Source organism: Puma concolor, chromosome B1 (assembly GCF_028749965.1).
Source record: "Puma concolor isolate L17-30 chromosome B1, mPumCon1.1.hap2, whole genome shotgun sequence".
Classification (NCBI taxonomy): domain Eukaryota; kingdom Metazoa; phylum Chordata; class Mammalia; order Carnivora; family Felidae; genus Puma; species Puma concolor.
In genome coordinates, this window is record NC_141670.1 from 76831465 (window position 1) to 77119822 (window position 288358).

General features: G+C 39.1%; 5 protein-coding genes, 2 non-coding genes and 3 pseudogenes across 8 annotated transcripts in view; 3 read left to right on the plus strand and 7 right to left on the minus strand.

Annotated features, from left to right (window-relative positions):
• The first annotated feature begins 784 nt into the window (after positions 1-784).
• Positions 785-194713, plus strand: SH3D19 (SH3 domain containing 19). The gene is made up of 23 exons (XM_086702952.1): positions 785-917; positions 5962-6528; positions 99318-99357; positions 131536-131616; positions 137999-138039; positions 144074-144116; positions 145975-146113; positions 146529-146691; positions 147413-148414; positions 157422-157529; positions 162220-162332; positions 167936-167997; positions 169059-169323; positions 171749-171817; positions 171984-172124; positions 178144-178225; positions 179633-179763; positions 181612-181670; positions 183541-183743; positions 184481-184534; positions 188641-188826; positions 189262-189359; positions 192786-194713. Exons 1-23 carry the CDS (start codon positions 785-787, stop codon positions 192888-192890), a joined length of 3885 nt encoding a protein of 1294 aa, XP_086559078.1. The 3' UTR covers positions 192891-194713.
• Positions 61961-65717, minus strand: PRSS48 (serine protease 48). Its single transcript, XM_086704115.1, has 6 exons — positions 65666-65717; positions 65470-65508; positions 65149-65308; positions 63381-63655; positions 62465-62628; positions 61961-62206 (listed from the first exon to the last, which is right to left on the minus strand). The coding sequence occupies exons 1-6, from the start codon at positions 65715-65717 to the stop codon at positions 61961-61963; spliced, it is 936 nt and encodes a 311-aa protein (XP_086560241.1).
• A 15085-nt stretch (positions 194714-209798) lies between the features above and the next one.
• On the minus strand, positions 209799-214358 carry RPS3A (ribosomal protein S3A). Its single transcript, XM_086704116.1, has 6 exons — positions 214200-214358; positions 213314-213417; positions 212750-212937; positions 210827-211035; positions 210140-210249; positions 209799-209964 (listed from the first exon to the last, which is right to left on the minus strand). Exons 1-6 carry the CDS (start codon positions 214259-214261, stop codon positions 209843-209845), a joined length of 795 nt encoding a protein of 264 aa, XP_086560242.1. The 5' UTR covers positions 214262-214358; the 3' UTR covers positions 209799-209842.
• Positions 210456-210529, minus strand: LOC147581709 (small nucleolar RNA SNORD73). The gene has a single exon (XR_015250692.1). It is a non-coding gene; the product is annotated as a small nucleolar RNA SNORD73 (small nucleolar RNA).
• LOC112859187 (small nucleolar RNA SNORD73) lies at positions 211993-212065 on the minus strand. Its single transcript, XR_003223488.1, has one exon. It is a non-coding gene; the product is annotated as a small nucleolar RNA SNORD73 (small nucleolar RNA).
• A 6298-nt stretch (positions 214359-220656) lies between the features above and the next one.
• LOC112858847 (high mobility group nucleosome-binding domain-containing protein 4-like) lies at positions 220657-223934 on the minus strand. The gene is made up of 2 exons (XM_025922213.2): positions 223879-223934; positions 220657-221101 (listed from the first exon to the last, which is right to left on the minus strand). The coding sequence occupies exons 1-2, from the start codon at positions 223932-223934 to the stop codon at positions 220804-220806; spliced, it is 354 nt and encodes a 117-aa protein (XP_025777998.1). The 3' UTR covers positions 220657-220803.
• Positions 223935-238174: 14240 nt separating this feature from the next.
• On the plus strand, positions 238175-239120 carry LOC112858527 (small ribosomal subunit protein eS12 pseudogene; annotated as a pseudogene).
• A 37775-nt stretch (positions 239121-276895) lies between these two features.
• LOC147581710 (uncharacterized) lies at positions 276896-278252 on the minus strand (annotated as a pseudogene).
• Positions 276959-288358, plus strand: part of LOC112858054 (lipopolysaccharide-responsive and beige-like anchor protein) — a 245590-nt gene continuing 234190 nt past the window's right edge. The window contains exons 1-2 of one of the 2 annotated variants that reach the window (XM_086704118.1): positions 276959-277096; positions 277697-278129. In XM_086704118.1, coding sequence (XP_086560244.1) covers positions 277917-278129 — 213 coding nt within the window. In that variant the 5' untranslated portion in view covers positions 276959-277096; positions 277697-277916. Of the gene's footprint in view, positions 277097-277211; positions 277352-277696; positions 278130-288358 lie in introns of those variants that run through there. The other variant, XM_086704117.1, reaches the window with a different exon arrangement.
• LOC112858056 (heterogeneous nuclear ribonucleoprotein A1-like) lies at positions 285914-287044 on the minus strand (annotated as a pseudogene).

Here is a 288358-nt window from a genome sequence, read left to right on the forward strand (position 1 = left end):
CATGAAAGGTTGGTAAGCCACCAAGCCCAGCAGAGGTGGTAGCCGAGGGAAAGAGGGATCTAGAATGGATAGTGGAGAAGAGAGGCTAGGACAGCTAGTGCAGGCCCTAAGACCAAGTGCAGTGACAGTGGTTAACCTGAGCTACTCCTGCATGTGGATGGAGAAGTAGATTTGCATGGGACAAGGATTGAACCATGGCAGACACAGAGAGGTGCTGCTCCCTTCCAGAAAGCTCTTGCTGCCCACGTATGAAGAAGTGGTAAGCTGACAGCCTCTGGTTGGTGTCTGCCTCAGCTTCCAAGCAGCCTTAGCTAGTGACTGAGCAAGGGCCTGTTCATTTACATGCCTGGACCAGCAGAGGCTTTGTCAGGTCTGTGTAGTGGTTCCCTTTGTTCAGTATTCGTCTCCTTTCTCCTTTTCACAGATGTTCCTCTCAAATAAATTTCTTGCACCTCTAATTCTATTTCAGTGACTGATTGCAGAGGATCCCAAACCAGCACATGCTGCATGACAAACCACCACCAAACCTCAGCAACGTGAAACATTAAGCATGTCTTACTGCTTATGAGGTTACAGGCCAGCCGGGCAAGTTTTGGTCTGAGGTCACTTATGTGTCTGCAGTCAGCTGGTGCACAGATAGGCAGCTCTGCCGGTTGCAACTGGCTTCTGTCTCAGCTTTGGGGGTTGTTGGCTATGGGCTGGTCGAGGTGGCTTCCCCTGGGACAACTGGTCTTTCCCTCACATAGCATCTTGTTCCCTGGTCCTCTCACCTCGGCTTGCTCACATGGTGGTAAAAGGCTCTCGAGAGAGCAAGCTGAAGCAAGCAGGGCCTCTTGAGGACGTGGAAGTCACACACTGTCATTTTTGCCATATTCTTTTGGCCAGAGCATATCTGAAAGCCGGCCCAACTTCATTGGGTAGGGAACCACATCTTGCTGAAGGGGATACAAAGTCACATTGTAAAGTATAGGAAGAGGGACACATAAAGAAATGGGGCCATTTCCACAAGCTATCTATCACTAGGAGAATGCACTAGAAAACAGAAACTATAGCTACCGCAGTTTACTACACTTTGCTTTTTAATTCTTTTAATATAATGAAAAGCAGACAGAAAATGTGGAGAATACGGTTAACACTCACTAAATTTTTTTTTTTTAACGTTTATTTATTTTTGAGACAGAGAGAGACAGAGCATGAATGGGGGAGGGTCAGAGAGAGGGAGACACAGAATCTGAAACAGGCTCCAGGCTCTGAGCTGTCAGCACAGATCCCGACGCGGGGCTCGAACTCACAGACCGCGAGATCATGAGTCGTTCACTCAACCGACTGAGCCACCCAGGCACCCCCAGTTAACACTCATTAAATCACCATCATACTTTAATGAATCTTAAAATTCTGTCATAGTTGGTTCGGATATTTTAAGAAACAAACTTTGAAGATACTATATACCTCTGTCCATCCTTGCTTTTTCTTTTTTGAGGTCTTCCGCTATAAATTTTAAATTCCAAATACTTACTTTTTATTTAAGTTAAAGGCCTTGAGACTCATGCCTTCTGGTGATTCAGCAGGAAAAATGAATTACGAAAAGGAATTCTATTCATTCAGTCATTAAACAAACATTTATTATGTCTTCTATTGGCCAAGCACTGTGCTACATATGTATTGATATAGTATATTCTTACTTTTTGGTACCATTCTATTCAATACACCGTTTTGTTACAGGCTATATATCTAAAGTGAGAAGGAAAGAACATTTCCTTTATAATCGGGGCTCTTTTTCAATACCTTTTACAAAAAAAAAAAAATTTAATACCTTAAAGCTTTGATGGTGAATCGTGTTAAGTCTGTAAATTTGCATTCCAAGTTTCTTAACATTTTCCCTCTATGGGTTTGGCTCTTGTGTCACTTGGGTGAGTAGAATGTTTTGGCATGTTTATTTAGTTGCTAGCTGGCCACGCCTTTGGTTTTCTTTTATATGATTAAATTGTTATTACTTGTAACTCCCATCTGGTTTCTCTACTTTAAAATGATGACTTCAGAGTGCAGTGCTCTCACTGGTCCTTATTTTCTGTGCTTTTATGGTGATATATATATATTTATATTTATACATAGACATTTAAATAACAGCCTTATTGACATAAAATTTACATATCATAAAATTTATCCCTTAGTACATTCACAGAGTTGTGCAACCATTGCCACTATCTGATTTTATGGTATTATCCTGACCTCAAAAAGAAATCCTGTACCTATTAGCTGCAACTCCCCTTTCTCCTCTGCCCTCGCAGCTCTGATCTACTTTCTGTCTCTATGGCTTAACCTACTGTGGACATTTCATGTAAACAGAATAATACATCACAGCAGTCTTTTGTCTCTGTCTTCTTTAACCTAGCACAATGTTTTCGAGGTTCATCCATGTTGTAGCATGTAGCAGTACTTCATTCATTTTTATGGCTAAATAATATTGCATTGTATGGGTATTCCACATTTTCTTTGTCCATTCACTAATTGATGAACATTTAGTTGTATTCACTTTTGGGCTATTATGAAGAACGCCACTATGAGCATTCATGAACAATATTTTGTATGGATGTGTTTTCATTTCTTTGGGGCATATACCTACAAATAGAATTGCTGCATTAAGTGGTAGCCCTAGGGGCACCTGGGCAGCTCAGTCGGTTACGCATCTGATTTTGGCTCAGGTCATAATCTCGTGGTTTGTGAGTTCAAGCTCCACATTGGGCTGTCTGCTGTCGGCACAGAGCCTCTGTCTCCCTCTCTCTGCTCCTCCCTCACATGCACAAGCGCACACACATTTTTCTCTCTCTCTCTCTCTCTCTCAAAGGTAAATAAACATTTAAAAAAAAGGTAACTCTATGTTTAACTTTTTGAGGAACTGCCAATTTGTTTTTGAAAGTGGCTGTACCATTTTACATTCCTGCCACCTATGTATGAGGGTTGTAATATCTCCACATTCTTATCAACACTTATTATTATCTATATTTTTATCTTAGCCATCCTAGGAGGTGTGAAGTAATGTTTCATCAAGATTTTGACTTACAATTCCCTAATTACTATTGACGTTGAACATCTTTCATGTTCTTATTGGCCATTTGTGTATCTTCTTTGGAGTATATCCATCTTTAAATTTTTTTTTTTCAACGTTTATTTATTTTTGGGATAGAGAGAGACAGAGCATGAACGGGGGAGGGGCAGAGAGAGAGGGAGACACAGAATGGGAAACAGGCTCCAGGCTCTGAGCCATCAGCCCAGAGCCTGACGCGGGGCTCGAACTCACGGACCGCGAGATCGTGACCTGGCTGAAGTCGGACGCTTAACCGACTGCGCCACCCAGGCGCCCCTGGAGTATATCCATCTTTAAATTGAACTAATTTTTAAAAACTGTTTGAGTTGTAAGTTTTTATATATTCTTTTTTTAAAATGTTTATTTATTTTTGAGAGACAGAGGGAGGGAGGGAGGTGTGAATGGGGGAGGGGCAGAGAGAGGGAGACACAGAATCGAAGCAGGCTCCAGGCTCTGAGCTGTCAGCACAGAGCCTGATGCAGGGCTTGAACCCATGAACCCCAAGATCATGACCTGAGCTGAAGTCAGATGCTTAACTGACTGAGCTACCTAGGTACCCCTAGTTCTTTATATATTCTGAATATAAGAATATATTTCCTTTCTGTTGTAATATAATTCTTTTCTATTGAATTACCTTGGCACCCTTATCTCAGATCATATCTTTACTATAGAATTTACCAAATTTTGCCTTGTTTTGTAGTCAACTGGATGAATCTTTATCTGTCATTGGGGAATAGGGAATATGTTTTGTTCATTTAAAATGAGAAAACCGGGGTGCTTGGCTGGCTCAGTTGGTGGAGCATGTGATTTCTCCAACTCAGGGTCATGAGTTTGGCCCCATGTTGAGCATGGAGCCTATTCTAAAAAAATGGTTAAGGGGTAGCTGGGTGGCTCAGTCGGTTGGGTGGCCGACTTCTGGCTCAGGTCATGATCTCACAGCTTGTGAGTTCTAGCCCCGCGTGGGACTCTGTGCTGATGGCTCAGCACCTGGAGCCTGCTTCAGATTCTGTGTCTCCCTCTCTCTCTGCTCCTCCCCCATGCACACCCTGTCTCTCTCAAAAATAAACATTAAAAAAAATGATTAAGAGAGTAAATTTTATGTTAAAAAATAAAAATAAATAAAATGACAACACCTGTATGAAAAAACTTACCATAGGGCCTGAAAGTAAATATTTCTTTCTCTCTTTTGAGTCTCCCCAGAGCACTTAGTGTGGTATTTGGCACACGCTGGCTCTCACAAATGTTTGCTGGATGTCAAGTGCACTCTGAAAGAAGGATGTGGGTTCCTGAGGGTCTGATTGGATGGGAGATCCAGAACACATTCAGGCCTTTTCAAACTAAGAATCTGAGTCACATCAGAGACTGACTCCCAAGAGTTTAGTGAAGCTGTATTGTTGTCAGAGTAGGGGCCTCCAAGTGATTCTTAATCCTTGAAGGTAAGTGAGAAGCAGGCTTTCACTCAAAGTGAACCCAAACACTGACAACAACCCGACAGGCCCAGAAATTTTTTTTTCCTAGTTTAATTTCAAATTCTCAAGGTGTCTACTTATTTAACTGCTTATGCAATAATAAAATTTTTACTTGTGGATTTGACCTCAATTCCACGAAATCGATTGTGGTTCTTATCAGCCTAAAAGCAGAAAGATTTTCTCAGGCAGCAACAACTACTATTGAAAAGGCAAAGAAAGAGACAGCGCTCAGCTATGGCAAGCAATTCTATTTTCAGTGACCCTTTTCTCCCTTTCTTTTTCTCTCTCACATGCTGAACATCACAAACTCTCACAATCTCTCAGAAATAGAGCAAGAGGCTGGAGATAAAGCCCTGTTTATTCCACCAGGGAGTTTCCTACCAGTTCATGTCGAGGCAACGTACCTGATCTGCCCCTCTCTTTGAAAATGTGTGTACGTGCAAGTCCTGAACCTAAGATGTGTACTATACAGAGATACAATACGTTTCTTACACAGTTCTTTTCATCTTTCAAAAACGTTCACAGGGGTAGGTCTGGCAGCTAAGTGCTTCAAATTAGTTTCTGACTCCAGCACCAGTGCTCCTGACACCTCACCAAATCACCTCCCAACAAATAATCAGGTACATGGCTCTTAAAGCCATTTCCTTCCAGGGATTGTGGTCACTTCCCAACTCTAAGATAACTAGAATCCAGTGAGGCTGGGATTAAAAAAAAAAAAAAAATCTTTTAAATTAGGCTCTATATTTTAGAGCAGTTTTAGGTTTATAGCAAAATTGAGCTGAAGACTGAGATTTCACTCCCCTAGGCACAGCCTCCCTCATCATCAACATCCCCAGAGAGAGATCCATTTGTTACAATTGAGGAACCTACACTGACCCATCATAATCACCCAAAGCCCACGGTTTACATCGGGATTCACTGGGTGTTGCACGCCTATGAGTTTGGACAAATATATTGATATGTATTCACCATTACAATATCATACAGAATCATTTCACTGCCCTAAAAATCCTCTGTGTTCTGGAGAGGCTCCATTCAAAAAGGTGAAAAGAGAGGAAAAGAAAAAAGCGTGCAGCTCATAGGCTTGAGAGTTTGCTCAAGCAAAACTTGTTCCCGAGTTCAGGGCTCCCAGCGGACCGGTCTCTCCACGTCCAGCCCCGGGAAGGTTCTTCTTCTGTTGTTGTTGTTGTTGCTGTTGTTGTTGTTGTTGTTGTTGTTGTTGTTGTTGTTGTTGTTGTTGAAGGTTCTTCTTCTGTTGTTGTTGTTGCTGTTGTTGTTGTTGTTCTTCTTCTTCTTCTTCCTCCTCCTCCTCCGCCTCCGCCTCCCCCTCCTCGCCCTCCCCCTCCCCCTACTTTGTTTAAGTGTCTAGCAAATGGGTTTCCTGTTGACACCGGGATGTTGTGAAAGGGCAGGAAGAGGCCACGCCACCTCCTCTTTTCCCCTTCCTATCCTACTTATGTATTTTGTACACGTTTGTTTTGGTCGAGCAGGCGGTTCCAGCGTGTGGCTATGGGGCGGTCCCAGAGGCGGTAACCCCTCCCCGAGGAGGCGAGGCCCGGCCACAACCCGCCCCATCCCGGCTCCAACTCTGCGGGGCGGGGAAGGGAAGGAGGAAGGGGGAAGAGAGTGGGAGAGAGAAAGCTGGGAGAAGGAGGCCGCCGGTGCGCCGCGAGGAGGCGGGGAAACCGGCTCGAGCTCGGCCGCTCCCCCGCGGGCTGCAGGTGGAGTCCGCAGAGGTGGTAGCCGCCGCCGCCTCCCCCGGGGCCCGAGGGCGCTGGCGTGCAGCGCCGGGTGCTCGCGGACCCAGCACCAAGGCCCACGGCTCGCTCGCCGTTCCGGGGCTGCGTCTCCGCGCCTCGTCCATGGCTGAGGGCCGGCGGCGGGAGGACGAGGAGGAAGAGCTGCGCGAGCGCCGCGAGCTCGGGGGCCCGCGCCGCGCCCGGGGCCGTGCGCTGTCCGGCCACTCGGCCGCAGGTGAGGGGCGCGGGGAGCGCGAGGGGGCGCGGAGTAGGGGGGGACGGGCGCCCCGGGGCCGCGCGGGTCCTGCCCGGGACTGCGGCGGCTCCCTCACCCGCCCGGTTGGGGCGGGCTCCTTTAACTGCGCGGCGAGACGCAGGGAGAGTAGTGTGGCTTTTCCATCCTCATCCTCACTTGCGGGCCGAGCCCGAGGAAATTCAAACTGGTCTCTCTACCTGCTAGTGGTCCCGGAGCCGAAACTACAGGTGTTTCGTACGCAGTAAATCAGGAGCTCCTGATTTGGGCCCGGGTGATTACTTATCTCTAGATGAGTCAGAAGCCGGCGAAGAATTCTCTGGGTCTGGCAGTCTCGGGGGACGACACCCCTCCCGTCGGGTTTGCCTGCGCTGCGGCTACCTGGTCGAACCACGTGCTGATAGTCTGGGCTGGTTTCCTGTCTCCTGAACTTCGGACCTTTGATTATTCCCTACCCCCCACCGCCCGAGCTCACCATAATCTCTATAGCACTTGCTTTTGAGTTTTTAGGTGAGCCCCCAACCAGTCCAGGAGGTAGCCTGCCAAAAGGCAGTTCATTTGGACTGAGACTCATTGCTGAGTCTATAGTTACTTTTGTGGGTTTTTAAAATGTTTTTTGGGTGCACGAAGGCGGCTCGGATCGATAGTTTGGAACTTAAGTGGTGGAGTGAATGTGTGGATCCACACCCCTTCCCTCTTCCTGGGGCAGTTTTTCAGTCAAACATAGTGGAGAGGAAGTTCTTTGGCCTTTGGTTTCAACTGGATAAGCCATGTATCTACAAACTAGAGTGACAACAATCCTAGGGAGCTGACAACAAGAGGGAGATAGAGAAGTGAGAAGGATTCAGATGAGAACGATTCATTAAAGCCTCTTTGGAAATTGGAACCTAGTAAACATTCCACCAAGTCATGGGGAAGCTTTTCTGTGTGGCTCCCTTAGCCTGAAAGTTGGAGAATTAGAAGATAACAGGTCTGTGAGGAAACAATGAGGGATAGAAGGGGTGAAAGGAGAGAATTTGATGGAACATAAATTGTCAATTTGATGCTCTTGGTAGGAGCTTGGAACCTTAAAAATAATTCTTTATGCCCATCACTAGGATTTTCCATCAAAATAAGGCATTTGATTTTATGCATGAATACCAGTTGTTTTGAAAACAATTGATAGTTTTGTTTAGTATAATCCAGACTAATGAAATAATGGGTAATTGCTGGATATGAATTAATATTTCTTGCGAGAATACAATGAAAAAACTTTACAAAGATGGACCTCTGTTGAATTGCTGATTTAAACAGCGTAGACTGCCTTCGATTCCTACTACTTCCTTCATCAAAACGCTTCACTTTGTCTCAAAATGGACTGTATTGTGAAGAGCTGTAAAGGATGTTGGAGGTCAGACTAGATATGCTCCAGATATGTGTTCATCATTTAGTTGCAATATGTGTATTTATTCCAAGGCTGGCAGAAGCTTTTCTAGATTCTGTGGTAATACTTTGCTACGCTTTCACTCAGAAATTGGTGTTTGCAGTTTCTAACCACGTAATATGCCTTGACTCCATTAAGGGGTGAAGGACAGATTATAGAGTGGGCAGAGGGTTAAACTTGCAACATTTGGTCTTCTTTTTTCCGGATACATTATTTAGTAGTTCACATTTCTTTAGAGGCTGTCCTCCTCTTTCCCCTCATTAGTTAACTGTGTTTTTCAGACACCATCGCATTCCTTACCAAGCTTGGGCATTTGTTAGTTACAGTTGTGCTAGATGTTGTTCTCTATCCAAGTGAGAGTGTGAACTGACCCAGAAGTTTAATGTTTCTTCTGCTTAACATCTGTTTTTCTAATCTTTCACCTCTCCAGTTCTCAGACTTCCTCCCTCCCCCACCATTTTACAATCTAGATTTTTTCTTTGATCTCACATAACTTGACACCATACATTTGGGGTTTATGGACTTAAGGGAGTCTGTGAACTCCTTCTTTCCCTGCTAAACTTAGGTGTGGTTGTGAAGGTGTGTTTATTTACTTTTGCAATGTACATTCAGAAGAGCATATAAAACCTGTAAATTATAAAGTGAAACTCCTGTAACCTGTGCCCAAGTCAAGAAATAGAATATTGTCAGTTCCTTAGAAGCAGATCTGATCCCTCCTGGTCCTGGTCCCTTCCTTCCCCTTGAGGGAACGAACTTAAATTTTGACTTTTGCGATTATTGTTTCCTTGCTTTTCTGTATGGTCTTACCTGTATGCATATACATACACATATGTATTTCTATACAATGTTGGTTTACTTACTTTAAAACTTCATATGACTAATGGGGCGCCTGGGTGGCTCCGACTTCCGCTCAGGTCATGATTTCCTGGGTTTGTGAGTTCAAGCCCCGGGTCGGGCTCTGTGCTGACAGCTCAGCCTGGAGCCTGCTTTGGATTCTGTGTCTCCCTCTTTCTCTGCCCCTTCCCTGCTTGTGCTCTGTCTCTCTCAAAAAATAAACATTGAAAAAAAAAAACCTGCATATGAGTGGAACCATCCGATAGTATTCTTTAGTGTTACACTCTTTTCACTCAATACTGTTTGTGAGATTTATTCATATTGTTATGTGCACTTGTAGTTTATTTTCACTGCATAAATATATCCTGGTTTTGTCTGTCATTTTTATTGATTTGTTGGAGTTCTGACTCAAGGAATCTCAACTTTTGTTTGTTGCATGTGTTGCAAATGTCTTCTTCCACTCTGCAGCTTATTTTTAAAGTTTTTATTATACTTTCTTTTGATGTGGAAATTCTTAATTTTAATGCAGATGTATTTATGAATCTTTCTCTTAACTGTTAGTGGCCTTCTTCCCTCTCTGTCACCCTTGGTTAAGAATGCTTTCTCTACCCCAAGGTCATGAAGATATTCTCCTAATCTCCTGCATTTCTTAAAAGTCTTAAAGCTTTCTTCAGACTCTCAAATGAGTCTGAGACCCTCCGGCTGACCTCCAGCATTTTTATATTGTTTCTCAAAAGGGCAGAGAATGCAAAATTCGTTGACCTCCCCTAATCACCAGGAAGAGTGGTAGGAATTTAGTAGGGTTTAATAAATACTAAATATATTTATTCTTTCCGTATGTTGATGTCTTTATGGTAAACTCTGGCAGGATTGGGGCATCTAGGTGACTCAGTTAAGCCTCCCGTTTTGGCTTAGGTCATGATCCCAAAGTTCGTGAGTTCAAGCCCCAAGTCGGGCTTGCTACTGTCAGCACAGAGCCCACTTGGGATCCTCTGTCTCCTTTTCTCTCTGCCTCTCCCTCACTCACTCTTGCTGTCTCTCTCAAAAAATAAAAAAATAAATAAATAAACCTTTAAAAAAAAAAAAAAGGAAACTGGGGCGCCTCAGTGGCTCAGTTGGTTAAGCCTCTGACTTCAGGTCAGGTCATGATCTCGAAGTTCGTGAGTTTGAGCCCTGGGTTGGGCTCTGTGCTGACAGCTGGGAGCATGGAGCCTGCTTCAGATTCTGTGTCTCCCCCCATCTCTCTACCCTGCTCCTGCTCTCTCTCTCTCTCAAGAATAAATATTAAAAAAGAAAATTAAAAAGAAATTTATTTTAAGTCCCACGGAAACTGGCTACCTTTACATGTTGTTTAAAAATTCTGCATTCACGGGGTGCCTGGGTGGCTCAGTCTGTTGAGCATAGGACTCTTGATTTTGGCTTAAGTCTTGATCCCAGGGTTGTGGGATCAAGCCCCGCATTGGGCTCCACACTGAACGTGCACCCTGCTTTAGATTCTTTCAAAAAAAAAAAAAAAAAGATTCTTTCTCTTTCCCTCTGCCCCTCTCCCCGGCTCGCGTGCATGTTTTCTCTCTCTCTCTCTCTCTCTCTCTCTCTCAAAAAATTAAACAAAAAAAAATCCTGTATTCACCAAGTTCTTTGAGAAGACCTGTGTAGTTATCACCATCAGTATAATATGTGCAAAATGGTGTAGAAAATACATGGAATACAAACATATTTATAAAATAGGCTCCCTGCTTTAAAAGGACGTGTCATAGAATTGGCAAAGGTAAAGCTGATACTTTATTTTTTGAAAATTCCAGCATAATTAATGTAGTGTTATATTAGTTTCAGGGGTACAATACAGTGATTCAGCAATTCTATACATTACTCCATGCTCATCAAGATAAGTGTACTCTTAATCCCCTTCGCCTGTTTCACCACCCTCCACCCATCTCCCCTGTGGTAACCACCAGTTTGTTCTCTGTATTTTGTTCTCTATATTTAAGAGTCTGTTTTGTTTGTTTGTCTCTTCTTTGTTCCTGTGTTTTGTTTCTTAAATTCCACACGAGTGAAATCATAGGTATATGTCTTTCTTTGACTTACATCCCTTAGCATTATAGTCTCTAGATCTACCCATCTCGTTGCAAATGGCAAGATTTCTTTCTTTTTTTATGACACAAAATTCTATTGTGTTTATATACCACATCTTCTTATCCATTCGTCTATCAATGGGCACTTGATGGTTGCTTCCATAATTCGGCTTTTGTAACTAATGCTGTAATAAACATAGGGGTGCATTTATCTTTTCAAATTAGTGTTTTGTATTCTTTGGGTAAATACCCTGTAGTGGAATTACTGAATATTATGGTTCAATTTTTAATTTTTTAAGGAACTTCCAGACTGTTTTCCACAGTGACTCCACCAGTTTGCATTCCCACCAACAGTGCAAGAGGGTTCCTTTTTCTCCACATCCTCACCAACACAACAATCTTGTGCTGTTGATTTTAGTCATTCTGACAGGTGTGAGGTGATCGCTCATTGTGGTTTAGATTTGCATTTCCCTGATATTTAGTGATGTTGAGCATCTTTTCAAATGTCTGTTGGCCATCTGTATGTCTTCTTTGGAGAATGTCTGGTTCATGTCTTCTGCCCATTTTTAATTGGGTTATTTGTTTTTTTGGTGTTGAGTTGTGTAAATTCTTTATATATTTTGAATCCTAACCCTTTGTCAGATGTGTCATTTGCAAATATCTTCTTCCATTCAGTGGGTTGCCTTTTAATTTTGTTGTTTCTTCTGCTGTACAGAAACTTTTTATTTTGTTGTAGTCCCAGTAGTTTTGGGGTTTGTTTTTTGTGTTTTATTTTTTTTGCTTTTGTTTCCCTTATTTAGGAGGCATATCTAAAAAAATGATGCTGTAGCCATTGTTGGAGAAATTACTGCCTGTGCTCTCTTCTAGGATTTTTATGATTTCAGATCTCACATTTAGGTCTTTAATACATTTTGAGTTAATTTTTGTGTATAAGAAAGTGGTCTAGTTTCACTCTTTTGCATATAGCTGTCCAGTTTTCCCAAGACCATTTGTTGAACAGACTGCATATTCTTCCCTCTTTTGTTGTAGATTAATTGACCATATAATCATGGATTTATACTTGAGCTCTCTATTCTGTTCCATTGAGCCATATGTCTTTTTTTGTGCCAGTACCATACTGTTTTGATTACTATAGCTTTGGAGTGTATCTTGAAATCTGGGATTGTGGTACCTCCAGTTTTGTTTTCCTTTTCTTTTTCTTTTCCTTTTTAAGTTTATGTACTTATTTTGAGAGAGAAAGAGTGCAAGTGGGGAAGGGACAGAGAGAGAAGAAGAGAGAATCCCAAGCGGGCTCGATCTGGGGCTCGATCTCATGAAGTGTGAGATCATGACCTGAACCGATACCAAAAGTCAGACTTAACTGACTGAGACACCCAGGTGCCCCTCATTTTTCTTTTTCAAGATTGCTTTGGTTATTTGGGTTTTTGGTGTATCCATACAAATTTTAGGATTATTTGTTTTAGTTCTGTGAAAAATGCTCTTGGCATTTTGATAGGGATTGCATTAAAATTCTGTAGATTGCTTTGGGTCCTATGGAAATTTTAACAATGTTTGTTCTTCCAGTCTGTGAGCATGGAATAACTTTCCATTTATTTGTGTCATCTTCAATTTCTTTCATCAGTATTTTATAGTTTTTAGAGTACAGGTTCTTCACCTCTTTCGTTTAAGTTTATTCCTAGATATTTTATTATTTTTGGTGTAATTGTTAATAGGAATGTTTTCTTAATTTCTCTTTCTTCTGTTTCATTATTAGTGTGCAGAAATGCAACAGATTCCTGTATATTGATTTTTTTTTAACGTTCATTTTTTGAGAGAGAGCGTGCATGTGCATATGAGTGATGGAGGGGCAGAGAGAGAGAGGGAAACACACAATTGAAGCAGGCTCCAGGCTGTGAGCTATCAGGACAGAGCCGGATGTGGGGCTCAAGCTCAGGAATCGAACCAGGAGATCATGACCTGAGCCGAAGTCGGACACTTAACCGACTGAGCACCACCAGGTGCCCTTTCTGTATGTTGATTTTGTAACTTGCAACCTTACTGAATTCATTTATCAGTTCTAGTTGTTTTTAGGTGGAGTCTTTAGGGTTTTCTATATGTATAGCATTATGTCATTTGCAAATAGTTTTTTTTCTTCCTTACCAATTTGGAAGCCTTATTTCTTCTTGTCTGATTGCTGTGGCTTGGACTTCTAGCACTATGTTGAATAAAAGTGGAGAGTGGACATCCTTATCTTGTTCCCGATACTAAGGAAAAAGCTCTGTTTTTCCCCATTGAGTATGATGTTAGCTGTGGATTTTTCATAATATGGGCTTTATTATGTTGAGGTATATTCCCGCTATCCCTACTTTGTTGAGGGTTTTTATCAAGAATGGATGTTGTACTTTGTAGAATGTTTTTTCTGCATCTATTGAAATGATAATATGATTAAAAAAATTTTTTTTTTAATGTTTTATTTATTTTTGAGACAGAAAGAGACAGAGCATGAACGGGGGAGGGTCAGAGAGAGGGAGACACAGAATTTGGAACAGGCTCCAGGCTCTGAGCTGTCAGCACAGAGCCCGACGCGGGGCTCGAACTCATGGACCGCGAGATTATGACCTGAGCCGAAGTTGGCCACTTAACCGACTGAGCCACCCAGGCACGCCAATGATTATGTGATTTTTATCTTTTCTCTTGTTGATGTATCATATTGATTGATTTGTGAATATTGAACCACCCTTGCATCCCAGGAATAAATCCCACCTGATCATGGTGAATGATATTTTTTAATTTATTGTTAGATTTGGTTTGCTAATATTTTGTTGAGGATTTTTATATCTATGTTCATTAGAGATATTGGCTTGTAGTTCTTTTTCTTCTTTTTTTTTTTTTTGTAGTGTCTTTGATTTTGGTATCAGGGTAATGTAATGCTGGTCTCACAGAATGAATCTGGAGGTTTTCCTTCCTCTTCTGTTTTTTGGGATAGTTTGAGAAGAATAGGTGTTAACTCCTCTTTAAATGTTTGGTAGAATTCTCTTGGGAAGCCATCTGGTCCTGGACTTTTGTTTGTTGGGAGTTTTTTGATTACTGATTTAATTTCATTGCTAGTAATCAGTCTATTCAAATTTTCTGTTTGAATTTCTATTTCTTCCTTCAGTTTTGGGAAGTTTTAGGTTTCTAGGAATTTATCCATGTCTTCTAGGCTAATACACTTTAATGAAGATAAATAAGAACATAAAGTAGTGCATGGTGACTACCAAGTGGAGTTTAGCAAAAGAACTAAACTGTTATGGTTAATTTTTTAGTTTACCTCTCACTGTGACCTTGGACAAGTTACCTAACCTCTCTGTGCTTTCATTCTTTATTTGTAAATTGGGAATATTAATAACACCTATTGCATAGGGTTTGAGGATTAAATGAGTTACCATAGATAATACCCTTAAAACGTGGGTACACGCATAGTAAATACCTATAAAGTTATTAGCGTTTATTTATGTATACTTTTGTTATTACTGGTAAAATACTGACACATAGCTGTGTCCGCATTTTTCTTTATTTGGGAGAAGTTATGGGGTTTCGGGCTGGTGGAGAAAAGGGAGGTAAATCTGCATCTTCACCATTTCATAACCTAATGATTATGTTGCTTTGCTTTGGGGTTCATTCATCTTTTAGAAATATACCAATTTTACAAGATTGAGCCTAGTTCCTCATTTGGCTTTCCTTGCCCCATACAGACTTATTTTAACATGGCTTGTAGTGACTTTTACACAGTGATTTCAGCAAATCAGAGGTAAGTTGGTGATCTTATATGCTTTTTTTTCTTCTTCATTTTTTTTTTTAATGTTTATTTTTGAGAGAGAGAGAGAGAGAGAGAGGGAGAGAGAGACAGCACAAGCAGGGGAGGGGCAGAGAGAGAGAGGGAGGGAGAGATACAGGCAGAGAGACACAGAATCTGAAATAGGTCCAGATTGTGAGCTATGAGCAAAGAGCCTGATGCGGGGTTCCAACTCACTAACCGTGAGATCGTGACCTGAGCCGAAGTTAGACGCTTAACCGGTTGAGCCGCCCAGGCGCCCTATCCTATTTTTAATCAGGGTGCATCTCTTTATTTATTTATTTTTTCAGTTTTGACACTATTCATCCAGTGCTTCTAATTTCATTGGCACATTATATTTTGGGGGCAACATACCGTTTTCCCTTAGATAATTTCTGCTTTGCATTCAATGGTACTTTGAAACTAATCCTCTGAACACTTGGGTTTTAATCAAGTCTCTCTTGATTAGCTTTAGCCTCTAGCAGTTTATAGCGTCTCTCTGGGCCTTGGTTTTTGCTTTATTAATTGAAAGGATGAGGCTTCCACTTTTAACATTTTATGATTTTAGGAGATGAGAAGAAAAAATAGCTTCTGACTTGGTGTATAGAAGTTTGCCGATGTGCAAGATAAGATCTTGTGGAGGTTTCTCTGGGTTCCTTGTGAACTGCTCTTTTGATGAGGGAGGAGCCAAAAATGCAAAGCTCAAAACATTGCCTCACTTGGGGAGACCAGTTATAGTAGTTTAAATTGTCCTGCCGGCTCAAGATAGGAGCTCCACTGTTAAAATGATGATGTTCTACTTCATCAGTGGAAGGGAAGATGTGAGATATGTTCTAGGGAATTTATAGTACTGAACATAGGTATGATGGGAATGTTATCGATTAAGTACCAGATGAAAATACATGTTTAGTAGTTTCAGAGCATAGAGAGGAATTAAGGTTGGAGAGGAAGTGGAGATAGCCTGATAAAAGTCAGGAAGGAGGCCTGTCTTCTTGTTTACAAGGAGGTGGAGACCAGTTCCTATCCCTCATTAACTGTAGACCTCATCTTGAGGAGCTTTAAGCTTGCCTTTGGGGTGGGAATGGGTATATGGAGGAGACTGGGGAAGGGTACAGGCTGTAGACCATCTTATCTTCTTTTTCATATATTTTGTGTTTTAGAATAGTTTTAGATTTATTGAAAAATTGTGAAGATAGTACAGAGTTCCCATACACCCACATCCAGTTTCCCCTATTAACATCTCACATCTTAACCAATGTTGATACGTTATTAACTAGGATCCATATTTTATTCAGATTCCCTTAGTATTTACCTAATTCCTTCTTGTTTTACAGGATCCCATCTAAAATGCCATATTACATGTGGTTGTTGTAACTCTTCAGGCTCCCTCGGGCTCTGATAGTTTCAAAGATTTTCTTTGTTTTTGATGGCCTTGACAGTGTTCAGGAGTACTGGTCACATATTTTGGAGAATATCCCTCTTACAATTTGTCTGATGTTTTCCTCATGTTTAGACTGGAGTTACGGATGTTTGGGAGGTATGAGTGTTGGCCAAATTTTTATCACATACTAAGTGTACATAGTATTAGCATCATTTATCACTGTTGATGTTGACCTTGATCATTTAGCTGAGTTTGTATTTGCCAGGTTTCTCTACTTCAGGGTTACTCAACCCACCCCCACCCCCATCCCTTTCCATACTGTAAGAAGTGAAGGAAATGACTATGCACAGCCCACACATAAGGAGGAAGGAGTTATGCTCCACCTTCTAGAGAGCAGAATACTACATAATTTTTTTGGAATTCCTCTGCGTGGGAGATACCATTCCTGTTGTAATGTCTCCTTCGTTTCTTGAGGCTCTGTAAATATCTGCATTGGGATTGTCTTTAGACCCTGCCTTTGGGGGGAATGTAAGCTCAATTCCTATTCCCTAATTCTGTCCAGAATATCTGGTGTGTGCTGATGTCAAGCACGTAATTTCATTTCATAATTAGAAAGGAAAGGCAAATGGGGCCCCTGGGTGACTCAGTCGGTTGAGTGTCCGACTCTTGATTTTGGCTCAGGTTATGATCCCATGGTTGTGGGATTGAGCCCGTTTTGGGCTCCGTGCTGAGCATGGAGCCTGCTTGAGGTTCATATTCTCTCTCTCTCTCTCTCTCTCTCTCTCTCTCTCTCTCTCTGTCTTCCCTTCTGCCCCCTCCCCCTCCCTCGTGCTCTTTCTTTCTCTCAAAAAATTAAATAAAATAAAAAAATTTTTAAAAAGACATGTCTAGGGGCGCCTGGGTGGCTCAGTCGGTTGGGCGTCCGAGTTCAGCTCAGGTCGTGATCTTGCGTCTGTGAGTTCGAGCCCCACGTCGGGCTCTGTGCTGACAGCTCAGAGCCTGGAGCCTGTTTCAGATTCTGTGTCTCCCTCTCCCTCTGACCTTCCCCCATTCATGCTCTGTCTCTCTCTGTCTCAAAAATGAATAAATGTTAAAAAAAAAAAAAAAAGACATGTCTAGGGGAGCTTGGGTGGCTCAGTTGGTTGAGTGTCTGACTTTGGCTCAAGTCATGATCTCACCATTTGTGAGTTCGAGCCGTATGTCAGGCTCTGTGCTGACAGTGCAGAACCTGCTTCAGATTCTGTCTCTCTACCCCTCCCCCTGCTTGCGCTCTGTCTCTCTCAAAAATAAATAAACATTAAAAAAAAAAAAAAAAAAGACCTATATCTAGGGTACCTGCTGGCTCAGTCAGCTAAGCATCTAACTTTGGCTGAGGTCATGATCTCGCAGTTCATGAATTTGAGCCCCGCATCAGGCTCTGTGCTGACAGCTCAGAGCCTGGAGCCTGCTTCAGATTCTGTGTCTCCCTCTCTCTCTGCCCCTCCCCCACTCACACTCTCACTCACTCTCTCACTCACTGTCTGTCACTCTGTCTCTGTCTCTCTCTCAAAAATGAATAAACTTAAAAAAATTTTTTTAAATACGTATGTCTGATTGAGGTGTCCTATAAAACTCATTTATACTAGAGTATCAGCAGGCACATAGGACTAATAGGAATTGTGTTCCAATTTTGGAAATTGAGAGGAAGTTAGAGTAGGAGAGGAATTTGGAAAAGCACTGGATTAGGATAATTAGATAATAGTTAATATTTATTGCGCAGCGGGTACCAGGTAGTATTGTAGTTGTTCTACATTTAGTCCTTGTGTCAGTCCTGTGAGGTAGGTGTGACGATTTCCATCATTTTTAAACATGAGGAACATGAGACCTAGAAGGGGTAAATAATCTACTCAAGGTCACACAGCTAGGAAATGGCGGAGACTCCTAGTTGCCTACCCAGTATTCATCCCTTTCTTCCTTAGTCAGTGGAACCCTGTATTGCCAAATGTGGCAATGTGCCCACCTAGGAAACTTCTCCCAGCCTACTAATGAAATGCAAGTAAAAGTCTATTGGGGTTTCTAGGAAAGTGCTTTCAAGGGGACTTGGCTGTACAGAATATCCTTTTTTGCCCTTCCTTCCCTCTCCTACCAGGAATAAGGAGGTGTAGCTCACAGCAGCCATCCCAGGCCATGAGGTTACCTTGAGGATGGAAGTCATGCACTGAGAATGGTGGAGCAGAAAAATCAATGGAATCTTAGTTCTTGGTGATAACAGAGTCATCATATGTGCTTTTTGATCGCCTGCTTCCTCCTTTATTTGAGAAAACATAAACTGTCTGGTTAAAGCCACTATTATCTTAGGCCTGTACAACTAGTAGCTGAATGCAATTCCTGACCGATGAAAATTCTAACTTGATTTTATTTTCTCTTCTTACCACGAGGCTTAACGCATTTTAATAATAGGAAGTTACCTTAGGGTACCTAGATTCTTGTTGCTGTTTTGTTCTTTATTATAACGTGACCTTGGATAGATCACTTAGAGCCACCCCCCTCCTTTTGCATCTTTTGAATGGGAATTATTCATTCTCTAACTACTTTATAAGTTTATTATAGGGAACGTGTTTGTGAACTTCCAAGTTGTCTTGTGTGATGTATAGTTCTTAAAGAGGGTCATGGTCTTCCTAGGACATTCAATAGGAAACCTATAGAATCTGAAAGCAATTTTCTAATGTTGTCATTTTGCTTATTGCCAGGTTTGAATATTTCTCAGGGAATAAATAAATGGAAGCTGCGAAGGGAGGTGATTTTGTCCCTACTCTGATACCTATGAGTAGCTTAACAATTGCATTATTGATGAGCCCTATATTTTGTGCCAGGGCTGCCGCTTAGGATGCAGAGTTCATTTGTGTTTGATATGGCTGCTTTTATTGTACTGGAGCATTGTTTCCTGAAGATGCATTAATCAAGGAATCAGTATACTGGAAGGTAACTAAGTGCTTTTGCTCTGAGAGCTAGCCAAGAACAAGGGGTGCAGAAGGAAATGTTTGCATAACATGGGGAGAATTTTTCTAGCAATAAAAATCATCATTTCCAGATAGTTCTTTGAAACTATTACAGGGGTGTTCACAAAAAACTGGAAGGCCTCCAGCATGGGGCCACCCATGTAAACGATCCCTTTTTTGTCACTACACCCCTTGTTTCTTTATTTCCCCACAAGAACTCCCCGCACCCCACAGAGTGGAGATAACTGGAGCTACCTGGGATTGTAAAGTACATTTGTGTTACTCAGTTGAAGTATAACTATTGTCAGTGGAGGGTGTGGTTTGGAAGTGGAATTCATTTGGAATAAGAATTGCATTTGAATATTACTCTTAATTAGATGCTTAATAACGTGAAATGCCTAGTATCAGAAACATTTCACCTCCTGTACTGTTCTATTCCTGTTTCTTCTTAGAAAATTTCTTGAGATATTCAACTTCGTAACCTGGTATGGAGTATTTTTCACATTTCGGTAGCAATGGTGCTTCTCAAACTTTAATATACCATATGCCTACAAGTCACCTGGAGATCTTAACAAATGTGATGCCTAATTTAATAGGTTTGGGATGGAGCCTGAGATTTCTGCATTTCTTTTTTTTTTTGAAAAAATTTTTTTTCCAACGTTTATTTATTTTTAGGACAGAGAGAGACAGAGCATGAACGGGGGAGGGGCAGAGAGAGAGGGAGACACAGAATCGGAAACAGGCTCCAGGCTCTGAGCCATCAGCCCAGGGCCCGACGCGGGGCTTGAACTCCTGGACCGCGAGATCGTGACCTGGCTGAAGTCGGACGCTTAACCGACTGCGCCACCCAGGCGCCCCGAGATTTCTGCATTTCTAACAAGCTCCAGGTGATGCTGCTGCTGCTGTTGCCCCCTGGACCACATTTTGAGTAACAATGCCCACAGTTACCTCTGCACCTCAGTGCTGGGGCTCTTAACACTGTCTGGGCATCAGAATCAGGTGGAGAGCTTTAAAAAAGACATATGCACCTGACCCCATTGTCAGATTTCCTGATTAATTCCTTCTGGAATAGTTGGGAGTTTTGAAGTTTTGAAGGTGAGACTCACTGGCTTAGTGTCCTATTAAAGAATGTGATGTTGAGTGGTTTCAGTGTGATTTCTTGTAACTTGAATTGTTACATGTTTTCCTCATAGGTAATTCATGTTGTGATGACTTGTAGTCAAACAGAATCCACCATGCATTTTATATAGGGATTTTATTTAATCCTGTGTTATCTTGTAGAATAACGAGGCTGCACATAAAGAATGTTGTAAGACACTATCGTTGAAGTAACGGGAAAGCAATATATGTGATAGTTATGTTTCTTAGAGTGCAAGAAATAGAGGTCTGTTTGGCTGAACACAGCTGATGACGGCTTATTATAAGGATACATAGGTAAGTTAGTTGGAAGACCAAGGAAGTAGCTTCAGCAGTCCTTTGTGAATAAGAGTAGCTCTGGGAAACGGATAGTAAACAGCTACTCCAGAGAACATTTCTTTGTGAGTTGGGATAACTGTTACTCGTATGTCAGTGACACCACCATTTTTGTGACATAGTTTACTTCTGTCTACTTCCATGGTTTCTGAAGTTACTGAATAACTGGCTCTCTCTTGTTTTTCTTACAGTCAGCCTCTCCAAGAAAGAGGCTTTAAGTAAGTTGGCCAGCCACTGTCCTGCACCCTTGTGGGCAGGGTTCTCAGGCCACATTACTTCAGAGGCGCAGGGCAAACTATAGATAGCTACCTTTTTGGACCCATCCCCGATCCCTTATCCTAGGAACTTGAGGGGTATATACGGTAGGGCCTGGAGTACCTGCAGAGGAGAGTTGAGAATCACCTGCAGCTGCTTCTATCAGGCCTTTGGATCTGGGGGATGCTAAGAGGTTTATTAGAATGAAGAGGGTAAAATTGGCAGACTCCATGTATGACCTGAATGCTCTGACTTCTAGTAATGAGTTCCACGAGGGGAGAGACTTAACGTTTTTTCATTGTTATGGCCTCATAACTCAGAACAGTGACTGGCACATATATTCAATACGTAGCTGCAAAATAGAATAGAATTGAACTCTTAGGAAATGATTTAATGCATTTATTATTTAATTACATTTCATTTTGAGCAAATCCTTTTATACCCAGTGATGGAAAGTAAATTCCTACTCTGTCCATGGCCTACCCTATTGAGAAGAGACCGTAGGCCCTGACGCTAAAGATCTTCACGTTTTCCTGTTTCCTTTCTGGTTTAAGAGCTTTGGTATCATTAGTAAGGCTGGTACCAGGCTTTGGGCTGAAAAGGAAGCAAATGGATGTCAAGTCCAGAGCTGGGAGTCCTTCCGAATGGCCTCCCTTCTGGGTCTCCTAGGCCTCGAAGGGGTCTTGAACTCTCGGGCACGGTGGGTGGGCGTGGCAGGGCCTCCGCAGGGGGTTGTGGGTTCTCTGAACAAGCGGCTGCTTCCGGCAGACGGCGCCGCCATCTTGGGTCCCGATTGAACCCGCTTTTAAAGTTCAAACATAGATTTGGATACTTGACCAAGAAACGGAGGCTAATTTTCAGGTAAGGAGGGCAACACTGGGAAGATCGGGGTCGCTGTTACTTGCAGCAGCTGCCGCTTCTTAAGTTCCAAACCCCGTGTACGTAGGGAATGCTGTGGAGGATGGATGTGGAGGATGTTAAAGATCTTTGAGGAAGGATTGACCGACCAGGCAACAGACAAATGGGATGTAGGGCATCAAAGCAAGCGTCAAGTCCAGCGTTGCGAACGTTCCCCAACTTGTGAAAAGGAGGTAGCGATTTGACAACCTCTCTAGGAGAGGGGCAGTGATAATGAACCTTTAGTACTAAGCCTTCATGAGAGCATTTAGCTGTTAGTGTTAAATAGAATGATGAGTACTTAACGTAGTACTTGGAACAAACTTTTCCGTAGCTCCTTGAGCACAAGGGTTCTGTAAACTTCGGTTCACCGACAAGAGAGGAAGCGCTGAAATAAAACAAAAGCGTTTATTTGGGGTTTAAGAATTGCAGTTCAGGGAGCACAGGTTTGGATAGCAACCCAAAGTAAGAGGAGTGAAAGCCAGGGGTCTTTATTACCAATTTGTGGAAATGTTGGGAAACTTAACACAAATTGTTTTCCAAAAATTATTATTGGAAGGTATAATTACATTTTACAATTAGTTTTCTGGGCACATAGCAGTTAATTAATATTCTGAGTACAGTTATTAGGAAAATATTTTCTGCAGTGCCTTTTTTTTTTTTTTTTTTTTTTATCAAGAGTATAGGTGTGGGCCACCTGGGTGGCTCAGGTTAAGCATCTGACTTCGACTCAGGTCATGATCTCGTGGTGTGAGTTCGAGACCTGTATCGGGCTCTGTGCTGACAGCTCAGAGCCTGGAGCCTGCTTTGGATTCTGTGTTTCTGTCTCTCTCTGCCCCTCCCCCACTCTTGCTCTGTCTCTCTCTCTCTCTCTCTCTCTCAAAATAATAAATAAACATTAAAACAATAAAAAAAAAGAATATAGGTGTAATAGTCTTGTGCTCAGTCATATGCTTTTTTTGCTCAGTTCAATAGTCTAGTGTAGTTACTGTTTCAAAGAACAGGATGAGGTTTTAGTCCCTAAAATAGAGCCACTCATGTTCAGAGGTTTTACATAGGTTCAGACTTTGCAGAATGGAATTTGGTACTAATCACCTCATAGGTTTCCAAAGAATGTTTAGTGATAATGAGGAATTAAGGGTTTTAATTCCAATATTCTTTAATTCTTTGCTTTTTTAATTGAAAACTAGATTTCTTTCTACTGTAGTAGGTTTTTTATTTTTTTCTTTTTTATTTTTTTAAAAAAAAATTTTTTTTTTTCAACGTTTATTTATTTTGGGGACAGAGAGAGACAGAGCATGAACGGGGGAGGGGCAGAGAGAGAGGGAGACACAGAATTGGAAACAGCCTCCAGGCTCCGAGCCATCAGCCCAGAGCCTGATGCGGGGCTCGAACTCACGGACCGCGAGATCGTGACCTGGCTGAAGTCAGACGCTTAACCAACTGCGCCACCCAGGCGCCCCTGTAGGTTTTTTAAAAGTACCAACTTTCTAGCATGTTTGAGCAAAACATTTATCAGTCACTTGTTTAGTGCTTAATATGTGTCAGGAACTCATGGCAATCCTCCTAATAAACACAAAGGCAGATTCTGGGGGTTTTGTTGTTGTTGTTGTTGTTGTTTGTTTGATTATTATTTTGAGATGGAAAGAGCACCATGGTGGGAGGGGCAGGTGCAGAGAGAGGGAGAGAGAGAATCCCAAGAGTCAGGGCTTGAACTCACGAACCGTGAGATCGTGACCCAAGCCAAAACCAAGAGTTGTAACCTACTGAGCCATCCAGGTACCCCAGATTCTGTTTTTAAAATGAGAAAAATGAGGCAAAGAAATTAAGTGGAACTAGGCTTTGAACCCCTGCAGTCTTTTTTCTTCTTTAATTTAAAATTTTATTGGGGCACCTGGGTACCTCAGTCAGTTAAATGTCGGACTTTGGCACAGGTCATGATCTCACGGCTTGTGAGTTCGAGCCCCACGTCGGGCTCTGTGCTGACAGCTCAGAGCCTGGAGCCTGTTTCAGATTCTGTGTCTCCTTCGCTCTCTGCTCCTCCCCCACTCGTGCTCTATCTCTCTCTGTTTCTCAAAAATAAATAAACATTAAAATTTTTAAAAAAATGTATATACAGTAACATTGACTTCTTTTTTGATGCATCCTTCTGTGAGTTTTAGTACATGTATAGATACTTGTGCCTACCACCAGTCAGGATACAGAACACTTTGATCACCTTGAAATTCCTGTGTTGCTCCTGGTAGTTAAACCTTCCCTACACTCCTAACCCCTGGCAACCACTGATGTATTCTTTGTCTCTTTTCCAGAATATGGTGTCAATGGGATCATAAAGTATCTGACATTTAGGACTGGCTTCTTTCACTCCACACAATGTTATAGAGATTCATTCATATTGTTACATCGTATCGATAGTTTCTTCCATTTTACTGCTGAGTAGAATTCTAGGAATGTACCACAGTTTATCCATTTACCTGATGAGGGATATTTAGGTTCTTTTTGGTTTTTGGAGATTATGAATAAGCTGCTTATAAATATTCACATATAGGTCTTTGTACAAATAAAAGTTTTTATTTCTCTGGTTTAAGTAGCTAGATATCAGTTTGCTAGGTCATATGGTAAGTGTATGTTAAGTTTGTAAGAAACTGCCAAACTGTTTTCGAGAGTGGTGCTATGCCAATTTGCATCATCACCATATGTATGAGAGTTCCATTTGCTCCACATCCTCATCAGCACTTGGTATTGTCAGGTTTTTCTTGTTTTAGCTTTTCTGATAGATGTGTAGTGATATTTTTTTTATTGTGGCTTTAATGTGCATTTCCTTAATGGATAATGATGTTGAGCATCTTTTCATGTGGCTAATTGCTTATATATCATCTTTGGGAAAATGTTCTAATTTTGCACATTTTAAAATTAGGTTGGTTGTTTCCATAGTGTGGAGTTTTTAAGAGTTCTTCATATATTTTGTATTCATATCTTTTGTTGGATACGAAATTTGAAAATATTTCTCCTAGTCTGCAGCTTTTCTTTTTCCATTCTATTAACAGTGTCTTTAGCTCTGTGAATGTATTGAAAATAGCTGATTTGAAGTGTTGGTCTAGGAAGTTCAGTGTCTGTGCTTCTACAAGAACCATTTATATTGATTGCTTTTTTCCCCAGTGTGTGGGCCATGCTTTCTTGTTTCTTTGCATCCCTTGTAATTTTTTGTTGAAAATTGGACATTTTTATTTATTTAAAAAAATTTTTTAAAGCATTTATTCGCTTTTGAAAGAGAGAGAGAGAGAGACAGAGTGCAAGCTGGAGAGGGGCAGAAAGGGAGACACAGAATCTGAAGCAGGCTCCAGCCTCTGAGCTGTCAGCACAGAGCCCAACGTGGAGCTCAAACCCACGGACAGCAAGATCCTGACCTGAGCCGAAGTCGGACGCACAACCCACTGAGCCAACCAGGCGCCCTGAAAATTGGACATTTTGAATATTGCACTGTAGCAACTCTGGAAATCAGATTCTTTTCCCACCCCAGTGTTTATTATTGATGCTTATTTCGGATGTTGTTTGTTTACTGACTTTTCTGAACTAATTTTGTGAAGTATGTATTCTTTGTGATGTGTGGCACTGAAGTCTCAGTTTCATTACCTTATTGGTCACCGATTAGATAGTTTCGTTAAATGTCTAGATCCCTCCTCTCCCCCACATCTCCCAGTCCTTTCCATGGGCTCTTTGTGTGTATGACAGCACATTTTCAACACTCAGCCATGCAGTTAGTGTACAACTTTGTTTAGCTTTCACTTCCTGCTTGTGCAGAGCTGGGGATCAGCCAGAGAGAAGAGTTTAGGGCCTTCTCACATCTTTTCTGAGCATGCGCCCACCCTGGGAATGCACATGGCCTTCTAGATCCCCAGGAGTACGCAGGATCTTTTCAAAGCCCTCATTCCCCAAAGCATTTCATTCTCCGGGCTTTCCTCCCAACATCTTTGGTTAGTATGTTGTTTCCCCAACTGTTATCAGTAGTCTTATGCAGCCGCAACTAATGTATGTATTTACCTGTAAATATTTAAAACAAATTCCTCCAGCTAGCCACTTTTTAGCACTTTGAAGAGAGGTCTGAGTTAAGCAAGGTAAAGGCAAGTCTTTTGTGCAGGTCTTCAAAGGCAGTCACCCAACATGTCAAAACAAATTGCAGTTGACCCTTGAGCAACACAGGTGTGGTTCTACTTGTACACAGATTTTTTACTGATCAGTATAGTACTATAAAAGTATTTTCTCCATTTTCTTAATAACATTTTCTTTAGCTTACTTTATTATAAGAATACAGTATAGGGGCGCCTGGGTGGCGCAGTCGGTTAAGCGTCCGACTTCAGCCAGGTCACGATCTCGCGGTCCGTGAGTTCGAGCCCCGCGTCGGGCTCTGGGCTGATGGCTCAGAGCCTGGAGCCTGTTTCCGATTCTGTGTCTCCCTCTCTCTCTGCCCCTTCCCCGTTCATGCTCTGTCTCTCTCTGTCCCAAAAATAAAATAAAACGTTGAAAAAAAAAAAAAGAATACAGTATAGAGGCACCTGGGTGGCTCAGTCAGTTAAAAGTCTGACTTGATTTCTGTTCAGGTCATGGTCTCCCAGTTAGTGAGTTTGAGCCTCACGTCCGGCTCTGCGCAGACAGGGTGGAGCTGCTTGGGATTCTGTCTTCCTCTTCTCTGCCCCTCTCCCACTTGCTCTCTCTCAAAAATAAACATAAAAAAAAAAAATACAGTATATAATACAGTATATGTTAATAGACTGTTTATGTCATAAGGCTTCTGGTCAACAGTAGGCTTTTAGTAGTTAAGTTTCAGGGGAGTCAAAAGTTCTTTGTGGATTTTTTTTTTTTAATGTGTATTTATTTTTGAGAGGCAGGGAGGGTCTGAAAGAGAGAGGCACACAGAATCTGTAGCAGGATCCAGGCTCAACTGTCAGTGCAGAGCCTGATGTGCGGCTCAAAATCACGGACTGAGATCATGACCTGACCTGAAGTCAGATGCTTTGCTGAGCTACCCAGGCGCCCCCATGTGGATTTTTGACTGCGTGGGGGTGGCATCCTTAACCCCCACATTGTTGAAGGGTCAACTGTATTACATCTCTTTGCTGAATGAAGTCTGTTCTACTCCTTTTTTTTTTTTTTTTTTTTTTTTTTTTTTTTTTTTTTTCTGTTTTCCTCCCCTGGTACTAGGAAGGCAAGCTATTATTTTCAAGGCTACCACTAAGCTGGAGAATGGGGGTAGGGTGACGGTAGATTAAAATGCTACAAAGCTTATTACTGTAACTAAAATTCAGCTAGTTTTTAAGTGTTTCATTGGACTTAAGTGCAATAAGAGGTTACTGCAAGCTTTTGGTTGGTTTCCAGAAGGGTTGGTTCTGCTAGTTTCTGCCAGTTTTTTATTGATTTTACATAGGATAGAGTTTTGGAGGGAGGTCTTGACTCTGCCATTTTCATTGATGTTACTCAAATTTGGATTTAAACAAAATCTGAGATTGTCAGTGTTTTTATGAGCAAGTTAGCCCAAGTTTTCCCACTAAATACCAAATTAGAAGGTACGGATATTCTTACTCATTTTGAAGTGTCTATATATCCTACTGTAGCGTTATCAAAGTATTTCAGGAGCCTCATTTATTTGGTTACAGTAATGGGGTTTCACAACCCTCTATTTAATTTTTTTAAATGTTTATTTATTTTGAGAGAGAAAGAGCAGGGCAGGGGAATCCCAAGCAGGCTCCTGTGCTGTTCGCACAGCACCTGATGCCAGGCTTGACCCCACAAACCATGAGGTCATGACCTGAACTGAAATCAAGAGTCAGATGCTTAACTGACTGAGCCATGCTGATGGCCCCAAGATCCTCCATTTTAAACCTTGCATAGGTAGCATGCTTTTCCAGGCCATAGACAACCTTTAATCTCTCTGTTGCTTTTTAAACCATGATTTCTAAAGGATATTTGGCCAGGGGAACTCCATATTCTCTTTGTTGTTAAAAGGGAAAGTAGTTGGGGCGCCTGGGTGGCTCAGTCGGTTAAGCATCCGACTTCAGCTCAGGTCACGATCTCCCAGTTTGTGAGTTCGAGCCCCACATCGGGCTCTGTGCTGTGCTCAGAGCCTGGAGCCTGCTTTGGATTCTGTGTCTCCTTCTCTCTCTGCCCATCCCATGCTCATGCTGTCTCTCTCTGTCTCTCAATAATAAATAAATGTTAAAAAATTTTCTTAAAAAAATGGGAAAGTAGCTTTATTGCAGTGTCATGATTGCTATAAATCAGTCATGTGTTAATATTCTGGGGAGTGGAATTGAGGAGGGCATAGAGTGTGTCACTTTATATATTTCTGTATTGTTTGAGTTTCTTCCAGTGAGTATTACTTTAAGAAATAAATTTAAAATACGACGTGAAATCATTGTCTGCCAGTCTAGTGTATTTGTTGTTCTTATTACACTTAAAAAAATAGCCTTAAAATGAGTTACTGCAATAATCATAGCAAATGCTGTCCTGTTGATGAAATGATTGATAAAGTGAGAACATGATAGCAGGAAGGAGGTATATAATTGTGTTTCCTGTGAAGATAATTTTTCAAACACTGGCTAATTCATCATTTGTTCACCTATTCAATCTTAGAATTTTCATTTTTTTTTTTTATGAAAGCCATAATCACTTGAAAAACAAATCCTTATTTATAACCAAACTGTTGAAAGCTATTTGATATAATCAAAACCTACCCTAAGCTGACTTATATTTTCCTGTGTGTCTCATCTCCATCTTGTGACCCAAAAGAACCTTTTCTAGAGGACTAGACTCGTGAGATCTACATTCTGATGCTCAACTTGCCACTAACCAGTTGTACGACCTTGATTTAATTTTCTGGGTCTCAAATTTCTCATTGATAATAGGAAGGAATTAGTCCAGTGATCTTGAAACTATGCTCCTGTGAAGCAAATCTGACTCACTGTTTTTGTAAATAAAGTTTTATTGTAACACAGCCATGCTCATTCATTTACATATTGTCTGTGCCTGCTTTTGTTCTGTATCTATGGGATTGAATAGTTGTAACAGTCAGTGTGGCCCTTGAACCTAAAATATTTGCTGTCTAGCCCTTTATGGAAAAAGTTTGCTGCAACAGACTATCACATTTCCTTCCCGTTTAAAAGATTTTTTTTGTTTTTTGTTTTTTTAGCCATCAGATTGCTTCTTAGCAGATCACTAGAAAACTTCAACTGGAAAAGGGAAAACAAACAGATCATACATTGTTATTTGTTAGACACCTATATCTGTCATAAATCTGTCATGTTTTGTTTTTAATGCTGGGGTTACAAACAACCTCTAGAGCTCAATATCTTATATAAGTTATATTCAACTGGTGAGCTGTAGCCCAGCCTTACTTGTCTTCTTCATTCTGGGATTCTGGCTGAAGGAGCAATCTCTTAACTGGGAAAAAGAACAATGGACAAATCATGTGCCACCTTTTAAAACTTCTATTCAGAAGTAGCTTATATTACTTCTACTCACATTTCTTTGGCCAACAGTGTTAGTGGGCAGGGAAGTGGAGTCTTTCTGCAGGAGGCCCTGCAAGTCACCTGGTACCTTGAGTGGGTGGATAATCCCTCAGGGAGAGCAGTGAGTCATTGGCAACAACATCGTCTACCACAGCCTTCTTAAAAGGTTCGCTAGTGTGAATAAATTGGAACTATGGCAAAAACTTGGTTTTAAGATTCTTTGTGTGTTATTTTTCATGAACTTTTGTAACTAGAAATTGGCACATTGAGCTTTTGGAATATATTGTAATTCAATTTGCTTATTAAATAAATGCTCACTGTAAGAATGTAATGTGTCTGTTTGGTTTTTTTCTTTTTTTTTTTTTTTTTTGCAGACTCTTGAGGTCTTTAACCTATATTTCTTACCCTGAAACCTGAATAAAGTTCTTAACCTCCTCCCTCACTGTGATTACTTATATGTAATTAGTTACCAAATTCTATTAAATATGTTTTCTATGTAGCTCTTGATCCTGTTCTCCATCCTCATTGCTGCCATCCTAGTCCAGATGCCTCTTACCATTCACAACAGCCTTGCATGTAGCCTTTCTACCTCCAGATTTGCTTTTCTGTAATGCATTCTCTGCACATCTTTCAAAGTGATTTTTCTAAAATGCAAACTGATCATGTTATTCTCCTGCGTTAAAATCTCTCAATATCATGTGCATTGTATCCTTCCCTTACAGCTCAAATTTCTTAATGTGGCCTTGTACTTTTTTTTCCTGGGAATTCCCAGACCTATCCTGTTATGCTTAGCTTATTGTCGTGGCTGGAAAAATACAGTCTTTCTTCTGGAGAGATTTTTCTAGAGCCTATTTTATGAATACACACAGTTTTTGGTAGATGTTTTTCCACTTGTAGAGATACAAACACTTAAAAAATATTGTGCAAAGCTGACTATGTCCAGTTTTGAGCATGATCCAACAGCAGGGTGCTCCTATCCTGATGCTTAATGGGTTGTTCCTTCTTGGAGGAGCTTGGTTACTGATGAGCTTCAAAGAAAGGTAGGCTGACATTGGTTTTATATTGCTTTCTCTGTAACCTGCTTTTAGAAGTTTAAAATGTGCCCATTTGGAACTAGTCACTTATTGGACCTCGTTTAGTGAGCTAACATATTTTTCCTTGTGATACCAACTCAGCAGCTTCTGGACAAAAAGAATGTGAAAAAAAAGGCAGTTTTAAAAATACTTTCTACTTGAGGTCTTTCATGTTAGGTCTGTGTTTCAGAAATAAAAATAGCTTCATTGAACTCATAAGGGAATAGGAGATTTCTCCTAACATCCAGATACTCGCCTTTGAAGATGATCTCATTTTAGTTTTTAAGGCCAAATGTTTTCATTATTTAAAAAATTCATTGACACAAAATTTCTTTGATCAACCATTACCCTTCTTTTTACCTAGCCTAGTTATATGGAATTATTAATAAAATGTCTCTCAACTCTGACACTTTGCAGATGTAACCATAGCTTTCTCTTATCATAAGCTAATTTTAAAAAGCAGGCTTGATTTTTTTTTTTTTTTTTTAAGGCAAGGTTAAAGAGAAAACAACTGTACATCTGTATCAACAGTTAAAAAGGAGTCAGAGGCATCTTGACCACATCCTTAAGCATGAGGAGCGTAGAAGCTGGTAGTGATGAACACAGTAGTTACATAGGGGTTTGAACTTTCTATGTTAGATATTTCTGTAACATTTTTACTTTTTTTATTTTATTTATTTATTTTTTTTATTTTCAACGTTTATTTATTTTTGGGACAGAGAGAGACAGAGCATGAACGGGGGAGGGGCAGAGAGAGAGGGAGACACACAATTGGAACTAGGCTCCAGGCTCCGAGCCATCAGCCCAGAGCCTGACGCGGGGCTCGAACTCCCGGACCGCGAGATCGTGACCTGGCTGAAGTCGGACGCTTAACCGACTGCGCCACCCAGGCGCCCCGCATTTTTACTTTTTTTAATAAGCGGAACTGGGAAAAATTTTTAAGATTTTTAAAATAAAAACGTTTACTTATATTTGAGAGGGAGAAAGTGAGCATGAGCAGGGGAGGGACAGAGAGAGATGGAGACACAGAATATAAAGCAGACTACAGGCTCTGAGCTGTCAGCCTAGAGCCCAACATGAGGCTTGAGCTCACGAGCCATGAGATCATGACCTGACCTGAAGTTGGATGTTCAACTGACTGAGCCACCCAGGTGCCCCTAATATATATTTTTTAAATGAAGTTACTTGGGGCGCCTGGGTGGCTCAGTCGGTTAAGCGGCCGACTTTGGCTCAGGTCATGATCTCGTGGTCCATGAGTTCGAGCCCTGCGTTGGGCTCTGTGCTGACAGCTCAGAGCCTGGAGCCTGTTTTGGATTCTGTGTCTCCCTCTCTCTGACCCTCCCCTGTTCATGCTCTGTCTCTCCCTGTCTCAAAAATAAATAAAACGTTAAAAAAAATTGTTTTAATTAAAAATAAAAAAAAAATAAATGAAGTTACTTGATTTCCTCCTCCTTAGCGGGGGAACAGTCTTATCAGGGTTAGGATATGCTGCCTTGTGGTTACTTACAATATTCAGTAGGTTCTATGAATGAATATAGGGATCCATGAATGTCTTGAAATTATATGAAAGAATATGTGTGTGCATGGGCGCTTTCTTTGGGGTGCAGGATTAGAGTGCTGTGGGCAAGAAAGAGGTCCATAATACTTCAAACAGATTCTTGTGAATTTATTTCTCTAGACTTGCCCTCTCTGAGCTCCAGACTGCCTGCTCAGCATCTTTACTTACTTGGGTATCTAATAGGCATCTCAAATCTAATGTGAATGTGTTCTGCTGTAACAAATTTGTATGACTTCAGTGGCTTCAAACAACAGCAATCTATTGTCCCACAGTTCTGGAGGTCAGAAGTCTGAAATCCGTTTCAGTGGGCTCAAATCAAGGTGTCAGTAGGGCTGCATTCTATCTGCAGGCTCAAGGGGAGAATTGTATCTTTGCCTTTTTTAACTTGTAGAGGCTGACTGTATTCCTTGGCTCGTAGTCCTTTGCTCAGTCCTCAAATCCAGCAGCCAGCATCTTTGCTCCTCTCTCTCTTCTGGTTCAGCCCTTGTGTCTTCTGCATAGTCAGTAAGTACCTCAGACTCTGACTCTCCTGCATTCCTTTACAGTAAGATTTGTGATTATATTGGTCTCACCCAGATAATCTAGGATAATCTCTCCATCACAAGATGTTTAACTTAATTATGTAGGCAGAGTGTCTTTTACCAGATAAGGTAACAGTAGTCACAGGTTCTGGGGATTACAACATTGACATCCTTGGAGGAGTTCAGTCTACCACTGGATTAGATAGCTCTGAAATCTGTTCTTCCTCCAGCCATCCTCGTTTCTTTTAATAGTATGACTATTCTGAGGCCAGTAACCTAGGAGTCATTCTTGATTTCTCTTTTCAAATCCTTATCTTTCCCATCCTTCTATCCCAGTTACCATTTTCTCATTCTTACCATCTACATCCAATCTATCATATCATATCCAAATCCAGTCTAAGTATTATTTCACTTCTACTCAACTGCATCTAGAATCTGTCCTCTTCTCACTAGTTTGCACTAAAATCAGAAGCTTTTAGCATTTTGGAGCCCTAGGCCCTCATCCTATCTTACTCTTTTCACTCCTGGGTGTTCATAGTTAATTATGGTAGAAGGTAGTGTGGGCTAGGTGTCATGAGAGTGGCAAACGTGCTACAGGACTAGACTCCAGTCACTTTATTCCAACCACATGGAGAGGGGAAGCGAATGCTTACGTAGAAGAGGCCATGGAGAGAATTTGGGTCAGAGAATTTGGTGATTATTTATCGTGAAAGCCAATTGTAACTTCCAATTAAATATTTTAATCTTTTTTATTCTTAGGATAGTGAACACTTTCTCTTAACTGTTGGTAGTAGGGAATATAATTAATCTAACCTCTTGTTATTTTGAGTGACTCCTTCCCCGTCTTCCCCTTCCTGAAGGAGGAATATGGTTTTTTTAATTATTATTTTTTTACTTTTGGGAGAGAGAACAGGGGAGACGGGCAGAAGGAGGGAGGGAGAGAGAATTTCTCAAATAGGCTGTATGCTCAGCACAGAGACTAATGTAGGGCTTGATCCCACAACTGTGGGAACATGATCTAAGCAGAAATCAAGAGTTGGATGCTTAACTGATTGAGCCACCCAAGGACCCCTTGAAAAAATATGTCTTGTTTAAAAATTTTTTAATGTTTATTTTTGAGAGAGAAAGAGGGACAGAGTGCGAGTGGGGAAGGGGCAGAGAGAAGGAGACACAGAATCCAAAGCAGGCTCCAGGCTCTGAGCTGTCAGCACAGAGTCTGACGCAGAGCTCGAACTCATGAACTACGAGATCCTGACCTGCTCCAAGGTTGGACACTGAACCGACTGAGCCACCCAGGCAACCCAGAATATGTTTAATAAAATTCTCAAGTAGCTGGTTTCTAGGATGTAAATAAACTATATGTGGTCACACATGGTGGGGAGGATATTATAGCTTCAGAATGAAGTCAAGTATCTGAAAAGATAAAATAACCACTGTTGAAATAACATCAAAATACAACTTGCACATTTTATTATTTTGAATTCTTTTTCCATAATGTCCCCATATTTTGTGGGTGACTTTACAATTTAGTGAAATATAGAAAAACGTGTGATTACTTGAAGAAGTTCATTTGTTAACATTAGTAGAAGATCTGGGAAATAACTATATAACTTCCCCCCCACTGTTAGGGAACAAAATTGTGGATTGGATTTTTAGCAGCCTCAGTGTACTGCTTTATTTGTTAAATGTGACCTTAGCAAATCCCACCTTAGTTAAATTCCTTAAGATGTGAAAGTGAAAGTTGGAGCATATTAAATCAGATATTCCAAGGAATAAAGTATTCTAGAAATTAAAATCGATTTTAAAGCAGAAATGCTGCTGAGCCCCCCCTCTAAAACAAGGTGTAAAGATGTCCCTATTTACTTTTGACCCACTGGGTCATTTGTGGTATCATTGACTAAATTTGTTAACAGTAAGTACTTGACATTTTAGTTCTGTGAATACAAATGTTTATTGATTTTTTTTTCCTTCAGTAATGTGTACCAGGTGCTATGTGATATATTGGGTTAAACTTTACATTTTGTGTTTTAGCATTTTTAAAAAAAATTTTTAAGTTCTTTATTTTGAGGGAGAGAGAGCACTAGTGGGGGAACAGAGAGAGAGGGGGAGAAAGAGAGAGAGAGAGAGAGAGAGAGAGAGAGAGAGAGAGAGAATCCCAAGCAGGATCCACACTGTCAGCACAGAGCCTGATGAAAGGAATCCATGAACTGTGAGATCGTGACCTGAGCTGAAATCAAGAGTTGGATGCTTAACCGACTGAGCCACCCAGGCACCCTGTGCATTAAAAGCATTTGGAACAAAATGTGTGTAGTTAGTTTGAGCCTTTTTTTGAAATACAGTCATAAGAATTATTTACAATATCTTAAAGAGTCCTAAATACATTACAGACTTTCTGTTTAAAAGGAGAACAATTTCCTGTCGATTAACAAAAAAATTTTTTTTGATATTTATTCATTTTTTTCAAGAGACAGAGTACTAGCAGGGGAGGGATAGACACACACACACACACACACACTCACACACTCACACTCACAGGATCCGAAGCAGGCTCCAGGCTCTGAGTTGTCAGCACAGAGTCTGATGGGGGCTTGAACTCATGAGCCATGAGGTCATGACCTAAGCCAAAGTCGGATGCTTAACTGACTGAGCCACCCAAGGGCCCCTCCCTGTCCATTTTTAAAAAATAGCTTTAATGAGATATTCACGCACCATATAGCCCCCCCATTTCCTATTAATTTTTAAAACCACTTATTAGGGTCCTTTCCATACCTCCTTTTTTTTTTTTTTTAATGTTTATTTATCTTTAGAGAGAGAGAGAGCACATGAGCAGGAGAGGGACAGAGAGAATCCCAAGCAGGCTCCATGCTGCTATCTCAGCCCCACACAGGGCTCGATACTCTGAACCATGAGATAATGACCTGACCCGAAATCCAGAGTCAGATGCTTAACAGACTAGGCCACCCAGGTGCCCCACTACCTCCTTTTCTTAATGAATGGACAGAAATAAGTGGATTAAGGTTTATGAAAGAAGGGTATTCCAGGTATAGAGGATAGGTAAGATAAGGCCTTGAGGTAGAAGTGGGATGAAGTATGGAGAAGAACAGTGGTCTGGGTAAGAAGGAAAAAAAAATAATAGGAAGTTAAGTAGGTGTCTTAATGATGAATTATAAAGTAGATGGTAAGAAACTCAGGATTGTGTTTTTCTTAACCTTGGTTGGTGGGGCTCTGTTGAAAGGGTAATGCAGATAGAGAATAGGGATAACCCACAGCCTTAAGGGAATCAAACCTTCTTCACTGATGTTCCAGGGTACTGTATGCAGCCCTCTAGTGTTTTGCTCATTAGTACATTGCTATCAGATTCTCATTCTCTCTGCTTCTTGTCTAACTCTGCAACCACCTGACTACCCTCTCTACCATTGTAGCCCCCTCATGGTTTCTGTATACTCCCATGAGCTGTGGTATGGGATTTTCTATTCTTTCATCATTCCCCTGCTCTTAGCCCTCCAGTCCCTTCTCACTGCACTGAGAATAAAACTCGGAGTCCTTACTGGGGCCTTCCAGGCTCTGTAGGACTTGCCCTCAGCACACTCTCTGGTCTCCATTCATATTCTTCCCGCTCTTTGCTCACAGTGTTCCAGCGGTGACCTCTTTGTTCTTCCTCACACACATCTAGCATACTTCCAGCTCCAAACCTTTGTACTTGCCATTTACTCTACCTGGAATGTTCTTTCTCAGGTTGTTGTTGTTTTTTCTGTCCTCCTTTATGCAGGCCTCTGTGTAATGTCAACTTTTTAGATTTCCCTGGCCCCCTATCTAAAGTGAAATCCACCCCCAACAGATTTCTTCTGGTTAGTCTGAATATGCATCAGCTAGGATGTCAGCATGCACTCAGCAGTATTAAGTGCCCACTGGGTTCTAGGCACTGAGGATACTGCAGTACATTCAACACACCGAGCCTGCCTTCAAGGAGCTTACGTTCCACTGGGGGAGAGGGACAATAACCAAATGCAAAATAAATGTTTATTATAATATCACATATAGGAAAGTCTGATAAAAATAAAAGAGAAGCAGATAGAGGTCATATGGTCGTCTTCTTTCAGTATCCCTTTCTTTCCCCTTGGATGGGCTGATCCCTCTAAAAGTTTGAAGTTTTACTTCCTGGTTCCTGAGAAAAATTGTGTCAAATCCCATGCTGTAGAACAGGTGCTTCCTGAGGGTCTGGAGAAATGATTAGGAAGTAGTATTTTGGCTTTCTTGACCTTCTTTATGTCCTTTTGCTGTGTTGTCTTGGCTCATACATTGTGTGCTTTCTCTTCCTGTTTTTAGTCTGTCCTTTCTCCTGTTTTCCTTTCTTGCCCCTTCTTTTTCTCTTGTACTTTTTTCTCAGTTGCCATTTTGCTTTGCCCTCTGTGTCATTCCAGAGGTTGTCTCACTTAAATTCTTGCCTCCAGAAACCTTTCAATTTACCTCTTTTACATGCTCTTTTCTCTCCTTTGTTTGTTATGGGTGAAGAGATGTGAGAAAGAGAACGAGGCTGAAACATTCTTTCCTTCATTCTTTAATATTTGAAAATCTGCTTTGTGTAAGACATTGTGTCAGGTTCTGGGCTACCTCCATAAACAAAATACCCAGGTTCTCAGTTGGGGAAACAAAGAGGTTGGTGATTATTATTCATTCATTCATTTATTCAATAAATATTTATTGATACTAGGATACAGTGGTTGCCAGAAACAAAAATTCTTATGTTTTGGTAAGACACACATTAAGAAGACAATTACACAAACAATAAATTATAGCTGTGTTGAGCCCTATGAAGGAGGGTTCCATAATGCTATGAGAATATGTAATGGGTTTGTTCTGGTCAGGAGAGATGGGGACAGCTTCCTTGAGTAAAGGTTGAATTGAGATCTGAGGCATAGTAAGAATTAGCTAGGCAAAGACAATAGGGTAGAAGGATTAGCAGATGCAGAAGTCCAGGGCTAAGGTGGGGTTTGGAGCATTTGAAAAATTGAAAGGATGGAGAGCAGGGTGGAGCACTGCTGAAGAAGCAGTTTGGGTTTAGAACCTGCAGAGCTTTTGTAAGCCCTCTTAAGTGTTTCGTCTTTATTCTGTGAGCAATAAGTTGTTTTTGAAAAAGTGCTATAAGCACAGGAAAGGGGGGGAGGAGTATTTAAAAATCTTTATTTTTTACACTGGTCTGAATGCTGTGGAGAATAAATGGGAGTTGAGCAAGGGTGTAAGTGAGAGAAAGGACGTGGGAGTGCCAGTTAGGAGCCATAGTGGCAGTCTAGAAGAGAGATGGGGTTAAGGGCTAGCAAAGATTTTAAGTATCCAAAGCTACCCTCATTTCCTATTAAAGGTACTTATTTCTCTAAAATACTTTGTTTTTTCAAAAAATTGTTTTTGAAAGTTGATTCACCATGAAAGACACAGATGCAGTAAAACTTAAGTTCATTCAAAGGAGACATGAAGGATGTTATTTAAATAAGGGATGTGAATGGAATTATCCTACATAATCTAGGATAAAGGTGACTACTGGGGCGCCTGGGTGGCGCAGTCGGTTAAGCGTCCGACTTCAGCCAGGTCACGATCTCGCGGTCCGTGAGTTCGAGCCCCGCGTCGGGCTCTGGGCTGATGGCTCAGAGCCTGGAGCCTGTTTCCGATTCTGTGTCTCCCTCTCTCTCTGCCCCTCCCCCGTTCATGCTCTGTCTCTCTCTGTCCCAAAAATAAATAAACGTTGAAAAAAAAAATTAAAAAAAAAAAAAAGGTGACCACTGAAATTGAGTGTGTAACTTAGCTCCGGGCTCCTGGAAGCCTAGGCAAAGAAGGAAATGGGATGGTTTAGCAAAAAGAAGCATGCTAGTTCAACAAGAGATGTAATCCTGCCCTTATGAAGCATGTAAAGTACTTTATTGTTGAAATAACATTAAACAACCTGGACAGGGTGCAAATTATTGAAACCTAAGACCTCGGCTCTTGAGATCATGGCATTAATCCATTTTTTTGGTAGTAGGTCACATTGGTATTTCCAAAAGTAAAACTCAGAAAAATACAGAGCTGATTTACATATGCACATTTTTTATTCCATCCCTTGCTACATAAGCAAAGTATAGAATAGTAGAGGAAGCGAGGAGTATAGACAAGGTAAGAAGCCCATAATGCCAACCAGGGGCACAAAGTAAACTCTTAATATATTTCCTTGAGGACTTTCCCTTTTGCCTTCACAGATACTTTTTCTCTTGCCTACTTCTCCACTAGCCACTTTGTGTTCATAATTACTTATTTATAGAAGGTATCTTTCTTGCCTTGCAAGATTCATAGGGACAAAGAATGCCATGTACAGAAGTGGCAGCCTTGTTTCTCAGCTATTCGACCTCTAAAACATACTTCCAGAGTAAAGGACCTCAAAAACAAAATCATTTCAAATTATTTTAATGAAGTAATCGAGAGTTTCCAGTGACTCTCCTGTGAGTTTTCTGCTCCTGGGGCTTAGTCTGTATGTATTCCCACCCTAGCCCTGTACTTAGAGGCTTTAGCTACACTGTCTGCTCTCCTGGTAAAATGTTAGGCGCAAAGGCACAGAAGGGTCCCAGGAGAGCTAGAGAGAGCAGTACAATAAGGAACAGGAGGTCAGATCAGTCCAAATCGTTGGCACCCACGACCTCAGCTCTTGGGATAGTGGTCTTAATAATTTTTGATAGTAGATCACACCGGTGTAGACTCCAGGGAGAGATGTAGCACAGCCCGTTCCCCAGCTTACCAATCCTATCTGGATCCATGCACCATTAATATGACATCACAGAGGCCCTCCAGAATCACCCTAAGGAAAGATAAAGTTCATGAGTATAGTGAAAAAGGACCTTGAAGAGGAGAGTGGTCACAAGACGTGGAGAGTTCCTTAGAATGGGGCAGTGGAACCCATGGAGCTGGAGAACTCTGGAAGGAGCTAGACTTGTTACTGTATCAGGGGAAGATCATGGAGGGAATTCTAAAATCATGGAATTTGAGATTGGCAAAGACCTTAGCTAAATTATAGCCATAGTTTCAAAATACTCATCTGTGATATAAAAGAGAAATTAATGTGATGAATTTTTTCCCTTAAGGTAAATTTATTTCATTTGAATGAACTGTCCTTATTATTCTATTCTTAGGTTCTTATTGCCTTTTTTTTTTTTTTAGTGTTAAAGTGATCCTTTCTTATATAAAATGATAGTGATAGTAGGTGATGGTATGTCTCTCAATCTTGCTGTCTCTTTTCTAACAGCTTTATTGCAATATAATTCATATACTATACAGTTCACCCATTTAAAGTATACAATTCAGTATTTTTTAGTACATTCAAATGTTGTTCACCCATCACCACAACCCATTTTGGAACATTTTCATCACCTCCAAGAGACCCCATACCCATTAATAGTCACCCTCATTTCCTCCCAGCCCTAGGCCAACTGGTAATCTTTCTGCCTCTGTGGATCTGCAATTTCTGGACATACTGTATACTGTATAAATGGAACCATATAATATATGATGTTTTGTGTCTGTCTTCTTTCATTTAACATATTCATTTCAAGGTTCATCCTTGTTGTAGCAGATATCGATGCTCCATTCCTTTTTATGGCCTGAATAATATTCCATTATATGGATATACCACATTTTGTTTATCTAGTCATCAGTTGATAGGTATTTGGATCATTTTTTCTTTGTGGCTATTATGAATAATGCTGCAGTGAACATTCATGCAAAATTTTTTCCGTGGACATATGTTTTTATTTCTCTTGGGTGTCTACCCAGAGTGGAATTCCTGGGTAATATGGTAATTCTATATTTAACCTTTTGAAGAACTGCTAGACAATATTCCAAGGTGTATGAAGGTTCTAATTTATCCACATCCTCATCAATCTTGGTTATTATCTACCTTGATTATAGTTATCCTGGTGGGTGTGAAACCATACACGTTCCATTGTTGTTTGATTTGAAGGTAGTGAATATACAGATAGGATATCAAGAGATACAGATATCTGTTGGCAGAGATACAGAAAAATGTGTGTGTGAGAGAGGAGAAAGAGAGGAAGAGAGAGGGAAAGGAAATGAAACCAAATGGTCATTCTAGGACTAAAAAATAAAATATCTGAAAGAAAAATTTCACTGGATGAACTTAACACTAAATTGTAGATGATAGGAAGAAGAGGCAATGATCTTGAATATAGATTAATTTAAAAGTATCCAATTTGAAGAGCAGAACAAGGTAAAAATAAAACAGTATCAGAGACTCTATGTGAAAATATCAAAAGGTGTTACTTACATTTTTCTATTTCAACCAGAAGAGGAAAAGAGAGAAATGAAGCCAAATATTTGAAGAAATTGCGAATGAAAAATTCTCAAGTTTTGATGAAAGCAAAAACCAAAAAATCAGTGAATCCTAAATAGGATAAATACAAAGAAAATCATACCTAGCACATCACAAACTTCTGATAATCAAATATGAAGGTAATTTTATTGAAAAGAGCCATAGCAAAGCAACACAATGCATTCATTAAGTGGAGGAAGACACAAATGATGGATGATTTCCCATTGGACACTTACCATCAGGAGACAGTGGAATGACATCTTTTAAGTGTGGAGTGAAATGTTCTTACTTGAAAAAAAAATTAAGTTGGCAATTCTGTGTCAGCCTGCTAATATATTTATAAAAATATACACGTCTGTGGAAACCCAGTAACCAATGGTTTGCGTTTGTCTAGATCAAAACTTGAAGAGATTAAATCAATCGGTAAAGGTTAAGTGACTTGTTGAGCATAACACAAGAATTATTGTCAGACGCTTTGTCTTCTAATTCCCAATCTACTGTTGTCTACAGGAAAACTTGGATCTAAATTAAGGCCTCCTTAAAAAAACAAAGAGTGAACCCTAACCTTGCAGCTATCCTTCTTGTTAGTTGAATGACCAGCACATATCTCATCTTCTTTGATGACTTGGTCTAACTCTGGCAACATGGAGCCAGTTAGGTTGTAGAGTTCACAGGCCTGGCAGGTTATTTTTGCTTCCTGGAACATGGAAGGGTAATCACTATCTGTAAAGACAGACAGGAATGAAAGGAAAAGCAATCTGGAAAGTGGCAAGGACAACATTCAGTTGTGATTTGTGGAAATCCCTGAATGGGAATCCAAAAGCAGAATACAATCATTTTCTTTTTTTCTTTTTAAAAGTTTTTAACATTTATTTTTGAGGGGGCCAGGCAGAAAGAGAGGGAGACACAGAATCAGAAGCAGGCTCCAGGTTCTGAGCTGTCATCACAGCCCAACGCGGGGATCCACCTCCCAAACAGCGAGATCATGACCTGAGCCGAAGTCGGACATTCAACCAATTGAGTATCCCAGGTGCCCCCTCACTTTCTAATCATATTTATTAGTGGAAGATTTTTTTTTTTGGTAAAGCTAATCTAGAACAATGAATGATTCAAAATTATTTCCATTTGTTTTAATGTTTTTCTAATATGCCAATGTGGGGTATTCCTGGTGTTCTAAATAAAGAGAAATTCTGATACAGTTTGATTAAGTAAAGATGTGAGTATTTGAAGTACTCTAAAACTTCTTGCTTTCCCATTCGTCTGCTCCCAGATCACTTCTTGTCTTCACTGGGAAAGAGTTGACACAACACTTTAAAAACAGATTTTCACAAACACTAGACTCTCCAAACTTAGATCAGGTTTGTTAACCTTTGTTTCAAAGAGGTAATTATGTGTTCAAATTGTTAGTATCTGTTCTTGCAGCTATAGCTAGACTCTAGGCAGGATATAAGAGTAAATTAAGTAAGCATATGTGAAAAAAGACATTTGAAGACTTATATATAGTATCAATAAGTTGGGGTTTATTAAAAAAAATAACTTGCCATAGTAATGGTATGCCTAAAATGCAGATGTTCTGAAGTGGGTACAAGAGGATGGTGGATAAAACCCTTTTCTCTACCCATTCTCACCTTCACTTTCCGTAACCTTTCGCCATCCAGTCACCCAGCAAGAGCCTGGAAGTGTCAACCGCTTTGTAATGTGGGGCAAGCAGGTGGGCAGGATGAACGAAGTAAAAGGTGACTCTAGAGACCAGTTTCAACAAGGTGATGTCTGCAGTTATATGTTGAAATTGGGGATGGATAATAATTTTGAATACATGATGCTTCACACTTTGGTTTGAGTGGTCTGTGTGAATTGATCCCAGCCATACCATATATAACAAAAGAATCCAGCTCCTAAGGGGAAGAGAAAGGGAGAATAAAAGTGAAGCATGCTTAGGTGCTACAGCTGGTTGAGAACAAGCTGCCTATGTGTAGCGCAAAGTCTCTAGGTGAGAAAGGATGGTAAGAGACCCTAGAATTAACCAGGCTACTTCCAGCTTGTACCAGGGCTGGTTTGTTGCTTTTCTCCTTTCCTGTCTTCCTAACTATTCTTTTTTTTGTTGTCTCCTGTCTCTTGTGGTCTCCTCATATGCTTATGGCTAGAGTTTGATCCTGCATTTTCTCCCATTTTGGGGGGTTGGGGATTCTGTTCTGTGTTGTATCCCCTTTTTTCTGTATTCCATGTTTTCCTATTTTTCTCTCCTTTATTTTGATGAAGCACATTTTCCTAGGGCTTTCTGAGAAGGTGTGCATGAGAAGTAACCGTTTTTTTTGAGAGGTGACATTTTTGCTGCTTTGTAGATTTGAAAATATCTTGTTTCTGTCCCACACTTGATCAGTACTCTGCATATGGGCCGAATTCTGGATTGGAAATAATTTTCTTTCAGCATTTTGAAGTTATTGCTGTATTTCCTTTGAGCTTTCAGTATTGTCATTGAAAAGCCCTGCTGTTTTGATTTCTAAATATATAAGCTATCTGTTGTTGCATAACAAGTTACCATAAAGCCTAGAGGCTTAAAAAACCAAACATTTATCTCACTGTTTCTGTGGGTCACGAATCAGGTGTGAGCCTCTGGCTTAAGATTTCTCACAAGACTCTAATCAGGGTGGGCTGCCATCATCTCAAGACTCGATTCCAGGAGGATCTGTTTCCAAACTCCCTTATGTTGGCAGGCTTCAGGTCTTCACTAGCTGTTGGCTGGAGTTGTTAGTTTCACACAGGCCTCTCCCTGCTGCTACTCACTGCGTGGCATCTTGCTTCTCTTACAGCAGTGGCTCTGAGAGACTGCTCAGATTGTGTTTGTGACCCAGAAAAACTTAAGATTCCCTGGCTGATGTTTAGGAAGTGATCTGGCACAAAGTAAGAGAAGTTTTTAATACAGTGCCTTTCTCCATCATTTCTTTCTCTACCTTTACATCCTATCCCTAGTCCAAGGTGATGTTGGATTTCCTTGTGCCTACCCCTCTTACCACTTCCATATGTCTGTTGGTTCATTCATAAAGTCATTCAAGCATAGTATTTGTTGAGAACCTATCTGTGTGCTAGCCACCAGCTAGGACTCACATTTTTATGCAGTGTGCTGCTGTCAGTGTCCACGGTCACCGATGAGAGACCCTCCACAGACATGGGCCTGGTGCAGGTGCACACTGACTGGCCAATGCCCTGCAACAGCGTCATGGCCACCCACGACACGGCCTGAGTATACAGGTCGTCCACATACTAGAAAAAGAAGAGAGAGGCAAGTGTGGCACACTGGGTGTCTTGTTCCTCTGGACCTCATCTTCTCATCATCCTCAAACTCCCATCCATTCCTGGGACCCAGGTCCTCCCAGCCTCCATCCTCCATCCCGTCCCAGTTTCAAACTCAGCAGTCTAATTACAGACCACTCATCTGATGGCAGGTCTTTCTTTTTGGGAGAAGAGCATGGGCAAGACCCTAAGAAAGACACCATATCTTTAATATATAATAATGCATGTTATGTCTGGATTCACTGAGAGGAGAGGCTTTCCACATATTTAAGTATGTGGGATACTGAAATATTTCTCAGATTTGTGTTAAAGGCCAAATTTTTAGAAACTTTTTATAAATGTCTGCCCATTAGTGTGAATCTTGAAAATTACACACTGTCTTCTTTTAGCAGCATACATCAAACATAACTTGACTTTTACTGAAGATTCAAGGTTGTCATCAGGAATATCAAGTATATTAGGTTGCAAACACAATGATGCCTTCAGATGCTTTTGAGGATTAGGAACTGTTTTCTTTAACTGAATTGGCACTTTGCAGTGTTACCCTTTTGCTGCTTTCAGCCTACCTTGCCTTTATTTTTATTTATTTATTTGAGAAAGAGAGAGAGAGAGGAAATCTCAAGCAGGCTTTATGCCCAGTGCAGAGCCCAACACGGGACTCTATGTCACTACTGTGAGATCATGACCTGAGCTGAAATCAAGAGTTGGATGCTTAGCGACTGAGCCGCCCAGGTACCCCGGCCTACCCTGCTTTTAAATCACTGTGGGCCAGAATAATAAGTTAACAGGCTTATTCCTGAAATCACTGACCTGCGTTTATACTTCCAGTTCCCTCTGCTTGAAATGCTCTTTTCCTAGATCCTTGTAGCTAAGTCACTCATCTCCTGCAGGGCTTTGCTCAAATGACTCCTTGGTGAAATTTCCTTGACTACCCTGTTGAAAATTACAGCACACCTCCTGCCCCTGCACTCCTGATGCCCCTTTCCTTTCATAACCTTTATGACTGTCTAACCGGCTTTAAAATTTACATATTTAAATTTTACATTACATATTATTTAATAAGTGAATTGATTATAAGCTCCATGAAGGTAAGGATCTTTATTTTGTTTACTGCTTCACATATAGTATCCCCTCAGCACTTCGTCAGGACACACTGTTCATAAGTAATATCCCAAGGGTGAAGTGACATATTATTCTATATGATAACTTGTTGAACCAAAAACCTCTGCCTCTCCCCTCCCATGCTACCCACCCCAGAGGCTCACCCAGCAGAAGAGACAGTAGGAAGGCACTGCCAGCAGGGCCCATGTCTCTCTCTGTCCTCAGAATCAGAACTTCTTGTTTTCTGAACTCAGGCTCCCAAGGAAAGGCCAGCTGGGGAGCAGCCAGGGAAGGGTGACAGGACCAGCTTCACCTCCTAGATGAATTCCTCTGGTTCACCCCCTCCTGTCCTTTGGTTTTCACCTGGTGCCAGGCACTGAAGGGGCCAGACTTCAGAAATGCAGCCACAGACCCAGAGGAAGGAGCCTAGGCAAGGGGCTGGGGGGGGGGGGGGTGGCGCTGAGGCGCTTCCTGTGTCCAGGGAGAGCAGGAGGTCTGTGGTTCCTGCTTGTGGGTTGGAGGATAGGAGCGGGGGAAGGATATAGTAGCTATCTGCACAGGGCAGTTTGGAGGGGATTGGAAGGAACAGGACCCTTTCTCTAGCAAGGGAATAGAAGATGGACAGGATTCTTTAAAAGCAAGAAATGGGAAAGAGGAAATTAACCCAGTACCTGGATAATTTTTCCTAATTTTGTTTTCATCTTTGTCAACAGTGTTAACCATAGAATATAGGGTAAATCATACCTTCTGGGAAATAGACTAAGAGATTTGTGTGCCGGGAGTTTATTGGAGACTGGTCTCAGGATGAACACCTTGTTGTGGGGTGGGGGTGGGGGATGGAAACAGGATTGGGCAGAGAGAGAGTTAATTGTAATTCACTTGCATATAGGCCACAGCCAATCCCACAAGTTGCTCTGGAGCTGGGATGGTTCTTCAGAGATGTCTTGAATGGAGACAAGAAGGTTGGGCCTTTGGACTTATGCATGATTGGATGTAGACTGCCTGCAAGGAATGGGAATTACCTCAGGTGAAGTGCCTCTGTTGGCATTTCTTGGGATAGGACTTAGCTATGAACTAGGAGCAGTCAACCTTCCTGGTTGCTAGGAGAATGCATACTTTAGTTCTGAAAGGTGATCTGTGTGGGAGGGAACAGCACCTTCTACAGAATTCTCTGTGCCCTTTTATGTTTTTGGTACCAGTTGTTTGTAGGGTACTAGGTCTGTGGAGGTGGAATTCAACAAACTATTGAAGCATGTTATTGCTTTCTTATAGCTCAGACTATTTGGGAGGATTGAAAGAAACACATGAATAATTAATTAATAGAAGACCAGAAAATGTAGCTATTTTGGTAAGGTTTATTCAGTTACAACCAACAAGACTCACTTAAACTAGCTTAAGCAGGGGCGCCTGAGTGGCGCAGTCGGTTAAGCGTCCGACTTCAGCCAGGTCACGATCTCGCGGTCCGTGAGTTCGAGCCCCGCGTCAGGCTCTGGGCTGATGGCTCAGAGCCTGGAGCCTGTTTCCGATTCTGTGTCTCCCTCTCTCTCTGCCCCTCCCCCGTTCATGCTCTGTCTCTCTCTGTCCCAAAAATAAATAAACGTTGAAAAAAAAAATTTAAACTAGCTTAAGCAAAGAGGGGATTACTTTAAACATATTGTTATTGGCTGAAATGTGTATTCCCCAAAATTCATGCATTGAAGCCCTATCCCCTGGTACCTCAGAATGTGACCATTGAAGATGGTGTCTTTAAAGAAGTAATTAAGGAAATGAGGTCATTAGGGTAGCTTTAATCCAAGATGACTGGTGTCCTTATATAAAGAGGAAATTTGGACACAGACATGTACAAAGAGAAAAATGGCTGTCTACAAGGAAGCTTGGAATAGATGCTTCCCTCTTGTCTTTTAGGAGGATCCAACCCTGTTGACACCTTGAACCCTGAGAAAACAAATTTGTTTTTTAAGCCCCCCACTCTGTGGTGCTTTGTTATGGCAGCCCTCACAAACAGACATCTGTGGAACAATAAGGAGGAGACTAACAAGGACATCTGGAGCTATCACAGGACAGACCTGGAGACCAGAGCAGGAAGGGAGCTCTGGATTCATGATGGCTCAAGGGCTCATAACGAGAGTTCAGGGTCTTTACTTCTTTTCCTATGCCATTAGTATGGCCCAAGCACAGTCCATGCCTTTTCTTTCTATCCACTGAAAGCAGCCCAAGTTTTCCCTTATTTTCAGCCCAGATTCCCAAGGACTTGAACACATTATCTTGTCTTACTGGGACATAGTTTCATGGCTAATTGTCTTTGGAGTCAGTGCCCTTATACATGTAGTGGGGAAGATGAGGATGCAGAAATGTGACCAGCTAAGCAGCAGAGACTGTTGTGGTGGGACACATGCCAGACTCACTGTATCTCAGGGTATTCCAATTTACTTTATGGTGTTTACAGGACATTTTTATTTAGTCAGCCTATTTAAGTATAGCTTTTTACAAAGTCAGATCTCAGTTTGAGGTTTGCCTTTAAGTCATGTTTGGAATAAAGGTGGTCATTTTGCAAAGACATCAAAGCTCTGGACACATCTTTCTGTTGATTTATCAAAGGAACAAGAATTTGACCAGATACTCCTTTTCCACTGAGAGTCTTGTGCTTGCCCTATATCTTTGGACTTTTATGTCCCTGGATAAATCTGAAGTCACTGGTTAATACTCTTCAGAATTAGTTGGATTGCTTACAGATCTCTTCTTTTTCCTTTTGTTTAGGTGTTTTATTAAAAAAAAGTTTTATTTTGATTCTTGTTTAGTTAGAAATAAGCTTTATTGATAGTAACTAAGACACCAACCCTTTCCTCTGAAAATTGAAAGTAAAAAGAAAGAAGTAGTTATCTGCTTTTCCTGTCCAGACGGTAGTTTAGAATACAAAAATGGGCCTAGTTGATAAGAGGGAGGAATTCCAGCTCATAAGCGTTCTTGGACTGATGGAATTCGAATACCACCACTTGCAGCCCCTCATGAGATAATTGATTCAGGGGATGATCATCAGTAGTTGAAAGTTTTGGATGAGAGGTTGATGGAGTACTCAAGCTGTTACCATTTTAATCATTTGAATCAATCTTCGCATCATGAAAGTAGGAAAAGGCTGACATGAATCTCTTGATGTGACAAAGTATGAAGCAATATCCAATGAAGTATTCATATCAAAAAAAGGGAAACCTGAGTTTCTAAAGTTACTTCCACTTATAACACATACGGAGGATAAGAAAACTGGGTAATTAGATGGTATCAAGGAATTATTACTAATCTTGATAGATGTGATAATGGCATTGAGTTATTTAAGAAAATGACCTCGGGGCGCCTGGGTGGCTCAGTCGGTTGAGTGTCCGACTTCGGCTCAGGTCACGATCTCACGGTTCGTGAGTTCGAGCCCCGCGTCAGGCTCTGGGCTGATGGCTCAGAGCCTGGAGCCTGCTTCCGATTCTGTGTCTCCCTCTCTCTCTGCTCCTCCCCCATTCATGCTCTGTCTCCCTCTGTCTCAAAAATAAATAAACATTAAAAAAAAATTAAAAAAAAAAAGAAAATGACCTCTTTTTCACTTTTTCTCTTTGTTCCTGTTTATATTAATTGAGGTATAATTGACCTACAATATTATATTAGTTTCAAGTGTACAACATAGCGATGTGACATTTCTACACATTGCAGAATGGTCATCACAGTAAGTCTAGTTGCCATCTGTCACCTTATGAAATTAACACAATATTATTGACTGTATTTTCTGTGCTTTATGTTACATCCTCATGACTTATTTATTTTACAACTGGAAGTTTATACTTCTTAATCTTTTTCACTCATTCTGCTCCCTTCCCATCCAAACCCTCCTCCTCTCTGGCTACTGCCAATCAGTTTTCTGTATCTATGAGTCTGAGTTTAGTTTTGTTTGTGTGTTTGTGGTCTTTTTTTTAATTTAAAAAATTTTTTAAATGTTTATTTTTGAGAGAGAGAGAGAGACAGAGAACGTGAGTGGGGAAGGGGCAGAGAGAGAGGCAGACACAGAATCCGAAACAGGCTCCAGTCTCTGAGCTGTCAGCACAGAGCCTGATTTGGGGCTCGAACTCACAAACCACGAGGTCATGACCTGAACCGAAGTCTGATGCTCGACCAACTGAGCCACCCAGGCGCCCCTTGTGTGTTTGTTTTTTAGATTCCACATATAAATGAAATCACGTGGTATTTGTCTTTTTCTTTGTCTGACTTTTATCGATTAGCGTAATACCTTAAAAGTTTATCCATGTTGTCATAAATGGCAGGATTTCTTTTTTTTATGGCTGAGTAGTATTCCATTATGTATATACAGATACCATATCTTCTTTATCCATTTATCCATCAATGAACACTTAGGTTGTTTCCATATCTTGGCTGTTGTACCTAATGCTGCAGTGAACATAGGGATGCATGTGTCTCTTCAAATTAGTGTTTTTGTTTTCTTCATATAGATACCCAGTAGCAGAATTGCTGGATCATATGGTAATTCTATTTTTAATTTTTTAAGGAACCTCCATAGTGTTTTCTATAGTGACTGTACCAGTTTACATTCCCACTAGCAGTGCACAACAGTTCCCTTTTGTTCACATCCTCATCATCACTTGTTATTTTTTCTCTTTTTGATTCTAGTCATTCTTAGAGGCAGGAGGTGATATCTCATTGTGGTTGTGATTTGATGGTGAGTGATGTTGAGCATCTTTTCATGTGCCCTTTGACTGTCTGTATGTTTTCTTTGGTAAAATGTTCAGGTCCTCTGACAATTTTTAAATTGAATTGTTTGGGCTTTTGTTGTTGTTTATTATTGAGTTTTTAAAGTTCTTTATATATTTTGTATATTGACCCCTTATCAGATACATGATTTGCAAATATCTCCTCCCGTTCAGTAGGTTGCTTTTTTGCTTTGTTGATGGTTTCCTTTGCTGTGGAGAAGCTTTTTACTTTGATGTAGTGTTGTTTTCTTTTTGTTTCCCTTGCTTTTGAAGTGAGATCCAAAAAAATACTGCTAAGACTGATGTCAAGGAACCTACCATCTGTGTTTTCTTCTAGGAGTTTTATGATTTCAGGTCCTACATTCGAGTCTCTGATCCAGTTTTGGATATGGTGTAAGAGTTGTTATGGAGTTAATTTTTGGTTATGATATAAGATACTGGTTCAGTTTCATTCTTTTGCATACAGTTGTCCAGTTTTCCCAGCATTGTGTATTGAAGAGATTGTTCTTTTCTCATTATATATTCATGCTTCCTTTGTTGTAAATGACCATATATTCATGGGTTTATTTCTGGGTTCTCTGTTCTGTTGATCTGTGTGTCTGTTTTTATACCAATACCATACTGTTCTGATTACCATAGCTTTGTAGTATAGTTTGAAATCAGAGTGTGTGGTACCTCTGGCTTTGTTTTTCTTTTTCAAGATTGTTCTGGTTATTTGGGGGTCTTTTGTGGTTCCATACCCATTTTAGAAGTTATTCTATTTTTGAAAAAAATGCCATTGGAATTTTGATAGGGATTGCATTGAATCTATAGATTGCTTTGAGTGGTGTGAACATTTTAATAACGTCAATTCTTTTAATCCATGATCACAGAATACTGTTTGATTCATTTGTCTTCAGTTTCTTTCATCAGTGTCTTACGGTTTTTCAGTTTATAGGTCTTTCACCTACTTGGTTCAATTTATTCATAGGTATTTTATACTTTCTGATGGCATTACAAATGGGATTTTCTTGATTTCTGTTTATGATAGTTTGTTACTAGTGTATAAAAAAGCAACAGATTTTTGGTATCAAAATTGTATCCTCCAACTTTACTGAATTCATTTATTCTAGTAGGTTTTTGGTGGAATCTTTAGGGTTTTTTGTGTATAGTATCATGTCATCTACAAATAGTGGATGTTTTGCTCCTTTACTAATTTGGATACCTTTTATTTCTTGTCTGATGGCTGTGGCTAGGACTTCCAATACTATGTTGAATAAAAGTGGGGAGAGTGGACAATTTCTCCCTATAGGTCTGTTAATAATTTGCTTTATGTATTTTAGTGCTCCTGGATTGGTTGTGTGTGTGTGTGTGTGTGTGTATTTATAAATACTGTATCTTTTTGCTTGGTATCATTATGTAGTGCTCCTATTTGTCTTGTTGTAACAAGTCTTTGTTTTCAGGTCTGCTTTGGGGGGCACTTAGCTGGCTCAGGTGGTTAAGTCTGACTCTTAATTTCAGCTCGGGTAATGATATCACAGTTTGTGGATTTGAGACCCGTGTCGGGCCCTCACTGACAGTATTGAGCCTACTTGGGATTCTCTCTCTCTGCCCCTCCTTTGCTCATGCACTCACTCTAATATAAGTATATATTAAAATAAATATACTTTAAAAATATTAAACTCTGCTTTGTCTGAAATGAGTATAGCTATACCAGCTTTCTCTTGGTTTCCATTTACATTGAACATCTTTTTTATCCCTTTGCTTTCAGTCTGTGTGTGACCTAACTTTTGAAGTGAGTCACTTGTAGTCAGTAAATGAATATGTCTTGTTTTTTTTTTTTAATCCATTCTGTCTTTTGATTGAAGATTTTAGTCCATTTTCTTTTCTTTTTTTTAATTTTAATTTTATTTCTTTATTATGTTTATTTATTTTTGAGAGGCAGAGAGACAGCATGAATGGGTGAGGGGCAGAGAGAGAGGGAGACAGAGAATCTGAAGCAGGCTCCACGCAACTAGCTGTCTGCACAGAGCCTGATGTGGGGCTCAAACTTGTGAACCACGAGATCATGACCTGAGCTGAAGTTGGACACTCAACTGACTGAGCCACCCAGGTGCCCCCTTTTCTTAAAATTAAAAAAAAAAAATTATTTATTTATTTTGAGAGAGAGAGAGAGAGAGAGAGCCAGAGAGTGCACACTTGTGCATGCAGATGAGCAGGGAGAGGGCAGAGAGAGGGAGAGACAGAATCCTAGGCAGACTGCACAGTGCTGGCATGGAGCCCGACACTGTGCTCAAACTCATGAACTGTGAGATCATGACCTGAGGCAAAACAGAGTTGGATGCTCAGCCGACTGAGCCACCCGGGCACCCCAGTGTATTTTCATTTAAAGTAATTATTGATAGGTAATGTACTTACTGCCATTTTGTTAACTGTTTTCTGGCTATTTTTGTAGTTTCTCTCTGTTTCTTTATTCTCTTTCTGTCTTTCCTGTGATTGGATTACTTTATTTAATGTTATATTTAGATTCCTTTACTGTAAGTTTTTGCTTTGTGGGTACTGTGAGCTTCACATATATAATCCTATGTGTGTAACAGTCTATTTTAAATTGATAGTAACTTAAATTTGAATACATTCCAAAACTACATTTTTACTCCCCATACCCCTGCATTTTATATTGTTGTTGTTTAAGATTTTAAAGTAATCTCTACACCCAACATGGGGCTTGAACTCACAACCCTGACATCAAGAGTCATATGCCCTACTGCCTGAGCCAGCCAAGTGCCTCCTTGCATTTTATGTTTTTGATGTCTCTTTTTACATCTTTTAATTTTATGTATTTCTTAGTTAATTATTGTAGTTTCAGTTAATTTTACTACTTTGGCCTTTAATCTTATTAGTAGCTTTGTAAGTGATCAGTCTGCTACCTTTACTATATATTTACCTTTCCAGTCAGATTTTTACTTTTGTGTATTTTTTGTTATTAGTGCCTTCTCTTTTCAGCTTAAATTCCTTTAATATTTCTTGTAAGGCTGGTTTAGTGGTATAGTAGTTATCAACTACGTTAGCTTGTGCTCATCTGGAGAATTCTTTCTCCTTCAAATCTGAGTGTGTTTTGGTTTCGTTCTCTTTGGGTTCATCTTTTTTTTTTTTTTTATTTTTATAAATTATTTATTTATTTATTTATTTATTTATTTATTTATTTATTTATTTATTTATTTTTGAGACAGGGAGAGACAGAGCATGAACAGGGCAGGGTCAGAGAGAGGGAGACACAGAATTTGAAACAGGCTCCAGGCTCTGAGCAGTCAGCACAGAGTCTGATGCGGGACTTGAACTCACGGACCGCGAGATCATGACCTGAGTGAAGTCGGCCGCTTAACCGACTGAGTCACCCAGGTGCCCCTCTTTGGGTTCATCTTATTTGTAACTCTGGGCTTCCTCGACCTATGTGTCTGTTTCTTTCCCCAGGAAAGTTTTCAGCCATTTTCTTCAAATAAGTTTGCTGTCCCTTTCTCTCTCTGTTTTCCATTGTGAGACCCTTATGATGTGGATGTTATTCTGCTTGACGTTGTCCCCGAAGTCCCTTAAGTTATCTTTCTTCATTTGAAAATATTTTTTTCTTTTGCTGCTCTGAGTGAGGTGCACTGTTTGACCTTCTAGTTTGTTATCTGTTCTTCTACTTCATCCAGTCTGCTATTGAACCCCTCTAGTATATTTTTCAGTTCAGTTATTGTATTCTTTAGCTCTATGACTTCAGCTTGGTACTTTTTTAATGTTTTCTGTTTCTTTGTTCAAGTTCTCACTGTGTTTACCCATTCTTCTCCTGAGTTAGGTGAGCATCTTTATGACCATTACATTAAATTCTTTTATCAGGTAGGTTACTTATCTCCATTTCATTAAGGTCTTTTTCAGATGTGTTGTTCTTGTTCTCTCATCTGGAACATATTTCTCTGTTTCCTCATTTTGTTTGACTGTGTGTTTGTTTCTATAAGGCAAAATAGCTACCGCTCTCAGTCTTGAAGGAATGGCCTTATGTGGCTGTGATCTTTCTCATTCAAACTTGCTTTGGCTATTAGTTGTCTCTTGAACCTTTGAGATTGTCTAAGCTGCCTGAATTATTTTTGATATTCTCCAATTGTTGAGGGTGTACCAAGACTTGTCAGTGATCCAAGGGAAAGAATGTCAGTTAGCATATAGTTTTAGGTTGATTGGAATCCAGACTTTCAGGCAGCAGCTTTTAAAGTAGCAAATATGGGGCGCCTGGGTGGCGCAGTCGGTTAAGCGTCCGACTTCAGCCAGGTCACGATCTTGCGGTCCGGGAGTTCGAGCCCCGCGTCGGGCTCTGGGCTGATGGCTCGGAGCCTGGAGCCTGTTTCCGATTCTGTGTCTCCCTCTCTCTCTGCCCCTCCCCCGTTCATGCTCTGTCTCTCTGTGTCCCAAAAATAAATAAACGTTGAAAAAAAAAAAAAATTTAAAGTAGCAAATATATATAGTCCTATGGGGCCACAGTGGTAACCCCTGCTGTCTTTAGACCAGTGGATTTGGAGGGATCCCCTGGGTGACGATTGCAAAAACTGTGGCTCCACATGAGTGTATAAGTTCCTTCCTGGGAAGTCTCATTGACTAGTGCGCAAGGATGGTGTCTCACTGCTTACGTTCCCTGGGACCACCTCCTCAGCCTCTGTGTGTGTGGGAAACCTGAAGCCTATCCTTTAGGCTGAAGCTCCAGACTAAGTGAATAGTTTTTGTTTGTCTGTTTTGTTTTGGTTTTTAATCACAGGAAGGCTGAATTTGTGTTTCTCTCTGCTGTGTAGTGCCCTGGAGGTCAGAGCCTGCCAAGAACTGCCTTTCCAGTTGTTATAGTTCCATGGAGCTTTGGAACACCAGTCCTCTTGGTCACCAGGGCCAGGCAATCAAGAGGTGTCCCCTGTGTGGATTGCATGCACCTGTTAGCTTTAGAGAGTCAGTTGGAGAGTGTAAGGGGCAGGGCATACTCACTGGCTTCAGAAAGGCAGTGGGAAAATGTCTTGACTGCATGCACCTGTGGGATTGAGGTGTTCAGTGATTCAGTGGGAGTACCTTTTCTGTTTGCATGCTTTGGTTTTAGGCTTGGAACGGCAGAATGCCACGACTGTTCACAGTCAACAGCCCCAGTCAGGGGATGGGGAAATGTTGCAGTTGCCCACACTCACAAACTGTAGAGAGCAGGGGGGTCTATGCTACCTATCATCTTGCCTGCCCCAGACAGGGAACGAGGGAGGGTTGCTACTGCCCTCACTCCCCAGCCTCAGCAAGTGCTGTGACTTCTTGCCCCCACCTGTCCCAGCAAAGCAGCAGGAGGGTACTGCATCCAAACTTGCCTGCTTGTGCTAGCAGGTTACGTGGAGAGTGTGACAGTGGTGTCCAGCAGTGCCTCCCTCTCTGGTAAGCATCTCACCTGTCTCCTGCTCCTCAGCCAGTGCCCCCAGGTTAGCAAATGAATCTCTGTTGCGTATAGCGTAGGCACTTCTCAGACTGTTTTTCTCTTGGGTCTCAGGGTCAACGAGGCTACATGTGAACCCTCCAAGAGGGGGAATCTCAGTTTCCTGTAATGCTTTGGGAACCCCAGATATCAGCCTCCTTGGTTTTCCAACCCAGATGTTTTGGAGGCTCCTGTCTCCCATGCAGATACCAGGGGTTGGGTTGCCCAGTGTGGGGGACCAGCCTCTCCCTCCCCCTGCGAGAAGTGCCTTTTTGCTGAGATTCCTCTCTATTATCTGTCACCAAGCTAGGGGTGGGTTTTTTTGTGAGACCATATCTTTGCCTCTCCTACACATCTTGATGTGCTCATTTTATTCTTTGTTGTGGAGAGCAGTTAATCAGATATTTTTCAGTGGGAAATGATTCATATGTGGTAGCTATAGATTTGGGGTATCTATGGAAGGAGGTGAGTTTAGGATCTTTCAGTGCTTACCATCTTGGACCTCCTCCAGAAAATGCCCTTCCTTCCTTCCCTCCCCTCCTCTCCCTTCCTTCTTTCCATATGTGTGTGTGTGTGTGTGTGTGTATGTGTGTGTGTGTGTATGTATGTATATATGTGTGTGTGTGTGTGTGTATGTATTTGAGAGAGCACACATGAGTGGGGCAGAGGGAGAGGGAGAAAGAGAATCTTAAGCAGATCCTACATTCAGTGCAGAGCCTGATGTGGGGCTTGATCCCACAACCCTGGGGTCATGACCTGAGCCAAAATTAAGAGATGGACACTCAACCGACTGAACCACTCATTTTTAAATGTAAGGTAATATTTTTTTTTTACCATATTGGAGAAAACTCCTCTGGTTTTCTACCCACAGTACTATCCTGTTGTTTTCAGGGGGGTGGCCGTATGATCTTGAGCAAGTCACCTACGGCCTGCATTTTCCTGTTCCATGAAGGCATTGGAATCACTTAATCTCAAATTCTTTACAGATGTAACATTGAATTATGCATTGCTTATTTGTTTATCTTTATTTACCTTTGTCAATCTGCCCAGTTATCCCTCTACAAATACTTTCTTATTTAGGGTTTAGCAATCAAGAAACATGTTGTTCTGCCATTTTACTGTTCCCATTTCTTCTCCTAAGATAAGGAAGTGACAGGGAGTTAGAAGCAAGAGAGTAGGTGCCAGTGGCACTCCAGAGACTTTCCTGAAGACAGCGCTTTTAGTTTTCTGCCTTTTTCATCATGCTGTGTCTCTAGCTCTTCGATTCTGTATTCCCAGGTCATTACCCTATTAATAACATTAAAGATATCTTTAAGTGCCTCTGCTATACACAATAATTGTTGGTTTGGAAAGTAGCAATGTGATGGTGGTGGTAGGAGCTTTATTACTTGCCATGTGGCTGTGGCCAACTTACAACTTTTCCATCTTTGCAAAAGGAGAATAATAATATTCCACAAGATTTTTGTAAAAATTAAATGAGATGTAGTGCTTAGCTTGGGTTTGCCTATTTAAGGATGCAATAATAAATAGTAGCTGCTGTTTTTATTGTTACTGAGCTAGTATCTCCATTTTAAGTATTAGCTTAATTCTGGACAAACAGGTCATCTTGGTGATGGCTTAGATTAATGTTGATGGTGCCTTTACATAAGAATTTCTCAGCATTGGCACTATTGGCATTATGGGCCAGATGATTCTTTATTGTGGGGTGCTATCCTATGTATTGTTGGATGTTAAGCAGCATTTCTGGCCTTCATTTACTGAATGTCAGGAGTACTACCCACCTCCAGTTGTAACAAACACAATTGTCTCCAGACATTGCCAAATGTCGCCTGTGGGGCAGAATCACCATCAATTGAGAACCAGTGTTATAGAGCAAGGGTGCTACTTCAGGGATGCAGTCTCTCTTAAGCACCCTGGGAATAAAACTGAGACAGCAGTAGATTTGCAAGTTTTGGAGTTTTTTGTCTGTATTTCCAGGAAGGGCAAATGGATTCCATTGTCTCTTTTCTAATTCAACCCATCAGATTGATGTACTATATTGGAAAATTAATAAATCCCTTTGTAAAACAATCTTTTAAAGAATAATTGATTACTCTGGCACTTTGCCTTTTCTGTCACCTTGCAACAATAGACCCGAGGCTGATTAAAAGATCCAGCCTGGTCTTAGTTCTTTAACTTGTACAAGACATTTTTAGTCCAGCTTTAATTCCACTAACCAGTATATGCTAGAACTGGTTTGTATCCTTGGCATTCATTATGTCAGGGCCAAGCCCTGGACAACCTTCTACAGATACCCTTTTCCTCTTCCCAGCTCTTTGCCTTATTGGCCAGTCTATAGTTTCCCTCTCCTGCACTCACCTTCTCCAGAGGGACTGATCCTGCTTTGAGCTCCATCCTGCTTGCCCAGACCCCTGCTGCCTGCCTTTCAACCAGTCCCCCTTTGTAAGAGTTGGTCTTGTCCTTTTGATCACCAAAAGAGGAAATATTTCCCTTTTTATATTTGTTTGCTTGTACTCATACTAAGGGAATTTTTCCAATGTTGTTGACGACTGGCTTTCTATAGTCTATGGCTCTTCATTTTGTTTTCAGAAAATAAGATTTGATGCTTTCTGTCTTGCAGATCACTGTGTTAGATGCTGCTAGGAGGTCAAGAAGATGAATAGGATAGTTGTTTCTTTTCTCAAGACCGTTCTTATCTGTGTAGAAGGAGAAATACAACTGTGTGCACCCGAATAATTACAAATGGAGCTAGGAGTATAATAAGTACAAATAACTAGAACCAAAGGGAAATGTTATTTTGGCATAATATAAAGAACCTTTAGTAGAGCCTTCTAAAAGCGAATGGCACTGTTAGTGAATGGTAATTTTGTGTAGTGGAAAGAGCCAGATCTTTTGAGTCAAACAGTCCTGGATAAATCTATTTAATCAAATATTAGCTGTGTAATCTTAGGCAAGTTACTTAACCTCTCTAAGCCTCAGTTGTGTTTTTTTTGTGTATGTGTTTTCATATGTGAAAGCAGGATAAGTAATCTCCTCTTTAATTGTTAGAACGGAAGATAATGTTGGAAATAGCATACTATTTCAATACAGAGGAGACATAAAGTAAATATAAATTTCTGCTACAGAGATGAGCTAAAGATGTCATATCACCCAGAGAGTCCGCTTTGGCAGGTCTTTCGCAGGCAACATGACTTGATACAAATCCTCTCAATTTAGGTTCTGGGCCCTTAGCTTTTTGGCTTCTGAAATTTAAGGTTTGTCAGAGCACCTAGAATACATCAAACTCAAGAGACTGACTCATTAAATTTTAAGAGGCCTGTGTATGAGCCAGAATGTTTATTTGCAGTGAAAGCTATTCATTTCCATTATTTGGGATTTTCATTTTTCCTAACCAGGGCACATCTTCTTTATGAGTAGGGGCGAACTAGTAAGTGGATGGTGGTTTGAAGAGACTTAGGATCTGAACAAATGGAAGTGGTTAATTTCCACAAGCATTTCACTTAGTAGGATGATCTATCCCTTATTTATGGAAACTAGGTGAAAGAGCACTTCTCCATAACAGAACGTATTTTTGTAAATAAATGTGAAGTTTATATTCATCAGGCTGAGTCTCTTTCCTTGGGTCTGATGAACATGTAAGTTATCTGGCTTTTGTTGCCTTGGATTCCATGCTGACCCTTCCCCCTTCTAAATACTCGGTCCCTTTAGTCAGTGCCTAATGCTATTGATTACATTTAAGCTTCTCAGTTCTGATTTCATGCCTGTTATGTTGTTTCAAGATTGTACTTAGATCTCCAAGTTTAGCTTATTCATGAAACACATAAGTCATGTATTTGTTGAAATTTGGGGGGTTCTTTTTACAGATAATTATCTCATTCCATTTCATGTATTATGTGTAAGTATTTTCTTGTTAAGTTTCAGTTTTAGAGGATTCTGGTGGGAAAGGGGTGCAACAATATTGTGTAGTGAAAATAGTTCCCATTCTCCGATTCCAAGTAGTGACTTTACTTAATTTTCCAATGTTGCTGTGTTAAGAAGTGTAAGGATCATCCATTGGGTCTGTTTAAATAAGCAAACTTGAGTTTGCTTAAGAGTTGTATCCGATAACTTGTAAGGTGCCTTTCAACTATTTTATTTTATGATTCTAAAACCTCTTATCTTCTCCTTGTTGGATTTCTTGGCTTTAATATCTAGATCCATCATCTTTTCTCATACTTCTTTTTTACTTATTTAGAATCTCACATGTTTAGTAAGTTTTATCTTTTCTTTTGTTAATTATGTTAATTATTTTGCCTTCCAATTCTTTAGTGTTGTCACGTAAAAAAAAAATCCTGAGAACTTGTACATGAATAGTGTCCCTTTGAAAATAAATCATAATCATTCTTTGAATCCTGCCTATATTTTGTATCATTTTTACATTTAGAGAATTAATTTTTCTCAAAGTTCTTACTATTTTCATATGTATGGAAAGCTTTTTAATGGCCCAAATTTAATTTACTTATTTTTATATAATGACCTTTGCAGTTATTAATGAATATCTCCCTTTTAAAACAGTGATTTTAGGGGCGCCTGTGTGGCTTAGTCAGTTAAGCGTCTGACTTCGGCTCAGGTTGTGATCTCACTGTGAGTTTGAGCCCCACATCGGGCTCTGTGCTGATAGTTCAGAGCTTGCAACCTGCTTCAGATTCTGTGTTTTCCTTTCTATCCCTCCCTGACTAGTGCTCTGTCTCTCAAAAATAATAAATGTAAAAAACAAAATTAAAAAAATAAAACAGTGATTTTATTGGTATTTAATGAAATTTGAGCAAGGGATATCCATTTTGTTTGTCGTTAATTCTACTGTCTTGCCAAAACTTCTATCAATTATTTTTAGCTATTATTTGCCTAGTAATACAGAGAATCCTGTTATTATTTTAATCAGCTTCTTATGAAACCCATTAATTAACTCAGCATTGGCCAGTGTCACATCCCATGTTCTTAACCACTCTTTGTATGCCAGAGGCCCAGAAAAGAGACAGGGATAAAGCAGCCATACATTTCTTACATGAGATATGTTCTTAGACCACTCTTTAGTTAGGATATTGCAAGCTGGAAACTCTCTAATAAGCACCTTCCCTAACCCCAGTACACCTAAGAGCACAAACATGAAGTGCTTTCCGTAGGTGGACTTAAGGGGAGGGAGAGGCATTCTCCCCCAGATATCTCTATTTAAACTCCCCATCCCTCCATTTGATCTCAACTACTAAACACTGGTCAATCTTAGCTTCCTAGCTTCTAGTCCACACCCTTTCCTTACTCTACCTATAGAAGGCAGCCTATAAGATCCAAGGCCGTAGTTTTCCTTGCCTCCTGATATTCACACGTGGTTGACTCACTATTTTATTTTTTATTTTTCTTTTTAAAAAGTTTATTTATTTATTTTGAGAGAGAGAGAGAGCATGCATGAGCAGGGGAGGGGCAGAGAGTGAATCCCAGGATCTGTGTGCTGTCAGTACAGAGCCTGATACGGGGCTCGAACCCACTAACCATAAGACCATGACCTGAGCTAAAGTTGGATGCTCAATTAACTGAGTCACCCAGGTGTCTCAACTCAACTATTTGAAAGAACAGAATACAACAGAAGTAATGAGAAATCAGTTTTGAGATTAGGTTATGAAAAGACTGTGGTGCTGGGTGCTCTCTTTTACTTTGTTTTGGATCATTCACTCTCAGGGAAGCCAGCTGCCATGAGGCAGTGCTCTGGAGATGCCTGTGTAAGTGAGCTTAGAAGCAGATCCTCTGGAGCCTGCCAGAGACATATGAATGAGCTTGACAGCAGCTCCTTTTCTAGTTGAGCTTTGAGATGGCTGCAGCTGGTACAGCAACAGCCTCTTTTTTTTTTCTTTTAATATTTATTTATTTTGAGAGAGAGAGGGAGAGAGACAATCCCAAACAGGCTCCATGCTGTCACCACAGAGCCTGATGCAGGGTTCAGTCTTCCAAACGGCGAGATCATGACCTGAGCTGAAATCAAGAGTCAGACGCTTAAGTGACTGAGCCACCCAGATGGCCCAGTAGCAGCCTCTTGAAAGATCTTGAGCCAGAACTGCTTAGCTAAGCCCTCCCTGATTACTGACCCACAGTAACTGTGAGATAATCAATGTTTGAATTTTTCAGCTGTTAAGTTTTGGGATGATTTGTTACACAGGAATAACTAATGCACTGCCCTCAGCTCCTCTTGCCTGGTGTGCTTCAACTGAAAGCTAATCTTTCGAGTCCCTGCTTTTTTCTTCAGAACCCATTGTAGGCCCAGATTGGATGATTTTCATCTCGAGTTCAGCAAGGGTAAACAAACCTCTCTGAACTCCAGTTTCTTCATCTGTAGAATGTGAGATTGGTTGAGCCAGGTGGTTTCCAGATCCTTTTCAGCCCTAAAGTTCTGTGCTTCTGGATTTCCCCAGGCCCTATCTCCAGTTTCATCAAACAAACAAACAAAAAAAATGAATATAAGAAATAACCGTTGGAATCAGCCAGACTTTATTAACACTGACGATCTTGCTTTTCAGGTTGACCTGGGGATTAAAGGCAACAAACAGATAAGGGTTATGGTGACTATAGCTAGAAGTAGCATAACTGCATCTGTCTTGCTAAATCTTCAAACTCTCTCATCAAAGCCATCAACTTCTAGAATATCCCCCCTTTTTTTCTCATTCTTTATTGTCACTTACATGACCATACTAACCTCAGCCAGTTAGGGTAGCACCAGGAAAATGAGAGGCAGAAGCATTACAAGAAGGAACCCAGAGAGGTCCAGAGTGAGGATGGCAGAAAAGTCAGTATGTGAAATGGCTGACTTCTCAATCCAAGATTTGTAGAAACTGATGTTTGTATATATTCCAGGCTCGTTGGTTTGAAGGCAGTTTGATCCCCAGCTGACCACTCCTGTGAGGACCCAGGAGTCTTCCACTCTACATGTCAGGGGGTCTCCTCTACTACCCTGGGGAGAGAAGAAAGATGACTAGGCCACGCACAAGGCAAAGGGAGAAGAAATTCTCCCTGTAGTGTAGCTAAGATCTATGGAGTTTGGGCCTGTCCACACACTGCTGGATTCACGCAGGGATGCTGAAGATGTGAGGCATTCCATGGAAGCATTCCCTGGAAGGCATTCCCTGTGAGGCATTCCATGGAGGCATTCCCTGGAAGCACACTGGGAAAGGGGAGGGCTCTGGAAGGTGCCTATGGGATGGATTCTTACTATACACTGATCCATCCGTTCCACTGGGAGCTTAGAGCAGATCATGGCTTCACTGATGATGGGCTTGATTCCACGCGAGTTTGCTTTCTGGTAGTGGTCCCTGCATGTCTGGAGATCAATAAGGGGCACTTTTAGCTCCTTCAGTGTATAGGATGGCTTCATGTCTGTAAGATCAAAAGGAATCAGAGCTATCTTAAAATATTAGGAAGCAACTTGCAGCTAATGATACAGATTTCATGCCTCTGATTTTAAATATTCTGCCTCCATATCAGATGGCACTTTGATTTCCAGTTTGGGAAATAGCCTGAAGGCTGAGTTCCCTTGGTCTAAACAAGACTGAAGTCATTTGCTCCCACCCAGATGCCACAAATAACAAAAAACCATATGATTCAGGAAAACCCAAAACAATGAATGATGCAAAATCAACTTTTTTGGCCTTGGAATATATCGTCCTGTTCCATAGAATAGAGGTAGAGATAACATACTCTGAAGAATGAAGACTGTTGATACAGAAATGAAGCTATACTTTCCTAGTCTGACTCGAGACTTGCTGAGCAGTCTTACTTTCTTGAATACATCTTCATGCCTGCTTCCCCTCTGTGTCCCTTAACCACGCACACTACCCAGGTGCAGAAGGAGAGCTAGCCTCTCCCTAAGCTCATTGTCTTGTCCTTCTCACTTTTAAGGTCCCAGCACTATTGCTAATAAGAGCAAAAGCAGATATAAATAAGCAAAAGAGATTACAGCAGAAGAAAGCAAAAGAGGGAGGTATAGGGTCAAGGAGAATTTGAAGTCTGCGACATCTCAGATCAACTGCCTGGAGAGTGCAATATATCTGGTGCTGGGCTGGGATAGAGAGTACGGGGAGAGAATGTCAGTTGAGGAAATGGAGCTCAGAAAATCTACTTATCCTCACATTGGTATGTTCCAGAATAGCCCCATCCAGTCACCCAGCAGGAAGTTGACTTCTTCAGCTGGACTGCAGATGAGGGGAGGCAGATGGGCAGGACAACAGGGCTAAAAGAAACTGGGTAGGCCAGTTCTGCCACAGCGATGGTACTAGATGTGTTTCCCTGGAAGTCATGGTAGGGGATAATCCTGGACACAGGTATTATCGTTGCTTTGGAGCCTGGGCGACCAGAGACCTGAAGTGACCCCACCAATACACTGTATTTTCTGATGTCTTTAGACCTGAGAAGAGAAGCAGAATGGGGACCATGAATTTCTTATGACTGTCATGAAGTGTCACAGCAGAGCCCATCGTTCTGGAGGTTGCATTTTTCTTCTGGCTCTCAAGCATTTGTTCCTTAACTAAGTATTAAGCGTTTCCTGAGAACATAAATGAGACTTAGGCATGATCTGCCTCTCATAGGGCTTTTGGATTTATTGTGTATGTGTGTGTGTGCCTATATATGTAAGAGAGTGTGTATAAAAGAGAGGGGAGGAAGGAAGTGAGGGAAATGAGGCAGAGATAAGCAACAGTTTAACAAGTAAAACATTTTAAACTATGATAAACACTATGGAGAAAACAAACAGGATTTCAAGTTAGTAAAGGAGTAGGGGAAGAGACTTAGGATTGGGTGATCACAGAAGGTCTCATTGAAGAGATAAGTTCTCAACTGAGTCCCAAAAGATAAGAGTTAGCCTTGAGAAGAGCTATCAGGAAAAGCATTTCAGACAGAGGGAATAGAGTATGCAAAGGCCTTGAGGGTAAGTGAAAAAGAGATTGGCAGTTTCTAGGAGTTGAAATAAACTTGGAGTAGAATGAGATGAGGTTGGAAAAATGAGCAGATATCTGGCAATCTACAGCCATTTTTGGCCACAGTGAGGCATCTGGGTTTTATTCTAGTTGCCTGAGCAGCCACTGGAGGATTTGAAGGAGGGAGTGACCTGACCTTGCTTCTGACTTAAAAAAAAAAAAAAAAATCACTTTGTTGTGTATATGAAGGTAGCGAAACCTATTATACTATTGCAGTGGTCTGGGGACAGCTATCCTGGAGTCAAAGTATATTTTGGAAGTAAAACTGACAGAATTTGTGTATGCAGTAGTTATGGAGGGTGAGGGAGAGTAGGGCTTTATATTTCTGAGTACGGCTTGAGCAACTAGTTATGTTGTTGAATGAGAGAGGGAAGACAAAAGTAGGCTTAGGGATAGTGGTGGTGGTGAAATTGTAGCTCTGTTTTGATCATGTTCCCTTTGAGATACCAGTGAGATATCCAAATGGAAATGCATCAGAACCACAGGTTGGAGTTAGTGATGTAAATGTGTGTGTTATCAGCAAATATACAGCATTTTAAACCACAGAAATGGATGAGGTCACTGGGGAGAGTAAAGAGGGCTTAAGATTGTTTATCCAGAGTAGTAAGAAGATGTGGGCATGCTGTAAAGGGAGGGTCCCTTCCTGGGGAATGTCTTTTTGGGTAGAGACTTGGTTGGGGGGGACAGGAGGTAACTGTTTTTAGGCGTTCATTTCAATCAAGATGGTTGTCAAAGTGAAGATGCCTGAAATCGTAAGAGTAGTTGAATTGAACTGAGAGCTAGGGTAGGAAACATTTGGACCCACTTCTAAGGCACAGTGTACTATATTGGGCAGTGCAAGATAATCTCCTGTCTGACCTTAGTTCAGGAGCTCTAGTCACCTGAATCCCCTAGTGGGTCCCCCGGAAGCAAGGCCAACACTCACCGGAAGCAGCTTGCCACTGTCAACACCCACTGCTCTGAGATGAGGGTGGCTGCACAGATGTGAAGCAGGCCCTCGCGGATGCTGACCTGCCAGGGCCACTGCCCCACCTTGGCCTCCCTGCCTGAGGCAATGCCAGGGGAGACTGCAGGCCGCCCACAGACTGCAGACAAAAAGGAAAAAGATATGGGAGATCTGGCTGGAAACCGATGCCTCTTCTCCCACCCCTTCGTGCCATTTCCCAAACGGGTTCTCTCTCCAGCTCAGCACAGATTCCCTTCCCTCGGTCCACCCAGGCATGCTGCCCTGGCTAAGGCCTCTTACTTGACTTCAGGAGATTCTCTGGTTCTTCCTCATGGGTACCTAGAGAGAGAAAAGAGGTATGTGGGAGACACCCATGATGAAATTTTATTGCCATGGGAGGCCCACACCCCATGCTCTGTGCAGCTTCTCCTGGAGCCCTTACCCTCACCTAGGACTCTTCTCACCCCCACCCCCCCCCACCCCCCCCGGAACACACCTGAAATGCCCAGCAGAAGGGGCAGCAAGAAGATACAGCCAGCAGGGCCCATGTCTTTGTCCTCAGATTCAGCACTTCCTTCTCCCGGGGAGAGGCCACCTGAAGAGCAGCCAGAGAAAGGGGGCAGGACCAGCTTCTCCTGATGGATACCTCTGCTTCACTCCCTCCTGTCCTTTGATTTTCACCCCACACACCAGGGTGGGGACTGAAGGGACCAGACTTTGAAAGTACAGCTGCAGGACCCAGGGGGAAGAGCTGGGGCCTCAGGCGCCCCCTGCTGTCTAGGAGAGCAGGTTGTTTGGGGTTCTGCCAATGGGAAGAGGGGCAAGTTGGGGGTGGGCTCACTCAGTGCAGTGACTCTGGTGTGAGGCAAGGCCAGGTTCACGGCACTCCCTCTGTCTAACCTGCCACATCTCAGGGACTTGCCCTAGGTGCTCACATGTAATTACCCCCTATCCAAAGGTGAACCAACCTAGGGCAGATCCTGAGCTTGGATCATAGAGGTCTGTGCCCTAAGTCCTTGGCCTCTTAAATGGTTACAGAACTGACAAGAGAAAATAAAGAAGAGGAAATAAGCCAGTCAGTTGACCAGTATTTTCTGCTTTCTCTTTCCTTTTTTGCATCAATCTCTACCTGTTGTAATTTGTCCTTTGTCTTCCTAAGTCAGCAAGTATTTATTAGATCTTTATTGTGTACAAGGTATTGTGCTAAATGTGGAGCAGAATCTATAAAGAAGCATGAATTACGGGTGTTGCCTGCCTTCAAAGTGTTGGCAGTCTAGTTGGAGAGAAGTGGAATAAGGAAATAACTTAGGAGGTTTTTATTAATAATTGATCTCCTGTTTATTAAAAAAAGGGAGCAGAGGGCTCTGAAATGTGAATGAACTTAGATAAGGCATATAACCAAAGTGCTGAGCAAATGTTGGTTGCCAGTTTTAAAAACATGATGATGACTGGAGTGCCTGGGTGGCGTAGTTGGTTAAGCTCAGGTCATGACCTCACAGTTCATAAGATTGAGCCCTGTGTTGGGCTCTGTGTTGGACATGGAGACTGTTTAGGATTCTCTCTCCCTTTCCCTCTGCCCCTCTCCTGCTCATGTGCTCGCTCGCTCTCGCTCTCTCGCTCTCGCTCTCCCAAAAATAAATAAATAAGTAAGTAAAAAATAAAAAAAAAATTAAAACATGATGATGATGATGATGACGACGACGACGACAATGACACAGTTAAGACTCTTTAATTCCAGAGCTGGTGCTTGGCATGAGAAGGTACTGTGGGTACAATAAAAGTGAGTGGCATTAAAAGATTTGTAGAAATCAGGGGGAGATTATACTTCTAAAAATCAAGAATGGGATTATTAAAATAGAGATTTAATTTAACTTGAAACTTTGTAGAGGCCAAAGTAGGAAAGAAAAAAAGAATGAGCTCATGTCATCTGAAACATATCAATAAGCATAATAAACAAACTCTTCAGTCAGGAGGTAACTTTTTCCCCCTTGGCAGTGAATTTAGTGAGTTTTGTTATGATATGATAAAAAGTACAGGGGTTAATGTAACAAACAGTTTTCTAGAGGACTAATAACTATACCTCAGTTTTTATATTCTCTCAATAGATGCTAATGCCATCATTTTGAATTACGATTAAGGCATTTCTGTGAAGAACTAAACTAACTGAAATGGAGTATTTATATTTCTTGTTATGTAACTTGAAACAAAAGTAGAATTTAGAGAAGATGCCTCTTTCAAATACCAGTTTTTCCAGCTGTGCTTTGGTGAGGTCTGTATTTTCTAGACAAATGTCTTGACATTTTATTTTCTGGACTAGAACCTGGCTTGAATTTCTGCCTCTCTGAGAACCCATCTTAGCTTTGCTTGGTTATGGGCTGCAGAAAGGCCGGTGGGGAGGACAATTCCAGAGCCAAATGAAAGTACCAAAGATCTCAAGATATGACCTCTGATCTCCCTTATTTAGAACGGAATGGGTAAGGTCTGCCCCTCCCCACCCCACAGGCAGGAACCTCATACCTGTCGCTCTCCCTGGACAGCAGGGGGCGCCCCAGGCCCCGCTCCTCCCTCTGGGTCCTTTAGCTGCACTTTATCGGAGGCTGGTCCCTTGAGTGCCTGGCCCTGGGCGAAATGGATTCTAAATAGATATTAGTATTAGGATATTAATGTGTACAATTAATAATGTAGACAAATTACACACTGTAAAGAGAGGACAGTTTAAAATCTTTGTTATAATTCAAGTTGTCCTAGTTTACAAAGGGAATAAACTATTGTCTAGAAATGTTAAATTGATTCTAAATAGTTTAACATGTGCTCAGTTACAGAAGCTTGACAGTATTTTACATTTGCATAACATTTTCCTCCATACAGTAACTCTGTGAGGGTTTTCATTTCTGTTTTATAGATAAGGAAACTGAGGATCTTAAAGGTTAAATGACTTAACTAATTGTAATTATGCTATGCACGAGCAAAGCTGGGACTTGTCTAGTATAGTAGTCCCCCTCCTTACCTATGGGGGATGTGTTCTGAGACCCTCTTTAGTGGAGTCCTGAAACTACAGATAGTAACAGATGCTTTATTGTTTTTTCCTATACATGCATTTCTATGATAAAGATTACTTTATAAGTTAGGCACAGTAAGAGGTTACCAACAATACTTAATAATAAATAGAACAGTTATGATATTATGCTGTAATAAAAGTTAAGTGAATGTGGCCTCTCTCTCTCTTTCAATACCTTATTGTATGTACTTAACTTCTTGTGATGCCATGAGATGATAAAATGCTTATGTGATTAGGTAAATGACGTAGGCATTGTGACCTGGTGTGTTAGGCTAGTATTGACCTTCTGATGATAAGTGAGAGAAGGATCATCTGCTTCTGCACCACGGTTGACTGGTAGTAACTGAAACTGTGGAAAGTGAAACTGCAGATAAGGTGGGGGGGGACTACTATAATCAGATTCAAATCCAGATCTCCTGATTCATTGCCTAGTAATCTTTCCCTCCATGCTACAGCAGCCTCCCAAGTCCCAGAGACATCACTTATTTATTCAGTAATCGTTTTTTCAGTGGAGGAATGACAACATAGAAAAAGCCTCTGTCCTCATGGAGCTTATATTCTAGTTTTAGATCATGACAAGTGCTTTGGAGAAAAATTAAACAGGAAAAGGATACTGGGGTGAGACACGACTTTTAAAAATCTTTTTTTTTTTAAGTTTATTTATTTATTTATTTATTTAGAGAGAGAGAGAGAGAGAGAGAGAGGGAGGGAGGGGGAAGGGCAGAGAGGGAGGGAGAGACAGAATCCCAAGCAGGCTCCACACTGTCAGCGCTAAACCTGATGTGGGGTTCGAACTCACAAACTGTGAGGTCATGACCTCAGCCGAAATCAAGAGTTGGACACTTAACTGATTGAGCCATCCAGGCACCTCAAGTGTGACTTGTAAATAGAGTGGTCAGGGATGGCATCACTGAGGTAATTTCTGAGCAGGTATTGGAGGAAAGAGAGGCATTGAGCTAGTGGTTAAGCACAAACGATAGCAGTACAGAGCCCCCGAGGCAAGGGTGTATTGGGGACATTTGAGAAACACTAAAGCTAGAACAGAGTTGGTGAGGGGCTCCAGCAATAGGAAATGAGGTCAGACAGGGAATGAGTCAGACCGTGTAGATCCTTATGAGCTATTGTGAGAGCTTTGACTTTTATTCTTAGTGGATCTGACTTAAAAGTTTTAAATGGATCACAATGGCTGTTGGGTTGAGAATGGTCAGGGTAGAAGCAGGGAAACCAGTTAGAAAACTACTGCAATAATTTGGGTAGGAGATGATGATGGCTTTGGACCAAGGCTGTGGGGGCAAAAGTGGTAAGAGGTGGTAGATTCTGGTTGCATTTTGAAGGTAGAGCTAATGGGACTTGCTGATAAATTGGGTGAGGGTATGAGAGAAAGAGAGGAGTCAAATGTTTTTTGGCCCAGGCCCCTGGAAGTATGGAATAACCATATACTAAGATGGAGCACACTAGGTGGTGCAGAGTTTTGGGGGATAGACAAGAAATTCATTTATAGGCATGTTTAAGGTGCTTGATAAATGTCCAACCAGAAAGTAGTAGGCAGTTGCGTATATGAATGTGGAATCAGGAGATTGCCACAAATTGAAGGGCTAGATTAGGGTATCACCAGCATATTAAAGTATTTAAAGCCATGAAATGAGATAAGGTCACCTAGCGAGTAAGTATAAATAAAGCTCACTATGAGTTTTAAGGATTGACCAACGTTTAGATGAGATAAGCAGGAACCAAGAAGAGACTTGAGAGGATAGGAGTGAGTTAGGCAGAGGACTGATAGTAGTATTCTGGAAGCCAAGTGAAGAAAGGAGGAAGAAATGATTGGCTGCCAAATCCTGCAGACAATGAAGAACTGACCATTGAATTTAGCATCATGGAATGGATTCTGTTGAAGGAGATGATCAAGTGGACATGCTGTCCATTGACCATGAGCTGTACCTGGGCATTCAGAAGCTCCTTAACCCCTCCTTTGTCCTTGGAATGGGGTTTCTATTTGCCTTCCATACTCCTAGAGGCATTTCAACGACATATCCTTGAGATAGTGATGTGGTGTTGAGACCATGAAGACAGTATACGTGACTAGCCCAGTTAAGGCCTCTATATAAACTTCTATGATTTGACAAGTGGGCATAGAGATATACTTGTCTTGCTGGCCACCCAGGACAAGCCTCATGTAAATTCCCTTCCTACCCTGCCACCTACCAATCTAGAGTGGCCTCCTTCTTTCTTTGGTCTCTCCCTACCCTCTGTTTCAAGTTATATCTGGGAGGCTCCCAAGATGGCTGTGAACCAACAGATTCAAGAGGGAAAGGGGAATAATTGGAGACAGCAAATAAGGCAATTTTGTAAAGTAGTTTTTTGCTGTTCAGGGAAGTTGAGAAACAGCTGGCAGAAGAGCCTGGGTGGTGCAGTCTTTTGTTCTTGTTTTAAGATGGGGGAAATGATTTCATGTTTGTGTGCTAATGGAATTATCTAGTAAAGAGGGAGAGATTGATGTAGGACAGAAAACAAGAGAATTGCCGAAGTGTCCTTAAGCAGACAGGAGGGCACTGAACCTAGTGCATCAGTTGGGGTGTGAAGATGCTTAGATCAGAGCACAGATGGGTCTTTCATACAGCAAGAATAAAAGTAAATATGTGGACATAGATAGATGCTAGTTGGTAGGAGATGTGGTGGTAGAAGTTCTCTGCTGACTGTTTCCATTTCTTCAGTGGAAATCAAGTCATCTATTGAGAGCGAGGATGAGAAGGGAAGTGTTGAGAACTCAGAGAGTGAACTAGTCATATACTAGGGTGGGAGATGAACAGACCAGAGAAATTATAGTGTGCCTGCTAGGCCCCAGAAAGCATCCACTTGAATTTGAACTGAAGTTGGCAGAGTTGTATTGTTCATAGGCAGTGTTCAGCAACATAGGTGGAGGCATAGAGAGGGCAGAGGTTGACTATACCAGGTTGAGGTTTTCTGAAGTGGGTATGGTGAAGGGGGTGGGTGAGCAAGGGAGTGATTATAATGATAAATCATGAACTTAAGCTGGAAAGGAGGGAAGTAAAGAATTGAAGTGACTGTAGAGAGTAAAGCAAGGCAAAAATCAGTGGATTATAAACCCTAATGGGATTGAAAATGATTGGAATTGGCATTCTTGCTATAAGGAGTGCAGGAAAGATACTTGAGTGTGCTGAGTAAGTGAGATGCTTGAAATTGAGGTCACAGAGAAGGCGCAGTTATTGGTGATAACAAGGCCAGGGAAGATCATGGTGGTAGGTAGCATCTGAAGTCGGATGATAGATCATTTAGTCCTAATGGTGGAATATGGTGGAGAGGCTGTGGATGTTGGAGGGACTTAATCAGGAGCATGCAGAGGCCATGGCTCTCCTTTCTTTCACCTTGTCCTGAGTCTTTTGTAGTATGGATTTGAACACCAAGACCCCGGGCTGGAGGGCCACTGAAACTTCAGGCTGGAATGCATCCCTCAGTTGGCCATCTTTGTTGACCGATCTTCAGCTGGCAATTTAGCTAAACTGCTGTTTTCCATTTGGTTCACAAAACCATCATGGGAGACTTTGTGTTAGATCTAGTGCACCTGTGACCAGAGCAGAATGCCCTTTCTCTCCAGGCAGGCAGATGGAAAGAAATCTAGAGTTAATCGTTATTACTGAAATACTCCTAGCTCCAGTTCCTTCCTTCTGCTGCATGCTAGGTATAATATATATATATATATATATATATATATATATATATATATATATATATATATATATATATATATATATATATATATATCATGTATATATATGTATATATCATATATATATCATATATACATATATATGATATATACATATATATACATGATATATACATATATATGATATATACCTATATATATGCATGTATATATATATATGTATATACACACCTATATATATAGGTATATATATGTATACACACACACATATATTCATATATATACACATATATGTATATATGTATATATATTTATATATATACACATATATGTATATATGTGTATATATATTTATATATATACACATATATGTATATATGTGTATATATATTTATATATATACACATATATATGTATAGATATATATTTTACAATTATTGAAAAAATTTAAATAGAGAAATGAAGATACAAAGTAAAATAAGTTTCTCTCCCCATCCTCTTTACTTCTAGCACCTCCTGGGTGGTTTTTTGAGCATCATTCCAGATGTCTCCCTGTCTTTCATTCTTTTTCTGACTATATGTGTCTATTTGTGTGGGCTCTGTATATGCACAGAAAAAGTGGAAGCATTCCCTATGTTCTTCTCTCGAGTCCTTCCTTCCAAGCCGATATATACTGGGCTGAAGACTTTTCTTTAGTACAGGTATATAAATTACACAATAATAGAAGTGTAGTGTAACTTTAAAATCATGCCTGTGTTAATGGAAACTTAGTTTTTATTTTCTGTTATTATAAATTATGCTGGTGGAATATGCTAAAGAATATATTCTATAGATATTGTTACCACTATTCTTATGTATTTCTTTTTTTTCTCCTTTCAAACCATCCTTTTATTTATTTTTATTTTTTTAAATTAGTTTATTTTTTAATTTACATCCAAGTTAATTAGCATATAGTGCAACAATAATTTCAGGAGCAGATTCCTTAATGACCCTTACTCATTTAGCCCATCCCCCCTCCCACAACCCATGCAGCAACCCTCTGTTTGTTCTCTATATTTAACAGTCTCTTATGTTTTGTCCCCCTCCCTGTTTTTATATTATTTTTGCTTCCCTTCCCTTATGTTCATCTGTTTAGTATCTTAAATTCCTCATATGAGTGAAGCCGTATGATATTTGCCCTTCTCTGACTAATTTCGCTTAGCATAATACCTTCCAGTTCCATCCACGTAGTTGCAAATGGCAAGATTTCATTCTTTTTTGATTGCTGAGTAATACTCCATTGTATATATATACCACATCTTTATGCATTCATCCATTGATGGACATTTGGGCTCTTTCCATACTTTGGCTATTGTTGATAGTGCTACTATAAACATGGGGGTGCATGTGCCCCTTTGAAACAGCATACCTGTATCCCTTGAATAGATACCTAGTAGTACAATTACCAGTCGTAGGGTAGTTCTATTTTTAATTTTTTGAGGAACCTCCATACTGTTTTCCAGAGTGGCTGCACCAGTTTTCAGTCCCGCCAGCAGTGCAAAGGAGATCTCTCTCTCTGCATCCTTGCCAACATGTTGTTGCCTAGGTTGTTAATGTTAGCCATTTTCACAGGTGTGAGGTGGTATCTCATTGTGGTTTTGATTTGTATTTCCCTGATGATGAGTGATGTTGAGCATTTTGTCATGTGTCAGTTGGCCATCTGGATGTCTTCTTTGGAGAAGTGTCTATTCATGTCTTTTGCCCATTTCTTCACTGGATTCTTTGTTTTTTTGGGTGTGGAGTTTGTAAGTTCTGTATAGATTTTGGATACTAACCCTTTATCTGATATGTCATTTGCAAATATCTTCTTCCATTCCGTTGGTTGCTTTTTTGTTTTGCTGATTGTTTCCTACCTGTGCAGAAGCTTTTTATTTTGATGAGGTCTATTCTTATGTATTTTTTCCCTTGCTTTGACGTCAGTTGTTCTGACATAGTGTGACTAAAGAAAATACTTAGTTTTAGAGTCTGATCTCTGTTGCCAAATTGTTCTCCACGAAGATGGTACCAATTTATAGTGATTGAGAGCATCCTTTTTCCCATCTCCTTATTCATACTCATTATTTATCTCTTCAACCCCTCCATATTAGCCGAGCTGATAGGACTATTAGGAGAAAACATTTTCGTCAAACAATACTGTACTAATTTGGAGGGAATAACTGAGATTGGGGGATAAGAAAAATAGGAAGATATTTCATTCTTATTCCTTATGCAGGGGATGGAATATTAACACTTCTCCAAATTCTAAGATTTAGCTAAAACAGAGAAGACCTTACCTAAATCTTTAAAGAGTTTGGAAGTGATCAGAGGCAAGGTTGGAAAGTAATGGAAGCCATCATAAATAAAAGAGTAGATTTCTCTTTTGTTCCTGAAATTGTTGTTTTCAAATCTATTCTTTTACACGTTTGTAAAAATTTCTAGTTCTCTGGTAAACGCTTATAAATCATTGATTCCAGATTTTATCTGAGTTTAATTCTGAGTTTGTGGTGACTGAATTGGAAAGAAATTTTATATGAAGTTTTTTAAATTTATTCTACTTGATGATTAAGTTTGAAGATCTTTAAATTTTGGCCTTTTTTGGAAGGAGACACCTATAATAGTACATATTTAACATGTAACACTAGACTTAGTACTGCTTTTTAATTTTTTCATGCTTATTCTATATAGAATTTTATATTATTATCTCCAGTTAAAAGTCATATTTATTATTGATGTCTTGATAACTGATAATTTTTTCAGACAAACATTTAAAAACAAGTTTTAGGTATTAGAAGAGTGAAGTAAAATTCTTTTTCTTTGATTTTGCCAAGAAAATATTATTAAATGTTACGGATTTTAAAAGTATAAGCCTAGGACAAAGTATATGTACAGACTCTGAAAATATGCATGATTTATATGCTTTGGATAACTTTATTGTGAATTCATACTTGTCAGCACAATAATTATATACCCTTGAGTGCTGTATAGTTGAGCTTTCATGTAAGTACACATCTGTTTAAAACTCAAAAGAATCTTGTAATACCCACTTAAATGTTTTTGAGGCTCACTTTATGTTTTTGAGGAGAACTTGATACAAAAGTAACAGATGGCCAACAAGGATATTAAGTTGACAGGAAGCAACTTAATTGAGTTTCTTTAGTTCCTGAGTTAAAGATGTATTTATATATACTTATAAGTGTAAATTCACTTAAAAAAAATCTTGGGACTATGTTTCCACTGAAGTCTTTTGTTTGTGATTTGTCTTGTTTTGTTCTGTTTTGCAAGGCTTGAAAGGGGGAGAAAGAGGGAAGAGAAGAAGATGGATTATTATTGGAAGAAATTCACCATGCTCGAAGCAATTTTTCCTAATCTTAGATCTAAATATGCTACTGATGGGATTATGCATGTTTGAACATGCAAAAAGATTTTCTTGTTAAATAAAGTTTAATCGTATACTTAATGTTCCTTATTATATGGGGAGAACTTTGAAGCAAGGATCAAAAATCAAATGACACTAATGCTTCCTAATGAGAGAAATCTCTATTCAATGCTAATTAAAAGTATATTGGCTGGAGTCTAGTCAGCTGGGCTTAATTCTCAGCATTAAAGTCGTGAACATTATGGGAAAAGCACTTTGTCGAATTGAGAAATAGCAAGATTTTTTCCAGACTTTCATTAGAAAAATTAAAAAGTGAAATTAAGAAAAAGAAAATCACTTAAAACTATCTTAAAGGTAGAAAATATGAAGTAAAGAATCATGGCAGTTTCTGATGTGTCTGGAGGCAGGGTGATTATTGTGATCATATTTTAGTATTTGCATCCTACTTCTTGCTGCCATTGGGGCATTTAAGAATACATATTTATGGAAGCCTCAGTACTGAACATAGGAAACTGAGAACAATCATACTGTTTGTTTCTTTCCATAAATACCAAGTAATATTAATGAGCTATAAGAAAATTATACGACTTTTACATAGCACCACATTAATTTCTTAGAAGTAAATAATTTGATATAATATAGTCACTTTATATGCAATATATCTAAGATTTGGCTCTGTTTTATTTAATCCATATAAAATGAATGCATCTGTTCATATATGCATTAAGGTTATAGATTTAGGCAATTAAAACAAATTGGAGGGGCTGGAGATAGCAGCAGGGATTGATTCCAAATGGGCATAAGGGATCTTTTCAGGGTGATGGTAACATTCTAAAATGATTGTGATGATGATTGCACAAATGTGTGAATTTACTAAAAATCATTGTACACTGCAAACAGGTAAATTTTATGGCATGTAAATAGTATTTCAATAAAGCTATTAAGCTTTTTTAAAAAATGAAATGGAAAATATGTGACCATAGCTGACTCCAAAAGACATAGAAAATCCAAAGAACAGTTGTAATTGATGAAATACAGAAAGTTGTTAAAGAGCTACCCTCCTTTTTTTTTTTAATGTTTGTTTATTGGAGAGAGAGGCAGCATGAGCAGGAAGAGAGAGAGGGTGACATAGAATCTGAAGCAGGCTCCAGGCTCTGAGCTGTCAACACAGGGCCCGACATAGGACCGGCCCATGATCTCACGTGTCAGGACCTGAGCCGAGGTTAGACGCTTAACCAGCTGAGCCACCCAGGCACTCCTTGACCACACCTTTAAGAACCACATCATCCCAGTGCTATTTTCAACTGTTTCAGAGCGTAGAAAATGAAGGAAAGTTTCAGAACTCATTTTTTATGAAGGGAAAATAACATTGATACTGAGACAAGGAAGCAATATTTTTCCTGAAAGAAAACCAGAGATCAGTTTTGGGTGTGAATATTGGAGCAAAAATCTTTGCAAGAAAAATTTATAATACAGTATCACCTTTGGAAAGTAACACACACAGGACACTCAAGGGACTCAGTTGGTTAAACAGGCGGCTCTTGATTTTGGCTGGGGTCATGATCTCACAGTTCATGAGACTGAGCCATGCATCAGGCTCCACTCTTACAGCATGGAGCCTGCTTGGGGTTCTCTCTCTCTCTCTCTCTCTCTCTCTCTCTCTCTCTCTCTCTCTTTCTCTCACTCTCTCTGCTCCTCTCCTGATTGTGCTGTCTCTGTCTCTCTCTCTCTTAAAATAAATAAATAGAACTTAAAAGAAAAGTAACACATACAACAGCAATTTAGTATAGTGCTGAATAATTTGGGCTCTGGAGCTGGACTGGTTTGGAATCCCAGTACCACCACTTCCTAGTCCCATGACCTTTGTAAAGTAACTGAACTCTTTCTTTCTCATGAGTAAATAAGAGAACTTTCTTCATTGAGTTCATGTGAAGGCCAAGTGACAATAAATGTTGAATATTTTAATAACTACATAGTTTATTAAAAATTGGAAATGTCAAAAGTTATTTGGTCATTTCTCTATTGTTGACTGTTTGGATTTGCTATTGTAAAGGTTAGTGCAATAAATACCTTCTTATGGAAATTTCCCTCACATATCTATTCCTGAAGATAGATTTTTAGAGGTAAAATTTTGAAGAAAAAGCTATGAACTTTAAAGGCCCAAATTGCTCTCCAGAAAGGTCATACACATTCCTACCATTGATAGGTAAGAGTGTCTATTTACATTACTTACACCAGTGTTGAACATCATCATTGCAAAGAAAATCTTAGGTGATTTGGTAAGCCCAAAATAGAATGTAATCACTTTATAGCCTTCAAATACTGACAGCACAGAACAAAACCTTAATTCTTAATGGGCAGGGGCAACTCAGCTCAGGTCTTGATCTGAGGGTTTTGAGTTCAAGTCCTGAGTTGGGCTCTGTGCCGAGTGTGAAGCCTACTTCAAGGAAAAATATTATCACAAAACACTTGGAACTCTAAGAAATAGGAATATTGTCAGTGCTCCTAAGATGTTTACCTGGAGTTGGGGTTTCCTTTTCACATTCAAATTTTACATGATGTTAGGATATCTGCCTTTTGTAACTTTGCCTAAAGCTATTTGATCTGATGGAGGAATTTTCCAAAAAACATCAGTTAAAGAATAATCTAAGGGCACCTGGGTGGCCCTGTCGGTTAAGAGTCCTGACTTCATCTCAGGTCATGACCTCACGGTTCACGAGTTTGGGCCCCGCATTGGGCTCTGTGCCGACAGCTTGGGAGCCTTTTTTGAATTCTGTCACCCCCTCTCTCTCTGCACCTGTCCCATTTGTGCGCTCTCTCTCTCTCTCAAAAATAAATAAACATTAAAAAATTAAAAGAAAATAATCTACCCAAAGCAAATGTCACCAGGGAAAATCTTTATATTTTCAGCCTTTTACTTACTTATTTTTAATTTTTTAAAATTAAATCGAGATGGTTATAAAGTCATGTATCTTTCTAGTCCTTCTCTTTATTGTTCCTTTTCTAGTTAAATTTCATCCTAGTCTTTAAATTCTTTGGGAAGCGAAAATGGGTCAAGTCCCAGTGAAAGACTCATAAGCCTACATTGGGCCAATGCAAATCTATCCAATTGAATTTGAATTTAGATGACTTTTCAGCTACAACAAACTGGGAACTCTCATGATCTGTGGCAGAGAATGGGTCTGTCTGCCTCAGCATCCATAAGTGCTCGGGTTGCAGTCACCACTAAAAGCTGGGAAAGTGGAAATGACGCATCTCTGTCTTGATTTGTTTTCCTCTGAAGACTTGACCTTGCTAAGGGAGGATTCCCTTTTCCTGTATTAAAGTATTCACCTAAAATCTTGCCAAATAGTGATATCTCCTTACATTTCCCCTAAAAAAACAATAGGGTATTGTGTCTTGTTACACTATGTATTCAAGACTTGAACAAATTAATATTAACATACTAGTGAGTTTAAAGATAGGTCAGCAGTGTTAAAAGTGCTTAGCAATTCAATTATTCTTACATACATTTGGATTCTATACAATAGAGATTGCTCCTGTTAAACCTATCGGTTTTGCTATGGCTACATTTTAGAAATAGCCACACCTGTTGACACGTGTGGCTAACATTTCAATTCAGCATCAGAGACACGTTTTCTGTACAGGTTAATTATTTTAAATTGGATGGCACAACTCAGAGACTACCACAGTTCTGATGTCCATTTGCATCTTCTACTTTCCCAGAATGTACATTTCACTTGACATGTATATCTCATGGTCTCTGACAGTAATATAGTCTCATTAGGCCATTCAAAAATAAAACATCAGATTTATGTTTAAATCTAAGTTTTAATCTTATTGTTTTTTTTTTAAAGACAATTCTGAGAAAAAGTCATTCCTGTGATCCTCAGATATAGAAAGAAACAACGTAGAATCAGGTATTAGGCATGTTCCTTTCCTGACTTTGTTGAAAATTGTTTTCCTTAGGTTAACATGGATATTGAGCTTTCCTTCTACGTGCTATCAAGGTTCCATCCAGTTTCTCTAAAATCTAAAAGTGTAGTTCCCCCAAACTCATGTATTAGGGTGTCTTTGAACCGAAGAAAACCAATCAGCAGTTTTGTTTTTCAGAGATGTGAAAAGATTCTGTGGGTGTTAACAGTAAGATATCTGTGTCTTGTTTACTATAGACTCTTCTTGAAGGTTGAATCACCTTTTGTTTCCTTGTTATTCTACTCAGGAGCCCATAGCTATTTCATTAACCCACAGAAATCACTTATCCTGTTTACCAGTCAACACCAGGTACTTCCTTTGAGAAATGTATGTCACACTTTGGAAATTCAGTTCCAAAATGAGTCTTGAAAATCCATTGAGTTTTTCACTTTTTGCAGAGGACATATCTGGAGATAAACTCCCTGTTCTGTTCTTGCTGTAGCAAGGATTTGAAAATCTATTTATGGTTTGTCTCCTTTTTAGCTTCTATTCTCAAACCACATCCTTCAGTCTTCCCTGAGCTTATATCAAAGAATAGCAGTTTTCCTCAATGCTTAGGAAAAGAATATCAAATTAAGAATTTTTGATTGTTGAGCTTTTCTCCAACAGTTGTCCTGTATTGACTTAGGAAATAGCCTTGGAAACATATGGGATAGATCTGATATCTCATGCTTTGTTTCAGTCTTTCTTTTTTTTAAACATTTTTATTTTATTTATTTATTTTTTTTTTAACGTTTATTTATTTTTTGGGGACAGAGAGAGACAGAGCATGAATGGGGGAGGGGCAGAGAGAGAGGGAGACACAGAATCAGAAACAGGCTCCAGGCTCTGAGCCATCAGCCCAGAGCCCGACGCGGGGCTCGAACTCACGGACCGCGAGATCGTGACCTGGCTGAAGTCGGACGCTTAACCGACTGCGCCACCCAGGCGCCCCTGTTTCAGTCTTTCAAGATAATAACACGAATGATTATCATTTGTTAATCTCTTGTCCTTTTATGACTTAATTTCTACCGGGAGGCAACAAATATGAATGCCTAAAACAGTTAAAAACTTACTGCTGTCAGTGACATCCTTACTAGAGACAGGAGTCACTTTATTTACTCCCATGTTTGTTTTGAGAATCTGTGACATCAGTTTATACAGTTTGGCTCCCACATCTTAATGGTATTTATGGAGGGAACTAGAAATGAGACATTCCTTTTCCTTTTATCCTTTTTCCAATTTATTTTTTCCTTTTATAGTATAAAAGCTTACCTTTTTATTTGATATTTATTATAATTTTTAATTTGATCATAACAGTATTTCTTAACTTAGTTGTTAAATGATACTTCTTACAAATATTTGAACACAGATTACTCAGGAAGTATACAAATTCTTGACTGCAGGTTTGTTTGTTCTTAGGTGATTAGCATCATAAACATTGAGGAGAGATAAGCAGTGAGAGTTCTTTACTTTTTACAATGCTGTTTCTGGAGAAATGGAAGAGAAGTTTGGGAGTGTTCTGTTCTCCGAATCTTTTTACAGTTTGTCCAATAATCAGGAGTATTCCTAGAATTATCAGTGTGTCTGTTACTTGGAATTATTATTGGGAAATTTCTTCTGCTTATTCTCTTTCTCCTCTTGATTCCTACAGCTGGTAGTTTTACTATCAATGCCATATCTATGTTCAACTTCTTATCTTCACCTGGGAGACTTTGTTACAGCTTTTTATTGAAAGATCATTTATCTTTTCTATTTCCCACAGAGCGTGTTTAGGGATTAAGAGTCTTATAGTCCTAGTTAAATACAACCCCCTTTATTATTGAAGCCCTCATACCAGAGGCTTTATGTCTTAGAATATTGTCATTAATTTCCCAATCAGCTGTCACTCAATGGTATAAAGAACCATATAAAGACATATAAAACCTATCCTTCTAAATACACCTTTTCCTTTCTATTCCATTGCACTTTTTCCTTTTTACAAGCAAAACCCTGACTTGTTAATAGAGATGTGCTGTTTTTACTTTCTTTCACTGTTTATTTAATAAGGGACATCAGGAACATGCTGTTGTGAAAAGCTGTCTTGAGCATGGGATTGTAGTCAGACCGAGCTGAGTGCCAGTCCCAGGCCCAGAGCGGCCCTTGTTTGTCAGGTGACCCTGGCTGGGCCAGTTACTTACCCTCTGAGAACTTCAGTCTCCACATTTTAAACTGGGAATAATTGCAGGGCTCTGAGGGTTAGTTGATGCACAAGGCACACAGAATGGAAATGCAGCTTCAATTTTTACCATTACTTTTCTTTTTTTTTTTTTTTTAACGTTTATTTTTTTTGAGAGAGTGTAAGTAGGGGAGAGGCAGAGAGGGGGACAGAGGATCTAAAGCGGGCTCTGTGCTGACAATAGTGACAATAGTAAGCCCGATGTGGGACTGATGAGCCATGAAGTCATGACCTGAGCCGAAGTCGGACGGTCAACTGACTGAGCCACCCAGGTGTCCCCCATTACTTTTCAGTTGGCATAGATCAGGTTGTCAGGCCAGTGTGTGAAATTAATAAGTATTTTTCTTAAAGAACCAGAGATCCACTTCTAGAATGTATTTAATTGGAAGTCTGAACTTTTAAAATTTGAATATCATACCAAATAATATCAATTGAGAGAATATTTATTTCCGAGTTCCAATTCATAGCAGTCTTATACTAACTTTAATATTAATAGTAAAATGAAAACCTCAGCCATTCAATCATTTAATCAGGGCTATTATTCTTAGCTGCTTTTTTCTTATTAGTTGTAATTCACATATCCTATAATCTACCCATGTAGAATGTACACTTTAGGAGCACCTGGGTGGCTCAGTTGGTTAAGTGCCAACTTTAGCTCATGTCACGATCTCACAGTTTGTGAGTTCAAGCCCCATGTCGGGCTCTTTGCTGACAGCGTGGCGCCTGGCACCTGCTTCGGATTGTGTGTCTCCCTCTCTCTGTCCCTCCCCTGCTTGCGCTCTGTGTGTCTTTCTCTCTCAAAAAATAAACATTAAGAAAAATAGAATGTACAATTTAGTCATCTTCAGGATATTCACAGAGTTGTGCAGCCGTCACCATAATCAATTTTGGAACATTTTCATCAGGCCAAGAAGAAATTCTGAGCTCATCTCTCATCTACCCCCACCCCTACCCCCCAGCTCTAGGCAACCACAAATCTACTTTCTGTGTTTCCATGAATTTACCTAATTCTGGACATTCTACATAAAATGGAATCATCAATATGTTGTCTCTTATGACTGGATTCTCTTACTTAATGTTTTCAAGGTTCATCCATGTGGTATGTGTCAGTACTTTATTCCTTTTTATTGCTGAATTATGTTCCCTTGTGTGACTATATCACACTTTACTTATCCATTTACCAGTTGATGGATTTCTGGGTTGTTTTCCATTTTTGGATAATATAAATAATGCTGTTATGAACATTTGTGTACAAGTTTTTGTGTGGACATATATTTCCATTTTTCTTGGGTATACACCTAGGAGTGGAATTTCTAGGCCATATGGTAAACTTTATGTTTAACCTTTAGAAGAATGGCTGAGCTGTTATCCAAAGCCACTGCACCATTTTGCATTCCCACCACCAGTGTATGAGGGTTCCATTTGCTCCACATTCTTTCCCACACTTGTTATTATTATTGTTTTTATTATTGTTTTTTTTTTTATTATAGCCATCCTAGTGGGTATCAAGTGATATTTCATTGTGGCTTCTTAGCCACTTCTTAAAGTTGACTATGTAAAAATCATATTGCTCATGCTTTGGTAATCTCTGCTCAATATTGAGAATGAGAAGTTAAGCCTCATGTTGCAGAATCTTCTACTTATTGAATACCTAGTGAACAGAGCTTTTCTGGACTTTTCATTTATTTGCACGATCTCTATTCATTTTCTCCTGATTTGCAGTTTTCTGTATCCATTGGTTCTCTTGGGCTTATCAGCCATCCTCCAGCAACCCCTCTCTAAAAATATTACAACAAAGTGAACAGATCTGTAACATCTTTCCTTTTTGTCTTTACTTTGTTCGCCCTTCCCAAGAGACTTTTTCCTAACAATTTTAGACCGTATTCCCGAAATAAGACTCTTTTTGGACATGTATATGTTAAGTTCTAAGGGTAGATTATTTCTTTATAACTTTTCATTGGTCATTTCTTGAGCATCTTTTCCCCTTTATTATCTCTATTCTCTTCTCCTGAAATGCTAACTTTAGGAATGATGTAGACCTCCTGAATCTATTCTCCATTGCTCTTAATTTTTTTATCTTCCATCTCTGTGTTTTTGACTTATGTTCTTTAGAATTTTGTTGACCTGTTTTAAAAAATATTTTTAACGTTTATTTATTTTTGAGAGAGAGACAGAGCACGAGTGGGTAAGGGCCAGAGAGAGAGGGAGACATGGAATCCAAAGTAGGCTTTAGGCTCCAAGCTGTCAGCACAGAACCCGATGTGGGGCTTGAACTCACAAAGTGCGAGATCATGATCTGAACTGAAGTTGGACGCTCAACTGACTGAGCCACTCAGGTGCCCCTGTCAACCTGTTTTTTAGATTGCAAATTCAGTTTTCTGCAGTGTCTATTCTGTTATTCAGCCTACCTGTTTAATTTTTTTTTTTAATTTTTTTAATTTTTTTTTTTTTAATTTTTTTTTTCAACGTTTATTTATTTTTGGGACAGAGAGAGACAGAGCATGAATGGGGGAGGGGCAGAGAGAGAGGGAGACACAGAATCGGAAACAGGCTCCAGGCTCTGAGCCATCAGCCCAGAGCCCGACGCGGGGCTCGAACTCACGGACCGCGAGATTGTGACCTGGCTGAAGTCGGACGCTTAACCGACTGCGCCACCCAGGCGCCCCCAGCCTACCTGTTTGATCTTTTATATTCATAATCATAAATTTAATTTTGAAGAACTTTCTTATTCTGTGGTTGTTTCTTTTCCATGACAAACTAATCTCTCTCCTTTTCTCTCTCTCTTTAATAGATATAACCTGCTTTTTCATCTTTGAGGATACCACTTAGAATATTTTAAACATTCTCATCTATTCCCTAAATGTTTCTTTTTGATCCATAATTGCTCATTCATTTTGCTCTTTCCCTTTTAAACCATTGATTTTTTCCTTAGATGTTTGATTAGCATTGGTCATAGGTACATGTTGATGAATAAAAGGCTAGATTGGCTGATACATACATAGTGGTTTCATTTTCCAGGAATGCTTTCCTCTGAATGACATAACTGAAGTGTGTCAATGGTGTCTTAATGGGGTATGCTAGCAAGTGGAATTTTCTGTAAAGGAGTTGGAAGGCAAGGTCAGACCCTTAAAATTGCCAAAGTAAGGAAGTTACTATTCTATGGGTGAGATGTATCTAGAAATGGAGTGGTTTACTGTATTACACCTGTGGAACCTGTCTTTTCTCTCTGTCTCCCAACAATTTCTGGGTCTGAAGTTATTTTAAATCCTAACTTACCCTAAACTATACCCCCCCCCACCAGTTCCCCAGTCCCCTCCTGGGCCTCTTCCTAGGCAGATCCCCAACTTTGTCAGGATAGCAGTACCAGATGTAATTGGTTGTCGATCAGGCTGACCAGTGCTGAGCAGCTGGATCTGGTGATCTGAGTACAGCTCTAAGTAACTATCCTCATGGTTGTCTAAGGGCCCAGCTTTTATTCTTTGACTCAGAAGGAGCTCCCTAGAGAGAATTCATGTTTAACCTCTGATGTCTTTGACCTTGGTCTCAAATTTCTTAGGATGTCTCATCCATTGATGACTCCCATTCTTGTTTTGTTTTTGTTTTAGTGTTGTTATGGTTCGACTCATATTTTTATTTTTTTATTTTATTGTCAATTTAGTTTAGAGGCAGTGGGGTGGATGCAATTACTTCTTCCACCATCTTGAATGAGTCAAGTAAACATTTCTGTATGTTTTTTTCATTTGAAGCCTCAAACCTTTATCCATACTCTGTTGAACTCATAAATGTTAGTAGCATAAGATTATTGATAGCACTAGGTAGTGAATATCATCCTAAACATAATATATTCCTACCCATTCTCTTCTTTTGCTTTGTTTCTAACCTCAGTTAATGGTAGTATATACCATGCACCATATCATGACTCCTGCTTCCTCCCTCAACACATATTGTCCATTTCTAATCCTGTTTGTTTCTACTCAACCCTCCTACTTTCATTTCCTCCTACCTTTTTCTCACAAGATTTTCTTGTTTATACTGTTTTTAGTGGTCTCTCTTCTTTCATTCTCCACCCCTCCACCCCAGTGCATTCCACCACGCTACTCTTTCTTCTTTGCCTACAGAAAAGTACAAATGCTAACATATAACATTCATGAAGTGCTCCAAAAGATCCTGAATTAATTTTGTAATATCATTTCCCAATATATTTTCCTCACACACTAAAATATACCTACAACTGGATTACTCAGTACTTTCCCTCAGTTATTTGTGCTTTCACTACTATTGTCTAGTATATAGTTCTCCTAAACTCAGATGGTTTTCATCCCATATTTACTTCTCAAATTTTGCCAACTTAAAGTTATGCTCAAACCAAATGCCATCTATTCTAGCCTTGAAGATTTCTCAGCCACAGCTAAACCGTCCCTTATAATTGATATTTTAGTAGCACCTGGGCATTCATTGATTTAATATTCACCATTTGATTATTCACTAGAAACCCTGTAAGTTCAAGTAATTTTCGTGTCAGCTGAGATAGGAATTTTTTATTCCTGTTGTAAGTCAAGTATACCAGTACAAATGATTGATAAAACTGTAGTGAAAGTTGAAAATGCAGTTAACTCATGCTATAAAGATATGCACAGGAAATACATGGATTTTCGTGAAATTGTTATTTGAGAGAGGTCTGGGAATTGGACAAATACCTTTGTTAAGGTTTTCTAGATTCTTACAATTCTCATGACATTATAGTTAAGAATGTTAAGGTTCTTCTGCACTTTCTGTACTCGAAGTATGCATTAGAAATGGTTTGCTATTGTGTCTCAACATGTATTATAAGTTTGTTGTAATGAGCTTTTTTTGTGTTCCAATTGTATTCCACAGTCTCTTATTCTCTTAAGGCAGTCAGCATTATCACTGATTCTTCTTGCTCTGGGCCAGAACTGGGTACATCAGAGCCTGATCAAACTGAGCCTGAGGGTGGCTAAGATTGATCTCACTTACCTGCTTCTGCAGGTGTTTCATTCATGGCTCTGTGGGGAGAAAAGATGTAATACCTTACGCAGGTTTCTGATAAAGTAGAATTGGATCTTTATTTAATGTCTTTATTGCTGGATCCACTGACCAAATGGAAGTGTCCACTGTTTCTCAGACCTATTTTTTAATCACTTGTGGTGCATGGGTTAACCCAGGAATGATGCAAACAAACATATTTCAAATGTGTCTGAGTCTGGGTGTGGAGTAGTGTGGAAATCTTAGATAGTGATGACAGGCAAACCCAAGATATCTGAAAGTCTGGTTTACATAAATGACACATTAGCTGCCCCAGAGCCAATTTCTGATATGTGGCTAATATAGCTTATATTTCTTCCTTCTCACTGCTCAGTGTTTGTGTTAACTATCATTAAGAGTGGATTTTGTGTTGCAATTAAAAGGTGGCGGCTAATTGTATTTGGAAAGAAAATCACCAGCACCCAGATTGGTGTTGTATAAAATTTAATAATTATGTTAGGTCATTATATTCTTTTCTAAACATTTCAATCTAAAGGTATAGGAATTAACAAACAGTATTCCAAACGGAATTCAAACTTGCCTCATAATCTGCTCAGTTTTATAATGAATTGTCCCTATCATCATATACCTATATCCATACTCTGTTGAGCCCATAGCTTAAATGTTAGTAGCAGAAGATTATTGATAGCACTAGATTGTGAAATGGAGCTATTCTCCCAGGGTAGGTATCTTGTCATAAGACAAGACACCCAAGTGCAAACTCTTCCATATTCTTAGGAATTTATGAGAGGGTGTTTTGTTTTGTGGAGCTGAAGAAAACTGCAGAGACAGTTGGAAGGAATTTGAGGCGCTGTGTTCAGTCTCAACAACACACTATCTGATACTGAAATATAGGTGTGGCTTGTGGTGAACAGCATTTCTACATTTTTACCCTTGTAGTTTATCAAACGAATCGGGACCTCCAACCCTCTGTTACAGAGGGACTTGGGATTCTTCAGATCCAGGTTTGAAAATTTATACTCCCTCTTTATTTAACTAGCTTCTCTGAGACTTTGCTTCTTATCAGTAAAGTGGAAAAGACTTACATCATGGGAGTTCCATGAAGATTAAATGAGAATATATTAAAATGCCTCTAACATAGTAAAGACTCAGTGAATAATAGTTGTCATTGTTGTCATTGTTGTTATGCTGAGAGCTAATTCTTGTATTTATCTCAGCTGTGTTTTGTGACCTGGGAGCCACTGAAGATGAATCCCCTTGTGTAGCTTCCTGTATTTCTTTGTAATAATTGCGTTGCTCTTTTCCTCCCCTTAAACAGCGCATTTTTCACTACATGAATATAGTGTTTGCTAATACTACAACTCTGAAGCCACACTTCAAAATGCTTTTATTTCAAATCAAAATTATTTGAAGCCTTTGCATGGTAATGCACAGTCTTCTGCACGAATTAATAACACACCCCACCCCCTTCTGCTCCCTCAGCCCCCAAAAGACACCAGACAATATCGTGGCATTTTAGCTCCGCTGATTTCCTATTTGCACAGCTGTTGGAGAGAACTCATACCAGTATATTCAGTGACAGATAGGTTGTACCTACTGTGTGTAAGGTGCTCTGCTGGCCATTACAAGGAATATAAAGGCCCTATCTTGAAGGAACTTATAAAGTGAAAGCAATAGGATACAGATAAAGGCAATTATAAAGTGATTCAAAATGTGCTGAGTGCCAACAGGTGCTAGGCACTGTGTGGTGGTGGGGGTGGGGAAGCATTATTTCTGCCTGTGGGGAATCAAATAAGGCTTCAAAGTCGACATGGCAGTTGTCTCTCAGGTCTCCTCTTAAAGATCCTGTGTCTTGGGCATCTGGGTGGTTCAGTCGGTTGGGAGTGCAATTTGTGATCTCGGCTCAGGTCATGATCTCACGGTTCACGGGATCAAGCCCCATGTTGGGCTCTGCGCTGGCATTCTTGGGATTCTCTCTCCCTCTGGTGCACGCGCTCTCTCTCTCTCTCCCCTTCTCAAAATAAAAATTTTTTTTTAAAGGTTTCTGTGTTTTTTTTAGAACTGTGAAAAATCAGAACTGGACACTTATTTTAGAGGCATTCTGCAGTTAAAGAGTATAATGAGACAATTGGGCATTCTCCTTGCTTGTGTCCCAGTAGCCTTTTGAAGGTGTTTGTGTGGATGGAAGTTTGTTAATAAAGTGGAGAGGAAGGAGACAGGTGGGCTTGAATTTGCAAGCAATGTGGTGTACAGAGAATACATTCTCAATTGCTAGGTAAGGTAATGTGGCAAGGCCTGATGTGGCTTTACCTTTTCTCAATTGAAAGGAAAAAAATTCATCATTCTACAGTAGAGACCAAGAGTGCCCCACTGTGGATAAAAATTGGTTTGAGGACTCAATCAGAAAAATCCTTTATCTGTATAGGACAAGTTTGCACAGGCAAATGATCTTACATCAGAGTGAGACGTACAGTATTTGGAATACTGCGTTCTTCCCTTTGTTTCCTGCTCCCCTGTAAATAAAGGAGTCTCTTGGTTAGAGTGGTTTCTGATATTTGCTCATTTTGCAGAGACAGGTGTAAAAAGGTAAAACTTTGTTGTAGTATCTGCGAATTAATCAAAACTAAAGGAAGAACAGAATGTAAGAATGGGCCTTTTGTCCTTTAAAGAAAAAATAATTTTATTTTTACCCTAACAGCTGAAAAAGCAACCTGTGATTAAAGATGTTATCTATCCCTTGACACCTGAAATAACAATTTTAATCCTTGTTTTCTGGATTCTTATAAAAGAAATTCATACTATCCTAAGATATAGATGCCATTTGCTCTAATTTTATAAACATATATAAATATTTATAATATATTACAAATATATAAATATTTTACCTATTTAGGTTATTTCTTTACATCACTCATTAATCCTACAGAGGAAATTTATTTTAAAGTTCTTGGGGCTCAGAAAATGATTGTGAGGGCTAATTCTGACAGGATGGACTGGACTTCAAGGCATGGGAGGGACGGTGATCCTTAGTTGGCACAGTTTGCATTCTGAAGGAACTGCCTCTGTCTGCCTTTGAGTTCTCTTTCTCCTTTCTGCTGCTTACTTTTAGGGCTTATTTATCACTTCTGTCAGAAGCTGCAATGGGAAAATGAAGAAAAGTGAAAGTGCGATTTATTAATATTTTATAGTTAGCCCTTGGTTCAGAAGGGTAAGAGGCTGGAGCGATTAGGTAAGGGAGGGTTTGGAAATTATTTATTAGTACAGTCCTGTCCTCCTGACCAGTAATAAGCAAGAAAAAAATTCTACAGAATTAAAAAATCCATACTGGACACAGGGTAATTAACCTTTTTAGATAATTCTACTCACAGTATTATGAACTCTATGAGTATTGTTTCCCTGATATTATCATCATGATAGTAGACATTTATTGAGCGCCTTTCTTAGTCAGCAATCTTACTATGCTTTTTTTATTATTAATTTTCTTCTTTTTTTTTTCTTAAATGTTTATTTTTTTTGAGAGAAAGAGAAAGTGCATACATGAGTAGGGGAAGGGGAGAGAGGGAGAATCCCAAGTAGGCTCCATGATGCCAGCACAGAGCTGACGTGGAGCTTGATCCCACAGAATGCGAGATCATAACCTGAGCCGAGATCAAGACTCAGACACTTAACCAACTGAGCCACTCAGGGACCCCTTCTTTTTCTTCTTCATTTTTTTTTAAGTTTTTTTTATTTATTTTGAGAGAGAGAGATGGGGGAAGAGTAGAGAGAGAGATGCCCAGGTAGGCTCAATGCTGCCAATGCAGAGTCCAATGCGGGGCTCACACTCATAGAACCTAAGCAGTTCTATGACTTAAGCAGAAACCAAGAGTGGGACGACGCCTACCCAGCTGAGCCACCCAGGCTCCTTTGTACTATCCTTTATATGCATTTCTTTATTTACTCATTCAATTTAATGAGATCGGTAGTACTCTTACTCCCTTTTAGAGATGTAGATACTGAGGCTTACATATCTTGCTAAAGCTTACATATCTTCTTGCTGAAGCTTACATGTCTTGCTAAAGTCATTCAGGTAATAAATGGTGAAGCAAAAAACTCAAAACAAGGCTTGTCTGACATGGAGTGCCTGCACTTAATCTTTGGGTTGTCATACTGAAATATGTATTGATTTCCCTTTACAGGCATGACCCAGTAATAGATACCTGGAGGCACTAAGTATACTCCCCTTTGTGGAACAGTGTAATTCTAAGATGCACAAATGAACCTAAACAATGGCAGAATCAAAGATAAATAAGTGAAATGATTATAGAAAGGACATATTTAATATAATCTTAAAAGATCAGAGCTTGACCTGATTGGATTGGAATGGAGATTCCTACACTTTTTTGTTTTTGGATCTGGCCCTACACCAGTAGGAGTTGAGTTCAGTAGAAAAGTGCCATCTACATGTCAGGCGTGGTGCTGGCCGTGGAGATCCAAACCCAAGCTCTGTGTGAGGGACTTTGATTTTCCAGGGGAGTGGATGGTGATGATAAGATAACACTGTGTGCCAGTGGACCAGACATCAAGTCTGATTTTGTAAGAAACATTTCATCCTCAAAATAGTTTGGGAAATGTTGTGTTAAAGTTAAACAAATTTTTTTAATTGCAAGATTTCTCAGAGCCTTTAAGATACTAATATGCTTTGTGACTACCAAGAGGTTATTATAACTTGGGAAACACTGAAAGAAATGCCTGTTATTAGGTCACTCTCTCAAGTTACCTTTCTTGTGGCATCTTAACTCAAGGTAAAATTTATGACTCCGTTAGAAAAACCCTTAGAAATGACCTAGTATCTTGAATATGGGTCTAATATTTTTAATTTGGTAGTTGAGAGAATAGAAATTTATATTTAACTAAAAGGTCTTTTTATCCCTTCTTGAATCACAAGTTTCACTTGCTGAAAAGGTGTGATTTGATAACAAAGAGAGGTCTGAAAGTAATTTTTAAGACAATCATTAGGGAGCCTGAGGTGGGAACAGCAAGGAGAGTTGATGCCACCCTGTTACTAAGCCTGATTCCCTATCTGCTCACTCGTCACCTTGCTCCCAGGACCTGAGTGGCACTGAATAAAATGTCCATCTTCCTAAAGTTTCTACCAAATGCACCTTGGGATGAAAAGGGGCAGTGGCTCTGATTTTTCATCTCTGAAACTACTAACTTAAAAAGCCTGATTCAATAGTGAGTTAAACTCAATAATCATAATGATTCAGTTGGACCATTTTTAATGTTTACTTGTTTTTGAAAGAGAGAGCGTGAGCAGGGGAGGGGCAGAGAGAGAGGGAGACACAGAATCAAGCAGGCTCCAGGCCCTGAGCTGTCAGCACAGAGCCCGACACAGGGCTCAAACCCATGAACTGTGAGATCATGACCTGAGCTAAAGTTGGACACTTAACCAACTGAGCCACCTCGGCATCCCTCAGTTGAACCATTTAAAAAAATAACTTTTGAAGTAGCAGTCTGTTGCTAAATAGATGATTCTCCTTCAAGTTGAAATGTGCTGTGATTTCTTCTCCTATGTGTGGTTTGGTTTGGTTTGGTTTGGTTTGGTGAGAGCTACATTGAGACCAGAGTAGACCAAATGTGGCTCATTATAGGTCAGAAGGGATTCTTAGATCACTACCATGTTTATAAAAAGTAAAAAATGTATGGGAATATTTAGGTAGACACATTTTTTACCAGTAAAGATAGCCCAAAGAACAGGGCATCATTGGACATTATCATTATCAGCAAACATTCACAGAGGGCTGACTGAAACAGAGTTTAAGAGATTAGAGTCCTTAAGGGGCACTAAGGAATCTACTCCTGAAATTATTGTTGCACTGTATGCTAATTTGGATGTAAATTTTAAAAAATAAAAAATAAAATAAAAAAAAAGAGAGATTAGAGTCCTGTTAGGGTTGCCTGGCTGGTACAGTCAGTAGAGCATGCTACTCTTGATGTTGGGGTCAAGAGTATCCACTGGGTGTAGGGCTTACTTAAAAAAAAAAAAAAAAAAAAGGCAGTCTTATAGTCTTGCCTTCATCAGACATGCTGATTAGATAAGGGGATAGACTCATGCCTAAAACCTTAAATAATAAGATACACTATTGTGGTAAGTGTCAATTTAGATAGTATGAGAATTCACGTAGGGATGTGGTAGGCAGAATAATGTTGCCCCTTCAAAGATGTCCATGTCTTAAACCCTGGAACCTGTGAGGTTGTTATATTGTGTGGCAAAGAGTGTTAAGGTTGCTAATCAACTGACCTTGAGATGAACAGATAATTTTGGATGATCCTGGTGAGCCCAGTATAATCCTTCGTGTCCTTTAAAGTGGAAAATGGTGGGGCGCCTGGGTGGCGCAGTCGGTTGGGTGTCCGACTTCAGCCAGGTCACGATCTCGCGGTCCGTGAGTTCGAGCCCCGCGTCGGGCTCTGGGCTGATGGCTCAGAGCCTGGAGCCTGTTTCCGATTCTGTGTCTCCCTCTCTCTCTGCCCCTCCCCCGTTCATGCTCTGTCTCTCTCTGTCCCAAAAATAAACGTTGAAAAAAAGAAAAAAAAAAATTTAAAAAAAATTTAAAGTGGAAAATGGAGGCAGAAGAGGTCCGAGTGAGAGAGAGAGAGACTTAAAGATGCTGCATGGTTGGAGGAAGGGGCCACAACCCAAAGAATGCAGGTGATCTTAGGAAGTTAGAAAAGGCAAGGAAACAGATTCTCAGTTTGAGCCCTCAGAAGGAATGTGGCCCTACAAACACCTTGACTTTTAGCCTAATGAGACCTATTTTGACTTCTGGCCACTAGAACTACATATAAGATAGTAAATTTTTGTTGTTTTAAGCCACTAAGTTTGTGGTAATTTGTTATAGCAGCAATAGGAAACTAATACAAGGATGCTGAAAAGAAATAGGAGTCAGGGACATTTTCATGAAGAAGGTGGTTTTTGAGCTAGGCATTAAAGATAGGAAGAATAGTAGTAAGAGAGTCATACAGTTTATCTTCCAGGTACTAAGTTCTTTATACTCTTTATACCCTTTAGCTCATTTATCCTCACAAAAGCCATCAGGATAACATTCTGCCCCATTGTGTAGATGAGAAAAACAATGTTTAGAGACTAACTTAATGTAGTCACTACAAGGCAGTACCAGTCACTACCACTAGTAAATAGTTGCCCTTTTAACAACATGATGACAGTTGACATTTATTGAGTGCTTACTTTGCCCAGGCAGTGCTAAGGATGTCACTGTCACTATCTCATGTAATCCTCTTAGACTCTGTGCATGTAGTAATTCATAATTTGTCTGAGGCATGGATTTGTCTGGCCAGTAACATGGCTGAAATGGAGGAAAAGAGACTAGAACCAGAAAATCCAGTCAAGACACATCAGTCTGACAAGTGCTGATCAGAATGTAAAATATAGGTAAAGACAGTAGGCATGGGAAAGAGAAAGCAGATTCCACAGACAATCTGCTTCTTTGTTGAAACATAACTCCTTATTGAAAAAAACTTCCCTTCCATCTCTTAATTTCTCCTTCCCTGTGTGGTTAAGGTGCTACATTTTAATGAGTTTAGGCATTTTACAATGAAAATTAATGAAAGGTGTCAGTATTGACAGTGCTGTAGACCAAACGTTTCCACTTACCCACAAAAGCGTGGGTAGCAGTCACGTAAACTTCTCTATAATATGTCTCATTTCTCTCCCACAGTGGTAACTCACCGAGATGGTCTTTAATTTCTTGGTGTAGTAGTAACTTTAAGTTCAACGACAGCAAATGTGTATTTATTGAAAATGTACCATTTAAAAGAACAATATACTATTTACTATGGGAGTCTCAAAAGTGACTGAAAATGAGTTTGGAAACATACCTGAACAAGGGTGGTGAAATGGAATCCAAAGGAGGAGATGAATAAGTATTACTGTCGGTAATTTTGTAGATTGAACCCTGGCTTCTTTTCAAGTAGACATATATTTGTAGTTTTCTTTGCCTAAATAAAAGAACTATGTAACTCTGATCTCATATATGTACAATTCCATCCATGGTCTATTTGAGTGGAACTACTTTCACAATCTTTTAATGAGTCACCAAAGTAAGCTTCATGAACCATAAATATCTTCTAATGGATGGATCCATTGTTTTATTTATTCTAATAAATAAAGGGGTAATGATAGTATTGCTCCAAGAGTTCTTTTTCAGAATGTGTTGATCCTTTAGTTAATACTGATTGGCACACAGCATTTTTGTAGGTTTGATTGATTTAAAAAAATAATATAGCGATGTCTGGGGTGGCTCAGTCGGTTAAGTGTCCCAACTTTGGCTCAGGTCATGATTTCATGGTTCATGAGTTTGAGCCCTGTGTCTGGCTCAGTGCTGACAGCTCAGAGCCTGGACCCTGCTTCGGATTCTGTGTCTCCCTGTTTCTCTGCCCCTCCCCTGCTTGTGCTCTCTCTCTCTCTCAAAAATAAATAAATGTTAGAAAATAATAATAACATACTATATACTCTCAAGCTGGAACTTGACAATAATACTTGGGAGTATGGTTCAGAATCCTTTCAGAGATAATACTAATTTTAAAGATAATATTCATTTTAATACTCCAGTATGAGGTACAAGACAGATTGCATTATACCACTTCTTACTTATATTGTGAGCATGTCTGTGTGTATTCATTCATGTAGTTTGAGTCTTCCCAGTAATTTCAAAGAACGATTTAGGACTTTTCACTGCCAACTTGAGTTATTAGTCTGAGTTCCCTACCCAATGGGGTTTGATTTTTCTATCCAGCTAAGTGATCAAAGCCAAATCCTCAAAGCCTGAATGTCTTACCATGGATTCTAATAAGTTCTAAGTTAGCCATTCTTCATGGTTTTAATCAAAGCAAAAGATGACATTTGCATTTTTGTCATCTTCATTTCAAAGTGTTTGTCCTATTAGATTCAGAATCATCCTGGATGGGTTACACATCAGTAGACTCTGCCTACCCATTCCCCAAAAACTGTCCCTGCCAGAACAGGAGCCCATTTCTACGTAAGTGGAATATGACCTAAATATGTAAACTTTGAATTCATGTATGTCCATATTACTTAGAATCAGAAGTCATCATGGCAGGAAAATTTGGGTAATCTGGAGTTCTCATACTGAGTCGACGACCCATGATAGCTTCCTACCTCTCCTGATCTTTGTCCCTTTGATGTGCCATGGGTTCCCGCATTGCCTCCTTTACATCTGCCAACAGCATTTACACACATACAGCCATCAGCACCCTTTGCACTAGTTCTGCCTCATTTTCTGCCTCTTTCTGTTTGCGGGGTATTCTTCCATTTCCTCAATTAGCTTTATTTACCAGGAAACATGGATAAGTGGGAATAGGGAATGTAAGCATGTTTTCTCTTTCTCCCTCCCCACCCTGTGTGTGTGTGTGTGTGTGTGTGTGTGTGTGTGACATATACCTACAAAACCAAGAGACTTTTACATAACAATCCCACCATGCTGACTTTCACATTGAGAGTGTATTGGTGAACTTTAAGTGACCTAAATCCTCATGCTCTGCATGGTGGGCCCCTGGAGTGAGTGCATTACCCACAGCAAATGTGCAGCATTTGGCAACTAAATTTTAGAGCATTCTTATTTTTAATAACTCCTTTTTTTCACATAAATGGTAAGACTTTGGTCTCGTAAGTTATTTGTATGATTTCTAAGTATATAAAAGTTCAGGAATCCTTTGCAAGTATATTCTTTCCTAATTATTTAAAAATTAGAAACTCTGGAAAAAATCGGGGATGTGTGCCAAAGAGTATTTGATCTGAAATAAATAAAATCCATATGCTTAAAGCACTATATATACTCAAGATGAAATTTCCATATTTGCTATGAATTTGTTTTCATTTTTCTTAAGGGAACTTTATCCGAATGTTTTGTTATTGTTGGCAAGATCCAGATCCTGAATCTCCCTCAGTGCTTTGTTTTGTTCAGTCTTGGATTTTGGACGAAAATAATAGCTGTTTATTAATTTGCCAAAAATTCAGCATCACCACTAATGTTATTTCTTGACGATTACACAATTGTCTTGGCTGTCATAAAAATTACTTTGCTTCAAAGTAAGTATATAAAAATTTGTATAGACACACAAATACACAATAGACACATACTACATATATGTATATTCAAGCAAAAAGATAACTTATGTGGGCACCTGAGTGGCTCAGTAGGTTAAGCATCTGACTCTTGATTTCAGCTCAGGTTATGATCTCACGGTTTGTGATTTCGAACCCTGTGTCAGGCTCTGTGCTGATAGCTCAGGGCCTGCTTGGGATTCTCTCTCTCTCCTCTCTCTGCCCCTCCCCTGCTCTCTCTCTCTCAAAATAAATAAACATTAAAAAAATGTTTTAATAAATAAAAGATGGCTATGATAAAATGTGAAATCCAATTATTAGCACACTTTGAGAAAAAATAAAAAGACAAGAACATGTGTTTTAATTTGTTTTCCATTGTCAAGAGCTGGGGAATGGGGAATATTGTGAGTAATGGATAATTTACCCTTACCCTCAAACTCTGAAATATATGGGTCTTAGGAGTAGCATGTTATAGTCACTGTGTATGTATATTTCCATAGGAATATAACACTGAGTGAATTTGGGAGGGAATGTTTAAAATGCCTTCCAAAAGATTATCAACTAGTTCAGTAGAGGTACTGTACTGAGGCATTTGTATCTTCTTAGAGCACAAAGTATAAAATGACTGTAGACTTTACTGTTTTAACCAAGGACGAAGGAGAGCTATGAACCATTCACTTCCTGAGTGGACATGTTCCAGCTGTGCAGATTGGTCATAGCACATCTGCCAATCAGAACAGGCCCTGGAGGGAAGCCCTCGGGTGCTGAGTCTTGTTTACTTGCATTGTGACTCTGTTTCTCCCTTCCTGTGTTGTACCAGTAGGGAGTCTTGTAGGGGGGAATTTGCTATTACATGACTAAATAAACTCTATGAAACTAGGATCACAGCCACATCAAATGGTATTACGGGCAGACTTTTAGCTCATCTTTAGCCACAGGTAAGAGTTGTTGCTTTTTTATATGAGGAAAGCTGATCTGCGTCCAGTTTATAGCTTTGCTTTGAGATACTTTACTTTTGTTAGCAGAACTAGCAGCCTATTACTGAAGAGGAACGATTGAAAACAATAATGATTAAATTGTGCGCTTTGTTGCTAGGACTTTAAATCTTTAGTGCTCAACAAATGAAAAACCATGGTATTTTTATTTAAGGGGGTATAAAACTAAGGTAAATTAAAATGAAAGTTTTAAAAGCGGCAGTAACACTAGGTCACTGTGTAGAGAAACTGGAACCAGAAGCATATTAACGTTGTACATTTTGGAGAGCATTATATCTAAACAAACATGTTTTATTGTGAATCTTCCTACTTGTTAGTCTTTCAGAAAACATACTTCTTGTGTACTAACGCCTTGGTTTGAAAAAAATTTCGTTTTCATTATGAACCTATTCAGAAAGAATTGCTACATATATTTATGTGAATCCTATACGTTTTCCTCCATAATTCTCTCTAGAAGTTTTATAGTATGTTTTTGTTATAAATCTTTATGCTGCTCCACGAGCATAGGGGGAAATAAAAGAGTTCCTGTCTAATCTTTGTTTTGCCATTAAATTCTATATTGTTAGTATTAATTCAGAAGATACTTTGGAAAACTATATTTTGATAATATTGCATGAGATTTTTAAAAAGTCATTGCATAGGGTTTTATTGTGGCTTATACATTGCTTTCTGTTGTTAGTTTTTCCTTAACACTGAGACCTTTTCCCTTTGTTTATTTTTAAGCATGTACTGAAAAAAAAATTGTTACTTGGAGTAAAAAAAAAAAGACAACCTGTGGATTTTGTAGTTCTCTCTCTTGTATATAATAGTCTTCAGTGGATTAACAACATTTTACAGAGTCCCAAGAGACACTTTTGAAAACTTCAAGCAGCCATGCTCTTGTCAATTACCTTATAGCAAAGTGTCTCACCCTCAGGACTATTGCCATTTTGGGTGAGATAATTCTTTGCTGTAGGGTGCACTGTAGGATGTTTAACCGCATCCTTGGTTTCTCTATCCACTAGATACCAGTATCTCCCTCTTACTCAGTTGTGACAACCAAAAATGTCTCCAGGCATTGTCAAGTATCCCGTGGGGGAGGAGGAGTGAAATTGCCCCTAGTTGAGAGTCACTGCCCTCTATAGCACATTAGACCTAATTATCAGTGAGACCTTGAAATCCAACTTCTGAACAGTTTTGGGCAATAGAGAGTTAAGAATGAGGCTGTATGGGTCTCAGTATGTTTGCAGATGTTGCTGTAGCTGACTGCTCATTTTTTTTCCCCTCCCCATCCTGTTGGAAGCTTTTGCCAACCATGATTCATGGAATGATTTTTTTGAGCTGAGTAATCTGTGGCTTTTCAGTTTCCTTACTTTCTTTCCTTAGCTAAATTTGTTTGGGTTTTAGCAAAGTGTTTAAAACAGCAAAGATCTTTGTTTTGGGTTTTTTTTCTTTCACAGCAAAGATCTTTGGAAATGAAATAATACATGTAATGATATACTTTCCAAGTAGATGATTTTAACCAACCATAAAAATTTTACATGCCTGTCTTTGTATCCTTTGTACCTCTTCTGTAAGATCCTCTCAACTCTGATGAAGAGCCTTATACAGGGGAAGACACAGCAACCTTTGAACAGTGCTTTGTGAAATCTAATGGTGTAGCAGCTGGTATTTAAGAACTTTTTTTCCAGGGCTTCTGAAGAGCATTTTGACATGTAACTGTCTTCTTTCTTTACAGATTGCAACGAACGAAATAAACCAGAGCATCGTTCTTCAAGGTATGAGTTTATACTATTTAATAATTCTGTATAACACTTCTCATTTGGAAAATATTTGGAGGTAGTACAAGTATTCCTTATAGAGTTCTTGTATATTTGAATCTGTGGCATTCAGAGAAGCTTCACAAGGGAAACATTTCTTTTTATTCCCTGAACATATTCTTTATATTTCATGAACAAAAATTCTTTATGAAATTATTGATTATACCTGAAAGACATACTTAATTTTGAGTATTCCTATCAGTGACAGGTAAATCTTTATAAAAAAAAAAATATTTTATCTCTATTTCCTTCCTTTGGTGGTTTTCTTTGACCGATATTTTTATAAGTGTGCATTTCTTTTTTCCTAATTATAAAACTAACATGGGCTCACTGTAGAAATATTAAAAAAATTTTTTTAAATACAAAGTATTAAAAAACAAAGCAAAACAGCTTGTCTTCCATTAGCTACAGATGGCTGGTTACTGCTAAAAAACTTGTGCAGTTCTTCTAGTTTTTGTCAGTATATATGTATTCCAGTTGAATTCTTTAAGTTCCTGTTACATAGTTTCAAAGGGCGGGAAGCCTGTTCACTAAGCCCCTCACTCACACTGAGAGTATTTCAAACAAGACCTTCACCAGCACTGAAGAGTATTCTTAAAAATCCTTGTCAAACTTATAGGTAGAAAATTCTGTACCTTCTACTCCTACACCAGAATGACAGGCCTGTGTTCAATTTTTTTTTTCCCTTTAGCCTAGTTCTGTGAAGGATTATAATTTCTTTAATACCATTTTTACCTTATTCCACAGTACATCACTTTTTCTTTGCATTTTGTGTTGTGGGAACTGATAATATGGTAATAATGCGTTTACTGGGTTGACTGTTCTGATAAACCAAATACTGATGCTTTTTCAAGGTATCAAACCCAGAATGCACTGACCTCAAATGAATAAAAATACAAAATCTATGAAAACTCCATTAGTTGCTCTTCCATCTTGCAGAGATGGTCAGTCAGAACAGGTTAGTGAGACCTAATCTAGGAGGAAAATACAACAGAGTATTTGGAATATAAGGCTGATTTTTTTTCCAGGTATAATTCACATATGTAAAAGTTCACTCTTCTTGGTGTATGATTCTAGGAGTGTTGACAAATACATACAGTTATATAACCACCACCACAATTGTAGAAAAGTCTGTAAGACTGATTTTTTTTTTTAATACTTAAAAAATAATAGAAAAAGGCAATGTAAGAGAGAAGACTTTGACAGCATGTTTAACTGTGAATGGCATGAAGTTGGAATGGTAAAAAAAAAAACAAAAAACACTTCGTCTGATAAAATCAGGATCCGTAAGACTCTTGGCATACTGAACATTTGACTAAATCAAACCATGTAAGTTTTAATTGGAACAAATATAAATCCACACTTAGGTGTGAAAGACCAATGGAACATAAGGAGATAACGGGGTTATAACTATGTTTGGAAAAAAAGTCTTGAAGATTTAGTTCTTCATAAATTTGTCATAAGTCAATAATTTTATGTCATTGCCTACACCTCACTCAAAAATGTCAGCATTGATTTAATTGTACTGAAAGAATTATAATGTCCAATATAAGAAAAGTCATAGCTCTAGACCATAGTTTATGATACTATATCCAATTTTGGATCCACAAGGCCTTGAAAAAGTGAAGTATGCAGTGACTGTCTATATTGATATCACTTGAGGAACTTAAAATCAAAAACAGAGTCACATACTCTACTCCAGAGATTCCTATTCAGTAAATATGGAATGAGTGGATCCTGGGAATCTGTCTAGTAAAGAAATCCGTCAGTGATTCTGATGTATAGGCAGGTTGGGAACCACCAGCATTGAAGAAAGCAGCTGAGTTGGGACAGGGAATATGAAAGAGAAGAGTAGGGTAGAAATCAAAGTTAAGTCACAAGAAGACTTGTGTAAGGAGTTTGGTGAATTTAGCCTAGGTGTGCAAGTTAGGGGAGGTATATGGGACAGAAGTAACTGACTTTGAGCACCTCTGAGCAACTGGCTGGTATGTAGAAGACACTAGCAGACTTGTTCCTCCTAAATGCCTGTCCCCACTACCAGGAACCAGGTATCCTTGGAGGAATGGCTGATACCAGGTCTGGGGAGGGGAAAGTACAGGTGAGCCTGGACTCATGGTGTGATGGGAAGAGGAAATGTTCAGCTAATGGGTCATGTCAAACGGCCTTACAGGGTGCCTAGGGGTGGTTCAGTTTGTTAAGTAACTGATTCTTGATTTCAGCTCAGGTCATGATCTTGAGATTTGTTAGTTTGAGCCCCATGTCAGGCTCTGTGCTGACAGTGTGGAGCCTACTTGGGATTCTCTCTTTTCTTCTCTCTCTGCTCCTCCCCCATTCGTGTACTCTCCCTCCCTCCCTCTGTCTCTCTCTCTCTCTCTCAAAATAAATAAATAAAGTTAAAAAGATGAGGAAAATGTATTTTTAGCATAGGAGGCAGTTTCAGGAGCCTCCCACTGGCCAAATCTGGGACAATTGGGGTATCAAAAATTTTTTAAATGATAATGGATTCTAACACATTGGATTTTTAAAAAACCATGCAGGAAAGATCATAGAATCAGAAAATCATCATTTTATAATTCTTAGTGTAATAGTTGATTCAGGCAAGGATTATCAGTAGCTCCTAAAAGTTGGGTAAAAAAATAGTTGGAGGGACATACATTTACACTGCCTTAAAATTATTTTAAGCTTCCAGTTACAAAGGGGAAATGTACCTTTTCAATGAATAGATCTAGGGATCTCATTCTTAATCAGGCAGTCAACTTATATCATTACTAGTGAGACATCCTGAGAGTATGTGCCTCCACATGGTGCATTAGCAATACACATAGATATCACTTACAGGCTAGTAATCCTGGTAAAACCAGATCATGTAATGAAAAATACTAAAAGGCTAAAAAAAAAAAAATCTAGATTAAAAGAGACTGAATTTTTCTTTAAATTGGAATTTTAAAATCCAGATTTTTATAAACACTTTGGGAATAATTAGAAAAATTTAAATATGAATTTTACTTTAGATAATATTTTATTTTATTTTTTTTAATTTTTTTTTTTCAACGTTTATTTATTTTTGGGACAGAGAGAGACAGAGCATGAACGGGGGAGGGGCAGAGAGAGAGGGAGACACAGAATCGGAAACAGGCTCCAGGCTCTGAGCCATCAGCCCAGAGCCTGACGTGGGGCTCGAACTCACGGACCGCGAGATCGTGACCTGGCTGAAGTCGGACGCTTAACCGACTGCGCCACCCAGGCGCCCCTAGATAATATTTTATTAATAAAACTTAGGTATATAATAGGAATGCTGTTTTGTGGGAGAATGTCCTTATTGTTAATAGATGTACAAGAAAGTAATAGAGGTGGTGTAGTCTTATGTTTACAAAATAAATTTCAAGTGATTTATGAGAAGAAAGAAATGAACAAGAGGTAAAACAGAGTAAATATGGGAAAATAGTAATTGGTGAAAAGATGAAAGATATGTGGGGTTAATTGTGCTGTTCCTTCAACCTTTTCAGTAGACTTGAAGTTTGCAAATTAAAAAGTAGCAGTGGAGGGAACTGTTCTGTGTTCCATAGAGTCCCAGAGGGCAGAATGTGCCTCCATGGGTAGAAGTTGAGGGGGGTTATTTCTGCACAATGTGAGAAGGATTTCCTAACAGCTGGTCAAAGATGGAATGGGTCACTCTGTAAGGGAGCATTGTGAAAAGCTAGACGAACTAGTGCTGGGCATAAGAGAAAAGGTTCACACATTGCAGAATTGTTATTCTAGGTGGTTCCAGTTTCTTGCTCATTCAATAGCCAATAGGTATTTGTTGAGAGGCCCTAATCTGGGCTCAGGGTACCATAGAAAATAAGAAAAAGTCTGAGCACGGAGCACCCATTGTTTTGGATTTACACTTCCAATCTCAGGGATCTAGTCTTCCTAATTTCTGCTTCAGAAAATGCTTGTGGTACTCTTCAGGATATTCGGAAAAGACTCAGATTCTCAAGGACTATGCTACTAGTCCTGGTAAGCTTAAGTATTTAGTACAGTGCCTGGTCCATGATAAGCACTTAATAAGTAAATGTTTGTTGAATAAATGACAGTTGTAGTTCAAAGAGAGAAGGGAAAATGCCACTATTTTTCCCTTGCAAATTGGGAAGAATCTGACTCTGGAAAGCTCACCCATAACTGTTATTGACTATGTTTGTTACAAGTACAATAAGAAGTAATAAGAAAGGAGAGATGTTTTTCCAGGAAAGGCCGTTGTTTTCTGTCCAGAGGTCTGCTGAGACTGGCAGTGACCTGTTCTTTTCCTGCCATTGTCAGACGAGCAGGACTACCCCACCAGGCCTGCAGTGTCGGGCAGAATACCTGCTGCATCAATAGAGCAGAAAGGGGGGCTCCTGGGTGGCTCAGTCGGTTGAGTGTCCGACTTCGGCTCAGGTCATGATCTCATGGTCCGAGAGTTCGAGCCCCGCGTCAGGCTCTGTGCTGACAGCTCAGAGCCTGGAGCCTGCTTCGGATTCTTGTCTCCCTCTCTCTCTGACCCTCCCCCATTCATGCTCTGTCTCTCTCTCTCTCAAAAATAAATAAACATTAACAAAAATAATTGAAAAAAAATACAGCAGAAAGTAGAGAATGTAAACAAAAGTCACTTAATTTTGGTATGTTTGTTGGTTCTCCTCAGGCCACTCATTCAGTAGCAAGAATGATGGGCTGAACGCCAGCAAGGATGAGATGTGTTTCTTTTGTTTGTATTTTTATAAGGCCAAACACTCCTATAGCTTTCCCAGTGAGAAGTGAATAAATCTGGATGTCTGCCTTTCATTTCAGTGCTGAAGGAAGGAAAGCATTACTCTTATCAAGTTAAAAGAAGAGGCCAACACTAAGACCTCAAGCTAAAAATACTGCTTAAGCATCTCTAAGTGGCTTGCTGGATGCTTTTTGATGAGTTTTTGATGTTGGTGTTTAAAAATTTTGCTTATTGCTGATTGAGCTTTGTTGAAGTCAGAAATATTTGGCTTCTTCTTATCTTTTCCTTATTAGTTTAAATACACCATTTACCAAATTGATATCCCATGGAATATTCTTATGTAGGATATTAAGCAGTTTACGAGAAATAAATACTCATGCACAAAAAAGTCCGTGAGAAGGTGAGTTAAAACAAAATTAGACAGGGGCTGCTGGGTGGCTCAATTGGTTAAGTGTCTGACTTTGGCTCAGGTCATGATCTTGCAGTTTGTGGGTTTGAGCCCTGGGTCAGGTTCTGTATGGACAGCTCGGAGCCTGGAGCCTGCTTCGGATTCTGTGTCTCGCTCTCTCTCTGCCCCTCTCCTGCTCATGCTCTGTCTCTCCCTGTCAAAAAAAAATAATAATAATAAAACATTTTTAAAAATTTTTTAAAAAGCAAACAAAAGAAAACAAAATTAGACTTTTTTTTTTTTTGCTGTGATTCTAGTAAGAGTCTTTGAAACGCTAAAGTACATTATAGAACTCCCAAGTGAAAGATTTACTATGCAGGACTTTAAAATTTTGTTTGAATTTGTAACTTCCTTTCCCAGACACAACTATTAATAACATATAGGAAAATGTGCTATGAAATGACAGTTTGGGAAACTAATTGAGAGAGAAGTAGGAGCTAAAGATAATAAAGAAAGTTAAGCCCCTGTGGCAAGCAGTGTCAGGAATGGAAAGTTACAAGCTCTTTTTACTACCATACTAGCTCTGAATAATAGATCCCAATGACTTATGGGGGGCTGAAATCAGCTACTTTGTCTTAAATGTTTTACCTACTACAAGGAAATAATTTACAGCAGCAAAACAAAACAAAACAAAAAACCCACAAGAAGGCATTGAAATGAGAACCCTAAATCTACTACTCAAGCATTATCATTTGAATCTGTCTTCCAAACACCTTCTTAAAACCACCTTTAAGAAGTTACAATCCCCTTTGACATCTATTTGTAAAGTTCAGTGAAATTTCAGAAAAATCACACAAAAAATGTTTGAACTCAACAAAATGAAATTTTAAGGAATAGGAAGAAATACCAAGGCATTTTTGAAGTTCAGAAAAGGGAGGTGGACTCCTGCAAGTAATTAAGACCGTGTTTTGTTGTTTTTTTTTTTTTTTTAATTTTTTTTTTCAACGTTTATTTATTTTTGGGACAGAGAGAGACAGAGCATGAACAGGGGAGGGGCAGAGAGAGAGGGAGACACAGAATCGGAAACAGGCTCCAGGCTCTGAGCCATCAGCCCAGAGCCCGACGCGGGTTCGAACTCACGGACCGCGAGATCGTGACCTGGCTGAAGTCGGACACTTAACCGACTGCGCCACCCAGGCGCCCCTAAGACCGTGTTTTGTCAACAAACAGAAGGACAGGTCAAGGGAACAAAATAGAGTCCACAACAGACATAGATGGATACACATACTTCTGTGTCTTATGCTGTAATAGGGGCGGCATTCAGATTAAAGGGGGAAATGGACATGTCAGCAAATGATGCAGGAAAAATTGATTATCCATATTTTTAAAAATTCAGATGGAATTTGTTTTATATAAGGTAGAATCTAAATACATAAAAGTCCAAAAATGAAACTAAAACATTTTGAAGAAATAAATGAGACTATCTTTATGACTTTGGGGTAAGGAATGTGTTCTTAAACAAGGCTTAACAAGTACAGACCACAAAGAAGAGGATTAGTAAATTTATGTGAAAATTTAAACCTTAAGTACATAGGGGTGCCTGGGTGGCTCAGACAGTTAAGCATCTGGCTCTTGATTTTTGCTCAAGTCATGATCTAATGGTTTGTGAAATCAAGCCTCGTGTCAGGTGTGGAGCCTGCTTGGGATTCTTTCTCCCTCTCTCTTTCCCCCTCTCCCCACTTGCACACATGTACCACTCTCTTTCTCTCCCTCAAGATAAATAAATACACATTAAAAAAAAAACCTTATGTGTATGAAGACCTCAAAAGCATGTGAAAAGCATGGGTATGCAATGCACACAGGCAGCAAAGGTCAGTGTCTATAAATAAATGTGTCCATAAATAAGAAACTACATATCAGAATGAAAAAAGACAGGGAACTATGGCTAGGGAACTCACAAAAGATGAAAGCTAAGTAGCCAACTAATATTTGAAAACCTTATTTATCTTGCTACTATTAAGATATACCAGTGACATGATAATGTGATACTATTTCACTTCTTTCAAGTAGGCACAGAAATCTCAAAAGTTGATGATAACAAGAATGTATGAAAAAATTTGGTGTATCCTATTTAGAGAGCAACTGAGCAATATCTGATGAAGCTGAAAATGCCCATAGCCTACAACCCAGCAGGTATTATATGCCCTCAGGAAATTGTTTCACATGTGCCAGAGAGGAACCACATACAAGAATGTTGGGAGTAGCACTGTTTGGATTAAGGGAATTTACTATATATGGCAACGTAGGTTAATCTCAGAAACATAATTTGGGCTGATAAAAGGCAAGTTGTAGAAAGATAGGTAAAGAATGATACTATTTGTATGAAGTGGAGGTCCGCAAATGGGCCAAATCTGGCCTGCCACCTGTTTTTATAGGAACTCATTCATGCTCATTTGTTTGCATATTCTCTATGGCTGATTTTGCATTTAAACAGCAGAGTTGACTACTTACAACGAAAACCATATGGCCTTCAAACCCAGTGTGGTCTCTGCGCTGACAGCAGAGAGCCCAGTGCAGGGCTCGATCTTACAAACCATGAAATCATGAGCTGAAGTTGGGATGCTCAGCTGACTGAGCCACCCAGGCGCCCCTTGCTTTGCAGATTTCTATTTCATTTTCTCACTTAAGAGTTATACAAGTAGCGGCACCTGGGTGCCTCAGTCGGTTAAGCATCTGACTTTGGCTCAGGTCATGATCTCATGGTTTGTGGGTTTGAGTCCTGTGTCGGGCTCTGTGCTGACCGCTCAGAGCCTGGAGCCTGCTTCCGATTCCGTGTCTCCCTCTCTCTCTGTTCCTCCCCTACTCGTGCTCTCTCACTCTCTTTCTCTCTCTCTCTCTCTCTCTCTCTCTCAAAAATAAACATTAAAAAAAAAGTTATACAAGTAATACATGAAAACATTTTTTAGTAGTACAGAAATATGGTGTCTGCCTTTATTCCATAGGCAACTATTTTTAACAGTATAGTGGTTCAGTGTCTATCCTAGTCTACTTTCTATGCATATATATAGTGTATATTCAAGTTATATTTACAATAGCAGGGATGAGTGTGTGTAGTATATATGTATATATGTGTGTGTATATATATGTTTGTATATATTTATGCAAACTTGCCCTTTTCATTTAGATTTTAGAAAGTTTGACCATGTCACTTTCTCCTTCATTATTTTTTTAAACTGCTACATAGAATTTTCTCATGTAATTATATTATTATTTACTTAACTAGCCCTTTATTAATAGCATTTGGGTTGTTTATCAATAGCAGCAGAAATGCTGCTGCAGTAAACATCTTTATGTTTGTATCGTGTGCATACATATGTGAGAAAGCCTCTGTTGTTTCTTTTAAGTTAGATTTTTTTTCCCCCAAGGTTCTATTGAACTCTTACTCTCATTCATAATTATCTTAAGTTTTGAAATGTTATATACCTTACATTTGTACTCTCTTCCCTACTCTCAGGTCGCTTCATGATAGTTTTGTGTCACTGCAGGTTCAGTAGGGTCCATTTCAACCCCGCTCCACATAGTATAGCCTGAAATGTCACCCTGCACAGGGAGACATTCAAACTCAACATGCAGTATATTTGTAGCACATTTGTCAGTACACTCAGATTAATAATTGATGATGTTAAAATTCAGCAACCACTTTGTTATTAAGAATTTGAAAGAGTCTTGGTTTTCTGCATTGGTATCCTGTTGTTGGTCTTACAGAGATGTTAAGGATTTTATTTGACACTTTAGCATCATCACATTATGACTTAAATAGATTAGCTAAAAGCAAAAGATTTAACTTGTTTTTGATCTTCTCTTTTCTAAATACGTTTGTTAAAATGTCGTGCTCTGCTGGGCTTAGTTTAACTGCTGTAATTCTGTAGCATCTCCCTGCCCATATGTTTTGATTCCTGTACGTCTATAAACTATAGCTTGTGTGTAATTACTTTCTCGCATTATGTTTTCTAAGCTATAAGAGAAACATTACTTTTGCTGTAGCATCTGTAATGCTATAAAAGAGGTAAAAAATTAAAGTGTATGCAGGTTTTGGGGGGAGAAATCCTTTTGCACTGGGAGATGTGAAAGGATTATTAACATTTCATGTCATTCTACAGACAATGTATATTTATTATGTTGTTTTATTGTGGTTTTAAGAAATGTGACGTTAGCATCCCCCCCAACCCCCGCCGTGTGATGAGAATGAAAATGAAGCATTTATATGGTTTATCGGTTGGGTAATTGAAAAGTTTTATCAGCTGGCCTACCACTGCCATAGTACTTGGTGTGGGGGCTTCTCTGAGGTTTTTTCAAATTAAACTATCAGCTGGCAGTTAACTTTGGAAAAGCTGCTGGTCCTGTATTTATTACTTTTTCTCCGAATGGGCATGCATGGCCACCCATTTCTTAGCAGTCCAAGGAGCATATGAAGTGCCCGGCCAGCCCTTAAATTTTTTCATCCTAATTCTTTCCTCTCTTTCCCTTGGGTCAGTTATAGTTTATATTAGTTCTTTATTTTTCTGCAGTATAATTTAGAAGCAGTTATTTATATAGTTCTACAGAATCTATAATAAATATCCTGTAGTGGAGTGAACTTTGTATACATCTTTGTGGATCTCAGTCTGTTCCTAGGTTATGGTTTTACCCCAGCTAATAAATATCTGCATACAGCTGGACTTCTGTGTTTTCTTTAAATGTTGTCTCTTAGTGGCACAACATATATCACATTCTTCAAGAGCACTGATTAGGACTATAAGCCACACAATTATTCTAATTCCTGGAAGAATCTTAGCGTGCACAAAATTGCTAAACAACTACTTAGTAGCCCACTTACCTCCTGTGTCATTAATAGTAAACTGCCGTTGATCAAAATTCATTCTTATACATAAAACCCTTCTCAAAACCAGAAATCATGCCTGGTCCCAAAAATACAATTTCAACGTTGAGGCTTAGGCCCTTTTGGTTGTTTGCTCCTCCAGATAATAAGTCAAATTTTTGTCACTTCTGATCTTGTTCCAGTTGTAGAGGAGCTCTGCAGAGATGCAGAGTGAGCTTGCCCACGCTTATGCCACACTTCTAAATGCAGCAAAATAAGGCAAGCATGCCCAAGGACTCATGTGTGTGTCCCTCTCCTTTTGGAAAGAAGGTTTGAGAAGCAGTACCCTTTGGAAATTAAGGAGATAAAAGAATAAAAGGAGAGTGTTGGTTGTCTAATTGTCTGAATGCTTCAGAGTAACATTGTGTCTAAAATACAAACATCCCCTCAATTGTAAACTGGTTTCCTGTCGATAATACTGTCTCTGGTACACTGCCTTGTTCCAGGCAGTCAGTTCAGGGATGCTACCTCGGGATGACAAGCAGGACTTAAAGTTTATCCCCATCTATTGCCCAGTAGTTTCTCTTTGGTTACAGATTCTTTTTTTTTTTTTCCTCCAGGTTTATTTATTTTGACAGAAAAGAGCATGCACTCATGAGAGCATAGGTGAGGGCCACAGAGAGAATCCCAAGCACACCCTGTGCTGCTGTTGTCAGCACACAGCCCAACATGGGGCTCAGTCCCACAAACTGTGAGATCACAACCTGAGCTGAAACCAAGTGTTGGACACTTAACCATCTGAGCCACCCAGGTGCCCCTGGTTACAGACTCTTAAGTTCCAAGTAGAAAAAATCTTTATCAGCTGAACTCCATTCTTCAGAATTTTTCCATATGGTTAATTCCTATCTTTAACTCCATTGCTTTTTTTTTTTTTTTTAATGAAGTTACATTTATTTGTTCTGATTATAAAGTGGAATATGTTCTTGGGCACCTGGGTGGCTTGGTCAGTTAAGCATCTGACTTCAGCTCAGGTTATTATCTCACAGTTCATGAGTTTGAGCCCTGCTTTTGACTCTCTGCTGTCAGCATAGATCCTGCTTCGGATTCTCTATTTCCCTCTCTCTCTGCCCCTCCACTACTTGTATGCTCTCTCTCTCTTTCTCAAAAATAAATATTAAAAAAAATTTTAATAAAATTAAAAAACAAAGCAGAATATGTTCATGATAGAAAACTTGGGGAAAGGGGCCCCTGGGTGGCTCAGTCGGTTAAGCGTCCAACTTCGGGTCAGGTCATGATCTCGCGGTTTGTGAGTTTGAGCCCGTTGTTGGGCTCTGTGCTGACAGCTCAGAGCCTGGAGCCTGCTTCAGATTCTGTGTCTCCCTCTCTCTGCCCCTCCCCTGCTCATGGTCTGTCTGTCTCTCTCAATAATAAATAAGCGTTTAAAAAATTTTTTTTAAAAAGAAAATTTGGGGAAAAATAAGCATATAAAAGAAAAAATCATCCATAATTCCATCTCTTTATAATTAATCACTATCACATTTTGGTATATCTTTTTAAACAGATACTATAATTTTAACATAGGGGCTTATGAATATACTGTTTAAAATTATTTTTAACATTATAACATGAACATATTCCCCTTTCACTAAGCTTATAAATTACGATTAAAACTTGGACTACAAAGTAATGCATTTTTATTATAGAAAGTTTATCTTGGGGCGCCTGGGTGGCTCAGTCAGTTAAACGGCCGACTTTGGCTCAGGTCATGATCTCGTGGTCCGTGAGTTCGAGCCCCGTGTCGGGCTCTGTGCTGACAGCTCAGAGCCTGGAGCCTGTTTCAGATTCTGTGTCTCCCTCTCTCTGACCCTCCCCCGTTCATGCTCTGTCTCTCTCTGTCTTAAAAATAAATAAACGTTAAAAAAAATAAAAAATAAAAAAGAATAAATTAGGAATTTTATTTAAAAAAAAAGAAAGTTTATCTTAAGAAAGAAAAAAATTAAAATTACTCATAGTCCAACCACTGAATTATAACTTAGTATACTGGTGGTTCAGTCTTTTTTCTGTGCATATGTGTTTTTTTTTTAAATATATAATTGGGATAATACTGTACATAGTGTTTTCCACAATACAGTAGTTTATAAAATTTTTCCTAGGATATGATTTTTAGTGATATTCCATCAGATAGACATATCCTATTCAGACATTTCATTTATTTCTAATTTTTTTACTATTATTAACAGTGCTGTGATACGATTATTAAACCTGCATTTTTATGGACCATCACTGATTAACCCCTCTCTTGTGATAAATTTTTAGCAGTGGAGTTAGTAGATCAAAAATAAATGGATCAAAAAAAACATTTTAAGATTTTTATATATACTAATGAATTGCCTCAGTAATAGGTTGCATTCTCACCAGTGTTGAAGATCTTCTCTTGCCATGCATTGTTGTGATGAATCAGAAAAAAAAAATAACGAACAAGAATTTTGTTTCTTTCAATGTAACTCATTTTTATGTTAGGATACCCAGATTTGTTAGCCATGACCCATTTTTTTTTTTTTTGTTAAGCTTTATTTTAGGCCCCAAACAATGCTTTCCAAAGGAGTGTCGTACAAATTCACAGCCTCTGGAGATCCTCTTACCCAGAGGCTTTCAGAGACCCATCCAAGGGTATTCAGGACTCAGATTACCTGGATTTGAGGCATCAACATCAGCGTGTGTCCCTTGAGCCTGTATTTGAAATTGGGACTGTCTGGGCTCAAGTTTGGGGAACTCTTTAGGGTAATTCAAAATGAATTTTTAAAAATACTTTTTTTAGCTGTTTAGGCTCTGCTCACTCATGCTGGCAGAATCATTCAGAAAGACTGTGGAATAGAAGATAATGTGTTTGGGTTCAAACATCAGTCCTGCCTGAATTGGAATCCAGCTTCCCCATCTAGTAGCTGGGTTCCCTTGGGCAGTTTCTTATTTTCCTGTACATTAGTTTCCTCATCTATTCATGAGCCTAATAATAATACCTGTTTTCTAGGGTTATTATAATGATTATTTGGTTGCTATATCAGTTAGCATTCAATCAAAGAAACAGAACCAATAGGAGATGTATATTAAGAGATTTGTTGCAGATAATTGACTTGTGTGATTGTGGAGGCTGGCTAGGCAAGTCAGAAATCCATAGAGTAGATCACCCCGAAGGGCAGGCTGGAACTTGAGGTACATAGACTGAAGTTGCTATCCTCAGGCAGGAGTTTTTCTTCAGGGAAGCTTTAGTTTTGCTCTTAAGGTGTCTCAGCTGAATCGGGCCCACTCAGATTATCTAGGGTAATTTCCCATACTTAAAGTTACCTGATGATGAGCTTTAACCACATTGTACACAATACCTACACAGCAGCATGTAAATTAGTGTTCAAATAGCTGGGGACTGTATAGCCTAGTCTAGCTGACACATAAAACTGGCCATTACAGTTGGTTTGGACCTCAGTTAAGCAGAAGAAGCCCACTTGGATATGAGGTTCATTGTGTTTTCTGCTTTTCAAGTTCAGCACTCTTCAAGTGTATAGCATAACCCAGAAGTTCTTTCTGATCTGTTTGACATGTTTGGTCTGTTTTGTCGTAAGTAACTGTGCAGTTGCATTATTCATGATCCTAAAGGATTCTTTCTCCTAGAGCCAGGGTGCCTGGTCATGGCAGGATTCTACACAGGAACGTAAACTGACATCTGATCTGTCTGGTATCTGCTCTTAACACAGTAGGGTGATAATGCAGCACTACTAAGTCTTCTGTGGTTGCAGTGCAGGGTGCCCTTGCCTGCCTCTCTGAGAACTGCCTCCCAGATCAAGGATAGACACCTGTGACCATGTTTCCACATGGCCTTGCTCCATTTGGCCATAGCTGATAGACTTCTGACCTATATGCTGTGATAATCAAGTTGTTTCTCTTGAAATTTTAAACCAGAGACAGAGGTGAGAGATAGGATTTCTGGACCTTGAAAATAACTTAGATTTGGGCTTGGTGGGACATACGTACTGATGAATACTGGAATGTATGGTGACGTGTCCAACTCTACCAGGAGATTTGAAGAGTGAAGCAGAGGTGGTGTGGTCTCGAGAGAAAGTAAAGGGAAAATGAGAGCTTGTGCAAGAAGCTACCTTGTTTCCAGTGTTGTGTGAAGTCCAGGTCTACTTACTATTTGTGGGAATTCCCAAGGAAACCTTATGTCCTCATTATTAAAACCTCTTATTTGAGTTTAAAGGAGTTCAGTTGCTTTTAACCTCACAAGATAACATAACACCATTATTAAAAAAATGAGGGTGGCTCAATTGGTTAAGCATCCGATTCTCGGTTTTGCCTCAGGTCATGATCTCACGGTTCGTGAATTCAAGCCCCGCATTGGGCTCTGTGCTGACAGTGTGAAGCCAGCTTGGGATTCTCTCTCTCCCATCTCTTTCTCTGCCCCTACCCTGCTTGCTTTGTCTTTGAAATTAAATACATAAACTTTTAAAAATTTAGAAAAAAATCTTAACAATATTGTAACTTAGAAGGTAAAATTACAGGGGGGCCTAGGGGGCTCAGTTGGTTAAGTATCTGACTCTTGATTTCAGCTTAGGTCATGATCTCACGGTTTGTAAGCTTGAGCCCTGCATCACGTGGTCAGTGTGGAGCCCACTTGGGATTCTCTCTCTCTTTCTCCCTCTCTCTCTCTGCCCCTTCCTCACTCGCACTCTCTTAAAATAAATAAACTTAAAAAAAAAAAAAATGAAAACTACATAGTTAACATACATTGGCTTTGGGACTATAGCCTTGATTCTAGGATTTATTTCCACATAGGTTAGGGTACCATGAATATATTTAAAAAACAGAGCAGAGTAGAACTTTAGAGTATTTATGTATAAACCAAATCCCATATAATATATTATGTGAAGAGGGAAATGTATTGCTAGTCTTATGAACACTGACACCAGATCTGTGCCTTAGTGAATAGAAGCCTCTATTGTTTTTGTCTTGTTCCACCCGCAAAAGGAAGAACAAAAACAAAAAAAAATCTTTACTATGGGATCTCCTAAAACAACACAAAATACATCCAGGCCCATGAATTTCCAAAAATTTATTTTTATATACTCCTTGATATATTATATATTAATAAATCCCAGGAGTGATGAAAGTCTTAAATCATTTTCTAATACTTTTGAATTCAAGACACCTTCCCCCTTCCCCCACTATTGCTTCTGATTTAATCTTCCAGCCATGGGATATTCAATGAAAAAAGGCAGGTTTTCAAGGGTCCTTGGTAACTAATTCACAATTCTTACGTAAGTGTTTTTGTGTGTTTTATTTCAACATGTGCCTGTAGGTGACCTTTTTGTGAGACAGTGAAGCATAGTAGCTAAGAACTCAGGCTCTGGAGCCAGACTGTCCGAATTCAAATCAAATCTTGGCTTCATCATTCACAAGTTGTGAGACCTTGGTCATTTAAATTACATAAACCTTTTTTCCATCTGTAAATTTGTGATATAATAGTACCTTCTTTTAGCCTTGGATATGTGGATCAAGTGAGTTGAAAGATGTGAGGTATTAGAACAGTGCTCATTCAGGTTGGCTGTTGTTACTATCAGAGTGGATCTGTTATCAAGTCCAGCTCATCTTACTACAGTTGGATTAAGTGATTGATTCTTATTAAGTAGAATTTGAATTGGGATCTTGGAGTTTTTTGTTTGATATTTAAGAAATTTTAGGTTAGTGAGTAAAATAGAGATCATTCAACCCAATAATATAGATGTGGAAACTGGCATCAAGTGATGTGATTATGCTCACAAGTGAGTAGTGGCAGGGCTGAGACCCAACGTGCCTCAGACCTCCAAACTCTTCACACAGTTTACTCACTGTGTCTGACCCCTATCAAATGGATCCTTGGTCCTGAGCCCTTCATTCTTCACAAATTTACTTGTAGCCTCAATGTAACAGATGCTTTCTGTACAAGGGTAGGTCACCTCTTCCCTCTTCTCTTTGGCCCTCTACTCACATAAAGAGACTTGATCTCAGTGTTTTGTTTTGTTTTATGCTATTCATTAAAAAAAATTTTTTTTAATGTTTGTTTGTTTTTGAGAGAGACAGAGCACAAGCAGGGGAGAGGCAAAAAAAGAGGGAGACACAGAATCTGAAGCAGAATCTAGGCTTTAGCTGTCAGCACTGAGACTGACAAGGGGCTTGAACCCACAAACCATGAGACCATGACCTGACCTGAAATCAGACGCTCAACCAACTGAGCCACCCAGGCGCCCCTTATTTTATTTTATTGAGAGACAGAGAGACAGAGAGAGAGAGAGAGAGAGAGAGAGAGAGAGAGAGAGAGAGAGAGAGAGAATCTTAAGCAGGATCCATGCTCAGTGTGGAGCCCGATGCAGAACTTGATGCCTCAACCCTTAGTTCATGACCTGGCCCTAAATCAAGAGTTGGATGCTCAACCGATTGAGCCACCCCGTGCCCCCTTGATCTCAGTATTTAAATAAAATACTACCCTTTATGATTTTTAAATAGTAATTGCTGAGAATATAGCCTTCAGATCTCCCATAGATTTGTTCTGCTTAAGCCTGAGGGGAAACCACAACTTGGATTTCTGTTAGGTCTGATATTGGAAGAATTGTGACTTAAATAACATCTCCATGAAATACTGATGAATGCAAATTTGATGCTAAACAGATGTATTGGGGTTTCTGTACAATGACATACTTGAAAGTGGGATTCACTTATATTCAACAAATAGTTGTGTGTGATAAGCACTTTACTAGGCACTGAAGTAGTTTATGCTAAATCAAAGGAATTGGAACTGTGTAAAATAACTCTACAGAAATTTCACCCCATCCTAATTTACTTTAAACTCAATTAAGGATAGCAGTCTTCATGTCTCCTGAATTTTTCTTCCTTTTACTAGTAAATTCTGTTTTTTGTAAAACACCACCCCAAATATTCTGCCTTTATATGGAGATAGTCAAAGTGGTCAGCTCCGTGAATAGGCCTGCTTGACCTTACCTCAGTTTGGACATGACTTCACCTTGAGAAGAAATATTTGGGTTTTGACAGTGTTTTTATTGTTCTGGGGAACAATGCTGTCACTCAGTGTTTATAGTTCAATGTTCCACCAATTCCTGTGGGGGATCTTTTCTAGTACCTTCTATAATCTGTTACAAATAAAACATGGAAAAGTAGAGTTTACATGACCAGAATGTTTAAAAACACATACATAATTGTGACAAACGTAACATATTGATTTAAGATGTGAACAATAGGGGTATAAGGAAACTCAACATTTCCATACATCTAAAACTATTACAAGATTTTACAATTTAAAAAAGACCCTCTTGCAAAAAACAAAATTACCATGGCAAAATAAGTTGCAGCAATTCAATATTTGCAAAGCGACTAGCTTTCGTTTTGCTTCATCAGATAGTATAAGATAAAATAATCAAGCCTGAATTACTTCAGTAAGAGAAAGGTCATTGTTCCTATAGAAAGTCTCAACTTGAAAACAAACTCTTATGAAATGTTAGAATTAAAAGGGAGTATAGTACAATCTTTCTATTAAACTTTTAAGTTGGGACCAAAGTTACTATTTGAAACATTTTGATATCACAGAGATAAAATGAACAAACTGAAGATTCCTTCCTAATTACTTTAGCATAATTCTTGCCGGGGCACAGATCATCTAGTATTATAGTTTATAGTGATATGTTTCTAAGTCCAGGTCCCCACCTGGAAGTGGCTGTTCATCTTCGTGTCTCCAGGTTTGATACAGAACAGATGATGAATCAGTATTTCCTGATTTGAGAGGAGAACTAGAAACATCTACAAATCTGATGAACTCTGAAATGTATTCCTTTTTTTTTTTTTTTTGAAATCCTTTTTGAGGCTACTTGTGAGCTAGAGAAAACTTTACTGATTTGTATTTGTGTGTTGGTTATCTTCACACACTTGTCTTCTCAGGCTGCTGAAATCATCTGGTAGACCTGTTACCCCACTTGCCAGGATTGTTCTACATCAGCTGACTTGTTCCACATTGCTGGTGGTGATGATGGGGGAACAGTTGCTGCTGTTGTTGACTGTCCTTTCATGGGAATTCCACCCAGTCTTTCTTAGACTCTTGGTGTCAGGGTTGTGGCTTGTGGGAATGAGAATGAATTTGGAGTAGAGATTGGAATCATGTCTTAGATTCTAACCCTACCACCAAAAGCTACATTTCTCTCTACTCTTGTCTCCATCTTCTCTTTCTTCTTTCCAAATTCCACAAAAAATCCCAACTATCATCTGACTGGATTCAACTCAGCCTGAAAGAGCTGTATATCTCTCCTAGGAAAATTGTAGCCCCACTTTTAACGGGGTATTTGTTTGGAAGCAAAATGTGTACCTTTATTACACCAGCTTCAATTGTTTAGAAGGGTGTTCATCTCTCTCACACTCCATCAACAAAATAAGATGAATATTTGCTACCTAGATAGATAGGTGGGAGTACAGAGAGTACAAGTTACTAAATTATGTATCTTCTCTTTTGAAAGAAGGCTGTTATGAAAAAAGTTTATCCATCTTATTCATCTGCCTGTCTGTCTGTCCACCTGCCTGCCTGCCCATCCACCTATCCATATACACATTCATTTCGGTTGATTTCCATTATTGGGAATTCTTATAACAGGAAGGGCCATTGCCCAGAAACAACTTGCATATCTTATTGACATTCTTAAGGTGACAGCCATTAGTCAATAGGTGTAAGCAGGATGATCTTGAGTGCCACCAGAAGTTTGATTGAGGACTGTAACATCATGCCAAGCCAGTTCTAAAAATGCCAACACCAGACTAGCTAGGCGTTTGAGGAGTGACTCTGGCTTTGGGTGCTGCAAGCAGGTAAATGTTACTATTCATATCTGTGCAGTCTTGCCACTGAGAATCTATTTTATTATTTTTTTTAATTTGATTATATTTTACTCTCAGTTGTATTTCATTTGCATTGATGTTCGTGATTAGTTCTAGATCTGTGATCATATGTTTTAAAGATTCCAGATATCCTTGGGTATCTTTCCACATTTCCTAATTTGTATTAAAATTTTACACTTAAAAACAAATTGCCTGTTTACTTTCCTGTCTTCTCCACTTAACTGGAAGCTCTCAGAATGCAGGGACTCATCTTTTTTACTCTTGTTCCCCAGCACCTAGGAGAACCCCTGGAACACAGGATACACAAAGAAAATAATAGTTACATGAATGATTTTTAAATTCTAAATGTTTATGTTCACTTAATTTGGTTATTAACTCCTTGTTTTTTTATTTTATGCAGGAGCACTAGAGATTTGTGAAATATATAGCTTTCCTTTTGTTTTGAAGTTATGTGCCAGTTACTATTTGCTCTAGGACTCTGGGGAATCACATCTCTATATAATGTTTTCACCATACAGACATAATAGGCATAAATAATCTCAAGAGCATAAATAATAGTAACATGTGGTAAAATAACTAGGAAATAAGCTTTAAGTATTTATTACCTTTGTTTTTATGTGATTTATTAATCGTAAGTTTATATAATATTTCTAAGGGTTTTTTTAAGTAATCTTTAGTAATTTTTTTTTTTTTTTAGTTTAGTAATTTTTTTTAAAGTAATCTCTACAGCCATCATGGGGCTTGAACTCACAACTGAGTCGTGTGCTTTGCCAACCAAGCCAGCCTGGTGCCCCAGTTTATACAAATTTTTGAAGTGTATTTATTTATTTTTAGGGAGAAAGAGACACAGCACACATGCAAGTGGGAAAGGGCCAGAGAGAGAGGGAGAAAGAATCCCAAGCAGGCTCCATGCTGTCAGTGCCCAACGTGGGGCTTGATCTCACAAACCATGAGATGACCTGAGCTGAAATCAAAAGTCAGACACCCAACCAACTGAGCCACCCAGGCGCTCCTGTAATTTTTAATAATGCTATGTCTAACAACTGGCCTGCAAAATTTCTGAAAATTTGTCAGCTCTCATAAGCCGGTATGAGCTGGCTCCAGCACACCACTGGGTAGATATGTTCTCATTTTTCTTATATAAATATAAAAATATATGTATTGATATATATAATATATACTTGTATGTGTATATATGTGTGTGCCTATATATGTAGGTATTTGTATATATATATATGCACATATATATGGTTTTCTAAGTAAGATTTTAAAAATAAGGCATTTTTAAATCTTTTTTTAGAATAATGGGTTCATACTAAATATTTGGTTTGGGGACCCATTTATCTACTTTATGGAAGTAAATTCTAGTATCAGTTGGTCATGCTCTGTGGCTTTGCCACAGACTGCAAAGTCATTTCATAGTCGTAAGAGGGAATTGGGGAGAACAGTTGAATAAAATGCCTCTCCAGTGTGAGTGAAGAGGAGAGAATGAATGGGGAGAGGGGCAGCATAAATCTCCTGTTTAGCAGGTCATTTATTTCAAAGTGTGGTGCCAGTATAGGCTTCATTATTACTCAGGCAGAGTCTTTACCTGGAGAGTGTTTAGAGACCTTGTTTTACTCATCCACAATAGTTCTTCATCCCTTGTTCATTTGGACCCCATACCTGCTGTTCTGTCCTACATCCTCTTCTGTATGTTCCTGCTTCCCTCCCTTCTGCCTCCTTCTGATGCTTATAGGAGGTAGATTTTACTGTCTGTGAATCTTTTTTGCATCCTATAAATAAAGAACTACTTGTTTGAGGGCATTTGGACTCAGTGCCTACAGTCTTAATGAAGTCATACCCTTAAGTGAAAGTATCCTCAAATACATGATATGAATCCAAACTCTGCTTTTCTGAACCCTAGTCTACACCTGTCTATCACTGTACCTGTTGGGTGATTTTATAAACTATTGAGAGTCATAATTTTAAATGACTTTAATAAAGTCCTTTAGCTAATAAATCTATTATTGCTATCCAGTGGTAAAGGATTTCAGTGGCTTTGCAAAAAATAGATACTAACTGATGTGCACACTGTTTGCACTCCTTATATAATGGAGAAATTGTTGAATATTTGCAATAAAAGCTTTCATGCCTACCCACTGTTGAAGTTTCAGTTCCAATTCCCAGAGGAGAACAAATCCATGTGTTGTTAGAATGAACTCATCTGCTTCTGTGTTCTGTTTTACATTATTGGTCACAGCTTTTGGCTTTAACAGAAATTCTTTAATAACTGTTTTTGAAGGACTCAGTTAAATGAATTTTTAAAAATTTGTTTCTATTTAAGGGGTTAAAAAAATTTTTTTTAATGTTTGTTTATTTTTGAGAGAGACACAGGCAAGTGGTGAAGGGGAAGAAAGAAAGGGAGACAGAATCTGAAGCAGGCTCCAGGCTCTGAGTTGTCAGCACAGAACCCGACACAGGGCTGGAACTCACGAACCACGAGATCATGACCTGAGCCAAAGTCGGGCATTCAACTGACTGAGCAACCTAGGCGCCCTTATTTAAAGAGTTTTTTGAGCCCTGAGTCGGGCTCTGGGCTCACAGCTCACAGCCTGGAACCTGTTTCAGATTCTGTGTCTCCCTCTGTATCTACCCCTCCCCTGTTCACGCCTCTGTCTCTCCCTTTCAAAAATAAACAAACAGTAAAAAAAATGTTTAAGAGTTTTTAGAGCCCCAAATCTCGTGCCTTCTTCAGCTCCATAGATCACTGCCATGTCTATTATTACCCCAAAGTCTGGTGTTTTATTCTCTGGAAAGGTCCCTGAAGTGCAGGATACCAAGCACAAACCATAACCCTAATCCTGCCCGTAGCCCTAACCGCTCACCCCTAACCCTAAACCTAACTGTCTGGAGTCTTCTCTGAACTGCAAAATACAAAGCACATACCCTCACCCTTGTCTTATCCTAACCCTAATCGTAACTCTAGCCCTAGCCCTAATACTAACCCTAGATCTGAGAAAACAAAAAGAAGATGTGGTGTATATATATGCGATGGAATATTACTTGGCCATTAAAAAATGAAATCTTTCCATTTGCAATTAAATGGATAGAGCTAAAGAGTATTCCACTAAGTGCAATAAGTCAGTCATAGAGAGGCAAATAGCATATGATTTCATTCATATGTAGAATTTAAGAAACAAAACAAACTATCAAAGAGGAAAAAAAACAAAGAGAGGCAAATTAAGAAACGGCCTCTTAACTATAGAGAACAAACTGATGGCTACCAGAAGGGAAGTGGGTGGAGAATGGGTGAAATAGGTGATAGAGATTAAGGACTGCACTTGTTCTGATGAGTAACTGTTGTTGTGTGGAAGTGTGAATCACTGTATTCTACGCCTCAAACTAACATAACACTGTATATTAACTAACTGGAATTTAAATAAAAACTTCAAAAATTATTTGTTTTTATTAGTAAAATAAAGGCCCTTTTAAGGCCTTTAATACATGGAATTACATTGATTAGGTTTTGCTGTTTTCTGTGCTTTTTGCTTCATTGTTATTTCCTCCACCATTGATTAAGTCTATTCTGCTTTAGATATTAGTAAGATTTGGTGAAAAGATAGAAATGTAATGCCTGAGGTGCCTGGGTGGCTCAGTCACTTAGGCATCTATCTGACTTTAGCTCAGGTCATGATCTCATGGTTTGTGGGTTTGAGCCCTGCCTCAGGCTCTCTGCTGTCAGTGCAGAGCCCACTTTGAATCCTCTATCCCCCTTTCTCTGCTCCTTACCTGCTGGTTCTCTCTCTCTCAAAAAAAAATAATGCATTTTACAAAGGGCAAAAGGAAGGGCTTAGCCAATGTAATACTCTTGATCGAGAAATTACAAAGGTAAGAAATGAGTGACTATGGCAGCCTCCTTTAAAAGATATTTAAAAAAATTATTAGTGTAGAAAAATCTTGTAGTGTCCTATGAAAACATAAATAATTATGTTTATTAATAATATTTAAACCTAGCTTTTTAAAACTATCTGCCTCAGTATTTCAAATAAAAAAATGGAGCTAACATTTTAAAAGTAATACCTTTTTTAGATTTTAAAGCAGAATTTCAAACTGACCTTTCTTTCTTTCAGTTTATTTATTTATTTTGAGAGAGAGCGAGAGAGAGAGAGAGAGAGAGTGAGTGAGTCCATGCGTGCATCCGGGAGGGACAGAGAGAAGGGGAGATTGAAATGCTAAGCATGCTCTACACTGTCAGCACAGAGCCAGACGAGGGACTCAATCCCAATAACTGAGATCATGACCTGAGCCGAAATCAAGAGTTGCACGCTTAATCAACTGGACCACCAGGAGTCCCTGACCTAATTTCTTTCTAACTTTTTGGAAGCATCACTTAATTAATATTTTGATCAGTTTCAGATGCTCAAAATGTGTATTTGCTTTTGTAATGAAAGACAGCACACTACCAGCCCCTGAGGCAGTGCTGTTTCAATCCCATAAAGAATGAAGAAACACAAAATCATGTTTCTCACCTTTATTTCCCTGTTGCCTCCTACTAAACCCACTGATTTTTCATGTTTTTATTAATAGTAAGGTTTTATTTTTTACAAGAGAATATTATACTGGTTAATTAAGATGAATATGGTCTCATTGAAATGCTCAGGTTAAGACATCTTCCCAAATATTCATATGCATGCACACACCCCTCTGTAACATATTTTGTTGCTAGCCCATCTCCAAATAATCAGCTGCTTCTGGAACTTTTGAGTTTTGGTGCTGATTTTGATTGCTACATCATCCAGAAATACCAGGCACATGTGCTATGCAGTTAGGTCTTCAGGTTTCAATACTGAATGATTGAAAATGAGTTAGGAGTGATGTCAAAACAAAAGCCGAAAATATTGGTTCGTATTAATAGGACCTCCACTAAATAATTAATCCCCCCACTTAAAAAAAAATTTTTTTTTTACGTTTATTTACTTTTGAGACAGAGGGAGACAGAGCATGAACGGGGGAGGGTCAGAGAGAGAGGGAGACACAGAATCTGAAACAGGCTCCAGGCTCTGAACTGTCAGCACAGAGCCCGATGCGGGGCTCGAACGCACAAACTGCGAGATCATGACCTGAGCCGAAGTCGGACGCCCAACTGAGCCACCCAGGCGCCCCTAATCCCCCCACTTTTACAGTGATAGATTAATCAGGTTGTATATGGAATCTAATTCTACTTTTCCTCTTTCCATCCTTCCTACTCTGTCCTGTATCCTTTATAAAACCTAAAATTAAAATTTTATACATACATATATATATATATATATATATATATATATATATATATATATATATATATATATATATATATATAAAATAAATCTTATGCTACTTTTAAAGTGCTCTAGGGGCATCTGGGTGGCTCAGTCAGTTAAGTGTCCGACCAGCTCAAGTCATGATCTCACAATTCGTAAGTTCGAGCTCCACATCGGGCTCTGTGCTGACAGCTCAGAGCCTGGAGCCTGCCTTGGATTCTGTGTCTCCCTCTATCTCTGCCTCCCCTGCTCATGCTCTGCCTCTCTTGCTCTCAAAAATAAATAAACATAAAACAAAATTTTTTTAAAAAAGGTACTCTTTTTACTTCCTTAATGTATGAACAAATCAAATAGAGAACTAAAAACTATAACCAGAAATGTTAGAATTAAGAGCTCTTCTCCATAACTCTGACATTGAGAGTGTTACCAGGTATGCCTCTGAGTTTACAGCAGCAAATGTGGGAGGTGATATCATTGCCAGTTTGTACATCCCACTATTTTCTGTCCTTTTGTAATAATAAAACCAAGGGAAGACAAAAATAGACTATATGTTTTGTTGAGAATATTTCTTTTTATATTGGAATATTTTGTGTTGGAATACTTGTATATATTTAGTATATATTTTAGTATATATCTAGTAAAAAACAAACACCATAAAGCAGATTTTTCCAGGTAGGTGATAAACTAGTATGTTATGAGAAACTTTTCCCCCTCTTTTGTCCTTTAGTATTCTTTCATCTTTGGATGGAGGGCTTTTTTATTTGATGTTTGTTTCTTATTCATATAGGTGATAGGACTCCATACATGAACTGTGATGTAGGAAATATCTGCTTTGAATTTTTCCCTCTGTAGTATGATCAAGTGACTCCTTGGGTTTCTATCAGACCTCCCATGTTCTAATTTCTCCTGCCAGGTAGTGTTCCATGCCAGTTTCATGTCTGTCACAGAAGTTTATGCCAGGTTTTCCTTGAATGTCTAAGGAAGTGTCCAAAGGGATGTGTCAACCTTTTTAGGTAGAAGCTCTAATGCATGTAGTTTTGGAAACCAGGATGACAGGTTTTAAAGAGGGTGTGGGTTTTCTATTCTTTTTTTTTTTTAACGACTTTCTCTTTACATTCTTTAAAAGTCATTGTTAAATAGGGTCTAATTGGATGAGTCATTTGTTTTTAAAAGATTTGTTCTTTACATATGACCTAAAATATTTTATGGCATGGAATCCGAACATGTCAAGACTTTAAAAATTGCTATAATTTTAAAAATTTGTCATAATTATTTTTTTAATTTAAGGATTAACATCATTCCAATACATGCATTGCCTTAGAAGGAGTTTATAGTCTAATAGAGGAAATAATACACCAGATTACTTCTAATACAAGGTAAAAAAGTATATGACCATCCTAATTTTAAGAAAAACAGAAACACACACAAGTGTAAGCTCTTCTCTTGTCGATAGGCTTCTGACTAAACTATGACCATCTTTTTTTTTTATTATTTAATTTATTTTTTAAATTTACATCCAAGTTAGTTAGCATATAGTGCAACAATGATTTCAGGAGTAGATTCCTTAATGCCCCTTACCCATTTAGCCCATCCCTTCTCCCACAACCCCTCAGTAACCCTTTGTTTGTTCTCCGTATTTAAGAGTTCTCTTATGTTTTGTCCCCCTCCCTGTTTTTTATTATTTTTGCTTTCCTTCCCTTATGTTCATCTGTTTTGTCTCTTAAAGTCCTCATATGAGTGAGGTCATATAATATTTGTCTTTCTCTGACTGACTAATTTCACTTAGCATAATACCCTCTAGTTCCATCCACGTAGTTGCGAATGGCAAGATTTCATTCTTTTTGATCGCTGAGTGATACTGTATTGTGTATATATATATATATATATATATATATATATATATATATATATATACACACACCACATCTTCTTTATCCATTCATTCATCAGTGGACATTTGGGCTCTTTGCATGCTTTGGCTATTGTTGATAGTGCTGCTATAAACATTGGGGTGCATGTGCCTCTTTGAAACAGCATACCTGTATCCCTTGGATAAATACCTAGTAGTACAATTCCTGTGTCATAGGGTAGGTCTATTTTTAATTTTTTGAGGAATCTCCATACTGTTTTCCAGAGTGGCTGCACCAGTTTGCGTTCCTACCAGCAGTAGGAGATCCTCTTTCTCCACATCCTCGTCAACATCTGTTGTTGCCTGAGTTGTTAATGTTAGCCATTCCGACAGGTGTGAGGTGGTATCTCATTGTGGTTTTGATTTGTATTTCCCTGATGATGAGTGATGTGGAGCATTTTTTCACGTGTCAGTTGGCCATCTGGATGTCTTTTCTGGAGAAGTGTCTATTCATGTCTTTTGCCCATTTCTTGATTGATGATTTGTTTTTTGGGTGTTGAGTTTGATAAGTTCTTTATAGATTTTGGATACTAACCCTTTATCTGATACGTCGTTTGCAAATATCTTCTCCCATTCTGTCGGTTGCCTTTTAGTTTTGCTTATGGTTTCCTTCGCTGTGCAGATGCTTTTTATTTTGGTGAGGTCCCAATAGTTCATTTTTGCTTTTGTTTCCCTTGCCTCTGGAGACGTGTTGAGTAAGAAGTTGCTGCGGCCAAGCTCAAAGAGGTTTTTGCCTGCTTTCTCCTTGAGGATTTTGATGGCTTCCTGCCTTACATTTAGGTGTTTCATCCATTTTGAGTTTATTTTTGTGTATGGTGTAAGAAAGTGGTCCAGGTTCGTTTTTCTGCATGTTGCTGTCCAGTTTTCCCAGCATCACTTGCTGAAGAGACTATTTTTATTCCATTGGATTGGATATTCTTTCCTGCTTTGTCAAAGATTAGTTGGCCATATGTTTGTGGGTCCATTTCTGGGTTCTCTGTTCTGTTCCATTGATCTGAGTGCCTGTTCTTGTGCCAGTACCATACTGTCTTGATGATTACAGCTTTGTAATACAGCTTGAAGTCCATAAACTATGAGCATCTTATAGACAGGGTTGTCCTAGTTGATCTTGTTTCTTTGGTACTTAGTTTCTTTGGTATCTTAGTTTCTTTGGTACTTAGCATAATACTTGGAATAGCATAAGCATTAAATTTCTTGATTGAAAATTAATATTAACTCTTAACAGTTAAGTGAATGTTTTTGTTTTGGTCAAAAATACAGAAATAACCAACTAATAAAACAACATGATCAGTCTCTGGATGTTATGGATGTTTCAAACTGAAACTGCCTTACACTTGTCTAATATTTTCTTATTTCCCTCACTTTTTCCTGGCATGTAATGGGCACCCCTTTGGAACAGTGCTATCTTATTTTTGCCTTTTACTAACAAATAACTTTTCATCATAAAATTTAATCTTCCTATATTGCTGTATATCCAGAAAAGAGAGAATTAGATTTTAGCCATTTTTGTCTTTCTAGGTTTTCTGTTAAACTCTTTCTACAGATCATGTTAGGTAGACTGTGGAGGAAAGATATAACCCTAGAAAAAATATATTTTGGTTATTAATTCCTTGGTTCATTCAGTAGGTGTTTATTGAACACAGTTATGCTTTAGACCATTAGTTTTCAACTTTTCTGCATTCACATTTGACAAGATTAAAGATTTTGTTATGACATTACAGTAATTACCACCTTTCTTGGGTGTTGAGTAGACATTGTATCCTATATCTCTTCTCAAAATAAGCTGTACTTGTTCTACATCATATACAATAACCCACTTAGATATATCCTGTCTGATTAACATCACTATATGTTATTGTATATTATACATAGTTTTAAATTTAGCGCACCAGTGAAGAGTTTGCGCAGCTTATTATTTGGGAATTAGCAGGGGCTTAACTAATAGAGACAGTTCTAAAGATAGAGTACAATGAAAAACTGTGAATAGGCAGAATTACCCCTGAAACTGCATTAATTGACACTTGAAGTACAATGCTTATTGCCAAATTAGGTGCCATGTTGGAGTCTAATGTACCATTCCTTAATAAGGTGAATCTGGCCAGTTTTCTGTCTACTATTAGAAGAGTACTACCCTTTGTTGAGCACCAGATGCTCATCAAGGTGACATTTGGCATGAAAAATACCTGTTTGTTTATTTATTTATTTTTTAACATTTATTTATTGCTGAGAGACAGAGCATGAACAGGGGAGGGGCAGAGAGAGAGGGAGACACAGAATCAGAAGCAGGCTCCAGTCTCTGAGCTGTCAGCAGAGAGCCCAATGTGGGACTTGAACCCACGAACCATGAGATCATGACCTGAGCTGAAGTCGGACACTCAGCTGACTGAACCATCCAGGTACCCCAATATTTATTTTTGAGAGAGAATGAGAACAGGGGAGGGGCAGAGAAAGAGGGAGAGAGGATCTGAAGCAGGCTCTGTGCTGACAACAGAGAGCTGATATGGGGCTCGAACTCACGAACTGTGAGATCATGACTTGAGCCAAAGTTGGATGCTTAACTGACTTAGCCACCCAGGTGCCCCCCAAAATAGCTATTTTTATATATTAGACCCAGACACTCTTAGCAAGGTGAACATCAACAAGATATAACTGGGAATAGAGATCAACAGAACTAAACCAGCAGCAAAATTATTTGGTGGGGGATTTGCTTATTAAGTAAATTATAGGTGGAGTCACCTCTACTATTTAAATTATATTTGTTTCTCTCTAGGGGTAGGATTGAGTTCACTGTAGTAGTGAGCACTTACTGCAATTCCACTGAGTTGTACTATAAAAATGAGTAAAAACCAGTCTCTTTCTTTGAGAAGTTTGCAGTCTAAATAGGAAGTCAAGACATGCATGTACTGGGGGGAAAAATCAACAACAGAGAAAACAACTTAAAAAATTGGGAAGGACAGGGCAACATGTTCTAATTTTAAATGTACTGTTGTTATTAATAGTAGAGTTGAAGGCTTTTTCCAGGATCTGTGAAATTTTTCATGGGTTATTTATTTATTTATTTATTTATTTTAACGTTTATTTATTTTTGAGACAGAGAGAGACAGAGCATGAACAGGGGAGGGTCAGAGAGAGGGAGACACAGAATCTGAAACAGGCTCCGGGCTCTGAGCTGTCAGCACAGAGCCCGACGTGGGGCTCGAACTCACGGACCGTGAGATCATGACCTGAGCCAAAGTCGGCCGCTTAACTGACTGAGCCACCCAGGCGCCCCCATGGGATTTTTTTTTAATAGGGCTAAAGAAATATGAAATTCTTCAGAGCTACTGATCACTACATCCATTTTGTGAAAAGCATCATGGGAAGGGTGATGGAAAGGAAGAGAAATCTGTGTTCTCAGTAGGGATAATACAGTACTCACAAAAGCTTGTCCGTTTGTTTTATTCTCTTGACTTTGTTATTGCTTAGTCTTGGTAGGAGATTAGGTATATGAGAAGTATGCATTGTGAAACTCAGAAAGGTTGTAAGTAGTGAATATTAATTGCAACTGAAATGCAAATAGTCAATTATTTGAGTTTATAAGGTACAATTATGATAAGTATAGGGTAACTCAACTGGTGTTGGCAGGATAGTTCCAAAAATTTCAGCCTTCTATAATTATGAACTATACACATTTGTGTATTGGAAAGTAGGGTAGGAAATGTAACTAACATTTTGAGACTTTATATATAATGTTTTTTATTTTATTTTTTTATTTTTGAGAGAAAGAGAGACAAAGTGCAAGCTGGGAGGGGCAGAGAGAGAGGGAGACAGAATCCAAAGCAGGCTCCAGGCTCTGAGCTGTCAGCATAGAGCCTGATGCAGGTCCTGAACTCACAGACTGCAAGATCATGACCTGAGCTGAAGTCGGATGCCCAAACGACCGAACCACCCAGATGCCCCATTGAGACTTTTATATGTGCTAAGCACTGTACTGTATATTTTATGTAGTTTTTTTCATTCAATATTAGTAACAAGTAAAAAGATTGACATTAGTATTCTTACATTACAGAGGAAACAATTCCAGCAAATAAGTAAATTAGAAATAGGAAAGCAGGTCTCTGGCTGGTTTCAGATTCTGTATTCTTCCCACTACAATCATGATGCCCCAGTAGGTACATCATGTATCCTATTTGCTTTTTCTCTACAGGTCATCCTCCATATTCTCTATACTCACAGATATGACTGTTAATAGAACTCATTTTACAAATGTATAATGGGCAGAATGTGTTAATGAAAACTCATTTAAATATGTGTGGGCTTTCTTTGTCCTGAAACTGTGTAGATAAAGGTAACACATTTGTTTTGCTTGTCTTTGAAAAATATTAAGTAGAAAAATACCCAGTGTAACTTGATGTTGTATTACAGATCTTAATTATTATAATTGAGCTGTCAATGGTGATAAGAAAGTGAAATCAGAACTCTTACAACTTTTTCCCTAAAGCTTTCAGAATATTAATAGAAATATTTTGTAGTTTTGTTACAATTTTTAGCTTTAGCAAAAGCCATTCTGGTTGGATTTGAATTATTTTTTTCTCACTAATCTTTATTCTCTGCTTCTTCAGAAGGGATTCACCCCCTTAGTATATACCCAAATTTCAAACTATGGAGGTTCATCAGAATTTTAGAAAGAATAGGTAATTTGTTTTCATTAGTTTTAAGTAATACATTTATTCTTTTTCATTTCCTACAGTTTGTCAGATATGGTTCTACATATTATGATGATGATCTTAATTTAGACATTATTAAAATGGCATTATAGCCTTATATTTGTCTCTGTAGCACAATATCATTTACTAATTCATATTTTCGTCTCCCATTACATAATAATACCTTATTCTAGCAGGTAGTATAGGCTATTAAAAGTTTGACAGATACCCAAGATGAAAACACAAGGTAAAACCTCGGATTGCAAGTAACTTGTTCTGCGAGTGATCTGCAAGATGAGCAAACATTTCTAATCAATTTTAAGTTGATAAATGAGTGATGTCTTGCAATACAAGTAGTATGTGACACTGAATGTCACATGATCACAAGTGAGCCAGTGGTTCTTGAAATTCACTTTGATATACAAGTGCTTTGGATTGCAAGCATGTTTCCAGAACAAATTATGCTCACAAACCAAGGTTTTACTGTATTTGTTATTATATAACATTATTGCTTTCTGTTTTGAGAAGCAAATCAAGGTTGATCCAAGGCTTTTTTTGTTTATAAAAGTATATGTAAGGTTTTTTGATTTTGGGGTTTTGGGTGTTTTGTCTTGTTTTGTTTTTTTGAAATGCAGTAAGTCAAAGACTTGTTTATTGGAGTCCTAAAATAAGTATCATTTTTTTAAGTGCAGGTAATCCTTGATTTATAAACAGCTGACTTTAAAAGGTTTTTTTTTTTCATAGAATGACTGGCTTCATATGTTCTTTCGTAGAAAGACTCGTTTTGTTTTTCCACCTCGTAGAGCCATAGTACCACTTTTCTCAAACTGTTATTGGTGCTAGATATTTCTGTTACTTTTTTCTTCTTTCCTTCTCATTGCCTTTGTTTCATTCTTTTATATGTAGCCCCCAATTTTATCCCACTACTGCTACCACCAACTTGGCAACCAGTAATGACAAAGTCATCTTCTTTCCCGTCCATATAAATCCTATCACTCTGTTTTGTTGTCACTAACTTAGTGGTTCTTAAGTGAGGGCAGTTCCCCCCTCACTCCTGCCTTCCCAGAGGATAGTTGGCAATGTCTGGAGATATTTTGGGTTGTCACAGCTGGCAGTGGGTGGGAAGAAGTATGCTTTTGGTATCTAGTAGGTAGTGGCTGGGGATGCTGCTAATCATCCTATAATAGGACAAGCTCTCTTCCTTAACAAATGCCAGTAGTGCCAATGACAAGAACTTGCATTAGCTCTCTTCAAGCATCAGCTCTGTGTTTTCTTCAACTCTCCTAGAACTAAATTTAGACACCCCTATCCCAAGGTCTCGTAATACCTTGTGAAACATTTTTTCACATTTTTTTTTAACTTTTATTTATAGATCTTGTCAATGTGACTGCATACCTCTTGAGGGCAGAGGTTGTATATTCATATTGGTGCCCCAATTGTGGTATAATGCCAGGTACGTAGTGAGAGCTCCATAGATGAATAATTGCCTGCATAAATAAGACACCCTGGACTTCTCTATTACCTTTACATCACTTCCAAAAACTTCCATTTGCTCACCTCTCTTATCTTTTCTTTCCTACCTCCACTCATTATGTATCTCATCAAATATTAGTGTACCAAGCCTATCACCAATATATGTAGTTCCTAAAAAGGAACAGAACAGATGTGGATCTGCCCACAGTTTTCAAACCGAATATTCGCAGTCCAGGGTTTATTCATAAATGCTTTTTTTAAAGACAGGCAAATACCATGGTTTGAACATACAGACCAGCTACAGTTAACAATGCTTGTTCTAAGGAGATATCCCAGATAAATTCTTACTTGCTTGTGAGATACATTGCCGTCCTGTCCTTGCCCCATAGATTCTTAGTGTTTAATCTGGCTGGTGATGCCTGGCACTAATACTTCCCTCTCTAGCATCTTCTCACTTTGGCATGGCATTTGAGTTCCAGTCCTTTCTTATGTCTTACCATGACTTCCTTGTATGCTGTGCTCAACTGTCCCCTCATACATAGTCTTTTGTACATACTGCCTGATGCTCCCTATACAGACCCTTTCTTCCCACACATTCTTCTGTCTCAGTCAATACACATGTGACATTTTTGAAGCTTTTCCTTAGACTCCAAGATTGAGTGATAAATGCCTTCTTTGCATCCGTAGCACGTTGTGCCTACCCTTGCATAGTGTTAATAGAAAGGCAGTTGCAATATTTGTCTTTCTCACTGAGAGCAGTCTATGCTTTCAAGGCATTCCTAGTGGTGTGTGTGTGTGTGTGTGTGTGTGTGTAAAATATTACATACTACATATGTAATAAGCATTGGTTGTGTGAGAATGAATGAGCCAGAATACCTCTTCCAACCTGCAAAAATCACACCAATCTGATTAAACCTTTCTGCTAGGAAATGGAAATGAATCCAAATGTTGAGAGCCTTTGGAAAAGATGGTATAAAGAGATAAATTTATGTTCACTGGCAGGTTTATCAGCTTAATCAGAGGGCTACACCTCTAGGTCACACTAGCTTTACCCTTTGTCAAGCTAAGGACCTTACCGACTGGTACTTTAATCATGTACCATGGCTTTAATTGAGGGTTTTTACAGTGTATTTTCAAAATATATTCAGTTGCCCCTGCACAGAGAAGGAACTCCAAAACCAGATGTGGTGGCGATGATGGGCACTTGGAGGCATTCTGATTTGTGTACCAAACTAGCCACATTCAGAAACTTCATTTACTGGTTTGCGAAAAGTTTTTCCTCGCCAAAGAGAAGGGCAGGGGAAATTATTTAAAACTTGGAAACAAGCTGTTGCTTTGAAAGTTGTATTAATATTTTTTAGAATATTTCAGAATGATAAATAAAACATGATCCAAAATAAAAAGAGAGGTTGGATTTTCTTAGGTGAGATTAAGAATGACTATCATGATTTGCTTTGTTGTTGCTGTTTTTGACAGTATCAAAACTAGTAACTTCTGTTTTCTCCTGCATCTGCAAAATCTGGATGAGATTCCATTGTGAAATTTTTTGAATTAACTTTATGCTTGAGGGTACTTGCCTATATAGTGAACTTTGAAAAGCATCTAGGTACCTTTACCTATCCACTCAAGCAAGAACTATAGACTTGACTGTAATCGGATGGTACTATTCACAGCTGATTCTGTCACTAGCAGCTGTGTGACTGCAGACAGGATACCTAACCTCTAAGCCTTATTTTCTTCGTTTGTAAAAAAGATCAATGTGTTTGGGCACATGTAATGATAGCAGTTTTCATCATCATCTTCATTGCTGAAATCTTACCATTAGAAATTAATTTCATTAGGTTAAGAATCTCCTTTTTTTTTTTTAATTTTTTTTTCTTAAGTTTATTTATTTTTGAGACAGAGAGAGACAGAGCATGAACAGGGGAGGGTCAGAGAGAGAGGGAGACACAGAATCGAAAGCAGGCTCCAGGCTGTGAGCCATCAGCCCAGAGCCCGACACGGGGCTCGAACTCACGGACCGTGAGATCATGACCTGAGCTGAAGTCGGATGCTTAACCGACTGAGCCACCCAGGCGCCCCTCCTTTTTTAATTTTTTTAATGTTTATTTATTTTTGAGAGAGAGATAGTGTAAGCGGGGGAGGGGCAGAGAGAGAGCGAGCGAGAGACACAGACTCTAAAGCAGGCATCAGGCTTTGTGCTAATAGCACAGAGCCTGAGACAGGGCCCAAACTCACAAACCATGAGACCATGACCTGAGCCAAAGTCGGACACTGAGCCACCGACTGAGCCACCTAGGCACCCCAGGTTAAGAATCTCTTTTAAGATGCAATTTTCTTTCTTAAAAGCACCTTAACACTAATTAAGGCTGTGTGCAAACGCAGTAGTAGATCGTTACCTTTCAACACAGCCTAAGGGCTTATTGTAAAAGAGTGGGAAGAAAGGATAGAAAGGGACTCTGAATGGCTGGATACTCCCCCAAAGTCCCAGAGGAAGATAAATCATCAGGAATTAGACCTGACACTCCTTTGTCTTGACCTCAGCTTTTGGTTCTTCTCTCAGAATCTGAAAGCCATTTACTTCCCCTAACCCTTTGTTTCCCTCCTGGTGGGTCTTTGACTGTTACATGTCAGGAGTGGTTTTATCTGCCCTCCAGAAAACAAAGGTACCTGATGATAGGGGCCGCAGCACTTGAAGAGCAGAAGGCAGAAGTTCTGGGTCAACTCTGTCAAGGGCCAGCACATAGACTCATACATTTAGAATGGAGGGAAGATGCTATTTGGCAGTCCTTTGTTTTGCCATGGAGTGGCATAGGCTCAGGCTCTCTTGCAATAGCAGAAACCAGAGGGGAGCAAAGTAATCACAAAGAAAAAAATAATTGAAAAACATAAAAACTATGTGATATCACACCCCAACATGGAAACCTGTCAAGGGTCGTATGTGTTGTCAGATGTTTTGTGATGTCCCTTAAGATAACGAAAAAACATCAGTAATTATAATCACAGCAATAACAATAGTGTATTATTGAACACACACTTCATTCCAGGGCCAGTGTAAGATGCTTTAGTGGATTTTCCCTCTTATTCTCCACAACAATCTCATGAGGGAGTTAAGTTATTCCTGATTTTATACATGAAAAAACATGAAGAGAAGCTAAGTAATTTGCACACAGCTACACCACCTAACAAGTAGAGGCACCAGGAGTACGTATGAACAATGGGACTTTGGAACCAACTCTCTCAACCACGGGGCTCTACTGCTTCCTCCTCTGATCAGTGATTCTATGGCCATGTCTACTGTCCCATAGTGGCCATCCTTCCTGGAGGTTCCCAGCTAAGACATGAACCTGAGCTTATGCTGAGGAATAACTCCCATGAGGTTTTATGTTAAGACTACTGAGTGGTAACTTCACTGTGCCTTTGCTCTACATAAAGGTGGAGAAAAAGAGACATCTTTTGCATCCATAGCTACACTTGAGATACAGAAATTGTATGCACTACACAGCCAGGAAGTTACACCAGCATCTCCCAAAACTGCTTCCCATGGAGATGTATTTGACCACAGGCCTTCTTTATTTTCCCTACCACAAAACCTGTTAACCTAGAAGGGAGAACTTTACACTTTAGAGTTTGGAAAATGCTGTTTTAGACATTAAGATACTGATTGGTTAGTTGGCTAGCTGCCTGGCTGGCTGGCTGGTTTATGGAATTAGCCTAATCATGATGCTTATAAATCTTGAGAATTATAGAACCTTGGCTGACCTCAGTCAAAATTATTTTGTGCCAAGGTTTCTGCCACCCCCATAGGCCCCCCCCCAACTTTTTATCGAAGTGTAACATACATACACGAAAGGTACAGCTCAATTAATTATCACATCTACTCAGCCCCCAGAAGACTCCACATGTCCGTTTTCTAGGGCGGCCATAATAAGTGCTACAAACTGGGTGACTTAAAACAACAAAAATTTATTGTTTCGCGATTCCAGAGGTTAGAAGTCTAAAAAAGCAAGATGTCATCAGGGCCACGCTCCCTCTGAAATCCATAGGGGAATCCTTCCTTGCCTCTTGCTATCTTCTGGTGGTCTGTGGGCAATCTTTGGCTTTCTTGGCTTGCGGCTGCATCATTGCAGGTCTCTGCCTCATTGTCACATGGTGCCTTTCCTGTGTGTCTCTGTCTTCACATGGTTTCCTTCTAAGGATAGCAGTCATATTGGATTAGGGGACCATTCTAGTCCTGTATGACCTCATCTTAACTAATTACATCTGTAAGGAACCTATTTCCAAAAAAAGGTTATTTTCTGAGGTTAGATTTCAACGTGTCCATTTTGGGAGGGGGACGGTTTGACCCAGACACCCCCATGTTCCGCTCCAATCAGTACACCTTCCTCCTTCACAAAGGTAACAGCAAACTGGTAAATAATAACAACATTATACCAAATCAGTGGTAATGAGCAAGGAGATAATGATGTAGACATTCCACATGCTCTGCCTGGACATACACATGGAATTTTGACTTTCTTGGCCCTGCCTCTAGGTACTGATTTTGATTCTATTAATTACTTTATAGAGTCTCTCCACTTTTGCATCCAGAAGTTTCTCCTACAACCCTCAGTCAACCTATTTGCATTTTAGTACTGTTAATCTCTTCTATGTTATACTAATTTTTTTCAAGTAGTTGTTTACACAAGCCTTCAAGAACTGTTTTTAAAAATGAGCATTGCTTACCCAACTAACGTGGATGGATCTAGAGGGTATAATGCTAAGTGAAATAAGTCAGTCAGAGAAAGACAAATTCCACATGATTTCACTCATATGTGGACTTAAACAAAACCAAGAAAAGAAGAGAAAACAAAAAACCGATTCTTAAACACAGAGAACAAACTGGTAGTTGCCAGAAGGGAGGTGGGTCAGAGGATGGGTGAAACAGTGAAGGGGATTAAGAGTACACTTACCATGATGAGCACTGAATAATGTGCAGAATTGTTGAAGTATTATGTTGTTCACCTGAAACTACTATAGCAGTATGTTAATTATACTTGAAATTTTTTTTAAATCTAATTAACACAATAAATCAGTATTGCTGAAAACATTTTTCATGTTTAACTTTTTCAACGTTTTTTAAAATTTATTTTTGAGAGACAGAGCACAAGTGGGTGAGGGGCAGATAGAGAGGGAGACAGAGAATCTGAAGCAGGATCCGGGCTTTGAGCTGTCAGCACAGAGCCCGATGCAGGGCTTGAACCCAAGAACCATGAGATCATGACCTAAGCTGAAGTTGATGCTCAACCAACTGAGCCACCGAGGCGCCCTGAAAACACTTATGTTTTTATATTATTGTCCTACTTTCATAAGCCTTGGAGATCTCCTCTTGCTTAATTTGGGGGGAGTGGGGGTCTGGCAGAACAGTATATTCTTAAAGTGTCCCTCCCATATAATGAACTGATACGTTATTGCAGCTTCCTGAAGTATTATCTTATCTACTTAAGAAACAGCAAGAGGATTTATACAGATTACCATCAGCATAAATTTAGTAATCAAAAATAAGCCTAAATGTTAAGAGCATTCAGAAACAAAGTGAAGAATTTTATAAACAAGAAGGCTTTTTTTTCCTAAATCCTATCATTAATTTTTTAGGTTTGTATATTTTTCCTAAATGATTCCAACTGGAATTAGTCCAACTGGTTTGAATAAAGATTAAAAAAAAAAAAAAGAGTCTTACAAACTAGTGGTATAAACCTTTGCAACTAGATGGTTTTGACTAGTGAATGAATAAAGGCTCATAAGCATTTCTGTGACTTGGCAAAGTCACATAGTCAGAGATACCAAGGACCAACCAGACACTGAGGAAAACTCAAAGCAACAGAAGACTTATTTTTAGGTGGTGATGTTTTAAATCTAATCTTAGGAAGAAATGCTGTTAATCCTTGGGTCAAATTACTATAAAAATGATATATTTTGATCTGAGATAAGAAGATAGGAATTCACTGTCAAACACCAAAACGGATAAAGGAGGGTCAGAATTCTTTTGAGTACCATGTAATTGCTGCCTGACTTCAAGCACTGTCCAATTTCACTGGAAGATGCACTGTGTAGGTAGCTATGAAAGCAATTTTAAGGCAGATTTTTATTTACACTGCAGATATACTTCACCAGCCTTCTCATTTCCCATAAAACATTTTATGGCAAAGGCAATTTAAAATTTTTTTTAATTTATGTTTTGTAAAGAGGATAAACCAGAAACTAATATGTCAAACTTGCTGCTTGATGCCATATTGAGTCCCAGAAATGACCTGGCATTATGAATGATTCTTCTTCAAAAGGATTAATGAATACATAATGTTTTTTTCTCTTTCTTTTTCTAGCCAAGGACCCTTGTCATCCATTAGAGCGGTAATCAAGAGATGTAAGTTTGGTTTTTCCTGCTCTGTATTTTCCTCTGTGATATTTTAAATGATGGTCTAGATTTCCAGCAAGTTATTGTATTTGATAAATCTTACAAAGAATCCAAAAAAGTAGCTTTTCACTTCTTCTGAGGAGTAATAAACCATTTCAGACAAGCAGCTATTTTTTCAGCTTTCTTTTCAACTTTCATTTATTGATAAGCCAGTTCCTCAGAATAATATTTTTTCTCTTATTATAACTAAACTTTTTAAAAATCTGGATAATCTATTCAATTTTTATGATCTAATATAAATTTTATATAACCATTTTCCATAGGTAGAGACATCTGATGGATGCAAAAAATATATCAAACCCTGTCCTTTTTGATTCATTTGCTTCCATAGTGTTTTTATTTTAATTTCTTAACATTTATTTATTCTGAGAGAGAGAGAGAGAGAGAGAGAGAGAGCGCCAAGGAGGGGCAGAGAGAGAGAGAGAGAGAAAGAGAGAGAGAATCCCAAGCAGGCTCCATGCTGTCAGCATAGAGCCGGATGTGGGTTCGATCCCACAAATCATGAAATTATGACCTGAGCCAAAACCAAGAGTCAGGCGCTTAACCAACTGAGCCACCCAGGCACCTCTCCACAGTGTTTTTAAGTAACGATATAAATGCCTGTGGAGATTGGCTCACTTCCACATACAAGATAGAAGTGCCATAATAGAATTCTCTCCAAAATGGTACATTCGTACTTTCATCCTTACCTCTTGGTTAAAGCTTTACCAACCCTGTTGGTTAAAACTTGCTCTTGGTGTAAAATTTTAATAAGCTTTTTAACATAGGTCTCTGCAAATTTCCCTTTTCAAATAGAACATGGACTACCTATTACAAACAGAGATAAGGAAGGAATTTTTTTTTTTTTAACCAGCAAAAATGAATTTGTTCAAGAATAGCAGAGAATTGCAATCCAGGACCCGAAAACTATAGCAAAACCGTGGGCAAGTCTTCAGAACAAAGGACAGGAACATTCTTTTATAGAGAAAAGGTGGGGAGATGGGAAGGCTGTTATAAACAAAAAGCCCATGGGAGTAAGCTGAGGAGTAAAAAATATAGTGGCTTCTTACTGGCTGAGTTATGGTTGGGCTTTTGCTAGGGAGAAGGAAAACCCTCCTTCTTCCTGATGGGATAATAAAATAGTATCTGCTGAGGCCCATCTCTTCCTGTTGGATTTGCAGTTGACAAGTGGTAGAACTTGTCTCAACTCCATTCTTAATGAAGTTGCCCATAAGAAAGGGATTTTTAGATGTTCTTTGCATTGTTTGAGCTGAGGTCACCACCTGAGGAGAATGTATCATAGTTTTAGAAACATAATTTGTAATATTTGGTATAAATTTAGGATATCCACAGGTTCTAAAGAGCATACATTTGAACCATTGCTGTGCAGATTTTGTAAGGTGGCAATACAGAAGGATATTCCACATTTCTCACATTTTATTTTTGTTGGTGGTGAATTATAAAGATGTGGGAATGCCAGTGTATTTTGGAGGGACTTCAGATATGAAAATTAAAAATTCATGCCTTAGAGCACTTTGAAGTGGTGGGTATGTGGAGAAGACAGGGCACAGAGAGAATTTAAAAAGAAAATTAGGGTCTGGAATTTAGGCAAGAATATTTTGCTGGAGATATAATTTGGGGTAATCAAGGCAAAACGCAGCAGTAGCTAAACACTTCAAGAAAAACGTACAGGCTAGAGATGACAAAGGACAGAATCTTGGGAAGTGACATCTGAGGCCAAGCTCTGCCTTTAAGGTGCCATAGGGCAAAAGATGAATGACCCAAAAAAAACCTCTGCCCTGCTAATAAGGAGGAGAGACCGAGTCCTGTCTACTAGCTTCTTACCTTTCCTCTCTCTTGGATTTTAGGACTTCTTTGTCTGGGATTGTAATTTGTACCTGACTCCCCATAGATCCTCCATGATGGATCTTGCTTACCTTAAGGCCCCTGTGCCATACAAAGTGTAAGGAGAGGGCAGTTAACGGTGGAGTGGGAAAAAAACAGGGATGGCTGTGTGTTTAAAGGTCAAGGGAGAGGAGGTTTTTTAAAGAATAAGTGAACCACAGATAACTCTTCATGCTGCAGCAATGACAAGCCAAAGGTAGCTGAGAATAGGTCATTGTATGTGGCCCTTAGGTGGTCAGTGGTGACCTCTGAGAGAGCAGTTTCAATAGAACATTGAAGTTGGAAGCCACACTTCAATTTAAATAATGAATGGAATATGTCGAAGTTGGGACAGCGGGGCAAGGCTGCTCTTCCATGGCATTTGGTGGTAAACACAAGAAGGAAGGGCTGAGGAGTGTCAAGCAGAGAGGAGATTTGAACATAGACTGTTCAGGATAAGGAAGCTTGGAGACGTTTGCAGGCAATGATGAAGGAATCAGTGGAGAGATCAGACTGGAGCATAAAAAGAGGAAATTGGTGAAATAGGGCCATAGCAAAGAGGACAGAGGAGATGAAACAAAGGGAGAACTCTGCCTTTGAGGTATCGTTAAAAAAAAAAAAAAGACAAAACTAAGTTGTGTTTCAATTTTTATGTATCAGTTACTTAGCGTACCCTAAAGAAGTAGTTGCTGGTAGTGTTTATTCCTGGATGTTTAGGTAAGGACACCAGATAACCTCATGTGTTGCTGTGTAAATACAAAATGAAAAATAATTATGTCATCCCCTTTTTCACTTTTTGCCCATTCTGTAAGAAAAAGTTGCAAACAATTTTTGTCTTCCCCAACCCAGTGAAATGTTTGTTTTATTCTCCCATACTTAGTCATCTTTCTCTGGCAAGGAGAAAGACTTCATCACATTTTTAAAGCAATATTCCTTCGCTGGTTGTATTTTAAATTCTTCCATAATGATATTCCTTCCAATCAAGCCTTGAGGTCCATTTTGCATTCATCCTCACGAACCCTAAATACTGTGGGTAAAAATCTGCAAAGTATTATAGTTGGATATATCTGGAATTTCATACTTTTCCTTTCATTAACCTTTTGAGAGAAAATTGTATTCTGAAGTTTAGAGTCAGCTAATAATTCATTGCATGCTGTAAGTTGGGAAATGTTCACATAAATTGTAAAGCAGTGCTCTGCATGGTAGATGTTTAACCCCATTTTACAGATGGAGGGTCACTGAGTTAGAAAAGGTTAAATGGCTTCACAAGGTAGACCTGAGATGTGAACCCAGACTTCTGACTACAAGGCCATTGAGCTTTCAACTCCACAGATGTTCTTGTTACCATGTCAGACATGTCTAACTCATACCCAGTCTCAAACAAGTGTAGTTACTTATTTTCTTTTATTGTGATTTTCATTGGCAAGGTGGTACTATAGCAAGGATGCTTGTAATATAATAATCCTTCTATGTGTTTATTTCTTCTGGTCATCATTTAGTCAATAATTTTGAGTTATTTAGAATTAGGATCAACATCCAGCTCTCCTAGCTCCAAAAGGAGTTAAACTGCTTCAAGGAACAAACACTCCCAGCCCTTCCCATTAATAGGCTGTGTGACCTGGGATAATTCATTTAACCTCTCTGTGTCACAGCCTCCTCATCTGTAAGATTGGAGTAGGATGATCACTGAGGTTCTTTCTTGGCTTATGATCCTGTTGGAATTTAGGAGGATTCTTTATTAGTGCTAATATTGCAAATCCAGATCTCAGGCTTTTATAAACAGTTGAGTAGGAATTTGTTTTGTACTTAGAATTTAACTATATGAACTAGAAACACTTGAAAATAATTCTTGTCATTGTAAAATGATACGATAACTTTAACTGCGGTCTTAATCCGAAATGCAATTTGTGGAAGGGACTAAATGGAACGTGTTCCTCTATATGGGCATTGGTGGCAAATTGAATTTTCCTGGCAGCAACTACACCAAATCAGTGTAATCTGGGAAGGTGAGAATGAGGGGAAGTGGATAGTTAAGAAATTAGCAGGAATAGTGTGAGACACTGTATGAAAATCTAAAGTGTTTGTACCTACTAAATTTGTTCAACACTGACAAAAAGTGTCAGTCATCCTATAAGGATCAAGAGAGATTTCATAGATGAGTAAATGTGAGGGAAAAAAAATTTAAAGCAGGAGACAGGAAAGCAGTGATTCTCAAAGGATGTGGAGGAGATCTGCAAGTAAGGTTGAGAGACTTTCTCTTGCTCATCCTGCTACCTCCAGAATGGGAGGACCGCTCTGCTAACAGTGGTCACTAACCACCGCTGGTGTGAAGGGGGAGAATCAAGTGAAAAGCCACTGGTTTGAGAGAATGTCAATAGACTACCGGATTGCCTTTTAAGTACTGCGTTCATACTTTAAAATTAATCCCTATTGAAGTAGCAGAATGACTTTGCAAAATAGTTTTTAGACTTTATTTTTTGCATTGTTGTTAAAAACTGTAGGTAGATTTGTTTTTACTGGGGTTGTGTGGGTGGATGTCCCGGTCGGGACAGATATATCTTTGCAGATTTCTTTACTCTCTGAAACTGGTACATCAAGTTTTCTTTTCCATCAAAGTGTGCAGAGTTGGGGGAAAACAGTGGAATGGCAGAACAGTCCTGTTCCTGAATTCCTTTTAAAGCATAGGCAACTGGTTCACTCTTTTTTTCCTCCCTTTCCTCTTCTATAACCCCTTCTTTTTTTCCCTTAGCACTCATGAATAGTGCACAGCAAAAATGCCCCGTGGAAGAGGTATGTTTGTGACAATAACATAATGTCTTTTGATAGTGTTGTGTCCGCTGATTCTGGCTGTCGTGATGGTGGTGATGTGATTGTAGCCCGCTTGGTGAGCCTCTGACTTAATGAACCCATTCTTACGAATCAGATGCACCACTCAGAGCTTGAGCCTCTCTGTCCTCTTTTATTCCAGTAGACAAAATGCATCTCAGCTTGGTCTAGCTCTTGATAAAAATGTAACAGTCATATCAGTTAATGGTATGAATCTAGGACTCCTGAGACACTTTGCCAGCCCAGCAGAGGGTCAGCTGCCACAGCCTCAACTCCAGCCTCGGTTTCCTTCCCACCCCCCACCTCCATCCCCACCCCCTGCTGCCTGACCTCGGCAGCCTGCTTGTTCAGGGAGAATCAGAAGTTAATAGGAAGAAAGAAAGGATTCATACCCTCAACCTTTTCAAATCAGAACAACTGAAAATGTAGAGTACTGAAGAGATATGAAGGCAACTGATAGAAATAGTTTAGATCTGAAACAAATTCCCCTTTGTACACGTATCTTTGCAGTATAGCGTTTAAAGATTTTCTTAAAGGAATCATTAGAATGTGCTTCTTGAAAATAGGAATAATGTTCCGTTACACATATGTGTGATATGTGACACCATTTTCCAGATCTTATGATTAAGACTTGACTTAGTTTTAAAATAAAATTTGCAGAAAGTGTCAACCATCTAGCTTTTTTTTGAGTTTGAAGCTTGAAGGAAAAGTCTGTGCTGCACGTATATAATATGTACTATAAACATGTTTATAAAAGTGTTTTGAACAGTTTTTACATTATTATTCTCTTTAAATTTAAGTAGTAGAACAATTTAAACGTTATAAAATTCTGGAAAAATTAGAAAATAGATGAAAATTTGACCCCTTTCACTTTCTTTGCAATAGAGTTGTAAATAAACATGACAAAAGTATAGTCATATGGATTAAAATAAAATTTTTTTCTGCCCATTGTAATTCATGTCATCATCATAAAGCTCTTACCAAGCAGTTTGTGTTTAATAGCTATCTTCCTTTCTCTTTCATTCTTCAGATTATTTTCAGAACCATGGAATGTGCTTTCAGGAATTTTTGAAATCTGTATTTTCTTATGTAATTCAAATATATAACCATAATTTCATGCCATATAAAAAGATAATTTTGATTTGCTTTTCTACTTGTGGATGTTAAAATTCATACATCTTCATTGATTTCAAGTATAAGTTAATTTTTTCCAATAATGTATCCTATAAAAATGTAAACCTTTATTAAATGTACTGATTTTGTACTATACCAGTTTTTTTTTTTTCTTCTATAGCTTCTCGGACTTCTTTTCAGAGCGAGCTTCATCGAGATAGGAGGTATGGTTATAACAGAGGTCATATATTCTGCTAATGAAATCAAAGTGTGCTGTCAGTTAGCAAGTTAAATATTTCTCTTTCATAAGCAATGTATAACATAAGCAATGTTCTACCTCATTGGTATATTTCCTAATTTAATCTATAAGTTTGAATGATGGAAATTTTGCTGGGAGAAGAAGCGATACAAACCTCAAAATGTTCTTTTGGCAATAATTATTTACCGAAGTTAATTTTTTAAATGTTTATTAAGCAACTGGTATATGTAAAACATTGTTGTAACTGCTTCAAAGAAATGCTTTGTACCTCCCAGCTACTTAGTAAATGTTGCATAAGTAAATGGATGACAAGATAGAAAATTGAATGGAAGAATAAGGAAGGAGAAAGAGTCAGGCTGGATAGATAGCTGAATGGATAAATGGCTGGATGGTTGGAGCGAAGGCAAGAGGAAGGAGGAAGTCACTGAGTACATAAAAGGAAGGACCAGTAGGCAGACAAACAGATGGTAGAATGGATGGAAGCATGGACAGGTGGATAAATAGATGGGTGGAATTTTATAAAACAGGGACCCTGCTTTCACATTTCTTACAGACTATAGTATACAGTAATGAAGAATGTAGAAGTAATCTACAGGATTTTAGAGTCAGACATAACCAAGTTCAAATTTTGACTTCACTGCCTTCTCACTGTGTGACCCTGGGCAAGCTGCTCAACCTTTTCTAGCTTCTGTATCCCTATCTATAAAGTGTTGCTAATCAGGGGCATCTGGCTGACTCAGTCAGTAGAGCATGCAACTCTTGATCTGGAGGTTATAAGTTTGAGCCCCATGTTGGATGTAGAGGTTACTTAAAAATAAAGTTTTTTTTTTAAATGCTGCTAATCATACCTATCTCAAGGCTGTCATAAGGATTATTACATGTGTAGTGCTTAACATTTATTAACTAGTAACTCCTATTATTCAAATAAAAGTTGTAAGCAGGGGTTTTTAGGTATTGCAATTCACATTTAATCAATAAGCAGATTCTACTGTTTTATGGGCTAGCATGAGAATGTGTGTATATGCCCAGTTTTGATAATAGCAGTGCTTTTTATTTTTATTTTTATTTTTATTTTCTGTAGAGTGCTAGAGAAAGGCAGAGCAGATATCAGTCATCATCCCTTTTTGTTAGATGAGAAAACTGAGGCTAAGAGAGGTTAATCATTTGCCCAGGGTCACACAGTTGGTATTAGTTAGGAAATCAGGTTGAGTATTAAGTTTAAACATGAGAATGTAGAATCAGATTAAGAAAATGGTGAATCACTGTGGCTCCTCAGTATTAAAGATTAATTATCAAATTCATATACAAAACTGACCAGGAGCACAGACACACATGTCACAGTCTGGAAGTGAACAAAGAAAGATAACTTTGAATTGGGGTAGAGTTGGGTGAGGAGGAAAGGATATTCTTTTTATATGGTATCGTGTTTGAGTATATAATTTATAATGGCAGAAAACTAAGCAATTGTACTTCACTGGTGTACTTTTCTACCTTGCCATATATTTATGTTTGTGGTATAGGCTAGACAGTAGAACCCTGGAATGAAGAGATTGTATGGGGCCTAGTTAGTTCTTATCCTTATCAACCAAAGAAGAGCTAAGTGGGCCCAGGGTACATCTCCAACATTGAGGCCCAGAGTCCTAGAAGATGACTGTCATTTGCTCCCTTGATAGCCCAGGCCAAACAGGTCATTTCTGTGATTATGGCAGTTCTTAAGTAACTTTTGGGGGAGAGGTGGTTGTTTTCATGAATCTTTGACAATTTGCAGATAGACAATAGCTTGTTACCGACCTGCAAACCCTCACTGAGGTCTTGTCTGCTAGGCGCCCAGAGATTACCATTGTGGCAGCTGAGCCCCTAAGGCCAGCCTCGTGGTTTCCAGGAGCTCCACCCCCAGGATTGGGATTTCCCCCACCTTCTGCAGCAGGCCCTTGGAGGCCCAGTGAGCTGGTTCCTGCTGAGGTAAATAAGTATCACATTATCTCTTTGCATTTTATTTTTATTTTTTTAATGTTTATTTTTTTTGAGAGAAAGAGTACGTGTACATGCACAAGTGGGGGAGGGGCAGGGAGAGAGAGAGGAGAGAGAGAGAATCCCAAGCAGTCTCTGTGCCTCCTGGGAGGATTCTCTTCTCTCTCCTCTCTCTGTCCCTCCCTTGCTCATACTCACTCACTCTGTCTTTCTCTCTCTCAAAATAAATAAATAAAACTTAAAAAAAAAAAAAAAAAAAAAAGAGTCAGACGCTTAACTGACCGAGTCACCCAGGCACCCCTACGTTTTATTTTTAAAATTAAGTTCAAAGACAAGAAAAGTGAGACGTTTAACATTTTGGCTATTTGTCCATAGATGTCTAAAATCTTCATTCTTTATTTTGCAGCTCCCACCATCTTATGAACAAGTCATAAAAGAAATCAACCAAGTTCAAGTTAACACTACGAATAATAATAATGCTGCTGCCACTCCAAGGCACACAATTACTTCTGCAACTCAGACTGACTTTTCAGATGAAATAGACAACCATCTGCCTCAAAGTAGTGCAAGTAATTTGTCTTCCCTAATTCTGACCTAGTTCTAGGAAAGTAATCAGTAGGCTTCTAGCCTTTAAAATAATTTGCAACTTGTGCATAATTCATTGAGCTCTGCTTCCCAGTCACTGTGATCACTGTATGCTTTCTTTATTTTGACTTGGTGTGGTTATTACAATAGATCATTCTCATGAGCCGCAGGCCCAATCTCTGGGACTCACCCTAGTTCATATCACAAAAACATCATCCTTTTAACTCATGGTTGTATTATTGCTAATCTTCTGAATTCCCATTGAGAAGGATGTTATATTTAGCAATGTAACTTTGATGGGATGTTAAAGGTGGTTGTCCTGTTAAGCTTTTAAAAAGCATTGTGTTCGAATAACAGAGATGAGAGTATGTTACTTTGGAAAAGTAAAACAAGAAATGTTGGAATCCTGATGAGAGAGAAAGTGTTTGCGTGATAAATCTACTGAGAATCAAGAATTTAATGGTGTTTTAAAATAATTGGTAATGAATATTTCTTTTATGAATAAATACAACTTGAAGAACACTCTTGTGAAAAGCTGAATATAAACATCTCCCCCTTGATTTTGGAATTACTGTTTACCAATTAAGGAAATCAAAATCTCTTGATATTCTACATGTATATTTTTTAAAAATCTGTGTATCTACTATTTTTTTTCTTTTAAATTATAATGGTGCAACTTCTTTCTGTTGCTTTTGGTCTTGTCAGCACTACAGGCACCTCTCAAGCCTCTCCATCCTTCCTCAGTGGTCTCAGCCAGTGATCGTCCAACTGATGTCCCACCTCTAATAGTCTTTGATATTTCTGAAGAACAGAATTGTCCAGAGAACTCCAGTGCTCCAAGATGTCCAGTGCCAAGACCAAGATCAAAAGCCAACCTCAGACCAATAGCCAGAGATAGTCACATTAAAGAGCAAAATCACCAGAAAATTAGCCCTGTGGCCACAGAAAGGGAATCTTCCCCGAGCGAGCCCCAGTCTCTGTTGGACAGCACCAACGACTTGGATAGTCAGGCAGTGATGAACATTATGAACACAGAACGAAGCCAAAATAGTGTTGTTTCAAGAATCAAAGCATTTGAGGGTCAGACAAATAAAGAAACCTCGGGACTGTCTGTGAAACCAGAAATTGTTCCCCGCACACTCCCCGCAAGACCTGCTGTTCCCTCAGGGAAACCCACAGTGGCTCCCAAACCAGCTGCTAACAGAGCTTCTGGAGAATGGGACTCCTGGACTGAAAACAGACTCAAGGTGGCCTCTCGGGAGGGGCTCACCCCACACCCTCCACCGCAAGAGGTAGGGAGCATCCCAGTAACCAAACCTGAATTGCCAAAGAAACCAAATGCTGGCCTTATACGAAGTGTTAATCCTGAGATTCCTGGAGGGGGACCTGTGGCCGAGAGCCCTGATGGTGGGAAGAAAGTTCCAACTCCTGTTCCTCGGCCTTTGTTGCCGAAGAAATCGGTTTCCTTAGAAAACCCCGGCCCTGCAGCTTTGCTGAAACCAGTCACCATTCCTCCCCGACTCTCAGTGGCGTCACAGGCCAAAGCATTCAGGTCGCTGGGAGAAGGACCCTCAGCCAACTCCACAGTTACAGCTCTGCAAAGCAAGCCTTCAGGGGACATCGACCTCATCAGTTTTGATGACGATGTTTTACCCACCCCACCCGGGAACCTGGTTGAAGAATCTGTTGGTTCAGAGATGGTTCTGGGTGAGTAAAAATCAGAAGTGGAAGGGAATGTAAACTCCTCAGAGGGCATCTTGAATGGCACTTGCTGTTTTAGTTTCTAACACATAAGTTATTGAGTTGTGTATGTGTGTGTACACATATGCATATGTGTGTATATAGAAGATAGAAACACAGAAAGTTTAAGAAACATGGAGCTGGGTAGGAGATAGAGACAGAGAAGGAAGGGAAAATATGGGATGGGGGGAGATGGAGATGGAGAAAGAGGGAGACACATGTTGATGACTGTTACATGAGCCAGGAATAAGCAGACTCGGTCTAACGACAAAACTAGGTGTGAGGTTGGCTCCCTTGCTTTGGCAGGTGGAGATTCAAGCATCAGGGGAATGCAGGGGAAATTTCTCATAGATGGGAAATCATGCAGTGGCCCCAGAAAGGCTCCTCAGATTGAACCAGCCTCACTGGGAGTGCCAGAAGAGATGCCAGCCCTGGGACGGACTCTGGCAAGAGCAAAGCAAGGAATGAGGAGGACCCAGCCATATGTTGCAAATTTTTTTTTCAGTAATCTTCACAGAATGTCTTCCCTTGGGAACGCAAAGTTTTGTAAATAAAATACAACAGCTGTAAGTTTCCTGCCAAGATCAGGACAATTAAATTTCTCAAGAGGAAATTCAGAGAGTATGTTTTCTTTCCTCACACTGTTCAGATGGAGAATATGATCATAAAGCTTATCTTTGATTTGTCAGAGTAAGCTGCTTTACTTGTCATTGAGGGTTCCTTTTACTGCTGTTTACTTATTTGGGTAAATTTTGTGAACATATAAGCTTAATAGTATTTTCAAAAGGTTAGCTGTCATCTTATAAATGTTTAACATGCATCAAAATGGCATAAGCTCTGTGATTCAAAACCAAATTCTGCACAGCACAAGTGTATTTTAAGTGATAACAAACATATTTATTAAATATTTATCCTGCACACATTAAACTGGCTATAGCTTGCGTCTTGTCTATAAGGGGTAGAAGGAAAGATGTTAGAATATATTGATTCGGCAATGTTCCAAACCCTGTGGTAGATACCCAGACATACATAATTTAATTTCATACTTGTAGTAAACCTCTGCAAGGGATTGTTGTCCTCAGTTTGCAGAAGAAAATGAGACTGAGAGAAATCAATGGGTAACTTGCCCAGTGTCCTAACACTAACAGTTTTCACGGCATGATTCAAACTGTATTTCTTTTAAGTTTTATTTGTTTATTTTGAGAGAGAGAGCACACACAAGAACAGGGGAGGGGCAAAGAGAAAGGGAGAGAGAATCCCAAGCAGGCTCCATGCTGTCAGCACAGAGCCTGATGTGAGGCTCGATCTCACGAACCATGAAATCATGACCTGAGCCAAGATTAAGAATCAGATGCTTAACCAACTAAAACGCCCACGTGCCCCAAAACTCCGTCTTTTTATTCTAGATCTAGTATATATTTTTCATTACATTATGTTGCTACCCAACATTTTCATGAATCATTACACCAGGGAACACTTTGAAAACTTTTCAAGTCTTTGTTATGTCATTTTCTTACTGAAACCTTTTTGGTGTTACAGAGTTCAGGGTGGGACAGGGATGGGTAAATCCAACAACAGCAAGCTGAGAAGAGGTGGAAATGGTACAAGCCAAAGAAATACCACCTTTTGTAGAAACCACTAGATTCTGTGGGGATGGCAACTTGGTTAATAACTGCTGAAAATTTATTCCATGTCATCAAACAGATAATTACAGTCATCTTCAAAAAGAAGGTCAACCATATACATTCCACATGAATATAGTCTCATGCTTCATACTCAGCCTTTTCTGTTTCTTGATTTCTCCCGCTTCACTGCACAGCATTTAATTATGTAGGCAGTCTTTCAGCAAAATGTGTAATTTGTTTGCCCTCCCTGACTTTAACCATTGCTCTCAACTGTGGAGTTGTACTGAACATTTACTCTCTCTTCTTTTCTAACCTGCACGTCCCATAGTAACTCCATCATATACCCGGCCTTCCCTAGAGAATCCTAGAGATCATCTTTGAGTCTTCCTACCTGTCACCTAGTGGCTGTTTGTTTGGACTTGGAGTGAGACAGGCCAGAGTCTACCACTTAATTGCTGTGTGACTTTGGGCAATTTACTTGACCCCACAGTGCCTCGGTTTCGTCATCTATAAAACGAGGTAATAATAACTCCTCATGGAGGTAATGCAAGGATTAAATGTGATTATGCAGGGAAGCCCTGTCCCAGTGTCTGAAACATGGGAAGTGCCCATTAAGTAGTAGTTATTATTGTTACTTCTTGCCCTTAACATCCGATTAGTTACCAACTCCTGCTGGCTGATTTAGCCTTCTCAGTGGTTCTTGAGTCTTCCTCTCATTTTCATCCCCCCTCTCCTGCCCCACATTAGGACTCTGGCCAGATTACTGCAGTGGCCTCCTAAATTGAGCCCCTGCTTCTGTGTCAAACCTATCATCCTCCATATCATGGCTTCCCAAGGCATTTTTTTCTAGAGTGTTCATTGGACCTCGTTGCTTCTCTGCTTACTGTCCTCCAGAGGCCTTTAGGATCACCTATGAATTCCTCAGCATGCAGAGAGATTTTTGTTTGTGTATTGATATGGGGCTTTGTGACTTTTTGATGGTATATCAATAGCATTGTCTTTGTAAATAAAGGATTATGGTCTCTTTGTGAAACCTTACTCAATCATCCTGGCATTAGCCAGAAACTGGGAGAGAACATGAGAAAAAGGAGAGGAACTCACAAATATGTCTTTCCTTCTTTTCTTTCCCTCAGAAATAAAGAAAATCTAATAAAGTAGTTTTCATAAAATGAGGTTGCCATATTAATCTCAGAAAATAGAGATCAGAAAATACTGGAGCTATGAAAACATTATAAAGATTAGAAAAATTATTAAAGGAAAACTCATAAAACAAGCAATTTAATATTGGATTCATTTCTTGGGTAGAATGCCTTCCAGGTTAATGTAATGGAGCTGAGAAGTATTAGCAATTCCTCTTCACACCTTTACAAATCATACCCAGTTGTCAAAAAAAAGAGGCAGAATGCCTTGCTGTCAGCTCCATTGCACAGCCCAGAATAATAGTTTAGCAGCCAATTTCTGCTATTAACAGAACTCAAGGGAAGGAAATGACAGAAAAGCAAGCCAAGGATGGTGAAACTAATTATGATGACAAGCATATTATTAGAGACAGGTAATGGGCAGAAAACTACATTATCATCAGTGTTTTTCTCAGCCCAGTAATGAAGACCATGCGGATATAGGTGTAAAGGGGCCTACTTGTTTGGCAGCAGGTGTAGAATAATTGGTTTGGTGTGAGGGCCTAGAAGGAGGGCAGAATAAATACTGCAAATAAAGGTGGAGAGAAATGCCATGCACCTTCCTTAGATTTGGGTAGGAGATTTTTTCTTCTTCTTTGAGATGCTTTGTGTTTTTTTTACTGTAGAAACAAAAGCAAACTGGGTAAGAGAATTGTGGCATTGTTGTTCTTAACCCCTTCTGGGTCACAGAACTCCGAATCAGGTTATCCTGTGAATCTTTTATCTCCTTTGAAAATAGCCCCTTAACTCATGTATGTACAGTTTTCAGAGCTTCAAGGGCTTATTCTTACACCCCAGTGGAGGGCTATTGCTACAGAATATTGCAAGTAACCTCCAGTGGACTGCTTAAATAAATAATGGTACATCCACAATACAGTGGAGGATTGTGTGTTAATTAAAAAGGAAGCATACCACCTATTACCTCCTACCAACCTCTAAGATATTATTAGGTGAAAAATGCAAGGTACAGATAGCATTCATGGTATTTTAGCTACTGTTTATTTAAAACACACACATTCACATATGTAGTTTCTTTGGAAAGATGTATAAAAAGTAACAAAGGTAGTCTTTATGAAGGAACAGGATTGGCAGGAGAGGATGGGGAACCTGGTTTTCGAACAGTGAAAGATAAGCAGAATTAGGATGAAAAGCTGGGAGAGTTAGCTTTTGTCATCTTTGCCAGAGAAAGAGAGTGAGAGAGCGAGTGAGTGCTGCTTCCCATGTGATCCTCAGTCTTGTGATGAGTAGAAATTTTAAAATAATAATACATGATTTTTCTAAATTGCTGTATTATTCAAGATTTCAAATCGAAGCTAATTATTTTGAACTGCATATGTCTAAAGACAAATTCAAAAACATACATGTATGCACAGAAAATCCTATTAAATAAAATCACTGAGGAACTATATCCAATAAAGTTTTAATTTTTCTAGTTATCTTATAGAAAGTTTAATGGCTATTATTGCCTTTAAAGACCAACTAAAGGAACAAGAATTTTCACTTTCCTCCCCTTATTTTTAAGTGGTTTTTGGTTTGGTTGGTTGTCAGGGTTGTTATTTCAGCTTAATCTTGTAACTTTTTTCTTGTGATTGGCTTTATCTTACTGCATTTTTTTTCTGTTACAAAGTAATGTTATACTGCTATAACAAGTCAACAATGCAAACATCTAGTGAAAGAAAAAAATGTATCTCCCTCCAATCCATCCATATCCTCAGAGGAACCAGTGTAAACAATACTGTATGTAGCTTTCCATGTCTTTGGACATTTCAAGCCAAAGCTTACAAACATGTATACATACATGTACTTTTATCTACTTTTACAAACAGTTTTACCATACTATACCCTTGTCTTTTTTTTTTTTTTTTTTTTTAAGAGCGAGAGTGAGGGGTGGGCAGAGGGAGTCAGAGAATCTTAGCAGGCTCCGTGCTCAGCACAGAGACCAACACGGGGCGCAGTCCCAAGCTGAAATCAAGAGTTGGACACTCAACCAACTAGTGGACTGAGCCACCCAGGCGCCCCTGCCCTTTGTCATTTTTTATTTAACAGTGAGATTTATGGACTTCTTTTTAGGTCAGTAGGTCTAACTTCTTGTTTCCTTATACCTGCCTGATATTTCTTAGTATGAGTGTATCATAGTTGATGGAACATTTCCCCTATTGATGGATGGTGCTTTTAGATTGTTGGATTTCTTTTTCCTCTACAGAAAATACTGCAGTAAACACTGTCATAAACATTGCCATTTCTACTAGTGTTTTTATTTCTGAGGAATAAGTTTCCAAAAGTGAGACTACTGGGTCAAAGGTTATGAACTTTAAACATTTTAATAGTATCAGTGATTCAGTTCTCTGCTTGACAATGCCTGGAGTTCCCAAACATGAGATGCCATCCTTATTTTATATATTGCCCACTTAGATTTCTGTTAGAAAAAAATAACCCTGTTCATAAATGGACATAACAAGTAAACTTCATACTAGTGTAGCTAAAGAGAGATTTGCGTAGCATCATCAAGATGAAAATCAGGCCTCTGGTCCCACCTTCTTATTGAAATGATGCTATTTGTCCTCCCCACTAATCTGCACACCTTGTCTGCATTACAGCCCTGGACAGCTCGCAGACAAGAGAGGCAGATGCTGAGCTCACTGACTCGGTGAGCACAGCTGGGGCAAGTCATCAAACAGACCCACTCCTGCCAAATAGCCTGCAGCACTGGAACACTGAAATTTCCTTGCTCACTGTATTGAGAAAGAATTTTTTTCCAGAGGCATAAAATAATTTTACATGATCTGAGTGCCAATTATTAAAGAGTAGCTAGTGATATTAAAGGTAAAGATGGAGAAAGAGTAGATAACTAGGAAGGACACTTTGAATACTTTTTATATAAATTGTATCTATACTACTTCAATTTAAGTCCTTAAGGTTAAAAAAAAAAAATCACTGGACCCTTGGATGCAGAAGATGAGGTTACATACTGTGCAGGATTTGGGGCAGGTGTCTGAGGCCAGTCCTCCAAACAGCATAATTTGGATGCCCCCTGTGATTGGCAGTGTCTTTTCCCTTTTTGCCTGATGCCCCCCCCTTGTTCGTGCTCTCCCTCCTGGAATGTGAAAGAATGTAGGTGGTATACTGGCTCAGAATATAATATGAGTTGGGAAATAGCTGAGGTCATTCCATGCTCAAGATTTTCTTCCCCCTCCACACCCACCCAAAAAGACAACATCAACTAAAAGCCTGTACTAATAATCAACAGATTGTAGGCACCAGAAGGAGCTATTAAAGCAGAAATGCCACTTGAAAGGTAGAATACAAGTAAACATTTAACAGCCTTAATCCTTTTTGTGAATTTTTGGTGCTTTTCCCAGTAGAAAACAAGAGCCCTGAGAGAATGGGATGTGACAACCAAGATAAGGAAGAGAGAGGGCAGTCAAGTCTCTGAACCAAGTCTCCACCGCTGCTGGGGGAAGAAAAGTGGGTCCTTGGAAGTCAGTGGGTTCCAACAAGGGCCTAGGAAGCAGAGTAAAGGCAATGATAGGGAGAGAGGTGAACAGAAGGGAAAGATCAGCACAAAGGAAAGATGCTATGTTTCTGTGTTTGAGTAAAATGCATGCCAAGATTACATAGGGTCTTCAGATTCTCTCGTTTTAGCTAGTATTACTCAGATGAACCATTCAGGGAGTCCACATTCAGGTAATATTTGCAGTAATGGGCTTTAATACAATTGCACCTATCCCCTGTTATCCATTACTGTTTCCTAGAGACCACGTGTATATTATTGAAGTTGGAAGGACTATTAGAATATGTAAAATCCAGTTGTTGGAAAGATGACCCGAGAACTCCCCTCCCTCACCCCCTGCACTCCAGTTTCATGCTGCAAACTGCTTCCCTTCTGCCCACACCCAGAGTCTCTAACCATGCTCTACGTTTTCCTTTCTCAGTAGTACTTTTCATGTAATGTGCCATGTGACCGATGTTATCTATTATATTTATTGTTGATTGTCTTCATCTCCCTGATGGAATGTAAGTGCCGTGAGGACAGAGTTCTTTGCTGTTCACTGAAGTATTCCCAGCACCTAGTATACTATTTGATTCATAGTAGGCTTCCAAGCAATATTGAGCGGACAAAGTGAAAAAGCAAATTACAAAGAACGACATAAAGTCCTGCTTTTTTGTTTATCAAAATACCTGTATAACAATACATGTAATATAGTAAAAAAAATATACCAAATTTTAATTATTACTGAAGGGATGGGATTATAGAAGGCTTTCCATCAAATATTTCTTAATGTTTCCCATTTTTATAATAAATACTCTTTTGGAGTAAAAAATAATGCTATAACAAAATATGGAATTAAAAAATTTATTTAGACCTAAAAGGAGCTTTCTTTGTTTTGTGAGGACATAGGTTACAGTGGAAGAAAGTTACATTATTGCAAGATCCTTTTTTTCACGTTTGATACTGTTGTGATAATCTTGAGTTGGTTTTTTGAACATAGACAAGATTGCTTCATTGTGAGCTAATAGGTTTCCAAAGAGGACTCCTCTAATTTTTTTTTTTTTTGTTTTTCTCACTAGCCAATAATAATAGTCTTACCTGGCATGCCATCTCAGGGCCATTCCTAGGCGGTAGATAATAAAATGGGATTGTACTTTACCATAGTATCTTCCCACCTACCATTGTTACTGGCACATGGTAGACACCCTATATGTGAGCAAGTGGCTAGTGAGCGAGTGATGCCTTTGGTAGGATGTGTAATGGTAAGGTTGCCTGAGAGCTGCATGGAAGGGAAGGTCAAGTATCTAGGGGCCGAAAGGCCTTCTTACCGTTAGCTCAGCTCTTCATGTATCTTGAAAATAGCTGCTCAGCAAAAGGTGCTTATTGAACCACAGCTCATAATAGGCAGAACATGAATGCTGTTCATCACAGGAGCTATGCTGTACATTGTTTTTATAGGGAGTATCTCCCTATAGTTAAGATTCCATAGAACAGGTGCAGAATTACAGCATATACTCATTCTGCTTCTTGGTGAGTAAAGGCAAAGGAGGCCTCAAGAGATCCTGTGTGCTACAGAGAGTATCCATTATACAGCATTTATTTTATTTTTGCTAATCTACTTATTTTTAGATTTCTCATCTTTAAAAAAATGATATGGGCATTTCCCTAAAGTACTGAAAAGAATATTTACATTAAAGAAAAAAGACGGTTTCTTTCAGTAAAAAAGTTTGGTTAATTATGTCTCTATTTAAAATACTTTCTCTAGGGGCACCTGAGTGGCTCAATCAGTTAAACATCGACTTGGCTCAGGTCATGATTTCACAGTTTGTGAGTTTGAGCCCCGCATCGGGCTCTGTGCTGACAGCTCAGACAGAGCCTGGAGCCTGCTTTGGATTCTGTGTCTCCCTCTCTCTCTCTCCCCCTCCCCTGCTCACACTCTGTCTCTGTCTCAAAAATAAATAAACACTAAAATTTTTTAATAAAAAAATAAAAATAAATAAAATACTTTCTCTAAACATACACTGTCAATTTTAAATGAATCAGTTAAGGTGGAGAAATGCCAAGTCCTGTATCCTTGCCCCCAAATGAAATATTTGAAGGAAGGTGTCTTAATCTTATTTCAAAGATAAAACATTTTTCATTTTCCTGTTAACTGAAGTGTGGTTTTACTGAACGACTGACACTCTGCTCAGCAAAGTGTGCCAGGCACACTCTGTATCAGGGACGGTGCTAGGTAGGATGAGGGCCCTTGGTGAGTCTTGTGCCTGAGTTCTGGGACAGGCACGGGAGTGAGAGGGGGGGAGAAAAGGCCTTCTTTCCTGGGGCATCTGGGAGGCTTCACGATAGGGGGAAATTGGCTGTTCGTCTCAGTTGCCCCTCATTTTCAGGCAACACTTGCGAAATGACTGTACTCCCTTGAAGGATTGCTTCTTCATAATTCAAGTTTGTCCTGGATATCTCTCATCAGAGAGGAAGAAAAGCCACATGAATTATTTACAGAGCACCAAGTTATTTCCTTTCATGAGCTCCGACTTTGTGTTTGTCTCTGCAAACTGAGATTTTGTTTATCCATGAATAGTTTTCCCTGGGGCATGAAAATATGACTCTTTAATTATGAATGAGGTTTTTTGTTTGAGTCCATGTTAACTAAAACATGCAAAATAAACTGTGTTTTTCATTAGATCCCTTTCAGCTCCCCACAAAAACAGAACCAACAAAAGAACGAGCAGTTCAACCAGCACCCACCAGGAAGCCCACTGTGATTCGAATTCCAGCCAAACCGGGAAAATGTAAGCCCTAATCTGCCTTCTTTATCTGCTTCTCCAAGAGCCTGGGGAAAATACATACTAATTTATCAATGTATACTTTTGAAATTATGTGTATTCGGCCATTTATTATTATTTATAGTCCAAGAACATGTAAAAACAAGTTATTTTTTTTCACAGTTCTTTAGACAGTTGGTATAGTAAATACGGATTTCATTTCTCTATACCATCATCTCTAGGCAGAGACAATAGAGAGAGACTGAAACTCAGAACAATTGGAGTATCTTGTTAGTGCCTCTGGTAAAGATGGCAGGAAAGTCCGCTTGACCTTTGAACAACACAGGTGTGAACTTGTGCGGGTCCACTTGTACACAGATCTCTTACAGTACTGTCAATATTTCCTCTTTATGGTTTCCTTAACACTTTCTTTTTTCTAGCTTACTTCATTGTAAGACTACAGTATATAACAGATAAAACATAAAATCTCTGTTGTTGGGCTACTTAGTTTATCACTAGGCTATATTAGTCGTTAAGTTTTTGGGGAGTCAACAGTTACTGTGGATTTTTTTTTTTATTTTTTTATTTTTTATTTATTTTTTTCTTTTCAACGTTTATTTATTTTTGGGACAGAGAGAGACAGAGCATGAACGGGGGAGGGGCAGAGAGAGAGGGAGACACAGAATCGGAAACAGGCTCCAGGCTCCGAGCCATCAGCCCAGAGCCTGACGCGGGGCTCGAACTCACGGACCGCGAGATCGTGACCTGGCTGAAGTCGGACGCTTAACCGACTGCGCCACCCAGGCGCCCCGTTAATGTGGATTTTTGACTGCACCAGGGCGTCAGCACCTCTTAACTCCCAAGTCGTTCTCCTATGAACTCTAATTGAAACTGACAGCAAATAAAGTTGTATGTGTCTCTCTGGATACAGTATCTTATCCCAGTCAGCATAATCTAAGTGTAAGTATGCATGAGTTGTGTGAAGAGCAGTTAACCAAAAATTATAAAAACATAATAATGTATTAAACATTTTTAAAATTAGCATAACACAACATTTTTATACTGTTTTCTTCCTTGATTTTTTTACCGGCACAATAAATGAAATTTTGTATGAGCCTATATATGTACCATGAAGAAATCTAACATTTATTGTAAAAGAGAAGCCAAGAGGGCCAGGCCCATTTATTTGAGACCCTGGAGATTATTTAAAAGTGTGTGTAAAAGTATATGTATGTGTACACGCACGTGCATGGACAGTGCGTTCCAAAGCAGTTCTTGGCAATGCTTGGAGTGATCACACAGCTTTCTCCATGAGCTTCTGCTATCGTTTCATTTCATTCGGTGCATTTTCATAGACCAGATGCATCCTTGCTTTTTATCTAACAGGAGATCCTGTCACTCCATTCCTCCTCATAGCAGATCAAATGTCCCCAGTCCTTCACCTGTAGCATCCGTGGGTTATTTTGCAAGCATACCCTGGAATGCCATGAAACCCCTTTAGTTTATGGGTGTGGCTTCTCTATAAAATACTACCCAGATGGATCATACTGGTTTTGGTCTTTTGATGGTTATTAATTGATGGCTCTAAGCCAAATAGTGAAAAGATTGAACTGAGTTACTGTGAAGAATGAGGGGAAGGAAAAAGTCAAGGGTACCAAACTCTGGTGGGTCCTCGCTTCTTAGGAGGTTATGTGGTAGATTAAAAAACTGGTGGTTCATTTCTTTTGACAGCATTATATAGTCCACAAATCAGTGGGCTATAGAACTATCACAGACATTGGGTTGTTTGCCTGTTTGCCGTTACCTTGTCAAAATGTATCCTAGATTTTAACAAGTGTAGTGAAATATAATGATAATAAATGTTGCCTGAAGCTCATGTGGGTTTTAAGTAATACAGTTTTTATATTTGAATTTATTCTTCTGCTGTATCAGGGTCCCCAAGACCCCCAGGTTTGATGATCGCTAGAGGACTCACAGGACTTAGCACAGTTATGTTCACAGCTGTGATTTATTACAGCAAAAGCATACAAAGCAAAATCAGCAGAGGGAAACGGTACCTGGGGCAAAGCCTAGAGGAAACCTGGCACAAGCTTCTGTGTGTTCTCTCCCAGGGGAATCACAAGGGCTATACTTAACTCCCCCAGGAACCAGTTGTGACAACACAGGTGAAATGTTGTCAACCAAGGAAGCTCATTAGAGACTCAATGCCCAAGGTTTTTATTGGGGGCTGGTCACATAGGCACCTCTAGCAATTTTGGCATGTTCCAAAATTCCAGATTCCCAGAAGGAAAGCAGGTATTCAGCATAAACCATATTCTTTTGTTTTATCAGTTCTGGGGATGGTGGGAACCTTCCCAAAGCCCAAGTTCCCAGATTCCAGCAAGAACCGACCTTGGAAGCATATCTTTCTGAGAATAAGCAGTCTCAGGCCTGCTATGTTCATTCTTTTCTGCATACTTATAAATGCAAACCTGACTTTGGCTCAGGTCATGATATCACAGTTCGTGAGTTCGAGCCCCGCATCGGGCTCTGTGCTGACAGCTTAGAGCCTGGAGGCTGCTTCAAATTCTGTGTCTTCCTTTCTGCTCCTCCCCCACTCATGCTCTGTCTCTCTCTCCTTCAAAAATAAATAAAAACATTAAAAAACATTTTTTTAATAAAAAATAGTCTTGAAATCCTGAAAAGGATATATATTTCTTAAAGTTTATTCATTTTGAGAGAGAGAGAGAGAGCGAGCAGGGGAGAAGCAGAGAGAGAAGGAGAGACAGAATCCCAAGCAGGCTCCACATTGTCAGCACAGAGCCTGATGCAGGGCTCAAACCCACAAGCCATGAGATCATGACCTGAGCCGAAACCAAGAGTCAGACGCTTAACTGTCTGAGCCACCCATGCACCCCCTGAAAAGGATATATTGAGGAAGCACCTTTATTATTCTGACAAAGCTCCAGGAGCTATTAGAAAGTTGGATTCCAAGTGCTGTCTGTGAGAGAACTGAAGTGCCTGTTTCTACAGCACTGTTTCTATTTACATCAAAAACCAGCTCCCCAGAATTGTACTTACCACAGTTATTAAGCAATTCATATGTGCCTTGGTGTTGGAAGAACTTGGAACGGTCAGGCGAAGAAAGGAATAGCTTTGTGAAGCAAAACCCCTTGGCCTTCTTTGAACATGTCATCTCTTTCCTCTTGAGATTTGTTTCTTCTGACTAGGATGTCCTTTCCCCAGGTATGTGCATGGCTCCCTCCTTCAACATTCCTTCAGGTCTTTGTTCAAATGCCACTTTTGTCATTGAGACCTCCACCAACCACATTATTTGAAATTGGAAATCTCCACCTCCCCCCCTCACATCCATACCTGATAACCCCTATGTCCTTTCCTGCCAGTAAGACATCTCCTCTCTACTTTCATATTCTTACTGCTTTGTACCCTTAATTGTTTGTCACAGCGATACAGCATCCTAAATGGTTTCAGCATCTCCTTGTAAGAATAAGAAAATTTTTCCACAGAGAAAGTCCTCAAGATGGCAACTCAGTTGAAATCTTCCTATGTGTCTTCATTTCCAGAGCAGCCCTGCCCCTCCCTAAGAATGCTTGCCTGTGTCTAAATCATTGTTTTCATAGTAGCTGGCCTGGGTATTTTCCTTCTTTTGAAAGTGTTTCCTGTCTGTAGATAAAATAGGAACCTGACAAACCATCCTCTAGTTATAGGTATTTCATGTGAAGTGAGAGCCGAGAGTGTTCATTTGAAAGAATGAAAAGAATTCCCATCTCCTTTCCGTGCCTAAATCACCATTAGCTTTAGCCTCCTTTAGTATGTTACAGTCATCCTTTCTCCAAGTGTTTTTGCACACAGATTTTAATTAGTTGCCACTAATTAAATCTGATCTTTTCCTTCTTTTTAAAATAAGCTGGGGGTATACTATCACTGAGTTAAGGATGTAGTTTGGATGTGAAGATATTGTTTGTTAAATTGAAGGCAGTTAAACCCATTAATCTGGAGCTAATGAATTAGAAAACACATTCAATTATTTGGATGGGGGAGGGTTGGATACACAACCTATTAAAGAAACAGCATGCCATATTATAGTGAGTACAGGCTTTTGGGTTCAAAACCCAAAATTACTAGCATTAAGACTTCAGATAGCTTATGTATTTTCTTGTCAACTTTGGTTTCTTCATCTGCAAAATTAGGATATTATCTAGCATAGTGCTAGATAGTGCATAGGACTCTCTGCAAAGGTGGAAATGTTCTAAAACTATGCTGTCTATTATGGCAACTGAACATTTCAAGTGCTAGCTATTTCAGTGTAGCTAGTGCAACTGAGGAACTGAATTTGTAATTTTATTTAATATTTAAATTTAAATCACCACATGCAACGACTGGCTAGTGAACTACACAGATCTAGCACATAGATATTGGTTGGAGAAATGTATACGAATAAGGTGCCTTAATGCCTGGCACATTGAAGGTTTTCAAAATTGCTGGCTGTTGTTTAATTATTTAGTATTATTTTTACTCTATACAACGTTCAGTAAAACTAACTGATGCCTGCTAATCCCATCCTTTTTCTGAAGCTCTTTGTCACTTATTTAGCTGTCCATTCTTTGTATGGATCTGTTAGGACAGCCATTTTCCTAAGGAACCAAGCTGCAATCATTTCATACTTTGGAATCCTCAAAGGGCCTAAATTATTGATGAATTACTGCTGTTTTTCCAGGTTTACAAGAGGATCCACAAAGCCCACCTCCTCTCCCTACTGAAAAACCTATTGGAAACACTTACAGTGTAGTATCTGGAAAACTGAGTAATGTTGACAGAACTAGAAACTTGGTAAGTGGTTACTATAAATTGTCTTAGATTGAAGACCAAGCTATGCGCTAATTTTAAATACTCAGCTGATGTCTGAATTATTTTACTGTTGGTCTGGTAAAGACCTTTATTGCAAACCATTTCTAAGCCCCATGTACTTATTTAAGGTGATGTTCAATATTTAAAAAATTCCTATAGGACAAAGGAATTAAGCCAGTTTGTGGTACTTCATCATAAAATATTTTTTCCTATAGTGATAGAATGACATTGCCTTTTACATGGTGCTAATAATTAGGCAGAAGTTCTTGAAAATCTCTAAAAACCTTTAATATTTGTGGAAATAGACTTAGTCCAATTATCAGTTTTTATTTAAAATATCCAATTAGTGACATGATTTTAAGATAATAACCATAAGAATTTGTTAATCTGAAATTTAGGGAAAAAATTTTTTTAATTAAAAAATAGTACTTTATCATGCACTTGTTAACAATGGTAGTCAAAGAGTTTTTTATATATATATAAAATATATATGTGTGTGTATATATATATATATATATATACACACATATATATATATACACACGTATATATACACACTGTATTTCAGGTGTATAACACAGTGATCTAACATTTATATACATACAAAATGGGCACTACAGTAAGTCATTACCATCTGTTGCCATACAAAGTTGTTACAGTATTACTGACCATATTCTCTATGCTGTACATTACATCCCCATAGCTTATTTATTTTATAACTGGAGGATTATACCTCTTAATCCTCTTCGCATATTTCACACCCCTCCCACCTCCCCTCTGTTCTCTGTATCTATGTATACATATATATATATATTTTTTTTTTTTCAACCTCAATACCATTTCCCCATGCTGTTTGAAACTCCCATATGATAGGTTATCTTTTAAGGTTTGTTCAAAAGAAACCAGTTTCTTAACAAGTGTTGGCAAGGATGTAGGGAAAAGGGAACCCTCTGCACTGTTGGTGGGAATGTAAATTTGTACAACCACTGTGGAAAACAGTGTGGAGGTTCCTCAAAAAAATTAAAAATAGGGGTGCCTGGGTGGCTAACTCGGTTGAGCATGCAACTCTTGATTTTGGCTCAGGTTGAGATCCCATGGTCGTGGGATTGAGCCCTGTGTCAGGCTTTGCACTGAGCATGGAGCCTGCTTGAGGTTCATTCTCTCCCTCTCTCTCTCCCCCCCTCTCCCCTCTTCCCACTCATGCCCCCCCAAATAAAATAAAAATTAGAAACAATTATCATATCCAACAATTTCACTTGTAGGTACTTATCTAAAAAAAGTATAAAACACTAATTCAAAAAGACATATGCACCCCTGTGTTCATCACAGAATTGTTGGCAATAGCCAAGATATGGAAGCTACCTAAGTGTCCATCAATAGATTAACTTAATGGGTAAAGAAGATGTGCTGTATATGTGCAATGAAATATTACTCACCCATTAAAAGATGAAATCTTGCCATTTGTGACAACATGGATGGACGTAGAAGGTATTAAGCTAAGTGAAATAAGTGAGGCAGAGAAAGATACTGTATACTTTACTTATATGTGGGATTTAAAAAGCAAAACAAAACAAAACAAAACGGAAACAGTCTCATAGATACAGAGAACAGAGGGGAGGTGGGAGGGGTGTGAAATATGCGAAGAGGATTAAAAGGTATAATCCTCCAGTTATAAAATAAATAAGCTATGGGGATGTAATGTACAGCATAGAGAATATGGTCAGTAATACTGTAACAACTTTGGCGACAGATGGTAATGACTTACTATAGTGCCCATTTTGTATGTATATAAATATTAGATCACTGTGTTATACACCTGAAACTAATACAGTATTATCTATCAATTATTCTTTAATTAAAAATTTAAAAAGGAAAATTTTTAAAATTTTGAACCAATTCTTAACATCTCCGTACCAAATTTTCAGTTCAAATTTCATAATAGTTTTACACTGTGCATTAACTATGCTTATTACACATGCAAACCCATCTAATCATCTAGTGAAAAGAGATTTCTTTGAAGGAAACATTAAATTGAATTAGCCAATATCAAGTTAATGAGATTTTCCTGTAGGCTGAACTAAAATTTAGTGATGGTTTACATTTTCAAAGTACTTGATAATAAATTTTTATTAAAACTGGGCCAAGAAAGCCCATTAGGGGATGATAGGGCCCGTGCAATACTGTTGTTGAATAGAAGAAAATCCCAAATTTCCATGGAGGAAAATTTACTTGAGCAGGTTACTGACTTCTACTCTAAAGGGTTGTAAAAGAGAGAGAGGGTGATGTGTAGGCATATATATATCATTCATGAAGTCATGTAATGGGCTTCTGTAAACCATAAAGCTCTATTAAAGTATTAGGTATTATTACATTTGGTGTTAAGCAGACCACAAAGCAACTCCCACATTTTAGGAAAACAAGAAAAGGAAGTTAGATTTAACCATCTGGAGAGGTACTATAATCATAATTGTACCTCACATGAACAGGAAAATCCTGTCCTACACTGTTTACCAAGGAGCGCCAAAGCATTCTGTGCTGTCCTATAATAAATACATATCATGATAGATGCACTGGGTCTAAAGGAAGAAGAGAAAAGAAACAGACCACAAGTGAAATGAGTTGGCTAAAGTCACACATAATAGATTTCAGGGCCAGAAAGTCAAATCTATGCCTGAGAAATTCCTTTTGTTTGAGGATTACGATTACTGAGTGACTATTAGACCAGAGATTTTAACGCCTTCGGGTATCGGGGAGGATTTGTAGAAAGACTATTTCACGGGTCGCCTGGGTGGCTCAGTCGGTTAAGCGGCTGACTTCGGCTCAGGTCATGATCTCACAGTCCGTGAGTTTGAGCTCTGCGTCGGGCTCTGTGCTGACAGCTCAGAGCCTGGAGCCTGTTTCAGATTCTGTCTCCCTCTCTGTGACCCTCCCCTGTTCATGCTCTGTCTCTCTCTGTCTCAAAAATAAATAAACGTTTAAAAAAAAAAAAGACTTTCACCAGTGTAATCACCCACGAGGATGGGCTTGATCTTTGCCAACTGTGTCCTTTGATGAGGCACGAGACAAAAACTCTTTACTGTTTCTCCATCTTAGGGCAGGATGGCTATGTTACGAAATCTCCCTTTCTTCACCAGAAGGACAGGGACTCTAGGGTGAAGAACATTAGGAGCCCCTGGAGCAGGAGCAGATGTTTTTGTGTGAGAACTCAGGGCTTCCAAAGCTTTTCCCAAAGAGGCTGCCAGCCAGTGCAGGAGAGTCCTGAGACGCCACCTGCTATGTATCAAGAATCCAAGCTGTAGCACAGAAGCTGGCCAGTGAATTCAGGGCCTAAGAAGTGGTACCAGGTCTTGGAGAAAGAAGAGAAGGAACTTTTGCAGAGGCTGCTAAGAAATTCCAACAGACAAGAATGTGGTCTTGGAAGAAATACGTGTTTTTTTAAAATTCAGCAAAAACAAACAAACTAGGGAATTATTTTGAAGTTAGAATATAAGAAACCATTCCAAAGCAGATGAACAAAAAGATGGCATCTGCAGGGGCAGTACAAGCAGAAAGACCAGCTTCACCAGGAACTATCCAAACACATTGTAAGCCAAAGTTCAGAAAAGTCAGAGCTAAAGAGAAACTATAAAAAACAGATGCAGAGAGGCTCCGGTTAGTTGTGGAATATTGAAGAGGAGGAAATACGTAATCATTAATCTTCCAAAGCTGTTGGCAGAACTCGTGCACAAAGCTGGACTTTAGCAAACACTAGGACAGTGGCTTCTACAGGAGCCAGTCGTCTCTTCTCAGTATTTATGTTCTACAGGGTGCCTAACATTCCTGGGCGATGTAAGCATAGTGCCTTTTTTTTTTCCTGATTCAAAATGTTCTCATTGTGGAAAATTTGAGAAACTAAAAAGATACTTAAGATCCTCCATAAAAATAACACCCCTGAGAGAAAAGTGCAGTTAATATTTTGTACAAGATTAGGATTATATGGTATGTAGTTATTAAAGTACATCATCTATAACTTTTTGTGTCAAATGTATACATCTATATTTTTTATATGCCTTCATTTATTAAGTTATCTAACAACTATAGTTTTGAGAAAACCAGTAAGAGTTCCTGACTCTCTGCTAGAGTGTTTTTCTGTTTGTTAATATTAAAGGTAGCCAAATAAATAAGTGAGTTTTTCAGAATCATAGCAGGATTTGTCAGGAGTGGGAGGAATATAGGCAGTGGTGGATTTATAAGGCATGGATTTTGTATGGACCATTGCAGGGTTTATGGGCTAGTGACTTGCCTCACTACATTAATTGAACTCATTAGTGAAACCAAGTTTTAAGGGCAAGCTTAATTTTTAAAAATGGGATTTTGAAATACACTTAAATGATCGCAGTTACTGGCAATTAATCATTTGGTATTTAAGGAAAAGTTGTTAATATTCAGTTTGAATTAGAACGCTATGGAAATGAGTTTCAACTCATTTATAAGGTGAGAGGGAGGAAAACAGTCTGAATTAGCCTGAACATTCCCAAATGAGAGTTAAATCTCCCTTACAAAAAAAGGCAATGTAATTTTAAAGGGTTAGCACTTTCCCCCTTGGAGGAATATTATATTGTGCATGTCAGTACTGGGGGCTTAGAAAGTAGGAAACATGAAAACAGGAGACTCGATCAGAATTAGAAGAATTTAGAGAGGACTTTTTCCTAAAAAAAAAAAACAAAAACAGAAGTTTTGGCTTTGTGATCCTTTAACAAAAAGATCTGCAAACATTTTCCATGTATTGTATTATTATACTCATTTCCTAATCCTTAGGCTACAACATGTTTGAAAAATCTGTTTAAGCAGCACAGTTTGAGTCCTTTTCCTATAGAAATCTTCCTCTTGTTCTCCACACTTCCAGTTTCTCCCATATGCTGTTAGGCTCGGACATTCCTGCTCTACCCATCTTTTATTTTTTGAGTTATCCCCCTTTACTCTTTCTGCTTTCTTGAGCCTTTTCCATTATTCTTCACATACCTTCCTTTCAGGCCATCCCTTAAGTTTCTATTGTGTTCTACCTCCTAGTTCAGAAGCCACCACCCAAACTGTAAACCACCCAGTGATGAGAGATCTGCCTGTTGTAAGCAAAACAAACTAATCACCACCTCACTTATTATACGTTTAAACTTAAGAGCAGTGCGTATCTTATGTGTTGTCATAGGATAAATAAAGGCTATTTTTTAAAAATTCTCTACAGTGCTTGCTTAAATTGCTACTGTATAACCCATCATGATTTAAATATCATCCTTAATACCTGATGAGTCTGCTGGGCGCATAACCACACAGTGCAGTTGGTTGGGCCATGGTCCACGACAGCAGACTACCCTGGTCTTCTCTCTGTTTTCACTTGTATTCAGACTTGACGACTGATACAGGAAGTAATAGTTAATATTGTTAAGTAATGAGTTAATATTGCTTAAGACTAAAAACTCTCAAACTACTTTCTATAACTCAGCTACATTTCCACTTAGAGAGCTAGTCAAAAAGTTGTCCATAATTCCTCTTGACAAGCTCTTATTTCAGATTAACCTTAACTGAAAAGCATTGTCTGATACTTGCAGGAATCTGACCACATGGGTCAAACAGGAGGTTCTGTGCGAGGACCCCCAAGGTTGCCACCAAGGTAAGTAAGTGTGAGAAAACTTTTAAGAAGTAAATTAGAGAAAAACTAATGACTCAGACTGGACTCTGTTTTCTGTCATCAAAACTGAGTGTTGTTGGTCCAAGATCTTTTGAAGATGCATTAAACTCCTGAATTCTCCCAGACCACTAGCCTCTACTCTGTTTCTGACATCTGGTTGTAAGAATCTTTGCTCCTTCTTTCTTTTAACACAGCCCAGCAACTCACAGAGCACAAACACTGATCTGTATTGCTTTTCCTCAACTTTTCCTCAACTAAAGGGAACAAGACCCTTTCTAAACCTAAAGCAACTCTGCTTCTTGAACGTCTACATGAACGTACGCACATACTCTCCATTATGAAATCAGCCTGGTTTTTGAAAGCCTTTCCAAAGGGAGACAGGCACTGTGAGCTCAGAGGGGACCTGCCCTCCTGAGTTCCAGAGCTACTTGAACAAAACGCTGTGATGCTATCAGAAGATGTTACTGTGTTGGAAATTATTTTTGTCATAGAGATTATGGGAAGACTTTCAAAGTAATGGTTGTCTTACCCATTTTCAGAATTAGCTTTCTTTATATTAATCTAAGTTAGGGTTTTAGTAATAATTCCTCTAACGCAAATATTGAGGGAATTTGATGTTCCTTTTCTAATTATGTATGGACCTCGTCAAATATACCTGATACCTTATTATTAGCATTTCATCTCATACTTTAGAAAGTGCTTAGTCTCCTGAAATAGTCATGGTGTGTTTAAGAGTAAATAGTGCCTTGGAGAGCTCATGATAGTACATGCTTGTTTGTCTTAAACTAATGAATCTCTAGTGCAAGATAAGAGGAAGCTGGAGCATCATGGCATTTCCTCTAATAATATAATGTTTAATGCAGCAGTCGTTTGCTCAAAAATAGCATAGCCTGCATGTTTCAGAAATTGTATTACCCCAGCAGAAAGCTGTGTGTGTGTGTGTGTGTGTGTGTGTGTGTGTGTGTGTGTGTGTGTAAGAAAGAATAAAACAGGACCCTAATATCAATCAAACACTGACTCCCAGCACCTTCATTGACTTTCAGACCTATAAATGGAAAAGTTATACCGACTCGACAACCTCCTCCCAAGGGGGCCCCGGAGAGACCACCTCCCCCGAAACTTTCTGCAACCAGAGCATCAAATAAAAAACTGCCTTTTAATCGGTCTTCTTCTGACATGGATCTTCAGAAAAAACAAAGTAACTTGGCATTTGGACTTTCGAAAGCCAAGAGTCAAGTCTTTAAAAATCAAGATCCGGTGCTGCCCCCTCGCCCCAAACCAGGACACCCTCTTTACAGGAAATATATGGTGAGTGTAGCCCTTAAAAATGTTTGTAATCAAGAGATTTGTTCTAAAGTATATAAATGATCTGTTATTCCTTAGAAAAAGATGATGAGACAAATGGGGACTTGCCCCTTGACACCATAATAGGGCTTTAGAGAAGTAGGCCATAATAAAACTAGGTCTTTAAAGCAGGGTTTCATTATTAGAAGAACTATAGGAAAAGAAAGCAGGGCAGACAGGGAGTGTAACCTGCTGTCTGGCTTGACCAAACAAACTGAAAAACCTGACCCAGTGGATTATACTGATGGGAGTAGCTCTGACAGATATTATAGTTTATAACTTGATATAGTTTATATCTTACAGCTACCTTGCCCACAGACTAAAATTTAAAATGAAATAGAAGGAAATTTCTCATTAAAATGGGTGGTTTTTTTCCTCACTTTCCCCTTTAGAAACCTAATTATCATGGCCCATGTAACAGTTACTGGTTAGAAGCTTTTAATCAATAATTGAGATAGTTGAGATATTAATTTTGTTCTCTTGAATGTGTTTTTTCATCATGTGACTTCAAAACGTTTGTTCATTTCCCACTCTTAAGTGAAAATAGAGCTGATGTGCTCTCTCTACTTTGGTCAGGTTAGCCTGATAAAATGCAAAACAAATAAAAATGAGAAGGAGAACAGAACTGTTTGCACTTTTTTAAATAATTGTGTGACAGTGGCTCTTAACAAAGACAACAATTAACAATATTATGTTATTCTACATTTCCTCATTAAGGAAATTTAAGCCATTTAGGATTTTTCTAATCCTAAGAGAAGGGTATAGACAGATAAGAAAAAGGGTAGTAATGCTCATTTTCATTTTCATTTTCATTTAAACTGATGAATAAAACCCAGGGGTGTTCTTTGGGATAGGTTACTTTAAAATAATAAATAAGAACAGTGAGTGATGTATTGAGTACTTACTATGCGCCCGATATTGTTTAAACACTTTAGGGGTGCCTGGGTGGCTCAGTTGGTTAAGCATCCGACTTCAGCTCAGGTCATGATCTCATGGTTTCGTGGGTTTGAGCCCCGCATCAGGCTCTGTGCTGACAGCTCAGAGCCTGGAGCCTGCTTCGGATTCTGTGTCTCCCTCTCTCTCTCTGCCCTTTTCCCTCTCATGATGTGTCTGTCTCTCAAAAATAAATAAACGTTAAAAAAAAAAAAAAAGATTGTTGTTGAAACACTTTATGTGTATTATTCCTCACATCAGCCCTTGAAGTAAATACTGTTATTATTAACCTCTATTATACAAATGAAAAAAATAAGACACAGAGAAGTTGAGGAATTTGTCCAGGGTCACAAAATCAGTTAATGGTAGAGCCAAGATTTGAACGTAGATCAGCTGGCTCTGAGCCCCATGCTCTTAGCCAATAAGCCATACTATGAGTAGTATTAGTAGCTATAAAGTCTCTACTAGCTTTGGACATTCTATGTTAAGAGCCTCATTCAGGAAAAACCATATTTTGCTGGTTCTTAGCATAGCTGTATAATGTCAGTAAAACATTTGGATAGCTCAAATTAATAAATTCAAAATGATAGTATATTAGAGTAGTATGTCTCAGTATGAAATAATTCCTTAAGTCTCTCATTTTTTTCCATGGACATCCCTTGATTAAATTGCTAAAATCAAGACTCTGGTTCCTTTGGGAGCCTGGGACTCTTAACAGGGATGCTGGGAATCACCACCACCCAACCCAGCCTTACAGGGACACATCCTTGCACTCTGAATCTTTGCTTATGAGTGATTGAAATCTGCCTTTTCTTGTTGGAAGTGAGCTTGTGTGATCACACTTCCTGGATATACCCTCTGACCTGCACTTATCAGACCAAATTTATCAAGGCAGGGAACAGTCCTCTGGCTAAGGGTGGGGTGCAGTTGTAAAAGTCATTCTAAGATCAGACAGCTGAGTACGAAGTGACTGGGGTCAGGCAATGAAATGGGTTTAAGTAGATACTTGGTATCAGAGAGACTCTAGGAGAAAAGGAAATTGAAGGCAAATGGAAGCAGTCAAGCCCTACAGAGGAGGCTCCAATCCCCTATCAGCCTTCAGAAGACAGCCATTGAGAACCCTGCAGTAAAGACATGGCTTAGGCTCTGAGGTCAGGTGCTGAGCATTTATCCTTTAAATGCTTTAAATCAGGAGACTTGGTGGGCCTTGTCCTACAGAATAGAACTTCCTGGTTGTACTTGTTAAAGGGAATTTTTGGCCACATTCTTCACATTCCGATACTTAGTATCCATTTCTCATGGATCCCACTAGATCTAGAGCTTGAGGAAGCCAAGTGAAGAGTTTAACTGCTAGAAAAGTTGCACTTTAGGCACACATTTGACATCTCCACATTATCAGCAGTTTATGAGGAGGCTATTTGATTGTGAATAATCCTTTTGTGGGTTTGTGTTTAAGCTGTCTGTGCCTCATGGAATTGCCAATGAAGACATTGTCTCCCAAAACCCTGGAGAACTCTCTTGTAAGGTAAAGTAGAGCTCTTTCTTTACAAACTAATGTAAAAAAATCAGTGTCCTCTGTTACTCCTTTACACATTATTAAATGCTTTAGGCTCCAAAGATTAAAATGTGAAAAAAGTAATAATGTTTTATTAAATAATAATTGCTTCAGAGTGTGATATTGTGCCTTACAGCGTGGGGACGTACTTGTGATGCTGAAGCAGGCAGAAAATAATTACTTGGAATGCCAAAAGGGAGAAGATATTGGCAGAGTTCACCTGTCTCAGATAAAGATTATCACCCCACTTGATGAACATCTTAGAAGCAGACCAAACGTAAGGAATTAATATTGCACAGCTGTCATGTCACACATGGCAGCACATTTCATAGAACTATTAATTATATCTCATCCTCAGGTTTTTATTAGCACGTTTATTTTAACCAGAGTAAAAATTGCAGTAGCATTTTATTTCATTTTAAGAATAAATGACTTCTGAAAGACTTGCCCCTGCCATGTTAATCACTTTGACACACAGAATGACTACCATGTGTTGTCTTCCTCATAGCATACTGACTTACAGCAACCAGAGCACTCACCATTAATATTCAACTGTGAGAGCTATTTTTTTTTCCAAAATAATGTAAACATGTTTACCAAACTGCCCAAAATTAGTTTCCTAACAGAATGGATAATTATTTTAACGGGGGCCCTATAAATGCTAAGTCTGACATTAAAAAGCACTTGCCTTTAAGATTTAAGCTTAGAGTAAACCTCATTTCTCTGATCATAGCTCAAAATAATGAAATGAAATGTAATCCAACAACCTAAAGTCATAGTTTAGGCCTAACAAATTTGTGGAGCCTGGGAGAATGCAATGATTAGCGAAGGTCGTTTGTTTAGCAAGAAAAATAGCATTGAATAATTTATAGAGGTGTATTCGTAAAAGAGCTTCTTAAGTTATCCAGTTAAATTTTCACTATCTGTTAGTTAATGTGGCAAACCTGAAAAATAATACCCACCAATCATTTAACCCAAGTAAAGTATTTGGTTTGCCATTCATCCTAGTTTTCATAATCTAGTCCAATTCTTTCTCCTTAGAAGGCAGTTTATCTTTTGAAGTTTGCCAGGAAACTTAAAAATTTGTTGGGGCGCCTGGGTGGCGCAGTCGGTTAAGCGTCCGACTTCAGCCAGGTCACGATCTCGCGGTCTGTGAGTTCGAGCCCCGCGTCGGGCTCTGGGCTGACAGCTCAGAGCCTGGAGCCTGTTTCCGATTCTGTGTCTCCCTCTCTCTCTGCCCCTCCCCCGTTCATGCTCTGTCTCTCTCTGTCCCAAAAATAAATAAATGTTGAAAAAAAAAATTAAAAAAAAAAAAAAAATTTGTGTCTTGGAGGGGCGCCTGGGTGGCGCAGTCGGTTAAGCGTCCGACTTCAGCCAGGTCACGATCTCACGGTCCGTGAGTTCGAGCCCCGCGTCGGGCTCTGGGCTGATGGCTCAGAGCCTGGAGCCTGTTTCCGATTCTGTGTCTCCCTCTCTCTCTGCCCCTCCCCCGTTCATGCTCTGTCTCTCTCTGTCCCAAAAATAAATAAAAAAAAACGTTGAAAAAAAAAAAATTTGTGTCTTGGAGAGCAGAGAAGATATGTGTTAACTAGTCACAGGTAGGATACTGAAATTCTAACTTTAGTCCACACAGGGAAAGTTCTCCTATTACTCATTTTCTCTTTGTTTTGATATAGCATTATCCATCTGTCACAGCCATCCTTCCTCTCTCAGAACACACTGATGGGTGACAGTGGGAGTTATAGGGCCAAAAAGCTTTCCTCAGTGAAAAACAGAAGCTAAAAAATTAGAAGTTACTCTTATAATAGTCCAGAGGTTTGACACTTTAAACATTACCTGCCTTCCTCTTACACCATAGACTTGAAGACACCTGGCCTCCATTGGCCAACTACTGCTGATACCAAAATGAAGCCTCCTTTAGAAACTAACTCTGGGTTCATGGCTAGCATTACACTTTTTAGAAAAATAAACATTACCTACTTGTAAGCCTAGTTTTAAGGTACAGATTTCTAAAGATGAGTTATACTTTCTCCTGCTTTAGTAAACAGAAAATACTGAACATTATCAGCTGAGGTTGAGCCTGTCAAGTCACAGGGGAAGTGGAAGATTGTTACCTAGTGCCTGGTTGTGAGCACAGATTTATGTCTCAGGGAGCTGGGTTTCAGTTCACTGTATATCACCCTAGGCAGTTTTTTAACCTATCTCTAAACTTTTTTTTTTTTTTTTTTTAAATTTTAGAGAGTGAGTTGGGGAGAGGGGCAGAGGGAGAGGAAGAATGTTAAGGTTCTGCACTCTCAGTGCAGAGCTGGAAGCAGAGCTTGCTTGATCCCATGACCCTGAGATGGTGACCTGATCTGAAATCCAAGAGCTGGACACTCAACCAACTGAGCCACCCAGGCGCCCCATCTAAACTTCATTTTTTTAATGTAGAAAATAGTTAAGATAACTCCACAGAGATATTTTTAGAATTGATTTATTATATGATTCCATTTATATAAAAGTCCACAATAGGTAAATCCAGAAAGTAGGTTAGTGATTGCCTAGGGCTATGGGGAGGGTGCAGAGGGAATGACTGCTAATGGGGAGGGCGTGTCTTTTCAGAGTGATAAAAATGGTCTACACTTAGATTGTGGTGATAATTGCAGTTTTGTGAATTTGCCAAAACTATGTACACTTTAAATGGATGGATTTTATGGTATTATTATGGAGTTATATCAAAAAGATGTTTAAAAACTTAAAAGAGCTAATTAATGCATATAAGGTGTTTACCCTGGTGAGTAGCACATAGAGAGTAAACAACGAGTATTTATTCATTTGTATCCACAATTATGGTCATATTAGAAAGAGCTTTGAGGGGGCTCCTGGGTGGCTTAGTCCATTGAGCATCCATCTTCGGCTCTGGTCATGATCTCTCAGTTCGTGGGTTCGAGCCCCGCGTCGAGCTCTGTTCTCACAGCTCAGAGTCTAGAGCCTGCTTCAGATTCTCTGTCTCCCTTTGTGCCCCTCCCCTGCTTGTGCTTTGTCCATCTCTCTCTCTCAAAAATAAATAAACATTAAAAAAATTTAGAAAGAGAAAGGGAAGGAGGCAAACTGTAAGAGACTCTTAAATACTGAGAACAAACTGAGGGTTGATGGGGGGTGGGGAGAGGGGACAGTGGGTGATAGGCATTGAGGAGGGCATCTGTTGGGATGAGCACTTGGTGTTGTATGGAAACCAATTTGACAATAAATTACATTTAAAAAAATTTTAGAAAGAAAGAGCTTTGAAATATATTAAATTTACCTACCAGACACCCACCCTAATGGTGTGGTCTGAGTTGTACTGACCTCTTGTGGCCAATGCTGTGTAGTCTGTTCCTCTTGCCCTATAGCTGCCAGGCCAGGTTGATGAGCAGCCCTGTGGGATATCCATGCATTGAAGACAGAGAAGGGAAACTGACTGGGAGGCTCAAGTTACTGTCCCACCTCTTCTACCCACTCAGGCTTAGTCACATTCAGCTTGTTGGGCCATTTGAAGATTCATGTTTGTTTTGGTGTGGGGTAAGCCTCTGACTTCATTTTTTCCAAATGGATAGCCCTCTAACCTGACACCATTTATCGAATAGTCATTCTTTTTTCCACAGATGTAAATCAGGAGAAAAAAAATGAAAAACCACACATACACACATATAATAAATTATGTAAATAATTTCTTAGAGCCCCTGCAGACTGCAAATATTTCATGGTTCCTTTCCACAATCCTGAACTTCCCATCATGCTCATTTATTTAGAGAAAAATACTGAGCAGCTTCTAAGAAAATTGTCAGGGTGACTTTGAGAAGCTAGTGTAGCGAGCTGCCATTAACCGTTACTGTCTTGACGTAGGTTCGTATTTCTCTATACCTAACTTGGGAGAATATAGCATGCCTCTGCAGGTGCAATTTGGTTAAAGATGAGGTAATAAATCGGCCTTCATTTAGTTCACAGGTTTGCCAGTGTTGAAAATAATATCTTTTAGTCAGATTAGATGAGGAGGAGGAGGAAGTGGAAGAGGAGAGTAAGTCCATCTGTTCATATTAAATAAAACTAAGAATAACAGTGATTCAGGATTTCAGGCTATATTATAAAGCTGTAGTCTTCAAGACAGTATGGTACTGGAACAAAAACAGACACATGGATCAATGGAATAGAATAGAAAACCCAGAAATGGACCCACAACCATATGGTCAACTAACCTTTGACAAAGCAGTAAAGAATATCCAGTGTAGAAAAGACAGTCTCTTCAACAAATGTTGTTGGGAAAACTGGATTGCAACATGCAGAAGAATGAAACTGGACCTCTTTCTTACACCATATACAAAAATAAATTCAAAATGGATACAGAACCTAAATGTGAGGAAACCATCCAAATCCTAGAGGAGAACACAGGCAGCTATAGCAGCTTGGCTATAGCAACTTCTTACTAGAAGGGAAACAAAAGCAGACGTGAACTATTGGGGCTTTATCAAGATAGAAAGCTTCTGCAAAGTGAAAGAAACAATCACCAAAACTAAAAGGCAGCCTACAGAATGGGAGAAGATATGTGCAAAGGACATATCTGATAAAGGGTTAGTATCTAAAATCTATGAAGAGCTCAGCAAACTCAACACCCAACAAACACATAATCCAGTTAAGAAATGGGCAGAAGATAATGAATAAAAACTTTTCCAAAGAAGACATCCAGATGGCTAACAGACACATGAAAAGATACTCAACATCGCTTATCATCAGGGAAATACAAGTCAAAACCACGATGAGGTACCACCTCACACCTATCAGAACTGCTAAAATTAACAACACAAGAAACAACAGGTGTTGGTGAGGATGTGAAGAAAGGGTAATCTGCTGTTGGTGGGAATGCAAACTGGTGCAGTCACTCTGGAGGAACAGTGGAGGTTCCTCAAAAAACTAAAAATAGAGCTACCCTAGGACCCAGCAATTGTACAACTAGGTATTTACCCAAAGGATACAAAATTACAGATTTAAAGGGGTCCATGCACCCTGATGTTTATAACAGCATTATCAACAATAGCCAAGCTATGGAGAAACCCCAGATGTCCATCAACTGACGACTGGATAAAGAAGATGTGGCATATATATATAATGGAATATTACTCAGCCATTAGAAGGAGTGAAATCTTGCCATTTGCAACAACATGGATGAAGCTAGGGTGTATTATGCTAAGTGATATAAGTCAGTCAGAGAAAGACAAATATCATAGGATTTCACTAGTGGAATTTAAGAAACAAAACAGGTGAACATATGGGAGGGGGGAAAAAAGAAAGGGAAACAAACTGTGAGGGCTCTTAATGATAGAGAACAAAGTGAGGGTTGATGGAGGGAGGTGGGTGGGGGATGGGCTGGATGGGTGATGGGTATCAAGGAGGTCAGTTGTGATGAGCACTGGATGTTGCCTGTAATTGATGAATCACTGACTTCTCCTGAAATCAATATTGCACTGTTAACTAGCAAGAATTTAAATAAAATTTTAAAAAGAAAGATTAAGTTTTAAAAACTAAGAGTAACAGTTGCTTATCAATGAGAAAAGGTCACTCTTCAACTTTACTCTCTCCCTTAGCCAATCTAGGAAGTTGGCTAAATGGGTAGAGAATATTGAATTCTCTTTGCTAATTTAGTTAGAATTACTGTTGAATAAACCATTTAGATTAAATAGAAAATCCAGGGCAGGCATGGGAGGTAGTGTTGGTCTTCAAATTAGAGAAAGCCTTCAGTTAAGTGGTAATAAATGAAATGGATTTTACTTTTTGTGAATTATACTTTTGTGGAAGTCATTAGCTCTTTTCATTATGAAAGGCAAGAGTATAAATTGCAGAGCTTTCTTCTTTTACCATTTTAATGAAGACTCAACTTTGAAGGCTCTGTTCTTGAGGTGTAGTACTGATAACAGTTTAAAGAAAAAGCAACCCTGGCAAGGTACACAGATCAAAAAACACTACTTCAGGGTAGAATGGTACCAGTTAATAAAAAAATTTTTTAAAAGTTAATTCCCTTTTAATTTACTCTCGTGGTTTTAAGAAAAATGCTAGGGGATATCATAATTGAGAGTTATTTTTGTCCTCCCTTGGCAAGGACACATGCCTTTTCAACTTGATAATGATTCCCTTGTTTGGCTCAACTATGTGGTTTGCATCTTGTACTCAGAATGTAATTATGTCAAGAGGATTCTAATGAGAAAAAAAAAAATGGTCTCAGAGCGAATAGCAAATCCAGCATGCATCGTGCACACTTCATTCACAGCTCTGTTTTTCCCCCTAAGGATCCAAGCCATCCAAGCCGTGCTCAGAAGCCTGTTGACAATAGTGCCCCTCATGCTGTTGTTCTTCATGATTTCCCAGCAGGTAAGCACATAAATAATAAAGTGGTAGAGCTCAGGATCCCTGAGCAGATATCTTCCCTGAGTTAACCTCTCGAGGACATCTTCATTTTCTGTGCCAAAAAAGATTGGTCATTTTACCACTCACCATGCCTTCCAGAAGGGTCATTAATACCCAACTGTTCCAGAGAGCTTAGCTGCATTCCCTTGCCTTTAAAACTCCCTGTGAGAGAGAGAATGAGGGGAGACAGAAAGGGCTGGGGGTGGAGGGATTCCCTTGCAATGAGCAAAAAGTGAATTGCCTACCAGTTGCAAACTTTTAACTCTTTAAAAACTATGCATATTGCACCCCAAAAAATGCATACCAGTTAACAATTAAAATGAAATTCTTTTTTTTGTAATGTTTATTTTTGAGAGTGAGAGCACAAGCTGGGGAGGGGCAGAGAGAGGGGACAGAGGATCCCAAGCTCCCTGTTGATAGCAGGAAGCCCAATGTGATGCAGGGTTCAAACTCCCGAACAATGAGATCATGACCTGAGCCAAAGTCGGATGCTTAACGTACTGAGCCACCCAGGTGCCCCATAATGAAATTAGTTCTAATTTAATGAGGGGAATAATTTTCTCCTAAGAGTTGCAAAACCTACACACAGAACTTAGCTATTACTTATGTGATGAAAATACACATTTTTTGTAATCAATTTTTAAACACCTTTTATATTCAAGGCTAAAATAAGCTCCTATTTTTTTAGGTTTATTTATTTATTTTGAGGAGAGGGAGGGGCAGAGAGAGAGAGGAAGAGAGAGAATCCCCAGTAGGCTCCACACTTAGTGCAGAACCCAACATCGGGCTCAATTCCATGACCCTGGGATCATGCATGACCTGAGCTGAGTCAGATGCTCAACCAATCGAGCCACCCAGGTGCCACTACAAATAAACTCATGATTTATTAAAACTTCTTATAATCTACTTGGTAGACTGATTTTTATTTCAGTGTGAGTAGATTTACTTGCTAAGGAACTATACTAGTCCCTTAGTTAATATTTTAGATTGAAATGATTTTTAAGCATGATTGAAAATAATAATATTCTACATGTCTATAAAATATTTCATTGCTCAAGATGTATTTAGCAAAGGGTTTATATTAACCAGGTAGGAACCATTGACCAACAAAATAGTTTTTTTTAACCATCTCCCATCAATCAGTGCATGGTAAATACATCTAATTTGGCCTTTAAAAAGGAAGCTTATAATAACAATATCCTCCCAAAAAAGAATATGTTTTTTAAGTCAATTTTATTAGTATAATCTGTTCTTAAAATCAATAGAATGTACTGCCTCAGTGGACAGAACTGAAAGCTACTTTGTGCGCTGCTTTAATCAAATCTGCAACCAAGAGAATTCATCACACATAATTATAATTTTATGTTACAGAGCAAGTTGATGATTTGCACCTCACTTCTGGAGAAATTGTTTATCTTCTGGAAAAAATAGACACAGATTGGTATAGAGGGAAATGTAGAAACCAGACTGGTATATTTCCTGCCAACTACGTCAAAGTAATTGTAAGTGGGTAGTGCTTGTTTAAATTGGTCATATATTTGGTGGGTTCTGTGTGACTTGCAGTTTGGAAAAAACCAGAAGCCTAGATAGCCTAGATTCTTTTTTTTTTTTTTTTTTTAAGTTTATTTATTTATTTTTGAGGTGGTTAGGGGCAAAGACAGAGGGAGAGAGAGAGATTCCAAGCAGGCTTCACAAAGTCAGCACAGAGCCTATTGCGGGGCTGTAACCCACGAACCATGAGATGATGACTTGAGCCAAAATCAAGAGTTGGGCGCTGAACTGACCGAGCCACCCAGGCACCCCAAAGCCTAGATTCTTATATTCTAATTCTCTGTTTTCCATTGATCCCTTTGGTATTTGGAAAATTTTTAAAAGAAAATTTTTGTTCAGCTAGGCAATGATTAATTTTATTATATTATATGGAATATTAAAACTTAATGCCTAAATGCTCTCGGAAATCTAAGGTGAAAAATGCAGGTCAACTAGTGAACCAACTTGGAGGGTGGATAAGCACTAAAGGATATATATTAATTCTTTGAAACATTTAGTAAACAATAATTAAATGTTACTGGATAGTCCCGAAGGAATGTCCCCTGAGATTATGGTGCCAAGTTTTCTTTGAGGTAGATTTCACTTTCGGTTTCTTTCATCCTTTCCATTCCCATTTATTTCCATTTAAAAAAAATAGATTCGGGAATACTAAAGTACTTTTATTGGGGGTAGTGGTCCATTAATTATGTTTCATATAATAATTTCAAATCTGATTGGGAAAAATTATATTAAGTATCAGAATTTTTACACCCTCACAGCCTACAGTATGTGAGCCCATATTATAGAGCCCTAAGTATAAGCCCAGGTGGCTGTGAACTATGGAGATAAAATCAGAATGCCACTTGAACATTTATATCAATAGGAAGAGTATGACTCAGTCTCTGATATAACTTATTGATACTGGAAAATATCAATAAAGCTAGCTTATATCATTAAGCTTTAACAGCTTATTTAAGTGGGAAAAAGCCAATGACTTTTCATTACAGCAGAAACTTAGGAAACAAATATAACAGAAAACCTGTATTTTTTCAAATATAAATGAGCTTGAGTCTCTTGAATTATAAAATGTGGGTCTTAAAAATTGTCTAGTGTATATATGCCCTGATTCTTTGGACAATCTAACCACATTCTCTAAATTAATATTAAGAATAATGTTAGTTTTAGCACTCTTTCTCATTTTTCTTCTGCCCAATGTAGCAGTACTTTAAAAAGCACAATTACCACACTGAAATCAATCACACTGAATCTGCCACATTATTGGTATAAGTGTTATTTCTAAACCTACAGGTTTAAAAAATTGTTTTAAAACTTTTAGAATTTATCAGGAAGGGTGCTGATTTATTTAATATAGACCTCTAAACCTTAAGTAGTTTTCAGACTTAGTGCATTATGGTCAATATTTTATTACAACCCAGCTCTACCAAGCCCTGTAAATAAAGTATTCTCTAAAGTGCTTGCCACTTAATTAGATGCTCACTGAGTACTAATTCCTTTCTTCCTTCCCTATTCACACTGAAGGAAAATAAAATGTTCTAGAGTTATGAAAATAGAAGAAATCCACAAGTTTGATTAAAATGTTTTTGGGGGGTCAGAAAAGTATTGCAGAATTCTGCCAACACTTGGAATACGTGTGGTAGTGCGTGAATGCTTTCTGCCTAGTTTCTATCTTAAGTCGTCCTCATCTGAAGTTTTCAACTTACAGAATGTGGGAGAGAGAAAACTCAGTCCAGGGTAGGATGATATTAATGTGCTTATTCTATTCTAATGTGCAAATTGTTGCCTTGACTTTGTCTTTACAGATTGATGTTCCCGAAGGAGGAAAAGGGAAAAGAGAATCCGTGTCATCTCATTGTGTTAAGTAAGTTTTATTTGTGTCCTTTTGCACCAAATGCAAAGGAGGCAAGCATTTATATCCTAAAGAATTACCAAACTGAAAACACTTCAGATGTGTGATTATTCACATTCTCAGTGTGTTTTTGTAATTATGAGGAAAACTTTGCCTTAGTGGGGGGCACCAGGCTGGCTCAGCTGGTAGAGCATGTGACTCTTGATCCTCGGGGTTGTTAAGTTTGAGCCCCATGTTGGGTGTAAAGATTGCTTAAAAGTGAAATCTGTTTTTAAAATAAATGAATAAAAATAAAAAGCCTTAGTGGATTAAAATTCTGATGAAAATGCGACATGTTGGAAGAAGCTGGCATAAACAATACTCTGTCATACAGGACATATAGACACACACACAGAGCCACAGACTGTCTATCCTAGAACTTCCCACAGCCTGGCCTGAGCTTGAGCAGAGACAGTTTCGTTATCCAGAGCATTTTGCTTTGGCCTTCTGGTGTTTATCTACCAACATATTTTTAGAAGGTTCAGATATTTTTGCCACAGAAAATATTTTAATCTTATAGAAATAGGAACCCTATAAAACTTGCTAGACATTTTGTATTGTTTTGTTTTTTAGAGGAACTAGAAGAAAGTAAAGGAAGAGTTAAGTTGGAGAGGTCTTCCTTTATGTCTGAAAACCTTTCCATAAATTTATATACCCTTTTATGCACCACTGTAACTCCTTTGTGATTTAAAACACTGCCACAATGCAACTTTATATTCCAGTTAAATGAGCAAATTAGTGGAATTCACTACCTGCTGAAGACTGTAAACCTGTCTTTGAATAGGTCAGACATAAGGAGATGCTCCCCGAGGACTCCAGAAAATAAATGCAAAGGTTACCACAAATAAGAAAACTTCTGATGCCACTGTAGTTGAATTCTACTTCGAGTTCAATTTTTCTCCTATTTTTAAGCAGTGTTTACTGTGTCAGCAGGTTGAATTTAAAATGGGCCTTCACAGCTATTGATCCATTGACCTGACTTAAATCAGACTTTGATTGGTGCCAGTACCAACCTTTTCTCTTCAGGCAATTGCATCTCTTTAGACTGTTGCTATTGAAACTTCCCTTTCTAAAGCCTTAAATCGAAGGTTTGGTATTAAATCATGCCTTCGGGGATATAATTTTATCTCTACTTTTATCTTATTTTCAGTCACAATTGCAGATCATTAAAGGATTGTTCTCATAATCAGAAGTGAAGCCTTTTTAAAGGTGATACGGAAAGCATCTGTAAAACAACAGTGTTAGATATAAAATTGTTATTTGCCCGGTTTCTGTTTTCTTCTAACCTTCCAGTTGGGAAGGCCATTTCTCTCTATAGACAACTCACTGATGATTCAGCATATATTGAGGATACTCTGCCCAGCTTCTGCCCATTGCATTTGGCCACGGAATTTTCCTGTCTTGCCCCGAGATTCTCAGGGTTGGCAACTCGTGAACTCAGTGCAGTTAGGATTGAGAGGGTTCAGATTCAGCCGGCCTACATATACAAAGACATGTAATGGAGTAAAGGAGTAAAGGTGATCAAGAGATATACCAGTATAGACTGGCCACAGGGGTCTCCTTTGTAATTCTCATGTACTCTGTGACCTTGATGTTAACCTTTTTTTTTTTTTTTTTTTACTTTAGCCTTCTTGAGTGAGTAAGTTCATATCTAAAAAGTGAGGACTATCATTTAGAAATGTAGCTTATTCTTTTTATGGAAATTTTTAAATTATGCCTAGTATATCTTGTTCCATAGTAAACACAGAATAAGTATTTATTGAAAGACTAAATTAAGGTTTTAAAGCATTTTGAAAGTTAGTACTCTCTAGTTTAACTCACAAACATGATCTTCTTTGTTCAGAGGCCCAAGATGTATTGCTCGGTTTGAATATATTGGAGACCAGAAGGATGAGTTAAGTTTCTCAGAGGGAGAAATTATTATTCTTAAAGAGTATGTGAATGAAGAATGGGCCAGAGGAGAACTTCGAGACAGAATTGGGATTTTCCCTCTTAACTTTGTAGAACTCATGGAAGATCATCCCATCTCTGGTGCAAACATTTCAAGTGAGTATAGAGAATATGGTTTTTTATTATTTTATTATGTCCTAATTCAACTAAACCAAATAACAGGATCATACTTAAGGGGCACCTGTGTGGCTCAATCAGTTAAGCACCCGACTTCAGCTCAGGTCATGATCTCGTAATTTGCGAGTTCGAGCCCCATATTGGGCCCTCTGCTGTCAGTACAGAGCCCACTTCGGACCCTCTATCCCCCTCTGTCTCTGCCCTTACCCTGCTTGCACTCTCTCTCTCTCTTTCCCTCTCTCTCTCTCTCTCTCTCAAAGATAAACATATAAAAATTTTTTTAAAAAGGATAATACTTAAACTGCTTAATAATCCATATTTGTTAAAGTAGAAAGAAAAATGGTTTTTATTTATTTTTTTTTGAAAAATGGTTTTTAAATGGTACTAATTATTGGGATAGTCTTTGTTGTGGTAATCTCTCACAAAGATCTAGTTTTGGTGTTTTAGGTTGTTAGCAATAGCTTCATATCAAAAATGGTAAGGAATCATAGACTTTTAAACAGAAGTGGACTATCTAGTATAACTAATGTGTATCCTACCTTACAGTAAATGAAACAGACCCAGGGAGGATGGTACCAGTCAAAGTTAGTCATTACATGAAGAGACTGGTCTGGAGTCCCAGACTTTTTATTCTCTCTCTATGGTTTTTCTCCAATACTAATACATTGTCTTTACATGTAAAGTTTTAACTTTTTTTTTTTTTTTTTTTAACGTAGGCACAAAAACACCACCCAAGGCCAAAAAAGAAGATTCTGGTGCAAATTCTCAGGTAGGCTTCTTGAATGGGTAACCGTAGTGAAAATCAGGTTTCAACTCTTGGAGGAATATTAAAATCATAATTATCATAAGTATCAAGAGAAAATTTCAATTCATGTTGCAAATGTTTGAAATAAATTGGTAATTCCTTTTACTCTGTATATTAGAGCTCATGCAAATGGGTTAGAAAGACATGCAAATGCTGATAGAAAACAAGGAAAAAGACATGATTGGAATATTCATAAAAGAGATACTGTAAGTGACTGATATTAAACTTTAAAAATATTTTTGTTTTTTTAATGTTTATTTTATTACTTCCTTTATTTTTGTTTTCAATATATGAAATTTATTGTCCAGTTGGTTTCCATACAACACCCAGTGCTCATCCCAAAAGGTGCCCTCCTCAATACCCATCACCCATCCTCTCCTCCCTCCCACCCCCCATCAACCTTCAGTTTGTTCTCAGTATTTAAGAGTCTCTTATGCTTTGGCTCTCTCCCACTCTAACCTCTTTTTTTTTTTTTTTTTTTTTTCCCTTCCCCTCCCCCATGGACTTCTGTTAAGTTTCTCAGGATCCACATAAGAGTGAAAACATATGGTATCTGTCTTTCTCTGTATGGCTTATTTCACTTAGCATCACACTCTCCAGTTCTATCCACGTTGCTACAAAGGGCCATATTTCATTCTTATTGCCACGTAGTACTCCATTGTGTATATAAACCACAATTTCTTTATCCATTCATCAGTTGATGGACATTTAGGCTCTTTCCATAATTTGGCTATTGTTGAGAGTGCTGCTATAAACATTGGGGTACAAGTGCCCCTATGCATCAGTACTTCTGTATCCCTTGGGTAAATTCCTAGCAGTGCTACTGCTGGGTCATAGGGTAGGTCTATTTTTAATTTTCTGAGGAACCTCCACACGGTTTTCCAGAGTGGCTGCACCAGTTTGCATTCCCACCAACAGTGCAAGAGGGTTCTCGTTTCTCCACATCCTCTCCAGCATCTATAGTCTCCTGATTTGTTCATTTTGGCCACTCTGACCGGCATGAGGTGATATCTGAGTGTAGTTTTGATTTGTATTTCCCTGATGAGGAGCAACATTGAGCATCTTTTCATGTGCCTGTTGGCCATCCGGATGTCTTCTTTAGAGAAGTGTCTATTCATGTTTTCTGCCCATTTCTTCACTGGGTTATTTGTTTTTCGGGTGTGGAGTTTGGTGAGCTCTTTATAGATTTTGGATACTAGCCCTTTGTCCGATATGTCATTTGCAAATATCTTTTCCCATTCCATTGGTTGTCCTTTAGTTTTAATGTTTATTTTTGAGAGAGAGACAGAGTGAGAGTGGGGGAGGGACAGATTGAGAGGGAGACACAGAATCTGAAGCAGACTCCAGGTTCTGAGCTGTCAGCACAGAGCGCGACATGGGGCTCAAACCCACAAATTGTGAGATTGTGACCCAAGCTAAAGTCAGACACTTAACCAACTGAGCCACCCAGGTGCCCCTTTTTAAGTTTATTTTTAATATATATATTTTTTAGTGTTTATTTTTGAGAGAGAAAGAGAGAGAGAGACAGAGCATGAGCAGGGGAGGGGCAGAGAGAAAGGGAGACACAGAATCCAAAGCAGGCTCCGGGCTCTGAGCTGTCAGCACAGAGCCTGAGGTGAGACTCGAACTCATGAACCGCGAAATCATGACCTGAGCTGAAGTTGGACGCTCAACTGACTGAGCCACCCAGGCATCCCTTAAATTTTTTTTAATGTTTATTTATTTTTGAGAGAGAGAGAGACAGCACAAGCAGGGGAGGGGCAGAGAGCAAGGGAGACACAAAATCCAAAGCAGGCTCCAGGCTCTGGGCTACCAGCACTGTCTGTCTGACACAGGGCTCAAACTCACGAACTGTAAGGTCATGACGTGAGCTGAAGTTGAATGCTTAAGGAGCTGAACCACCCAGGTGCCCTGATATTAAAAAAGTTTTTAACTAGGGCGCCTGTGTGGCTCAGTTGGTTGAATGTCTGACTTCAGCTCAAGTCACAATATCACAGTTTGTGAGTTCAAGCCCACATCAGGCTTGCTGCTGTCCTCTTCAGATCCTCTTTCCCCCCCCTCTCTCTGCCCCTCTCCCACTCATGTTTTCTCTCACTCTTTCTCTCAAAAATGAATAAACATTAAAAAAAAAAGAAAAAAAATTCACCTTATTAGTAATCAAAGAAATACCTTGTAAAGCAGCAATAGGATACCATTAACCTATCCATTTAACAAAGATTCAATACAGTTCAACACTAAACAAGTAATTATATGAATGCTAAAATAGAGGAAGTACAGGGGCACCTGGGTGGCTCAGTCAGTTAAGCGTCCAACTCTTGACTTCAGCTCGGGTCATGATCTCATGGTTGGTGAGATCGAGCCCCTAGTAGGACTCTGCACTAGTGGTGCTGAGCCTGACTGGGATTCTTTCTTCACCTCTCTCTGCCCCTTCCCTGCTCACGCTGTCTCTGTCAAAATAAATAAATTTAAAAAAAGAGAAAGTACAGATTATTACATTATTATTGTTTCTCACCCCAAGAAGAGGATAAAAAAAAAATGGGACAAGATTTTAGTCACAAAGATGGTCATAGTGCTGTTTTTATAATAGGAAAAAACTAGAAGCAACCTAACTATGACCATTATTAGGAGAATGTTCTGAGGCCATGAATACTAGATTTATAAAATAAATGTCATGGGAGGAAAATATGTTATAGGGAAATTGAATATATAGCATAAAAAGACTAGAAGGAAATACATTTGTTAACATGCAATTGCCTAGTTGCCTTTAGGTGGTAAGATTATCTAGGTGGGTGGGTTTTCCCCCCCACCTCTTCACTTCTTCATACATTTTCAAACTTTCCAGGTGTTTGGGAGCATTTGTAATATTTGTATAATGAGAGAAAAAATGGCTTAAAAACTTTATGTAGCATGACTTCAGAAGTATCTAAACTGAATTAGGAATGTGGATGACTTCCATTGTTTATTTGCAGCATATTGTAGAAGAATGAGCCTGATGGGGTCATTGTCAATATGTCACTGGTAATTGGGCTGTGTGTCTCTTAATTCTTTCATCACCACGCACTGATTAAATCAAACAGGGAAGAAGGTGACTACAGTTCTCCAGAAGGAAATATTCATGTTGCTGCCTACATGTCTTGGGAACAAAAGTACCATTCGTTAGTATTGATTACTCAAGTGCAAGAACAAGAGGGGTTTTCGTTTGCTTTTTTTGTTTTTGTATTATAAGCCATCAGTTGTTGCAAACTTAAGATGTGTTAGGCACTGTGCCAAGTGTGCTTACATGCATGACCTCATTTGATCCTTGCCGCAACACTAAGGTGAAGCTGGGGGTGGGTCTGAAACCTAGGCCTGTCTAGCTCCAACCCTTTGCCTTAGCATTATCCTCTCTTCCCTGCTTAAGCTCCTCAAACATGGGCTTCCCATCTTGACTTGGCAGAGTCACCTTTTTGCAGAGCAAAACCCTCCTCCGGTGTGTTTGGGGTAAAAGCATTCTTGTTGGAGCATTCCATCATACTAACCCACCATGTTTGGGTCATTACCCTGGCAGCCTTACAGCTAACTACACCTCATAAAATTAAAAATGTGAATTAATGAAGTCCCATGGTATGGAATCTGATAGCCTCTGAATCAGGTAAAGACCAGGGATTAACAGCCTGTTCATAATTTAGGTAAAGAAGAGCTTCACTGAAAATTATGTGCTTTACCAGAGTTTTCTCATAGTGTCATAAATACTATATGCTTTTACCTAATGTTTTTAATGTAACTAATGTCATAGATCATACTTACAGAAAAGTTTTTGCTTAAGTACTATATGTACTTTAAAAGCAGAAAAGCTAGAAATCCCATCGTATCTGTCATTTAGAATTATATTTTTAAGAAAAAAAGTTATTGGAAACTTTTATTTCTGAAAGCTGGTAGCAACATAAAATGTTAGGTGATTGAAAGAAGCGTTCAGGCTTTGAAATCTTATGACCCCTTAGCTTTTTCCCCCATTGCTTTTTAAGCTTTGTAGAAATCAATGTCAAATAAAATCTCACGTTCCTTACCAAACTTCTGATTTGTAACAGGATAATAATAGTCTTTCTGGAGAATGGTGTGAAGCGCTTCACAGTTTTACAGCAGAGACCAGTGAAGACTTAGCTTTCAGGAGGGGAGACCGGATCCTGATCCTTGAGCATGTGGACTCTGACTGGTACAAAGGCAGACTGCATGACAGGGAGGGGATCTTCCCGGCAGTCTTTGTGCGGCCCTGCCAAGGTGTGACAACTACAGAAATAACAGTTACTCTCTAAGGGGAGAAAGCCTGAAACCTTTGAAATTATATATATTTCTTTTCCCTCTGGCTATGCTCAGTTTAACTTGTTTGCCTACATTTGAAAGAGTTGATTCATAAATTTATGGAAACTCTCTTCATATACTTTGTTGGCGTTATGGGGGGAGGGGAAGACAAAAATGCCTTCACTTAATAGTGGCTAATTTTGTCTACTAAATGTATTTTGTATAGTTTTTTTCCTGCTAGGAAAACATCACCTTTTTGCAAGTTAAATAAATTCAAAATTAATTGAAATTATTCTGTCCTGGGAATGAAAAGCGTGGGGGTGGGGGGGTGGGGGGAGCAGTTCTTAAAATGTTTGATTTGTGTTTTAGTCTAATGTCTTTCTATACATATTTGAATTTTTGGTATCTTCACAGCTGAGGCAAAAAGTATGTCTGCTTTAGCACTTAAGGGGAAGAAGGCCAAAGCCTTATATGATTTCCATGGGGAGAATGAAGATGAACTTTCCTTTAAGGTCAGAATGTGTGTCTTTTTGTAACCGCATTAATAAATTTTGAAGTGTCTTCTACTGAAGGGTGGAACATTTGGGTGAAGTATTGATCATTAGCTAAGAATGAACAGATCTCAGACCCTAATTCTAATGGACGGAATTAGAGAAGGTGAATAGGGCACATTTAAATTATCAGCAAGGTGTTTAGGTCCTTAAAACCTTCCTGACTTGATAGCCCTACAATCCCCAACGACTTCCTTATTCCTAGGCCTTGTAACATCTGACCTCAACAATATTGGAGTTTTCATTCATCCCTAGAAAAGGATGATTCTCTACATGGCCTTGGCAGCCTGCTACTGTCCTCTTTGAGATCAGATGGTACCTACCACCAATGGCGGCTGCAGTAGTGTTCCTAAGACACTGGAGTATTGTCCACAAAAACACTGATTAGAATTTGAGGAAATGATCCCAAAAGGTTAAGTTCCTTTGCAAAGGTTTTTTTTTTTAGAGGCCTAAAATTTAGTCTTACTTTACTGAAGAAGTACCTCTTCTTTTTTGTTTGTTTTTTGAGTAAAAACTGAGTATTTCCATGATCCTCTTTCCCCAGCCTACAGCTGGACCATGGTCAGAGGACAGCACTCAGGACAGTACTTTGGAACTGTTCTTTTTTTTTTTTTTTTTTTAATGTTTATTAATTTTTGAGATAGAGACAGAGCATGAATGGGGGAGGGTCAAAGAGAGGGAGACACAGAATCTGAAGCAGGCTCCAGGCTCTGAGCTGTCAGCACAAAGCCCGCCGCGGGGCTCCAACTCACAGACCGTGAGATCATGACCTGATCCGAAGTCGGAGGGTCAACCGACTGAGCCACCCAGGCGCCCCTGGAACTGTTCTAAGAGGAAGGAGGATGGGTGTTGTAGTAGTTGCTGTCAGAACAGCCCATGTCAGACGCTGGGAAATTCTCCATCATCAGAGATAAGCAGCCAGAGGCGGGGCTACAATAGAAAGGAGTGACTGGGCAAGATGAGACTTGATGTTGTGGGTACCCCCACACCCGTCTAAAACAAAACGGGGATCTTGGGGAGTCACGGAGTGAGGGACAATGCAGAGATAAAGTCTGTATAAAGTTGCTGACTTTTCTATTTTGTTACAGAGTTTTCCATTCTGAGAATTTCTTCTATCTTTTTCATTTTAAAATGTCATTTCTTTTATAAAATGTTGTTAGTAAATGATGATATTTCTTAATGCAGAATTATAATTTGGTGACCCTGCATCAGTTCCTTTTTTTTTTTTTTTCCCTCTTAATTTCTTGGTCCTTAAAATCCAAATGTTTGGAAACCATTGCCATAGTCCCTTTCAGTCATGGGCATCAGTGGCTCATACTTCATTCTTGTGATCTTTACTGCAAGTGAACAATCTGGATTCAAAGTATTTAGATGTTATTTTGGCCTTAATGTCAGTGTAATAACAGACCTCATAGTATCCTCTAGAAAATAGGTTGTCTTCATTTTACAAATGACTGTCTGAAAGCAAGGTAATTCTAGAGTGTTTTTTTTTTTTATGAGATATTCTGCATTCTTTTTTTTTGTTTTGTTTTATTTTTTTTAATTTTTTTTTTAACGTTTATTTATTTTTGAGACAGAGAGACAGAGCATGAACGGGGGATAGTCAGAGAGAGAGGGAGACACAGAATCTGAAACAGGCTCCAGGCTCTGAGCAGTCAGCACAGAGCCCGACATGGGGCTCAAACTCACAGACCGCAAGATCGTGACCTGAGCCAAAGTCTGACGCTTAACCGACTGAGCCACGCAGGCGCCCCTAGAGTTTTTTAGTTAAGGAATTCACAGCTGTCAGTATTGTTAATCATTAATGTTTTATTAAATATTTACAGAATATTAGTAGAACTTTTTTTTGAAAAAGAAATTGTGCTAGCCATTAGAAAACTGACATGGTATGTACATAAGGACCAGAGCCAAAAAAAAAAAAGTTTCATTCAACTATTATGTCATAATTTAGGAACCAGAAGGAACTTATTTATAATATAAATTTTGAACAGCCAGAATTTTTACGGATTTTGGCAGAGTAAAGTAAATTAATGACATTTGATAGTCAGCATTTTTCCTTTCCATTTTCCATAAAGAAAGGCCTTAAATCAAACCATTTTTCCAGAGGGCAATGTACTAGTGCTACAAATAAAATCCATTTAGCCTGATAAAGATATTCTTAAAAGTAGCCAGGGTCATCTTGAACCATTATAGAATCTTAAACCCAGATTCTAAGAAATGGTTAGAATCCATAAGGAACAAAATAGTTTCAGGAGATAATTGTAAAAATTATGTCCTCATCTGTTGAGGAATTATAACATTCACATGAATGAGACATACAGCTTCTTTGACTAACCTGATGAGGGTAAATCAGTGTTCTGAGTCAGGGAGAAGCCCTTTAAAGACAGGAAAGAATGTAAAGTTGATCGTGAGACCACAGAAGCATGGAATAAACCAAATGGTAGAAGAGGATACCATTAGGTGGAAGAATAAATGTGGAGTACAAAATGCTCAGGATGTTGGGAAAGGCAATTATAATAAAAGCCTTTCTAAGTAAAAAGTCCACTGTAAGATGTGGTGGCCATGTTGCCCAATGGTTAGCAATACAGGCCCTCGAAATCACACTAGATTGGAATCCTGTCTCTACCACTAACTAGATATGTGACACCAAGGAATCTATGTGATCTCTTTGGGCTTCAAGTTCCTTCTCTTTAAAATACAGAAGTCTGTAAGGATCTCTCTCTTAAAATGGCACAATAATAGTAACCACCTCTAGGATGCAGTGTTGTTTAAATGAGTTAATTCCTATGAAGTACATAAGGTAGGACACGACCTATCATAAGCACAGGACTTATTCTCTTACCTCCAAGTCTTTGTTTAAATGTCACCTTCAATGGGGCATTCCCTGACTGCCCTAATGAGAAGGCAGTCCCACACTGTCTGTCCTCCTCTGCCAGCTTATTTATTTGTCTCCCTACTCTAAACTGAAGTCTTAATTCATTGTTGTAGCCATAATGCTCAGAACAGTGTCTGACATATGGTGGGTACTCAATAAGGAATTATTACGTGAAAAACTATATATATAATATTAGGACAGCTAATACTATTATTAAAGAAGTATTTTAGATTAGGAGTGATTGGGGGGAGGGCACAAAATGCAAACAGGAAAATAAAAGTACAGCAAGGGTGAGAAAGGCAAAGGAACAGGCTCTGAGGAGAAGTGGCATACAAGTAAATGGTGTCATAAGGTATAGATCATCTTTGTGGTGTATCATTTAATCCTCTGGGCAAATCAGGATCAGTGAGTTACATAAAGAGAAGATTAACCATGCCTGTCCAGGTAGACTGCTTACCATGCTTATTCTCGACAGAAACTAATCATTATTTCCAATTTTTGTGTTCTTACAGGCTGGAGACATCATAACAGAGCTGGAATCTGTAGATGATGACTGGATGAGTGGAGAACTAATGGGAAAATCTGGAATATTTCCCAAAAACTATGTTCAGTTTTGACAAGTCAGCTAAAGGTGAAGCTTGACTGTGTTTTTCAGCACAAGAACTCACTTGAACTATCACTTTGACTATCAGATATGTTTTTGCACTATTTTTTTAAACTGAATGAAATACCTATGCTGTACATGGTACACTAGAATTTTCTGAAAGCAGAATATGATTTTTTAGTCAGCTTTCATTCACAGTAGAAACCTGTACATGGAAACCCATAAGCAAGCCTTGATGTTCTATCAAGGAAGACATCAAGCAGGATTAGCAAGGCAGACAGACACTTCCTCTGGGGAGAGAGTCAGGTGACATGGCAGCATGGGGAGGCTTAGAAGCAAAAGTTGCACTTAGACATCTTTTCATCAGCACAAGGAAATTAACCATGCTTGTTCCATTTTTTACTTTAGTTTAAAAAGAGGACATTTGATATTCTCCGTGCTGTAACTATCAGGACATGGTTGGTAATCTAAATTTCATTGTTGATATTCAAATTAATTCTAACCACTTAAGCGCATTATCCCTTATTACCAGGGCAAATCTCTGCTTCAGGTGAGGCAGTTTATTAACTAGTTGGGGCCTTTATAAGCACGTGGTGAATCAGCTCGTGCTCATCGAATGCTCCTTGTGTTACTAAGTATTTCCCCTTTGTCTAAGGATTTAAGGGTGATTAAAATTTGATGTATCTTAGTCAAAAGAACCAAAATCATCTTGAAATGCCTTGCTAATACAACTAACCAATCATTCCACCTACCTGCCATACCTTCTCTCTTCCATGTATATTTTATGTTAACAGGGTTATTATAAAGCACATTTTCTGAATCTGCAATCATTCTTTTGACAATTACTGGTACCCAAAGAAAAATTCATTTTCTTTGCGTTACCCCAGTAATATATAAAAACTGTCTTGTTATAGTGGTACATTATGAATTGCATATATCTCAGAATACAGAGCAACGGTTAAAACAGAAAACACCAAACCCCCACAGCTCATTTCTTCCCATTATAATCAGAATGAAAAATAATTTAAGAAGACCGAAGGCTGATAGTTATTTGGGCTTTTTCCCCCAGCTCATCCCTGAACAAATTATTAGAGCAAATGAAAAACCACTTTCCTGGTATCCATTTGTTATGCATTCCAGGCTTAAGATAAAAGTGGTTCTTTATGTGACTGAATCAATTACAGTTTATGGGCTTAAGCCAAATAGGTCGAAGACAATCTTCAAACAGATCAATGGAATAGAATTTCATTGGAAATGTAAAACACTTGCCCAACAATGTTCATGACTTTCTTCTATTTTTGAGAAGAATTCATATACTAGACCACTTGTTTGCTTTTGTTATGATTTCCCATTGTCCAAAAGTTAGGCAGCCAGTCGTCAAACCGTTATGTGAACACCATGTGGGGTTTTTGTAAGGGAAGAGATGTTTACTGTCTTTGATGGAAATTCATCTTCCATTTACATGATTACAATTGATTTGGGAATATGGGAGCTGTTTTTCTTACATTTTGGTTAAAGAGGACAGTATAAAGAAAACTCTTGTCAAATCTCAAGAGTAATTTTACAAGAAATGAATGACTTAGCATTATCTTGACTAAATTCTTATTTGCAGCAAGGTGCACAACAATAAGGAAGTGGGGATGTGTCTGGAATAGGATGGGGGTATGTTATTTTGCCTGTGTAATTTTAACATCATATATCAAAGATCATGAAAGCCTAGCTTTATTGGAGAAAAATATTCCTCTTAAATTTTGGCCTTGTGTTAGCAGAATGATAAGTGCAATAGTTGTAAATCTACTTGACACTATAATAAACTGAGCTGAATTTTTCAAAGTCCTTTTCTCATACTCGACTGAGTTTTTTGAGAATGGAGATGGTACCTTTGTATCTCCAGCCCTTTGCACCCTGTATGTAGACTCAATAAAAGTTGGTTGGTTGGTTGGTTGGTTGGTTGGATGATTGGTAGATTGGTTGGTTAGATGGAAAGCTTTCACATATAGCAATACTATCTCAGATCCCCAAGATCCAGTATTTTTCCTCCTTAATTTGTAGACAAAAATCTTCATTGAAACAAAATTCACAGTTTGTATCATTTCACTCCTTCATGACACCTTTTTTGCTTGCCACTTATTACCCAGTCAACTGACAAAATGCCGGAATGTTGCTCAGTATGGGTTTTCATAGGTATTTCCTTGTTGTCTGTATTGATTGAACATATTACACTCGGTGAATTTCATAGGGGAGGAATAGAAATATACTTTTTCCTTTCAGTAATTTTAGATGAAACCTGATATTGTACATCCAAGCCTACTCAAACTAGAATCTTCAAATCCTTTTTCTTTAGTGGATTGAAACTAGAGAAGTCACTTAATACATTATTCTTATCCTTTAAAATACTTAAATATTTTTTTTTTCAACGTTTTTATTTTATTTTTTTTTTTGGGACAGAGAGAGACAGAGCATGAACGGGGGAGGGGCAGAGAGAGAGGGAGACACAGAATCGGAAAGAGGCTCCAGGCTCTGAGCCATCAGCCCAGAGCCTGACGGGGGGCTCGAACTCCCGGACCGCGAGATCGTGACCTGGCTGAAGTCGGACGCTTAACTGACTGCGCCACCCAGGCGCCCCATTAAATATTTTTTTTTTTAATCTACTTTTTTTAATTTTTTTTTCAACGTTTTTTTTATTTATTTTTGGGACAGAGAGAGAAAGAGCATGAACGGGGGAGGGGGCAGAGAGAGAGGGAGACACAGAATCAGAAACAGGCTCCAGTCCCCGAGCCATCAGCCCAGAGCCTGACGCGGGGCTCAAACTCCCGGACCGCGAGATCGTGACCTGGCTGAAGTCGGACGCTTAACCGACTGCGCCACCCAGGCGCCCCTAATCTACTTTTTTTTTAAAGTAGATTTTGTTTATATAGATGGAGGGGTAATGTAAGATATCTGTCACTGGGCTCATGGAAATCACAGGTTTTAAATACAGCCTGAAACATTCATAGTGAAAAACAGTCTGCATTTATCAAGATTTATTGTTAGAACTAGCATTTGAAAAAAAATTTTTTTTCTATAGGATTTATTATACATCAGTACTCTTTTAACAATAATTGTTTGGTTTTTATTTTAGTATCTCAGTTTCTTAAGCTGAGATAAATATACCTAGTGAAATAGCGATGGATATTTGAGCTCATTATAAGGGAATATTTGTTATAATCATTAATAGTTTATTCCTTTCAATTAATGCCAAATGTACACGAACCATATGATTCATAATTCAATGCCATTTTGAATATTTAACACTGGATTTTTTTCAGAACTAATAGGAAATCATTTTCTAACCTATGCCTTTTTACTTCACTGTAATTATAGAGGGGAAAAAAAATACAAAGCCTAAGTCAGAACAACAGCACCATCTAGGGGCCTCTCTCCTAATTGCAAGCTCATCCTGTTAAACCACAGAAGAGTGCAGACCAGAGCTCTCAACCTGCAGAGATTAAATGATTTGCCTAAGGTCATACAGGTATGGCAGAGCTTAAAGCGAAACCTAGCTAGTTCTACTGATTTCCAGTTGAGTACTTTTTTTGTTGTGCTAACGTGATACGTTAAACAAGTAGATTTCATCTGTTTTATTGTCTATAAACAAAACGTTTCAGATATGGGGCCCCTGGGTAGCTCATTCGCTTAAGCATCCAACTATTGGTTTCGATTCATGTCATGATCTCATAGTTCATGAGTTCCAGCCCCACGTTGGGCCCCACACTGCCAGTGTGGTGCCTACTTGGAATTCCCTCTCTCTCAAAATAAATAAACTTAAAAAAAAAAAAACCATAGCTTCTCAGATATAACACTTACGATTAGAATGAGTTGCAGAGAATAAAGTCTTAAATTTATTTCCTCAAAAAAAAAAAATCCTGCTTAGTTTCTCAATTTTATGTACACAATTTATATTGATGTTACCTAGGCATGAACTGATTCATTAATGGGCATTCCTTTTCAGTGTAGTAGAGAATATATGAATGCTTGAAGCATCAGATCATGAGAAGGTGTGACTGTAGGGCTGTGCTCTTGGTAACAGCAACGATTCCTAAACCTAGCTTTTCATACACATATAGTGCGAAAAACTGTTGTATTTTGGAGTCTAATAGATTAACTCAGGCACTGTTAAGCTATTTAATAAATGTATATTTGAGGATGGGATACATTCTAGATTTTTTTTTTAAGGAATCTTAATGGCATGTAAGCCATGGATTATTTATCTTCAAATACTGTAAATTAGGCAATAACTTGAAATATTTTTCAGGAGAAGTAAGAACTAAAGTTTATAATTCAGAAAGGAAAATTACCTTTGGTCGTATATCCTCTTTTAACAGAAATAAACTTGGGGCGCCTGGGTGGCGCAGTCGGTTAAGCGTCCGACTTCAGCCAGGTCACGATCTCGCGGTCCGTGAGTTCAAGCCCCGCATCAGGCTCTGGGCTGATGGCTCGGAGCCTGGAGCCTGTTTCCCATTCTGTGTCTCCCTCTCTCTCTGCCCCCTCCCCCATTCATGCTCTGTCTCTCTTTGTCCCAAAAATAAATAAACGTTGAAAAAAAAAAAGAAATAAACTAAGAGTCTTCATACCAAAATAGTGACCTATATTTAGTTCTGCTTTACAATTAGAATAAAAAGGGAGTGACATTTATTTCTCCGGTCATATCTAAGTTTTTTATTTAATAGAGCCCTGACTCAGAGGACCACTAAGGCCCACCACATTGTTCCCCCTGTCCCAGGTAGCCAGCAGTGAGGAGCAGAGTTGTTACTTTCAAAGAGTGTCAGAGCATTTAACTAACCTTTCAATTCAGTACCCTACCTGAGATTACTCTATACAGACATACCTCAGTGATACTGGGGGTTCAGTTCCAGACCACTGCAGCAAAGCGAATATCATGATGAAGCAAGTCAAATGAATATTTTGGTTTTTTGGTGCATATATAAGTTATGTTTACACTATACGGTAGTTTATTAAGTGTGGAATAACATTACGTCTAAAAAACAATGTACATACCTTAATTTAAAAATGCTTAATTGCTAAAAAATGCTAACCATCTGAGCTTTCAGCAGGTCGTAATCCTTTTGCCTCAATGTTGATGGCTGCTGACTAATGAGGGTGGTGGCTGCTGAAGGTCTGGGTGGTTGTTGCAGTTTCTTAGAATAACACAAAGTGAGGTTTGCCACATCCATTGACTCTTCCCTTCATGAACGATTTCTCTGTAGCATGTGATGCCGTTTGATAACATTTTACCCACAGGAGAACCTCTGTCAAAATTGGAGTCAGTTATCCCAAATCTTGCCACTGCTTTATCAACTCAGTTTTCGAAATGTTCTAGAGTTTTTGTTGTCATTTCAACAGTCTTCACAGCTTCTTTGCCGGGTGTAGCTTCCGTCTCAAGAAACCACTTAATTCATCTATAAGAAGCAACTCCTTATCTGTTCAAGTTGTATTATGAGATCACAGCAATTCAGACACATCTTCAGGCTCCACTTCTAATTCTAGTTCTCTTGCTGTTTCCACCACATCTGCAGGTACTTCCTTCAATGAAGTCTTGAACCCCTCAAAGGCATCCTTGAGGGTTGGAATCAACTTCTTGTAAACTCCTGTTCATGTTGACAATCTGCCATCTTCTGATGAATCACAGTTATTCTTAGTGGCACCCAGCATCATGAATCCTTTCAGAAGGTTTTCAATTTACTTTGACCAAATCAATTAAAGGAATATATATTTATGGAAGTCATAGCCTTATTTCTTAAATAAGAACACTCAAAAGTCCTTGATCCATGGATCAATTGTTCCTTGATCCATGGGCCACGGAACGCAATGTTGTGTTAGCAGGCATGAAAACAACATTAATCTTGTACTTCTCCACCAAAGTTGGGTGACCAGGTACATTGTCAGTGAGCAGTAATATTTTGAAAGGAATGTTCTCTGAGTAGTGGGTCTCAACAGTGGGCTTAAAATATTCAGTAAACCATGTTGTAAACAGATGTGCTGTGATCCAGGCTTTGTTGTTCCATTTATAGAGCAAAGGCAGAGCAGATTTACTATAACTATTTTTTTTTTTTTACTTTTTTTTAAGTTTATTTATTTATTTTGAGAGAGTGTGCACGAGCAGGGGTGGGGCAGAAAGAGAAAGAGAGAGAGAATCCCAAGCAGGGTTTGCACTGTCAGCACAGAGCCCGATACAGGGCTCAAGCTCCCAAACCATGAGATCATGACCTGAGCTCAAATCAAGAGTCAGGCATTTAACTAACTGACCCACCCAGGTGCTCCAGATTTAGTATAACTCTTATGGGCCCTATGATTTGGGTAGTGGTAAATGAGCACTGGCTTTAAGTCACCAGCTGCATAAACCCCTAACAAGAAAGTCAGCCGCTCCTTTGAAGTTTTAAAGCCAGGCAGTGAATTCTCCTTTCTAGCTGTGAAAATCCCAGATGGCATCTTCTTCCAATATACAGCTGTTTTGTCTACATTGAAAATCTGTTTAGTGTAGCCACCTTCATGAATTACCTTAGCTGGATCTTCTAGATAACTTGCTGTGGCTCTAGACTTTTCTTCTACAGCTTCCTCACCTCTCTCATCCCTCATAGAATTGAGGACAGGTAGAGCCTTGCTCTGGATTAGGCTTTGGTTTAAGACAATGTTGGAGCCGGTTTGATCTTCTATCCATATCAGCAATGAGGCTGTTTCACTTTCTTATCATTCGTGTGTTCACTGGAGTAGTAGCACTTCTCATCTCCTGTAAGAACTTTACCTTTGAATTCACAATTTAACTATCTTTTGTGCAAGAGGCTTGGCTTTTGGCCCATCTCAGCTTTCAACATGCCTTCCTCACTAAGCTTAATTATTTCTAGCTTTTGACTTAAAGTGAGGGATGTGTGACCCTTCCTTTCACTTGAGCACTTAGAGGCCATTGCACATCATTAATTGGCCTAATTTCAATATTGTGTCTCAGGAAAACAATTACAATAGCAACATCAAAGACCACTGATCACAGTTCAACATTATAAATATAATAATAATGAAAAAATTTGAAATATTAGAAGAGTTACCAAAATGTGGCACAGGGACACAAACTGAGCAAATGCTCTTGGAAAAATGACCGCAATAGGCTTGCTTGACGCAGGGTTGCTACAAACTTTCAGTTCGTAAAAAACTCTGTATCTGCTAAACGCAATGAAGTGCAATAAAATGAGGTATGCCTGGGGTCCCTGGGTGGCTCAGTCGGTTGAACATCTGACTTCAGCTCGTGTCATGATCTCATGGTTTGTGAGTTCGAGCCCCACATTGGGCTCGCTGCTGTTACCTGTCAGTGCAGAGTCCACTTTGGATCCTCAGTCCCCCACTCTCTCTCTGCCCCTCCCCTGCCTGCGCTCTTCCAAAATAAATAAATAAATATTTGTTTTAAATGAGGTATGCCTGTACTAAGGAGACAGTGGTGTCTTCTCTTTAGACCTATGAAATGCCAGAGCTATTGAAAAATACATACACAGTGATGAAAAAAAAATTACCCTATTCATTTGTATATGCAGAGTCCTCTAGGGGAAGATGAATATTGGTGAACAGACAGAGACCTGCATCTTTGCTGGTCGGAGGGGCCTAGTTGGGCTACGAGAAGGCCTAGTTGTCCACTGCAATGAGAATTTGGGGAAAAGGTCAGAGAGCAACAGAATGTAGAGCACTGAAGCGTCATGCATCTAGAAGACTAACTACCAGGTGGGATGATTGCCCCTATAAAAGTGTGTCTGGCTGTTCCTGCTAGATAGGGCTGGATGGCTGCTACAACATCTTCTATTTGATGGTCACAAAGAGAGGGTTCTTTGTAAAGAGAACAAGGGCAATGATGAAACCAAAGAAGCTGAGTACCCCTGGAAAGATGAGAATCAGAATTACGCTCACAAATAGGCCCGCTGAGCAGACCCCACATACTGATGTCCCCCACAAAGCCAGCAGCCAAATCACTCAAGCTGGTGTCCAACTGCAGAAATTGTCCGATTTTCTTTAGGATTTGGCAGTAAGGAACACTGCCATCAGTCCATGGATGGCAGTAATACTAACCATAACCACTGGAATGTTGAACATAAGATCAGATCTAGCCATGTGGCCATACCTAGAGCCAAAGTCCTGAATACCAGGGCAGCCAAGAAGCCCATGAGAAAGATAAAAGAAGCATATTTAGGTTTGGTTCCAGACCTAAGTAGATATGAAGGGGTGAGTTCATAGTGTAGAAAGCATATTGCAGAGTGGGACAGACACTAAATGGCAGCAAGTCCATGATGTAGCTGGCTAGATGCATATTTTTCTTTAATTGGAGCATAATTTACATAAAATGTGTAGATACTAAGTGTACAGTTCTGTGAGTTTTGGCAATTCTATACACTCATATCCATCAATAAATGCATAGAACATTTCCAGCACTGTAGAAAGTTTCTTGTGCCCTTTCCCAGTCAGTCATCACATCCTGCTCTCCTCCCCTGCAGAGGCCATCACTGTTCTGATCTCTACCACCAAGATTTGTTTTGCTTGTTCTAGGATGTCATAAAAATGAAATAATGTAATATCTGTTCTTCTGGATTCTTTTGCTCAACATGATGTTTTTGAGACTCTTCCACGTTGTGTGTAACAGTAGTCTGTTCCCTTTTATTCCTCAGTAGTATTTCATCATAAGAAAACATGATAATTTGTTTATCCATCTTCCTATTGATTTTTTCCAGCTTTTAGCTCTTATGAATAAAGCTGGTATGCATATTTCCCCCTAAGCTTTATTGAGATACAGTTGACTAGTACCAACATTCTTAAGTCGTTTTGTACACATAGGATTTTATCTCTCTTGGATAAATATCTAGGAGTAAATTTGTTAAGTAGTGAAGCAGATAAATGTGTAATTTTATTAAAAAGCTGCTTGCTTTCCAAAGCGTTGTACCACTTTATACTCTATTAGTAATGTTTAAGAATTCCAGTTACTTCACTCCTTACCAGCATTTGGTTTTAACAGTCTGTTGGTATTGTCATTTTCCACCACTATAGTGAGTTATATCTTCTTTTGACACAAAACAGTTACAGTTCTGCAAACAGACTTAGAGCTAATGACACCTGCAGTAATTTCTCAACTTTGACTTCATGAATGGTCTTAGCATATGGAAGCTTACTACCCTTGCTTTCACACTTTCATTGCTTATCAGAGCATTATATCCAACAGAGGATTAATCATCAATTAAATTGGTGTGAGTGGATATTTAATACTATTAAGGAATTTTTATTGAAATTTAGAAGTATGTTAATAGGATTGTGATTGTTTTCTTTTTCTTTTTTTTAAGTTTATTTTGAGAGAAAGAGAAAGCACGAGAGTGTGCAAGAGAGAGCCTGAATTGGGGAGGGGCAAAGAGAGAGAGGGAGAGAGAATCCCAAGCAGGCTCAACACTGACAGCGCAGAGCCCAATGCTGGGCTCAAGCCCATGAACCATGAGATCATGACCTGAGCTGAAATCAAGAGTTGAACACTTAAATGACTGAGTCACCCAGGTGCCCCAGGAAATAAAGCATTCAAATTAACTGATGGCATTTGGGTAAAACTTGCAATGAAGAAAAAAATTAATTTATAAAATATTTTCTGAATTTGTGTATATGTACCTGTGTGCCTCTCTGGCTCAGTCCGGGTGTACTAGTGTATATTCTGCTGCTAAACCTGAGGTTGATGTGTACATACTTGTGCTGTAATAAATGCTTGTAATGTTTCAAAGATTATTCTGTCCAGGTCACTGCTACTTTTAGAGTAGACTCCCCTGCCATTTGCCACCAGTGGGTGGGCCAGGATTTAACACAAGTTTCTCTACCCTTTGATGTCCAATATTTTCACTACAATAGATATCCTGTTGGTGAATCAGAACCTTTAGTATCTATAGGCCTTGACTGGTTTTTATCATACTCCCAACAGGGGTGTTTGATAAACTCCAATAAAATTCAGGGGCCTGCTCACCAAGTATTTTGGGGGGACTGTGTGGGTGGATCTAGAATGTTTAATCCCTGTAGTAATCAAGGCAGGTCTCTTTGACCTGCCACAAAAGGGGGCCCAACTCCTTGTTGGATGCTTTGAGTATTGGAGACCATATGTGCTTCAGTAAATGGGCCTTCCTGTTCAAGTAAAAATTGCAGCAGCTTTAAGCATCTTCATTTTGCATGAAGTGAGTTGGGTAGTTGGGGTCACAGAATATGGCAATCCCCAGGAAAGGGTCATCTCCTCTGGGCTGCCTCCTAGGTGATAATCAGGACAAAAGTTCTGGGTGAAAGTGAGTATGATTAGAGAAAAGATGAAATTATAAGTATCTCTGCTGGCACCTGAAGAGAAAACATTTTAGATCCTAGAAGGGAGGGAAAGACAGCAATTAACGTACTCTTTGTTTCATTCTCAGTCTTGGCGCTATTGATATTCTAGGCTGGATAATTAGTGTTGTGAGGTGCTGCTTTGTGCATTGTGGGCTGTTTGGCAGTATCACTTGCCTCTACCCACTAGATGCCATTAGCACCTTCCCCCCAGGTGTGACAAAAATGTCTGTGGACATTGCCAAATGTCCCCCGGAGATGAAATTGAGCCCAGTTGAGAACTACTAACCTTGATCCAAAACTGCTACCTAAATCATGTGGCAGTTGCATCCAGCATGTCTGATCTTCTACTGGGTTTGTCATCTGTGTCCATGTGCTATGAAAAGAAGAAAACTCATAAAATGAGATGTGATTGGTTCTGAACTAGTTTTGCTATGCCTGATGACAGCAGCAGCAGCTCCACACATGAATGTGTTGTACAAAACTCACCCATCAACACAACCTTAATTCAGTCTGGCTGATCACATGCTTTTGATGTCTGAATGGCTTTGGGTAATACCAAAAATGGCAACTGGAGCTACAACTGTTTGGTGACACTGTCCATGTGACTTGATCAAACCAATGTGATGATAATCCAAATCAGGTTTAACAACAAATTCTGAGGTGAAGTGACCTGTGCCCCTTTGATTGTATTTCTGGATGGGGGAACAAAAATAAGTCATGAGTTGGCTCTCCCCTGGGGACAGGTGTTGCTTTTTTGCTCCTCTACTGCCCATGTATTTATTGATAATGACACCTAAGTTTAAACTCTCTTGCATGGTTCATAATGCATGATGGCCTGGCCTTTGAATACATTATGGCTGCCTCAAATAAGAGCAACTGCTACCCCCTTGGACTTATTCACAATTGGCTGAGTATGGAACCCTGGAAAGAATGACTGAGGTAAATACTACAGGTTGGCCTCATGCATTGCTTTGAATCTTGTTGACAGTATGTGGTGTGAGATTCTAACCTGGTGACTAGTCAGAGTGGTTGATGGAGGAGCATATTCGTGTGAAAATTGAAGTTTGGCTAAGAACATGTCAATTCTTACTGAGGAGTGCATTGTGAGAGGCAGTCTGCCACAGAGTCCAAGTGTCCCTGCATGTTGTTGGGTATGCCAAGAATACAACTCTCTGCCTGCTCCTTACCTGACCCATTTCTCAGGTTGGTGTTTGCACCTTGCAACCTTGAGGGATGATGTAATGTCTCCCCCTGGAAAAAGAGCAGACTTGCTTCCACTTAGTTATCCAAGTGCTGAATTTTTAGTGTTCCTCTTCTGTAATGCAACCCACTGTATGATGGATCCTTTGCATTACCTCTGTGGGATTTGAGGAGCATGGGAAACTGTCGCAAATGAACATGAAGCTTCGGCTATTGATATGCTGTGAGTAATAAAATCCTTTTATTTCTGACTCAGGAGTCTCATATCTTTTGCCAGTATCCATGAAACTGTGGCAGACTAACTTTTTAAAAAGTTTATAAGTTGGGTAAAATGTCAAACACTGCACAGATCCTGACACTTTCTCCTCCCCAATTATTTTGAAGCAAATCTCAAATCTCAAATATAAATATCTCAGCATATATTTCTAAAATGATTCTTTAAAAAGAAAACAAGGGCACCTGGGGGGCTCAGTCAGTTAAGCATCTTAACTGAAGCATCTTCATTTCAGCCCAGGTCATGGTCTCACAGCTTATGGCTGATTTGAGATGAGATTTTATGTAATGCATCTTCGAAGGTGTCTTGAAGGTGTTATGAAACACGTATAAACCCGGCAGTGATATGGTGATATGAAACATATAAACGTGGAAGTCTGCATTGTGCTGCACCTTAGTGTGAAGTGATGAGTGTGCTGTGTGTGGTCTGTCACTACTCAACTCTGCCCCTGTAGTGCAAAAGGCAGCGACTGACAATACGTAAAGCTGAATGAGTGTACTGTGTTCCAGTAAAACTTTGTGTATACTGAAATTTGAATTTCATATAATTTTCACATGTGATGAAGCATTTTTTTTATCCATATGAAAATGGAAAAGCCAGTCTCACCTTGTAGGCCATCAAAAAACAGACATTGGCCAGATTTAGCCCATGGGCAGTAATTAGCTGACAAAATCACCCAGAAATACATCCCAAGGAGTTTATCACATGAATAATTAGGGACCATAACAGCTGCCAGGAAATCACAGGCAAGGAAGTCCCTGATAAAGGGCACCAAATCAAGGGAATAGAACAAATGCTAAAAACTTTAATTTATGAAAACTACCCCCAAATAGAATTGAAGTTATGTATTCACAGAGTATACTGCATACCTGAGACGATTCAATCAGAACAACTACTACCAAGACACATTTTATAAACTTAATGGATTTAAAAAACTAAAATATTCTTTGGGCTTCTAGCCAAAACCAGAAAGTGACTTACAAGGGAAAGAAACTAGATTATCATCTGATTTTCCTTAGCAATCTTTATGCCAGAGGAAAATGTAGTAGTATATTTAAGATGCTCAAAGAGTCAAGGATGTTATATTATCCACTTTGACTGTTAGGTTGTTTTTTGTTTGTTTTTTTATATTTTTAATGTTTTTATTTTTTAAAGAGAGAGAGAGACACAGAATCCGAAGGGTATTATATCCCATAAAAGTGACTTTCAGGTATAAAGCACCCTGACAAATTGTACTAAACATGCAAGAACTCAGAAAGTACTGCCATGAGAACTTAGGAAGTGACCAGAGAACAAGTATCAAAGTAACTATACAGCTATCAACCTAAGGACTGGAAGTGGGTATCAATGACATAGTTGTAGCAGTGAGACTACATAAAGCCTAAGAAGGAGAATAGAAGTAATGGCCATGTGCTCAAACAATGTTAACAGCACAACCATAAAAATTCAGTGGGCCGTATGTCAAATTTTTTTTAAAACTTCTCAGTGATTATACTGGTAGTGGTGAGACTACTGTGCATGCAATGTGGGATAAATAATGAAGGCATATTCTATTGTACCATTGTGACACTGAGAATCTCCATGCCTTTTCTAGCTTTTAGAGGGCATTCGCTTCCCTTGGCCCATGGTCCTCTTCATCAAAGCTAGTAATATTGGGCAGAATGTTCACATGGCATTATCCCAATCTCTTCTTTCTCATTTTTCCACATTTAAGAACCTGTGTGGGGCACCTGGGTGGCTCATTTGGCTAAGGGTCCTGACTTCAGCTCAGTCATGATCTCGTGGCTGTGAGTCATTTAACCAACTGAGCCACCCCAGTGCCCCTTCAGTAACCTGTTTTTGAAGACTGCTGTATCCCTGGTTTTAACAGTTTTTGTTTTCCTATGAAAGACCAAAGTAAAATTGTTCCAATTAGAATCAAGTAGAGAAAAGCAAAGTGTGAATACTTAAAATCTAGGTATTAAATGTATAAGGTACTTATGGGGCACCTGGGTGGCTCAATCGGTTGAGCATCTGACTTGATTTCAGCTCAGATCGTGATCCCAGGGTAGTGGGATCAAGCCCCAAGTCTCCACACTGAGCATGGAGCCTGCTTAGGATTCTCTCTCCCCCTCCCCCTGTCCTCCCCCACAATCTAAAATAGTAATAAAAAATATAAGATACTTAAATGGGAAACAGAATTATCCTTTACAGTTTGTTACTGGATGGATGTTATCCACCTTCAAGTTGGCCTAGAAGATAACTTGATTAAACCCACCATCAAACAGTCCAAACCATTTAAAATTCAATCACAAGGGTACCTGGGTGGCTCAGCCGGTTAAGCGTCCAACTTCAGCTCAGGTCATGATCTCACAGTTCATGAGTTCAAGCCCCACGTTGGGCTCTATGCTGTTCACACAGAGCCAGCTTTGGATCCTCTGTCCCCCTCTCAAAAATCAACATTCTTAGAAAATTCAACCATACATTCTTTTTGGAACCATTTTCAAATGAACCCTTCTAAGAACTATGCCAAGCCCTATTCAGAGATGTAGCAGATTGGAGCTTAACTGTTGACTGTATCATTAAATGATGTCCAACAAGACAAAAAATACCATTTATCTCAATTCCTGGACCCTACCCTCAATATCCACTCTTTTGACCTAACTGTCCACCTTGGAAAGGAAGCCCCTGTCATTTGAGATCCAAATGTTTAACTAATGTAATGTTTTTTACTGAAAACATTTGCTTCTTCACTATGGGATATTAATAGGGAATATCATTCATTCCTTTATTCAACAAGTATTGAACTTCTAGGCACTGGAGGTTTAGCAGTGAACAAGACACCCCCTCCCCCCAAACAAGCAGTCTTCCTGGAATATTCTAGTAGACATAAGTAAAAGGGAAACAGTATACCTAATTCATCCAGGAATAGTGAGGACAGTCTAGCTAGAAGAGTTAGAGACATTGTAGTAAGAGGTCAGAGGCAAGATCACATGGGCCTTGAGTCATCTAAATTCCACAAGAGGGGGACCTCAGGAGACTAGGTAGTTAACAATCCAGGTAGTAATGGTGGCTTGCTTAAAAGTGATTGTAATGGAGATGGTAAGAAATGGGGAGATTCTCTATTTTGAATAAACTGAATGATCAAGGATGACCAGAGGATTTTGGCCTTCAATATAGGAGTGTTTTGGTTACACTGTGATCTGGAATACCATCTTTTATTTTTTTTTAATGTTTATTTTTGAGAGAGAGGGAGTGGGGGAAAGGCAGAGAGCAAGGGAGACACAGAATCTGAAGCAGGCTCCAGGCTCTCAGCTGTCAGCACAGAGGCTGATGCTGGGCTTGAACTCACAAACCTCAAGATCATGACCTGAGTTGAAGTCAAGCCTAACTGAGCTGCCCAGGCGCCCCTGAAATAACCATTTTAGACATATCCAATGTGAAAGGCCTATTTACATCCAAAGATATCAAGTAAGCAGTTGATAGACAAAACCTGCAATTCAAAGAAAGGTGTAGGCTAGAAATAAACTGGAAGTCAGTTTGAGATACTGAATACTAGGGAGAGTATGGCTAAATGTCCAAGGACCAAGCCTTAGACCTCCTCTAAAGTCTGAGATGAACTAGTAAGAGTAGCCACTGACATAGGAAATCTGAGGTAAGACTCTGGAAGAAAATCAACTGTCAAATGTCACTAAAAGCAAATAAAATGTGGGTCATGAATGGACCATTTGGACTTAAAGTCACTGGTAATCTTGACAGCAACAGCTTTTGGGGGTCCAATTGCATTATTCACAAGCAAAATTAGAGGGGGACACCTGGGTGGCTGTTGGTTAAGCACCCAGACTCTTGATTCCAGCACAGGTCATGATCTCTTGGTTCCTGGGATTGAGCCCTGTGTCATGCCCTGCACTGAAAGCCTTGGGATTCTCTCCCCTCCCCCACTCATACACACACACTCTCATTTTTTAAAAAATGAAAAAAGTAGTGTTACAAAGAATGTGGTTAAACATCAAACTGCTTATCACCCCCAAAAATATATATGGTTAAGTTCTTTGAGCTTTAAGGGGTTTGAGTAGGGGGTTATCTGAAGGGCAAACTTCAGTATGTATGCTGATGGAAGGGACTGGTTAAACAAACATTGAGAAACATGAAAACAGCTACAGCTATGAGCTTGATTAGACAAGAAGGCAAAAACCTGTTCATATATACATAGATGGTAGGATGGAAGTACGGGAATTTGTGAAGTTCTCTTCTCACCCAGTTTAAACGTTCTTCAGGATTTTAAGGTCTTGAGCTGATCAAGAATGAAAAAAGTTGGGAGGTGAAAAGGACTAGAACAGAATGGGTAAATGACTAAATACTGGATAGTGGACAACATCAAATGCCCACTTATTCACAGGTGATCAATAACCAATTTCTCTAGTCAAATTCAACTTCATAGTAAAGGTGAACATTGTGCCATTTTACTATTGGGAAATGAGCACTTGCATAAAAAAAAAAACTAAACAAAATTAACAGGCTCTTCTCATTGCTCAGTGTAGCAGAGTGGTTCTCCAAGTGTGGTCCCCAGCCACCACCTGAAAACTTGTTTAAAATATAAGTTTTCAGGGACACCTGGGTGGCTCAATTGGTAGAGTGCCCAAGTGGACTTTAGCTCGGGTCATGATCCCAGGGTCCTGGGATCAAGCACCACCATCAGGCTCTGGGCTGAGCATGGTGCCTGCTTGGGATTCTCTCTGCCCCTCTCCCCTGCTTGCATGTATGCTCTAAAATAAAAAAAAACATTTAGAAAAAGCAAGTTTTCAGGTCTCATCCTACAATACTGAATAAGAAATTCTGGGGGCAGGGCCCTACCATATTTTAACAAGCCTTTTAGATGGTTCAAGAACCATTTAAAAACACAGGCCATACAGAAAAAAGATTTCATTAACCATCCATAGCACTACCATCCAGATCACTACAGCTTGAAATAGATGACTACCCTTTCACAGCTATTTAGTAACTAAGAGCAATAGATAAAATCCATGAACGCTTCAGAAGAGTTCACATCACTATCAGTTCAAAACCTCTGATTCACCAAGTGTGTATTACTCAAAAGTAATGATCAGAAATTAAACATCACAAATAAGATTTTTTATTTGTCACCATTAAATGTCTGAATTTTAAACAGATTCTTGGACTGGTGGCTCATATCCATCAGCTCGCTCAACTTTAGCACCGGTCTCATCCCCAGTAGCTTTTCCAGAACTGCTACCTTCACCATGAAGCTCCATGAGCTTTCCCACTAAAAGAAAGAAAGAAAATGTTATAGCATACCACTGTCTTAAAACAATGGTCCTCAAAACTATATAACCACAATGGAGTGGGGGGGGGGGGGGGGAGCCATCATCTGGCCTCAAAAAACAAGACACCAATGTACTCTGTTCACACAATTTCTTTCTTTACGAATTTTCACTTACATTCAAACTTGGGCTTCTTCAGCATTTTTACTTTTCTAACGAAAACATCATGAAGTGGATAAATAGACTGACAAGCCTTCTCTATGTCTTTTCCGATGCTGTCTGGAATCCTGCAAAACAGTAATGACAGAAAAGAATAAACCTATACATTATTATACCCACCTCATTTAATCCACTTAAATCCTCTTGTAAGAGTCTATTATTGTCCCTTTACAGGTGGACGTTAAATGATCCAAATTATACAGCTATTTAAATGCAAAGTTAGCATTTGAGCCTTCTGCTTTTTTTGTTCCACCCTCTTAGCCAACTGCATGGGAACATCAGAAAAATGTTTTAACAGTTTTATCAGTGAACATCATCTGGGACCGAAACATTTTGTCATCATCTATTCCCATACATCATTGACTGCAAAGTTTTGTCTTATTCAGTTTATTTTCTAATTAAGGCAACGGCATTTCTTTTGCTTCAAGTCTCACCATCTGCCATGAGACTGCTTGATCCATAAGGATGAAGAAACCAAATCACATTTACTTAGCACTTACATTTCATTTCAAGGGATTTAGCTAGACAGTTTCACAGACAGGATTAAAACATAGGTTTGACTCTACCTAGTCTCATATGCTTTCCTTCATCTGAGGGATAACCAGAGATTCAGGGTTATGTCGTATAATGAAAAGAAACACTTACAATTTATTGACAACTTCTTTCAAGTCATTTGTCTGCACCTCTCGGGTCATGATTTCCATCATCTTTTTCCGAATTTGGCGGACCTGTTGGTGCTGAGCATAAGAGGTCTTCCGAATCTGATTGTTGCGTTTTTTAGTAAAACCGACACAAAAGAGACGAAGCAAATACCCATCGGTAGTTTTGACATCAACGTGAGCTTCAATCATGGTCTAGAGAAAAAAAGATATTGTACCAAGTTCAATTTAAAGCCCTCAATTTCTAATATAAAAAAACTAGAGGATCAAGTACTTATTTTATAATATGAAGTATAACATAAACTACATGCCTAATTTACAGAATTAACTTCCCTGAAGTAAACTTACCAACAGTTACTCCAAATGTTACTATCCTTCGTATCTAATACCCAGTCCTCCCAACTCTCCTTCTCATCCCCATGTAACACTTCTATCCCCATCTCAACAGCACCCAGCACTCCCATACCTTTTACGTATGCATGCCAGCCTTTTAACAGCCTACCCTTCCCACCCATCAGCCCTTCCCACTCAGTGGAACAACTCTGCAAGATGAGAAAATAGGTTCGAAGACACTCTACAATATGGACATCTACACTTACTCCTCCTTTTTAAAAAAATGTGTTTGAATAGATTAAATATCGCTATTAACACTAAATATCTGTATTTTTAAAATTTTTTTTTTTTTTTTTTTCAACATTTATTTATTTTTGGGACAGAGAGAGACAGAGCATGAACGGGGGAGGGGCAGAGAGAGAGGGAGACATAGAATCGGAAACAGGCTCCAGGCTCCGAGCCATCAGCCCAGAGCCTGACGCGGGGCTCGAACTCACGGACCGCGAGATCGTGACCTGGCTGAAGTCGGACGCTTAACCGACTGCGCCACCCAGGCGCCCCAATATCTGTATTTTTAAATGTCCTTCCTGTCCCAAACTAGAGCCATGCTGAGGATTAGATATTCAATTTCACAACTAAAATGTAATTAAAAATCTGTTAACTATTCATATCACTCCACAAAGTTAAAAAACGAAAACTACCTTAGGTAGCAGCAAAAACTGAATTACCTCCTTGCAATTTGTAAATTAGTTTAATAATACACTTCTAGCAAAAATACCTTAAAATATCTCCAGAAATTCAACCATAAAATCCTCGGGGAATGTCAGAAATAAATCTAACAGTATAATCAGTATGTATCATTTGGCACCAAAACATTTTGTCATCATTCATTCCCATAAACAAAATATCCCAAAACTGAATGGTTAGCCAGACACATCTGAACCAACGTAGTTATTTCCTGTAATAACAATACTGACCAGATGGTTTGTGTCAAGCTCTTTGCTTAAGCATGTTTACATGGCTTTTATTTCACCTTAACCCCAAGAAGTGATACTCTTACCTGCATTTTAGATAAAGAAATCAAGGTTTGGCAAAGCTTTAAGTTGCTTGCCAAAGAGAACACGGCTGGGAAATGGAGCAAAGACTCCAACCTCACACCAGAGGCTCTGCCACTCTTATCATGCTACATTACAAGAGAAACAAATGCACCAATGAACCTTTTCACTATAAAATTCACTAGATTTTGTTTCAAAGATATGCTAAAGACAGACAAAATTGAAAACCTGCACGTAGACATACCCCAACCAACAATCCACGCAGCAGAAAAACTAACTCTGATAACCCAGTACTAAACCTTGAGACTAAATCTTGAACTCCATTTAAACAAGAAGATGATGGCTTGCTCACAGCTTTGCTCAAATTCAGGAGTGCCACTTCCGGAGTCAGAACTCAGTAAAGACAAGAAAACATCAAGAATTTAAAATGAAACTTACTTCAATTTCATGGTCATTATAACATCACATCCTTGGCCACGCATGCCACAGCACCAAGCACTCTGAGGAATTTTTGTTCTCACCTGCCATTTTTTGACCATGGAGCACATTTTGTCCCGGGTAAGATCCATGCCATGGAAATTAGTCAGGCAGTTTTTGCCCTGAACATCTTCAGTAATTAGCTTGAATTTCCTAAATGCAACTTCATCATTCTGCAAATCAGCCAGGCTTACTTCAAACACACGACCCTTAAGGCCATCAGATGCGATTTCTATAAAACAAAAATTGTCATATCATTAACGTTAGGAACCACATAAAGTCAAGCCAACGAAGAAATGTTCATGCATAAAATTGAACTGAGAAATCAGAAAATTTATGGTACGTTACAAAAACCCTAACTTTTGTTAACCAAATCCATTTGAACACCAATGACCTGACTATGCTCATTAGAAGCTCAAACTACCCAGGCACGTTTTCTTAATGATTCTAAAAGCACCACCTTTCTTCTACAAGTGTCGCACCAAACACAAGCACCAACAGTGGCCAAAGCTGCAACCAAGAACTGACATTTCCTTAAGTTCTCCCACCACAGGACCACCAGCAGACCTTAAGTAAAGAAAAATACAAAACAAGCATAAAATACTCACTGGTTCCTTGAGTTCTCGTGACTAGTGTTTTTCCAATATTTCTTATATTAAACATTGCTGGTGCTTTTACATCATACCAATCTTTCTTTGAAAATGGATCAACCCTGTAATTTAAAAAACATTTACATTAAGTCTTACCGTAAATCACGTTAATTCTTACTAAGTTTTTATTTTTAAACCGATTCCTCATTCTAAGGATTGTAAAAGGCTAATAACTAGCACGTAAGCAACTGGAGTATGTAAGACTCTAGTTCTCAGTGAGGTGAGGGGCGCACATACAAACCTATCTCTTCCCCACGAAGTCTGCTTCATTGTACACACACCGGACACCTTGAAAAAGCTATGCCATAAACATACACACTCCCCACCATCGGTTTTTCCACTACATAAGCAACACTGCTTCAGAATAACATGCAGGTCTCTTGAACTTCACTGGTGCATGAAAACTCCTACTGGTAACTCAGAATCTTCAGGGACTCACGCGAGCTCTTAGGAACTCCAAGGTCCCACCTGCCCCAGAGAGAGGAAGGGGCGCGCGGTCCTGGGCAAACAAGAATGACTTCCTCAACTCATGTAAGTAGCATCGCTTTCCCGTGGAATTTAGAAAGCCAGGGAGCACGCAATACCGAACACGCCAGTCCCGAGTAGCGACGCCAATTTGGCTCACAGGAGTGCGCACAAGACCACCAAGGCTAAAGGAAAGGAACCTGCCCGCGGCGACACAGAAAACCCAGATCCACCAGGCCACCGTTCGAAGGTTCCCAATCAGGCACGGCGCGCAATCCAACTGGCATCCTCGCCATCCGGCACACGCCGCCATCCAGAACCCGCCCGCCGACACCAGAAGAACGCCAAAAAGCTGGGGGCCAAAACAGAAGCCACTTACACTTTCTTCTTGGCTCCCTTTTTGCCGCCTTTCGTAAGGCGCTTGTTCTTGCCTACCGCCATGGCGCTGCTCAGGGAGCCAAAAGGGCGGAAGTGTAACTCGCGCGAGAACTTAGGCGTACGGGGCTAGGCGTGCCATCTACGTGACCTTCGATATTGCGTTTTTCCGGCCCCTAGAGTATCGCGACAACAGAAAGAGGAACTCCTCAGATTGCAGCTGCGACAGCGTCCTCTAGTGTGTGGAGACTGCACAGCACGAGCGGCGTGCACTGCCCTCTCGGTTCTGCTCTGGGGAGGCGCGGGCGCTGGCGGCCTGAGGTGCCCCGTGGGGGTTGCCGGTGGTTTCCGTGGCTCTGGAGCCCGGAAGTAAGTGGAAGGAAACAGCCTCTCCATATTGTTAAAAGCGAACTTACCAGTTCACCTGGTTTTTTTGGAGGGTATGGGACTTGGAATCAGACAGCAGATCCAGTTTCAAATGCTAGTTTCAATATTTAGCCTGGTGACTTGTCTACCTTCAGTTTCCTCGTATTTAAAAGGACATAGTAATGTAGTCTGCCTCACAAGATTGTAAGTAGGATTAAATAAGTATAACTTTGGAGCTATGATAGGAAAAGATAGGATTCAGTAAGCAGAACGGAAGAGGAAGAGGCTAAGGCTTGACGGTCCCCGGGTGGGGAAAAAGACATTTTAAAACATTTCTTCCAGCAATGTACGACCTGGAGCAAACTCCCTCGGGAGTAAAGTTCCTCTTGAGAATGTAGCAGACACCACCCACTCCCCCTCAGGTACCCCTCAGGAATTTGACAAAAGACCTGACTAAAACTGCGTAGTAGACCTTAAAACCAAGGTGTGGCCATAGACCACCCCTGGCTTAATGGAAAAGAACCAATCAAAAAGGAATGACTAGGTATTCAGATTTATCAGGCCAATAAGGGTAGCGAACCTGAGAAGAGACGAGGGGTAAGGAAAGGGGGCCAGGATCAAAACCCTATAGAACAAAGGCCCTTGCCTGTAGTCACGGGCATTCGCTTTGAAATGCCCGTCTTAAACTTTTGCCTGCTGCTCATTTTATTTTGTGTCCACCTCTTCGAGGCGATGAGACCATGAATCCCAGGTATTGAGGTTAAAAATCCTGCAACGTAGGTGCTAATGATGTTACGCATGTTGATACGGGGTGCTGGTTGGTGGGGAATGTCATTGGCGAACATCAAGTTACACACGTATACTTTTCTATAGGTTTATTATACATGGATAGGAGGTGACTATCATTGTTTCCCTGAGGAAGTATGGTTCCTCGTGTCCCCAGATATTTTAAGTTTTCAAGAAAAGCTGGAAATTGACAAGATTTTCCATTTTTGCAACTGATGCAAAAAACAAAACACAACACCTTTTTTTTTTTTTTTTTTTTTTTATTGTAGGGGTTTAGCAAAATACATCCTGGTTAGATGTGGCCCGAAAGCTTCAAGTGTGCAGCCCCCTGGAAGCCTGGCCCATACAAGCTTGGTACTCAGCCAGAGGTATGTTGACATCTCTTAACGTCCCCTCTGACAAAAACTGCTGTGACCTTGGGGTACCTGGATGGCTCAGTCTGTTGAGCATCAGACTCTTGATATCTGCTCAGGTCATGATCTCACAGTCATGGGATGGAACCCCTCATCCATGCTTGGGATTCTCTCTCTCTCTCTTTCTCTGCCCTTCCGCTGCTTGCATTCTCTCTCAAAATAAATAAATAAACATTTTTAAAAAATTCTCTCCCTCTGCCCCTTCTCTACTTTCTCTCTAAAAAATAGAAGTAAAAAGAATTTATAAAGTTCCCTAGACTAAACAGCTTTCTCCTCCATTCATTCCTTTTCCCTCAGCAGCAAGCAAATACTTGTGCCTTTTCAAAACAGCTCAGCTTCACTTCTTTCAGTAAGAGATTGAATTCCCAAACAAACAGGCTTTCCTTCAGCGCTGCTCCCAGAACACGTAGCACTACCTAACTTCTCAGAATTCTGGATTAAATGTGCTCCTTTTTCACTGTAAGCAGGGCGCACACAGTGCAGTTACTTGTGCACGGTTACTTCTGTTACTTGTGCCCCCTTCTCCTAGCACATCCTAGGCCCTCAGAATATTTGTTGGATACTCAAATAAGGGGTTGATGACATCAGTGGTGTTCCCAGTCTTTTGGACTCTGTGGATCAATCCAGATTCTCAAAATAATTTTGGAACCAGAACTGCAATTTTAAATTTTCACCAAGCTGTTAAAGACAAAAGACAACTGCCATTTACTATCAGCATCACTTCATTTTAAATTATTTTGACCTGCAAAATAAAAATAAGATACCCTCTAAAAAGTCAATTCTTTTAAATCAGTCAACTTTATGACAACATGCTTAGAACTTATTTTTCTTGCCTCACTGCAGACTAGTGAAAACTAGTGACCAGTGAAAATCAATGAGTCCTTTTAAATATACTATTAAGTCTAATAAACTCTCTTTATTAATTCTATACTTTTAGTAAATTTGACTAAGTTTACTTCATAGTTGGCAGTTCACTAGTTTGAAACCTTCCCGGTGGAAAATGTTATAGTAGGCTACCTACTCCAGAATAAAAACCAAACTTGTCTTCTTCCTGGTCTGATTCCTCTTTCTGCCCAAGGGTAAAAAGCCACAGAGGAGGTGTTAATGAAGTCAGTTGCATCTAGTTTCTTCTAGTAACACCAGCACCTAAGGGATTTGTCAGTGGTACGTATTTGAATCCTCAACTATGCTTTGTAATAAAAGCTTTTTTTAAAAAAACGATGTTCCTTGACATTGTTACATTAAATGGTACAATTATCGGTTTTAATTTAATTATGTTGAATAAAAGACAGCACAGGACGTGTGAAATCAGGTTATTGGGTCTAAACCATCTGAGAATTTCAAAATTCAGATAAAATGGAACAGAAAGATGTCAGAAGACATCAAATCTAGTAAAGTGTCAAATTGTTTCATTAATTTTCTTTTCATCTGTGACTGAACTATTAAATTGATCTAATGATTTTTAAATTTTGATTACTGTCTTTTATTTCTAAAAGGTTAATTTAGTTCTTTTTCAATTTACGTCACTTTGTAGCTTCTTATTCTTTGCAGGCATCTTCAACGTAGATTTAAATCCAGTAAGTGTAAGTGTTTTCAGTCACCATATGATAATCCAGTATCTGAAGTCTATCGGTCTGTTTCTATTGTCTTTTTCTGCTGGCTCTCTGCATAGAGTGTAGTTCCCTTGAGTTTCTAGTTGTCTTTGTGTACTGGTCATTGCATTTGAAAACTAATATTTGTGGGAATAATTTGAGGCCTATGATGAAGATACCCTCTTTCAGAAAGGATATGCATATCCTTCTGCCAGAGTCCTCCAGGTATTAAACCAGCTTTTTTGACTTAAGGCTTCCTGGGCAACCCAGGAGGTAAAAAACCCAGCTATAATTCCTTGTAGATGTCCTACTAGATTCAGCTCTTAATGGTTTAGCTCTTTGAGGTCACAGTATGTTGAGGGGAGAATCTCCTATTAGACTTCACACATTCTGTGGACCCTGGGATTGGATTTATGTCTCTGTTACCCAGGGTGGCTGTCAAAGTAAATGTTTCAGTTTCCTGGAACTGAGAAATATGTTTAGCTTGTTATTTGTTGATCTTGTTTATTTCTCCCCCCCTCCTGTTTGAACAAGTAATTCCCTATTAAAAAGAATAGCATTTTAATAGAGTTTTGGTTTGCGAGCTTGGGGAATAGTGGGTCATTTATTTAAAATGGTTAGAAATTTCTTCCATAGATGAAGAAATTTGAGGAAATCTTTCTTTGTTATCCTAAATTTTAAAAGTCTCCATTCTGTTCATCTTGATAAAATAAATGCAAATTTGTTTCTTTTTACTGATGACATTATCTTAAATGCTTAAATATTACTAAATCCTAACCAGATTGCAGTGAAACTGGTGCTCTCTCCTTCATACTTGTTGGTATTTTACAGTTATAAGCCATTTGAAAAGTCATTTGTCAATGTGATTCAAAAGCCCTCAGTGTCCTGGAAATATATCATAAGGAAATAATTCAAAACTGGGAAAAACCTATATGTGTAAAGATTTTATTCAGAGTCTTAATCATAAAATTAGATGATTAGAAATAACCTAGATGCTTTAAAATAAGAAAACAGTTATGTAAATTATGATACATCCATTTGCTATATTGTTATGCAGCCATTATAAATCATAAGTATGAACATCGTTTAGACAAGTGGAAAATGCTTATGATCAAGTGGCAATGCAGGATACAAAATTTATATACATCTTGACTATAACTATGTAAAAGGCAAAAGAAAGTAAAAAAAAAAAAAGACATCAAATACAAAAAAACTTACCAACTTAAAATTTCCCAGGTTATTTGGTGAGCCCATCTATATCAGACTCAGGAAATCAACATAGTTGTACTAAAGTGGCACTACTTTTTTCTTCTGTGTTTGTCAAGTTTCCTATGACATTAAGTATAAAATGAATAATTTAAAAATAGGTATAAAAATAATATGTTGGTGGGGCACCTGTCTGACTCAGTCAGTAGAGTATACAACATTTAATCTCAGGGTCATGAGTTCAAGCCCCACATTGGGTATGGAGCCTATTTTAAAAAAATTAAAAAATAGTAACATTGGTGATGGTTGCACAACTATGAATTTACTAAAAAAAATTAATTGTATATCTTAAACGGGGAATTTTATAGTATGAGAGTTGTATCTGAAAAAGCTGCTGTTAAAAAATTAAAAAGATAATTTCTAAAGTGAATATTATTTTTTTAAAGGTTTTATTTTTAAGTGATCTCCATACCAAACATGGGGCTTGAACTCTCAATCCCAAGATCTAGAGTCACATGCTCTACTGATTGAGCCAGTCAGGTGCTCCTAAAGTGAACATTATTTATGAAATATCCCAGTGTTTGCTTTTTTTGAAGTTTTTAATTTGCCAGTCCTGTAGTCTTATAGTTTTTCTTTTCTTTTCTTTTCTTTTTTTGAGAAAATTATAAAACTTTATTGAGAGGTATTTGAAAAGGCAAAATAAATAGAGCTATATCATGTCCATGAATTAGAAGACTCAACCTTGTAATTACTCTATAAATTCAATACAAATCCAATAAGAATTCCAACATTTTTGTTTTGTTTTAGAACTTGTCAATCTAATTCTAAAAGTTGTACATTAGAGCAAATGGCTAAGAATAGCTAAGGTATTCCTAAGTAAGAAAAATTTGATGATTTTTTTGGAGCTGGAGGTAGGATTTGCCCTGAGATATCAAGGCCATTTTCTAGGGGTGCCTGGGTGGCTCAGTCGGTTAGGTGTCTGACCTCAGCTCAGGTCATGATCTCACAGTTCATGAGTTCAAGCCCTTGGAATTCTCTCTCTGTTCCTCTCTCTCTGCTCCTCCCTCACTTGCACTTTCTCTCTCTCAAAATAAACAAATAAACTTAAAAAAAACAATAGAGACCATTTTCTAAAGTTATACAGGATGGTATAGTATTGTCCCAAGGTTAGACAAATTGGCCAGTGAGTCAGAATAGAAACCATCAACAGATACACACACACACACACACACACACACACACACACACACACACAGACTTCATTTATGAAAGATCTGGTGTTAGAGATAAGTGGGGAAATAATTAACTACCCAGCAAATGGTGCTGGGATAACCACCACTTATCCATATGGGGAAAGTATTAAACTTCTATCTCATATTTTTCACAAACATCAGGGAAGACTAAAGACAAATGTGAAAGGCAAAACTATAAAATGTTTACAATTCAGTAAAGAATATCTCTATGACTTTGGGTAGGAAATGAACTCCTATCACCAACCTAATTTATATTCAGCTTTATAAGATACTTTTCAAAACCTGTTACTTCCAGAAGGACATGGTTGACAAGCCATAACATCTGACACCTTTCAAACTCTGCTCCCCCAAAAGTCAACAGTCTTCTGTTGCTGTTTTGAACAGGCACAGTTCTCAGAAGTGGTGGATATTTCCCATGAGGCATGTAATAAGATCTTTTCACAGGTCAACTCTGACACGAAGGAAACGTACTAAAAACTCCAAGATTATCAATGGGATGATCTGCAAACTACAAACAGGAATCTTGGGTCTTTTGGGCAACACCATCTTGATGTTATCACCCAAAAGCCTGAGTACCTGACACAGGATTTTAGGGGTTCCAAAGCCATATCATAACTACTTCAGGAAGTCAAGCATATGTGCTGATGGCATCAGGAAAGAAGACATGAAGTTTTGCTTCCCTATGCTGTAAGGCTTCTAAGCCAAAGACATGTGTGAATGTCAGAAAATCTCCCCCCGAGAACCAAGAATAATCTTAAAAAAAAAAAAGCAAAGATAGAAGATCGCCCATTTCAATCTGGCTTCTGAGACATTGTATTAGTGGTATTTACACTTTTCACAAAAGACAACAACAATGTGTCTTGTATACTAACAACATCAGTTTGAAAGAAAAAACCAAATTCTACGTTTTCATAAAACCTGACTGAAGAAAAATAGTATTTGAAACAGTAGCACAGAGCACTAGAAGCACAGAGCTATCAAAAACGTACACTTCACTTGGTATTCCCAGTGTGTTCTGTTTTCTGTGACTGGACTGTGGAAGCATCTAGGTTCTTTGCAGCATTGCTCCCATCCTTGCCACCATCTGCTTTCCCCTTTCTCCCTTTGGGCAACTTCTCTCCTTTCTTTACAGCAGACTTTTTACGCCTGGGTTCTGGTTTTGGAGGAGCAGGGTTAGCAGACAACTGTGCCGATCTACTCTGTGGCTCATCCTTCACCTTCACCTTGTCACCTTTAGGATCTCCTTTTGCCTTTCTCTTGGTGCTGGTGGCAGCAGTAGTTGGCAGGTGGCTTTGTCAGTCCAGGGAGAGGGGTGGTGGTTGTCTTCCTCATGCTGCTCCTAGAAATATTTTTTTTTTAATTTTTTTTTCAACGTTTATTTATTTTTGGGACAGAGAGAGACAGAGCATGAACGGGCGAGGGGCAGAGAGAAAGGGAGACACAGGCTCAGAAACAGGCTCCAGGCTCTGAGCCATCAGCCCAGAGCCCGACGCGGGGCTCGAACTCACGGACCGCGAGATCGTGACCTGGCTGAAGTCGGACGCTTAACCGACTGCGCCACCCAGGCGCCCCTAGAAAGATTTCTTTAAGAGGGGTGCCTGGGTGGCTCAGTCGGCTGAGAGTCCAATGCTTGATCTCAGCTCAGGTCTTGATTTCAGGGTTGTGAGTTCAAGCCCTGTGCTGGGCTTCACACTGGGTGTGAAACCTACTTAAAAAAAAAAAAAAAAAGACTTAAAAAAAAAAAAAAGGAAACTTATCAGGAGACCACCGGCTGACCTTCCAGAGACCCAAGTACCACACCCTCTGAGAGGTGTGGGCTCCCAGCTGCTTTCCACCTCACAGGTGCCTTCAGCTGGGGCAGGGCTGGCATGGGCTATAAGTCTTATAATTAAATATCATTCTCTCTTTGATCCTCCCAGCTCTCTCCCCACTGCTACCAACACAGCTGTCCTTTCTCATGTAGAACTTCATTCTCTTTAATACATCTGTGATACTGGGGCGCCTGGGTGGCTCAGTCGGTTAAGTGGCCGACTTCGGCCCAGGCCATGATCTCGCGGTCCGTGAGTTCGAGCCCCGCGTCGGGCTCCGTGCTGACAGCTCAGAGCCTGGAGCCTGTTTCCGATTCTGTGTCTCCCTCTCTCTGACCCTCCCCCGTTCATGCTTTGTCTCTCTCTGTCTCAAAAATAAATAAACGCTAAAAAAAAAAATTAAAAAAAAAATAATACATCTGTGATACTGAGATGTATAATAAGAAATATATATATTTCATCTTCATCTGGGTTGCTGGTACAGATCTCCCAAAACATTTGGAATTTCCTAGGTGATGAGATTAGTAAAGGTGTGTCTCGTTTTGTTTATAGTGACATTTGGAAGCACCTAAGGATAGGGGCTGGTTTCCAGAAAAACCAACCATGTAATTATAAAGTTGGAGTTTTCCATCCCATCCCCCTGACCTTCCTGTAGGGAGATGGGCTGGAGGTTGAGTTCAATCACCAATGGTCAGTAATTGATCATACCTATATAATGAAGCCTCTTTAAAAACCTAAGATGGCAGGGTTCAGAGAGCTTCCAGGTTTGTGAAGACATGGAGATGTGGGGAGATAGGTATGTTTGGAGAGAGCCTGGAAGTTTTACACCCTTTCCCCATACCCTGCCTATGCATCTCCTCCATCTGGCTGTTCTGAGTTATATCCTTTTATAATAAATCAGTAATCTAAATGTAAGTAAAGTTAACTTATTAACTTAGTAAAGCAAGTAAAATGTTTTCTGGAGTTCTGTGAGCCACTCTAGCAAATTTAATTGAACCCAAGGAGGGGGTTTTTGGGAGCTCAGAGCCATAGTCAGCCAGAAACAGGTGACAACCTGGACTTGGCAATTAACATTTGAAGGGGGGCGGCAGTCTTGAAGGACTGGGCACTTCACCTGTAAGATCTGAATCTATCTATGGGTAGACAGTGTCGGAATTGTGTTCAACTGTAGGACATCCAACTGGTGTCTGAGAATTGCTTCTTGGTATGCGAATGATCCCCACAGATATTGCAATGGGTTCCAGGATCATTTAACATCACTTTCTCCCAGTGTGTAAACACTTCCTGATCTCATTTCCTTTTCCTCTCAGCTGCAGCTTGTAATTGCTCTTCTGAGCAACAAACTTCCTCACCAAACTCTATACTTCCTTGTAGGCTTACCCCTGTCTGACCCTGCCCAGAAAACCCTAAGCCTAGTTCAGTACTCTATCTACCTTCTGTGGTTGTATGCATCCCAGTTTTTTCACTCCTCCCTGTATTGACCTTATTCAGTCCCTCCTTCACTGATTCTGGGTTTGATCATGTGACTTGCTTTGGTCAAGGGACATTAGCAACTATGACTCAAGTAATGACTGAAAAAAATGCTGGCACATACAGATCTTGCCGTCTGCTCTTTAGAACAATGGGTTCACTTAGAAGCCTGAGCTAGCTGGCTGGGGAATGAGAGATCTTTTAAAGTAGAAATAAATAGAGCCGAGGTCTCTCCAGAACAACCAGTCTGCCAACTATCAGGTATTTGAATAAGGCAGTTCTAGACCATTTCATCCAACTGAGCTGGCCTAGAACAGAACCACCTGCTGACATTTAGAATCACAAGATATAGGGGCTCCTGGGTAACTCATCAGTTAAGCATCTGACTCTTGGTTTTATAACTCAGGCCACGATCTCATGGTTCATGGATTCAAGCCCTGCGTCAGGCTCACACTGACAGTGCAGAGCCTGCTTGGGATGCTGTCTCTCTGCCCCTCTCCCACTCACGCTCTCTCAAAATAAATTTAAAAACTTTAGAATCATGAGAAATAATACATATTTGTTGTTTTAAGTCATGGAGTGTTGGGAGAATTTGTTTTGCACCAAAAACTGACATGCATTTTCACTAACCTTACATTTACTCTTACCTTCATAGCATGATTAGAAATTATCTAATAGAGATGATCTAATATCTAACAGTTCTAGCCTGTACATTTCAGGCTGGAACTATCAGAAATTAATGGTATCACATCTCACTTGGGTTCTTGGGGTCTCTGTCAGTCGTTTTACCTGTCAGCTACCTTTCCCCTGCCTTTCAGTACCTGACCATTCCCTTCCCTCACCATGCTCCTCCCATCCCCAGTTCAGTCCTATCCCCTGTCATTTAAGAAAATGACTTTGTTGCCTGCTTGAGATAATTTGGGGCTTGCAGGCTACAGTGAGGACTCTGGATGTTTTTCTGAATAGGCTAAGAATCCACTGGAGGTTTTGGAGCAGTGGAGGGACACTCTAGCTGTTGTGTGGACAATACAATATAGTAGAGCAAGAATAGATGAAAAGAGATGGTGGTGGCTTGGTTTAGGGAGATTGAGAAGGAAGTGCAGAGTGTGGAGGGTGGTGGGAACAGGGCCCCATTTATGGAGATTAACATGCAAATAACATCCTCTGGAGTAGTGAAATGCAGTTGTCCTGGGCAAAGGGATACAACTGAAAATTCTGTTTATATTTTGAAGATAAGAACCAACAGAATTTGCTCATCAATTGTTGTGTGGGAAGAAAAAGAGGAATCAAGGATAATCACATTGTATAATAATAATTTTATTAATTTGGTGCTTAACTATCCTACCCCCTCTGAGCAGAAGGCAGACTCTGTCCTAAGTATCTTTCTTTGTATACTAGTCTTGAGTGAATAAATGAATGACTTAACTAATGGATAAATCCTGGTTAATATTTTTAGGTTAGAGAAGATTACCTATTTTCTTTGAAAAGATCGCTCTCTTCTTGCTTTTCTATTTACAAAGTGAAAATAGTGTATAATAATGAAGTCTCATTGTATTGTAGGTGGGATTATTGACTACACCCCAATGTAGTCTACACTACACTAGTGCTTCCCCAAATGCAGTCATCAGAATGATTACCACTCAAAAAATATTATCAGTTGGCAATGAGATAAGAAGTTTTTGACAGAATGAAATCAACTGTGTCACTAAACACACTATTCAGCTGGCTTTTCCTTCCATAGTGAAACTTTGTCTCTTAAGGAAGTAGTATGCTGATTTGCATTCTGACGTAAGCTCCGTACCTTGTTGCCAACTGGCACCTTTTGTTACATTACAACCAAGGATCCACTGGATTTTCTGAATCTTATCAAATATTTTATTGGACAGGCCAAACATATTAAAGGCTGGTAAATTTCTTTTATGTATGTATGTATGTGTGTATGTTTATTTTTGAGAGAGAGAAACACAGAGTCCAAAGTATCCAAAGCAGGTTCCAGGCTCTGAACTGTCAGCACAGATCCTGAAGTGGGGCTTGAACCCATAGACCATGAGATCATGACCTGAGCCAAAGTCAGACGCTTAACCGACTGAGCCATCCAGGTGCCCCCCCTGGAAAATTTCTTAATAGTCCCAAAACAATCTGCAGAGTTATATAAAGGGGATGGTGTATTTAAAAATGAGAAAATTATTTTTGAAAGGACTTTAAAGATTTTTGAAAACTTATTTTTAAGTAATGTCTACACCCAAAGTGGGGCTCAAACTCAAAACCCCAAGATCAAGAGTAATGCTCTGCTGACTGAGCCAGCCAGGTGCCCCAGGACTTTAAGGCATCTAAAGGCAGCAAGGTGTAGTGGAAAGAACATGGATTTTTTACTCAGACCTGGCTTCAAATCACTGCTCTGTCAGCCAGCCAGCATGTGCCTTTATACTGTCTTTGTTTTGTCACAGCTAAGTGGAAACAATACCTACCTCCCTGGGTTATAGCAAAGTTGAAGTGACACAATATGTATTAGAAGCCTAGCACAGGGCTTAGCATGTGGGAGACATTCAGTAACTATTAACTCTCCTTTTCTCTTTTTCTTCAATATAAATATCAGCTGCCCAGTCACACACTCTTGCAATACCGCTCTATCTGTAATCTTGTTAAATTTCAAGTGTGTTCTTGTTGGGGTCATATGCCCTGCTCACATGGTTTATATAGTTTGTTGTGGATGGCAGATACAAGGAAGGAACTTGTTCCAGGAAGCAGAGCAAGAGAGGTGAGTAGGAAAGCTGAGATTACACCTGTACACAGTGATATTAATGTCATTATAAAAATACCGTGGTACAAACTAGATTCCCTATTACCATTGTTAGTACTAAGAAGAGCACACATCCAGAAGACCCCCACTTCTTTTTTTGATACCCAAACAATTATTGTTGCTATTTTGAGTGGGAATTGAAACCACTGTAAGAATACAAGTGGTAGAGCTTTCCTTCTGGTCAACAACATTTCACAAAGTGAAAATCGAGGGCTGGTATCTATTATTGTCACTATTTGGTATCCTACAGACCTGGGTTCATTTTCACCTTATCATGTAGTAGTTTGACTTCAGAAAAGTTTTTAATCTTTCTGAATTTGTGTCCTTATTCTATTAGTTGGAAGTTCAATTCAATGCCACCATGTTGCACAACTCGAGAGACCTCCACTCACATAGATCGCACAGGGAGTTAAGCAACTCTGGTTCAGAAACCATAACAAAGACTTAAATAATAGTGGCATAAACAAGGTAGAAATTAATTTTTTAAGTCTATTTCTTTATTTTGAGAGAGAGAGTGAGAGAGCGAGCATGTGAGCAGGGTTGGGGCTGAGAGAGAGGCAGAGAGAGAGAATTTCAAGCAGGCTCCACACTGTCAGTGCAGAGCCTGATGCAAGGCTAGAACTCATGTACCTGGGAGATCATGAGCTGAGCCGAAACGAAGAGCTGGGTGCTTAACCGACTGAGCCACCCAGGCACCACTAGTAGAAATGATTTCTTACTTATGAGAATGTCTCAGTGTATACAGTCCAGGGCTGATGCATAGGCTCCACAGTGTTGGGGACTTAGATTTCAATGCTTTCTCATCAGTCTTATGGCTATACCAGCCATAATGTGCTACTCTCGTTCATGTGGTCCCAGTCAAAAAATCAACATTTACTCAAGTAAGGAGAGAGAAAAACAAGGAGGAGGACACATTTGTTACCTTGCAGAATACCATCCACAAGCTCCACACCTTCATTCTGCTCATATCACTCTGCTCATATCATAGCTGCAAGAGAGGCTAGGAACTATAAATATTAGCTGTACAGCCATGTGCCCACCAAAAATTTTATTACTTTTCAGGAAGGGAAGAATGGATATTTAGGGGGGCGCCTGGGTGGCTCAGTCGGTTGGGCGGCCAACTTCAGCTCAGGTCATGATCTTGCGGTCCGTGAGTTCGAACCCCACGTCGGGCTGTGTGCTGACAGCTCGGAGCCTGGAGCCTGTTTCGGATTCTGTGTCTCCCTCTCTCTCTGACCCTCCCCCGTTCACGCTCTGTCTCTCTCTGTCTCAAAAATAATTAAACGTTAAAAAAAAAAAAAAAGAATGGATATTTAGGAACTACTAGTTTCTGTCTTACTTATAAGGGTTTTGTGAAAATTAAATACATACCTCAAGAAAGTCAATACTCAAGAAAAATTTTTCCTTTTTTTCTCATTGCCCTCACCTTCTTTCCCAAAAAGGGAATTTATTTCCAAAAGCCATTCATTAGCAATACATTTACAACACATCAATAAGAATTGTATCGGAGTTCCTGACTGTCTCGGTCAATAGAGCTTGCAAGATCAAGATCTTGGGGTCTTGAGTCCAAGCCCCACAGTGGGTGTACAGCCTACTTAAAAAAAAAATTGCATAGGGGCACCTGGGTGGCTCAGTTGCTTAAGCAGCTGACTCTAGATTTCAGCTCAAGTCATGATCTTGCAGTTGGAGAGTTCCAGCCCCACATCAGGCTTTGTGCTGACAGTGTGGCACCTACTTGGGATTCTATCTCTCCTCTCTCCCTGCCCCTCCCCTGCTTACTTTCTCTCTCAAAATAAATAAATAAACTAAATAAATAAATATCTTAAAAATTGTACAGACTTCATTTTTTTTCTTAACTGGCTAAACACAAAATTCAGCTCTCTATTAAATTGTGGAACACTGTGGGCTACCTGGCTGGCTCAGTTACAAAAACATGCAACTCTTGATCTCAAGGTCATGAGTTCGAGGCCCACATTGGGTGTTGAGAGTACTAAAAATAAATAAATACACCTAAAAAAATAAAGTAATAATAAAATGTGCAACACTGTAATGAATGCGTGAAAGGAGCTGCAGAAATAAAAGACATTGGAAAAGGGAAGCACCAGAAAGAATCTTGAATGTGCTGATTTTGATTAGAAGCTTGGTTCATAAGAAATGAGTAGAGTACTAAAAATGTTGATAAGCAAATTCATGTGAGCAGCTCAGGGGACCCCAACATAGGATACAAATTACTATTGAGAATCACTTTGATCTGTCACTTAGGGGATAAAGCAGTGGTCTGGGGAAGAAAGGATCTTTTTTTCTTTTTTTTTTTTTAATGTTTATTTATTTTTGAGACAGGGAGAGACAGAGCATGAACAGGGGAGGGTCAGAGAGAGGGAGACACAGAATCCGAAACAGGCTCCAGGCTCTGAGCTGTCAGCATAGAGCCTGACGCGGGGCTCGAACCCACGGACCGCGAGATCATGACCTGAGCTGAAGTCGGCCGCTCAACCGACTGAGCCACCCAGGCGCCCTGAAGAAAGGATCTTGATTCCAGAAAGAATTGAGTCTGGGCCTGGGTGGAAATATTTTGACTAACCGGAGATAATAGAGACGTCAAGGGTCAGAAATAGAGTAGGGTACTTTTGACAAAATAGGGAGTAAACAAAGGATGATTTTAAAGAAAATGCACTTGTTTACTCATTTATGTGTCTGTTCACTCATTAGTGGTGGGCACAGTGAAATCGGGGGGAGAAACCTAGGATCTTCCCTCAAAAATTTTAGTATGCTATAGAGAGTGAATAATGTAAGTCTTGTGTGCTTGAACGTTACCTAATCTATATATGCATTCCACACAATGACACTTTCAAATGGTACACTAAAACAGCAATGTGTATATTACCATAAAACCCATATAGTCAAATCAAATTACAAAGACTTCAAAAACATTGTGCATGTTGTTTAAACTTTTAGTCAGAATAAATATTCACATACACACTTCCTACCTTCTACTCCAAAAATCAGTGTTGCACATAGCACAGAATCTCTTCTTAAATAGTACGGAGATCCTCTTAAATAGGATATTTGCAGTTGTATTTATTGCAACAAAATTTTTACTTATAAATCAGATATTTATTTATTCAGTAGTATTATGTAGATACATAGTGACTTCTATATCCTCTCAGTAGGTTATTTTGAGGCCTTCTCAAAAGTTGTGATATTATGATATTTGCAATTAACTGACATGGCTTCAATCTCAACTTCCCCACGATCTAGTCATGTAATCACAGACAAGGCGCTTAATCCCTCTGAGCTGTAAGTCCCTGTAAAATGGAGATAGTAATACCTGCCCTGTCCACCACACAGGATTATTGCCATGCTGTCAGTAAAAGTAAAAAAAGTACAGAGAACAGTGATTTGTTTTAATTGCTGTAATTCCAGGCCTTGAGCATATACCAGTATCCAGGGTGGTATTTAAATTGCTACCTAATTTTTCTGAGCACTTTGAAAGATGAGCTCAGACTAGATTTCTCTTTTTCTGTGGTAAACTACCAAACAACCTCATGTTTTCTATTCCTATTCCTATTTCTGCATTTTTCCTTCTTAACAGTTGCTGAAATGAGAAGTGGTTTAAATAATTTAAGTCCCTGGTAGTTACATACTGAAAATACTGAGAAAACAGTAGATGCTTTTATTATATTAGAACGATGGGAAAGAATATTAACATTAAGAAAGTCCTGATCTAGTAGTAGAGTTACTTACATTACCTTGCTAATCTCTTTTAGCCCTCACAGCACTGTAGGGTAAGATTGTTGGAGGAAATAAGACTCAGTGGTTTAGTGACCTGCCCCAAATCACAGCTGTGAGTTTGGAGCTGGGATTCAAACCCAAGTTTGAGCACAGCAATTAACTTTTTTCCTCTAACAAATTCCCAAGTGCTGTTGATTCTGCTGGTCTGGAGTCCATGTTTTAAGAACCACTAGGCCAGACTGTGACATATTTATCACCTATTATCTCTCATGCTAAATTCAGCATTGTGTTGGAAACCCAGGATATACTGGCTAGGAAGTAACTCAGGTTACCCCTCTTGAAACATACAGTAAAAAATAAATTAGAGGAACAAAACCACACAAGGCATAGAAAACAAAATTAAAATGGCAAGTGTAAATCCAATCTAATAACATTACATGTGAATGGAACATTGTCAGACTGGATTTTGAAAAAATCCAACTATATACTGTCAACAGGAGACACATTTTAGATTCCAATATACAAATAGAAAGTAAAAGAATGGAAAGGGTATATCATGCAAACAACAAAATAAAGTTGGAGTGATTGTACTAATGTCAGACAAAATAGACTTAAAGCCTATTAACAGAGAATCTTTTTAGAGATTAAGAGGGACATTTCATAATGATAAATGGGTTAATCTGTCAAGAAGCTATAACAACTATAGGCATATATACATTTGACAACAGATCATCAAAATACATTAAGCAAAAACTGACAGAAATGAAGGGAGAAATAGTGTACAATAATGGTGGGAGACGTCAATACTCCGCTTTCAGAAGTGGATAGAACAATTGGATAGGCCAGCAAGAAAACAGAAGACTTGAACAATGCTATAAACAAACTAGGTCTAATGGACTTCTGTAGAGCCCTCCACCCAACAATAGCAGAATACACAATCTTTTCAAGTACACATGGGAAATTCTCCAGGACAGACCATATGCTAAGCCATAAAAACAAACAAATACATATAAGAGGATAGAAATAATACAACATTTGTTTTCCAGTAAGAATTGAATGAAATTGGAAATCCATTAACAGAAAGAATTTGGGGAAACTTGCAAGTATGTTGAAGTTAAACAATGCACTCCTAAATACTGAAAGGGTCAAAGGAGAAAGCAAAAGGGAAATTAGAAAATACTTGAGATGAATGAAAATGAAAGCACAAATGAAACTTATGGGGTGCAGCTAAAGCAGTGCTTAGAAGATAATTTACAGCTGAAAATTAAGAATGTTAAAAAAGAAGAAAGATCTTTAACCAGTAACTTGACCTTCCATGTTGAGACACAAGTAAAAGAAGAGCAAACTAAACTGTAAGCAAGCAGATGGAAGGAAATAAAGATTAAAGAGGAAATTAATGAAATAGAGAATAGGAAAATGATAAAAATAAAAACAAAACAAAAACTGGTCCTTTGACAAGACCAAAAAATTGACAAGCCTTTAGCTAGATTGACCAAGGTAAAAATAGAAAGACTTAAATTCCTGGAATCAGAAATGAATAGGGAACATTATTGTTGACCTTACTGATATAAAAAGGATTATGGAGGAATACTATGAACAATTGTATGCCAATAAGTTAGATAATTTAGATGGAGAAATTTCTATAAAGAAACAAAATACCAAAAGCTGATTTAAGAAACAGAGTCTTAGTAGGCACATAAAAATGTTAGTAATAAAAAGATCTACCCATGAAGAAAAGTTCAGATGACTTAACTAGCAAATTCTACCAAACATTTCAAGAATTAATTACCAATTCTTCACAAACGCTTACAAAAAAATGGATGAGGGAACATTTCCTAACTCATTGTATTAAGCTATTAGTACCTTGATAACAAAACTAGACAAAAATGTCACACACAAAAAAGCCAAAACTCATTATGTCTTACGAATTTGAACAAATAAAACCTCAACAAAATACTAGCCAATCAGATTCAATAACATATGCAAAGAATTATACACCATGAACAAATGGGATATATTTCAGGAAAGTGAGATTGATTTAATATCCAAAAATCAATAAATGTTATACACCATATCCACACAATTTAAAGGGAAAAAAACCCCACATGGTAATTTAATGGATGCAAAAAAAAAATTGACAAAATCCAATACCCTTTCATAATAAAAACAGTTAACAGACTAGGAATAGAAAGAAACTTCCTCAACTTGATAAAAAGCATCTATGGGGGCACCTGGTTGACTCAGTCAGAAGAGCATACGACTCTTGATCTTAGGATCATGAGTTTGAGCCCCACAATGGGTGCAGAGATTACTAAAAAAAAAAAAAAAAATCAACGAATTAATTTTTTAAAAAGATGCTTTAAAAAAAAGCAACTATGAAACCCCACAGCAAACAAGACAAGCATGATTACTTTTGCTACTTCCATTCAACATTATATTGAATGTTCTAGCAGGAAATTAGGCAAGAAAAAGAAATAAAAGGCATCCAGATTGGAAAGGAAGAAGTAAAACTATATTCACAGATGATATAATCTTGTATATAGATAATAAAAAATCCACCAAAAAAACTGTTTGAGCTCATAAACTAGTACAGTAAGGCTGAAGGATACAAGAGCAATATATAAAAATCAATTGTATTTTTAGACACTAGCAAAGAATACTCAGAAAATGAAATTAAGAAAATTCTATTTTAAAGGGCACAGGGCTGACTCAGTTGGTAGAGAGTGCAACTCTTGATCTCAGGGTTGTGGTTCAAGCCCTGTGTTGGGTGTAGAGCCCACTTAAAGCAAATTCTATTTACAATAACATCAAAAAGAATAAAATAGTTAGCAATAAATTTAATGAGGGGTACCTGGCTGGCTCAGTCAGTGGAGCATGTGACTCTGATGTCGGGGTTATGAGTTCAAGTCCCACATTGGGTGTACTTAAAATTACTTAAAAATAAAATCTTAAAAGAGGAATAAATTTAATAAAAGAAGTAAAAAATAAATACATAAACAAAAGTAAACCCATCTGTCTATAGTCAACTGATTTTTGACAAGAATGCCAAGGCCATTCAATGGAGAAAGAAGAATCTTTTCAATAAATGATGTTGGACAACTGGATAGTTACGTGTGAAAGAATGAAGTTGGAGCCTATCTCAGACTGTATATAAAAATTAATTCAAAATGGACCAACAACCTGAATTCAACAGCTAAAATGATGAAACATTTAAAAAAAATGGGGGGGGGCACCTGGGTGGCTGAGTCTGTTGAGCTTCTGACTTCGGCTCAGGTCATGAGTTCTTAGATATGACACCAGAAGCACAAACAAAAAAAGAAAAAAATAGATAAATTAGGCTTCATCACAATTAAAAACCTTTCTGCTTTAAATGACACCATTAAGTAAAAAGATAATCCACAGAATGGAAGAAAATATTTATGACTCATATATCGAACATAGGATTTGTATATAGAATACATAAAGAATGTAACAAGTCAATACTAAAAAACAAATAACCCAATTAGAAATAGGCCAAAGATCTGAGTAGACATTCCTCAAAAAAAACCCCAAAAAACAAAAAACAAATGGCCAAAAAATACATGTAAAACTCAATGACATCAGTAATCATTAGGGAAATGTAAATCAAAATCTCTCACCCACTATTATGGCTATAACAAAAAAGTCAGGGAATCACAAATGTTGATGAAGGTGTTAAGAAATCAGAACATTTAGGGGCGCCTGGGTGGCTCAGTCGGTTAGCGTCTGATTTTGGCTCAAGTCATGATCTCACAGTTCATGACTTTGAGCCCCCTGTCGGGCTCTGTGCTGACAGCTCAGAGCCTGGAGCCTGCTTTGGATTATGTGTCTCCCTCTCTCTCTGCCCCTCCCCCCCTTGTGCTCTTTCTCTTCCTGTCAAAAATAAGTAAATGTAAAAAAAAAAAATTAAAAAAAAGAAATCAGAACATTTAAACACTGTTAATGGGAATGTAAAATGGTGTAGTGACTTTGCAAAACAAATTGGCAGTTTTCCAAAATGTTAGATATAGAATTTCCATATGACCTGGCAGTTCCACTCCTGGATATATAATCTAAAGAATTTAAAACAGGTGTTCAAACAAGATCTTGCTCACAAGTACTCATAGCTATTCCCCACTATTCACAGTAGCCAAAAGGAGAAAATAACCTGAATAGTCTATCAACAGATAAGTGTATAAACAAAAGTTGGTATATCCATACAGTGGAATATTTTTCAGCTATAAAAAAGAATGGTACATGCTACGACATAGATGAACCTTGTAAACATTGTTCTAAGTGAAGGAATCCAGACACAAAAGGCTACATCCTACAGGATTCCATTTATTGAAATAAGCAGCACTTTCAAATCCTTAAGGACAGAAAACAGATTAGTGGTTCCCCAGGGCAGGAAGAATAGGGGTGGGAAGGGGAAATGGGGACTGTTTACCCCAATAATAATAACAAAAAGACAAAACTTTTATGTACCTACCATCCACTTAAAGAAAAATGTCAAATACGAAGAAGCAGACTGACTTCAACAATAAAAACGCGTTTTTTAATTTTTTTAATTTAAAATTTTTTTTTTCTTTTTTTTTTTTTAAATAAAAGCAATGGGTCACTGGGGTAGCTCAGTCCATTAAGCATTCAGCTTCAGCTCAGGTCATGATCTCATGGTTCGTGGGTTTGAGCCCCGCATCAGGCTCTGTGCTGACAGTTCAGAGCCTGGAGCCTGCTTTGGATTCTGTGTCTCCTCTCTTTGCCCCTCCCCTGCTCGTGCTCTGTCTCTCAGTTTCACAAAAATAAGTAAATGTTAAAAAAAACCAAAAAACCACAAAAGCAAGTTAGAGCCTTTTACTTCATCTGGTACACCAAATAACAAAATATACAGTTCAGAGTTCCTTTGGCCAGTTGTTGGAAGTCAAGAAAATTTATTGAGCATCAAAGTGACACAATTAGAATTGTGCTTTAGGAAATCCATCTGGCATTACAAGTTTTATTGGTGGGAGGTAGACTGGAGGCACAGACTCCTTATAATAGAGACTCTTGAGGCCTTAAGTTGGGTGTGGTAGGAACAGAAAGAAACATATGGATGCCTATATTTGCCCTTTGTCTTTTTTTATATCCACTACACTTACAATCAAATTTCTGTTGTAGCAGGAGTTAGCAGACCAGAAGACACACAGCAGTATCCTTCTGGATATAGGCATATCTAGAGATTCCCCAAGGAGAACATCAGACCAGGAAATAGGCAGTCTGAAATGATTTTGTTGTTAAGCAAGGAGTTGACAATGTTTGCTTTCTTAGTCTGTCTGAACATACCTAAGATAAGCAACAGCTATTATTTACTGATCATTTGCTGAGCGAATTATACGTATATTAGGACTAGCTCACTTAATTCTTTTTTTTAATTAAATTTTTAAAAATGTTTATTTATTTTTGAGAGAGAGAGAGAGACAGAGAGAGAGAGAGAGAGACAGAGCGTGAGAGGGGGAGGGGCAGAGAGAGAGGGAGACACAGAATCTGAAGCAGGCACCAGGCTCTGAGCTATCAGCACAGAGCGCACAGAGCCTGAATCAGGACTTGAACTCACGGACCAGGAGATCATGACCTGAGCCGAAGCTGGATGCTTAACCTACTGAACCACCCAGGTGCCCCTTAATTCTTTTTTAACAATCCCAGAAAGCGAGTACTACTTAGTCCATCTTATGGATGAGTAAACTAGGGTTCAGAGAGAATAAGAAGCTTGTCCTTTAAGGTAAGAATTGGACTTCATACTTAACTCTAAAGTCTGTGTCTTAAGAAGGAAAAAGGTGGGGGTGCCTGGGTGGCTCAGTCAGTTAAGCATCTGACTGTTGATTTCAGCTCAGGTCATGATCTCACGGTTCATAGGATTGGGCCCTGCTTCAGGCTCTGCACTGACAACAGAGAGCCTACTTGGTATTCTCTGTCTCCTTCTCTCTGCCCCTCCCCTGTGCTCTCTCTCTCTCTCTCTCTCAAAACAAATAAACATTTAAAAAAAAAAAAAAAAGGAAAAGGGGGGAAAAAGCTAAAATTGAGAAGCATGGTGTTTTTGCTGCTCTAATTATGCCTCTTCTGTCTGAATTTATCATATTTCAGAAGGGCCAGGGTGGGGCCCCTGGGTGGCTCAGTTGGTTAAGCATCTGACTTTGACTCAGGTCATGATCTTGAGGTTTGTGAGTTCGAGCCCCATGACGGGTTCTGTGCAGACAGCTCAGAGCATGGAGCCTGCTTTGGATTCTGTGTCTCCCTTTCTCTCTGCCCTTCCCTGCTCATGCTCTCTCTCTCTCAAAAATAATAAATAAACACTAAAAAAAAAAAAAAAAAAAAAAAAGAAGGGCCAGGGTAAATTCATTTGCTTTCTGGAAAATGAAACATCTTTATTTTAATCAGTTCTTTGGGTACTCACAAAAGGAGTTTATATATATCTCTTCTAAGAATGTAAAGATGTTGCCTTATAGTCTGAGAAGGATAAAGCCACAGAGCAAGTTCATACTCCTGAGGTTGGGGGTGAAAGCCTCAACCAAAAATTTGGACTTTCACTGAGCTGAGTATCAGAGGAGGTGGGAAATGAACAGGAAACCAGAAACTACAAGGTCTGGAAGGGGAACTGGAGGTCTTGACTGGGAGTCACTCTGTTGTTTTCTTGAGAATTCATTTCAAGGCCCTCCCAGAAGGAAATGAAAAGATGACCTCTGTAAAACCTGAAGATAAATGAGCGTTATCTTACTAGATGATTGTCTAGGCTCATGTTACTCTTTGTGTTCATTTCCCTCTGTTGTCTCTCAGCCTTTGGTAAAATCTTATTTAAATGTTTCAACCTGATACAGCTAGGCCACAGGAAGTTCAGGAAAGAGTTCTATCTTAGACAAGAGGCTAAAAGGGAGTAGGTCTTCTTGAGGCCAGCTTGGTGGTGGCAGCATTATGAGCTCCCAAAGGGAAGGTGAAACTCGGACATCAAAGTTGGGGGTTAAGCAGCCCAGCCACTTCTCACCATTGTCTATGGAATAGTCTCCTTCCCTCTGCTGTCTGTTAAGGAGGAGCAGAGGCATCATTTGTGTTAGGGAATCAGAACATTCTTTATCCATTTACCTTACAACAATGTTTTTCAAACTGCAGGTCAGACCCCGTTAGTAGGTCATAAAATCAACTTATTGGGTGTCAATCGGCACTTTTTTTTTTTTTTAATTTGAGAGAGAGAGACAGAGAGCAAGCAAGGGAGAGGGGCAGAGGGAGAGAGACTCTTAAGCAGGCTCCATGTTCATCACAGAACCAGACTCACAGCTTGATCTCACAACTCTGGGATCATGAGCCGAGTCAAAATCAAGAGTCAGATGTTCAACCCACTGAGCCACTCAGGTGCCCCAATCAGCACTTTATTTTTAAATGAAACGGAATAAGAACTATGAGGTACTTAGAAAGTTTAACTATTGTTCCTGAGTTTTTGTTTCAGTTTTAAAAAATTGTGTGTCTGTGTGTCTGTGTGTGTCTATGTGTGTCTGTGTAAATGTATATCTTACTGTGGGTTATGATCAGAAAAGTTTGAAAACCTCTTCAACAAGTGTATGTCTAATGAAATCAAATATTCGAGGCGAAAAATGGGGTCCTTACATTTCATTGTATTTTTCTTTCACTTTAGAATTTTCCCTTTAACATGTGTGAAAAATAACCTCTCTTCAAAAAATTCTTTTCAGTGCTTTCATTCAAGAATTATACACTGTTTAATAGTACATAGCTCTGTCACACCTTTGTTCGGCAGGAATGAAGATACAAACTAGTTTAGGTGCCTGGAAATCATGATCTTTGGTGGGAATTGAGCTTCTTTAATCTCTTTACTCCTTTTTTAATGTTTGTATTTATTTTATTATTTATTTTAATATTTAATTAATTTATTTATTTTTAATGTTATTTATTATATATATATTTTTTGTTTTATTTATTTATTTATTTATTTTATTTGTTTTATTTTTTTATTTTTGAGAAAGGGGAGGGCAGAGAGAGAGGGGGACAGAGGATCAGAAGCAGACTCTGTGCTGACAGCAGTGAACCTGATACGGGGCTGGAACTCATGAACTGTGAGATCGCTACCTGAGCAGAAGTCAGATTTCAACCGACTGAGCCATCCAGGCACCCACCTCTTTTCTTCTTTCATCGAGTGAAAAGTTTAGGCCTTCTCCTGTCACACAGTTTGACACAATTCACCCAGGCCTGCTGATGGACAGAAACAGTGTGACTCTTCACCTAAAAGCCTACCATTTATAATCTCAGAGATAATTAACTACTTCTCATCACCCCTCACTGCTTAGTTCTTGTAGTCTTTACAGTGACGCTAGATAAGCTCAAGTGACACTGTATAATTTTATTATCTGCCTTTCTAGAATTAAGACAAGGTCACAATGCCCCTCACCCACCCCCTGCTGTCTTGAGGTCAATAGTATGAAATTATAGCATTAATTCTGAACCTCAATCATCCTGAATTAAATGTGACTAAATCTGCTTAATACGTGTATGCCATAGTTAATATGAATTCATTTATCTCCTAGACAGTTTTCATCATTTTATCTGTTGGTTTACAAGCCAACTAATCAGATGTCCATTTCCTTACAGGTTATCAAAGAAAAACAGTAGTACCTCAATTATGGCTTCACGGTTTGAGGGAAGAAAAAGAACTCTTTGCCAAAACAGATGAGCACAAAGATTAATTGGTATCTCTTTAGTGATATCATTTAATAATTATAACTTATAGTAACTTATGGACAATTTAAGGAGAAACTAAGGAAATCCCAACAAAAGCAATATCTTAAATCTTACTGAGTATAAATAATTACTCTGAAATTTAATCCACCCCAGATGGCTAGTCTAAACCAGTCATAGTTATTCTATTGCCTTGCCAGTAATTGGTTCCAAATTTTCATGTGACCAATTGTACCAGGATTCTAGAAATACTTCCTCACTCCTGCTCTTTCCCTGCTGCTGGGTTGTGCGGGGGGGTGGGGGGGGTGCTCCAGTGTAGTCAAGATTTGGCTTCACCCATAAGTCAACACCAGCCATGGCTGAGGAAGGCTTTGCTGTTGGAGGCGTAATGAAGGTTAATACTGCTTTACAAGAGGTGCTAAAGACGGCCTTCATCCACGATGCCCTAGCACGTGGAATTCGCAAATCTGCCAAAGCCTTAGACAAGTGCCAAGCCCATCTTTGTGTGCTTGCTTCCAACTGTGGTGGCCCTATGTATGTTAAGTTGGTGGAGTCCCCGTTGTACTGAACACCAGATCAACCAAATTAAGGTTGATGACAACAAGAAACTAGGAAAGCTAGGTAGGCTTCTGTAACACTGACAGAGAGGGAAAACCCCATTAAGTGGTTGGTTGCAGTTGTATGGTGGTTAAGGACTATGGCAAAGAGTCTCAGGCCAAGGATGTCATCAAGGAATACTTCAAATGCAAGAAATGAACGAATAAAAAAGTTGATTCTTTTTCCAAATAAATAAATAAATAAATAAATAAATAAATAAATAAATAAAAATACTTCCTCACTCCTGAGAGTGGTATTCTTTCTCTGGATGTTGGCATACCTGGGTTATGATGCCAAGAATTTCTGATACCATCTTTTTATTGCCTGAGGATGAAGCTGTTACCTAAAGGATGAAGCTCTTGACAAAGAGCTACAAAGTAAACAGATAGCAAAGTAAAGAGATGAAAAAACACTGGATCCTTAATGACATTGTTAGGGAACTGCATCTATCAACCCCGCCCTACCTCTGAACTCCCTTGTTACATGACATAATAAGTTTCCTTATTGTTTGGGTATTATTCACAGTATGAGTGGGTTTTATTCATTATTAATAGCCAAAACGTTCTAACTGTTCTACTAAATGTTAGCACCACTTGGCAACATTGCGTTTCCCCAGATGCTGGTAAAATGATTTTTTCAATTTATCCTGTATTTTCCAGTGTAGTTAGAGAACACGCTGGAGAATATTCATGGCTCCAAAATTTTTTAAACTCTCCCAGATACCTAGTCCTCAATGGCCTGTCAGGATTCGTTTCTGTCAAAAGCTGCTATTCTCTTCCTTTCATCCAGGTACTCCACTGACCTCCACTGCACACTCACTCAGGTCAGGTTTGAGAATCCTTAACAGGAAACGCATAGGGGCACCTGGGTGGCTCAGTTGGGTTAGGCATTTGACTTCAGCTCAGGTCATGATCTCACCATTCGTGAGTTAGAGCCCCACTCTGGGCTCTGTGCTGACAGCTTGAAGCCTGGAGCCTGCTTTGAATTCTGTGTCTCCCTCTCTCTCTGCCCCTCCCCAGCTCACACTCAGTCTCTCCCTTTCAAAAATAAATAAATATTAAAAAACAAAACAAAACAGGAAGCACATAAAGTTCTTTCCTTAATAGGAAGCGTATAAAGCATATAAAATGTGTTAAGATCCTGCTTTGTGCTGTTGCCTGTAACTGTTACCTGAACTCTGCTTAAGTCCTGAACTCTTTTGACTAGACTGCTTGGAATACATTTCTGCCTTCATTTGGCCCTTCTCCCTCGTGTTAACTGACGCAAGTTAAAGAGACTTCCTCCAAACTCACCTGTAAGAGCCCCCTTGTTACTTAAGCTTCATCTGCCTACCTGAATTCCTATTCTGTTCCTTCTCTGACTTTTGGTGTCCTTGTGTTTATTTAGAGAAAGGTAAAATTTATATATAAGAAGAAAATGAATAGTCCAAAGTATATTGAAGAAGTATTTTAACAGGAGTGACCACAACAGTGATTCATAGTTTCTTTATGCCCATTTTCTTTTTTGAGGGAAGGAGAATTTATAAGCTGTTAACTTTGTATGCTCCACATGAACTGTTGTAAAAGTTGCAGATGCATATTGAATTTAGTGGTTTCCTTTTTTTTTTTTTTTTTTTTTTTAACTACCAAAGATTCCAAAGAGAGAAGAGAAATTAGCCAGAAAGGGTTACTTCCAGAGCAACTTTTATTAAAATATCATTAGCAACAGTTCAGTATATAAAGTTAATGACTTCTTTAATATATCCTCTTGTCATTTATAGACACCAGTCCGTTAACCTGAGTGAGTAATCACCTCTGTTTTCCCTTCAGTTCAGCTTAGTTTTAGGGGTAAGCACAGACTTTTCTCTGGCTTGTGTTTATAAAATGATTTCTTGCAATCTGCTTTATGTGCATTTACACATATGAAAAGAGATCTAAATATATTACAGAGCCTTTACTTTTATATATTAACTATGTGAAATTTACTTTCCTAGCCATCAAAATATTTCTTGTTTTAATTATCAGTTAGGTTCTTGTGTTCTTCTTGTAATACACTCTTGAATTACTTTCCTACCTGCTATAAAATTCTTTGAAACTATTCATTATGTGTTAGGAAAACATTTTGGAGATCCAGATCTCCAAAGGCTTTTTTATAAAAAGCAATTTATCATCAACATTAAAAAGTTTTTTTTCTAAGGATAGTATTAAGAAAGTAAAAAAACAACTCAAAGAATGGGAGAAAATATTTGTAGCTCATATATTTGATAAGGGACTTGTATGCAGAATATATAAAGAACCCGTGTACTCAGTAATAAAAAGGCAAATAACCCAATTAAAAATAGTCAACAATGTTTTAGCAGACTCTATTCTTTCTTTTTGTTTTATTAATGTTTATTTATTTTTGAAAGAAGAGAGAGAGAGAGAGAGAGAGAGTGTGGGAGGGGGGGCAGAGAGAGAAGGAGACACGGAACTCGAAGCAGGCTCCAGGCTCCGAGCTGTCAGCACAAAGGCTGACTCAGGGCTCGAACTCATGAATGGTGAGATCATGACTAGAACTGAAGTTGGACACTTAACCAACTGAGTCACCCAGGTGCCCCTAGGAGGTAATTTTTTTAAAAAAATGCATTAGAGACAAAAGAAATAAAATGTCTGATATAATTCTTGCCCTTAGATTCAAGGGACAGAGTGCAAAACCAATTGCTTTGTGAAACAAATGGAATCTTTTTGGTTTTGTGGTGGGTTTTTTTAGTGGTTTGTTTTTGTTTTTTTTTTTTTTTTTTTGGTGTTTATTTAATTTTTGAGTGAGAGAGAGAGCCTGCACACAAGCAGGGGAGGGGCAGAGAAAGAAGGGGACAGAGGACCTGAGGACAGCTCCATGCAGGGCTTGAACCCACAAATGGCGAGATTGTGACCTGAGACAAAGTTGGATGTTCAGCTGTCTGAGCCACCCAGGTTCTCCTCTTATTGTGTTTTAATTGACTAGAAGCTCAACATGAACCATTGTCATAAAACCATTATTCAATCTTAGGCTGCATTTATAGAAAGGTGATATTCACAACTGAAGTAGGCAGTTAGTCCCCAATGCCTCCTGTCCTCTGATGTTCAATGTCTATGTGTAATCCTGTAAACTGGACCTGCTGACTCAATTGTAACAAATAGAATATGGCAGAAGTGATGGGATACTCCTTCTGAAATTATATTCTAAAGAGACTGGTCTTTCGTGCATGCTCTGTCGCTCTCCCTCCTTCCCTCCTTTCTTCCTTCCCTCCTGGGGATCACTTGCTCTAGAGTGAGCAAGCTGTCTGATGTATCATGATGTGAGCAGTCTTATGGAGAGACTCATGTGGTGTGATGAGGAATTGAGGCCCTCAATTCAATGGCCCATGAGAAAGTTCAGCCTTCTAAAAACCACATGAGGGGTGCCTGGGTGGCGCAGTCGGTTAAGCGTCCGACTTCAGCCAGGTCACGATCTCGCGGTCCGTGAGTTCGAGCCCCGCGTCAGGCTCTGGGCTGATGGCTCGGAGCCTGGAGCCTGTTTCCGATTCTGGGTCTCCCTCTCTCTCTGCCCCTCCCCCGTTCATGCTCTGTCTCTCTCTGTCCCAAAAATAAATAAAAAACGTTGAAAAAAAATTTTTTTAAAAACCACATGAGTGAGTTTAAAAGAGATCTTTCAGCCCCACTTGAGTCTTGAGATGACTACAGCCCTAGTTGATGACCTAACTGCAACCTGATGAGAAACTTTGAATCAGAATCACTCAGCCAAACCCCTTCCAAATTCTTGACCCGCAGAATTATGAGTTAATAAATGTTTATTGCTGTTTCAAAGTTGTCCAATATGGGGGTAATTTGTTACACAGGAAAAATTAATGGAAGGAAAATGGAGGACTAGAACATGGAACTCAGTACCCAGACCACATCTAGAACATTTACTTTCTTCAGTTCTGAGTACTGTCTTTAAGCATGTTGACAATCTGGAATGTATTGGGGACGTGTAATAAGGGCTGTGAAGGAGCTAGAAACCATGTCACAAAAGGAATCCTTGAGTGAACTCAGGACATTAGGATAGGAAAAAAATAAATGTAGGGGAGGAATGTGATAGCTACTTTCAAGCATCATAAAATTCTATGAAAGAGTTGCTAGAATCATGGAACTTAAGAGCTATATGAGGTATCCAATGCTGCAGCCCCTCATTTTATAAATCAAAAAGGTGAGACTCAAAGTGGTTATGATTCTGACAATGTCACATGGCTAGTTACTGGTTAACTTGATAATATAACTCTGGATGCCTGAATGAAAAGCACTTGTGCCTTTTGTAGTTTCAGGAATTTATGGATAAAGCCTATAGGAAAGCCAACTTTAATTACTTGTGAAGAAAACCTTTCTAGCACCTGGAGCTCTTTTAAGAATGCAATGACAGGTGGGGTGCCTAGGTAGCTCAGTTGGTTAAATGTCTGACTCTTGATTTCAGCTCAGGTCATGATCTCATGGTTGGTGAGATTGAGCCCCAAGTTGGGTTCTTCACTGACAATGCAGAACCTGCTTGGGACTCTTTCTCTCTCTCTGCCTCTCCCCTTCACGCACTCACACGTGTGTGCACACTTGTTCTCTCTTAAAATAAATAAATAAATATTTTAAAAAAGAATGCAGTGACAGCTATGTGATGCAGTGGGCTCCCTTATATTGACAGTGTTTAAAACAAATGACCTGGGTATCTGCTTAATTAGATATTAAGTTGAATCAGATTACTTCCAAGCTCCAAACCAAGTCTAATATGGTTTCCATATTAATTTTAAGGTTTAAAAGAATATAAACAGACCAATATTTACCGTGACAGTAAAAACAGAATTTTAGGATCTTGAAAACAAAACTCCCTTTATAGAAATAAACAGTACATTTCCATTAAAGAACACCAGAATAGGGGTGCCTGCATGGCTCAATCGGTTAAGTGTCCGACTTTGGCTCAGGTCATGATCTCACAGTTTCTGAGTTTGAACCCTGCATCAAACTCTGTGCTGACAGCACAGAGCCTGCTTCATATCTCCTGTCTTCCTCTTTCTCTGCCTCTCCCCTGCTCATGCACGCTCTCTCTCTCTCTCTCAAAAATAAACATTAAAAAAAAAAAACAGCACCTGAATAATGAAAAGTACAGCATAGCAAATATAGTCAATAGCCAATAATAATATAACTTTGTATGGTGACAGATGGTAACTAAACTTATTGTGGTGTGCATTTCATAATAATATATAGTTCTCAAATCACTATGTTGTATACCTGAAACTAATATGATATTGTATGTCAACTGTATTTCAATTAGGAAAAAAAAAAAAGAATACCAGAATAAAATGCAGGCACAGAAACTATTGCCAAATTAAGAGTAAAGAATGAAAACAAAGAACGTTGCCTTTCAAGAAACACAAAGAGAAGAAAAAAAGCATACATTTTTAGATGTGGATTATTTGTAGAAATGGAAAGGGACACTACAGTGAGATATACCCTATGAACTAGAGTGTAGAACATATTCTTATCCTATTTACATCATAACGAACAGGTTTAGGAGTTACTAGTGTTGGACAGTGGGTAATCAGCGTGGAACTTCTATGTATAACTCTGGGTAATCAGCGTGGAACTTCTATGTATAACTCCCTCTAAAGATAATTAAAAATCAGGAGATGGGTAGGCTAAGAGATAATTCCTACAATTAATGTGCTGTATAGACAGCACCAGTGCATATCACCAGCACTTTTAACACCCACAATAAGACAACAAGGAGTTAAGCAGCTCAACTAGAGCAAAGATTGTAAGTTACACTTAACAATTATGTAAGAAGTGCTTTTTAAAACAACAATCATGAGTGTTTTTTCATTTATCAGATCCTTGGAAATAAAAAAATAATTACAGTCTGATTCAAGTTGCTTTTTAGTTATAAATATCTCTCACCCATAAAATGCTTTGATAAATAGTGATACATTATTTAGAGATATATTCAGAACACTTATCAACCCAGAGGCTCATATTCATGACAGAATGTGGTCTTCTCCATCTCAGTAATGGCAACTGAATTCTGGTAGTTTGCTTTAGAATTATCCTCAAGTTCCCTCTTGCTGTCATATTCCTCATCTAAAACTTATCAGCTCTATCTTCAAAATATATTCAGGGGGCACCTGGGTGGCTCAGTCAGTTGGCCATCTGACTCTTGATTTCGGCTCAGGTCATGATCCCAGGGTCATGGGATCAAGTCCGGTGTCAGGCTATGTGCTGAGAATGGAGCCTGCTTGAGAGTCAACCTCTCTCTCTCTCTCTCTCTCTCTCTCTCTCTCTCTCTCCCCTGCCCCTCTCCCCTGCTTGTGCTCCCTCTCTCTCTAAAATAAAAAATAAACAAGTAAATAAAACAAACCAAAATCCAAAACAGGGACATCAAAATATCATTGTATTTCAACAAATAGTCTCAAAGTCAAAGGTAAACATTTACTTAAGATTGCCACAATTGATTTTAAAAGTAAATCTGAGGGGTACCTGGGTGTCTCATTTGGTAAAGTGTCCAACTCTTGGTTTCAGCTCAGATCATGATCTCACAGTTTCATGAGTTCGAACCCCGAATTTGGCTCTGCACTGGCATTGAGTGGAGCCTGCTTGGGATTCTCTCTCTCACTGTCTCTCTGTCCCTCCCCAACTTGCACTGTCTCAGTCTCTCTCAAAATAAGTAAATAAATAAACTGAAAAATAAATAAATAAAAAATAAAAAGTAAATCTGAATATATACTTCAGTGTTTTAAAAAGGGTAAATAGTAGGAACACCTAGGTGGTTGAGTTGGTTAAGTGTCTGACTTTGGCTCAGGTCATCATCTTGCAATTCATGAGTTTGAAGTGCAGAACCTGCTTGGGATCCTCTGTTGCCTTCTCCCTCTGCCCCTCCTTCCCTCACATTTTCTCTCTCAAAAACAAACATTAAAAAAGTAGTGTAAATAGTATTTGAGATTGTTAAATTAGTGGCAACATTAGATCTTCTGATTTTTATTATACTTTTAATAAATGACTTAAGTAAATAATGTTATTAATATATTTGGTGTTTATTTGAATAGTTTATAGAATTATGAATTCTATATTCATATAGAGCAAATATTTCTACTTTTTAACATTTATAATGTAACCAAGCATATTGCCTATATGTCAGGGGAAAAGAAAACCTACATAATGCAAAATCACGTTTCATTATGCTTATTTGAGAGGAAATTGCTTTCTGTTTTTTATAAAGCAGCAGTATTATATCATTTGATTTCCTTTGGAATGGAATGTTCTATGAGTATAGGACAGATTAGGGTTTTTGTTTTTTGTTCGGTCTAAATGTTTGTATTTGAATCAGATAGTTGCACTAGGAGAGATGAAGTTTTATAAACAACTTGAATTTGATTAACATCTGAAATCAAAGTTGGTAATACAATAGAAGCATCTTTTAATAAAATGCAGAAATAGCTTCAATAAAATGTATATTTAATTTTTTTGGTTTTTAGATGTTTTGGGTTTTTTTGTTGTTATTGTTTATTTTTGAGGGAGAGAGCAGGGGAGGGGCAGAGAGGGGGGGACAGAGGATCCAGAGGGCTCTGCACTGCTGATCATGGCCTGAGACAAAGTTGGATGACTAATTGACTGAGTCACCCAGGTGCCCCAAAAGAGTGACATCAGCTATTTGGAGATGCCAGGGATTGAACCCGGGACCTCACACATGCGAAGCATGTGCTCTACCACTGAGCTGTATCCTCCCAGCCATTTTTTAGATTTTTTTTTTATTGTGAAATGTATCCTTTAAATGGAACAATGTATAAACCACATATGCATGGTTTTAAATAATCATGATAATCCATGTACCTGGGTGAAGAAATAGCATTACTGCTACCAGTGCTCTGTGTGCCCCTCCACATAACATCTTCCTCTTTCTCCCCAGAGGCAGCTTGATTTTGCGTCCACCATTCATTTGCTTTTCCCCACCATCTGTGTGTGTGTGTGTGTGTGTGTGTGTGTGTGTGTGTGTGTGTGTATATATATAATCAGTAAAGAATATATTACTTAGTTTTGAAAACTAGAGTAGCAATCACAAAACTAGTTGCATAAGGAAAAAGCAATATTATCATCATTTGTTGAAGGCAGTCAGGAGAAAACATACTGAATGGAGTCTCTGGGTCATAGTCTGGTTTCAGCTCCTCTGAGAGTTTACAAGAGACTTCCTCTTTCTGCAGTGACTCCTGGGAAACAGAGAGCTTATTAGAATCCACCTATCCAACATGCATGTAGTGTGAAGAAGATACTGGTCACAGAGTTGAAGCTTGATCAGAGAGTACTGCTCTGTAGTTTCTACTTTTAACTCCTATGGGCTACCTCTAGGTCTTAGCACTAAGTCAAGCCTAAATCCTTTGGAAATGATGGTCCTCAGATGAAGAAGAGAGCAGAAACTTCATCAACACATGATCAAGACCAGCCAAACCCAGGGAAGAAGGTGAGTCAGGCTCACCCAGGTACTCTATCATACCCTAAAAGAGGGTATAATGGCAGAAGATTTTGATGATGACAGTGTTGATCATGTCTGATTCTGTAGTCATACTTCCCCATCTAGACTGGTTGCCTCCATGTGTGGGGCACCATTGTTAATTGAGATTCCCTTTCCTGTGTTTTGGATTTTTACTCCCTGTATTTCATGTCTTCCTCTCTCTTGGTTTATTCTCTCATATTGATGAAGCACATCCTCTAGTAGCTTCTTAGGAAAAGATACATGAGAAATAAATAGGGACTTTGAATGTCGGAAAATATTTTTGTTCAATCCTCATTCTTGATTGATAATTTCTGAGGACAGGATTCTAGGTTGGAGATTGTTTTGTTTAGAATTTTGCATGTATTTCTCTTGCTTCTTGAAAGACTATTGTCTTGCTTCCACAGCTGCTGTGGAAAAGTCCAAAGCTGTTATGTCTCTTTATCCTTTGTGTATAACCAATCTCTTTACTTTTGCTCCTGAAAGCTAGTAGAATCCTTTCTCTGTCTAGGTGTCCTGAAATTTCAGAATGGGTGACTTGGTATGAATCTATCTTTGTCTGTTTTCTTTGGCACTTGGTGGGTTTTTTAAATCTGGAAACCAAGACTATAAACTCTGGTAATTTTTCTTGAATTATTTTATTTCCTTTGCTCAACTTTTTCTTTTTCTTCAGTTTTCTTATCTTTTTTTCTACTATTTCCCATCTCTGTTTTTTCTCTTTTACTTTCAGAAGTGCTTTCTTCAATTTTATCTTCTAACCCACCTTTTAGGGTTGTGTTTTTTGTTTTTGTTTTTCAATCAAACTTTTAATTCCCAATGACTCATTTTTGTTCTCTGAGAATTCCTATTCTTGTTTCATGGATGCTATATATTTTTTTCAATAACTCTAAAATTAATGACATTTTTTCCCTTTGAAAGTTTGCTTCCCCTGATTGCCTTTTTTTTTTTTTTTTTTCCTGTTTGTATTTGTACACCATATCTTTCACATTAGAAAATTTCCTTAGGGTGCCTGGTTAGCTCAGTTGGTTAAGCGTCTACTCTTGATTTTGGCTCAGGTCATGATCTCATGGTTCGTGAGTTTGAGCCCCACATCAGGCTCCATGCTGACAGCAAGGAGCCTGCTTGAGATTCTCTCTCTGCCTTTCCCCTGTTCATGCTCTCTCTCTCTCAAAATTAAATAAACTTAAAAAGAAAAGAAGAGAAGAGAAAAGAAAAGAAAAGAAGAAAAGAAAAGAAAAGAAAAGAAAAAATTCCCTCAATTACTGGTAATCCTTTACTGCATGACCCCATGATTAAGCATAAGGGACTAAAAAACTCATTGAATGTGCTCAATATGGGGCTTAGTGTCTACACTTTACTGTAGGGTGACTTGGGTGGGCAAATTTAACTCTTGGGTTAGATTCACCAGGAATATCCAGTCTCCCACCAGGTAGATAAGTGCCTGGTTGCTAGCATTCTGACACTAAGTAAGTGCCCAGGGAATGGGGTGGTTGTTCTCTGCAACTAGTATTCAATATACATATTTGGTAAGTCTACCTGTTGGAATACAAGATCTATCCCCTCAACTTCACCAGGGACTTTCATAGTCTGGAAACATTAAGTTTTACTTTTTTCAGAGAATAAATGTCTGATCAATCCCAGGCTTGGAAAGGAGCAGTTGCTCCCTAGTGAAAAGGAGAGATCAAACTGCTTTTACTGTAGTATTCCTAACTGTAAGTTTCAGTTGCCACCACTTCCCATGTCTTTTGAGGATCCTGTAGAATAAATTGAATTTGTTTTCTTTTTTTTTTTTTAATGTCTGTATTAAAAAAAATTTTTTTTTTTTTAATTTTTATTTCTTTTTGAGAGAGACACAGAGTGTGAGCAGGGGAGGAGCAGAGAGAGAGGGAGACACAAAATCAGAAGCAGACTCCAGGCCCTGAGCTGTCAGCACAGAGCCCGACACGGGGCTTGAACTCAGGAACCGTGAGATCATGACCTGAGCTGAAGTCGGACGCTGAACCGACTGAGCCACCCAGGCACCCCTAATGTTTATTTAGTTTTGAGAGAGAGAGCACATGTGCACGAGTTGGGGAGGGGCAGAGAGAGGGGAGGGGGGCAGGCAATCCAAAGCTGGGCTCAAACTCACAAACCAGGGCTCCAACTCACAAGCCACAAGATCATGACCCGGGTTAAAGTTGGAACAAATGAGCCACCCAGGCGCCAGGAGTTGGTTTTCAATTTCCCTACTGATGTCTTGGGAGTCAGGATGCTTGCATCTAAGTCAGTTACTGTTGGTCTTCTATGTTTTCAGCTTCCAAAATTTGATGCTGCTGTTTTCCCTTTACTTCCTTAGTTTCAGTGGTATTTGGGAAAGAGACTGAAATGCATGCCTCCATTTCAACTGCCATTCTAACTCAGAAATATAGCAAGTGTTTTCTTTCTTTCTTTCTCTCTCTCTCTCTTTTAGTTTATTTATTTTTAAATAATCTTTACAACCAACATGGGGCTCGAACTCACAACCCCGAGATCAAGAGTTGCATGCTTCTCTGACTGAGCCAGCCAGGCACCCCAGGAAATGTTTTCCTAATTCATTTAATCTCATTTGGTTATAAGATTATACTATAGTTTAGGTTTGCACTAAATCTTTGCCTCTTTTGTTGCTAGAGGTGGGAAGTTTAGGGATTTGTCTTTTAGAATCATTACTTAGCAAGACATATGTGAGGTTTGACTGACACTGTTTGCTAAATTTTTAAAATTTTAACTTTATTTATTTTGAGAGAGAGTGTGCGTGCACGCATGTGAGCGGGGGAGGGGCAGAGAGAGATGCAGAGAGAACCCCAAGCAGACTCTGAGCTGTCAGCACAGAGCACCACATGGGGCTAGAACCCACAAACCAAACCGTGAGATCATGACCTGGGCCAAAATCAAATGTCCAACGTTTAACTGGCCGAGCCACCCAAGTGCCCCTGTTTGCTAAATTTCTTTACATCTTTCTCAACCAAATGTCACTATTCCTTGGGATAAGAACTAGCTGTAAAGAAAGATGGTGAAGCATTCGTTCCTGGCTCTATAGGGTTACTACTTTGGTATACTAAGAGGTGAGCTTTTGTCTAGCAGTTTTGTTTTTTTTTTTCCATAAAAACTTACCTATTATACGTATGACTTCTTTAAGGCCCTGGTGTCCTCTAGATGACGTGAGCAGTAATGAATTCACAGATAAAATTAACAGAGTGACTTACAGTTAAAATTGTTTGTGTGCTAAGAAAACCTTTAATGACTAATCCCAATGTTGACTTTTTAGGTGTGGTAGAATACTGATGGGGAGATTATTTTGATCCTATTATATCACATCACTTCCATGTAGGCTCAGGCTATATTAGGATTCAATGAAATATTCCTAATTGTTAATGTATCCCCAAATTTCACAAATAAGAGCTGAAATTGTTTTTCCTTTATTATAATTTATCCCTATTTTTATATAAATTTCTGAAAAAAAATGCTAATTTACTTTTATTGCATAACATGTAAAGAAATAGTATCAAATGCTTTTGTCATCTCTGACCACATGAAAATTCATTATTTTATAAAAAGTGAAAGTGATGAATTTTACAAAGCTGGGCTTTTGTGGTATGTGAGAAAGAGTAACTGAAATTCTTACTGAAACCTTGCATTAGAGTCAAAGACAAATGTCTCTGCAAGGTGGCTTCTAAATATACACGGGGCACATAGTTATTAGTGACTATCTGAGCAAGTTCAGTTCAAATGAAGCTAATGAAAGAAAAGGGCAAGGAACTGAAAGCAGAAATTTGTACATTTCACATTTGGATTTTATGTGTCTATTTCTGGATCAGTCAGGAAGGGAAGCATTTTGAGATAAGATACTTTTTATGCTTAATACATTCTACACATGGAAAAAAAGATATACCCTTCTTTCTTTGATCTAATACTACCATAAAATTTCAATCCTCTGTAAAACAAATCTGAAGCCTAAAGTGAATGCTACAGTTTAACGTAGCAAATGTTTTCATTAAGACTTTCTCCTGATTATATTTATTTTTGCCTCCATTTTTTTCATTCTGTAAGATAAAGTATTAGTCCAAAAAAACCTAAGAAATTATATATTATTATTTTTACTTTATTTGAGTCTAGGGAAAAACTCAATTATATAAAAGTACACTTAACCTGTGTGTGCCAGTTGTATGCGTACTGATCAATGGCCAAAACAAAACATAGATATCTCTCCCCATATTTCAAAAGTAAAAATTTTCTGTAATAATCAAGGAGACTGATGTTCAAGTTATTCCAAAGAATAGAAGAGTTGAAAGCTGGAAAAAGTTATTAGAATTACCTATAAAATTGGTCTTATTTAGACTTTTGTGCAATATTCTGCTGTTCAAAGACATTTATAGAATTACCTCAATAAAAGAAAATGTGTGCCTGTGTGTCAAACACAAATTAAAGTAGAGTTAGACAAGCAGTCAATTAATAAATACTTCTAGTTTTTATCAGCCAGGCACTTTTCTAGGAGCTGGGAATTAGGTGGGATCAAAATGGAGGCCAGTTTCTAGGAAATTCCTTTTCAGTGAGGGAAGGCAAAATTCTTAGGATTCCTGCTCTTATTAGTGAGGAAACTCAGTACTGAATGCCTACTAATACCAGGCCCAGTATGTGCCCTGGAGGTGTCAAGATTCGCCACACAGTCGTTGCCTTTAGGTTGCTCACTTGTTTATGGTTGAGTTAGAAACAAAACAGTAGTCTAAATAGTTATAACTGAAGGCATTGAAAAAATCTCCACATCCACTTATTCTACTCTAATTTATGATTTCATCACATTATTCGTCTGTAAAATGGGGGAAATACGGCTTCATTTGTAGCTTTGTTGTGTGTATTAAATTACATCACGTAGCAGTGAGGACCCTGGGCAGCCAAGCTCCTGACTGGCTCAGTGACTCTATCTCAGCAGTAGCAATCCTATTTCATGCCTCAGCAGACTGACAAATTACTACATGTCCTGGAGTTTCAGGGCCACTTGTGATATTTAAAACTTCAAATGTTAAATTGTGGGATGCCAGGTCCATGCGGTAAATACTATGTTTATAGTAAAAACAGGTTGTCATGAAGGTCTATAAACAAGACACCTGAGTCGGGGAGAGGGGTGGGTGCAAGGAATCCTGAGGTGAGATCTAAAGGAGTTAGTCTGATGGTGGAGGAAGGAACTGGCATTTAAAGCAGAAGAGATTGGCGTTCCTGGGTGGCTCAGTTGATTGACAACCGACTTCAGCTCAGGTTCAGTTCAGTTCAGGTTCAGCTCGAGGTTTGGGAGTTAGAGCCAAGCATTGGGCTCGCTGCTGTCAGTGCGGAGCCTGCTTTGGAGATCCTCTGTCTCCCCTTTCTCTGCCCTTCTTCTGCTCAGACTCTCTCTCAAAAATAAATAAACTTAAAAAAAAAAAAAAAAAAGCAGAAGACATTGGGGAAGTAGGTGGAGGCCAGAGGAGAAGCTGGTGCTTTAGAGGAGTCACAGGTATTTCAGTGTAACTAGGTCCTGAGCCAGGATTTTAACCCCTTTTTGTGCCACAGCCGACTTTGCTCATCTGGTAAAGCCAATGAACCCTTCCCAGAGTAAAGTTATTAAATGTAAAAAGTTGGAAACTATTATATTTCTGCACAGTTATCAGAATATTTAAAATATGAATGCAACACATGTATTTATTAATCCATTAAAAATAAGGTCCGACAGTGAGTAAAATAACCAGTAATAATTTCACAGTAGCAATGAGAATGAACAATGTTTCGAGATATCTCCAACAACTGGAATGTGTTATAAAAATATCTGATTTCTACTGGTCATAAAATCACAAACATTGTTAATAGTACTGTGGTTTATAGTTTACATTCATAACTAGAGGAATTTCTAAATTTCAATTAGAAATCAGTAAAAATAAAGGTTTTTTTGGAGTTCCTCAGTTTCCTGGGGTATTGTCCATCTACACTGTTTGTTTTTCTCTTGTTTAAAAAAAAAAACGATTTTTTGGGGCTTCTGGGCAGTGCAGTCAGTTGGGCATCTGACCTAGGCTCTTGTGGTTCGTGGGTTTGAGTCCTGCATCAGGCTTTGTGCTGACAGCTTGGAGCCTGGAGCCTGCTTGGGATTCTGTGTCTCCCTCTCTCTCTCTCTGCCCCTCCCCCACTTGCACTCTGTCTCTCTCAAAAATATATAGACATTAAAAAAAAAAAATTTTTTTTCTCATTCACGTTCAATTTGCAACAGGCTCCAATTTATGAACCCTTGGTTTTTAGGCTGTTTAACTTCTCTTTTTTTTTCTTTATATTAAAAAAATTTTTAATGTTTATTTATTATTTTTGAGAGAAACAGAGAATGAAAGAGAGAGAGCAAGCAGGGGAAGGTCAGAGAGAGAGGGAGACACAGAATCTGAAGCAGGCTCCAAGCTCTAAGCTGTGAGCACAGAGCCCAATGCAGGGCTTGAACTCATGAGTCATGAGATCATGACCTGAGCTGAAGTTGGAGGCTCAACTGACTGAGCCACCCAGGCACCCCTTCAGTCTAAATTCTTTATTGTGACTCACAAATCCCTCCAGTATGGCTCTCTTTCCACCTTCTTACTCTTGATTCCTTTCCTAGTCAATCAATTTGTCAAACACAATTTTCTCTTGCCTTCCCACTTACTGTTTTTTTTCTGACAGGAATCTTCTTCCTTGACTCTGCCCCTTCTCTGCTTGCTAAGCTCCTTAGTCTTAGTCATCCCTTCCTGCAGAAATCTGATTTCTCCTTAAGGTTCCTGGCCTCACAGGGTTTACATCACACTGGGGTAGGCAGATAATTGTAACACAGTGTGAGAACTGCTTTGTTTACTCTTTTACCTCCAGGGCTTACGAAGTGCCAAGTGCCGGGACTAGTACCTGCTAAGTGCGTAAGTGTTACACAACTCTGGAGGGTGCCATTCACACTGTATTCTAAGTGAATGGTCCTCCCCCTCCCCCAGTTGTGTAACCAGCCCAACCTGATAGTATTTTATTGATGAATAAACAAATGAATGAATGAGTGGCCTTGCCTGGGTGAGGAAAAGTGCTGCAGAGACTGAAATTTAGGCAGGAATCATTCTTGGATTATGTGTACTGTTTTTTTTTTTTTTTTTTAATTAGCCATCCTAAATTTTCTTTTTTTCATTTTTATTTGTAGACTAGAAGAGATGGACATTTCAAGGTGCTAAAAGAGCCACTTGTTCTGATCATAAAAGTATTATAAGCTCATTTGTAGGAAACTTGAAAAATGTGGCAAAATATACAAAAATAAAATATCCCATGACTGGATGTAACTATCTTGAAGAATTTTATATCAATGGAGCAAATATTTTCTTTTTTTTTCTTTTTTTTAAACGTTTATTTATTTTTGAGACAGAGAGAGACAGAGCATGAATGGGGGGAGGGCCAGAGAAAGAGGGAGACACAGAATCCGAAACAGGCTCCAGGCTCTGAGCTGTCAGCACAGAGCCCGACGCAGGGCTCGAACTCACGGACCGTGAGATCGTGAGCTGAGCCGAAGTCGGATGCTTAACCGACTGAGCCACCCAGGCACCCCTAAATATTTTCTGAACATAAAATATGAGTAAGGCACTGGGTTTGACACTCTGTGGAATATAAAGATGTATTGGACACCAATTCCATGATTCAGGCACTTACAGATTATTGGGGAGATCAGAAACATCTAGAAACTTAATACAAGCTACTAAGGATATGTGACTAAAGAGAGCTGCGGTTAATTAGAGTAAATTTTTTAAAGGTAAATTAGGTCATGTTATGTTCCTGCTTAAAATCTTTAATGGATTTTCTGGGTGACTGGGTGGCTCAGTCGTTAAGCATCTGACTTCCAGTCAGGTCATGATCTCAAGGTTCCTGAGCTCAAATCCTGCATTAGGTGAACTTGTGCCCTGCTTTGGGTGAGCTCTGCTTCTTTCTCTCTCTCTGCCCCTTGGTCACTTGTGCCCTCTCTCTCTCAAAAAAAATTTTTTTAATGGATTCTCAAATTTATTTTAATTTTAATTAAATAAATTGTTATTGGGATAGAATTCACATACCATAAATTCCCTTTTCAAAGAACACAATTCACAAAGTTGTGCATATATCTCTCATTGGATTTTATTTTATTATTATTTTTAAAATTTTTTAGTTAGATTTCAGTTAACATACAGTGTACTATTAACTTCAGTGTAAAATATAGTGACTCAACACTTCCAGACAACACCTGCATCACAGCAGGTGCACTCTTAATTTCCGTCACCTATTTCACCCGTCCCCTCCACCTACCCCACTTCTGGCAACCATCAGTTTGTTCTCTATCTCATTGGATTTTAAATAAAATCCAGACTCCTAACAATGGCCTATAGCTTTGTATAATCTGGCTCCTGTCTGCATCTTTCCAATTATTTCATGACACATTTGCCTTTGCAATTACTATTTCCTTACCCTAGAGTCCTGGAATACTTTTTCTACGTACATTTGACATGGCTGGCTGATCTTGAGGGCCTCAGCTAAGATGATACCTCCCTCTGCAGAGAAGTTTTACTTGAAAACAGTATCCAAAATAGCCTTCCGTTCTACCCAGATACTTTCTGTCATATAACGGTACTCATTTTCTCCACTGGATTTACAATCTCTCAGTGTTTTTTTTTTTTTTAATTTTTTTTTAATGTTTATTTATTTTTGAGATAGAGACAGAGAATGAGTCGGGGAGGGGCAGAGAGTGACGGAGACATAGAATCTGAAGCAGGCTCCAGGCTCCGTCCGAGCTGTCCGGCGCAGAGCCCCACTCCGGGCTCGAACTCACTAGCCGTGAGATCATGACCTCAGCCGAAGTCGGGTACTCAACTGACTGAGCCACCTAGGCGCCCCTCTCAGTGGCTTTACTTTTGGTGAAACCAAAAGTAGGAAACTTGTAGGAAACTTTTTCAAGTTTACTTTTGGTTTTACTTTTTGGTGGTTACTTTTTTGTTAGTGGTATATTGCCTGGTTTTCCTACTGGAATATAAATTTCATAGGAATCACTTGGTTAAGATGGGCTTTATCAGACTGCTTCATTGTAAAAATACCTTTCCCTTGATATTTAATCTTATGTTTCAAGAATATGTGAGTATTTCGTTCTTAAACAATCGTTCACCCTTTGGTTTTAGCATCCTTTGATAATTATTTTGCAGTATTTGTTGCAAAATGGTGATTTTTCTAAGGATAATCATCTTTTCTGACCTCTTCACAGTTATATCTTCAGTGCTTGGCACAATGCTTAGAATAAGGTAGGCACTGAGGAAATATTGGTGAATAAGTGAAAATCTACCTTGTCTATGATAAATAAATCACAAATCTTGTCAAAATGGCAGCAACATGGTAGATTATTTTGGTGTTAAGGCTAGAACTTCAAAGGGCTTTTTTTTTTTTTTCTTTTTTTTTCTTATTTTTTTTTTAATTTTTTTTTTTTTCAACGTTTATTTTTGGGACAGAGAGAGACAGAGCATGAACGGGGGAGGGGCAGAGAGAGAGGGAGACACAGAATCGGAAACAGGCTCCAGGCTCTGAGCCATCAGCCCAGAGCCCGACGCGGGGCTCGAACTCACGGACCGCGAGATCGTGACCTGGCTGAAGTCGGACGTTTAACCAACTGCGCCACCCAGGCGCCCCTCAAAGGGCTTTTGAGTGAACTGTCTGTCCATTCATTGGATCAGGGGTCAGCAAACTATGGCCATCAGGCCAAGTCTGGTCTGTCTTCTGTTTTTGTATGGTCCACAAGCTAAATATGGATTTTTATATTTCTAGATCATTGAGAAAAAATAAAAGAAGAATAATGTATCATGACATGTGAAACTTATATGAAATTCAAATTTCTGTGTTCATAAACAAGTTTTATTGGAATACAGCCCCCCTCATTGGTTTAGGAATGTGTGTGGCTGCTTTCCTGCTATAATGGCAGAATTGAGTAGATGCGACAGAGACCATGTTGTCCACAAAGTCTAAAATATTTACTGGCTGTTTATAAAAAAATGTTTGCTGACTCTTGCATTAGATCTTAAATTCCTTGAAGGCACAGTATTTTGCACATAAAAGGCATTCAATAAGTGTTTGTCAGCTTAAGCTGAAACTCTGAAGTCTCTTGATTTAATTTTTCTGACTTAAAATTCTTTGTCTGGATCTACACAACTACTATCCATTTGAATAGGTAGTATCTTAATATGAAAAGTGGTTTTAGTAGTTGTCAAAGTTTACTTATCCCTTACAAATTAATAAGGAAATCATATATTTACCTAACTGTAATACTAGGCTGAATGTGTTGAGTGATATAAGAAAGTTACAATTTACAGATGCCTAAGTGTCTCAGTCGGTGAAGTATCTGACTCTTGATTTCAGGTCAGGTCAAGATCCTAGGGTTGTTGGATTGAGCCCCGTGTTGGGCTCTGTGCTGAGTATGGAGCCTGCTTAAGATTCTCTCTCCCCCTGCCCCTCCCCTGCTGTCTCTCTTTCTCTCTCTCAAAAAAGAAGCAAGCAAGCAAACAAACAAACAAACAGAAAGTTACAACTTACATTTTACTAGCTTCAGGGCAAAACAGAACACATTAAGTAGGAGCAATTCGGAAAAAAACCTGGGGGTTTCAGAGTAGTTGACACCGGACTCTTAGATCATATGGGAAGACCAAGAACAAAATCCTGGAGATGGCAAATCACCATGTGTGACGAAACTGTGATATGGTGGGTGTACCTGGAGCGTAAAACTGTGGAGGATGCTTATGTGTCGTGCTGGACTGGAGCTCAACCCTGAGGGAATACATTTCCCAGAAACAGAAATGCATTTCTTCCGGCCATTTGTCACCACTCGCTCACTTTCAAGCCTATAGTAATCTGACTTTTCCTTATCTCTTAACCGAGACAGTTCTATCGAAGGTCATCCCTAACCATCAGAAAAAATACAATGAACTTTGATCCTCCTCCTCCTTCTCTACCTATTTGTGGCATTCAACAATTTAATCTTCTTTCTTTATTAAAATCTTTTCCTATGTAATTCATTGTGATACTATCAATATCCCTTGCTCTGGTCCCTTTTCCACTGACAGATAAAAAAAAATGGGCTCTAATCAGGATATGCCTTCAATGGGAAACAGTGAAGTCCTACACAAGTTCTACATTCAACTTCCTTCATTTCAACACAAACTTTTATGGACAACATGCCAGATATTGTAAGAGGGGAAAGACCCCTGGAATGTCCAATATCATGGAGGAAAGAGATTGATAAAGAAGGAATTAAAATTCAAAGCAGAAAAAGGTAATTGTTGATAAGCATAAGTAGATTCTGTGGATGTAAAAAGGAGGAGCAATTAAAAGTGATCTTGAAGAAAAAAATATTCATATCTTTATATGTATGAGGGCATTTATTGCCAATGCTCCATTGGTTAAGAAAAAAAAAAACTAAGTTGGGGTGCCTGGGTGGTTCAGTCAGTTAAGCACACGACTCCTGATTTCGGCTCAGGTCATGATCTCAAGGTTAGTGAGACTGAGCCTGCATGGGTCTTTGCACTGAGAGCAGGGAGCCTGCTTGGGATTCTCTTTCTTTCCCTCTGTATGTGTGCTCTCTCTCTCTCTCTCTCTCAAAATAAATAACTAAACTTAAAAAAAAAGAAAAAACTAAGTTATAAATTTTGTGTGATTCTTTTTTAAAAAATATTTATTTATTTTAAGAGAGAGAGAGAACATGAATGGGGCAGGGTGAGAGAGAGAATCCCAAGCATGCCGCATGCTCAGCTTGGAGCCCCAGGCAGGGCTCAATCCCAGGACAATGAGATCATAGTCATCATGGTCACCTAGGTGCCCCCAAAGTCTGGTGATTCTTAAAGAAAAAGTGTTTTTCCTCCTGCATTATTGGTTCATTATATTACAAATATCAAAACTTCCTGTTTAAAGTGATTACTATATCTAGTGGTAATCGTTTTCTCACTTGATCCTCAGAATAATGTTATTTGGTAGGTATTATTAGCCCTGTTTCACAGATAAAGAAAGTGAGACTCAGAAGTTAAAAATATAGGAAACTGGCCTCAAATAGAATTAAATTCTTTTCCTCATTATTTGCAATGAATTCTTTTTTTTTTTTTTTTAACGTTTATTTATTTTTGAGACAGAGAGAGACAGAGCATGAACGGGGGAGGGGCAGAGAGAGAGGGAGACACAGAATCTGAAACAGGCTCCGGGCTCTGAGCTGTCAGCACAGAGCCCGACGCGGGGCTCGAACTCACGGACCTTGAGATCATGACCTGAGCCGAAGTTGGCTGCCTAACCGACTGAGCCACCCAGGCGCCCCTGCAATGAATTCTTTAAGGAACTACATGCAGAATGTTTATTTATGTACATTCCTTTTGGCTTTTACAAAATTGAGAGGTTAAATACCAGCACTAAATCTGAATGGGCTCACAGGCCTCTAGATTCAATACCTTTTATTTAACCCAGGACACTCATTTTCTTCATTGTCAAAATGACCCAGCAATCAGGTGCTTGGGCACCTAACAACTCTTTCAATTCAGGTGGGTATAATCCAGTCTATGGTGTTGGTCAGAACAATGAAGCTCTCTAAAGCTGGGTCTATATGGCAGTCCTAAAATGGTTAAAAAGTGAAGTCTATTAGTAGCCTTTGTGTTTACAGCCCTCGATTCAATTTCAGTGTTGGCAAATCCAAAGACTGGCGTTATTTTGTATGTTCCATTCCCCCCCCCCCCAAAACTAGGGTAATCAGTCATCTTTAGGCAGTAAAACCAGTTTGATGGGTACCCTCCCTATTTCCCCATCAGAAACTGGCTTCAGACCTTAGTGCTCATTGGCTGATTAGAGTTAGAGCAACAGGTGCAACAGTGTGTGTGTGTTGGGGGGGGGGGGGGGGCTACAAACTCCACAGAAGAGATTTAGTAAATAGAAATGAAGCCTGTATAAACATAGTTCCTGTATTTTCTCTAGTTTCCATGACATACTAGGAACACAGCAGAAAAAGATCTACAATAGACAACCCACAAGCCACAAAACAGAGATGGTTTGAGGGGTGGAAGTGGAGTGGAAATTTTGTCTGGCTGCCCCCACTTTTGTCTAAACAATCATCTGTCCAAAACTTGATTCAAGTAGCCCACATGTTAGGAACCCTGAGGAATTTTCTATAACAAAAGAGTGACCAAGATAATAAAATAATAAAGTAACAACTCAGTTCACTACAAAGGAAGTCAAAATGATTCTTTATTGACACATAAGCAAAGTGATTTGGTAAATTTGGAAACCTGGTGCAGTTGGGGGAGTGCTAGAGGAGAGTCTGGGATAGTGGAATTGTTGCAATAGGCAGGATGGAATTCAATACCTCTATTCTCTTTCCTAGATACCACATGAACTTTGCTTAGCCTTCTCTCCTTACACTACCTACAAAAAAGTGGCAGAGAAGAAGTAGGCAACACTGGGAACTGAGCAGGCAGAGCAGGAGTGTGTATCAGTTTGTTGTGCCAGTCCTAGCTATTTTTTGGTATGTTTTAACAGATTAGTACTTTTTATGTGATCTGAGGAATTGATTCCAAGATTCTGATTCTGGAAAAAAAATCATTTAAATTGTTTTGCTTCAAGATTCCTAATGGTCTGAATGAGCAAAGAAGAACCCATTGTCAAGAGTTACTTCTTTTAGGGGTGCCTCGGTGGCTCGGTTGGGTGTCTGACTTTGGCTCAGGTCATGATCCCACGGTTTGTGGGTCTGAGTCCCGTGTCAGGCTCTGCGCTGGCAGGTCAGAGCATGGAGCCTGCTTCGGATTCTGTGTCTCCCTCTTTCTCTGCCCCTCCCCAACTTGTGCTCTGTCTCTCTCTCTCTCAAAAATAAATAAATAAATATTAAAGAAAAAAAAAACCCTTACCTCTTTTGGTCCAAGATACTAAGGGAATTTGTGACCGAATCAGAGGTGATATGGATATCCCAAATGCTAACCAGACTAGCTGGTAAATAGTATGGTAAATAGCTAAATTGATCAGAAAAAAAAAAAAAAAGCTAAATTGATCAGGAAAGTTTTAAGCTTTTTTTTCAAAAAATTAAAAATACAGTAATTTAACAACACATTCTATAATTATTGTAATAATTTACATTTATTAAGCATTAATTGCTTTGGGGGTAACATGCTAAGTACTTTAACTGTAATCCTTAAAATGGGTAATATAATTATAGTCATTTTATAAGTGAGGAAACTGAAACTTAACTAATTTGTTCAGTAATTTCTCAAGAACACACAGCCAGTAAGCCATGGATGTAGCATTTAAACCAGCTGTGTTAGGTGTCAAAGCGTATACTCCTCTAGATTTTATATTTTTATGATGTTTATAATAGCCAAACATTGGGAGCAACTTGAATTTAAACAATAGAAGATTTGTTAAATTATGGTCTAGTCAATAATATAATAATATAGTTACTAAGGTGATGCTTAAAAGAGTATTTGGTGACATGGAAAATGTTAATAATATATTTCTAAGTGAAAAAAAGCAGGTTACAAGTAGTATATTTAACATGATCTTGATTTTGTAATACACATTAAAAATTTTTTAATGTGTATTAAAAATTTTTTTAAAATGTTTATTTACTTTTGGAAGAGAGAGACAGAGTGCGAGTGGAGGAGGACAGAGAAGGAGATACAGAATCAGAAGCAGGCTCCAGTCTCTGAGCTGTCAGTCAGCACAGAGCCAGATGTGGGGCTCAAACTCAGAACAGTGAGATCAGACCTGAGCTGAAGTTGGATTGAGCCACCCAGGTGCCTCTAATGTTTATTTATTTTTAAGAGACAGAAAGAGAGTGCAAGCAGGGGAGGGGCAGAGAGAGAGGAGGACAGAGGATCTGATGTAGGCTCTGCATTGACAGTAGAGATGTCCATGCAGGCTGAAGTCGGACACTCCATGGGCTGAGCCACCCAGGAGTCCCTGTAATACACATTTATGTGGTTGGAATGCTTACCTACACCAAATGTTAGAGAAGGTATCTCTAGGTGTTGCAATCATGGTTGTTTCTTCTTCTTCTTCTTCTTCTTCTTCTTCTTCTTCTTCTTCTTCTTCTTCCTCTTCTTCTTTTTAAATTTTTGAACTTTTCTACATTTTCCAAACTTTCTACAATTAACATGCATTACTTTTTGAATTCTGTAAGACCCTTCAATGTTATTTAAGGTAGAAGAGAGAAATTAGTAAGAGGAGTAACAAATACCACCATCCATTTTGTGACAGATAACGGAAATTCTGTGGGGAAAGAAGGGTGGGGAGAACTGAACATATATGAATGTGGCTGTGGCATAAGTGCATGTTCTTTCATAGGTGAAGCCACCAGTGCAGATATGTGTCTTAATTTTCCATTAGCTGATATCATACTAATCAGGGTCATGAGTAAGCACAATTCTATCCTAATCATTTTCCTCCTTTTTTAATTGCTTTCCTTCCCTGACTTCAGTGACTACCTGCTCCTACTTTCCATCTACCTCCCTGGCCTTCCCTTTTTCAATCTCCTTTGCTAGTTCCTTTTCCTCTCCTCACCTCCCCTTCATTTCAAAGATCCTGAGGCCTGGCCTTGGGTCACCTCTTCACTACTGGTTTCAGAGGAAAAATATAAATATACATTTCAATGCCTTCAGGAGCCTGGTCATTAACAAGTGAGTGAAGTAAGTCCTTGATGTCACTGCCAACTCTTCCTATAGGTCAACTCCAGTTATTTCCACCTCAGTTAATAGCATATCCATCAATTGCTCAAGTCAAAAAACTAAATGACATATTTCACTGCTTCCTTTCCATATTTTTACCCTCTCACATACAATATAACAACACATCCTGTTGATTCAATTTTTGAAATACAAGTTGAGTCCTTTTCTTTCCTTTCTCAGCCTCCACTTTGCTTAGGCTGTTTTTCATCCTAAATTATCTCTTTGCTTTTATCTTTGCTTGGCCACTGTCCATTCTTCACACACAGCCAGTCGTACTAATCTCTGGATTTGAAATTGAAAATTCAGAAGATGTGGCTCTGGTCTCCTTTCATTTTTTTCTATTGAAAAGTGAAGATTTACCTAGCTTGTCTGAATTATCTCAATTCAAAATTAATTTAAGAGTACAGAAAAAATGCGTTCACTTTGGTTTCCTACCAAATTTGGGGGAACCTAAAAAAATTATTTGTTCATTTGTCCTGTTTACTTTGTACACAACCACCTCGGTTAACAATGATTGAGGGGGGACTGGAAAAAAGGAAAATTATATATTCTATTCTTTTTTAATGTTTATTTATTTTTGAGACAGAGAGAGACAGAGCATGAACGGGGGAGGGCCAGAGAGAGAGGGGGACACAGAATCCGAAGCAGGCTCCAGGCTCCGAGCTGTCAGCACAGAGCCCGAAACGGGGCTTGAACTCACAGACCGCGAGATCATGACCTGAGACGAAGTTGGACGCTTAACCGACTGAGCCACCCAGGCACCACTATATATTCTATTCTTAATTCTCATCCATGTGTAAAGAACAAACCAGAAATGTTGAAATAAAAATGTATTGTAGTCTGGGGTGGTTTACCAAACTTGTTTCCACTTAAGTTAGTCTTACCTCATTTTTCCAGGCCTTCAATTCATTCAATAGCTCCTCCTCCTCCTCCTCCCCTCCTCCTCCCCCTCCTCCTCCTCCTCCTCCTCCTCCTCCTCCTTCTTCTTCTTCTTTTTTTTGCCTTCTAAGCTTCTACAGCTATGACTCATGGAACCAGAACTAGATCAGTGTACTGCTATGTGTTACTTTCTGTATTAGATTTTTCTCAACTGGCTAAAATTGATATAAGCAAAACACATTTTGTTCTTCTAAAGCTTAAACACAAAGTTAAGCTGTCTAACAAACTTCCATTAGGAGAAGTTGGATTTAGCAAAGGAATAAAGACTTTCTCATTTTTTACACAACATAAAATAGTTTCCTCTAGCTATTTCTTCTATAGTTGCTGATTATGGAACTTCCAGTAATCTTATTTTAGATCCTGGAAATTGCAGTACATTTTAATAAATGGTAATTTTTTTTTGTTTACTAACCACATTTTGCTTTAGAAATAAACTATTTTGGTGGTGCCTGGCTGGCTCAGTCAGTGGAGTGTGCGACTTTTGATCTTGGGGTTGTGAGTTCGAGCCCCACTTTGGGTATAGAGATTGCTTAAAAATAAAATCTTAAAAAAAAATTATTTTGAAGGTGACACTAGTTCTGTGTTGCTTTTAGCATGAAATCTAGCAACTGTTAGTTTCTCTTTTTTACACAAAGCTCTCAATTCTTCTCCCTTCTGATTTATAAGACCATTGCTTTTAAAATAGAAATAATAATCTAAATAAGTGATGCTAAAATCTTTATGCAAGTTATTTTTAATTAACATCAAACTTATTACACACATCCTCAAAGAAGTATTATGAAATAAAAAATAAGTTCAGTGGTTATAAAATTTGGCTCCACATTGGAATTACCTGAGAAGCTGTAAAAAATGCTGATGTCTGGGTCCTAATCACAATTCTGATTTATTTGGCCTGAGCATTGGGAGTTATAAAAGGCTCCAGGTGATTCTAAAACATGGCCAAGGTTAAGAGCCATGGAATTAGGCAATTACAGCTCCTAGAAGTCAATATTATTCCTCCCAGTGCCCCCCTTTTTAAAAAAAGATTTTTATCTTTTTTAAATATTCTCTATACCCAATGTGGGGCTTGAACTCACGAGGCAGAGATAAAGAGTCACATGTTCCACTGACTGAGCCAACCAGAATTCTCCCCCACCACTCTATTGTTTTAAAACAATAGAGATTTATAATCTTACTGTTTAGAGGTCAGAAGTCCAAAATGGGTTTCACTGGGCTAAAATCAAGATATTTGCAGGGCTGCATTCCTTCTGGAGACTACGGGTGAGAATCTGTTTCCCTACCTTTTCCAGCTTCTAGAAGCTACCTGAATTCCTTGGCCCATGGCCCCTTCTTCTATCTTCAAAGACATCATTGTAGGGTCTTCAGATCTCTCACTGACTCTAACCTTTCTGTCTCCGCCTTTCACTTATAAGGACCCTTGTGATTATAATGGGCCCACCTACATAATCCAGGGTTATATAGATCCTCATGATCCTTAACTTAATCATCTGTAAAGTCCTTTTTCCATGTGAGGTACAAATTCACACGTCCCAGAGGTTAGGACTCAGACATCTTTGAAAGGCTTTTCTACTGCTCACCACAAGCCTGTAGTCTGTAGTTGTTTTCCCTTCGAACGTTACACACTCTGCTTGGTGATCTTTCTCATTCTGGTGGATGATGCCACATTTTTTTTTTAAATTTTTTACTTTTAAATGTTTATTCATTGAGAGAGAGAGAGAGAATGAGTGGGGAGGGGCAGAGAGAGAGGAGAGAAAGAATTCCAAGCAGGCTCCACACTGTCAGCACAGAGCCTGCCATGGGGCTGGAACCCACAAACCGTGAGATTACTGATGATACCACATTTCTGTCTACAACTACAGCTGCAAATATTCACTGGCCATCTCCCCCTGATGTCCCACAGTCCCTGGAACCTGTGCTGTTTTTCTCCTTAAGGTCTTTGCACTCTTTGCTATCTTGGTTTAAACACCTTTTCTCCTTTTTTTTTTTTTTTTTTTAAGTCACGTTATCTTCTTTGTCCTTTTTTTTTTTTTTTAATTAATTTATTTATTTTGAGAAAGTATGCACAAGTCGGGGAAGAGGGGGGGAGAGAATCCCAAGCAGGCCCCTCATGCTTAGCTCAGAGCCCAACTCAGGGCTCGAAATCACAAACTATGAGATCATGACCTGAGCCAAAGTCCGATGCTTAACCAACTGAGCCACCCAAGCACCCCTCTTCATTGTCCTTGAAAATTCAAAGCATGTGTACTTTTCTCCAGGAAGCTTTTTTTTTTTTAATCGAGATATAATTGACATATAACATTGTGTAAGTTTTAGATGTACAGCCTGTTGATACATTTATATATTGCAATATAATTATCATCCTAGCTTCAGCTAACACCTCTATCACAACCTGTAATTACCATTTCTCTTTTTTTTTGTGCTGAGAACAGTTAAGATCTAATCTCTTAGCAGTTTTGAAGTTTATATTACAGTATTATTGACTGTAACCACTATGTTGTGCAGTAGATCTCTATAATTTATTTACCTACTAGATGCAAGTTTGAACCCTTAAACAACATCTCCCCCATCTCCAGCCCCTGTTAACCACTGTCTTATTCTCTGTTTTTATGAGTACAGTTTTTTTAGATGCCACATATAGGTGATATCATACACTATTTTTCTTTGACTTACCTCACTTAGCATAATGTTCTCCAGGTGTATCCTTGTTGTTGCAAATGGCAGGATTCTTATGGCTGAATAATATTCCATTACATATGTATATCACATCTTCTGTATCCATTCATCCACTGATGGGAACTTAGGTTGTTTTGTAGCTTGGCCATTGTGAATAATGCTGCAATAAAAATGAAAGTATGGATCTCTTTGATACCCTGCTTTCATTTCCTTTGGATATATACCGATATGTGGAATTATTGGATCATATGGCAGTTCTATTTTTAATTTTTAAAGGAACCTCCATATGGCTTTCTATAAGTGACTGCACCAGGTTGCATTCCCACCAAGAGTGTATGAAGTTTCCATTTCCTCTACATCCTCAGTAACACTTGCTATCTTTGCTTAATGAGAGCCATGCTAACAGGTGTGAGGTGATATATTATGGTTTTGATTTGCCTTTCTTTCATGATTAGTGATGTTGAGCATCTTTTCATTGTACCTATGGACCATTTTTTTTGGATTTTATTTTAAGTAATCTCTACACCTAACGTGGGACTTGAACTCACAACCCTGAGATTAAGAATTGCGTGTTCCACTGACTGAGCTAGGCAGGCACCCCCCTGTTGGCCATTTTGATATCTTCTTTGGAAAAATTTCTATTTAGTTTGTTCATTTTTAAATCTGATTGTTTGTTGTTGTTGTTGTTATTGAGCTATATGAGTTCTCTATATATTTTGGATATTAACCTCTTATTCAACATATGGTTTGCAAATATTTTCTCCCATTCTTCAGCTTTGCTTTTTCATTTTGTTGTTGTTGTTTCATTTTGTTGTTGTTGTTGTATGGGGAAGGAAGCTTTTTAGTTTGATGTCACCCCACTTGTTGATTTTTACTTTTGCTGCTATGCCCCCAAAAAACATCACAAAGATCAATGTCAAGGAGATTCTTTTATGTTTTCTTCTAGGCATTTTACAGTATCAGGTCATATGTTTAAGACTTTAATCCAGGGGTGCCTGGGTGGCTCAGTTGGTTAAGCGTTTGGCTTTGGCTCAGGTCATGATCTTGTGTTTTGTGAGTTCAAGCCTTGTGACAGCACAGAGCCCACTTGAGATCCTGTCTTCCTCTTTCTCTGCCTCTTCCCCACTCACACACTCTCTCTCAAAACTAAACATTACAAGATGATTTTAATTCATTTTGAGTTAATTTTTTAAGTGTATTTACTTACTTACTATTACAATTTTTTTTTTTAATTTTAGAGAGAGAGAGAGTGAACAGGGGAGGGGGCAGAGGGGGAAAGAGAGAGAATCCCAAGCAGGATCCGGGCTCAGTACAGAAACTGACATGGGGCTCAGTCCCATGACCCTAGAATCATGACCTAAGCTGAAATCAAGAGTAGGGTGCTCAACTGACTGAGCCACCCAGGCGCCCCAGTTTATTTACTTATTTTTGAGAGAGAAAGCAAGTGAGCGAGTGTTTGTGTGCAAGCGGGGGATGGGCAGAGAAAGAGAGAGAGAATCTCAAGCAGGTCTTATGCTAAGCACAGAGGCAGACGCTTATCTCCAACTCATGAACATGAGATCACGACCTGAGCTGAAATCAGTAGTCAGATGCTTAACCTACTGAGCCACCCAGGTGCCCCTGAGTTAATTTTTGTGAGTGATGTGAGATAAGGGTTCAATTTTATTTTTCAGGTACTTACCAGTGGCAATATATTTTCCTAGGAGTGTGTGCCACACGCAAGAAATTCCAAAGTAATCTTCCAAATATGCTTCAAGTATTTGCTTAACAGCTAAATCATATATATAAACTTCCATAGTTCCTCATCAAAGATAGTATAACTGTGGAGACATCTTAACTTTATCTTCAGTTTCTCAATATTTTGAGGGAAATGCCTAACACAATGTACAATCTTTCAATGAATATGTTAATCATCTCATTATTCCACACAACTTTGCGCCTTTATAAATTCAAATTATTATAAGATAATATAAACACAGCATTCCACTAATGCTGTACAATGGATGATTCCACCCAAATAAATATGAAATGAGGTTGGGTTGCTGCTAGTGATTTTTTTAAGAGGCTAGTGAAGTCCTATTACTTTATAGCTTGAAATCTTCTGGAGGCAACAGGTTCCCTTCAGGGTAGAGCCCAGTCCTTAGCCTGGTTTACTTTGGTCCACTCCACCTCTCTAGCTTCATCCCTAGTTAACTTCTTATCAACAACCTACTTGCTTTTCCCAGACTTACCATTTTTTGGTAACAGTTATAATTTAGGCATGGGGGTCTTGGTTATGATAACCTAATTTTAATTCATAATAAAACCAAGAATGTAGGGGCACCTGGGTGGCTCAGTGTTTAGGCATATGACTTCAGCTCAGGTCATGATCTCAAGGTCCGTGGGTTTGAGCCTGCTTTGGATTCTGTGTCTCCCTCTTTCTCTGCTCCTCCCTGACTCATGCTCTGTCTTTGTCTCTCTAAAATGAATAAACATTAAAAAAAATTAAAAAAACAAACACACAAAGAATGTATCATAATCTATTCATTTGCCCTTCTGCAGCCTATTGTGTAAACACAGAGTCAATTCCATTTCTCCTTTAGTGCAGGGACAATAAACACTTTAATGACATTTTAGACAATCACAATACCATCTGTTATGGGATAAGAGTTACCCACACTTTGATTCTTCATATATAAAGCATACCTAGAAAGTGGGTGTGATCAAAGTGTAGGTGGTATTTTTCAATATATATTTACAGAGTAACCGTACTAGTGCTCTATATAGCTCTGTCCAGAAGAAAAATCTAATTATTTAAGGGTGACAGTTGGACTCAGTTATATTCTCAGTTCAAAATGTCCAACCTTTCTGGAGACTTTTCTTTAAATTTTTTTTTTTTTTTTTTACATTTATTTATTTTTTGAGAGACAGAGCACAAGTGGGGGAGGGGCAGAGGGAGAAGGAGACACAGAATTTGAAGTAGGCTCCAGGCTCCAAGTTGTCAGCACAGAGCCTGACATAGGGCTTGAACCCACGAACCGTGAGATCATTACCTGAGCTGAAGTCGGATGCCCAACCAACTGAGCCACGCAGGTGCCCCTTTTTGGAGACTTCTCATATTGTGGATTAATCTTTCTTGACTTTTTCATCTGGCTTGCTCCTATTTATTTTTTATTTTTATTTAAAAATATTTATTTATTTTTAAATGTTTATTTATTTATTTTGAGAGAGAGAGAAAGATAGTGAGAGGACGTGAGTTGGGGAGAGGGGCAGGGGGAGAGAGAATCCCAACCAGGCTCTGTGCTGATGGGAATCCTGACATGGGTCTCAATCCCAGGAACTGCAGGATCATGACCTGAGCTGAAATCAAGAGTTGGACACCTATCCGACTGAGTCACCTAGGTGCCCCCCCCCCCCCCACCTTTTATTCTTTAATACTCAGCTCTGGTATCACCTTTTTCTTGGTATCACCTTTTTAGTTTTTTTTTTTTTTTTTTTTCTTTTAGGTTTTCATAGGTTTAACATACTGCATTATAATGTCTGTCCCAATGACTAGACTATGAGTCCCCAAGGCAGGGACTAGATTTTTCTTTTTTAACCTAAATGTCTAATGCAGTGTTTAATATGTAGGATCACTCAATACATGTTTTTTTTTGGAATGATTTTAATTAATGAGTAAATTTATTCTTGCTTGAAATATCTTTTGATTTTAATTGGTACCACATAATCAGTGATACATGATTCAAAAAGGTAAAGAGTCTCCTGACTTAATATGTCATGAAAGTATTCTGTGTCTATTAATGATCTCCAATGCCATTAAAAAAATTTATTTTGGGTGGAGGGGCAGGGAGAGAGGGAGGGGGAGGATCCCAAGCAGGCCCCACACTGTCAACACAGAGCCCAAACAGGGGCTTGATCCCATGAACCTCAAGGTCATGACCTGAGGTGAAATCAAGAGCCAGACCCTTAACCAAGTGTGCCACCCAGGTGCCCCTCCAATGCCATTTTTAATGGCTACAAAGAATTCCACTGCATGGAAGAACCATAATTTATCTAACCAACTGCTCTTTTTGTGTTAGATATATAGATTCTTTCTAACTTTTTGAAATTATAAATACTACTAAAATGAACATGATTTTAACACTGCTTCTGGTCTACCTGGTTATGTTTAGGTTAGGATACATTTTTGAGTGGAAGAGCAGCATATTGCTAAACTGCCTGTCAGTGATGTTATGAGAGTGCTCATTTTCAGTAAATGAGAGTGCTCATGTCCCCTTTGCCAACACTGGGTACTATAAATATTTGCAATGAGAGAGATAAAAAAAAATGCCACCTCAATACTATATTAATTTCATTTCTTTCATTATTAGTGGACTTGAACCCTTTTTTCTCTATATTTTTTAAAGTTTATTTATTTTGAAAGATAGAGATAATGAGTGGGGAAGGGACAGAAAGACAGGGAGAGAGAATTCCAAAGCAGACTCAGCATTGTCAGCATGGAGCCCAACTCAGGGCTCAATCTCATCAACTATGAGATCATGACCTGAGCCCAAATCAAGAGTCAGATGCTTAACCAACTGAGCCACCCAGGCACCCTTCCCTGCACTTTTAGAGGTTTGCTTACATGTGGCTGCACAGAGAAAATAATTTGGAATGTCTGTAAGGAAATGGGTGCTTTCTAAAATAAAATTAAATATAGCTCTTCTCATTTAGCAATAAAGAGAAAACCTCCTTGGAAAATTTCCTGTGGACCTTATAACTCCAAATTGATCCTACACAATTCCCCTTTCCCTTGAAGATCTCTGGCTAGATATAGTGCTATCATCTTCTTTAACATACAGGCCCAATTATGGGGACTCCAAGTTATAGCATAGCTGTGACTAGGTTGGAATATTTTATTTTATTTTGTTTTATTTTACTTTAATGTTTACTTATTTTTTAGAGAGAGAAAGCATGAGCAGGGGAGGGACAGAGAGAGAGAGAGAGAGAGAGAGAGAGAGAGAGAGAGAGAGAGAGAGAGAGGCACAGAATTCCAAGCAGGCTCTAGGCTCTAAGGTGTCAGCACAGAGCCTGATGCAGGGCTCGAACTCAGGAACCGTGAGATCACGACCTGAGCCAAAGTCAGATGCTTAACCAACTGAGCCTGAGCCACTGAGGTGCCCCTAGGCTGGAATTATTTAAAAATTTTATACTCAGAACAAACAAAAGTATTATGGTCAGGGAGTAACCCAAAACTACATAACATGCTTTACCTCATGTTGTTGTTCTAGCTATTGCTATACAACAAACCACCCCAGAATTCAGTGGCTTAAATCGACAAGTACTTATTGTATCTTACAATTCTGGTGTGGGTTAACTGTATCCAACTGTGCTATTCTATATCATGTGTTTTTGGCCGTGCTGCAGTCATCTGAAGATTTAACTACCTGGCTGGAATATCCAGGATGGTTGACTCTCATGGCAGGCCTGGTTGTTGACTGGGACTCAGCTGGGGCTGTTGACTGAAGGGCCTTGATATCTTTCTTTCTATCTATCTATCTATCTATCTATCTATCTATCTATCTATCTATCTATCTATCTATTTTAGAGAGAGAGAGAGAGAGAGAGAAAGATAGAGTGTACATATGAGTGGGGGAGAGGAGAGCAGAGGGAGAGAGAGAGCACCTTAAGCAGGTTCTATGCTCAGCACAGAGCCTGACTCAGGGCTCCATCCCATGACACTGGGATCATGACCTGAGCATGAAATCAAGAGTGGGATGTTCCACCGACTGAGCCACCCAGGTGCCAATGATTGTTCTTTACACAGCTTCTCCATGTGGCTTGGGTTCCAAGAAGGAATGCTCCAAGCATGACAGAAGTCATCTTTCTCCCTTCAGTTGGTGTACTAGCAAGCAATTCAAAGTTCAAACCCAAGAGTGGGGGCTATAAAAAGTAATTTCTTCTATCTGCTTGAAGTAATTCTCCTGGTATTTCATTTCTTATGTGAATCCCCATTTCTATTTTGATGACGGAAATGGTACCTACCACTTTCAGGGGACACAATGACTTCTCAGAGACCTCACCTGGACAACAATTCAGAATTTAGCTAACAGTACCAATAGTTAGTCTAGGGATATGCACTTACATAGATAGCAAAGGTGGGGTTCTCTTACTATCATAAGAGAACACTGCAAATGAGCTACCTATTTACACACTATTTAAGAACAAAATAGAGATGGGAAAATAGAAAAGACAAATCAACCAACCTAGTCTATGTCCATGCCAATTATACTAACTACTGCATTAATATTCTATGTGTTAAAAAAGTATGCCTTGGCTTGCATGCTTGCTGAAAGTAGAGTTGCCTTTTTCCAAGTCTCTACCTCTTGTGTGACATACACGAGGGAAAAAATAATTTTAAAAATGTCCAAAATGTAGTAAGTTGATGTGGATCATTTTGAACTTCTAGATATTGAACAATCACGTGAACTTTTAATCTTAAACTTTTGAGTTTCCAACTGTTAAGTAGGTGATATCTTTTTCTTTTAAATTTTAATTTTTCCCAGAATCTAATGCCCAATAAAAATATCATCAATAAAGGGTACTAACTTAGAAATTTTATTTAGCATTACTAAGGTTTAATTAGTTTTCACTTTCTCACAAGGAGGGCGCTGGAAGCCAGGACCACAATTTTCCAGCCTATGAGATCATAAGCTATTAGGAATAACAATTTGTAGAAAACTCCAAATCCAGAGATACACATTCAGGTTTATAGCAAATCATGTGTTATCTTTCCCCTAAATTATCATTTAATCTATACCCTAGCAAAATTCCAGTAAGTTATAATTGGGTGGGTTGGGTGTTCTTTCTGGTAGAAAGAAAATTCCATCCCATCTTTTCTGTTAAAACTTTCTTTCTATATAGGTAAGGGTTTATAGATCAATAATCTTCTTGATTTCACCATGAAATTACATTCTCTTTGCTTGAGTTTCTCTGAGTTATGCACTGGGTTTCTGTTTTGAATGTTTTTTTTTTTTTTTTCCTGCTATGTTTTTCTTTTTCCTGCTTTTTTCCCCCCTAAAGTTTATTTGAGAAAACAAAGTGTGTGGGAGAGGCAGAGAGAGAGAAAGAGAGAGAGAGAATCCCAAGCAGGTTCCCAAGTACAGAACCCAATGCAGGGCTTGAACTCACAAACAGTGAAGTCATGACCTGAGCCGAAATTAAGAGTCAGAAGCTTAACTGACTGGGCCACCCAGGCACCCCTCCTGCTATGGTTTTAATGTATGCTGAAGGCAAGTAAAATTATGAAAACTTTTAGACCTTAATTCTGTCAAGATGGTGATGTCAGAGAAATATAAACTAGATGGTAATACAACACTTGAGCCTGGCTTTACAGGAGGTAACTTTCCCCCCTATCTTTCTTCCTTTTTGTGTAGCATTTGAACATATTATACAGGGATATAAGCAATGTAGTCCTAAAAACTCATCTGCTGATAGTTTATATGAAGGCTTTTGACTTGAAAACATCCATTATATTACCACAAATATAAGCAAATTTTAACAAATATTAAAACTGCTATCTTAAACCATTTATACCAAGATCTTGCTCCCTCTAACTGGTAGTAGTTGTATAGACTCAAGCAAGGATCTTCAGGCCAGAAAAATTAAAGCAAGTATCTTTAGAGTTTTAACTCAATCCAGGGGCGCCTGGGTGGCTCAGTCGGTTAAGCGTCCGACTTCAGCTCAGGTCACGATCTCGTGGTCCGTGAGTTTGAGCCCTGCGTCGGGCTCTGGGCTGATGGCTCAGAGCCTGGAGCCTGCTTCCGATTCTGTGTCTCCCTCTCTCTCTGTCCCTCCCCCGTTCATGCTCTGTCTCTCTCGGTCTCAAAAATAAATAAATGTTAAAAAAATTAAAAAAAAAACAACTCAATCCAAACAATATGTATTGAGTGCCTACAATGGTCAGCATCCTGCTGTGAAGGAGCTTAATATGTGGTGGACAGATAGTTCATCCTGAAGCACTCTCTGATTCTATTTTCTTTATACCTAAACAATAATCCACAGCTATTCTAACTGTGGCTAGAAGTGAAGTTTCCTCCTCTATCTTCCATATGCTTTCTTCTGCAGTGAACCTGTAATTTTTGCCAAGTATTTTACTGTAACTAGGGGCAAAGTAAAGCAGGAGGTTGAATAATTCTGAAAAACTGTAATATATGCTTGACAATTTTGGGGGAAATATTTGGGTAAATGTCTTATGTCCCCTTTTGTTTTACCAGTACAACAGTGTTAACAGTGAGATGGCAAATCCATGACAGACAAACCAACCCTAGACATTTAGACCGAATAACTGTGACCATACTGTGTTTAGGACATGTTCATTGTCATCTGCTCCTTCTTAATGGCAGACACTTATTGTTATTAGCAAATACTAGAAGTTATGTGCCAGATATATTAACATACTCAAGGTAAGACTATTTGCCCAAATCTGGGGAGGCAAAACGCTATATTAGAAACCTTTCATTGTTTAATGCCTCTACCTCAAATGTGCCTCCCTGTCTCCTTCTCTACAGATGTGTTAAAATTCTAGTGAAAGTTGTCTCTCTCCTCAGGCACAACCCAGTCCGTCTTATTCCAGATTTATTCATTTAACAATCTGAAATATAAATCTGAGGGGTTTCGTTTTTCAGGGACTTAAAGAAAGGCAAGCCATTGATGTAGCAATACATGAATCACCAATTCAGGTCATGAGAAAAATGCCTCATCTTTGGTGTATTTAAATCAACGTATAGAAAACAAATCTTTAACAAACATTCGCAACCATATGCGATTTGATGCAGTTGAATTCTTTTTAGTATTTTTAAAAGGTTTAACGCTTTTCTAAAGAAGATACTCCTGTGCTTCTTGTCTTTTCTCATGTTACTTCTCTCTCCCTCCAAATTTCCATGTGATAGCTGAAATTCCGTTTACTTTTTCAAGCCCATCTCAGATAACCCTTTCTTTAGGCAATTATTTCCTCTCTCAAACCAATATAATTTTTTCTTCTGACCCCTCCATGGTACTTCCTAACTTTTGTTTGACCTCACTTTTTGCTTCACTTTCATTTTAGCGAACTAAAATTATATTAACCATTATTATTTTTTAAGGCCTTATGGCTTCAAGGAGTACATAAGGGTGAAAAACCACTCTTTAATATTTTTCACTGGTGCATCAGGAAAAACGCTTTTTGTTAATAGTGGAGGTGGAAGGGAAGGACACATTATGATGACCTGTGCTAGTTTCAATCCGAATGTATTTTATCTTTTAAACTAATCTGAGAATGAGGCGAACCTAACTTTCACATTGGAAAATTACGAGAGGAAAAAAACCCCTGAGATCTACAGGCAAAATTAACCCCGCCTCCACGCTGTTTGGAGCAGCTGTCTCAGGAATCCTCCCTTCCTTAGAATGTGGGAGAGGTTTGGTGGGGCGGCAGCTGCAAAGCAAGGAATCTTTCTCATTCCTCGTGGACACGTCCCCCTGCACCCCCGCCCCATCCCCTTCCAAGCGGTGGCAGCTGTTTGGGGCATCCCAGTGGAAATCTCTCCGCAACTCTTCGCGGAGCGCCGCGGGCAGGCAGCAGCTGAAGGCAGTCAGGGGTGGGGACTCTGCTCCCATTAGACAAGGACTGCAGCCTTGCTGGCTCCAGCGCTGCCACCTCTCTGGCTCGTAGCGGTCCCTCAGGTGTCTTTCTCCAAGTCCAAGAAGACACCTTGGCAACGTGGGGCGGGGTCTCTCCGCGCTTGGAGACCCTATGGTAACTTAACGACGGAAGCAGCTCAGAATCACCTTCTCAGCTCTTGTCAAAGCACCTTCTCAGGTTGGGAGTGGGAGGTGAGGGGTGATAGCGGGGAGGGGGTGTGTGGGAAGAGTCGGCTCCTGGAAGGAAACATCTCTCCTTGCCGGGCCGGGACACATTTCGTGTTGTCTGAGCAACGCGCCCGCTAGGGTGCCCACCCTCACACGTAGTCCTGTCAGCAAGCCCTCGCCCAGCACCCCCGCCCTCTCGCGGCCCCACGCTGCCGCACGGTTGCCTCCGCCTTCGCGCCCTCCCGCCCCACCGTCCCGCGCGCTCGCGCACGCGCACGCCGCGCTCGGCAGCCCTCGGCGCTGTCATGGCGGCGAGAAGCAGTTTCAGTGGGTATAGGGACGTTCACGCGAGCCGTGGCGGGGCAAGCTGTGGCAGTAGCAACCTCACCACCACCAGCAGCCTCAGCTGCGGCGTCCATATCGCCAGCAGGGGCTGTTTTTGCAAAGGCTGAGCGCAGGGGTCGGGCGGGCCAGGAAGCATGGAGTTCTGTGCAGCCGCGGGCTCCCGGGGAGCGGAATAGGGAAACTTGGAGGCTGCGACCAGGTGCACTGACCTCTCTCTTCTCCCTCCTTTCCCCGCCTTCGCCACCCGGCCTCCCCTCCCTTCTAGCCAGAATACACACCTCCCCTCCTCTCGCCGTCGAACCTCAGGTGCCTGAGTGCTCCACTCCTCCCCCTGGGCCGAGCGTTGAGAATAATCACCGCCCCTTTCCCCCGCCTTTTCCTGCCCTGGATCTCCGCCGCCACCTCCGTCTCGCGGCTCCCTGGCGGGGGGTGAGGACGAGTCCGGAGTATCTGGGTGAGGAGGAACTTTCTACTTCTGTGGTAGCTTGGGGACCCCCCCCCTCCTTTCCTCGGACCCTTCATTTTCCAGCGACAGTTTCTCTTTCCGTGCACCTGTGAGGAGAGGTAGCTCTGCGCCTGAACCTGCGAGAGTGTGGGGGAGGAGTGAACCTGTTCAGGGGCCTCTTGAACCCGCCTTCACTCAGAATCTGTATCTTCGAGCCAGGGGGGTAGCGGGTGTCGGGTAGTGGGGTCCCTTTAGTAACTTATTTCACAGGCAATAACTATTCTCCTCTCCACCCCCCCCCCCAACCCAAAAACAAAACCTAGCGTATTTAACATTTATCTAATCTTCCAATAGGGTTTGGCGTTGTTGTCAGCCTCGGGGAGAGAGATTGGACAAATATTCTCCGAGAGGAGGAGGGTGACGCCAAGGACTTTACCCATCAACTGCTTTTGGGGTTTCTCCACAACTTGGAAGAGTGACCTTTTTCGTTTTGTGTTGCGTGTGTGTGCTTATTGCTAGTGCAGCATTTGCTGTCCCATAGTGACTCCGAGTTGTCCTTTCTCGCGAACTAGCAATGGCTAGTGAAGACAATGTCCCTTCCCCGCCACCAACAGGTGATGACGGGGGAGGTGGAGGGAAAGAAGAAACCTCTGCTGAAGAGGGTGCATTGTCCCTGAAACCAGGGCTCCCCATCAGGGGCATCAGAATGAAATTTGCCGTGTTGACGGGGTTGGTTGAAGTTGGAGAAGTATCCAATAGGGATATTGTAGAAACTGTCTTTAACCTGGTAAGTAAATATTTATTTTATAAGCATATATTCTTTTCAGTGGGTTGGGGAACTAGGCGTTAAAGCTGGAGCCATGTGCTTGCCTCATACAGATGATGGCTTTTTCCATGGATAGAAACACAAAATCCTACTGACCTAAATGAAAGATTTTTTTGTATTTTTCAGTTTAAGGGGAGTTATGTAGATTTAGGTGCTCCAGGTTTTGTGAAAGTGAACAGATGACTATTGTGCTAAGGAAATAATTGTTGCTTGGAAGTATTTTGTGGGGGTTCCAGTGGAGGACTTTTATTATATAAACATTTTTTTTTTTGTCTGCATTTCTCTTTCACATTTTAAATAAATTTTTGTGACTTTCTTTGGGTCTTGAGAAATGATGTAAGTGCCCTACATACTACTTACCCTTTTGAGTCTGCCTAGGTTATGTTTTGCTGTAAGTTTTGAACATGAAAGTTTTGTTCACAGAGTTGGTGAAAGATTAATTTGCTGCAAAGTTAGTATTTTATATCTTGACCAATTTTATTTTTAGACATAGCTAACAAAAATTAAATTTTGGAATGTATTCACGGTTACATCTTGTGAAAATTGAATGGCAGTTTGAAAAAGGATTGTGGCTGATGCAGCATAATCTTTATTTCTTTTGTAAATGCATGTGTAGCAGCAAAGCATATTTGGTCATTGGAAGTTGCTGGTTCTAAGAACTATGAATGTTACTTTTGAAAGGTGTATATGCAATACTTTTTCTCTGTTCCGTTCTTAGAAATGGTTATTTCTAATGGGGACTTTTAAAATTTCTTTACTCCAACTTCTGTTGCCCATCTACTTAAAGAATGAAAAGTAAATTTGGCCTTAACACTACTTCCACCTCTTCTACCTGTGTTAGAAGATAACAGATGGGAACAAATATGAATACAAAATAGCTGTAATAACCGTTTAGCGCCCTTCCCTTTTGCCTTTGTGTTTTCAAGGTTAGGCTTGTTTTATTCCAGGTCGGTTAATTATTTCCTTCACTAGACCTTTACCAATAGTCTGGTCACTTGCAGTACAACTTCTAGAATGAGAAAGGAACTAGATGAAATCACTTACTTTTGGAGTATAAAAACTTTGAACACTAGGGTATTTCTTTACCAATTTGTTGTGTTGGAAGCTTACATATAAATACACATGTACACATTTTTTTAAGTTTATTTATTTTTGAGAGAGCACAATCAGGGAAGAGAGGGAGAGACACAGAATCCAAAGCAAGCTCCAGACTGAACTATCAGCACATAGCCCAACGTGGGGCTTGAACCCATGAACTGTGAGATGAGCCAAAGTCACATGCCTAACCAACTGACTGGAACCACCCACATTAAAAAAAAAAAACAAAAACAACTAAATATTATGGAAATGTTCAAATATACAAATAGGATAGTTGTTCTGGTATTCTTTATGCAGCTTCAACAATTATCAAAACTTTGGGGATCTTGTGTTTATGGTCTTTAAAAGTTTGTAAGTCTTAAGGAGATATATGGTAAATTTATTCCTTTGCCTCAAAGTAAACTTGAAACCTTTTTTTTTTTTTTAAAGTTCAGTTATTTTTTGAGAGAGCGCATGTGCACTGGAGGAGAGGCGGGGTAGAGAGAGTGGGGGACAGAGGATCTGAAGTGGCTTTGCACCGACAGAGATCCTAATGGCGGGGCTCCAACCCACAAACCGTGAGATCATGACCTGAGCCGAAGTCGGACACTTAACTGACTGAGCCACCCAGGCGCTTCTGAAAAACCTTTTTTAAAGATTTTTTTTGTTGTTGTTAAAAAAATTTTTTTTAGTGTGTAGTTACATTTGAGAGATAAAGACAGCGTGCAAACAGGCGAGGAGCAGAGAGATACCCAGACAGAATGTGAAGCAGACTCCAGGCTGTGAGCTTTTACTAGAGAGCTGGACACGGGGCTGGAACTCATGAGCTGTGAGATCATGACCTGAGCTGAAGTCGATGCTTAACTGACTGAGCCACTCAGGCGCTCCAAGATTTTATTTTTTTTCTAAACCTCGTGTACCTAGGATGATAAACAGAAATCTGTGGTAGTGATAGAGCCCATAATTAGTTGTTTGTGTATGAAAAACAACATTCCTCTGGCAGAAGGAGGATTCAAACTTCTTTGTTCTTTATTTTTTTTAAAAAAAATTTTAATGTTTATTTTTGAGAGAGAGAGAGAGAGAGAGAGTGTGTGAGTGGGGGAGAGGCAGAGAGACAGGGAGACACGGAATCTGACGCAGGCTCAAGGCCCTGAGCTGTCAGCATAGAGCCCCATGTGGGGCTTGAACTCACTAACTCTGAGATCATGACCTGAGCCAAAGTCAGCCGCTTAACCATCTGAGCCACCAAGGTGACCCGAACTCCTTTGTTGTTTTGAATGCCCTGTGTGGAGGTGGATAACCTACCATAAGTCACCTGCATTTTATTAAGGAATATCCAAATTCTGTAGCGATGGTTTGCTTATATGCTGCCTAAAATTGTGGGTCTGGTAGAGATTTTAAGATTATTGGTTAAATCACGCACAGCTACTTGTTTGCAGAGTAATAGGTGTCTGGTAAAAAAAGAGGGAAAATCTGTTGAGTTATACCTCCTCTCCACTGTCATTCTCTTCTCCTGTAGAGCAGAGGATTAGATTAGTTCCTCCCTTTTCCATTCTCCCTTACAATACTTTTCATGTTTCTTCATGGATATGTAGGTTGTTTGACAGGCTTTAGAAAATCTTGAGAACTGACACTTTAGGTATCTGGTAAGCTAGTCCGTCTCAATGTCATTAATACTATAGCACCTAAATATTTCTTGATAGTTATCAGCCTTAATCTTAATTTTGCTCAGAGAAGGAAATTACATTAAAAGTTGTGATTTTAGGGGCGCCTGGGTGGCGCAGTCAGTTAAGCGTCCGACTTCAGCCAGGTCACGATCTCGCGGTCTGTGAGTTCGAGCCCCGCGTCAGGCTCTGGGCTGATGGCTGGGAGCCTGGAGCCTGTTTCCGATTCTGTGTCTCCCTCCCTCTCTGCCCCTCCCCCGTTCATGCTCTGTCTCTCTCTGTCCCAAAAATAAATAAACGTTGAAAAAAAAAATTAAAAAAAAAAAAGTTGTGATTTTACAAGTTATGCTGTTTACTGTGTGCCAGGCAATGGGCCAAGTGCTTTACATAAGTTTTTAAATATTTCTTTGAACAACTATTTAATATAGATCTCATTTTATGGATGAGATCGAGACTGAAATGTTAAATAGATTGCCTACAATTTGTGTATAATGGCAACCTTTCCAGGAATACATCTATCTCTTGAGTTAATGTAGAATTGTTTGCTTCTCTGAGCAGGTAGGTATAGCTGAGGCATAACTTCCCCCAGTATAAGGACACAAAAATCATTGGTCCTGCTAAATAAATATTAATGATGAAATTTCCATCAGTAGAATTCATTTATTCCTCTTTAACTTTCAAATAGCTTTCATATAACTGCATTAAATAGTAAAAAAAAAAATTGCTTAAAAGCAAAAACATTTTTCTGGTCATTCAGTTTTTTTACTTGGCATGTGGATGGGGAAAGTCTATCATTAACTTTTTTTATAGTCACTATGTTGGGTTAAGATTTATAAAATTGTGAAAAGAATACAGACAGAAGAATATATAATATGTATAAGTAATGAAATATTATAATGATATAAGCTCTGTGAGCCATCTATGTACCTAAACCAGTATAGGAGCACTTGGGTGGCTCAGTCAGTTAAGTGGCCCACTCTTGATTTTGGCTCAGGTCATGATCTCTGGGTCATGAGATCAAGCCCCAAGCCCCTCGTCAGTGTGTCAGGCTCTGCACTGAGTGTGGATTCTGCTTGGGATTCTTTCTCCCTTTCTCTCTGCACCTCCCCCTCTTGTGCACGTGTATGCTCTCACTCTCTCAAAATAAATAAACTAAAAAAAAAACCAGTTTATTAACAGTGTCACTGAATCCTTATGTGTGTACCTCCTTTAACCTATCTTCACTGGATTTTTCATTAGTAAGTTTAAACTTATTTATAGCTGTGATAACTTTTTCCTATTTTTCCAGGCATTTTGTTAAAATAGATTATGTACTTTCGATTCTTTTTTACTGATTATATGTTAAGCTACTTTAAAACTATAATAATTGTGCTGTTAAAATTAAACAACTTCCCCAGGCATCTGGGTGGCTCAGTCGGTTGAGTGTCCAACTTCAGCTCAGGTCATGATCTTGCAGTCTGTGAGTTCGAGCCCCGTGTCCAGCTCTGTGCTGACAGCTCAGAGCTGGGGCCTGCTTTGGATTCTGTGTCTCCCTCTCTCACTGCTCCTCCCCTGCTCATGCTCTCTCTCTCTCTCTTAAAAATAAAAATAAACATTAAAAAAATTAAAAAAAATTAACTTCCCTTCCCCTAGAGTTGTCCAAATTAGTGGTAGAGCCATACATCCAGAGGTCTTTACAAAGTACTGCTTCCTAACTTTGCTAATGTAGCTTGAGCTTACTCTCCTGTAAATTCCTTTGAAATTTACCACTGTTCTTGTAATTTCTTTTGCAAATCTGTTTTATAGGTAAGTTTTGATTAATAGTACACTTGTGTATTCAGGTATTTCAAACTTGTAGTCAACTTTTACATTTTTCTTGTTGCAACTTAAAACCATTTCATTTTGTTTTCATCTGTGTGCTAAAAAAAATTGTCAGACGTTTGGACCCAGAGTAATTAATGTATTGGCATGTTTCCAAGAACTTGCTGCTGAGTTTAAGGCTTCCATCGGGTATTTAAAGGTATTCAGTTCAAGAATAGTGTTTCCCATGAGCTGGTGACAAATATATGTTTTCATGAAATTTGTTTAAAAAGTATATGATTTTAATTAAAATGTTAAAGTTTAAAAGGTAGAATACATTTTTCATGACTCATTACATGTCATTTGATATAGGTCCTGCTAAATATTAATGGTGCAAACTTTTAATGCCTATAGGAGCTGAGCACCTTGCACAGAGGCTCCATTACTATTGACTTGTGTTTAGAGAGTGTTCTTGTAGACTTAAAGGGGCAGCTTCTGTTCTACTTGGTTGTTATACTGCAGTAACATGGGCCCAATGGTGTCATACCTTTTGATTTTTCAGGAAGAATTGGAAATCTAGATTTTAAAAAAACCACATTTTAAAATTTGCAGTTAAAAGATTACAAACTGCTGTGTGAGACATATAAAATTGTAGGTATTTTTCAAGCCTTTATATGAACCGTTATTAGAAAGATACTCATGTAACGTACTTGTTAATGTGCTCTCCATCATGTTATGAGTGATAGAAAACTTGAACCTGTTTGAAACACAATAAAAAGGATTTGTAAGGCTCATTTATCTCCAAGTCCAAAGGTAGGGCAAGATTATAGTAACACAGTAATATTAAATAACCAGTTTCTTTCCGTTTCTTTTCTGCTTTCTTCAGTCTGTTGTTATTCCTCCCATGGTTGTAGGATGGCTGCCAGTGATGGTTGGGCCATACATATTTTGTTCACATCTCTTAGGAGAAAGCCTCACTGTCCTGACATTCCAAACAAGAGTCCTGACTGGACTACTGAACCAGTGACTGTCGTCATTGAAATGGCTGATTGGCTTAAGCAAACCAGGACCAAGTACTGTACCTAAGGATGGGGTTTTCTCTGAAGTACATGGGCTGTATGGGGAGAGGTGGATACACAAAAATCCGGGTAAGAAATTGAAAGGATAATTGGATAGTGGATAGGCAGCCAATGATGTTCACTACTGTTTTCAAATGCATAATGGTAGTAATATAAAGATATTTGTGAAAGGAGAAAAAAAATCATTCATTAACCCAACACCCTGTTGTGATCTTGAGCAAGTTTTTTTAACCTATTTGTGCCATAGTTTTTCCTCTGTAGAGTAGTTTTCCTCTATAGAATGTAGAATCACTTAAAATAATGTGTGGCACATTGAGTACTGTTATAAGTATTTGCTATTATTTTAATATTTATAATTTTAGATAAGTTATCATACTCCAACCTTGTAAATTTTTTTTTTTTTTTTTTTGTATGTAGCTATTACTAGCCTTATTGGCTCTGAAATATGCTATGTAGTTCTTTTGGAATTTATTTAATAGTCATTGTGATATTTTAGAGATGACTCGTTTTTAAACACCTTTGTTGAGGTGTAATTTATATACCATAAAATTCACTTAATATAAGTATATAATTTAGTGATTTTCATTAAGTTTACAGAGCTGTGCAGGCATTACCACAGTCTAATTTTAGAACATTTACATCCTGTGTTCAAGATGTTTCGTAGTTCTGGCTCTTGCATTTAGGCCTGTGATCCATTTTGAGTTGATTTTTGTGTGATGTGAGAAAATGATAAGATAGGGGTTAAATTCATCTTTTTTTTCCTTTTTTCTTTTAAATATAATTTATCGTCATATTGGTTTACATACAACACCCAGTGCTCATCCCAACAAGTGCTCTCCTCAATGCCCATCACCCATTCTAAATTTATCATTTTGTATGTGGATTTCACTGCTCTTTGTTGAAATGGGTATTCTTTCCCATTGAATTATACCTTTACATCTTTGTCAAAAATCAGTTGACTGTAAGTGTTAAGGATTTATCTGGACTTTTTTTTTCTTTGATCTGTATGTCTATTCTTCACCACGGCAACACTGTCTTGATTACTGAGGCTTTGTAATAAGTTTTGAAATAGGGATATATGTCCTCTTACTTTGTTCTTTTTTTTCAAGATTTTTGGGCTATTTTAGATTCTTTGCATTTCTGTGTTAATTGTAGGATCAGCTTGTCACTTTTTGTGAAAAAGCAAGCTGGGATTTTGATGGGGCGGTGTTGAAGCTGTAGATAACTTTAGGGAATATTGAGTTTTCCATTGCATGCATTTGGACTGTCTTTCCATTTGTTTAGGTCTTCCTTAATTTCTTTAATCAATGTTTTGTAGTTTTCAGTATAAGAGGAAATGATGAAAAAAAATTTTTTTTTTTTTTGCTATTGAAATGCTTCCTTAGGCAGCTTTGTGTATTAAAATTTCCAGAAGTGGAATAAATGGCTCAAAGTATATGAACATTTATGTAGATCATGAGTAGATATTGTTATTATTTATTGATGTTGATAAATAAAAGAAATGTGGATGAATTGATGAATTCTAAAAACTTTGTAGTTTCTTGGTGGTAATAGAATTCATCATTTGGGCCCCTTGTTTCCATTTAAGTTGGTTCATTTTAAACTGAGAAAACATTTAGGAAACTGAAAAATAAGAATTTTTTTTTTTTGTTTGTGAATTAAAAGAGAAAGAAAGGGTTTTCTTTCTCATCCTGACCTAGCTAAACTAATCTAGTATATTTTTTATATTGTAAAGTATCTTTTCACACACATGTTCTTTAAAATATTTTTAATAGTTTTTGTGTATCTGAAAGAAAAAAGTCTGGAATTGATTTCTATTTTATAATGCTTACTTAGATAATAAATTGTTTCATTTATCCTTTTACGTCTAGAACTTTTTACAGTGCTTGGTACTTCAAAGGTGTTTATTTTATTAAATGGAAATGTCCTAATCTTATCATTTGCTAAATTACAATCATTAGTTAGCCTAGGTTTTTTTTTTTTTTTTTTTAAAGACACTTTTATTCAGCATCATGATCAGACTGTTACATTTAACAATCAACAGCATGGGTGCAAAAAAAAAAAAAATCTACGTTAAAACCCTTTGTTGGAATGCTTTACACTTTCCACAGAACAGAAACTAAAATAACCTGTTATACAGTTAGTCACAAATACAGTCCTTGGGTTTTTTGCCCATACACATGAGTATTGTCTAAAACATGTCTTCTTTGTAGCAGTTAGGCCCTGCCACCATTGTGCTTGGCTGAGTTCACAAATCTGTTGTAACCTGTAGCTACCCTGTCACTTCTCTGGCTCTCCTCTCCTGCTAAGCTTTGTTTCCTGATAGTAATTAAAACCTTCTGCCACTGCCATAGCTACTGCTGCTCCTGGAACCGCCATAACCACCTTGGTTTCATGGTTTGGCAAAGTATTGGCCTTCACCACCATAGGGGTGAGGCTTCTGCCCCCCAAATTTCCTCCTTTCATGGGTCCCAAATTTGAAGATTGATTTTTGTAACTGCCCAAATCATCATAATCCACCACCTCCGAAGTTGCTTCCATCATTACCAAATCTGTTATAGCCATCCCTGATGCCACCATATCCACCACTACCTCGACTGCCACCAAAGCTGTCTTGCCCACTGAAGTTTCCTCCACGACCAAAGTTGTCATTCCCACCAAAACCACTTCCACGACCACCACCAAAGTTTCCAGAACTGCTTCTACCTCTTTGGCTGGATGAAGCACTAGCCATCTTTTGCTTAGAGCTCTCCTTACTTCACAGTTGTGGCCATTTGCAGTATGGTATTTCTGAATGACAATCTTGTCTAGAGTCATGGTCATCAAAGGTTACAAAAACAAAGCCTCTTTTTGTCACTGCCTTGGTCATTCATGATATCAATCACTTCCATTTTCCCATACTGTTCAAAATAATCTCTTAGATGATGTTCTTCAGTGTCTTTAATGCCACCAACAAAAATCTTTTTCACAGTTAAGTGGGGACCAGGTCTTTGAGAATCTTCTCTCAAGATAGCCCTCTTTGGTTCCAAAACTCTTCCATCCATCCTGTGTGGCCTTGCATTCATGGCTGCATCCACCTCTTCCACAGTGGCATATGTGAGAAACTCGAAGCTTCTGGAGTGCTTGGTGTTTGGATCTCATTACCACACAGTCCGTGAGTGTTCCCCATTGCTCAGAATGGCTAATCAGACTCACATTGTCTGTTTTCAAAGCTCAAACCTCTGATGAAAAGCTTCCACACCTGTTCAGAATCTTTGGGAGACTCTGACTTAGACATGATGGCAGTGGGAGGTGAGATTTAACGATGCTTCCTTGAGGTGTCCATGGGCAGAAAAGTTAGCCTAGTTTTATTCATTTCTGCAGAAGATAATGTTGTTAAGACCTTAATGCCATATTTCTTTTACTATTTTCTGACATTTCTTATGAAGATTCTTATCAGGTGGCTTGTGTTTTTCATTATACAGTTTTGAATTACCTTAATATCTGTTTTACCCCAAAGGAGCAATTTTGTTAACTTATTTTCAGAATAGACTCTTACAACCTGCTCTTAGTTTTTTTTTTCTCTGATATTATTTCATGGAATGGGATATATACTCAGAAACCAACTTGTATATAGTGAGTCTTTCTAGTGAGTCTTTGGCTTAAAAGCTGTTGGGACGGTACACAAAGTAAAACAAAAACAAAAACAAAAGCTGTTGAGAGTACATGAATTCTTTCTAATTTGCTAAACTAATATAAAACACTCCCAGTTTTAGATTTTTAACATTTTTTGTGTTTTTGGTATCTTTTCTGATTCTTCAAAGATTTAATTGGATTTGTCCAAGAGTAATATATGTGCCTGAAATGTGCTATGTGAAGTACCAAATTTCTTGATGCTGGAGATTGTGGAGGACTGCATATTGGAGATTTTATAGAGCAGAGTCCTACTTTGGTAGGAAGTTGGATATCAAATGACTTCTAAGGTTATGTAACTATCTGATGGTCATGATCTAAGTTTTGTTATTTCTTCCTTTCTTTTTTTTTTAATGTTTATTTTTGAGCGAGAGAGACAAGACAGAGCATAAGCAGCAGGGGAGAGAGAGAGGGAGACACAGAATCTGAAGCAGGCTCCAGGCTCTGAGGTGTCAGCCCAGAGTCAGACACGGGTCTTGAGCTCACGAGCCATGAGATCATTCATGATCTGAGTTGAAGTTGGATGCTTAACTCACTGAGCCCCCCAGGTACCCCAATTTCTGTTATTTCTATTGCACCTGGGTGTTTACATTTATTTCCCAGACATTTAAAAAAAAATTTTTTTTTAACGTTTATTTATTTTTGAGACAGAGAGAGATAGAGCATGATCGGGGGATAGTCAGAGAGAGAGGGTGACACAGAATCTGAAACAGGCTCCAGGTTCTGAGCCGTCAGCACAGAGCCTGACGCGGGGCTTGAACCCACGAACTGCGAGATCATGACCTGAGCTGAAGTCGGACGCTTAGCCGACTGAGCCACCCAGGCGCCCCATTCCCAGACATTTTTTGACCAGACTTATCTCATCAATCTTTTAGTGATTTATGTTCTATAAAAACTGCAGTTTTAGGGGCGCCTGGGT

What these genes read in the sequence shown, in the direction of transcription:
- SH3D19 (XM_086702952.1), top strand. Translation starts at nt 785, where the DNA reads ATGGTGGTAAAAGGCTCTCGAGAGAGCAAGCTGAAGCAAGCAGGGCCT. An exon ending in ATCTTAGAAGCAGACCAAAC is followed by an intron (nt 172,125 to 178,143) that starts GTAAGGAATTAA and finishes TTTCCCCCTAAG; the next exon opens with GATCCAAGCCATCCAAGCCG. An exon ending in CTCTGGTGCAAACATTTCAA is followed by an intron (nt 183,744 to 184,480) that starts GTGAGTATAGAG and finishes TTTTTAACGTAG; the next exon opens with GCACAAAAACACCACCCAAG.
- PRSS48 (XM_086704115.1), bottom strand. Translation starts at nt 65,717, where the DNA reads ATGGGCCCTGCTGGCTGTATCTTCTTGCTGCCCCTTCTGCTGGGCATT. An exon ending in CCTTCTGCTGGGCATTTCAG is followed by an intron (nt 65,509 to 65,665) that starts GTGTGTTCCGGG and finishes TTCTCTCTCTAG; the next exon opens with GTACCCATGAGGAAGAACCA. An exon ending in AGAGAATCTCCTGAAGTCAA is followed by an intron (nt 65,309 to 65,469) that starts GTAAGAGGCCTT and finishes TTTTGTCTGCAG; the next exon opens with TCTGTGGGCGGCCTGCAGTC.
- RPS3A (XM_086704116.1), bottom strand. Translation starts at nt 214,261, where the DNA reads ATGGCGGTAGGCAAGAACAAGCGCCTTACGAAAGGCGGCAAAAAGGGA. An exon ending in CCATGGTCAAAAAATGGCAG is followed by an intron (nt 211,036 to 212,749) that starts GTGAGAACAAAA and finishes TTTTTTCTCTAG; the next exon opens with ACCATGATTGAAGCTCACGT. An exon ending in AAAGAAGTTGTCAATAAATT is followed by an intron (nt 210,250 to 210,826) that starts GTAAGTGTTTCT and finishes ACTGTTTTGCAG; the next exon opens with GATTCCAGACAGCATCGGAA.
- LOC112858847 (XM_025922213.2), bottom strand. Translation starts at nt 223,934, where the DNA reads ATGGTGAGGGAAGGGAATGGTCAGGTACTGAAAGGCAGGGGAAAGGTA. An exon ending in AGGGGAAAGGTAGCTGACAG is followed by an intron (nt 221,102 to 223,878) that starts GTAAAACGACTG and finishes GGACTGACAAAG; the next exon opens with CCACCTGCCAACTACTGCTG.